The sequence below is a fragment of the Sphaerodactylus townsendi genome, linkage group LG07 (assembly GCF_021028975.2).
Source record: "Sphaerodactylus townsendi isolate TG3544 linkage group LG07, MPM_Stown_v2.3, whole genome shotgun sequence".
NCBI classification, from domain to species: domain Eukaryota; kingdom Metazoa; phylum Chordata; class Lepidosauria; order Squamata; family Sphaerodactylidae; genus Sphaerodactylus; species Sphaerodactylus townsendi.
In genome coordinates this window covers 24,393,353-24,633,957 of record NC_059431.1, presented here as the reverse complement: position 1 = coordinate 24,633,957, position 240,605 = coordinate 24,393,353, and the positions used below count along the sequence as shown (strand labels likewise).

The 240,605-nt window shown below is 44.1% G+C and overlaps 3 protein-coding genes across 4 annotated transcripts; 1 reads left to right on the top strand and 2 right to left on the bottom strand.

Moving 5' to 3' along the window:
* Positions 1 to 22,433: 22,433 nt before the first annotated feature.
* On the top strand, positions 22,434 to 27,846 carry LOC125436682 (selenoprotein P). The gene is made up of 5 exons (XM_048503896.1): positions 22,434 to 22,681; positions 24,183 to 24,398; positions 25,904 to 26,116; positions 26,832 to 26,949; positions 27,326 to 27,846. The coding sequence occupies exons 2-5, from the start codon at positions 24,196 to 24,198 to the stop codon at positions 27,608 to 27,610; spliced, it is 819 nt and encodes a 272-aa protein (XP_048359853.1). The 5' UTR covers positions 22,434 to 22,681; positions 24,183 to 24,195; the 3' UTR covers positions 27,611 to 27,846.
* A 1,421-nt stretch (positions 27,847 to 29,267) lies between these two features.
* CCDC152 (coiled-coil domain containing 152) lies at positions 29,268 to 49,538 on the bottom strand. Its single transcript, XM_048504343.1, has 9 exons — positions 49,508 to 49,538; positions 48,772 to 48,836; positions 47,679 to 47,784; positions 41,915 to 41,983; positions 40,433 to 40,497; positions 37,258 to 37,360; positions 35,210 to 35,337; positions 32,637 to 32,723; positions 29,268 to 29,505 (listed from the first exon to the last, which is right to left on the bottom strand). Exons 1-9 carry the CDS (start codon positions 49,536 to 49,538, stop codon positions 29,383 to 29,385), a joined length of 777 nt encoding a protein of 258 aa, XP_048360300.1. The 3' UTR covers positions 29,268 to 29,382.
* Positions 49,539 to 61,807: 12,269 nt separating this feature from the next.
* Positions 61,808 to 239,272, bottom strand: GHR (growth hormone receptor). Of its 2 annotated transcripts, none has more exons than XM_048504222.1 (9): positions 238,844 to 239,272; positions 149,939 to 150,025; positions 77,625 to 77,745; positions 75,600 to 75,757; positions 73,332 to 73,510; positions 69,784 to 69,949; positions 68,919 to 69,009; positions 67,069 to 67,138; positions 61,808 to 63,597 (listed from the first exon to the last, which is right to left on the bottom strand). In XM_048504222.1, exons 2-9 carry the CDS (start codon positions 150,006 to 150,008, stop codon positions 62,626 to 62,628), a joined length of 1,827 nt encoding a protein of 608 aa, XP_048360179.1. In that variant the 5' UTR covers positions 150,009 to 150,025; positions 238,844 to 239,272; the 3' UTR covers positions 61,808 to 62,625. The 2 variants fall into 2 exon arrangements, with proteins under 2 accessions (XP_048360179.1, XP_048360180.1); XM_048504223.1 differs by having other exon boundaries at positions 238,848 to 239,272.
* Positions 239,273 to 240,605: the final 1,333 nt, after the last annotated feature.

Sequence of the window (240,605 nt, the reverse complement as noted above, 5' to 3'; positions counted from 1 at the left end):
CTTTTAGTATTATGCACTCTGATCTGCAGGTGACATAGGTCAATTCACTTGGAGAAAATGGCCGCTTTAGAAGTTGGACTGTATGGCATTGTATTCTATTAAAGTCCCTCCCCTCTCCAAACCTGGTTCTCTTCAGCCCCCCCCCCCTTTCAAAATCTCCAGGTGTTTCGCAACCTGGAGGTGGCAACTGCCGCTAGGCTATTATCTGGAGCTAAACAGAGCACACATATTACTTCCACCCTGTAGGGCACTCCACTGGCTGCCCATCAGTTAGTGGGCTCAATTTAAGGTATTGGCTACCACATACCCACCGCCCAGAGCCCTTTGGGGATGGGCGGTATATTAAATCTGATGAATGAATGAATGAATGAATGAATGAATGAATGAATGAATGAATGAATGAATGAATACCAAGACCTTGAATCCACACATGTGTGAGACCACATCTCTCCCTATGCTCTGCCGAGACTGCTCGTCTCACTAAGGCATTCTACAGGTACTAACCTGAAAATGGACAAAATCAACAATGCCTTCTCTGTTGTGGCCCTTGGCTTATGGATCAGCCTGCTTGAGGAGGTCAGGATGTAGGAAATATTAGATTGTAAGGCAAAATGGCCAGGGTCTGAGTGTCAGTGTCTATCAGGAAGTAACACAAGTCTGATGTGATGTACATATTGTTGATATGATTATGTTTTGAACAAAAAACCTGTACTATCAAGGAAAACAGGGAGTATGTGACATGTTGTTTACCTTGACTCTGCTCTTCTGCCCTGCAAAAGGTCTACTGAGTCATACCTGGGTCCACATACTTCAACTAACTACAGACAGACCCTTTGCTCAATAAGGAGTAGGGAGGCCAACCTGCAGCTGGCCCAGGTGGTGGTCAATTCTGACACTAGACCAATCACCTTCAGACAATTGTGTGATGGCAAAATGTTGCCTGCTTGAAAGACTGTATAAAAATGTCTTTGAAATGTGTTCTTTGGACATTGTTTTTGTCTGGCTACAGCATATTGTCCCACAATTATTGCAATAAAAGCTTATCTGCTTTGTTGAACCAAACTGCGTGTCTCTGTGTAACTGGGAGACTGCTGGAATTTTCCAACAAGGAAGGCTTTTATTCACCTAGCTTTCAACTGCATAAAACTATAAGAATTATTCGAGAGGGCTTTTCTGTGTAAGCAATACAGCTGTGCTGTACAAAATAATTCACAAAATTACTTGGATAAAATATTAAGAACTGTGGTTTGTACTACTAAATATAGCTTGGCATAAGTAGGATATTTTAATGTAATTTTGCATCATTTAATGTTTCATGTTAATATTTAGGTTTTACTTCAGTTCTGCTTGTAGGTTTGTGGTTGGTTTTACAATCCTATTCCATTGTTATTGAATGTCCGATGGGACATTCTTGGTTCACTCACTCTGTGTAATCTGCCTTAAGTGCAAGTGAGATATACAAATAAATAAAAATGGGTGAAAACCAAGTGAGTTCAGGGTCACTACACATAGGCAGGCAATGCAAACCACCTCTGTTCATGTCTTGTCTTGAAAACCATACAAGGTTGCCGTCCATCTGCTGCAGCTTGGTGGTACTTGGGGGCTGGTACATCTCCTAGGAGGGACACAACAGTTAGTCTCTTATGTGAATACATCAATTTTACATGGCCACGTAGAACCAGAAGAACTCTTCCTGAGACCCTGTAGAACCAGCTGCCAAACAAAGTAGATGAGAACAAATAGTCTAACTCTGTAGAGGGGAACTTCAGGTGATCATGCGCATAATTCTTCAGGTTGGAGATGTGGCTGGATGGGAGAGCATCTGCTTTGCATGCCAATGGTCCTGCAATCAGTTTTGGGTGCCAGCAGTTAAAAGGACTAGGTAGTTGACAAGATCTTTGCCTGAGACCTCAGAGAGCCATTGTCAGTCTATCACCCACACACACACACACAAACATCTAGGCTGGCCTGGGCACGATCCTTTACCTGGGAATAAGCTCAGTTGCTGGTAATGGGGCTTGCTTCTGAGTAAACCCTCTTAGGGTCGTGATTCACCCATTCGAACTGTTGTATGGTTGCTTCACCAAGTTTACTCCCAAGTAAGCCAACTGTTTTTTTCTAAACTAAAATCTCAGTATTCAGGTTAAATTGCCATGTTGGCACTTTGCAATAAATAAGTGGGTTTTCGGTTGCAATTTGGGCACTCGGTCTCGAAAAGGTTCGCCATCACTGGTCTATGTAGACAATACTGATCTTTGATAGGCCAGTCATCCGTGTTGGTACAGGGCAACTTCATGAGTCCAATTCTGCACTGGAGTTTTGATTCATTGTCCCATACTTTTTTCCTACTGTCCAACGCATGCAATAGCTGGAGACTCGGCCACCCTGGATATTTTTTTTAAAAAAGATTACTTCTGAGCAGCCTCTGCAAAAGCTGTGTTGTAGACGTCACAACCTTCTGTTTTACTGCAACTTTTAATTCTTCAAAATATAGTATATGGCTTTTGAGCCGCTGAACTAAAAAATCTTGAAGTTGTTTTGAAAAAATGGTCTTATGGATATTTTTCTCAGGTGAATAAATATTGCAATTGTATCTGGAGTTTTGCTATGGCACATGGTTGAGATAAATAAGCTTAAGCTAGTTATTTAACTCAGAAACAGGCAAAGCAGAGCCTCCACTGCTATTCAATAGGTGCCAGAACGTTGGAATTCCAATTATTAAATTGCCAAAAGAATATCCCCCTTTTGACAAATACACCTGTCAAATTTTGCAGGCAGGAAAAACTTGGTATTCACTACGTTATTATGTACCAGTTGATGTGGAAAATTTTGTTACTGTGGAACCTCAGTAATCACGGTAATCCGTCCGGCGGTGCTCGGCGAACTCCGAAACCAGCGAAAACGGAGGCTACGCCGTTTGTGCATGTGCTACGCAAACGGCGCTAAATTTGCACAAACGGCGTAGGTGAATACCGAGGAAGAAAAATGGTCGGGCGCAACCAACGAACTCTGAAACCGGTGTAAACCGAAGGCAGCGATTACCGAGGTTCCACTGTACTTCTAAGTGTATTCAGTCAGATCTTCAAGAGCATTTCCTCTAGTTCAGTTTGTCAGCTGGGGAAGGTTGCCAAAACCCCAAGACTCCACAACTGCTTACAAGAGCAAACTTTTCTCAAGCCTGTGAAATGCTTTGTATCTTCAAGTCTGATAAATTTGTGCTTGTGTGCAAAACTCGTGCTTTCCCAAACCAGCTGTCCTCCCCCATTTTCACCTCTCAGTGCCCCCAGCTAAGCCAAAGTCCCTTGGCACTCAGCGACTTAAAGCAATAAAGGAACCCCGTGTGACTGGTTCTTTCTGATGAAATCTGAACATCAGCAAAATGAGTTCCTGAAATACTTACTGTGCTTCAAAAGTTTTGCTCCTGCAGTGTGCTTTGCCTTGCACTTCTTTGGTGGATGCCATTCCGTTAACCTGATTTATTCCAGCTGAAAAAGAGCTTTTCAAAAACAAACATTGTTGGTCTTGATTTAGAACTGAGTCAATATTGCTTTGTCTTTACCTGCTCATTTCAAAAACAAGATATTTCTGCAGCATTCTGCTTTGTAGCAGTGCCTAAGAGATAACAAAAACAGACTCCTACCATGTTGTAGTGAATCGTGATATGGAAACTGCTCAGAATAATTACATTCCGCTTGTTCACTCTTTCACTTTAGCAGATTTCCAGTCACATTTTTCTACTGATTATCTTGTGTAGCTTTCAGTTGCCTTGGAAGGCACAAAAATACTTTTTGACCTGTAACATACGGCCAGATCATGGTTCTACTTGTGAGACCCCAGTCCCAAAATAAAGCGAGCTGTAGTTTTCTTTAAAAAACGTAAGACTTTATTGAGAACTGAAGCATGCGAGAGATAGATGATTTCTGAGGAATATAGAAAGAACCAAACCTTAAATCCCTGCCACCCTTGGTCCGCCCCTTGCCGGGCCCAAGAGCCGCAGTTACAGGAAGATGATAAAGGGAAGAATACCAACATTCAAATACAGAGTTAACATTACACACACCTTGGAGAGTTGTGGCTGCATTTTAGCTTTCTTTCGTTTCCTGGAAGGCTGGAAGGGGGAGGGGGGATGAGCCAGGGGGCCCATCCTGACACTACTGAACTCAAAGAATTGCACATTGTTATGTGTCATTGGGTTGGTCCTAATCATAGGTATTGCAGGGGTTCTGTTTTTGGCTTTTTGGCTTTTACTTTGAGACCCGTGCAGTTATAAACCACTTCGCTTGCAGGATGAGCAACTGCCAAGGAGATGAATGCAAGTGTCTCAGACAGCAATCCTTTGTATGAGAACAGGGATGTTGCAAGCCTGTCCTTTTTTATCTGAAATTTTGGAGAATATGCAATGTGTTCTCCGTATAAACACAGCTGCACCACATGTGTTCTTTGAACAAAAAACATCCCACTGATTTGCAAACAGAAGCCAACCCAGCTTGGTCTTATACTTCTGAACTTTACTTATTTTCTGATTATGCATACTGATGGCGTTTCTTCATAAGTGGATCTGACCCTCCCAAGGCCACCTTTAGCTCAGTCCCTAGTACAGTCGTGCTTCACTATTTATTGGGATTTTAACATTTTTTCTTACTTTAATAGAGTAAGAACTGTTGCTGCTTCATTTTTCACCATCTTGGTATCTCTTGATGTTCTTTTCTTCTCCAGCAGGGGTCTGCAACCTGCAGCTCCCTAGATGTTCATGGACTACAAATCCCATAAGCCCCTGCCAGGGGGTGATGGGAATTGTAGTCCATGAATGTCTGGAGAGCCTCAGGTTGCAGACCCTTGTTCTACAGGGTACAGTCAACCATAACAAGAATACTTCTATAGGAGGACAGCTACACTAAGTGCTTGGGAGGCTACACTAACTTCTTGTGAGCAGGTCTTGATCTGACCTGATGAAAGACTTGTGATCAGATGAGAGAATCTTAGGCAACTAACTAAAATACTACATACCCAGTTTGCATAAAGCTCCATGCGTGCAAGTTACTTTTAAACTTGTGTTCTTTTTAACTTAAAAACAATTAGGGCTCAAATTTGCTGTCTCTGAATATGAACCCTAGTGTTCAAGCAGAGTCTTCGTTTCTTCATTGAATCATTAGATGCCTTAACTCTTCAGATCTTCTGAATCAGGAACTCAATCTTTATTTGAACAAAAAAAATCTTTGTTTGAAAAGGTGCAGTGCATTGGAAGAGGTTTGTTGATGGACAAAAATCAAAGTTCATGCACTTCTGATGCAAAATCTATGGGCTATTTTACAAGTCCTATGGTGGTCATAGCATCACAGAGTTGGAAGGAGCCATACCCGCCATTTAGTCCAATCCCTTGCTCAATGCAGGATCAGCCTAGAGCAGTGGTGGTGAACCTATGGCATGCGTGCCAGAGGTGGCACTCAGTGCCCTCTCTGTGGGCACGCGCACACAGAGTTTGTCATGTAGGGGGAGCGGAAAATCACCCACACACACACACGTATTAGGTTGGCCTTGCTTCTGAGTAAACCCTCCTAGGGTTGTGATTCATCCATTTGAAGCGTTGCACGGTTGCTTCACCAAGCTTACTCCTGAGTATCGCACACCTCGGAGCAAAACTTTTTTTCTAAACTAAAAGCTCAGTATTCAGATTAAATTGCCATGTTGGCACTTTGCGACCAATAAGTGGGTTTTGGGTTGCATTTTGGTCACTCGGTCTTGAAAAGGTTTGCCATCACTGGCCTAGAGCATCTCTGACAAGCATTTGTCCAGCCACTGCTTGAAGACAGCCAAGTGGGGGAGTTCACTGCCTCCCTTGGCAGCCGATTCCACTGTTAAAGTACTCTTATTGTAAAAAAATTCTTCCTAACATCCAGACAGTGCCTTTCTGCCTATAATTTAAACCCATTATTGCAATTCTTATCCTGTGCTGCCAAGAGAAACAACTCCGTGCCCTCCTTTAAATGACAGCCTTTCAAAAATTTAAAGAGAGCTCAGAGCAAACATGTTCTCAATCTCCTCTTTTCCAGACTAAACATTCCCAAGTCCCCCAGCCTTTCCTCATAGAGCTCAGTTTCCAGGTTCCTGATCATTTTTTGTTGCTTTCTGCTACACCCATTCCATTTTGTCCATATCCTTTTTGAAGCGAGGCCTCCAGAACTGTACACAGTTCCATACAGTTGGGCAACATGCGTGAAGTTGTACTTTCTCCCTAAGATTTCAGGCAGTTAATTTACCACAAAATTATCATACAATTGAATACCACAGATATGTGTGAGATCAATACCTGCTTAGCTGAGTTGTCAAAAGACCCAAATGAGAACCACAACTGGAAAAAAATGCGGGCTTATGCTAGGAAAAGGAAGCTGAGATTTGTACTGCTGATTGTTAAATTATGTAGGTTTTGTTGGTATTTCTCTGCACGAAGGAGGTTTCCTGACAGTAGCAATCTACATATCAAAGGGATAATGTCACAGCAGTAGAAAAAGGGTGCTCAGTGTCTTGACTCCTGTAGCTATCTGACTCACTAATCAGTCCCCCTCTGTCATTGAGGCAGGAGAAAGCGCAAAGTTTTTCACTTCCAACAGATTTTACCGCTACATGTCCTACATTTTATGGCATACTTTGTCATAAAAGTAGTGTTGTAGTGGTTAAGACCAGGTGCACTCTAATCTGGAGAACCGGGTTTGATTCCTCACTCTGCCACTTGAGCTGTGGAGGCTTATCTGGGGAACTAGATTAGCCTGTGCATGCCAATACAAGCCAACTGGGTGATCTTGGGCGAGTCATAGCTATTCGGAGCTCTTTCAGTCCCAGCCACCTCACAGAATGTTTTTTTTGGCGGGGGCGGGGGAGGGAGGGAAAGGAGATTGTAAACCCCTTTGAGTCTCCTTACAGGAGAGAAGGGGTGGTGGTTATAAATCCAAATCCAAACTCTGTAGGCACACCACCCTTTCGGTAATCTTTTTGAAACAATGTGTAACCACTGTTGCATAGGCTGCATAGTTAGAGTTCATTAACTCAGTGGTGAGAGTTCATTAACTCAGTGTAACTCAGTGGTGGGATTCAGCCGGTTCGCACCACTTTGGCAGAACCGGTTGTTAAAATGGTGCTTGTAAACAACCAGTTGTTAAATGATTTGAATCCCACCACCGGAACCGGTCGTTAAATTATTTGAATCCCACCACTGGTGTAACTCCATGCAGGATTTCAGCCAAAACTCATAGAACAATAATTAGAATATGGGAGAGCAAGATTTGGGTCCAGCGGCACCTTAAAGACCAACATGATTTCCAAGGCATAAGCCAGCGATCCCCAACCTCTTTGACCCTCTGGGCATTTTTAGATTCTGACTCAGGGTAGTGGGCACAACCACAAAATGGCCACTAAAGGCAGCAAAGTTATACATGAATGTACACTCAGGGGACAAGAGGAATATATATTTTTTTAAATATATATACTGGACGGGTGGAAAAAATGGCAGTGGAGACTGGCTCGGCTGGGGACTCCTCACAGCTGGGGATTTCCCTTTCTAACGGAAAACTTCAGGAAAACCCCTCTGCAAAGCAAATGGCTGCACCAAAAGCAGTGAGTGCATAAGCACGCACTGGCAGAACACTGCCCTACCTTACAGGCTTTGTGTAAGGATTACAAATGTGTGAAGCAAGACCAGTGTTCCTTGAGTCTGCAACCCCGTCCCCCCCTTTTTTAGCCTATTCTGTGTTTCTCATTTCGTGAAAACAAACTGACGTAACAGCCAGCTTGTATCTGGTTGTTCATGCTGCACATCTCAGCCGTTATCACAAAGTTCAATTCTGGTGGGCAGCTGTGATAATCGCTTATCTTTCATAAATGCTGTTATTGCTCATTTGATGCTTGCAAGTTGCTGGGGATTTTGAGAAGTAACACAATATCATGTTGGCTCTGTTTCGAAGCTTTACCTCGCTGAACTTTTGCCAGTTCAAAGCACAAGGAGAAACAGGATGCAATTTCTGATGACTCCGCAGCTCACAATCTTTGCCAAAACTTCCAGCAACAACATGCAAAAGGACAGCAAACTATCTCTGTGAGATACAATTTTCCCCCCTCAAAAACAGAAACATGCTTGGAACCGGAAAGGCAGCAGCAGCTACATTTAATGTTAACTGTCTTTTTGACTCATATTTGTAACCTTTGAAACCAGATGTTTAGCGTCCCGTGTTCAATGGAGCAGTTGTTTATTTTCCTTTTTGGAATGCTTTTGTTTTAGAGATGGCAACGCTTGATATTTTTAAGCAACTTCACCAATCTGATAAAGGATATCACCTGAGATTCTTTACATATCAATCCAGCAAAAGTGTTGTTACGCAACTCAAGAACAAGTCAACTCAAGAACAAGCCTATGTCATCAGATGAACAAATATTGAACCAGCCAGTACAACACACAATTTATCTAACTGACCAAAGTGAGACCTGTTATGTAAAAAAGACCCACGTTGCCATGTGGCTACCTGAGAATGACCCTCTAACTCTTCAGTCGCTGTGTTTTGCTGACCAAATCATTTGTTAAGTGTAAAGACAGGGAGAGAAGACTATTCCCAGGCGAGTTCAACCTGTGCTTGTGTTCACATTCTTTGCTAACAGATCACAGAGCCCCATTACACTCCGGAATGATAAATCATTAACTTGATCACGTGTTGTTTCTGGAAATGCCTTTTGAAGTCACCTTAACTGGCCTACATAAATAGCTGATTTACCTTCCACAACTATATTGCCTGGTGGTTGAAAAAATATTCCCCTTATCTGAGAAAGAATATTCTTTTAAATCAGACTGGCTGATAACCTTGGAGTTATTCCCAACCTCCGCCCCACTCCACCCCCCTGCCTCCAATGAGCTTTTTGGACGTTGATCCTGCAGTAAGTGTTGGATTCATAGACATGACTCTTCAGTTATCTTGTGCAGGGGAACAACTGGATATGCTAGTTACCAGACATGAAAACTGAGGACAAAACCACACACTGCATGGAAGACCACTCATCAGACTTTGTAGTTTTGCTTTAACACTAAAACATAATCCTGAAGGGTGGGGATTTCATTAGTCCTCCATGCTGGGAGAGAGGGATTTAACCTCTCAGCTCACTCAGATCCAATCCAAACATTATATGAGAACAAATCATCAAACTCAGCCAAGTTTCACTGGCCTCCAAAGTAACAAGAGGTCCTGGACTTTTCTCAGAGTATACAAATTGTGTTTGAGTTCCCACCATCTGTAATGGGCAGGCATGAATTGCAGGTTGTTGTCAATTCCTTCAAGTGGGGTTCCCAGTTTGGATCAGGATCACACTGTGTATGGGGAAGAGGTTTTAGCCTCCCTTCCCTATTTTCCTGAATTGAAGCAGTCCAGGGCACTAGTTGATCTTTGTGAAAGGATTCCATGTAGGGTTGCCATGATCCCATCCTCAGAGTATGCGTATGGATCAGTATATCAACTGGTCACATCTCAGCTGTTGTATTATAATATGAAGTTGGGCTGTTGCCAATATTAACTTACTTAGGCATGACTGTAGCTGACTTTAGGCCAAGGGGAAAACAGATGCTCGACAGGAATTGTTGAATCTAGAATTTAGGAGCTGGGAATCGGACTGGCTATGTCTGAACATATCAGTGAGATTGCCTCAGGAAAGCAGGTGTTTACACTTCATGTGCTCAGCACATCAAAACTCAGGTGTTTGTGCAGTTTATGACTTATGAAACAAACCATTGTGTAACCTGAACAACTGCCATGAGGTTTTGTAATATCATTTTGTATAAAATGACTTTTTTACTTAGTTGCCTAATTTCTTGAAGAAGTCCTCTGAATAAAGGTAACCTTTTTACTTCCCCCCACCCCAATTTAGACCACCATTTCTCACACTAACATACTATATATAAATCCACACTTCCATACATATGCTCAAGAAAAGAGTCGCTTAAAAACCAGGACCATTACAACCTGGATCCAATATAGCGCCCAATGAAGAGCTTTAGGTCCTTATAGGGGAGAAAAAATGGGGTATGTATTCAAATAGAACAAACAAATTGTAAGCACCTTGGGAAAGTCTGCTTTTAGATTACCATTTATGTTAAAATAGTGAGCGAGGTAGAAGTCGGAATAGACTCGGCTAGCATGATTGTGCCAGAAAAGCTAAATGGTTTCAGCCCTGATTAGTACTTGGATGAGAAACCAAGGAAGCCCAGGGTTGTTAGAGGAAGGAAATGGTAAACTGCCTCTGCTCATCAATTTCCTTGAAACCCTCATGGTCCTGGGGTTGCCATGAGCCAGTTGCAATTTGACAGCACATAATTAATTAGTGATCTACTTGTTAATAGCAGCAAGAGTCATAGGCCCCTTCTGCAATGCAGAATAATGCACTTTCAACCCACTTTTAATGCACTTTGCAGGTGGATTTTACTGTGTGGAATAGCAAAATCCACTTGCAAACAATTGTGAAAGTGGATTGAAAGTGCACTATTGTGCATGTGCGGAAGGGGCCATAGTTCCATCTAGCTGGAAATTGAAAGATTTCCTGATCAAGAAAACTGTGAAGACAAAATAACATGGCCAAATTGACTAATTTCGTCAACAGAAGACCAAAACATGAATTTTAAGAAAAATGGGAGTTGCCATTTTCCATTATATAATGAAAGTCCCACTTAGGCATATACCGGTACATAGCCATGTATTGTAATATATTTATCTATGTACACAAATTTATATGTATCCGAATATTAATTTCTTTTAAAAATATAATCAGTGAGAATGTAGTAAAAATAATTAGATTGTCTAAACAATTAATGACTAAGGTTGTTCCCTTTCAGTGTACTAGTTAATGTTAGTTCATCTTTATTAATATGATTAAGAAATTTACAAGATTAGAAACACAGATCCACTTAACCCATAATTCTGACATAATTATAAATGTATGAATGTTGTTTTTCTATGTTTAATTTTTTATTCTTTCAATATTTTTCCTTTTTTGTAAATTTTGTTGGTAAAATAAAAAAGATTATTCAACCCCCCCCAATTAATTAGTGAGCTAGATAGCTAGATAGACAAATAGCTGTCTCTTTAGGTAATTTTCCTTGACATACCCTCCTCTGCCGAAAATAATAATTTGCACAATATTGATTGTGTTAGAAATTGTATGGAATCTAAAAATAGCGCTACCCTTTCCCTGTGGAATTCTGCACATTGGTCATAACAGAGGAATTAACATATGAATACTAAGGGTGGATTGTTACATGCATCTTCCCATATTGCCCTTGGAGGGCTCTTTGGTTCCCTAGTAGTAACTTCCTGGCAGTCCCTGGCTCCAAGGACATTCAGTTAGCCTTTTTCAGCCCTGGCTCCAGCATGGTGGAATTCTCTGTCAGCCGACACCAGGGCCCTGTGGGGCCTTAACCAATTCAGTAGGCCCTGTAAGCAGTGGCATAGCACCCATGGGGTGGTGGTGGGCGACGCCCAGGGCGGAGCAACGGTGGAGGCGTGGCCAGGCTGTGGAGGGGGCGTGGCATGGCATTCCTGGGGGTTCTGGGGTAGGGGACGCCACAGCAGGGGTACAGGGCACGCGCATGCACCGGGTGCAGTTTCCCTTCACTCCGCCTCTGCCTGTAAGACAGATATGTTCCACCTGACTTTTGGTTGAGGCAGTCCATATGTTAAATCTATCTTGCTGATTTCCCAGTTTTTTCTCCACCCCCTTCTTACCACCCCAATAGTTAATTATTAGATGTATAATAAGACGGTGGGATGAGGGATTTTCCAGGCTATGTTGAGGTTCTTGGACACCCAATCAGTTGCCATCTTACTATTTTATTGTGGTTTATTATATATAATTAGCTAACGTTTTAAGCTATTTTAATTTGAATTATATATGTTGAATGTTTTAATTATACCCTGTTTCCCCGAATATAAGACATCCCCTGAGAATAAAACGTAGTAGAGGTTTTGCTGAAGTGCTAAATATAAAACATCCCCTGAAAGTAAGACGTAGCAAAGTTTTTGTTTTGAAGCATGCTTGTCGAACAGAACACCAGAGCATGCAGCTGTGGAGCGAAAAAATAAGACATCCCCTGAAAATAAGACAAAGCGCATCTTTGTGAGCAAAAATTAATATAAGACACTGTCTTATTTTCGGGGAAACATGGGTAGTATGTATAAGCTGCCCTGAGCGTGGCGTAGCCAGGAAACAGCGGGGTATTAAATTTAATAAAATAAATAGCAATGGGTTGGATGGCAGTTCAGAAGCAGGTAAGCTTAGGCAAATAGGCCTGGAGGGTAAAGGTGAAGAAGAGGAAGGAAATGCTGTGATGGGTGGAGAATACAAGTCAGTGACACAAGAAATTGTGTGTACATAAGCAGAGGTTTGCAGGGGAGAGGAGGAGGAGGAGTTGGTTTTTATATCCCACTTTTCTCTACCTTTACAGAGTCTCACAGTGGCTTACAAATTCCTTCTCTTCCCCTCCCCACATGAGACAGGTGGGGTAGGTGGGGCTGAGAAAGTTCTGAGAGAACTGATAAAGTTCTGCGAGAACTGTGACTTCATGTGGAGGAGTGGAGAAACAAACCTGGTTCATCAGGTTAGAGTCTACCCCACTCGTGGAGGAGTCTGGAATCAAACCTGATTCTCCAGATTAGAGTCTGCCACTCTTATCTACTACACCATGCTGGTTTGGTCTTTAGTGTTACCTCATGCAAGACCCAAGATAACATGCAGCAACCAGTGACAGAGTCCTGAGAACCTTGAGTCAGCTGGTGGCCTCAGATATAGATTTGGAACTGTGCCTGCAGACTTGGCTTGCTCAATGTATGGTATGTCTGAACCATAAGCAGCCAAACATTCATGGGCTGTGGTCTGTTGCAGTCAGAAAAGATAGGATTATTGTGCCCCTCGTGGGCCTCAATACTTAACTGGCAGGTCATTCAACTTTGCAGCTCAGCTATTTTCTAATCTGTTAGAAAAACAAGTAACTATGCAGTTATTCAATGCAAAGTTATCAAAATGATAAGAATTTGAGATTAGCATTTGCCCTGGTGAGTTGTCTGAATGTTGGCCTGTTTTTGGTTCAGAAAAGTGCAAGTTGTCATAAAAAAATGATTTGGTTTACTTTATCTTATCTATGTCATTCTGGCATAAAACTTCATTATCTTGCCATATCCAATCTTTGCCATTTTCAAGTGTGCCAGATGCCATTGTGTTTCCAGACTCAGAAAGTTTTGCTCTGAGACTTTTTGCGCTAAAAAGCACACCCGAATCTCTCTTGCTGTTGGTTCTACTTGTGAATGTGGCTATGGTGCAGTAGAACGTCCACTGTGTGCATTAATATTCACATCCTATTCTTAAAATGACATGACTTTCTTCCAGCCATCTCATAATGGTCCCACTGATATGAATTGGGCTGACAGGTGTTTTATTTTGGCTGGAACACAGACTTGTTTTCATGCAGTCACAAAATACAGAAAACCATGACAGTACTCAGTGCCTGTTCTATGTGTAAAGTAGATAATGTCTGCAATCCTAACAACATTTCCTGGGTGTACACCCTTTAAAATGAAACCAGTGTTGCCATTTTCCTGCCTCTGTCAGTATGTACTCAGTGGAGCAGGGAATGGGAGTAAGAAATAGTGACTTTCCATTGCCACAACATCACTTCCAGCTACATAACTGAAAGTAACAATCAAAAGTATTATTTCATAGCTTAGAGTGGTTGTTTACTATTAATACTGGAAAACTTATTCAACAAAATATAATCCTTATATCATCTCAGATACAGGTTACAAATAATACAAAGCATATATCTGCATTCACAAATCAACAGTTCTTATATAAATAGTTTCCTAAATATCCATTGGTTGTACTCTCATTGAATTTTTCAGTATTTATTATGAAAAATCAGAAATAATAATGTTTACTACCTACATGATACTTCTTATAACAAAAAGCATTCTTCTAATCCAATATTTTACTCCTCTAATCCAGTCCAATCTACTGGAAGTGACATCACCACATTGCAGACAGATCTAGGAATGAACCCCAAACACTATGGTTTTTACCACAGAGTTTCAGGTGAATCCTAGAACATCCCATGATGAGGTGATGCCAGTTCTGTTTATGTAGCCAGAAGTGGTGTCATGGAACTGGAAGATCATTATTTTGGTATGTCCCAGTTCCTGCCAGTCTCCTGAGAGGTGGGGAGCAGTCAGTGTTGAATAAAACAGGACTTGCCTCTGTAGTAGCTAAGGCGGACTCTAATGTGGAGAATCGGATTTGATTCCCCACTCCTCCACATGAGTGGCAGACCCTTATCTGCTGAACTGGATTTGTTACACACTCCTATATTGCTGTTGGGTGACCTTGGGCTAGTCACAGTTCTCTCAGCACTCTCTCAGCCCCACCTACCTCACAAGGTGTCTGTTGTGGGAAGAGGAAGGGAAAGGAGTTTGTAAGCCACCTTGATTCTCCTTACAGGAGAGAAAAGGGGTATACATCCAAATTCTTCTTTTCTGAGTGGACCTGCGTAGGAGTTCTCCCACTGCCCTTCAATTGCACATTATAATTGTTGCTATTATTCTGGACTTAGCATTGATATAGCACGCTTTCAGATGCCCAAAGCTTTCTCCAGACATGATCTTTGTGACCCTCATGGTTATCCTATAACATCAATATAATGTTAATGTCAAGGATTTCAGGGAGAGGGGTAAGGAGAACAATTTGCCTGAGACCAAATCCATATTCCGATATTTCCCTTCTGCTTGTTGGTGCACTCATGAGAAAATCATAAAGACAGTTTTGAATGTACATTTATTAGACGTGACAAAATAGAAGGGCAGATCTGAAGATGCTTCCGTTGGGTATCTGTCTCAAGACAAATGCCCAGATGGGAAGACTGTCTTATTGTACAAATGGGTGTCAGTGCCTTACAACATTTCTGTGATTTCAGTCTAGGAAGGTTGACTTTTGATTGAATTGTAACTTTCCTGTGCTTCAAATTAAAAGTTTGGTCTGTGTCTACTCAGAATGTCCCTGACTGGGATGACATTTGCAACAAAGGTTTTGCAGCTCCATTTCTGAACTGTTATGTCACACTATTCAGAGACTATAAGTTCAGCTTGTCAATTTGAATCTTCCTAAATCAGGTCCAGCAGTTTTCTTCTTTACTTAAAAAAAAAAACTCCACATAACATTCCACAGTCAAAAAAAGCTCTATAGAGGCCTTGTAAGAACACAGATGTTTCCTGCAAACAATTAACTCCTTTCAGGATTCTTTTCTCATCTTCTGATGGTTTCAAAGGATTTATTCTAGATGTTAATTACTCAAGGTTATTGCTCCCACCCCCCCACCCCACTTATTCTTCATGAATAACAGCTCTAAAATCCTTGGACTTCAAGGGTTGGTCAGATAAGCAAATAAAATTAATCAGTTTTCACTATGTTTGTGTGACACATGCCGTGTTGCGATTTTCGTCCTTGTGAAAGGGTAGCTTTCGTTTAATCCAATAAGCAATAAGACTGCATTTCTTAGCCCATTTCCAAAGTGTTTTTGATCCCATCATTTACAACGAAATAAATCCACACTTCCCTCCTCTAGGCACTCTTTCTTGATGGCCTTTTTTGTTGTTGCTTTTTTCACACATGAGCTGCAGTGATGATTTATCTTGAGACAGATCCCCCCCCCCCCCCCCGCAGAAGGAAAAAGTAAAGAAACTAGAAATTAAACCCAACTTCTGGGTTTCACCACCGCAGAGCTAAGGGGCAGCCAGCGGCCACCGCCTTTGCTCCCTCTGCCAGCAGGGATGCCCCTTGCACCAGCAGAGGGGGCAAACGGATTGACACAGCCCTACGTCAACTCCTCTAGTCAATTCACCCATGCAACATGTTGCGGTGTAAATATCCGTGTGAACTAGACACAAGATGCAGCTTTTCACACTCAAGAGATTTAGCAGCTGGACACCAGGGGTGGTTGAGGGGTTTGTGGAAGGAGCTGCACCGTTTTAGAAAATTGCATTAGCGTTCTCCAACATCCGAATATAGAGACACAGTGGAGACTGTGATTGCCAAGGGCAGGAACCAAAGGAAATAGTGTGACTGCTTTGGATAAATAGGTAAGGCAGATGTTCCAGTATTAGAACAGGGACAGAACAGCTTATAACACATAACTGTAGTAAGCAGTTCACAGTTCCTTGCATTAGTGTAAATTCTCCAAAGTCTTTGAACTGATTACCAAACTTCTCTCTCTCTCTCTCTCTCTCTTTGCTTCAGCTATCTGCTCCTTCCTTTCCTTCCCCCTAACTGGGTGTCTGCTTGCTTTGGGATCAGGGAAGGAAGGAATATTAAAACAGTATTGGGACAGGTGTAGAACATGCAAATCCCACACAGGGCCAAATTTAGATGAAGAGAGGCCCCCCTCCCAATCCCCGACCCTCATGGCGAGAGGCAGACGGAAGAGTGTTTTAAAGCTGAGTAAAGGCGAGGATGATGATGGGTGTTTAAAATTTCACAATTCACAATTCCTCCTCTTAAGGACGGATGTAAGATGTTAAAGACTGTAGTGATTGCTCAGTGTGGACAACCTCTCTTGAGATATTGCGGCCGTTAATTCATTTTAAATTCTTTTTGAGTTTTGAAACAGATCTCTGCCCCGAGCAGTTAGTAACCATTAAGCTAAGGAATGGTCACAAGACTGCTTCCACATTAGGAAAGGCCATTTTATTTTTTCCTTGTATATAATTTTAAAGGTCTGTATGAGACAGAGACTGCTCTTCTTAGGCCTATGCAGAGGTGGGATCCAACCAGTTCTCACCACTTCTCTAGAAGTGGTTACTAATTTTTTCTGAGTGTTGAGAAGGGGTTACTAAAGCAACCTCCCTGCCCAATAGGGACTGGAGGTGCGTGTGTGCGGCGGCACCACTGTTTGAATCCCACCACCATCGGAACCTGTTATTAAAATTTTTGGATCCCACCATTGGGCCTATGGCTTTGTCTCATGTACAAGTGAAAGTGCAGAAGTTCATCAGTAAGTTTCTGGTCAATATCTTCTGGGGATGCTTCCATCAACAGTTCAACACCTTTGCTGAATTTCTTGCTTAACTGCTGTCAGATTAGAGAGAAAGGAAAACATTTGTGCAATATCACTTGTGCACAGTAGCTCTTCTTCTTAAGCTGGTTTCAAGTGCATCTAGTATAGGAATAAAGTATTTAATCCTAAATTTATCTCTTGAAGGAAGTTCATCTAAAACATCAGGACCAGGTGCATTTCCATCATTTCCTTGCCGTTTCCTTACTCGTCTCTTTAGTCATCATTTGGCAAGGTGACTTTTTCTTGCTGCTCAAGCTCATCAAAGTCTTCTCTAATTTTGTTCAAAAATCCTGACGTGAAATGTATAAACTTGCACAAGTACTCAATAACAGTTCTGATTTCTGAATGGCTTTGCTGACCTTGTGAAAATGACCTAGCACATAAGTCCAAAAAATGCAGCATAAACACAAATTCCAGCTCTTCTGTTTTCTGCAAAAGATTATTATCTTGGAGCCATCCTTCCCATTAACATCAGATGACCAAGGGCATCAGTGATAGCGCCGCAACTTTCCAAAACAGCTTCTGTGGCTTTTTCATTTGCCTGCCACCAAGTGACTGACAAATATTTAGGCATTTTGGACTGAGGTTGCAAAAAATGAGTTTAGAACTGCCCGTTTCTTTGTGGAGTATGAAAAAAAAGGTATACATTTAATTGGTAATGCCAAAACAGTTCACTGAATCAGTTACCAGCCAAATGATCCTCCAAATTTAAAGGGTGACCAGCGCATGGAATAAATAATCGAATAAGCCATTGTGGGGCCAGGACCGCGTCTCTGGTCCTACACAGCTGAATTAGTTTAAGACTAAGTTAGAAAACACCCAAGAAGCAGTTTTGAAACAGAAGATAAGTTTACTGGACAGCATAAGTATCTGACCAGGGTGTCCCCTTAAGTAAGAGGCACACCCACTTCATACAAAAGGACCAATTTTTATAGACACAAAAATACAGACGTCATACAGTTCATCCCCATAACTACGTACATAATCCATACCCCTTTCACGTGCTATAAGCATGAACCTTAAAATCCCATTGGATAGTTCTGTCTCCTTGTCACATCTAGACAACCTCTATTCTACGTGTTACATTCCTTCTGTTATTCAAACGCTGCATGCTGTTAGCTCGGCCCTCTCTGCCCATATGCAAAGGGCAGCAATAAAACTAGCCTCTGCCTCTAAGAAAAACCTGTTTTTCTAAGTTTGCTCCCAGAGAGAGAGATATGTCCTTAGGGTATGCAGCATTCTTTAGGATCATAAAATTTCCCTGTTCCCAGTTTGAAATGTTAAAACATGATTTTAACAGATTATACAATGATTCTATCAATTATTCCCTTCGATTCCAACACAGTAAAATGATTTTACCTTTAAAAGATTTTACAAATGATTCTAACAATTATAGAATTATAGTAAAATACCCATAAATGTGAATCTCTCATTATCATTTCTGTGTTCATTTAACTATATAGAAAAACACTTTTTAATTTAACTAATCACATTCATTTCTAATTCTAACCAAAGTTATAAAATGCATATGTTTTCTGTCACGTTGGCCTTTAGTGACAGGATCCTAAAGATGTTATCTTTGCTTGCCTGCATAATCACTAACAAGCTTCTAACATGCCTTTTGACCTATTGCTTACAAGCAGTCTTCTGGTCACTTATACAGAGATCCCATTTTGATTCTTCACAATTCTTTGGTTCATATGAATTTCCATATTCCTTAATCAAATACAAATTTATAGACATTCTGGTCCATCTCCACACCATAGAAAAAATGGAATAAAAAAATACAGGCTAATAGCCAATTAATATAAACACAACCTCCTTCCAGCAATCAGTATAAGATGTTCTCATACCTAGAATAGTAATATGTAGTTTATAATAAGGTTGGAGTCCTTCTGAGGGGAACTACCTGCAGCTTCAGGCCCTCCAGTGAATCTGAGAAGATTCTTTTCTTCCTTATATGCAATGGTGGGATTCAAATAATTTAACAACTGCTTATATGGAATATCCTAACTTTTTAGATCCCCTAGAGAACTCAGGGTTACACAAGGAAACTACTGAAGGGCTGTTATTACAGTATGTCTAAGAAAGGCCTATGAGACAATATCAAAAATATTATCCTGCTGGGCCGGAGGCCTCCTAGATTTTAAGGCCCTAGGTTTCAGCCTGCCTCACCTATAGATAAATCTGGCCCTGATCCCACACAATCTGTGGCTGATATTGCTAGTGCATTGTTGCAGTTGCAACTATGGAAACGTGTACATTTGCCAGTTATCTGGTCTTGTGCTTTTCTGGCCCTGGACTGTGGATTGTGCAGTAAATGCTTGATAGCGTTTTCCCGGTCTGGTTATCCTTGAGATCAGCAAATTTGCTACAGCAACCTTTGTCAAAAGCAGTTGAGGGGAGAAACTCAAGTGGTAAATAATTAGAAAACTTTAAGCGAGTTCCTTTGCCAAATGAGGGCTTCCAGTCTAAGCCTCTAGTCAGATGAGAACATAAACAGTGACTCCTAAATCATTTTGCCTGGAAGGGTACCATTAGCGCCCAGTAGGCACCCAGCACGGCTTCCTAGTTAGGGAACCATTACAAGATATAGCAAGCTGTGTAACTGGTCCAGTGTGCCAAAGAAGGGAGTAAGTGGTTTTCTTTTTCTGCAGCAGCAGTCAGCAAAAGCAAAAATGAAAAACAAAAATCTACCAGGCAACTACAACCAATTACACCGATTTAAAGTAGTTCTCTGGATCCCAGCCATCCTGTCAAGGTGGAATTTCAAACACCCTTTCAGAACAGACAGAAACCCCCCACAAACTGGCTGCAATAGGTTTGGGTAATTTAACAGTCAGATAAGCTTTTGTTTGCAAAACAGTCCTATGTAAGCAGTACAAGTATTGCCATTTAATCAGAAACCTTGTTTGTGTTTCCTGTGTTTCTATGGCTCATTCCGCACATGCAGAATAATGCACTTTCAAACTGCTTTCAGTGCTCTTTGAAGCTGTGCGGAATAGCAAAATCCACTTGCAAACAGTTGTGAAAGTGGTTTGAAAATGCATTATTTTGCGTGTGTAGAAGGAGCATATGTTTCTGTTGCCTGAAAGAATATCCTTTACTAAACAAATGTCATAGGCTAGATGTAACCTACTCATCCTTGGCTACATCAATCTCCATTGGAGACTTAGGAAAATTTAAAATAATGACAGCACCATGTGGCTGGTCAAACAAATATGAAATTGCTTCAACACATTAGCAAACCTTTACTTTAAATACAACAACTTTATATCATTTGGTGGATATATATGTCCAGGACAATTCAATGATATAAAATCTGCAGTGTCTTTCAAGAAAAGCACTCACACAGCCACAATTACTAATAGGGCCCAGTAAATAAAGAAAAGTGAGAAAGTCCAAAAATTAATAATGAAGGGTTTTTATCCCATCTGCTCTTCTGCATAGGTTGTAGCTGCTGATGGTCTTTCTTCAAATTCAGCCTGTAAAAAATAAAAAATAAGCAACTCCCTCTAAAAAATAAACAAGCCCCCCCCCCCCCCCCCTTGTCCCTGCAGCCGGCTCCTGCTCTCTGCAGGGCCTGGGGAGGGCAGAAGCCTGCCTGTAGGGAGTCTGGGAGGGCGGAGCACCACCGCTGCCCAGCACAGAGGGAGCTTCCTCTGACTTTGGCCTCCCTCAGCCCCGCCCACATCATCCTCTTCCACAAAGTTAGATGAGGGGGAAGGCATCTGGTCATGTAGGGGGCTGATTTTGCGCCCCCACATGACTAGATTAGTTGCGTTTGGGGATATGGATGACCCCAGGCAGATACGCCCCTCCCCTCTACGCTGTGAGCCTTCCTTCACCTATTGCAGGCCAGATCAGCTGAAGAGGGTGAGGCTCTTGCAGTTGGTCATATGTAAGCAAGTTTACCAACTTTACATGCTCACCGAGCTCTTGTACACTGGGCCCTAAGATCCAATGAAAACACAAATACTAAAATGGCAAGGGTTACATAGACACTATTTACTTATTTGTTCATCACTTACAAAGGCTGTTAGGCAGCAGAAGTATACAATAATAGGATACTTGGGTGCTGTGCGGTTTCCGGGCTGTATGGCCGTGTTCTAGCAGCATTCTCTCCTGACGTTTCGCCTGCATCTGTGGCTGGCATCTTCAGAGGATCCTCTGAAGATGCCAGCCACAGACGCAGGCGAAACGTCAGGAGAGAATGCTGCTAGAACACGGCCATACAGCCCGGAAACCGCACAGCACCCCAGTGATTCCGGCCGTGAAAGCCTTCGACAATAATAGGATAAGCCAGGGACTGTACTCTGCCCAGAGACTTTGGTGATGGGCAGGAAATAAGTATACAGATGAATAAATAAGCAGCCAATCACTTGCGCAGGGAATCCGGAGGTCACTCTCTTCTGGAAATATGCATGGGTGGCCATAGGATAGAAGATGGGATTATTGACTGAGATGTAAAGAAAGAAGCGGGCTATTCGTTGATTGGACTTTTGATTGGGCAGATGGGAATGTGAAGATTCCCTAGCCAGCACACCCGCATCTGATTTCATTTTTCCCTGCTTACCCCTGGTGCCTGCTCTCCCCCCTGAAAAGGATCATAGTTTAATTGAGGACTATACACTTTGCTCATAGTTGTGGTGGAGTATTGATCTTTTATTTGACATTTGAGATGTGTTTTAATACAAAACATATAACACAAACTTTTCAGTTTGAACTCTATTTGCTGTAGTTTACAAATTCTGAACGTAATAAATATTTGTTGCTGTTGCTTTCCCTCCTGCAGCATAAATGAGTGCGTATCAGGGAATCATCCCCACGTGAAAGCATCCCTAGTTCTCACAAACAGCAAAAGTGGCTGTTTTCTCAGTTTGCTTTCTTGGATCAGCTGACAAGTGGTGCTTAGGTTACGGAATACTTCTTCATACAAACAAATCCCGCACGCAGAAATCCAGCAGTTTAGGAAAGCGGTTCGCTGACTTGCTAGATTTCTAGGTGAAAGGTGTTGTAGTCAGGAGGAACTTTCAATCATGTGAGCCCCCCTCCTCTCCCCAGCCTACAGTCCAAAACCGTGTAACCGAAAACAAGCAAGCCAAATGGTTTGTCCCTTCTTTGAAAAGTAGAGATTTGAATGCTTTTAGATATAGTCTTCCAATCAGGTCTTGCGCAGCCAGAGAGAAGTGCAACACAGGGCAAGGCAAGGGATAAAAGACAGAGCAACCCATCTCGCTTGCACAGCAGTTGATTTCCCCCTTTCGTGAAAAATAAAAGTTTCTCCCACTCCACCCTCCTCTTCTGACTATACCACTAGCTTGATAAACCGTCGCACCGCCCCGTCAGTTAATTAAAACAACTATTTGGGACGGTTTCGCTCCGAGGCTTGTGATTCGCTTGCCAGGGGATTGCAAAAGTCCCTTGAGCTTTGAACCCACAGCGGAAAGCGGTGATAAACAAGCGAAGTATAAATACCAGGGCTGCGCCACCGCCGTCTCTATTCTCTTTTGTTCCCCATGCACGAGCTAAGCTGCTGAGCAGCCGATCGAGAAAAGACCGAGGGTAAGTCTCTTGTTTCCTCACAAAGTTGGCTTGCCGATGTTTTTGCACAAGTCAGCGCGGAGGTGGATAGAGGAGAGCCGAGAGAATTGCACGAATTTGGATCGGATAAAGTTTGCAAAGATCGGGCGCGCGCAGAAAAGTCTGCTCCCACTTTTTGCGCGCGCCCTGTTTGCATGCACCAAGTGCAGGACTCGCTTTGGGCGGACTGCATATGCACAAGCAAACGCCCTTGTGATTGCAATGTGTTGATTCATGAACTGATAGGGAAATTACTGATAAGAATTGATGCAGATTTACGTGTGCTCATAGGACGCTGTTGGCCGAGCGAGGGGATCGAATCCAGCAACTGCCCTGCACGATATTTTCGGGTTAGCTTCCTTGCTAAATTAAGCTACAGAAGGGCGATGCCCAGAGTTAGACTCTAGTGTTTTCTGCATGTGCGTGGCACATGGCGCTTTGTTTTTAATGTGTGTTGAGCTGTGCCTTTTGGTTGGGACGAGGTGGAGCAGGACATACCCATGTTAATGTTTTGTTTACATTAACGTGTATATTCTGTTCATTCGTGAGCAGTCTGCTTGGCAGATGCGGGAGGCCAAACACTGCTCTTGGTTTAAGAGAGACAAGAAAACAGGACTGCTCTCCCCGCCCCCCTCCACGTACTACCGTCTCCCCGTCTTTTGTACAGACAGATCCCGTGATCCCCGCCTTGTTTTTGGAGGTAGGGATGCCACCTCCCGTTTTCACCTGCAGAAAAGTTGTCTGGATTCAGCCTAATCGTTTGAAGCTTCCAGGATTTCCCCTCCCCCCCGTTGGAACTTTTTAAAAACAAGACTAATTGCCTAGAAATGGTAGAGAATGATAAACAGAAGATAAACAGAAGAAAAGGGACACTCCCGTTTAATAATAGAGATCTATGGGCATGTTTAGCAACTCTCCCCCTTGCTTGTTTTGTTTCCCAAGTTTTATCTGACCGTTTTCCAATTATTAGAACAGTTTTATGCAGCGGCTGTGTAGGGAAAAAGAAAGGTCTGCATTTCTCTACGTATTTACTTGGGCATCACCAGCCCTCTTTAACACCATGGGTGTTTATTTTCAAGTAAACATTAATTGTCTTGGATTACTTGGTAGTAAGCACTAAGTAACTGTTGGTGATCTTCTGATGTCCTGAGCAAAGAAGCTGAAATCTGTTCTGAAGTGGTTGGGGGAAGGGGGAAAGTCTGTTTAAAAGAACAAGATATATTCCCAGTTTCCCAGACTGGGAAGGTTTGAACCCTTTGCAGAGTCAGCGTTTATACAGCCTTGACGAAATTCGGTTTGGTTTAATGTTTAACAGAGAATTGAGGGGATGTCCTGAAAAACTACCTTGGAACAAAGTTCTTTGGAGGGGTTGCTGCCCGGGCTGTTCTGGGAATGCTTGCCACAAGTGAAGAGCGTGATAACCTGCTGTGAGCTTCCTGATTTCTCAACTGCTATCATAACTTTGTTTTCCTTTGCTTCACAGCCAAAGCCCAGCCATGTGGGCTGGGCTGGGGCTTGCCCTGGCTCTCTGTCTCCTCCCAGGAGGAGGGTCAGAGAGCCAGGGCTCCAGGACCCAGTGTAAAGAAGCTCCCAAATGGCGCATCGGGCAGGAAAATCCTATGCTGGACTCCAGAGGCTCTGTAACAGTCGTGGCTCTTCTCCAGGCTAGCTGACCTTTGTGCATGGTCCAGGCTTCCAGGTAAGGACAGCTGGCTGGGTCTTAAACATAAGCATTTTATTGTCATTGTGCACGCACAACGAACAGCAGCATTCCTCGATGCACACAATTTCAGACTCATACCCCATCCTCACTTTCCCCTTCCTCCACCCATCCCTACACAGCCCCAAACACATCAACACGAAGCCACAGAGTTCAGCATAGCCACAGCTCTAGAGTAGAAGCTGTCTCTAAGCCTCTTTGTCCTAGTTTTTATATACCTGTATCGTTCCATTTGCATTTTGGGGCAGGAGAATTTGGGGCAGGAGAATAGAACAAATTTTGTTTACAGGTGGGTCTATACTAGCTTAGTGGTCAAGCATCTGCTTTACCTGCAGGTCTTGGGTTCAGTCCCTGAATCTCCAGTTAAAAAAAGTGGAAAGTAAGTTATATGAAAGGCATAAGGCCCTAGAGAACTGTAGCCAGTCATGGTAGACTGTATTGTACTCACCTTAATAGATTCCATGTAAGGCACCTTCATGTTGACCAGAGTTGGTTTAATAAAAAATATTTCAGGTTTTTGAAGCTTTCACCAGACATTAAAGGGCTTTAACATACAGCCAGCGTGGGGTAGTGGTTAGGAGCAGGTGGATTCTGATCTGGAGACCTGGGTGTGATTGCCCAGATAAGCAGTGGGCTCTTATCTGGTGATCTGGATTTGTTTCCCCATTCCTGCACCTGAAGCCTGCTGGATGGCTTTGGGCTGGGTGCAGTTCTTCAGAACTCTCTCAGCCTCACCTGCCCCACAAGGTGTCTGTTGGGATGAGAGGAAGGGAAAGGAGTTTGTAAGCCCCTTTGAGCTGTAAGGAGAGAAGGGGGGGGGTTAATAAATTCAAAACTCTTCTCTTCAGCTTGTCTTATGTAATAATTATAACATCTAGCTAAAGATCCTGTTTCTCAATCAAAGCACAAAGAAGTCTTTGGAGCTCCTTCCAGAGATGCAGATTGGAGCTGCCTGGAACCAAACAGTCAAGACTGAACAATGATTTTGTCAGGATTCTGGAGGACAACCCACTGTAAATGTATTTCAGATTGTTATGGCAGATGAGAAGCCGGTATGTGTTTCAGTCAGCGTAGCGTAGGAGTTAGATTGTTGGAGTTACAACCGGGAGTCACAGATTCACGTGTCCTCTCTGCCACGGATGCTTGCTGGTTCCCATGCAAGCGGGTTCAATGTGGGATTTTGAGAAAAGATTGCAATGTTAGCGTTTTTTTAAAAACCTGGGTGAGGGAAATATTGCGGGACAAACCTGCTTTAGGACCAGGAACTGTACGAACTTCTTGGCCAAACTGGGATATTTCGCTTGCTCAACCCGGGATATTTGGACCATGTGGAATCGACCACTGAGAGGATAAAATGCAGGAGGGGAGAACAATGCTGGATGCCCATGAGAGAGAAAAGAGGGATATTAATTGAAATAATTAAAGAACCACACTAAAACCAATGTGTATGAAACACTCAGTTTTCTCTCAATATCTTCTATTAGGCTGGAAGACCTGCGACTGAAGCTGGAAAACGGTGGATTTACCAATGTCTCCTTTATGGTAGTCAACCACAAAGGGAAGCCGTCCCAGCAAAAGTATTCACTGCTGAGAGAGAAGGTTTCAGAGGACATTCCTGTGTACCAGCAGAATAAGGGTCAGCCTGATGTTTGGACTATTCTAAATGGAGACAAGGATGACTTCCTGATCTATGACAGGTTTGTCTAAAAAGGGGGAAAGCCAGGAAATCTTGACTCAGAGTACCATTGCCTACTGTATTAAGGAGTTTGAAGCAGTGGTGGAATTCAAATAATTTAACAACCGGTTTTGGTGGTGGGATTTAAATAATTTAACAATTGGTTGTATACAAGAGGCATTTTAACAACTGGTTCTGCCGAAGTGGTGCGAACCTGCTAAATCCCACCACTGGTTTGAAGCATGTGACCTGTTCAAGAGGGAATGGTTCCTATTTTGGATGCAGAGGCATATGGGGGGGGGGGAGGAAATGGCGCCCAGAGACAACTCTTCTGGGCTCGCACCCGCCCGCCCATGGGCTCTCTGCAGCCCGGCTTCTGCCCTCCCCAGAGCCTGCATAAAAAGGACATTTGCAGCAGCCGTTTACCAGCAGCAGCTGAGCCGGCCTCCAGGGACGTGCTTTTAAAAGCATGGGGGGCGGGGTTCAGGGGTGGGCCATGCTTCCGAGCCCCGCCCTGGCCTCCGTGCTTTTAAAAGCATGCCCGTGGAGGCCAGCTTGGCTGCTGCTGGTAAACAGCTGCTGCAGATGTCCTTTTTATGCAGTTTTGTCTCATAAAATTGTTGCAGAAATGCAATTCTGTGCAGGGCATAGGTTAGCCAGAGAAATACATACTTTTTAGTTCAGTAAAACTGTGCATAAAGACTGCATTGATAATAAAACTTGATTCTCTTCCTTAGGTGTGGTCGTCTTGTGTATCATCTTGGTTTGCCTTACACCTATCTGACTTTCCCATACGTGGAAGATGCTATTCGGGCGACATACTGTGAATCAAGATGTGGAAACTGTTCTTACATGGTAAGAGTTTACTTTGTGTTAGTGATTCTTGTACTGTGGGTTGGCACCAAAGAGTGGGTTGTGGCTGTCTTGGAGTTGGGTTGTAAGACCAAGTTGGAGGAGGAACTAGCAGAAGAACCTTCTGGAAGGCTGTGTTGAGGTAAAAAAAACTCCAATGCTATCTTTCAAAAAGATTGCATAGATTTGACACTTTAATAACTTTTGTCTTGGAGAAAAAAAATAAGTGCCTAAGAATTGTAAATGTTTATTGGCCACTCGATTTGCTTAACTTTTGACAACAGAGAATGTAAAAATTGGCTGAGAATTTGTTTATTGCCTGGAAACAAATCTAGAACTGTCTGCTGGAACTAATGTTGCCTGGCTGTTTTCCTTCTAGACCCCAGAGATTGAAGAAATATGCAGCAACCTAACAAAAGCAGCCGAAGTACCAGCCGCGGAAGCACCTCCTCCCCCGGAATATCATAGGCACCATCACAGACAGGGGGGCGTGCTTTCTGAAAACCAAAACCAGCATGGCACTGGTCACGCCCACAGACATCGATTCCGTCAGGAGCACCTGCAGCAGCACAGGGTTAATACAGGTCAGACAGGTAGTTGGGAGAGAGCTGTAGCAGCCCTACAGCAAGCTGCAGAAGCCGGCCCACAAGACGCAGGGCTCTGACGAAAAGGGAACGCCATTTGCAACCGGCAGTTGAACTGAAACTGGTCACAGGAGGCAGGGCCTGCTTCTGGTAGGTGATGCTGACACTGACGGCACCTGTTGTTCGAGGATCTGGCTAGCACAGCCTCCTGATCCTGTCTCGGAGAGCTCCCGTCTTCCTGCAGGTGACAGGGTCAGTTGTTGGCAGAGAACGTCATTGAGTCTTGTCAGTGACGACTGCCGACAGCTTCTTGACAGTCTCAAGGAGTGAGTAAGCGTGGCCTGTCGGAAGCCTGAGTTTGAGACACGAGGTCAGCTAACTGAGCCTGAAGAGCAATCTAAACATCTTAAGCACTAGGGAAGGTCGCACCCTTTTAGAATGTCAGGAATGCACTTGTTGGTACCATCAGTTTTGCATTTCTTCAAGACAGCTGAATAGAAAAAGCATCTTCCTGAACAGCAACCTTCCTGTGAAGGTACCATTATGTGACTGTTCGAAAGAGAGTCATCTGTCCCCCAAATCAGTTAAGTCAGCATGCTTGAGTTTCAGCCATATTCTTTTGGTGAAAGTCGAGGGCTGGATCTTCACTGGTTTGGGCTGTGTTTGAAAAGTCAGCTGGTGTTTCTTTAAAAAAGAAACACTCTCATAATGGTACACCTTCTCCCCAGTGCTGGCTCAGTAGTTTTGTAGTATTTTGGTAGCTTGTCTTTCTTGTTTCCTTTTCTACCATTCTGCTTGTATCCATGAAGACAGAAGCAGAAACTATGACCTAGGGGCTTCTGTTTGAAATCTAACAACCAAGAACAGAAGAGGAAAGGAAAGACATGTTTATCACTTTTTACAAACCATATGTAGTGTAATGTCTTTTTTTTCTTATGAGAAAGATTTAAACAATTGGCCTCCCCCCCCCCCCACTAAAAAAGAGCCACAGTGAACAAAATGCATAAGCAGTGTTTCAAACACTATGATATCAACCTACGAGGAATTCTGCTGGGATCTGTAGTGTCAACAAAATAGATTTTGTACCTATGTGTAAGAATGAACATTGCCATCCTAAACAGAGTGATGCCTTTCTAAATCCATTGAAGTCATTGGGCTTAGAAGTTTGTCATTCTTTTTCGGACTGCACTGGAAGGCTCTTAGCAAGTTAACTAACCTGTGTACTGTAATGTTTTAAAGTATGTGTTTCTAAAATTAAAAGTAGTCCCACTGGAGCTAAGGATCACAGGTGGATTGGAGGTGAGGAGGAGTAACATAGTATGGAGCAGCAGCAATCAGATCTCTTTTAAGGATGAGGGCTTCAAACATTTCTGTTGATCAGGTGTAAGAACCAGTATAGCCATCCGTGATTTCTGTTGATCCGTGGTTTGTCACTTTAGAGCCCAATTTTGACCCCTTTTGCAACAGATTATTAACACTTCTCTATCTCTGTAGTGAAATACTGTTTTTCATTGTTACCCTTTACATTTCTGAAATGAACTGAATTTTTTGTTGTTCCGAAGGATTTAGAGACGAAAGAAAGCATTCAGCAGAGGGAATTTGCTTATAATGTGCTTGTTATAGTTATTGATGGTTTAATAGGGAAATCTGCTCCTATGAAACTTGAATTCTTTTATGACAAGTGCTTTGTAAGTATGAAGGTAGCTTGGAATATAAGTGGACTCTTATGCCTGTTGGTCCAATTGATAAAAGGAATTTTTAATAAATGGGAAAAGAAAGTTGACAATCCTGTGTGGCCTCATCACTTGCTTTTCTTCCTCAACACACATTTAATACTGTTTTCAAGGAGTTCTCAAATCTTCCATTTTCTTGGGCGGACATCTTGATCCTTGCTGAGCCGCTGTTCTAAATCTCTGATCGTGTTGCGGAGAGCTTCAATTTCCTTGTTTTTCTCTTCCTGAAAGTGCTGAAGCTTCTATAGAAATTCAAGCAAATAGTGTTATGACTCTTTAAAAACCCAAAACTGAGTCAGTGTAAATACAATGAAAATGCTTCTGCCAATTGAAAAATACTATATTTTTTTCCACTGAAAGATTAAAGTGCGGCCTAAGAGAAAAATATTCTTTTATTCTGTGCATTATTAAACATAAGAAAGAGCCTGCTGGATCAGACCAGAGTCCATCGCAGTGGCCCATCAGGTGCCTTTGGGCACTCACGTACAGGACGTGAAAGCAGTGGCCTGCTGCTGCTGCTGCTGCTGCTGCTGCTGCTCCCGAGCATCTGGTCTGCTAAGGCATTTGCAATCTCAGATCAAAGAGGATCAAGATTGGTAGCCATAGGTCGACTTCTCCTCCATAAATCTGTCCAAGCCTTTTTAAAGCTATCCAGGTTAGTGACCATCACCACCTCCTGTGGCAGCATATTCCAAACACCAATCACACGTTGCGTGAAGAAGTGTTTCCTTTTATTAGTCCTAATTCTTCCCCCCAGCATTTTCAACAAATGCCCCCTGGTTCTAGTATTGTGAGAAAGAGAGAAAAATGTATCTCTGTCAACATTTTCTATCCCATGCATAATTTTATAGACTTCAATCATATCCCCCCTCAGATGTCTCCTCTCCAAACTAAAGACTCCCAAATCCTGCAGCCTCTCCTCATAAGGAAGGTGCTCCAATACCTCAATCATCCTTGTTGCTCTTCTCTGCGCTTTTTCTATCTCTTCAAAATCCTTTTTGAGATGTGGCAACCAGAACTGAACACAGTACTCCAAGTGCGGTCGCACCACTGCTTTATATAAGGACATGACAACCTTTGCAGTTTTATTATGAATTCCTTTCCTAATTATCCCCAGCATAGAGTTTGCCTTTTTCACAGCTGCCATGCATTGAGTTGACATTCCCATGGAACTATCAACTCAGACGCCCAAATCCCTTTCCTGGTCTGTGACTGATAGCACTGACCCCTGTAGCGTGTATGTGAAGTTTGGATTTTTTGCCCCTATGTGCATCATTGTACATTTTGCTACATTGAACTGCATTTGCCATTTCTTCGCCCACTCACCTAATTTATCAAGGTCCAGTTGTAGTTCTTCGCAATCCTTTGCGGTTCTCATACAACAAGAAGAGTTTGGATTTATATCCCCCCTTTCTCTCCTGTAGGAGACTCATAGGGGCTTACAATCTCCTTTCCCTCTCCCCCCCAACAAACACCTTGTGAGGTGGGTGGGAGAGCTCCAAAGAGCTGTGACTAGCCCAAAGTCGCCCAACTGGCATGTGTTGGAGTACACAAGCTAATCTGGTTCACCAGATAAGCCTCCACAGCTCAAGTGGCAGAGTGGGGAATCAAACCCAGTTCTCTCGATTAGAGCGCACCTGCTCTTAACTGCCACACCATGCTGGATCTCAAGAGTGTTTATAGTACATTGAATGATTATGTTATGAGCCAGTCCCTGGACACAGAAGACTCTGATGTAGAGCCTGAAGACACTGGTGGATTCCACATAGCGAATGTATACCTGGTTGCAGTCGTCTTTCTCCCTGGGCTATTCCTCAATCACCAACAAAGTTGTGAGGGCGAGTTTTTTTATTTTTTTCTTGTTGCATTTAAATGGGGTGGCAGTGGGGGAGAAACAGAACTAGATGGGCACCAGGATCCAAGCAAAACATTCTACAACAAAGAAGGTCAAGCAAGTGGTGGATCACAATTCTACTTTAATCTTTCCATGGAAAAGAGTACAGAGATTATTTGAAAATACCATAATTTATGAACTATGGATGTAATTGCCATTCATTGAGAGAGTGGGGTGGTCCTAATTGAGGCATATGAACATCTGTTGAATTTGTAAGGCATGACATGTACCTACCAACCTAAATTATGGTATGGAACTGGTCCAAATGAGAAGACCAATGGAATTGGACCTGACTCTCTTTAGCAGCCACTATCATCCCTTTTCAACTAAGTCACACCATGGATCTTTTCATGGTACATCCAAAGGCCATTCCCAAAAGTCTTGGTTAAACAGTAGTACATAATCAGTGCTATCTTTAACAAAGTTGTATCCTTAGTCCAGGGGTCTGCAACCTGCGGCTCCAGAGCTGCATATGGCTCTTTCAGCCTTATACTGTGGCTCTTTCAGCCTTATACTGTGGAGGTCAGAGGGCCTGTCCCTCCAGCCCTCCAGAGCAGCGCTGGAAGGAAAGGTGAGTGGAGGGGCCGAACTGGAGGCATCTCCGTGCATGAGGATGCCGCTTTTCGTGTCCCCTCACTTCACCTCTCCTTCCAGCGCTGCTCTGGAGGGCTGGAGGGACACGCCCATGCTGCCCTCTGACCCCTGGAGGTCGGAGGGTAGAGTGGGTGTGTCCCTCCAGAACAGCCGTAATCCCCCCCTCTGCCATCCCTGCAGCTGTCATCCCCCCTCTTCCCCACGGAGCAGGCGGCTGCCTGCTCCATCGGGCAAAGGGGGTTCCCCTGCCCGGCGCCTCTGCCTTCCAGCACTGGAAGGAAAGGTGAATGGAGGGGCCGAACCGGAGGCGGCTCCATGTGGAGCCGCCTCTTTGGCTCAGTAGATCTTCAGGGCCATGGAAAACGGGTCCAGATGGCTCTTTGGGTGGTAAAGGTTGCCAACCCCTGCCTTAGTCCATCAAAGGCATTAGGCTTAGAAAGATGCTACTCTGCTTTAAATAATATTGACAGTCTTCCAAGGAATTTGACACACAGACACTGCACATGTAAGAGATGAGAATTGTATAGTGGATGAAAATTGCAGACCCCACTGTCCTCATCTGAGGTCCATGTGTGCACAATGGCTACCTTCATTTCAGTGCAAAACATTTGGATCAGCTCCCTCTTTTGAAGTGAACTGAGAAGTGGTTTGCCACTCTTGCCTCCAAGTAGGTCACTGTTGCTCTCTTCCACCAAAAGATCACTGGACTGGAGTGATTTGTTCTACTTACAGAACAGAGTCTCAGTATGGGTTGTTGGTCCATCCTAAGTATGATATGGCACACCATTAATAGACAAAGCATAATGACACTACTGTACATTATCCAATGGCATACACATACAGACTAACTTTTGGCAAGTATAGAGAGTGCTGAAAATTACATACCCGTCTGTATATGTTCTGAGGTAATGCACTGGGATCAGGACGTGATTTGGGTGTTCTTTTCTGAAGCTGTGTAAGTTTAGCATCAAACTGAAATAAAAATGTTAATATGTTGATAAAATGTTAATATGTTGATAATATGTTGATAAGGGAACAGCCTACTTACTAGATTTCAGTGGGACTGAAAGCCATAAGTTTTTTGGGGTGGGGGTGGCGGGGATCATGCTAGAAGAAATTATTAATTAAGAAATTTTCTACTGAGTTCCTGTCAGGACTTTTTCAAAATCTGACAAAACACAGGATCAGATGTTGAAGTGTTAGAATATGAATAAAAACATATTTCCATTGGACAAAGCAGAAGAAAGCAAATTATCTCAACACCAATATTTAGTTTTCTCTGTTCCTTGCCATCTGAGAAATATAATAAAAGAGGCATACAGAGCAGAATAAGTCTGGCATTGAAAGTACTTTTTAAAACATCACAACCCATAGATGAGAGTGGAAGTAAACTAAGACCAACATGAGGCTATTACAGATTTATTTACAAAAATTTATACCCCATTTCAAAGTGATGTTCAGTATAGTCCCTAAAACACAATGAAAGCTCATTAAAATTGCATCGAAAGCTCAGAAATTACATCAAAAGCTACTATACCTAATAGTAGCCAATTTACCTCAGATTCAAAACAAAGATCAAAGTAGTCAGAACTCCGTCAGAGAAAGGTTGCTGAAATAAAACAGCCTGATAGAGCCCTATGAACTTTACCAGAAAAGTTTGCCCTATACATTCTGCATGCAGATCAAGAATCTGAGAATGCAGGCCTAAGGACATTTTCCTGGGTGTTAGCTCTATGCAATAAAATGGGACTTCCAAGTAGACCTGTTCAGAAGAGGCCTTTTGAAAGTAGCTGCTAGACTCATTGTAGTGGGTGGATGAGTCTATAAAAGGCTAATGGGTCCTTAGTGCCTTGGGAAGGGCAAATCCGCCAGTGTGGGCGTACGCCACCTCCACAAGTTTCTCTCTCTCTCTCTCTCTCTCTCTCTCTCTCTCTCTCTCTCTCACACACACACACACACACACACACCCAGATTGGGCTGTAAGCAAATAAAATATCTAATACTTTGTTCCCTTGCTGAATAAAATAGTGACCTAAACAACCGTTTTACATACAAACAGTTAACCCTGTAGTAGTTGGTCTGTGACAGACACTTGCAAATACCAACAAGATCTAAGGCCCTTTCCGCACGGGCCAAAAACGATGGCCTGGGGGTGGTAAAAACGCCGCCCCCAGGCCGCCGTTCGCACAGGCGGCGCTGACTGCGCTCCCCCTCCCCCAGGGCGGCGTCAGGCCGCCCTAAACAACAACCCTTTAAAGGGTTGTTGTTGAGGGGAAAGCGTCTTCCCGGCGGCGCGGTGCGAACCGCACCGCCAGGAACACGCTGTTTCCCCTTCCCTTTCCCATTTACCTCTCATGTCGCCGTCCTGCTGGCCTCCTAAGTCCCTCCCTCGCTGTCCTCCGACCCCTGGAGGTCGGAGGGCAGCGTGGGCGGGGCTGAGGAGGCCCACAGGACGGCGACATGAGAGGTAAATGGGACAGGGAAGGGGGGAAGAGGCGGCTCCATGCGGAGCCGCCTGCCATCTGCCTGCCTCTCCAGAGGCCGTCCGCATGCCTGCATGCGAACGGCCTCCGCCTCCACGCCGGCAGAATTCTTGCCGGCGTGCAGGCGCCTCGATGGCCATGCGGAAACGGCCTAAGATTCTAATTTAGTCTATGTTAGTATTTGGCAAGTGCCAGTCACACAATCCAGTAATGAAGGAGTTAATTTTGTGCCTACTAATTAGTCAGTGACATCAGAAGTCAGTGACCAGATAATTGATCCCTATTGGTCAAGCAGACCTGGCATGGAATACATGCAGGTTTGCATGTAGACAATGGGTATATATATTCTTTGTTGCTCTCTGCACATGCTCAGTGTGTGTAGTAGCTTATTAGCCATGTGATAGTCAAGCTGAGGGCTGGCTAATGAAGCTAGCCAGTTAGAGAGATATTTTCTTGTTTTGCCTCCAAGTTCCCCTACCCTATCTTGTAGTTAGTAAACTTCACTTACACTAAGCAACTGGCTCTGTCTCGTTATTGAAAACTCTGCATTTATAAGAAATGTGATATATTAATCACAACTGAGATTCCCAACAGTCTAACTAAGCAGGATGGATGTAGATGCGGGAAGCATGTTCTGCTCTCATGGTAGCAAAATGGAGAAGAGAAAGAAAGAAAGAAGGTATTAGCCAGAAGAAAGGAAGATTCCCTGAAGCAATGTGTACATCAAAGGGATAGCAGCAAAGCAGTAAAAGAAAGGATATACAAGATCCTGAGCTATTTATTTCTCTGTCTCTCTATAGTCCCACTTTTGAGAAAGGGAAAGAACAAAGTCCTTCACTTCCAACACTACTGGAGGACTCTTGTGCATGTCATTGAAGTCAAGTGGAATTGATATAATACACAAGGCTACTGCTATAAGCTTACATTCTCTATTTTTCATTTAGCAATAACACTGTAGGTTTCTATAGCATGTACCTCTATTTGCAATTTGATGATCTCATTCTGTTTTTCCTTTTCTTGAACTCTCAGTTGCCTGGTTAACTCTGAAATCTCCAGATCTTTCTTTTCTATTAGCTGTTTGTGTTCTTCCTCTTTTGTTTCAACTGATCAAAATGACAACAGTACTGCAGTAACATTCATTGGATACCCAAAGAACACAGAAATTCTGGACCACTCTGACAAACACTGTGTCAAATTACACAGAGAAGCCATTGAAATTCACAAGCACACGGACAATTTCAACAGAAAGGAGGAAACCATGAAAATGAACAAAATTTGGTTACCAGTACTGAAAAACACTACTCACTCAACACATGCAAATCAAGCTTGCTAATTGCACCCCTTTACACTTGTTAAAACAGGCAAATGGTTCTTTCTCCCACACTGGACATTCCACGGGTATATATACTCCACTTGCTTTACTACCATCAGATCCTCTGAAGATGCCAACCATAGATGCAGGCGAAACGTCAGGAGAACACGGCCCAGAAACCACACACCACCCTACTTATTGGATAACCTGAGCAGATTCCAATGTGATAAGTAGCTGTGAATTTAAACCACTTATTCTCTTTTTTTAAAGAGAGACTATTATTTTTAATGTAAAAATCCTGCAGGTTTTGGGGTTTTTTTTGCAGAACTGGACTAATATATTGCTTAAACAAGCTGTACATTAGGTATATATTTTTTGCCCAAAACAAGTGGGAATTTGTCGTTACTACTGTGATTTAAATATATATTTCATCATGGCTGAAATAATCTAATCTGAATTTACCTCTGACCTGGATGGCCCAGGCTAGCCGGATCTCGAACCTAAGCAAGGCTGGCCCTGGATGGGAGACCACCAAGGAAATCCAGGGTTGCTACACAGAGACATACAATGGCAAACCACCTGTATTTGTCTCTTGCCTTGAAAATCCCACAGGAGTCGGTATAAATTGGCTGCTTCTGGACAACACTTTCTACTACCAATCCAAATGTCCGTGGAAGGGAGGCCAATTGGGAGTGTATGCCCAGTCTCTATTTCAAGGCCTACTGGTTTATGTATCCAAGCTGTACCCTCTTTAGTATCTGAAGGGTTTTTTTTTTTTATTGAGTCAGTTCATACACCAGAAATGAGCTTGGCTGGGAGCAAAAATGCCTGGGATAATGGAGCATGGAGAAGTGAGGGGAGAGGCAGATTTGAGCACCTCTTAGGCACATTCTTTTTGATATTCCAAACGAAACCTCTTGTATCCTTCCTTGTACACCAGTGAGGCTGACACATGAGCAAATACAGTTTCTTCTGTCACATCTGGACTGGTCTCCAACATCTTCCTCATAAGCAGGTTTCCAGCAGCTTTCCTTACGCTTGTACATGGGACAGATGAAAAACAGGCTACCCGTCTTGCTGAAGCCGAATCAAGCAAATACAATTAAATCTGTTTGCAGGTCACAAATTGTTAATGTGCTGTTTTAGAGCCGGAATTGATATTAAAAATAGGTCGATCCTATGAAACCTGATCTGGATGGCTCAGGCTAGTTCGATCTTCTGGTTAGTATTTGGGCGGGAGACCACCAAGAAAGTCCAGGTTTGCTATGCAGATGCAGGTAATGGCAAACTACCCCTGTTTGTCTCATGCCCTGAAAACTCTGTTTGTTTGCCATAAGTCTGCTGTGACTTGAGGGAATTAAACAAACAAACAAATGGCATTTTCTACTACCAAGCAGCTGGAGCCTGTTGGGTAGGTTATGCATGACCCAGGCTAGTGGATAGAACTGTTATGGGAGACCACCAAGGAAGACCAGGATTGCCATGCAAACCACCTCTGAACATCTCTTGCCTTGAAAATGTTATTGGATCTCCCTATAAGTTGATCATGATTTGACAGCACTTCACACACACACACACACCATACGAAATGTACTCTCAGACTAATGACCTTAGTGAATAAGAGTTAAGTGATAACAATGAAGATTTTGCTTTGGCTGTGGTAAATTTCAGCATATCTCACATGCATCGTGCGTGAATTGTGCTGACTTACGTCTTTTGTTCATTTCACAGCGAGTATTCTTTTGTTCAAACTTGTGCTCCTCTTCCTTGCTTTCAAGTTCTTTTACAAGTCTGTCAAGCTGACTTTCATATTCCTGTGAATTTGTTTGAACAACTGTTTGGAACAATAGGCTTTGCAACATATATCAATCAGAGACTGTGGTCACAAAATTCACTTACATACTATAGGATTAAGAACAAACTTAAGATAACACCACAGGCAGTTCAAAATTAATTTTGAAAGCCATGAATCCTCTGGGAGATCTTGAGCAAGACAGAGGCCATTTACTCACTTATGGTCTGCTTTGCAGCGATCCCATCGAGATTGATTGAACTTGTGGTCTGCTTCACAGTGATCTCTAACACACACACATTTTAGCCTCTTCAGAACTCACTTTACCTCAGATCAGACTCTCACTTGGGTTGCCAAAGCATGACTCCCCCCGCCCCCCAGCTTTGCAGGCAAAGTGAAAGGAACCTGTATGTGTTTCACTTTCCCCAAGTTTTCTCGCTTGTCCTGGCTCTCCTAACCCACCCACCCACCCACCAGCAGTTCCTCCAACAGACAGAAGAAGGAAGTGAGAGATGGGAAAAAGGGTGGATCCACATGGCTGGGGGACGCTTCACATCTGAAGACTTCCCTCCAAATGGCAAACCACAGGAAAAATCCACACCAAATGGCAAACCACATACTCCAAATGGCAAACCACAGGGAAAAAAAGAAATGGTAAATGCACAAAAGACCCCATGTTGTATTGTTGTTGTTGTACACCGGCCAGAGCCCTCCGGGGATTGGGCGGTCTATTAAATAATTAAGTAAGTAAGTAAGTAAGTAAGTAAGTAAGTAAGTAAGTAAGTAAGTAAATAAATAAATAAATATGATGATGATGATGATGATGATGATGATGATGATGATGGTGGTGGTGGTGGTGGTGGTGGTGGTGGTGGTGGTGGTGGTGTCTTTATCCTCTAAACAGATTAGCTGGATGGAACGCTCGGGCCAATTTGTACTCCTGATCTTGCTTGTTGAGAATATGAGACATTTGTTCACCAGTACATAGCTTGTAACATTGACTAAGTGTTTATTCTACTTGTGGGCAGCTTTGAAAGAGAATGAAAAAAATGTGTTGGAGCTACCAGCTGGACATGTGGATGAGCAATGAAAGAACATTCGCATGGGACAAGGTGCTGCATAGTTCTACTTAAAGTTGTTAACCTCTGAGCAAGGCTTAGAGAACTCCTGGAATTACAACTTGCTTCTTGTTGATAGAGATCAGTTCTCCTGGGAAAAAATGGCTACTTTGGAAGGTGGACTCTATGTTAGCATATCTCAAGGAGGTCCTTTCCATTCCAGACTCCATCCCAGTGGCGAAGCCACCAGGGGACAGGGGGTGCGCAATGCACTGGGCGCACCGATTCTGGTCACGTGGGGGTGGAAAAATCTCCCCACCCCCGCGGCCCCCCGCACTCCCCCCGCGGTGGTCCCCGCCCCTCTTCCATGGTGCCCCCCGCCCCCCTACGGTGCCCCCACTTACTTTTAGGAATGGAACATCCCAGAGAAGAAGCCTGCCTGCGTTGCCTGGGCCTGGTGGGAACTACATTTCCCAGGGGCTTCTGGGAAATGTAGTTCCCACCAGGCCCAGGCAATGCAGGCAGGCTTCTTCAGCCTGCTCCTTTCCTAAAAGTAAGTGGAGTGGGGTGCCGTGGGGGGGCTGCCACAGGGGGCTGCCGTGGGGGGGGGAAGCTGTGGGGCCCCCAAAAAAGCCAGAGTGTGCACTGGACGCATTCTGGTCCAGCTACACCTCTGCTCCATCCTCTACTTCCAAATATCCTGGAATTTCTCAAGCCAGCTCTAGTTCCATAATATGCTTAGACCAATTGCCAAAGTTAATAGTAGCCAAAAGGAAGCATCTGAATCAGAGGCATAGCTCCAAGGAGGTGGGGGGGACGCACTAGGCATGCACCGCTGTGGGGGCGTGGTGAGGGCGCTCTGCGGCATGGCATGGCGTTACAGGGGCATTACGGGGTGGGGCAGGGGCAGGTAACGCAGCAGTGCACCGGGCCCTTTCTTCCCTTGCTACGCCTCTGACCTGAATTAAACTGAAGCTACAGTGCTGGAGGGATTTAAACCTTTCTACCTACTATTGTCCTGATCAAAATCATCCCCTGACAAATGTAATTTGACCTTTATGGCCTGTATATTTTCCCGAAATGGTTAAACTCCCTATGACCACCACTGTAGCCCTAATTCATTTTGCCTCCTCTGAGACTAACAGCTTACAACAAAAGGGAAAAAAAACCCTATGGAAGATTCAATAGTAGATTTCTTGGTATCACATCAACTGGCTGTTGTGGGTTTTCCTGGCTGTGGTTTGGTAGAGAAAAACATCTCCCCATGACGTGCCTCTGAAGATGCCAGATAGATGCAGACAAAATGTTAGGAGCTAAACTATCAGACCACAACCACACAGATCGGAAAACCGCAACATCCTCAAATACTTTGACTGAATTTGTTTGCTGTGTAGAACTTTCAATGAACTCTGCAGAGAACAATAAAAATAACGTTGGAACAAATGAAATGGCCTCATACAAGTGAACTCATTGGCTGTTCTCCAGGGTCTGAGTCAAACCCTCTTCTCTGCCTACGCCTTTGAGTGAACCTGGATTTTATGCATGCAGTATATGTGATCTGTCTCCAAACTATACCTTCAAACTGTGAAGTATTTCCAGTTCATTCTTACTATGATAATAGCTCTTCTACTACGATGACACAACATACATTGTATGGCCATTAACGATGGCCTTCATGGCAAATGCACACAGAAACAAGTGTTTGGGATGAGTAGGTAGACAGATTGTGAGCCTCAACCAAGACAGAAAACTTAATGGGACCAAATCTGCTCTCGATTATGATTTCTAATGTTTTGAACAGAAAAATCAAATGTTAGGCAGAAGCATATTTATTAAGCATTTTGGATAGATCAGTAGACAAAGAAGTGGGAACATTATTTAGACACCTATCAATTGCAGCAATTTCTAATGGCAGTGGGAACAATAATGAGAATTATCCCAGTAACATCAAAGAGGACATTTCCCTGGAAACCATATTTCAGAGTCAGTATCCTACAAAAACAATAGCTCAATATAGACACAATGCACAATCCTACCTGTTTGCAAGACTTTACTTTCTCTTCTAACATACAGGCTGTGTTCTTCAACCTCTCATTTTCATCTGTATAAAGAAAATCTTAAAAATCCGATCTGGAAGATGCATTTCCAAATGTTTTTATATTTTTTAAATCTGTGGACTAATAGATCTTGACTTTTTGAGCTACTACATAGATGTGATTATCTATTCCTTGCCTCCATCATCAACTAAAAGGGAGACTGCAATCAAGAAATCAGAGAGATTGAGACGGCGAAGGGCAGCCATGTAGAAGCTAGAAGAGATTCATGAGTGTAAGGATATGTCACAGGTGGTCAAAATAATTCACACTAGAGGATTTCCCATCACTATGTATAGGTGTAAAAGTTGGACAATGGTCAATTCCCCACTCATGATTAGATGTGTGCTCGTCACAGAAAATATCCAGGTTTCCAGCAGAACTCCCCACTACACCAGCGCTGAAAACGGATTGACCCTGTCTCTGCCGCTCTTCCCCCTCCCCTCAGCGCGCATTATTTCAGAACCTGGAAGAAAGTAGACCTTTTGAAAAAATGTGTGCTGGATGTGGAGCGGTGGGGAATTTTGGGGGTGAATCTGGTTTCATTTTCCCCACTGCTGGTAGTGACGTGGAGCCTTTCGTCTAATCAGGAAGCAGTGGCTGTACGCGATACGCGCACAGCCCTTTAAAAAGAAATTTTGTGGTGCAAAGATCGACGTCTAAACAAAACAATGTGGGGCCAGTTTGCTCCACTGAGTAAAAGGCAACACGCTAAACGTCGGATCATTGTATTGACGTATCTGCGCATGCTCGCAGAGACGTGGATCCGTCAGTTTGAAAATAAAAAAAATTCCCGCCCCAGCACAACGCAGCAGCCAATCAGGATAGCCTCTGAGCTAATCGCGTGTTTGATTCGCCGACAGTGGATACTCCTGCATGGCTGCTGCATTGCTGCCCCTTATGGGGCAGAAGCTGCAGTGGGGACCTTGAAACCATGCTCAAAAGGCATGTGCTCAAACCTACCTGGTTTGTATCTAGTTTCATTTTTGAAGTGGGGAATCAACCAATGAAGAAAGCGGACAGGAAGACAGTAGATTCCTTCAAAATGTGGTGTTGGAAGAGAGTGTTACAGATACCGTGAACTGCCAAGCCCCCCCCCCCCACACACACACAAATAAGTGGGTTCTAGATCAAATCAAGCTTGAAATGTCCCTAATATTAAAATCACTAAACCAAAATTATTGTAGTTTGGTCACATTAGGGGAAGACAAGAGTCACTGGAAAACATGATAATGCTAGGAAAAGTGGAAGTCAACAGGAAAAGGGAAAAACCCAACAAGAGATGGAGTGATACTATAAAGGAAGCCATGGCCCTTGGTTTGCAAGACCTGAACAAGGAAGTTTGGGATCCTAGAGCTGCCATAAGTCAGAAATGACTTGACGGCACTTAACACACACACACACAAAATAAAATTGTTTTATTACCTCTCACATTATGCTGGTTTTCAATAGCTTGTTGTAGCCTCTTAACCATGTTCTGAAGTATAGCACATTCTTTTATAAAGACAGAAAAAATATTTTTTTAAAAAAATCGCTACAACTATTTATTATAAGCCCATTATTATAATGCCCATGACAGTGGGCATACTTTCATGCAATTAAATAAAAACATGTTATATGGTTTCTGGACTTCTACCTGTTGCATCTTCAAAGATTTTTAAGTGCTGCTTTTGCATTTTGAATAAGTTTGCGCCTGCTACTTAACAACCGGTGCTGTAGTGGTTAAGAGCAGCCCACTCTAATCTAGAGAACTGGTTTCAGCAGCCACAGTTTTCCCAGAATTCTCTTAGCCCCTGCAGAGGCAAGCAATGGAAAACCACCTCCAAATGTCTTTTGCCTTGAAAACCTTACAGGGTCCCCATGTCAGCTGTGACTGAACAGCACTTTCCTCTACCATGAAACAGCTGTATGAATTTTTCAGAAGTTTGCTGCATTTCAAAGTGATTGCAGTTTCATGTAATGAACACAAGATGGACCTCTGGTATTCTCATATTTGCCAGGAGAGCTTTAACATGTTGTCTTTTCCCCACAGACTTAAAATATCAAAATGCAAAATGCCTTTTTATATAGGGTTGAAGGAAACCCAATGCATGACCTATCAGAACTGCATATAGCATGACAGCATTTTCCAAAGATATAATAAAGCCCCATTTTCTCTCCCTGCTACTTCCATCCCCAGTTGCATGACAATGTGACTAGAAATTTCCGTGAATGGGGCAGCTGTCTGGATCTTCCATGAAAAGATCCATTCACTCCATTTCTTCCTCTGCCCCACACTATGCAGGCTCTTTATTAGATGGGATTGAGAGCAGCCTGCTTTTTTGCATCAGATTTTCGCTAGTATTTTCAAGGATAGCACTCAATTTGAATATGTCAGTCTTGGCAATTGTCAAAGCAGTGTGGTTAATAATTTCTTATTTTTGCATATTCAGCATGTAAAGGAAACTTCAGTGTTACAAATCGGCTGATTGTGGTAATATTTGTATTAAAACACAATGATTTAATAATATTTGGAAAATGAGTTTAATGATCAAAGTGACAAACTTCATGTACACTCAAAGGATGACACATTTTGGGTGAACAAATTTTGTGAGCGTATTGGAACTCCACATTCTAAGATGGAATCCATCCATGTGTATTCTTTGGTGTGCTATAGTTGATATGCAATTATTATGTTAAATTGATTTGAACAGAAGACCATTCCATTAGCTATTTAATAATATACATATAGCAAACTTCAGCATTTTAAATATGCTCCAAGAAAAGGAATCCCGACATTGAAAGTATTTTCTGCACTATTAATAAATACTGCACATTTGTTTTATGTACTGCCTATCCCTCGGGAACTCTGCAAAGCATCAGTGTGCAGTAAATTCTGTTGAACTAATATATCTGTGCTTTTATACCATATCTTTTCTTTATGGGTAAAGTCACTGCATTACAACAGTGACAACCTAACAAATCATGCTTCATTTCTAGCAAACAATTGATGATTTATAAGCCCTGCTCTGTCATTTAAAGAATGCTTCAAGGGATGAAAATTATTTTCTGCCTGTAATTTATATCCAGCCAACCTTCAACCGTGCAGATCACTAAGACCAGTGTCTATTTTTCAAAGATATAATCTAAGCATAGACCTTCAATAAAAAAATATATTATGGTTAATTTTGAGGGTTCATCCTTAAGGGTTTCATACTATTTGTACTGATAGCACAGAGAAAGGAATACTTTGAGTCTAAGGTCCTCTTAGGTCCCTTCTGCCCATACAGAATAATGCACTTTCAATCCACTTAGCAGCTGTGCAGAATAGCAAAAAAGAGGATTGAAAGTGAATTATTCTGTATGTGCGGAAGGGGCCTTACATGTGCTCCAGCTGCCCCATTTCCTGATAAATTGCTGTTCCAGTCTATCGTGCTTTTGCCGTTTAAGATTCCTTGCTAAAATTTCATTAGTTACATTTGACAGAGTTGTAACTCTTTAGTGCATCTATAACTTAAATCTTTAAAAAGTGGAGCTTGAGTCAGAGGCCGTTTCTGCATGGCGTTGATGGGGGTTGGGTCGGCGCATTCCGTGCCGACCCAACCCCCCTGGGACCGTTTGCATGAACGGTCCCAGAAACAGCTGGGACGATGGCGCTGCGGAGCGCCGTCGCCCGGCCGACCCAGCTTGTCCCTGGCCCTCCGGCATGTCGTCGAGGCCTGGAGACAAGCTCCCCCGGCCCTGTGCATCGCAGGGCAGGGGGGCGTGTCCCCAGGCCTCGGTGACGGGCTGGAGACCAGGTAAGTGAAGGGTGGGAGTGGGGGGGGAGGACGCCTTGGAGCCGCTGCCGTTTGCACGGCAGCGGCTCCAAGCTGGCGTTTCCCAACAACCTCGCTCCCCGAGCGAGGTTGGGAAATGCCGGCTTTGCGCCAGTCGGGCGGCGTGAGGGCGGCGCGGCTGCGAAGCAGCTGCACCCCCTGTGCGAATGGCTCCCTGGGGACGGCGTTTTTGCCGTCCCCAGGCCGCCTTAAAACGCCCGTGCAGAAAGGGCCAGAGTCTTGGACTTCAGAGGGGGAGACCTGGGTTCAAATTCTAACTTTGCTATGAAATGCACTAGCTAACTTGAGGCTAGTCATTCTTTCTCACTCAAACCTACCCCACAAGGTTGTTGAGAGATAAAATGGGAATATATGCTGGTGTCCTGAGTTCCATGGAGAATACTAAGGATAAAAATCAAATAGATATATTATGTTGTGTTGAAGGCTTTCACAGCTGGAATTAGCTTGCTGTTGTGGGTTTTACAGGCTGTGTGGTCATAGTCTGGTAGTTTTATCTCATAACATTTTGCTCAAATTTATGGTTGACATCTTCACAAGTATGTCATGGTAAGGTGTGCCATGGAGAGAAACAGTCAGATAAATTATGGATATTAACATTAAGGCTGTATTCCTTGCTATTCCACTGCAGAATTTTGAACTTTGGGTAATGTACTGTAGGACAGTTACATTTTTATGATAGAACTTTGAGCCAAAGAACCATCACCCTGATCTTGTAAATAATGCTCTGCATGCGCCATATGTAACTTTCAACAATGTGTAATGGGCAAAGTTGCCAGTTCTGTGTTGGGAAAATCCTAGCTATTTCATTGGGATATAAAGACAAATATATCCATCTTCAAAAGCAGCCATTTTCTCCAAGGGATCTTGTAATCCCAGGAGATCTCCAGGCACCACCTGGAGGTTGGCAAATCAAGTAATAGGGCTTAGGCTCATGCAATGATTCTTTGTGTATGTTCCTGTTGTCATTAGCAAAATTCTGCAGGATATATGCTCTTGGAATCATTAGACTACAGCTGCAATATTGGGCACACGTTCTTGGCAGTAAATTCAGTTGAACTGGGGGAAGGTTGCTTTCTCTGAACATTTGAGTAGGATCAGACTGAATGTCAAAAAAGTAAAACAACTTACAGGTTACTGACTTAACAAAGCTATCAAAGTTGTAGATAGCTGCAATTTACATCCAACCACATCTAGTCTAATTCTCTCTACCTGAGGAAAGAATTGCCATGACTTGGAAATTCTTAGCAAATTATTCCACACTAAGGAAGAACAGAAGTTTCTTAATTACAATAGACATCACAGAAGTGAAATATTAAACACCATCATCAATTGTAACAAATCTGGGATTTGCCAGCAACTGATGAAATATATCAGGCTGATATATGTTTTTTTGAAGAATAGGGCATGTTTCAAAAAAACATAAACTTGATTCTTCTTCAGTATACTGAGTAGGAAGAGCTGCATACACCAGGATCAGATAGTATTAAATGTTCTCCCTTTACACAATCAGCAGCTGCATACTGATTTCACAATCAAACAAAGGGGTTTTTGTGCCAGGCTGAACCCTGGCTTGTTTCCATATTCCCTTCCACCTCCTCCCTGGTTCAGAATCCTGGTTTCTGGGGAAGAAAATGCTAGGCATTCATATTTGGATGGAATGGGAAACTGGCATTTGACAGAAGGCTTCTGAAATCAGGAAGCTTTTGGTCAGCTCTGCATGTGAAGGGAGGAAGAAGAAGAAGGACTAAGACTTTAATTTTTCTTTTTTAAAAATATATTTTTATTTTTCAAAATATAGAAATATTTTTCACCATATAGAAATATTTTTATTTTTCACCATATAGAAATATCTATATGAAATCATGTGAAACAAGAATAAAAATGACTGGAAAACAAATCCAGTTCCAATTCCAAAACCTTTACTGGCCTAATGAGAAAACAAATCTAAACTTGATTATAGTTGAGGAAACTTTAAAAAGCCAACATAATTTATAAATGATATTCCATAAAAACATAAAATACTCAGCAGGCATTTAATTTTCCAGGAGTGGGGTATGTGGAAGGGGATTAATAAAAATAAATTTTGCACTATAACAAGCTACTTTTGCATGTTAATGCTTCATCTATTCATAAATGCTAACTTTTACTTAATGGATTTGAACTCAGTTTATATTGAATTGCTTTAATTCTTTGTTAATTGCTCGAGTATCATTGGGCTGTTCCTAATATAATCTACAAACATATATAATAAATTTCTACTAAATGAATACCATATTACAATAGAGACACATGTATAAGAAGACATGACAATATTTGTTATTGCATCCATTTCTCATATAGAATGCCAAAGTTCAAAGTTTTCATTAACAGATGTGAAAAGTAACTAAAGTGATTGAGTGCCAGTAATTCAAGCTGCAGTCGTAAGAATGCTTGGAAGTAAGCCTACTGAATAAAGTGAGACTTACTTAGGAGTAAACGTGCATAGGCTTGCACTGTCAGCAGCAGAGCATTTTACAATCATGACCCCCTGCATGCTAAGGGAAAACTTCAGATGTTAAATTTTTGTTTGCAGCTCTTATGACTTTTCCAGGAGAAGTCAGAGAGGCTGCCCAATTAAGAGTCTTGCGGCATGAGAAATTCTTAGCACCAGGTGTATCAAATGTGACCTTAGCAGTTTTGGCAGGTTGATAAGCAGGTGAGCACAATCTCAGGCGAGCACTCCAATATAAGTAGTTTGTTGACTGCAGTTATAAAACACTGCTGTGAACCTTTGGGGTCATTTTGAAACGAAAAGCCGACAATGTTTTTATTTAACTTTATGAAGAGCTCTAACGCTTTAGGAGGCATATATTTTAATATGTACAACTTCTGTGATTTAAGAGACCATGAGCAGGATCTTTTAGAAGATAATCATCAGCTCAGTAAATGCTTAGATAAAATACAAACATAATGTGTTGGGAAGAGGAAGAGTTTGGATTTATAACCTGCCTTTCTCTCCTGTAAGGAGACTCAAGGGGGCTTACAAACTCCTTCCCTTCCTCTCCCTGAAACAGACACCTTGTGAGGTTGGTTGGGCTCTGTGACTAGCCCAAAGTAACTCAGCTGGCTTCATGTGTAGGGAAACAAATCCAGATCACTGGATAAGCTCATGTGGAGGAATGGGGAATCAAACCTGGTTCTCCAGATTAGAGTCCACCACTCTTAACCACACTGGCTCTTTGCATACTTAAAATCTTTACATGTTTATGCTTCATATGTTCTTCATAAAATATTGGTTATGGCTTAGCATGTTGTGTATCATTTTCATATGATACAAAACTCTTAACACTATTAAATACAGGAATAAAAGAAGACACTTCTAAGTAACTCACCTTCTTTTGCTGACTTTTCCTGTGATTGGGTGATGGTTAGCATTTTGTTTGCTTTTTCCAACTGAAGAGTCAGGAGGTTATTTTCTGCATGAAGTTCTGATATTTTCTGTTGGACATTGTTTAGATTATCAATACATAAAAATGTGCTCCATTTTTTTCATTCAAAATTTGCTTTTATTGTGAACCATAGTTGGCCATGATGATCATATCACTTTTTTTCAGACATCACAGTCATGCTTGATGGGATCATACTGACTGAAGTAACAGGAGCACACAATCTTCTTTAAATGATCAGTAATCCCATTGTATGAGCAAGACGAATGAGCATATTTAACATTTTCAAAGCCAGTGTTGCCCTGGAAAAATCTAGTGTTCACACATGCTGGAGGGGGAAAGAGTTCTGTTCTTTTAACAGAGGCTTCATGGGGTGCTACCCTAACCTGGATGGCCAGGGCTAGCCCAATGTCATCAGATTTCAGAAGCTAAACTTGGATGTACTTTAATAGGACACCACCAAGGAACACAAGAGTTATGCAGAAGAACTCCAGGGTTCTGCAGAAAAAGGCAACGACAAACCATCTATGAATGTCTTTTGCCCTGAAAACCCTATTGGGCTGCCATTGGTTGGTTGCACTTTGATGGTATTTTGTGTGGGTTAAGTGCTATCAAGTTACCTCTGACTCATATTACCCCTATGAATCAATGTCCTCCTGTCACTTTACACATACATTAAGGGTCCTATTATCAAGTGATGCTATTTACTTCCATGCCATAGAAGCTTCAGTTGCTCATTTGCTCATGTTATGCCTCTATTAAATGCATGAATTACATTTTTTCTCCAATCTAAGCTATATATGCACAGAAAATATATATGTTATCCCATTTGTAGTTACTGTTCAGATTGAGAGGATTGTGGGTCACAAACATTTCCATTACACACAGTTGGTCAAGCTGCTGTTGTGCACAACTGTAACATCTGAAAAAGTGTATAGAAAATGAGAGATAGACCATTTTCAATAACTAAAAAGTAATCTATTAGCGTGGCAAAGACACAGCAAACTGAAGGGCTGATATTACTTTTATACAGTGGTACCTTTTCTATATGAGAGAAATCATCTAAAAGTTTATCCAGATTTACTGCACTCATTTTCTTCACTCCTGGTTATCTGCAAGATCACTCAAGAACTTTCTGTATAAAAGAAACACAGATTTAAGAATTATAACTCTGTTAACATAATTATTCATTAATGTTGGCTCAAGGAGTTTCCATCATGTCACAGTCTTAATTTTAGTGTGTGATCTAGTGAGTGATCTCAGTGACAAAACTGAATATATTTCCCACACCAATACAACAGTGATATCTCTTTGTAGTGACTGACAGAATCTTATTAAATTATATTTTCCAACCCCTCCTGTGAACAAAACTAGGATGACTACTTTCCTTAACATCCAACAAAATTTGATAATCTTTGATAGTGAATATTGAGGTCATAATACTTTCAATCTCTTTAGCAGTTGTAATCTTACTACTATTCTGTATTTTTAAAATCCCCAGTTTGGAAATATTCAACCAACAGTTTTCCATACCTCATTTCTTTAAGTTGATTGTTCAATTGAGCTTTATTCTCCTCAGTTCAACTGCCATGTCTAGACACATAATTTAGATATTACAATCTAAAATAAAAGCTTGCTGGTTGATCTTGGGTCAATTACTCTCTCTTAGACTAACCTACCTGACAGGGTTAGGATTGCCAATAGTCAGAAGAAACAAATCTTATCCCTTTAATAGAAGCTTGATGGGATATTATTTATCAGATAATTTTATTTACCTCTAGTCTTTAGCTGCCCATATCCACACATTAAGCCTCTATCAAAAGGGATATAACACTTTCCCCGCACCAGGTTGTTGGCAAATCTACTGCCAGTGTTGTTCTTGTGAGGACGAAAAGGAAAGGGACAGAGCAAGGTAGTAAGCCACTTTGCGCCCTCATTGGGGAAATCTGCTATAAATAACTTTAAAAAGTACAACAAAAATGAATATAAGACGTAGCATTTATGCTGTCACTACAACTAAACATCCTCCCTTCCACTTCAAAGAGAATCAGAAATCAGTTTGTGGTGGGTCACAACAAGATTTGTGTATGAGAGAAAGAGAAAGAAAGCACCATGAATTTTGTACAGGGCTGTCAGCAGAGGTGGGACTCAGGAGGTTCTAGAGGGTTCCATAGAACCCTTTATTACTCTGTCCTTAGTTTGGGGAACCCTTTGTTAATCCCACCTCTTGCACTCAACTGAAGCAAGATCTGCACATTTTCTTCTTCTTCTTTGAATCGTTGGCTGTTTGTGGCTTTAGGCTACTTTGCAACAGAGTGTCTTTGGAAATGGGGGAGGGGCAGACAGCAGAACAGGAGCAGGGTGAGTGGATCTGTGCGTGCACAAATGGGGGAAGGGAGGTGTGTTTTGTGGTGAAGTGGTCGTGCGCATGCAGGGGCTTAGGAAGAACACGTGATTTTCAAATCGAGCGGGGGCTTACGAAGAACACACAAGTTTACCTCACCCACCGGCTGCTAGGTAGGGAGATGGCAGTGGCCCCTCTGTGCTGCCTGGCAGCCGGGAGGCGAGTTTCCCTCACCCCATGGCTGCTAGGCAAGGAGGAGGCGGCAGTGGCAGCACTGGTCACGTGGGGTGCTGATTTTGCACCCCCACGTGACCAGATGGCGTGCGCCGGGGACATGGGGTACCCCATATCACTGGGCAGATACGCCTCTGAACAGAAGTGCAGTATCTAGTCCTGATTAATTTATTGTGCTACAAAAGAGATAAATACACATGGCATAAAAAGGATATGGTTTACAAAACACATGGATTTTTTTTTTTGTTAAACCTCATATCTATGTTTTATATAAACTATCTTTCGGTGTACCACTTTTAAAATACTTCAAACGGTCATTATATGAATCCCACCACCATCGGAACCTGTTGTTAAATTTTTTGAATCCCACCACTGGCTGTCAGTTTTTAAACCAAGCTGCCCTGTTGCTGTCCCTTGATCCACACATATTAGCAGGTGATTGTATTTAGTCCCACACAGTAAAAGGCTTCACACTGACCTCTACAGACCAACACCACATTTAAAGAGCAGGCCAGACCTTTATTTCCTGATCAGTTGGCAACCCCATTTGTGACTATTGCAGCCTTCACAGAGTCTGGGTCCGTGAGCAGATGAGAACAAGGTTGCATGTGCTCATTTGACACACAATTGTTGTGTGACCAGAGTTTATGTTGATAAAGGATCAGGTAACACAACACTTAGAAGTGGCACAACTAATCTCCTACCTATACTTGTAATGTTCTAGAGCCAGTTTCTAGAAAACGGCTTCTATAAAAAATTTACCTCAGAGAGAAAGCTTTTCTGTTTAAGATGCAGGTTTTTCTCCTGCCCTGGAAAAGCAAATCAAGCGCAATTTGGATGGGGCAAACCATTATTGACTCACACAGGGTGGGAACTAACCCCCCTGCACTGATCTTATAATAAATTCACCCACATGCTGTCAGAGAGAATTTGGGGCTCTGGGTTTTGTGTAGTGTCTGAAGCTTGTTTAAAAAATACAAATACTTTAATTTTTTCATAACATTCTTCATTATATCTTTAAAATGTATGATTAGTTACTCTTAGTCACAATCCAAGATGTTGTCATAGATCAGGAATCCCTAATTTCTGGTTAAGTCTAGAAGCACATTTGGGAATCTGGAGAAATGGCAGTGTAGTCACCATTACAAAATTGCTGCCATAAGGGAGCAAGACTAAAAAGCGGACGTGAATAAGGACCGCTGCCGTTGCTGGCTGGGAGGGGCCTGGCGAAGGGGAAGCTGGGAGACCCCGGCCCCAGGTGGGGTTGGGGGACAAGCAAGCTTGAACAGGGCTCGCCAGGTGTCGTTGCTGTGGTGTGACGTCACCAAAAATGGGCTAGGTGGGACGCTTATAAGGAGCGGCTTGGCCCTCGCCTGGCCCTCTCCTTCCTGTGTAGACACCATTACAGAATTGTTGTCATGAGGGAGCAAGACTAACTAAACAAATGGTTGTTGCGAAAGCTGGAATCAGTCACAAACTGCTGGGAAGTTGCAAGACCAAACATACTCCTAGCGTAGGTGTTTCCCTGAAGATAAAGTGATTTCTCCAGAGTACAGGAAAACCAGGAATGTCATTTTGCTTTGGGGAAGAAGCAAGTGGACACGAAGATTTTGAGGTGATTAATTCCTGGAGATGTTCACGGTGGAGTTTGTAGAGGGTGGCTTGGGAAGAGGATGGACCTCAGCACAGTTTAATGCCATTGATTTCACCTTCTAAAGTAGTTGTTTTCTCTGGGGGAACTACTCTCTGCAGTCTAGCGATTAGTTGTTATTGCCAGAGATATTCAGCCCCCACCTAGGTATTGGCATCTCTTGTCAGCACCTTGTTGGAGAGCACTGCAGTAGATTATGGGATTAAATATTTCTGCTGGTCTGTATCGATTACTCTGACAGTTTAGCTGCAGTTCTAAATAGGAGGCATTAGGGTGCTGCTACAGGCAGTAGCTGTGATAGTCCTGCATTTTTCCATGCAGTTTTCAGCCAAAGTGCCCGTGCAACAGAGAAATTCCACGGGTGAAACCTCATCCCTCACTGCATGTACACCCAGAAGGCACAGCTAACATATCCTCACAAATTATATCCAAGCAAATTCTGCTGCTGCAAATGCCATTGTTTCCTTAACTCTGGTATCTAGCATTCTTAGAGTCAAACTAAATGTTAGTGTTCCCAGGTGGGTTCATCCACAAGTACATTATTACACTTTTCCTTTGGGATGGCCAGGCACTTGCTTCTCTGTGAATTCAGGAATCACGCATGGTTTATTTATTATCAGTCACAATATTTATTTGTTTGTTTTTATATTTATACCCCGCCCTTCTCCCAGAGGGCTCACGGTGGCTTACAATGGCATAAAGCCTAAAATCATACATAAAATCAGACCAGGGATTCCCAACATGGTGCTTGTGGGTGCCATGACACCCCCTGACACCTTGCCTGATGTTGGCAAAGTGTTTTTAGAAACCAGTGGAGTTATGGGGGGTTTTCGACTGGCTGTGCAGATTTTTTAAAAAATTGCTTCAGTAGCAGGTGCCACCAACGCATAAGGACCTTTACTGTGTGAGAGTAATAGGCCCCTTCCGCACATGCAGAATAATACACTTTCAATCCACTTTCACAATTGTTTGCAAGTGGATTTTGCTATTCCGCACAATAAAATCCAGCTGCAAAGTGGATTGAAAGTGGATTGAAAGTGCATTATTCTGCATGTGCGGAAGGGGCCTAAGTTATGTATGCAAGAATATATTTTTAAACAATTTGTTTATTTCAAAAGACATTCTGTAAAACAAAGCCTTTGCCTGAAAACTTGAAGAGTTACTACTATAGTTAGTCATGACCTCAATCCTTGATGTTTGGTGCTTGGTTCCGCATCCTGTGGGAGCCATTTTATGGGTTATTTCTAGCACCCTGCATCAGAATGCCAAGCCTGCTTACATGCTCAAAAATATTGAGGCCCTTGGTATAGGTAATTATATGACCTTAATATAACAATGGTCTGACCATCACTAACCAACTGACCAACACAAGCTGAATGGCAAATTATCATTTGCGTGCAGATGGTGAGACATTCTCCGGCAAATGATTACACAACCACGACAGGCTTGGAAAATGGATTGGGCCGCAGCCCAATTTATTAATTATTAACATGATTATATATAACTATATACATCAGAAGCTGGGCAGCAGGCGGGTCGCAACATCCTGTGATCCCCAATCTCCATTGGGGACCACTGCAGGAAGCCAGGAGCCCCAGGGGCGAACCCCCGGCTCAACCCTTCCTGCAACTGCTGAGGAGGTAGACACCAGCTAAGCCTAGCGGCCGCCTACCAACCCACCATCCTCCCCAAGCTTGCTGGGGTGTCGGGCACCGACCGGCCCCCCACACCCCCCGGCCCTCCCGCAGGGCACAAGCATGGGAGAAGACTGGCCAGATGGCTCGGCTTCTCCCCAGATGTTGCGATCCCGTCGCCAACAGCCAGGCTGCGACAAAGCATAAACAAAACACAACATTGTAAACATTAACATTTACGGAGGATGGGTGGGCCACGCCGCTGCTGAGTCTCGGCTGCCAAGAAGGCCGAGCTCAGAGTGTGGCGCCCTCTTATACTTTGGCTCCTCCGCCTTTTAGGCCTGGAGCCAATCATTGCAATCATTGCAAACATTGGTCCCAAGCAATGCCTTTGCAAGCAACCCCCATTGCCTCTTTGCTCACCACAGCCGCAATGGCTGCCCCCGGTGATTCGGTTGCTGCTATTTTGGGCAGAACAATAATCTGGTATGTTGTACCATGAGTCAGACAGTGGAGCAGTGTAGTCAATTCCTCAATGCTTCAGCAAAAAGAATATGGAATAGCTTTGCAAATACATTTAGGAATGAAATGTTTTTGTATTCTGCTGAATGAGGAATGCAAGTGAATAAAAAAATCCACTTATCAATGAGGAATGCAAGTGAATAAATAATCCACTTATCAATAGCAGTCTTCTGACAAGATCAACCATGCTTCATTGAGTGAAAATAAAATGGACACTTCACAACCTTGATTTCTTTCTTAATGCAAATACTCCACATTACTATAGTTGCTCATGAGCCAAAGTGTATAATTGCAGTTTTTAACATTTTAGTACATTTAAAATATTGAAAAGGAAAACTTACTTTGTTTAGTGCTGATTGTTAGAATGACTAGGAGGGCACCTAATTAGTGGTTTCTAGCAAGAGATTTAAGGGATGAATTGTGAACAAGCTGGTTATTCTGACTGGTTCTTTTTGTTTGTTCTTCTTGTTTTGTTTTAATAAACCCTATGTGAAATAACAAGCATTCTAACTGGTGGGAAGGATTCCAGGTGGTTACTTAACACAGTTGTATTCAGCAGTAAGTAATCCCCAAATAGTGGGGAGTACTAATGTGCTATGTGAAATAAATTAAGCACGTAATTAAAATCTTTTGTGAGTTGTAATTACCAGTTCATTGATGAGTCTGCCTGGTGTGTCTCTGGAAGAAAGCCTGGGCAGAGCAATTAATATTGACGTTAGCCTCCACAATCAGAATAATTTTTAAATGTGTCTTTATTTGTACTAAACCATTTAGTTTCTGCTGATACAAGAATTACTGGCCCTCAAAAGAGTCTTATTTATGTTTCTGCATGAGTGTTTTGTATTGGGAGAACCATAGAAGATGGGCTCTTTTGAAATATGGGATCTTTTTTGACTATAAGAGAAATACTCTTCCAGTTTTAATTGAGAAAAAAATGTGCTTCTTATATCAGAAGCTTGTAAAACAGAGATGTAGATTGTGTCCAAAAATCTGTTATTTTGTTTGAGAACAGCCATTAAGTTATTTAGCAGAATCCATATCAGAGATACACTTAGTACAACAAGAAAAGAGCTGTGATGGATAAGATCAATGACCCAGCTGGTCTGGTAACATTCTTGTTTCCAGTGGTGGTGCTCAATATGGTCAGGAGAGCATAAGCAGACCATGAAAACAACAACAACATCCCACTGTTTATTTCCATCATCTGGTATTTAGAGGTACGTTCAAGGGGTGTCCATGTTGCTTCTCAGTAGAAAGAGCAAGGTTCGTGTATCTGACAAGAGAAGTTTTTGACTCAGATGCCAGTACCCTGGAAATCTTGTTGGCCTTTCAGATGCTGCTGGACTTCAGTCTTGTTCTTCAGTGGTTCATTGTCTCTGAACCTTCCATGTAGCTTTCAGGGGTAATAACAGTCGGCAGATTACATCAGATTTGTTGTACACTGCCCAGAGCCCTCCGGGGATGGGGCGATATAAAAGTTCAATAAATAAATAAATAAATAAAATTTACATCAGTCTATGTTGCAGATAATAAACTGAAGCATAAGATGGAAGTGCTGCTAGTGGGCTGTGCTACAAGATGGAAGTTCTACTAATGGGCAGAAGGACTGACCCACAAGTTGAGGTGTTTACTGATCTGGATGGAATTGCACTCCCTGTGAAGGAGCAGATCTGTAGCTTGGCAGTGTCAAACTTGTGGCCCTCCAGATGTTCATGAACTTCAATTCCCATCAGTCCCTCCCAACATGAGCATTGGCTATACTGGTAAGGGCTGATGGGAATTGTAGTTCATGAACATCTGGAGGGCTGCAAGTTTGACACCTGTGGCATGTCCTCAGTGATTCCCTCCTTCCTGTCTTGTGTTTTAATTTGCTGCTCTCTGTTTTACATGTGTATTTTAGCTTCAGTTTTAATTGCTTTTATGGTGTATTTTGGTTGTTTGTAACAATGTTCTTTATTGTGCTATTCTGATTGTTAGCAGCCTTGGTGGCTCTGATATTAAGGTTTCTGCCTCCAAACATGAAGGTACCATAGCTGTTGATGGATTGGTATTCCATGTATTTATCCTGAAAACCACCAGAAACTGTTCCTTTGTACAAGACCCAATCTAGTTTTTAAGACACCCCCCCACGAGTTTCATTAATATTTTGAACACCTTGAACACTTTGTTAAATATATTGTCCCGTATTTTTTTGCTTTGAGAAAATTAAAGTAAAATAGGTGATATATTTGAATCAGTCGTTGTAATTGAATTCATTACACAAGCAAGGAAGAAAGGGCATGCAGTTTTAGTTCAATCTTGATTTGTCATTTTGCTTCAGAGTAGAACAATGAATTTTGTTCCTTTCTGCAGAGAATATTAATCATTCCTTTGGCCCCATAAAATATTACCTAATTTCCCCAACACAGCTCCAGTCACAGAAGAGGTGAAATGTTCCTAGATAAAGTCAACAGTTGCTATTGATGCTAGATATAAGATATGGGATGTGGCGTTCTCTTTCCTAACTGAGGTTTGTACTTATATTGGTATAGCAATATATCAATAATAACAGATATTACTGGTAGAAAAGGATAGCTCTTGTAATTTACACCAAGCTGCCGGTAAGGGTACCACTCTGATATTGTTTTTATAAATAGCCTATTCCCTTCTTGGGACTAACAGGGACTAAATTCTCAGTTCTGTTTTTTAAAACTTTCTGGCTTGTATTGGGAAATAATAAGTTGTTAAACTCAGGCAGGGAGCTTATATTAGCCACTACAAGTTTTGACTTGATCAGTTCATTTCTTTGTGCAGCACTCTATCTACGCCTTATATCACAATCTTTTTGCTATTTCACTCCGTTTCAGATGAAATTTGCTGAGTGTCATGCAGTGCGGGCTGTTATTTTATCTTTTTTGGGGTGGGGGAAGGGAGGGAAAATTGTCTCAACAAAACTAGCATATTTATATCTTATGCTGCTTTTGTATCTAAAAGTTTCTGTTCCCCCACCCCCACCCCCACCCACCGCAGTCAAAGTAGTGATTAATTTCTTGAATTTAAATGCATTCTTTCATAAAATGTTTGCAGCAAAGTATACAATGATACGAAGATGGATCAACGAAAATAAATTTATTAAACTTGAAGAAGAAATAACAACACTGAAATGAGGCAAGTTAAATATAAACATAAAGACACATTCTTCATATTAGAGCATAATGGCTTGTGTAACCAGCGAAGTACCCAAATGACATTCTGAGATTGATTGAGGTATTTAACTAGTTTTTGGTGATTGAAATGTTCCATCGATATAGAAATATAATATAAGGTTCCCTTGCCTGCAGCAAAGACTTACATAGTTTTAATGGCATTAGTGCTGAGAACTAAAGAAGGTGTAACACATCAGCAGAGTATCTAATACAACTTGCCTTAAAAATACAAGCCAAACACAAAATTTCCTAGTTCCTCCCACTAAGAAGGCAATATCCTTGCTTATATTTGCCGTTCAGAAAAATAGCTTTGTTAAAATAGCAAGTATGTCAGAAATGCTGATTTGTAAAGTAACTGTTTCTGAACTATATTCTTAAAAAGTGCTTAAGCGATAACAGAGCCTCCAGCTATGATTTAGTTTGTGCCTCAAGGCTTGTTTGCATGTCTTGAATTGAGAACCTTGGTTTAGTGTATTGTCGAAGGCTTTCACAGACAGAATCACTAGGGGGTTGTGGGTTTTCTGGGCTGTATGGCTGTGTTCCAGTAGCATTTTCTCCTGACGTTTCGCCTGCATCTGTGGCTGGCATCTTCAGAGGATCTTCTGAAGATGCTGGAAAATGCACAATACCCTAGCCTTGGTTTAGATTTGCCATTCCTAGAGGTGTAACCCCTTGGTCTCAATTTCAGGTCTCAGCTAAAACTGGCTGTGAACTGCTTATGTGGAACTCTATTCTATAACTCTATTCTATTCTATAACTCTATTCTATTCTTGAGCTATAAGACATTCTGACAGAATCATTAGACTCTGGCTTCATATTACACTTAGCTTGATCTCCAGATGAACAGTCAGTTCCCTTGGAGAAAATAGCTGCTTTGTAGGGTGGATTACATGGTATTATAGCCCCCCCCCCCCCGACTCTACCCCTCAAACCTCCAGGTCTTTCCCAACCCAGGGCTGGCAAACCAGATTACACTTAGTGAAAAGCTGTAAGGTTGTGAACTTTCAGAAAGTTTAAGAGGCTGCTGACTTTTGCCTCTTGGGGCACTTTCGCACATGCAAGATAATGCACTTTCAATCAATTTTAACAATTGTCGAAGGCTTTCATGGCCGGATTCAACTGGTTCTGGTGGGTTTTCCGGGCTGTGTGGCCGTGGTCTGGTGGATCTTGCTCCTAACGTTTCACCTGCATCTGTGGCTGGCATCTTCAGAGGTGTATCACAGAGGGAAGTCTGTTACACACTGTGACTTCACTCTGTGATACACCTCTGAAGATGCCAGTCACAGATGCCAGCCACACAGCCTGGAAAACCCACCACAACCAGATTTTAACAATTGTCTGCAAGTGGATTTTGCTTTTTCGCACAGTAAAATCCAGCTACAAAGTGCATTGAAAGTGGGCTGAAAGTACATTATTCTGCATGTGCGAAAATACCCTTGGTGTCTCCGCTCTTCTAAGTTTATTTCCCTTAGCAACTGAAAGGGACAGGATGAGGGAAGATAACTGAGTAAGATTACAGACTAGGAAAGCCCAATTGCTGCTACTTTAGTATGTCTTCAAGACAAGCCCCTTCATTTTCACTAACTGCAGGAAGAAGACTGATTAATTCTTCCCAGTCAGCACCTGGCTACTTTCCATGAGACAAGTGTAACATGTAGCCAGGCTAATCTTCTATACCAGGGGTAGGGAACCTGCGGCTCTCCAGATGTTCAGGAACTACAATTCCCATCAGCCCCTACCAGCATGGCCAATTGGCCATGCTGACAGAGGCTGATGGGAATTGTAGTTCCTGAACATCTGGAGAGCCACAGGTTCCCTACCCCTGTTCTATACTTTGTTTCACATAAAGATGTTAGTTTGGTCAGTTGAGGTGCAGCAGTTGAGAAAATTGTATACTTCCACATTAGAACGTAGTCCTGAACGAATATGAGAATTATCATTCATTTTTACGCAGTGCCTTTGTCAAAACCATTATTTTGTGCATGACTGAATATAATACTTTGATACAAGAGCACTTATGCTAAAATGTATTTTCACTTTCACGCCTTCAAACGGATTGTGTGTGTGTGTGTGTGGGGGGGGGGGGGAAGCAGGGCTAGGTAGGAACTAGCTCCCAGGCAGAACATTCTACAACAAAGAAGGTCCAGCATGCTTTGTTCTGTGGTGGAGGAATCAATCAATCAATCAATCAATCAATCAATCAATCAGTCAGTCAGTCAGTCAGTCAGTCAGTCAGTCAGTCAGTCAGTCAGTCAGTCAGTCAGTCTGTCTAATATACCGTTCTCCCCCGAGGGGCTCAGAGCGGTGTTCAACAATCATAAATATAACATTTAAAAGCAGTTAAAAACAATCAATCCCCACTCATTAAGGAACCATAAAGTGCTTAAATTCCATAAATTTCAGATGGCATCAGAAGTTCCCCCACATCCCTCCCACATCCCCCTTCTTTGCGCCCACGGGAGGCAGATGTTTATTATATAGCGAGCTTTTGATATTATCCCGGCTGGCCAAATGCCTGGTGGAACAGGTCTTTTTTACAGGCCCTGCGGAAGCTTCGTATGTCCCGCAGGCCCCTGATCTCACTTGGGAGCCTGTTCCACCAGGTAGGGGCCAAGGCTGTAAAGGCCCTGGCCCTTGTAGAGGCCAGCCCGATATACAGTCTACTAACATCTTTATATGAAACAGAGTATTGCAGTGTGATCCTAAGTGTGTTTATTTAGAAGCAAGTCCCTCCAAGTTCCCTCTCAATGAATCAATGAAACCTACATTCTTAGATAACCCAATGATGACTGCCCCAGCTTTATGGACTGTTACTAAGTTTCACGATCTGTTTGTGCCCTACAGATAACAATTACTTGGAGGAAGAATGTCTACAGTGTAAGGGCTCTTCTTTTTTAGATTTGAACTCTCTTCTAATTTTAGGCCAGTTTACGTAAGCCAGCCCCACGTATTTTCCCCATTGGATTGCATGTACACATACTGGTGTGAATGTGTTAATGCAGTCAGAAGACATGGGGATGGATCCCACTGAACACCTCCAGTCATGCAAGAACTCTTGTGCAAGTGAAACTGTAAGAAAGTAATTGTGAGTAGACCTTGCACAAAGTCAACAAGAATGCATCCTGTCTTGCATTTTGGCTTGCACAAAACACAGCATGTAGGATATTTCAGCAGGCTGCTTCCTGGTAATGACGTTCTTCGATCAAATCATATCACATCTCCAAATTGGTCTATTTGAAGGTGCCTCAAATAGCCTTTAGATTTAAGAAGAATAAGAGTTGGATTTATATCCCCTCTTTCTCTCCTGTAAGGAGACTCAAAGGGGCTTACAAACTCCTTTCCCTTCCCCCCTCACAACAAACACCCTGTGAGGTAGGTGGAGCTGAGAGAGCTCCAAAGAACTGTGACTAGCCCAAGGTCCCCCAGCTAGCATGTGTTGGAGTGCACAAGCTAATCTGAATTCCCCAGATAAGCCTCCACAGCTCAAGCAGCAGAGCGAGGAATCAAACCTGGTTCTCCAGATTAGAGTGCACTTGCTCTTAACCACTACATCATGCTATCTCTTACATACAAATACTGACTGGAAGGGGGGGGAAATAAGTGATTGATCATGCAATAGCTCTTGTGTAATTTTTGTGCAAACAGAAGTGTGTTCAGTAAAACCTTTCTTCCATGATTGCATGGCAGGATCCTCCCCACGTTCATGACTCAAGAGGCACTATTTCCAGCTACGTGATCAAGGGAATTTATGTAGCTGTTCCTGTGTCCCTGGTAGCATGCATTGTACATCAGTGTGGTTGAAGTAAAGAACTCCATGGTTTGGAGCTCTGGCTCTGACCTCAAGCCAAGGATTCTGAACTGAAAATATTGCAAATCTAGAGTCAGATATAGCGGACTATAGGTCTGGTCCTGGCCTATTAACTTTCCTGTGTCACCGCTGAAGGAACGAAGGATGGCATGCATGTTGGAAACAGACTTATGGGTTTAATTTATGTATTTAACTCTTACCTATGTAAACAGAATTTGAGATTGAAGGCTGATAAGGCGTACCTTGATAAAACAGATCAATGTAAGAAAGGCTCCAGCCGCACTACTTAAAAGCCTTGCTACATATGCAGAATATGCAAAAAATGTGCATTGCTAACAATATTATACTGAGTTCTATAACTTCACTCAGAGCATGAGCTTTAACGCTTTCTGGAGTTCCAACTCAGCTTTCGTTGTTTTCTAAGTCAAGGACTTCAGAATCTGATGTGAAGGATAGTGTTAAATCACCTGTGCTGCTTCTTGTGTGCTTCAAAACGTCCCCAAAAAGTGTAGTTCTGGTCCTGAAAAGTCCAAATCTGTTTTAGTTCTAGCTGCTATACAAATTGTGTAATATTGCTGCTAGGGCAAAAAGCCCCAGTGACAGAAAGTATCCGTTTTGTACATACAGCATCGAATAGGTGCCAATAAACTAGTGTAGTAAGAGAATACACTATAGATTTTGTGGAGGTATAAAAATGTTTTGTAAAAAGCATTTCCTTTCCTTATATTCTTGTTTAAATTGCTGCATTGACTGCAAAAACATACATTCTAGAGATGGATCATTATAAACTACAATGTGCAGTGTGCATATAAAGTATCCATGCCTGCTTGTCTAAAGTATTAAAATAGGTTTATTTATATAAATCAAAATAAATGTATTTATCCAAACTACTTGTTGCTCTCCTACATTTTTTCTTCGGTTCCCAGTATAAATATCTTGGCACGGGATGCAATTTGACATCAAATGTCCAAATTTCAAAAACTGCGTGCTGTTAGCTTTTGGAACAAAGATTTACGACATGTTACAAGTCATCCAATTTTGTAAGAATGACCCCAAACCAACATTGACAATCACAAAAGACAGTCACTGCTACTGAAACCAGCTTCTACAACATTTCCAAAAATATATATATTTACAAAATATGGCAGCAATACTGTGACTGATTCAACGTCTCAGAATGAAGAGGAAGGGGCTGCATCCTTCCTCCCCCTTTGAAAAACACTGAATACATTTATTTTGGTTTAAGCTTACAAGCCCAAGCCAACTCTATGCCATTTAAATATATGTCTCAATTCAAAGGTGTCTGCATGCAGGGCCTCCGGCACGCACGTGGATCGCCCGACGAACATGACCATTCATTTCAATGGTAAAGAATGCTTTGCAATTATGGAAAGTATTCCATGGCACTGAAATGAACTGGGGAGCCCCCTCCCCTCTTTTTAAAGAGCTCCACTTGGGAATCGGAACCTCATGGAGGCATTTGGGGGGTGGGTCACACCCTTTTGCATATGAAACCTATGGCAGGATTTTGTTCAGTTGGTCAGTGCTCACATAACCACATGATAACATGAATTCTTTGTCTGGCACAGGGAGAGCTGTAGCATTTAGCACAAGGCCTTGTGGAGATTGTACCACATGGATGGAGGTGTAGTCCGCCACAGGCATGTCAGAACTTCCAGCTTCCTCTTCTGCTGTTGCTGTGGAGGTGTTCACAGCATTAGTGGTAAGGCTCTCTGTGGAGAAGCAAGCACCCTCAGGAAAGCTCTGCTCTGGAGCTTCTGGCTCAGCCTCTTCTTGAGGCGTCACAGTGACATATTTTTTCACATCCAACTCACAGAAATAGGCACTGTCCATGGCAAAGTTTGGTTGGCACTGCACAGTGGGTTCTTTCTGAACCTTACTCAGGGGTTTCCCCATCTTACCTTTTTGCCCTGGAGAAAGTACAACACTTCCTCCTGGCGTAATGTCACTGACCTGCGTGTAAAAGTCAATGTTTGCCATTGAACTCTGGGTTTGGACAGGAGGGCTTGTTGTCTTGGTGCTGATAGAAACCTGGGCGTTTGGTTGCTGGTCTTCTGGTGGATTATCAGATGGCTCCTGGGTATTTAAGTTGTCCACATCTGACACTGGCTTCTCGTGTTCTTTTTGATCAAGGCACAAGAGATCCTCTTCTTTCTCATTGGCCTTTTTGAACTGCCCAATGTCTGAGGTGCCATCACACGTATCACTTGCGCTGAAATCAGTCTCTGGGATATCGGGCTCACAGCAGCTGGCCCGCCCAGAGTCATCATCCCTCACTCCAAGACAGCTGTGAGACTTCAGGTGGTCATCGCCAAGAAGCCTGTCAGTATCTGACCCTCCAGTTCTCTCTTCAGCATCGTCTATATCCAGCTCAATAAATTCAACCCAAGAGTCATCTCCATACAGTGGTGGTATGTAACTACCATGACAGGCCAGGATGGAATTGACTTCATCCAGTTTTCCTTTCTATGAAACAAAAAAATTAAAAATGATTATGAGAGGAACATTTATTTTTATATTTATTGACGGGGTTGGATCCCATCCAAAGCCTCCGCTAATGGAAGGGACCTCTATCAGTGGTAAAGGGCTTCCTTGCCTCCACACTCTTCCTGCAGCTCAAGATGCCCTCAGAAAGATATGTTCTCTCAGAAAGGGAGAACATGAAGAAGAGTTTGGATTTATACTCCAGTTTTTTCTCTTGTAAGGAGCCTCAAAGTGGCTTCTCTTTCTTTCCTCACAAGAAACACCTTGTGAGGTAGGTGGGGCTGGAAGAGTTCACAGAAAACTGCGAGTAGCCCAAGGTCACCCAGCAGGCTTCATATGGAGGAGTGGGGAAACAGACCTGGATCACCAGATAAGAGTCCACCGCTTGTGTAGAGGAGTGAGGAATCGAACCTAGTTCTCCAGATCAGAGTCTGCCTGCTCTTAATCATTACACCACAAGAGGGAGCTGGAGGTTTGGTGTGGGAAGGGGCAATAGGATGGCACACAAGCCTTTATTGGCATAAAATAAACATACAAAATCAGCATACAAAATTTGCCCATTATTGCTCACAATTATAGACACTGGTACTAAAATACTAAATACTAAAATATATACATGGTCCTTCTGTAACTATAGGACATTCCTTCAGCTAAGTTAACTCACTTAAACGTCATCAGATACTGACAGAAGCTGGCAAAATTACTGCTGGCTATATGTGGTCATAATACATAGACGTTGGTTGGTATTCATCTAGACTTACGTCTATTATTGTTAGCAGAAATTTTGCTACATTCTCACACACTGTGGGATCCATGTTGTTCAAAAGCATAGGTATCTTAAGAGCATCAGTTTAGGATTTCGTTATACAGAAATGGGATAAGTGCAGATTGTGACATTCTGATTTTTGCAAACCTTACACAATGCAAAAAGAGGGAGGTATGTGATCGTAAGTGTCTCCACCTGACCCATATTGCGGAATGGACATAGCCTCCTCTGTTTATCAATTTGTTGATATCTGCCATAGGAGCAGCATAGAAGGCATTAGATTGAATCTGGCCAGTGTTAAAAGCTCTTTCTGTTAATTTAGGGTTGGTGATCCACTGTAAAATAATTGGCCATGTGTCCTTGTTCAATTGGAATAAGCAGGGGTCAGGGGGGGGAACAGCGTTTTCCGCCTTCGCAGCTGTTATCATATCCCCGATACTCTTGTTCCTAATAATAGCTTAGTAGTTTCAAAGGCAGCTATATGCTTCTGATAGGGAAAGAGGGACTAATCGACTCTTAATGAAAAGCCAAGAGTGTTGATTTTTCCCTCAACTAGTTTCAGCCACCTAGAATTTGCATAGTCGGAAAGCATGAGGTGTAACAAACTGGAGTGGTCCTGCAAATAGTGGATACGCATTAGCCAGTATCTGGAGCAGGTTCTCAGCCAGGCCATCAGAGTGGCATATGATATTTGGTCCCGAAGTGCTCCTAAAACATCATAGGGCTGCATATGAAGCACAATTCTGGTAAGCCCATGCTAATTTTGTGGAAAGAAACGGGACTGGGCTGTGTTTATATTTTTTGCTCTATAGCTCCGATCCAAATAGGTGCTCCATAGAGGAGCTGCTGAGGAGCACGCGATTTAGCATTGGAACACCTTCAATGCGGATGGTCACTATACTCGGTTTGGCCTCCACAGTGAAAAAAAAGAAACGGCTTGAATTGCTAGGGCACTGTTGTTAGCTGCATGCGAGTGCTAATTTCCTATGTACTTGCTCCAATTAAGGTTGCTAGTAAAGAGTTATGCCCAAATATTTGAACTGGTTAACTTGTTCTATGTGGTCTGTTATTGATGGTCCATGTATGAGTAGGGTCTTCTACGCCAAGAGTCATTATTTTGGTTTTTTCATAGTTAATTACCAGTTCGCCTAGCTCCTCTTACAACTATTCAGCACAGCAATTTAAAGAGACGAAAGTGAGACCTCAACTTTAGTGTGGGAAAGAAGAACCAGTGTCGTCAGCATACAGTAACGCAATGGCACGTGTTTAGTGCTTAGTTTGGGGAACATGCCCATTGGCCTTCTGGGAGGCTGGGTTGGCACTAGGATCACTAAGGAATATATATTGAACAAAGTGGGGCCAATGTACAGCCTTGTTTGACTCCCTCTGGTTGTGGGATGTGATATTTTCTGTGAAGGCGGTCCTTTTGTTATGCGTGCTCTTATTCTGCAGCTAGTGCAAGTGTGTAGCTGTTTTATAAGAAACAGTAGTCTGTTGGGGTCCATGTGTAACGCCGTCAATTTTCTCCACAGTAGGGCTCTAGATATGGAGTCAAATGCCCCTTTTAAATCCAGGAAGGCTGCAAACAGTTTACGGTTATTATGAGTTATACTTTTGTTAGCTAAGTGTGCTTTAAAAAACTGTTACATGATCCAGTGTTGATTTATTTTAGTGAATCCAATTTGCTCCGGTCCCTATGCATATTACATTTCCCTGCTTGCTTGACCCAATCTTCCACTCTCCTAAGGAGTAGTTTTGCATATAGTTTGCCAATTACAGATAATAGGCTTATAGGACGATAGTTTGAAGGATTTGTAATATCACCCTTTTTGTAGATTGGGACAACTATAGACGCCAGCCACATCTTTGGGATGCGGCCCGTGTTATTTACATGGGTAAATAAGGAAGCCAGAGTTGTAGCCCACCACTCGGGTGGGAAGGGGCAATAGATGAACACTGTGTCCCCAGTCCATCAGTGAAAACTCCTATTGGATCCAACCCAAGGCATTTATATTCTCCCTTTCAAATATACAAGGGGAGGGTCTCATCCAAAATGTCGAATAATTTAAAAAAAACATAAAAATCTTAATAAAAACAACTAAAAGCAGGTCCATGGAAAATTAAGGAAATGCCTCAGGAAATAATGAATCCTGGGGGATGGGGGCTAGTTGCATCATGTCCAGGGCCACAGCCATAGAGCAGCTGCTCCAAAGAGGCTTGCTAAAAGTGAGGCTGCCCCTTCCCCTGAGAAAGTGGTCTATGGAAGATTTGATTCCATAACTCTATATTGGAAGTAATTAGACAATGCTAGTTGGTTTATTTAAATAATTTTATGCTGTCTTTCTACCCAAACAAGGTCCCCAAGGAAGCAAACATGAAAACTTTTGAACATTAAATCAGAATTTAAAATAATATATAAAATAATTAAATTAACTCATAAATGCACAAGACCAAAACCATGTAAGAGGTTCTTCATTCTTAGCTAGTGCACAATTTTGGAATGTTTCCGCCCCGCTTTGCCCCACCCCTGCCATGCCCCCAGAACACCCCCACCACACCCTCGTCATCCCCCAGAGGGGCACAGGCCCAATGCATCGCCCCCGCCCCTCCCCCTTGGAGCTACGCCTCTGCGCTACTGCATTAGTGATCACTCTGCCAGCTGGCTTAGTATCGTCTTCCCAAATTACCTTTAAGAAGTCTGGATCAATCCCTTTAATTTTGGGAACTGGAACAGGAGGAAGAATCAGTATCTTTAACCTTGAAAAGAAACATTCACATTTTAATTTAAGAATGCTGAAATAGTACATCATGAGCAAGGAGTTTGCAGAAAATTTTAAATGTTTATAGATCACAAAAAAATGGCAAAATGTAGAAATGCAAAAGGTGCTCATGGAGTCTTGAACACAATTTATTGCACTTGCTGAAGGTAAAGTTTGAATGCAAGGCCCTTTCTGCATGGGCCAAATACAGTGTCCTGGGAGACCATTCGCAACTCTCAAGCGGCGCGAAGCCACTGTTTGAAAACAGCAGCTTCCAACCGCTGCCGTGCAAATGGGAGCGGCTGGAAGGCGCCATTTCCCCACCCTTTCCCGAATGCCTTACCTTGCCTTCGGCCTTCTGGTGCGTTGTACAGGCCAGGGGACATGCCCCCCCCCCGCCCTGCGACTCCAGAGCTGTTGTACACGGCAGGGGGGCATATCCCCTGGCCTGTGAGACGCGCCGGAAGGCCGGAGGCAAGGTAAGGTGTTCGGGGGACGGCACAGCCTCTGCGCAGGCTGCGTTGTCTTTCCCACCCCTACCAGGACCGTCCATGAGAACGGTCCCGGGGGGGGGGCGTCGGCATTGTTTACGCGGATGCACCCCCGCAGCGTGGCCGTGTGGAAATGGCCCAACTTACTGAAGTGTTGTTGAAGGTAAAGTTTGATCCCCTGAGGAAGTTCTTTTTTGCGAATGCTTTGGGGTCATTCTACTAAATTGTGTTCAAGACTCTTTGTGCACCTCTTTTTTCTGCTTGTGCAGCCTATTTTTACAGTTTTATGTATCACAAACCTGACTGATGTCCACTACAAGAAAGAGAAGTACATTTTTTATTTCTCCACTATGTTACTGATCTGAGCTGGTACGTCACTGATCTGAGCTGGAATTCTCCTCCTCTCCTTGTAGATTAGTTAGCTCCGCAGGATTGGAATGCCACGTTTCCCTTGGCCATTAGCACGAGATTAGAGGTGGGGGGGGGGGTGTAGGTTGCCAGATCCAGGTTGGGAAACTCCTGGAGGCTTGGGGATGAAAACTGAATAAGACAGAGACCTCAGTGGTGCCAATGCTACAATCCAGTCTCTTCAGGGGAAGTGATATCTGTAGTCTGGAAATGAACTGTACCTCTGGGAGATCCCCAGGCCCCATCTTGTAGCTGGCAACTCTATTGCAGGAGGCAGTTGTTTCCTAAACTGACAGGATTTGCCACCCCTCATGATACCCCCCCCCCCTTTAATTCTGTTTATGTTATCCTCGGCTTTTTGCAGAGTCCCCTTCCAAGCCTGGGGTCAGGCACTGCCAATACATTTTTATGTGCTGCTGCTACTGTATTTTAAACAATTTCAATGATTATATATTTATTTTCCTATTATTGTATTTTATATGTGCCTATTGGTCTTTGTTCACAGCTCAGAGCCCTTTGGGGATTGGGCGGTATAAGAAAATTTATTATTATTATTATTATTATTATTATTATTATTATTATTATTATTATTATTATTATTATTATTATTATTATACTTCTACTACTACCTCTACTACTACCACCACCACCACCACCACCACTACTACTACTACTGCTACTAATAATAATAGTAATAATAGTAATAATAGTAATAATAATTATAAAAATACTTCATATTGCTATGTACAAATCTAGTAGAAAACTAGTGCAAAAATGATTAGGTTTTACTTGTAAGACATTTTTTTTAGCATTAAAAATGGCACGCCCCCTGTGCTCTGAAACTCTTAGACACAATCTGTCAGGGGTAGCAAAACTCACTTCTGCTGTTTAACAAAGAGGATAATGGATAGTATCACCATCACACCAAGGGTTCCAAAGGCTATCATGAAAGACCAAGGGACTCGAAATTCTGAAACAAAAGACAAAACAAAACAGAAACAGACTGTGTCATTTGCTAAACTACTTTACATTAATTGGAAATGTTTCTTGCTAGCTCATGCTGGATGTTTTTGGTTGCTGTGTGTATGTGTGAATAACTCATGGTGGAATCCTAAGGACACTTTCCTAGGAGTAAGCCCCACTGTACAAACTTGAGTAGGATTCTAGCAGTTTAGGACTGCTCATTTGATTTCTTCAGCAGACTGTAATCCAGCTTGCTCACAGAAACAGAGTTGAAGAGACATCAAGGCCACCCCTCCCAGGTGCCCACCAGCCTACCTTCCCACCTTTTCCCTGCTCAGAGGGGAATTGCCCCCGAGTAGGCAGCTCGACCTCCGGCTGGCACCTGCTTGGACTACCCTGGTGCTCCAGCAGGGGCTGCACCACTTCCTGGAGCACGAGCAGGCTGCTCAGCCTCTGACTGGCTGAGCCTGTCTCTGAGACTGACTCAGCCTGCTTGGAGTGGGAAGCAACAGTACTGTTTCCTACTCTGAGGCTGCTTATTTCGGGGGGGGGGGGGCATTTTGCACCCCCACATGACTAACTGGCGTGCACTTGGGGCACATGTCCGCACATGTTCCCATGGCAGCTACGCCACTGGCGCCATGTACCCTGAGAACATCCAATGTGCTGAATGAACCACAAAGCCATGCTCTTAATTACTTGTGAAATCTGAGTCCACAACTAAGTTGTAAATAGAAAACAGCATTTTCAATGGAGCACAAAGTACCCTTTTCTCACTTACCTTCATCACATGGCATCAGGTCATTTGCACCAAAAGACACATAAAGTATTTCACTGAACTCTCCATAGATTTGAGATGCAACTTTTGCTCGGATTCGTATCTCATAATCACGGCACGTCTTCAGAGCATACACAGGCAGTCTTGTTATTGAGACCACTGTCCTCAGCTGTAATGATAAATTAAATGTTGAGAGCATGGTTTAGTGGTTGGCGTGCCATCCCAAGATCTGGGAGACCCAGGTTTGAATCCCCACTCAGCCTAGCTTTCCGTATAGGATTGTAAGAATAAAATGCAGAAGGGGAGACTGTTGTAATCCCTTTTGGCTCAATACTGGGGAGAAAAGTGGGGTGTAAATGAAGTTGTTGTTGTTGTTGTTGTTAAAGACCAAAGAAAAACCCTGCCTGATAGACCAATGGTCCATGCAGTTTAACACCTTGTTTCCTACAGTGGCTGACAAGAGGTCCGCGGAAGATCTACAAGCAAGGCACGGAGGCCACAGCTTTCCCTTTTGTATGTTGGCTACTGGTATGCAAAGACGTACGCCCTTTGAACAAACTTATATAAATTTATGTAACCCCCTTTTAAAAGCCATTGATCTAGATTAGTGACAGGGAAGGTGGTATGGTCTAGTCTGAACTTGTCAGATCTTGGAAGCCAAGCAAAGTTGGTACTTCAAAGGGAGACCGCTCCAGAAGACATTTCAGAGGAAGGCAATGGCAAATCGCCTCTGCTTCTCATTTGTCTTGAAAGCCCCTTGCTGGGGTTGCAATAAGTCAGCTGGGATTTGACAACACTTTACACAAGCACAGGCTAGAAACCATCACTATGTCCTATGATCTGCTCATAAACACAGGCCCCATAAACACTTTCTGAGACAGAAAATCTTACCAAAGGAATGGGTTAGACCTGGGATGTATACCTATATTTTTGCCCAACAAGACACATTCTGTATCAATGCATTTAAGAATCGACAGCTAGCAAGATAACCAGCTTTAGTTAGATTTTTATTTGTGCTGTTAGAACACAAGAACTGTCTTGTTGAATCAGACCACAGTTGTTTCCAATCCATTTCCAATCGTGTCATCAGCAACTAGCATTCAGAAGTCTATGTACTCTGTATGTGGAGGTTTCACTTAGGTACTGTGAACAGCCTATGAAAAAGAAGAGTTTGGATTTATATGCCACCTTTCTCTCCTGTAAGGAGACTCAGGGTGGCTGACAAACTCCTTTCCCTTCCTCTTCTCACAATAGACACCTTACAAGGTAGGTGGGGCTGAGAGAGTTCTGAGAGAACTGTGGAAGATCTTTTATTCAAGAAAAATTATGATGTTTATCCTGCTTGTGTAAATGCCTGCAAACAGTGCGATTTTCTGACTCCTCTTTCTACAATGTCCACAGAGTGAAACATGACACGTTGTCAATTCCCATGTTATAGGGCAGGAGCAGATACACTGTGCTACTGCTTCTCCTGTAATGTACAAATGGGCTGTGACACTTGTGTCAATCTACTGTCTGAACCGCATGGCTAAGCTGCACATCACAGGTGAGATGATCCGCAACTGACCCACTATGCACTGTATACTGAGCTAGACAGTTCTGCAAGGTTGCAAAGTCCATGGAAAATTAATCCACAGGTTTGCATCCATGAAGGGTCGAGCATACTATTAGATTACAAGGGTCCCCAAAGATGGATAAAACAAGACCATCTCTACTAGAACCATCACGAATAACTTGGTGCCTAATGTAAACTTGGTGATTGCACTGTTCGCCCCTGATAGTAAATCGTTTATAAATGAATAAAATAGCACTATTCCAACAATATCACTGGGGGTCCTTCATTGTGAAAATGGTCCACTTATTCTTACTTTCTGGACATGGTTGGAATGTGCAGTGTAACTATCCTCTAAATGGTTTCAGAAGGATAAGCTGTGACAGCAGAGGCGTAGCTCCAAGGGGACGGGTGGTGGTGGTGGTGCATGACGCACCGGGTGCGTGCCCCTGTGGGGGTGTGGTGGGAGCGTTCCAAAATGGGGCAGGGGCATTCTGGGACAGGACAGGAATGGGTGGGGCGGAGGACGCACCAGTGCACCGGGCGCTTTTCTCCTTTGCTACTCCTCTGTGTGACAGTCTGCATTAGAAGATCCAGATCTGAGTCCAGCAGCTTTTTAGAGTCCAACAAAATTCTGAGGGTGTAAACTTGAGAGTCAAAGCTTTATCAGGCGATATGATTTTCGAGTATCAGCTTTTGAGAATCAAAGCGTTGACTTTTGTAAGCTTATACTCTGAAAATCTTGCTGGTAAATTTCTACAAAAACTTGTCTTTCTAGGGTGAGAAGACTCAGATGGCTTCAGTAAAGACAGTCTAAAATACCAAGGAGGGGGCTTTGCTAGTTTATTTTGCGAAATGCAAGACACTTTTATTATGAGATACATTATGAATGCCAGTTATGGCTATTATTACACACTGGGGTTGCATCATTATCTGATCAGAGGAATACAAGACAATAAGCCATAATTGTCTGTGAATACGGTGCCATTTCTAATGATGCAAAAGGGAGAATTAATTATTTTAAAGTTGTAAGGTCATTTGAACAACCTATTTGAAATGCATTAAATCCCACTGCAATTTAAGCAGCTATAATCAAAGCAGTATTTTAGTTTGGTATTATTTGTGAGTGTTTCATGCACACTGTTGTAGAAAAGGTTGTTTTATCTGCAGGCAAGAACTGGAATTTGTTCTGTGCTGCTCTGTTATTGTGAGAAACTCCCCAAAATAGTCAAGCATTTTGGCATAATCTGAAGTGGCCTTATAGGTTTTATTCAAGTGTGCCTACCCACTGGCATGGGACTGATGTTTCTGTTGGTGGACTGAGTCTACCATATAAGCAAGCTTCTGTCCAGCTGGCTGGTATAGATGCCAACAAGGAAGATCCATTGTGCAGTCTTCCAGTCAGTCTAGGCCAGTTGGCCATGCTGGCAGGGGCTGATGGGAATTGTAGTCCATAACATCTGGAGTGCCAAAGGTTCGCCACCACGGGTCTAGAGCTTCACTCTGTCCCTCAGGTCAAGAACAGGGACATCCTTTGAATGGGAGTGGAGCTTTAGGGGTCTCTGGCATACCCACAGGCACAGCTGGGCCAAACAACAGCAGATTCGCATTCTAATTTTCTGTTCCCATGGCTCCCCTTATGTATACTTCCACTCAAGTTCAAGGCGCTTCTTTTCCTCTCTTTCCTCACACGTACGATAGTCCCTTTCCTTTTTCAGAACTTTTTCAGGCTGCAAAAGGCCTGTTCACAGTAAAAACGGCCTGATGGGAACTATATATGAGGAACTGTAGTTCCTCAGGCTGTTTTTACTGCAAACAGGCCTTTTGCAGCCTGAAAAAGTTCTGAAAAAGGAAAGTAACTAAGGTAAGTGTAAAAAGGGGGGTGGGGGGCGTTGTGGGGGGGGTGCTGTGGGGGGGCGGGGGAGGGGCCTGGTGGCGATTTTCCGCACGCCCAGGCGTGTGCACCCCTCGTCCCTTGTAGCTCTGCGACTGGGCATACCTCATTCCATTTTGTCCCATTGACTTCTTTGTACTGTAGCTGATAGTTCAGAGTGACCCATCCATTCTGAACATCTGCAGAAGGTGGAGGCTTCCAAATGACTTCAATGTCTGTGAAGACGCCTGTCGGGCTTGTATTTATTACACTCCAGTTGAGTCCAATGGGAGGGTCAGGGATTACTGTGAATTAAAACATATGTGTTTTCAAATGAGTTCAGAAAAAGGTCTTTCCCAGTATGAATTCCTTCCCTGGATATCTCTCCCACAAGCAATGGTGAGACTTCTCTATGACATCACAGAGGATTCTGAGGCAATGTATGAATTAAGGGAATGGAAAGTGGTCTTATGGCTCCCTTTAGCCCTGCTTCATCCTCCCTGGGCTGGTATGAAGCACAGTGTGTGCTTGTGTGAACACAAGTGTGTGAAGTGGGTAGATGGAGAGGGGAAGAATGAGATATAACAGTATGTTTAGCAGGAGGGAATTTTGCTCAAGGCAAGGAGGGGTAGCTAGTACCCCAGAGGACAGGGTCAGAATTCAAAATCACCTGGACAGATTAGAGAGCTGGGCCAAAACTAACAACATTTATTTCAATATCTTGCTTGACAACAGTACAGGTGAATGAGATCTGAGAGTCTTAGTAGACCACAAACTGAACATGAGTCAATGGTGTGATGTGGCAGCTACAAAAGCCAATGCAATTCTGGACTGCATCAACAGGAATATAGTGTCTAGATCAAAGGACATAATAGTACTACTCTATTCTGCATTGGTCAGACCTCCCCTGAAATACTGTGTCCAGTTCTGGGCACCACAGTTCAAGGATATTGACAAGCTGTAACATGTCTACAGGAAGGTGACCAAAATGGTAAAAGGTCTGGAATCCATGCCCTACAAGGAGAGACTTAGGGAGGTGGGTATATTTAATCTGCAGAAGAGTTGGTTAAGCCATGTTTAAATATTTGAAGGGATGTCATGTTGAAAGGGAGCAAACTTGCTTTCTGCTGCTTCAGAGACTAAGACATGGATTCAAACTATGAGAAAAGAGATTTCACCTAAGCATTAGGAAGAACTTCCTGACAGTAAGGGCTGTTTGACAGTGGAATACACTGCCTCAGAGGGCCTTTCCCCACTTACCTTCTGCCCCGCGCTACTGTAGGCAAGTAGCGCGGGGTCCCCCGGCACTTCCCACTACAGGGGCGGCGACAACGCAGCTGCCCCGACGCTGCCGCTGTCGCGCCCCCTCCTGGCGCTCTTCATTCCTGGCGCTCTTCTAAATGGCGCCTTTTTGATGACTTCGCTTGTTAACGGGGTCGTGGGGAAGCCTGCCGCTAAGCCAGAAATGACGCAAGCGCTTTATGCAGTGTGGGGCATACGGGGGGGGGGGGTCGTGGCAAGTGGGGAAACGCCCAGAGTGTGGTAGAATCTCTTTGGCTCATTCCGCACATGCAGAATAATGCACTTTCAAACTGCTTTCAGTGCTCTTTGAAGCTGTGCGGAATAGCAAAATCCACTTGCAAACAGTTATGAAAGTGGTTTGAAAACGCATTATTTTGCATGTGCGGAAGGGGCCTTTCTTTGGAGGTTTTTAAATATAGGCTGGATTTGTCAGGAGTGCTTTGATTGTGTTCTCCTGCATGGCAGGGTCCTGTGGACTTGATGGTCCTGTGGTCTCTTCCAACTCTATGATTTTATGATTCTATGATTCTGGATAGGTAGGATCTAGGCGTGGGTGAAGGGACAGAAAGGATGTAATAATGCGGGTGGGATTGGGCAGTAATATTATCCGGAGTTTGTGTTTGTGTGTGTGGGAACTGGGGATTTGGAAGAAGCAGGGCATTTGGAAGATGTTGAGAAATTGATACTCTATGAGTATTTAGTTTTGTGGGAATCCAGGATGCAGAGAAGAAAAAGGCACAAAGTCATAAAAATGTGATGAAAATCTTTGTTAAGAACATATATTACTTTCCATTTTGTGACATCCACATCTTTGTAGGGAGAAGGAGCAGAGTTGCCCCAATGTGTAACTACTTCAAGTTTTCAGGTTAATACACACCAAAGAACCTCTGTGTACAGCAGTGTTTTTTTTTTACAGTGTAATGTTTATTGTATGTAATGGAAAGTACATTTGAATTTCAAAAATTTAAAACATATAAAAAGTGATTAAAGAGCTAACATTTTATCGACAGTTGATAAATACATAAGAATGTTTATTATGCAGCAGTAAGTGTTTTTTTAAAAAACAGGATAGAATACATAGTAAAAGTGTACCTATTTCTTCAACGTATAAACATTTTTCATCGTATGTTTGATTTCCACCTGTTAGCTTGATACAATAAGGAACCCAAACAGAGGTGTATGTTCTGTTGAAGAAACAGCTGTTTTCACCTGCAGTTACATAATCAGGACATTCTTTCCATTCATTTTGCCTAGAATGACAGCAAAATCACAATGACAAATGCACGTACCATGAACATTCTAAGAAAGAAGTTACAATGAGTTTGAGAAAACAAAAATATTCTTTCAACCCTACTCCCCCACCGAATAAACAAGCCAGTTTTAATGTTATGTTTCTAGTACCTCATGCAAGCAGCCATGAGATTTTGCCCAATTTTCCTGGATGAAATATGCGTTGCTAAACAGTTGGAAGGTTATTGCAAATATTGCCTGTATATTTCTCAGATGTGGGTCAGTCTGTGAATATCTAAACTCACAGATCTAGCCAACACTAAAAGAAAGGAGATTTTTCTTTCAACTTGGGGATCTGCGCCCAAGTTTACAGGGGAAAAAATCACTTAAAAAAAGTAAATTGGGGGAGGGGTTAAATACCCCTCAAACAAAAATGTCTGAGCATACACAGAGTGCTTACTGGATGATGCAGCTCCTGACAACCGGGATATTGCTGTCAGTGGGATGTCAAGGGCTCTGTCGCCAGCGTGGCAGCTCTTTGATGGTATAATGCAGCCACCCAACAACCAGGCCACTGGTGTGGCTCCTTTCAGAACAGTCCCGCTAGCTTCTAACAACTAAGTGGGGATTGCTGCTGGATTGGGGATGAGGGGATTCCTTCCTTCCACTTGCTCACCTCATGTGCTGCTTTGCCCTGCAGTCTGGCCAGTTGGAAGCCAGAAGGGAAGTTTAAAAAGGGCGGCAAATACAGTGGTGGCATGTGGCGTCCTCCTCACCTCAGCCCTGTAGCCACCATCTCACCATCTTTTCTGCCAGCTTCTAATCAGTCAGATTGCAGGGGAAAGCTATGCTAGATATGGGAGGTTAGGTGGGATTTTTTGTTCCAGCTGGCCCATCTGCTTCTTCCTGCAGTTTGGTGAGTTGGGACCCGGGGGTGGCGACTGGTAAAGGTAGGTTGACTGGGTGGGACAGAGAGAAGGAAGCAGGGAAAGGCTGTGAAGGCTGCCAGGGAAAGGAAGGGAGAAACATTGGGAGAAGGAGAAATTAAATTCCCTTTCTGAAAGTCCCACTTATGGGACACTCAAGAATTTATGTGGATCCTGGACTTAATGAGAAAGAAGTTTTCATAGTTCATGTGAAAACAGTTGTGAAGTCAACCAATAAGGACACCATTGCTAATTTCACAATGTGTAGAAGAAATAAACTTAGGGCAAGATATTGAAGAAGAAGAAGAAGAAGAAGAAGAAGAAGAAGAAGAAGAAGAAGAAGAAGAAGAAGAAGAAGAAGAAGAAGAAGAAGAAGAAGAAGAAGAAGAAGAAGAAGAAGAAGAAGAAGAAGAAGAAGAAGAAGAAGAAGAAGAAGAAGAAGAAGAAGAAGAAGAAGAGGAGGAGGAGTTTGGATTTATATCCCCACTTTCTTTCCTGTAGGAGACTCAAAGGGGCTTTCCTGTAGGAGACTCAAAGGAGCTTTCCTGTAGGAGACTCAAATCTCCTTGCCCTTCCCCCCTCACAACAAACATCCTATGAGGTGGGTGGGGCTGAGAGAGCTCCGAAAAGCTATGACTAGCCCAAGGTCACCCAGCTGGCGTGTGTAGGAGTGCGCAGGCTAATCTGAATTCCCCAGATAAGCCTCCACAGCTCAGGCAACAGAGCGGGGAATCAAACCCAGTTCCTCTAGATTAGAATGCACCTGCGCTTAACCACTACACCACTGCTGCTCCATATTCAGTGGAAACTTGTCAGATGGCTAAGGATCAATAAATATGGGAGCTAAGGCCATTCTAGAAACAGCCAGTGGCTTCCGTCTGTAACAAGATGCTGGCCTAGATGAACTTCATGGAATGGATTTTAGACAGCAGTTTCCAGCATACGATTGACTTCTCCTTACCTTTTTGTATACATCAGTTGAATATTTTCTGGGACAGTCAAATTGTGATAACCCCCATTGTTCCAAAAACAAGAAAATGTTTCCATTTCAGGTGATCTGCACTGAATAATATGTGGTCTTTCTGAAACCAAAGAGAAAGAGAAAGAAAAGATCAATTATGAATCCAAAGAGAAAAAAATACAGAAACTGACTGATTAAAAGAAAACAATTCAACATGATGCATGATCATAACATATGATCCCAACTAAGTGGTGCCATAAACTGCCCCTGTCATTAATTTGCCACTTCTGTGTATGGCATTTGTTGCCATATTGACTATAAACATTGGGGGGAGGGATCAAAAATGGTCCATTCTATACTGTCCATTATTGTTTAGTGTCACAATTAAATTGCCTTCGCTTATTTAGGCACTCTTCTCAAATCCTTCCTGGTAGATGTTACTAGATAATTTTGCTATTGATCTTTATAAAATATGCTTATGAAAAAGGTAGGACTTTACAAGGTTGGGGTGATCCGGCTTGGTTCAAGAAGAACATATTGGAAAAAGACTCTTAAAGAACAACCACTAGCTTTGTATTATATTTCTAAAGATGATTGCATCTCAAGGATGCTTCAGTTTCAATCACCTCTGGCTGACTCCCATTTCTCCGTCTGAGTGTTTTTAGTTTGCCATTGATTCCACTCCTGACCTACAAGATTCTCTCACTCTTTACTATGCTGGAGACCAGTTCTTTCATCTGCCTGCTATTGATGTATGGATGTCTAAAATCCATCACATTTTATCCTGTCCTTTCTCCAAGGAGCTTAAGGAGCTATACACATTGTTTGCTCCTCCATTTTCTCCTCACAACCTTTGAGGTGAATTATGTCGGAAGAGAATGTTTGGCCCCAAATCACCTAGTAACCTTATCAGCTGAGCAGTGCTTAGAATGCAAACCTTCATAGTCTTAGTTTGACACTCTAGTCATTACCTATGTTTTTCCCTGATCCTACCTGTTGGCCTACCCTCAGTCAGTGGTTTTTTTTTTAATGTAACCCAGAACTCACTGCTTCATAGTGTGCATAAGCCCTGCAGAAGTAATGGCACAAATAATCTATTTTTCTTATTCAGGATACAAATAATATATATTTTTCCTAATCAGGATATCATTTGTGCTATATGACATAAAATAATATGGGAGTTGGAAATTTATCTTGTGTTATTTTGTTTATATAATCTGTGCTGGAGCTTTGGGCACAAATTATCTGCTAATTGATTGTTTCTACTCAAATTGAGACCTCACAGTGGGCCACTATGAATTCAAAAGGCTCCTCAAGTAGTTGAGCCAATCTTTTGGGAAATCCTTTATTTCTCAGACACCAAAAAATATTGCTACTTTAAAGAATTCCACATGCATCCAGTCTCCTGTACACAATGTAAAATGTGCAGCCAGATTGAAATCCATTTGAGCATCAAGACAATAATATTATACTATCTGCCAAAAGTTAAAGGGAACTGTTGTTAATCTCTGAAGTTTGAAACACAAAATGCAGACTACTGAAAATATTATTTTTTGATCACATAAAGGCATAGATCTACAAATGTATGTTGCATTCCTAAGAGTCTGAGTATGGGTTTAGGTTTTCCCAGTGGGACCTGACACAGTCCATGTTGAAGCAGCGGTTTACTCGTGAGTAGACCACCTTGCAGGATGCAATGCAAACAAGAACGGAAAGACACACAGTCACCAGTGCAGTTCTGTTTATTGCTAACTGCTGTCAAAGTGCTCCGCCAGACCACAGGAGTTTCCAGGCACACATCACCCTGTTGTCTGTGCTTACTATATACAATTGAGGTGCCAATCAGGTGCCCATGTCTTATCTGTCTTTGCACACGGTACACAGTTGTGCACACAGCCCTAATTATGCACACGGCACCTGCTGGAAGGAGGGTCCACCTGTCATCTAGATTTTGTTCATCTAAACACATGTTCTGACAGTCCACTTCTAGGAACTCCAATTAATTAAAACCAATTACAATGAGGAGAGTGGAAGAAGTAGAAGGGGAGAGATGCTGGAAAGGAAGTGGGAGTAATAGAAGAAGAAGAGTTTGGATTTATATCCCCCCTTTCTGTCTTGTAAGGTGGCTTACAAGCTCCTTCCTCTCCCCACAACAGACACCTTGTGAGGTAGGTGGGGCTGAGAGAGTTCCAAAGAACTGTGACTAGCCCAAGGTCACCCAGCAGGAGTGTAGGAACACATCTGGTTCACCAGATGAGTCTCAGACACTCAGGTGGAGGAGTGGGGAATCAAACCCAGTTCTCTAGATTAGAATCCACCTGCTCTTCACCACTACACCACGCTGGAGACACAGGAGGAGAGTGGTTAGAAAGGAAGTGGGGATGGGAAAAGTGTTGGAAAGGAAACTTAAACACAGTCTCCCGCCTATTAAGGCACAGTTGAATCCTATGTATGTACTAGGATTTCTACCTCAAAGGTGGTTCAACAAGGGGTGCTGCATGAGGATGCTCCTCACTCCCCACCAACCACCATTTCCCTCCTCCAGGAAATAAGATGTCTTCCCTCTCATTCCATGTGTGCTTTGAACTGTGACGAAGGGAGGGGGAACTGCGCCCGGGGCGTGAACTGCCAGCACGCCCCAACCCCGCCCACAACATGCCCCTGAAACACCACGCCCCCTGGAATGCCCCCAACACCCCCCTGGCCGTGCCTCCCCAACGTGACTGCAATGGCATCGCCTGGGACAAGCCGCCCCCGGATGTCCCCATTGCAGTTACGCCCCTGGCTTTGAAACATAGCACAGGAAGCTGTGAATTCTCAGTAAGGAGTCTAATGGGAGCAGGATTGAGGTGGTCGAGGCTCCCACATGTCCAGGGTTTCAGACTACTGTCACAACAACTCACCACATTATAAGGCTGGCCCTGTACAGCTTTTCTCCTCCAAACCATCTTTCCGTACTACTTTTTAGATTTTTGAGTGCACCGATCTGGGTTCCCAAACCTGGGTCTTCTGTGAAATGTCTAGCCGAGTCCTAAAATAAATCTAATTTTAGCTGGCATCTCACAGAGTGGATTATGCTTGCTTTGGGTAGTTGCTTTTAGGTTAATATTTTGTTGAATAAATTTGACAGCTACCTTGTCTAGTTCTTATTATGACTGTTCTGAAGTATAAAGTCACAGGGTATCTGTGGTTCCAATTCCCATCTTTTCCACGTGGGAAAAATTTAGTTCAATCTAGTATTTTAAATTTGAATGTTAACAAATGGAATGCATGTACTCTATTTTATCTGATCGCTCTTTTAACAACAACCTTTGATGTGGAGTGGCTTACAATATACATAAAAATAACGCTGCAAAGCAAACCAATGGAATAGGCATCTAGCTTTGCTGGAACAGCCCTTGGCAAAGTGCAAGGTACAGATTCAAGTTGCTTTAAAACATAATTGAGGAGTGGCAGAATATTCAGCCATTGCAATCCCAACCAAACCCCCTCAATGCCTGTTTTTTGTTTTGGTATGACCATGGATTTTAGCTACGGTCTCAACTCTGGGCAAGTTGGAAGACACCTGATGCCAATTCAGTAGCACAGAATAATTGTATATTTGGGCCACATAATTCAGAAGGTGAGCGTGCCCCCTTTCCTCCCGAGGTTATCTTGGGATCATCACAGAGTTCTTTCCCACTCATTTACTGTTGGTCAGTCTAATAGAATAACATGAAATTCTGGGACCAAAGTCTACAGAGCAGTCCATAAATCAGGCCTGCTCAACTGGTGGCTTCCAACCTGAAACAAAATACCAGCCAAGCGTGGAGACTTGCTAGGAAGCATAAACTTCAGGATCATCCTCCTAAACGTGAATAGTAGGGAGCAAGCGGTGGGAGTCATCTGCCAAGGGCTTTGTCGCTAAGATATACTGGGTCAGATTGGATGTTAATGTGAAACCAATTAAATGATCTTCTAACCACCACCACAGAAGGAGAGAAGAGTTTGGATTTGTACCCTGCTTTCTTCCACTGTCAGGAGTCTCAAAGTGGTTTACAAAATCCTTCCCTTTGTTACCGCCCAGGAAAATAGCCAAAATATTTTCCTGGAGTCAAGTTACACGGCTACACTGGTTCCATGTCAGGACGCAGAGACTTGTGTAGCTCAGAAGCCTCCAAGAGGCTCACAAGGAACGCATTTGTGTGATTGTGCCAATGTTATATGATTTCCTTCTTGTCTTTGCCCCTTTTGGATATAATGACAGCCCCTTTTGTATTGAATTTATGATTTGCCCGCTGCTTGAGACTATATTCTAGCTGTTTTCTCCAGTTAGTTTAAGGCTCTGTTATTGTTAATTTAGGAGATTCTTGCCTATAAGTATATGTGTTTATTCCTTAAGGTTTCCCTAATGCTTAAGTTTAGAAAACTTATTTTGATATTTCTGCAATTAATAAAAGCTGTAGCCTGTAGAAGCTGATATTAAGGGACAAGGAAGTCAGCCCTGGAATGCAACTTAGACCAACACTTAACCAACTCCTCAGCGAGGACAAAGACCCCTTTGGATTTGCAAATTAAATTCTGCTGGCAGCACCCAGAGGTCCCAGCCATTGGAAGACGTGCAGAGGCCACCATTGGACAATTTGAACACTCCTTTGTTACAGAGAAGAGGGCAGGAGCCTCAGGACATAACTGAAGGAAACAGCCATCTGATAAAGGAGATAGCTGGGTACGGTAACGAGCCCACCTAGATTTTCTGAATGGACGTTATCTTCTATCCCTTCCAGTGCACCCACACAAGTAGATCTTATGGGAAGATCGCTTTTACAGCCGGGATTTCTCAGAATCCCATTCAAAAGTTGTAATTGTATCTTCTTTTTGTATTGTTGTTTTCTTATTGGTGTTTGGTAAGGGACTTGCCCCCTTACCTCCCCTTTCTACCTGCCCCCTTGCCCCCTTTGATGTTTGTGAATAAAAGTTCTTGCGCTTGTTTGCAAGGCACGATTCTCCTGCCCAAGCTGTGACCAGCACCTCCAAATAAAATCCTTTGCTTTGAAGAATGCTGGCTTCCTGCGCCTCATTACGTTGCTGAGCTGAAATAACTTATTGTTACCCGAGCAACAGCGGTAACACCTTCCTTTACACTTAACATATAATCCTGTGAGTCAGATGGGGCTGAGAGAGTTCTGAGAGAACTGTGTCTGGTGCGAGGTCACCCAGCAGGCTTTATGTGGAGGAGTGGAGAAACAAACCTGTTCATCAGATTAGAGTCTGGCGCTCTTAACTACAGCAGCACACTGGCTCCCCCCTCCCTGGTTATTTTAGGAACCTCAAATCAAAATCTGAAGCCAGGGCATGAAACTGATGAGAAGCACTGTATCATATTTAATTATATGAACACAGCATCATATCTAATTATTAACACAGCCTGAGATTTAGATCTGGGAGGGGGGGGGACTGGATGGAGAGAAAGCAAACTCTGTATTGCAGTACTTCCCATGGGAATCTAACCTGTTTCATATTTACATTGTCATTCATAGCTCTTAGGCCCCTTCCGCATACGCAAAATAATGCGTTTTCAAACCACTTTCACAACTGTTTGCAAGTGGATTTTGCTATTCCGGACAGCTTCAAAGAGCACTGAAAGCAGTTTGAAAGTGCATTATTCTGCATGTGTGGAATGAGCCTAATTACTTTGGGGCTACTGAGATGCTTGCCCAGAGTGAGTCAAAACCTCTCTTTTCTTTTACCGGTTTTTATTAGCAGTGACTATGATTTATGAAGCCTGTATTTATAGACAAGAGGTAAACCAGGATTTTTATGATGGTAATGCAAGCTGAATCCTTGTTTCAGAGGTGACACATTCTTAAATCAATAATTTGAGTTATGTTGCACAGGTTCTCATGTATTTCTGCAGAACTTGCAGACTGGTGGCCAATGATCTAAAAACAGCTAGCAATATTCTATCGATGAATAACACACTGGATGCAGAATGTGATTGTTCTAACATCAGAAAAAGTTAAAATACTGTAATTTTGGCCAGAAATTACTGAGTGCAAAAGAGAAAGTAATTCTCTGCTGCTGAAAAAACAGGGCATTTACTTTTCAATGTGATAGAGAAGGAAGAATCAATGACACGAATCAAATGCTATCTGTCATAAAAGAGAAGATTAATCACAACCATTACATGAAAATAACCAAGCACAGATCTGTGGTCTGGAGAGTAAAGGAACTTTTTATGCCAAGAGAAAATCTTGGCTTCACTGCCTAAGACAGCAGCCTCCCCACCCCCAATGCTATTACGGTACACAGTTTAGTCTCTATTCATTTGTTAAATAGCTTGCTCTGCCATGATTTCAGAGAAATCTGGGTGTCTCTTCATTTACTTAAAGAGATAATAGCAAAAGTTAAGCCAAAGGAATCAATGCAGCCTTGGGCAATATCATTTGGGAGACATGCCTTAATTCAGAGATCTGGACATTATAAAAATGTTTTTTCTGCTGGTTTTGATACATGGATTTTGTAGCTGAAAGATCGATGCAACATGTTTTTAAATAAACATTATTATATAAATTAAAAATGAATGAAAATGTGCTGAGACGATCAAGAGCCAGTCATCTGAAGTGAAGAGGATTCACTCACATGGGAGTCAACACACCCTTTCTGGTAGATCCACAGAAGTTATCAGCCCATGCTAATTTTAACTAACCTGCCTACCTACCTGTGTGTGTGTGTATACACACACACACACACACACACACACACACACACACACACACACACACACACACACACACACACACACACAGAGGTATATATATATATTGGCTCCCGATTGGCTATATATATATACCTGTGTATATATATATAGATGCTACTCTTTGCCAAGGACATAAAGCTTTGCAACAAGTTCTAAACAACAAGTTCTGGGGTCAACAAGTTCTAAACCTGCACTTCTGCTGAGGTTGAATAAGCCCCTCAGAAAAACATCTGAAAAGAGACCGTAATACTCCCTCCATAAATCTAGGCTGTGCATGCAAACAGCATGAACCAATTCCTCATTTCATTTATTAGCACAGCAAGCATGCACATGCCTGTTTTCTACCAGACAATAACAACGGGCATCCAATTCTTCCTTGCCAAATTGGACTTTCAAACTAAGACCTTCAAATGATCAGGACTATTCCAGTATGGCAAATTGAAATCCTTTCTTCTAAAGATCACCGGCAAGACTTTTATATATAATAACCAATTCAGAAAAGCAGTAAAGGAGAGGTTTGCTTCTATTCCAGAAGGAGGGAAAATGGCACAAAATTAAAGATAGCTATGTTTTAGTTGCACAAGGAGGAAGTGACATTGAAACTGGGATTTTTCCAGTTGAAACAGCGGTGATGAGAAATTCGTAAACAGCATCATTAGCTGAGACTACAGCTGTCCCCAGAACCAGTTCTAGGGACAGGATTGTTAAATGGTGGCTGGAGATCTGGTATTACAACTGATCTCCAGGCACAGAGATCAGTTTGCCTGGAGAAAATGGGTGTTGAGGAAGATGGACTTTGTGTCACTATACCCCATTAAAGCCTCTTCCCTCTTCAAACCCCACCCCCACTTGAAATTTTCACACAGATCCAAACCTGTTCGTTGTGAAACTGTGTCCTCCTCATCGGAGTTTCTCCCTCCCCACCACAGCGAGCACACAGCAGACACATCCGGTTGCAGAACTCTTAGCAATCCCCACTACCAGGCTAGCTCGCTTCGCCAGTCTCCCGATTGGCTGGCGTGCCTTGATGGGGCGGGACCTTTTCCCACTGCGGAAACATACATTGTAGGAGTGTGGTAAAAAAACCAGCGTGTAAAAGTTTAACGTTTAACCGTTTAACTGTGCAAACAGTTAATCGTTACCTTGTAAACCATGAACGATTCAAAGTTACGCGTTTGATTGTTTAATGTTTGCATCCCCTTCTGCTGGCCGATCGCAAAAGCGGAAATGAAACCAAGTAAAAGCTGCGTGTGCATTGCAGTGCTGATTGGTTGCCCAAATTCTGCATCACACTCCAGGGCATGAAACGAGTCAGGGTTTCAACTTTCATCCCTCCCCTCAGATCAGCTCTGAACTGTGTTAATGGGGTCTATGCCACTTGCAACCAGGTCCTGCTGGAACGCAGATTAACAGGGAGAATGAGAAACAGAAACAGAATCTGCCACGCAAGCAATGGGGAGGTCGTCCCTCAAACCTGGTTAGTTTGTGTTCTGAAACCTGGCTAAGACGGTAGTGGGGATTCGACCCAAATCTCCCCAATCTGGAATGAGCAACTCTGTTTAGGCGCCTATATGGGGTAATCTGTACAGATACTCAATTGTGACTGGAGCTTCCAGAAAGCACAGTGGCTGTTTTTAGCGTCTCTGACCCACATGAGAAAATCCACTTGTTAATGTTTCTCAAGAGTTCCTCTGGATTGGCTGAGCATCAGAATTACTGCACACTCCTTGACTATAGTCTGTTCATGAGGTACAGCAAAGGATTTCACCTCTTCTTCTCAAGTCTATCTGGTGGAATGTGCTCAAAATGGTCAGCTCGTGATGGTTGGCGGGGGAAGTCTTGTAATGCCAAAGTACAAAATGTAACAGGGTTTTCGTGTTACATTTAGGGTTGCCAACTTGGGAGCTGGAAATCTGATCTACAAACTACATAAATCATTTTTGAAAAAATTCATTCCAAGGTCCCTAAACTCCACTCTCCCAGGCTCCGCCCTCACGTGGCCAGGTATTTCTGAACCCACAGTTAATAACCCTAGCACACAAATAAACATATAGGGAAATCCGAAAAGGTGGAACAACAGAATGTAAGAAACAAAAGGACAGCAACATTCCTTGCTGCGTGCGTCCAAGTGGAATTCATTTGCAGTTGCATTCTTCCATAGGGGAGAATGGAGATAAGCCATGAAAATTGCAATCTCTCCCAGCAGCTCTGCCAGCGTACGGGGGCTGAGGTGGTTCTGGAGGCCAACTAAGGTCAGCCTTGCCCCCTGGAAAGCCCCAAGAATGCCCCTGGAATGCTGGTGTAGCTGGGGGTTTCTGCAAGCGCCAGCGTAAGGCCAGATATCTCGGTCGGGTATTACGGAGCACCGTAGCAGCCAGATGCTGGCAGATTTGCCCCTCCGCCAGCGTTAGTGCCCCAGAGAGGGCATTTACACTGGCAGAAGCCCACACAGCATCCAGAAGTTGAAGTTTTCCTGATACATTCTTCGCTTTACTTTCCTCACACTTTCTTTGTTCCAGCCCTCCGGAGCTGCCTCCAGAGGGCTTTACAAAAAACTGGCAGTTATCAGATCATTATAATGTTATACTGATCTATCGTAACAGTGTACTAATTTCTAGCTTTCTGCAGATCACCAGCCCTTTTCATGGCAGAGCTATAAAGAGAAATGTGCAACCAACACCTCTTCCCTTATAACTTTGCAATTAAAAGGGCTAATTATTTACTGTTTAAAACAAAAGTGGGAACTTACTGAATTGCTGCAATAGTGTGTTATGATATTATAGCACTACAGTGATCTTAACACTCAGAGAAAATGTTGAGGTGGGGAGTACATTCCCTCCCACCTCCCACTGAGGGACAATAGGATATAAAACGGGAGATAAGTATGCAAGCCTGTTTTAAGTTCTCCTGATTACATCCTCTTTCTTGCTGACAGATCTCTTCCATTATTTTTCAATGACAAAAAGAGGTTTCCATTGAAGAACACACTGACTGTAAGGGTGAGTGGGAAAAGGATGACACACTTTCCGTATTACCAAGGATTTGAACAATGTAAAACTGAGGTTTTGTGAATGCTTATATCTCTAGTATATAATTTTAAAACCATGCCGCTAGATGGGTTGCAAAAAACCCCCCTTAAGGATGTAAATCAGTCAGCACCAGAACAGCATGCTCAGAGGACCTCTTTCAATATGAAATGGCTATAGTACAGATGCCATCGTATAGATAAGGCAAGTTTTTAAACCTGGAGTTTTTAAACCTGAATTTTTTAAACCTGAAGGCAACTGCCCAATATCCCATTCAATTTTCATTGCAATTTTAATCTTTCTACTTAAACAGAAACTGTGTTACCTTTGTGAATCTCACTTCTGATTTTTCGCTTATACAGCAACAAGGACTGAATATTCATTCACTTGTAATATAATTTCCTGGAATCAACAGCTTGCTAGGGACCATGAGTTTGGGTTGAAGATTAACTGTCCTGTACTCTAATGATTTTAAGCGGCCCATTAAGGTTCTGAGCTATTATCTGATGTCAGACCCGGTTGTGGAGAGTTTGAATATTATGACTAAAAAGCCTTGCACTGTCATTCATTAGGAAAAGAAAATAATCCAAGGCTGTTGGAAAGGGACATAATGTTTAGCAACACAGTTATGAGTGTGGCCGGAATATGATTTCCTGGGACAGGGACTGGCTGTTCTGGGTATGTAGGGCACGCGTGAGAGCCAGCATGGTGTAGTGGTTAAGTTGCTGGCCAACGACATGGGAAACCCAGGTTCAAACCCTCACTTGCATTATGTAAGACTGGCCAAGTGACCTTGGGCCAGTCATACACTCTCAGCCGTGATCCTGGCTAGTATTTGCATGGAAGACCTCCAAGGAATATAATGTGCTAGTTTAATAAATCTTGTATAACAACAGACATACGTGCAGAAAGTGATAACAAATGTGAGAATCTATACCCCCATACACCAATTGAATAATAATGTCCAAAGGACGAATACATGTGCTAAACTGCACTCTCAAAGACAAGTAACGTCAGTCCTAATATTATCTGACCAGTTCATATATCATCAGAGGTAGGTTTATTTGCATTTATTAATTAGATTTACTTGATCTGATACCCTTTCTTCCCTGGACTATGTCAGGACCAGGGCGATTAACACATGGTTATAATCACATTTAAAAACAACAGTTTCCTGGTAACTGCTTGTTTCATGGTAACTTGTCCACTTTATCAGTATTGCAACTGAAGCAGAGAATTTTTGATGCTTAGCCCATGCAAAAGGGATACAGGAAGTACAACACGACTAGCCTTTTTGAGAGCGATTGGATACTAGATGTTTGGAAATAGTGATCCCAATAATGGGCAAGCGTGAATAACCAATACTGATGAAGTGGACAAGCTATCATGAAACGGGTAATTATTGGGGACATTGCAAGACAGATCAAAAAAGACTGAATCAGAAAAGAGCTGTCCCTGCTGAACTATGCTGAAGCAGTTTACTGAGAGGATATTTGAGTCCCATTGAAAATACCACGATCCTCCGAAGATTCATTCGAAGCCAGTGACAACACTAGAAACTGGCCTGCTTGTGGATTTTCTATATTATATTAGAGACTCTATGTCAGTTAGCAGAGCAATTCAGAATGTATACATCTATTTACAGACTTGGTTCTTGGAATTTGTTACCAGTCTAAGAGAATGGCTGATTTTGGAATCTGAATAAAGCTCATATGTTGAGCTCTAGTGTACATTTTGTAAATATTAGTAGTTTAGTAAAAGTGTGACAGTCATTTTGACTGCTAGCCGCATTTGTACAATCATGTTCATGGTTTCAGATTTAGTTGCACCCCCCCGCCCTTTTTTTGCTTGATGATGGAGCCCTACTGAAGGATGGCAGTCCAACGGATGGGGCATAGAAAATAGCTGCAATGAAAAAGTGTAGAAACAGGCACTGGTAGACCATTTGGATTCATATTTAGTATCCTGTTCAAATTTTTAATCATTTAATGTGCTATTATTATTGGTGGTTAAATGTTTGCTGCAGCGTGAAAGAACACCCAAAATGGTGATTTATCCAGGATTACCAGCCCTATTTAGAATAAGAGTGTAAGTTAAAAACTAGACTGGACTCAAAATTGTGGGTAGGGATAGATTAGCAAAGAATGGATACACAATAATATTTATGTGATAGGATCAAATAACAGCAAGTATTTACAGTCTTTGACATATTAGCAAAGGGTCTAGTGCACTGGAAATTGTGGACTACTTTATCACACTGTAAAGGAATAGTTTCTTTACCAGACAACAGGTTCTCCTTTGGTGAAACTTACTGCAACCTACATTCAAACGCTTCATTAGAAAACAGACATACCAGTGGAGAAAAAAGCTCCACCGCTTAACATGTCTTTTCATATTTTAGAAGCTGTTGTATCCAAAGCTTTCATTTAGGAGAATTAAAGTATCGACATCATGAACTGAATTTCTTCTTTGGGTCCCTGTAGCAGCCCCAGCCCTTTAGAACAGCTTGCCAGAGGTGGTGCACAGTGCATTTTCTCTAGCAGAAATCAGGAAATGATGTAAGGTAGCCCTGTTCCAGCAAATCCTTGGAAGTGAACCCATTGTTTGCTGACTTTACAGCCTGGATTTCTGGTCTTACAACTTCTTCTGTTAGATTTATGAGTTGCTTTATATATTTTTGAGTATTTGATTAATTCTGGATCCTAACATCCTTTTTATTTTATTTCGGGGCATTGCTTTTGGATGTAGACAATATTATTTTATTGGGTTGTGATTTTTGTATAAAATGTTTTTTAAAACCTTTTCGGAAGCCGGTTTTTGCTTTTGAAGAAGTGGGACAGAAATTTTACTGCAAACAAAAAAGTGTTTGTGGGCTTTCTGTTGTCAGAGGAAATAAAGCTAAATGGGACACACAGACACTTTGCAATATTTGCCTGTCCCACCAGTAGTGGCAGGGAAAAATTCTAAGATGGTACAAGGCTTGATATTCCAACTTGACTTTTTAAATCAGCTGCTAATCCAAAGTGGGCCTATTTGCCCAAGCAATTTTGATCAAATTTGCTATCCCAATTTGCCATGCCAAATTCATTGCCTGGGCCAGACCTCTGCCCTGCATTGTGGTCTGGCCAACCTGTAACTTCAGGGAATTCAGTTCTATGGTGTTCTAACTACCTTGGCCTGGAAAGATCTGTTCCATCTATAAAACCTAGTCCAGGGAGAAAAGGTATCTGCTTCCAGTCTCGTGTTTTTTTTTAAAGCAACAGTAGGAGACTTCATATGCATGGACTGGAAGCACTGGTATGCATGGACTGGAAGCACTAGGCAAAAAAACAAAAAAGTTTGATCTGAAGCAAATATTTGTTTTTGCAACAGATCTGGACTTTACGATTATCTAAAAATACTACGTGCAAAGGGGGGAGGGGGGAGCCAAGCAACTAGTAAGAACAAAGTGTCACGTAGCACAGACCTTGGAAATATGAGCAATCTAAACAGTGAACAAAAATTGATGTTGGTCAGTAGGAAAGTTCAAGAAGCCCTGTCATCTTAATCACATTAATTCAGGAGCAGGTTAGCATGAGTAATTGCAAGAAACCTTCAATATATACTTAAATTGTACCTCAGCTTCAGTACACATAAAAGTCAATTGTCACGGCATTGTTGTGCTCTACAGTGTGCCCAAGAAACAGAACAAAAGGCAGGGTTATGCCTATGCTTTACTGAAGACGGGTTCTTTGCTCACTGGTGGGGCTCTTGCTGTACTACAGCTCTTATCTACATAAGACCCTGTGATCATCCATGACTGCTTCTAGGAAGGTCATCTCCAGGTTCCATCCCTGGCATGTCTGGTCAAAAAGGTCAAAGATTTCTAGGCTGGGAAAGATGTCAACCTGAGACCCTGGAGAGCTTCATGTCCTCCATGAAGAGAAGGCACTATGTAGTACAATCAGGAGGGAAAGTCCCGCATACAAAATACTTGATCAGATTTCACTGCATCTGACCCCTGCAGAGATTTCCTTAAGGTATCAACATAGCCAGCTGGGCATAGATCCTTGGCATAGGTGGGGTTTTTTTTGTCCCTAAAACAAATCACTATATGAAAAGGAAGACTGAAGATAACTAAAGATAAGTATTAATTTTTTTTACTCAGGAAGTACATTAGATTAGCTTGAAAACAAGTGTTCATGGAATGATCCCATTTGAATAATCATGATCCCATTTGAACAATCATCAGTCAGACATCCCATATTTCAAATAACAGGTCCCTGGACACATAAAAAGCAAAACTGGAAGCCATGCCACCAAAGAACTGGCTGGCTATTTCAAGTTCACTGTAACAGTCATTTCCCTTTTCCCTGGCTGCTTTTTTCAGCCTTAATCAGGACTGCCCCAATCATAAGGCTGCAACGACCATGAGAACATCTAAGGGACATACACTAAACTTTGAACAACTCAGCAATCCTTAGCTAAAAGACTAGATGGACTTCTGGATTGTGAAAAGATGGATTTTCATAGCAGGGTTACAGAGCAATCACTTCTCTGTCAACTCCAGACGTACAGTATCAAGTCCAGTCGACTCTACAGTTTCCAGCTCTCCAAAGCAGGATCCAACAGTTGGTGAAGAACTTGTGTCATGTGTTTGTTTGGGTTAGGATCAGTTTGCATTATGGTTGCGGCATTCTGAACCAGTCGAAGTTTCTGGACTACGTTCAAAGACAGTCTTTAGTAGTGTACTATAAGTAGACCAATCTGGATGACACTGAGGCATGACCATGGCCAGGTCCACCTAGTCCCAGAACTAGCAAAGCACCGAACCTGATAAGCACTTCTTATCTTCTCCATCACCTTGTTTCCTAGGGACAGAGATGAGTTTGGGAGTATTCCTACATGCTGAACCTGTTCTATCAGGGGAAGTATACCCAGAGCATCCCTTCAATTTTTCTGGATTCAATTTTGTCTGGATTGAAATCCAGTTTTTTCATGGCCATGAAAAAACTGGATTTCAATCCAGACAAAATTGAATCCACTTCCACTGCTTGCATGGATTTAGGTGGAAAGAAATGATACCTCCCAGTGATTTCATGTTAAACAACACAGATGGATCTTTGACGAACCCTGCAGGTTCCTGCTTCTCCAAAGGGCAGATGTTTTATGGCAAGACCATCTATGATACAGCCTCCAGGATGGTTTGAAGCCACATCAACACTGCCTCTCAAAGCCGCTTCCTGCTATCCAGTCCAGAAGGACTATATAGTTGATGATACTGAAAACTGCTGAGCGATCCGGCCGAACCAACAGAGATACACTTCCTTTGGCAGTAGACCGGTGAAGAGCATGCATCAGGTCAAGCCAGTTCGGGGAAAAAGTTGTTTTCACACCATATACTTCATCACTTAAGCAAATTCTCCATGTCTGATTTTATCTTAGGAATAAAATTAGTCTAAGAACTGCTTGTATGGGACTAGTCCTGCATAACTTGCATCATTAAGAAGCTTATTTCCCCCCACTTATGGTTTCCATATGTGGCTTGTGGGCTGTATTCATCCTGGTAGGTTACAAATCTTGCACATTCTGCAGTGCAATCCAAAAAGGCAATATTCTGCTATATCTCTTCCCTGCTCTTTACATTTGTACAGTTATCAAGCCAAAAGAAGAAGAAGAAGAAGAAGAGTTTGGATTTATACCCCCATCTTTCTCTTCTTTAAGGAGACTCAAGGTGGTTTACAAGTTCCTTTCCCTTCCTCTCCCCACAACAAACAGCTTGTGAGGTAGGTGGGGCTGAGAGAGTCCTGAGAGAACTGTGACTAGCCCAAGGTCATCCAGTAGGAATGTAGGAGTGAGGAAACACATCTGGTTCACCAGATAAGTCTCCGTTACTCTGGGATCTAGTGGCACAGTAAGGAAAAAGGAGAAATTATTCCATGTTGCTCTATTTAAGTCAGTGTCAGTTCATAGCTTTTAAAGCACATGGGGGTGGGGGGAGGGTAGTGCCACACGAGTTGAGAAAAAGGACAGTTTCATGCCTAGCAATTGCCAAGGAACAAAATGTTCATGGCATAATATTGAGTTAGCTAACCATAGTTAAGAGCATCTTTCAGTGGATACGTTGTGCTAGGTCTAGCCTCTTTCACACAAGGCAGTTATATAACTAACCCTTTGAAGCAATCAGTACCACAAAGTCTTTTGCCAGCAAGAACATGAATGAGCAGCAGTTAGACCGTGCAACTCTAAACACAGTTCCACTCCTCTAGGCCCATTTACTTCTATGGATTTAGAAAGGAATTAAATCTGTGCAGAATTATACTGGTGGTCTATTATGTTAGTCTTCTGGGGTGCATTTCTCTTCTGCCTTTCTCTCTGCATTTTACTCATAAGCCCCTTTTCTGTCCAATAGTTTCAATAACCCAGATAGAACATAGCCTATGATTGATTCTAACTCTACTGTTGGGATTGCATGGAAAGAAAACTTGCATGCGCTGATAATGTATAAGTCCTTCCAAAACTGAGGCCACTATCAATAGAAAAGCAGTGTCCCTATTAACGCAAAAGATTTAAGATCACCCTGTTTTCAGGTTAAACAGAGCATCAAATTAACAAGTGATTTAATTAAGTTGGTGGAACATCACGTACAATGCAGGATAATGAACACTGTAAGCTGGGTAAGCCTTAATTCTAATTTGTAAACTAATAAATTCAGAAAACCCTTTTAATGGCTATCTTTCTCCAGCACCCTATGGTTGCCTAGACTAAGAAACACCAATATATCTCCTGGAACTTCAATGAATACTAAATGCAGCTGTCGGAGATGGCAAATTCTGCGATGCATTGCTGTGATCTTGGAACATCTACACCGGCTGCCAGCAGAGGTGTATCAGGGGGAAATGGCTCCGGGTGCCCGCCCATGCACTCGGGGGCAGGGCTGAGGGGTGACTCAGACAACCACTGCAGTGGCAGGCCGGCTCCTGGATGGCGCCCATCCAAGCTTTCCTTCCGCCTCCCTGCAGGCTGTCTCCTGCCCTCCCTAGGCCCTGGGGAGGGCAGAAGCCAACCTGCTGGGAGGTGGGGGGGGGCAGGGTGCTGTGGCAGGCAGCCCAGGAGGTGGCTTGTTGCCATGGTGCCCGTATGAGCCGCCGCTGCCCTGCCTACAAGGGCCTGGGGAGGGGTGGAGGTGGTTCGGATGGGTGCCACGACAGCAGATCAGCTCCTTGCAGCAGGCTGACTCTGGGCCTTTCCCCACTTACCTTAAGCCCCGCGCTACTCGAGGAGAGTAGCGCGGGGTCCCTCGGCATTCCCCACTGTGAGGGGCGGCGACAGCGCAGCCACCCCGAAGCTGCTGCTGTCGCGCCCCTCAGAGCGCAGCATCCCAGGCGCTCTTCTTAACGGCGCCTTTTGATGGCCCCGCGCAGAGCGCGGGGTCGTGGGGACGGCCGGGTGCGCGCCTGGGATGCTGCGCGCTGAGAGCAGCGCACGGCATAGAGGGGAAGGATGAGAGTGGGGAAAGGCCCTCTGTCTTTAGGCACCTCCCCCATGCCAACCCAGCTCTTTTGAGTCAGGTTGGTGTGGGGGAGGAGGGGGGGCAGTCGTGGGATTCAAATAATTTAACAACTGGTTGTTTACAAGCCCCATTTTAACCACCGGTTCTGCCGAAGTGGTGCAAACCTGCTGAATCCCACCACTGGGTGGGGGCACGGTTGCGCCTGGGGGCATTTGACAACCCTGTTCCCATGGGTGGTATGCCCCTGGCTACCAGTCTATGCCCTGAATTCAATTCAAAGTGCTGTTTGAACCTTTAAACCTCTTTAAAACATCCTAAGATGGCTTATCTCCTGGAGTTTCTCTCCTGGAATGAGCCCATGGCCATTTCCACATGGGCCAAAAAAGTCGGTAAAACTACGGTAAAAACAGCATTATGGACAGAGAGTTCGCACAGCTTCCGCTGCAGAAATCCTGGTGCCAAATGCCCGTGATGTCTGCCCTGGAAAAAAGAATGCTGTTTTCAAAGTGCAGCTGTGTGAAGCGCCGCAATTCAGCCGATGCGCTAACTGTCCATGCAGCACCTGCCTATGCGAACGCTCCGTGGCTGCAGCGCTGCCAATAACACCAACGGCACAACAGTGTTATTGGCTGTGCAGAAACGGTCCATGAGAGGTCTATACTCCTCACAATAGTAGCAGTTTATAGTTAGGAGGGTTTCAGCCTGTATGTGGGCTTTTTCTTTGGCAACCCATGTCCTTTGGAATACGCTAGGAGAAGTATTATTTCTGGAGTTCTTCTGGAGATAAACATTAGGCTGAACTATTTAAAAAGGTCTTTGGAAACTGGCCTACAGAATATTCTGGTTGTTTAAATCAACTGATGCTGTTTTCACATTTTCACATTTATGGTTTTATTTGTACATTTGGAAACGGTTTTGAGTACTTAACAGAAAAGTAGTATATAAATATTTTAAATGGGATGCTCAAACTTTCCTTCAACCATTCTCTTTAAAACTTTGTCAAGCAGAGGTTCAACACTAAAATGTATAGATTTTGTTTTTGCTGTGCAAAGATTCTCATACAGAGAAAGTATTCAGATTCGCAGTTACTTTAATGCATTTGGTATATTTGATCCACTGTTATCGATAGGTCTCCTAATTTCCTAATCATCATTATAATAAAAGGATGAGTAATGAAAAGGTTAGTAGATTAGTCCTCTGCCAGGGCACATGCTGGGTAAAACCTGCAGTCTCTGCTATGTGTAAACTCTCATTTTTCTTAGATCACAGAAAAACTAAGGGCAGGTCTACCCAATGCTTTTCAATGGGCGGTAGACCCGTCTTCTGAATGGCTAAGATTCTCATATTTGTGTCTGCATATCTTTGCAGACAGCTCATCAAAAATAAAAAAGGAAAACTACATATTGCCGGAATCGGCGGGACAAGCAGAGTACAACTGTGTACTCTTTGGGCTGAAAGGGTACCCAGGATCAGAGCCTGCAGAGCAAACGTCCTAGGGCAACTTTCAGCAAATGGAGGCAGGGGCAATCTATTCAGTAGCACACAAAATGTCAGGCACAAGCGGGTGGGGAAACTGACCAGAGTGCGAAATGGTTGGGTGGGAAAAATAAGATGCCTCCTCAGCTCCTGCACTTTGCACAGCCAGGCAGGAGACATCTTGCAGGTGGCTTAAGGACAAAAGATGCACTTTGAAGCGTTTTTAAAAAGATGCAAAAAAAGACGCCTTGAACTGAAATAAGGCGTCCTGAAGCCGTCTTGGGGAGAAAGCTGTGCAGAGTTCCTCCCCAAGACACCTTTTTTTAGCTTCCCCAGGATGTCTTATTTGTGCTGTGCAGAACAGACCAATGTGCAGCAAGTTGTGAATCTCCAAAAGACACAGAGGTAAGCATTATCAGTACAGTGGAACCTCGGTTTTTGCCAGTAATTCGTCCGGCGACTATCGGCAAAAACGGAAACCAACGAAAACCGAGGCTACACTGTCTGCGCAGGTGCAACGCAAACAGCACAGCGAATTTATGCATAAGTTGCCTCAGTTTTTGTTGGCAAGCCAACAAAATCTGAGGTGACCAACAAAATCTGAGGTAAAAAACGGCTGGCGACAATCAGCGAAAACCAAAATCGGTGAAAACTGATGTCACCAAAAACCAAGGTTCCACTGTACTTAGCAACATAATAATACTACAAAATTGTTTTAAAATTTATCTAAAAAGCCATATTACTTTTGGCAAGCTTACTTTGTTGTAAAGTTGGGGCTTCAGATTTTACAAACTACAAATTGGTTGAGTTATGTTATTTTAACTACACAGAACTGTTTAACGTTTTATTTTTCCCATTTGTTTTCACTTGAAACAAGAAGAATCAAGATCAATTTGTTCTATTGAACCTTTTTAGGGAAGTGCGGGCAAGCTTTTTCATAACTTTTTTTAAAAAAATTGTGTCTTCAAAAATCTGTCATCTTTACTGCATTGGAAGTAAAAGGAAGCAAGGTTTTGTGGAATTTAATCAATATGCAATAATTTAGCAACAACAATCTTTGCTTTTACAAGCACATAGTCAATATTAATTATGCCACTTCCTTTGATTTGGAAAAAAAACTGTTTACAAATTATTCAGCAATTCAATTATTTTGTTAGCGCAGAAGGAAAGAAGTGAAAGTAAGAAGGAAATAGCAAGTGATAGAAAGTAAGAGAGAGAGAGCGAGAGAGAAAGAAAAAGATTTTAGATTTACCAGAAGGTTATTTCTTCCTTCTCCCCATTATTTAGGAAAATAATGGAGAGAAAAAGGTTCAGGCAAGAATACAGCTTAAAGTCATTGCCCAGAATCATGAAAAAGTGTCTTTGTTAAGAGAAAAGCATTCAATGTTCCTGCATTCCAGAAAAAGATACTTTTTAATGCTTGGTTAATGCAAAGTTACAAGGTCTCAGTGAAAATAATATCTTCAACTAAAGCATATCTAAAAGCATAGACTCTAAGAAAATAGGAAAATAGAAATAAAAAACATTTAAAATGATTATTTCCTAACTGAAGTATACATATATGTATATATATAACTTAAACAGAAGTGTTTCATGAAGACATTTCGAGGAGTATTAAAAGAATTATTGCTCAGAAATAGCAAAGGACCCTTTGCTTTCCAAAAACAGCCCCTATTGTCTCTTCCCTCATTCCAAAGAAAGATACTTTCACTTAGCAATGAGCTGAGAAAGTGTGTGTGTAGAGGAAAATAACTGACCAAGCAGAATTAAAGCAAAGAAAGAGAGTCAAGCCATGTGAGAAACTATATTCTTAAGAATGCTATTTAACAATGTATCGCCATGATTAACAATGATGGGAATACTGAAACGTCATGAATTGACAGGGTTTGGCTTTGCAACATTTATGATGCAGCAGCTGTCTTTATCCTATAAGAACTGTGACTTTTGTATACTCAGCGCGACTCCTCTGATTCTAAAACAGACCCACTGAGGGTTTGGAATAAAATTATTTATTTAATTATTCTTTGTCGGCTCAAGCTTATTAGCTTACTCTTACCCCGTGCTAACAATTTCAAGCATGGAAGAGAGAATTTTAAAGTAAGAAACACCTAAAACGGCTGATACACCTGAAAACTGATTTCAGAAATAAAAAGGTCGCTTTGATATATACATTTAATTATTTGACTCACTTGCGGGGAAAATCACACAGCTAGAAAAGGTTATGGTGTTCACACTATTTTAATTAAAAGCAAGAACTGGCAATGTAGAACGTGAATCTGGATTTCTGTGATCCATCTTTCCCATATTTGTGCTGTGTTTGAAATTAAACCATAGAGTTTTGGAGAAATCCTGGAGATTTATGACAACATGATAGTTCCATTTCCTGTTTGCACCAGAAGTTATATTGAAGCATTGGTGCCACAGCGATTTGCCCCTCATCCCTTCCCCCCATGAACTTGTCAATGCTGGTGAGAAATGCAAGGCTCCAGGGTAGAAGGGGAGGAACTTCACTGGGGTATATTGCCTTCCTCCAAAGTGGCCATTTTCTGCTGGTAAACTGATCTTTGTTACCTGGAGATCAGTTGTAATCCCAGGAGATCTCCAACTACCACCTGGAGATTGGCAACCCCACATTCTGTCACTGTAGGAGTTTCTACCACTTTATTCTGCTGCATTTACAAACTAGGCCTGAGCATGACCTGTGTACTACTGTCAGGAAATGCAATCAGGATACAAGCCAAAACTTCTGTCAGGAATGCAAGACCCTATTGTGTCTGTACAATGAAAGTGTACATTAGTTGGAAATACTGTTTGCTAGAGAGATTATTTTACATTTTTGTTGTGTAAGCCATGAAATGCAAGAGACATGGCACCCATGTGATGTGTATTTGCAAAGAACTGCCTTTGTCAAAAATGTTTTGGTTAATTTAAGAACATACTTACAAATAAGAGCTTGCTCAGCACATTCATTAACGAATGAAATTCTGCTCTGAAAAGTCAGGTGTGATCCACTTTTGAATCAGACTGAATCTGGATCAGAACTTGGCTTTTGCAAATGCTGAGGAAATATGGAGCATGTATTCTCAAGTGTTTTACTTTAATCCACTTGATGCTATGGTCACATATGCCAGTGGATAACCATTCAAAACCTAAGCCAGAGATGGTGAACCTTTTTGAGACCAAGTGCCCAAATTGCAACCCCAAACCCACTTATTTATCGCAAATTGCCAACACGGCAATGTAACCTGAAGACTGAGCTTTCAGTTTAGAAAAAATGGTTAGCTCTGAGGCGTGCATTACTCAGGAGTAAGCTTGGTGGTAATCAGTGGCTTTGCTTTGAAGCAACTGTGCAACTCTTCCAACGGGTGAATCACGACCCTAGGAGGGTTTACTCAGAAGCAAGCCCCATTGCCAGCAAACCGAGGAGCTTCTACTCCCCAGGTAAAGGATCAAAGGCGCTTTTAGTCTCCTTTTGCATGAAAATCAGTGGGGTTTTAACCGCACTTAACAGCGTTACCTACACTGGCTTCCTCCCAAAAACGGTAGGGTCTTAGGTTTTAATGCCTAATAATTTGAGCCCAGCTGCCGGGGCACAGCCTATAGGATGTGGGGGCAACTCCCCATGTTTTGCATCGCTGCACAGAGAGGGGCTTTCACCCTCTCCTGGCACCCGTGCTGGCATAGGTCTCTGCTTTACACCACTGACCTAAGCTATGCTAAAGCCTTGGGTTCATGAGGCTTGACCCCTTGAGAGGTTTATCTGAGAGCTAACTTCAGCAGATGGAAAGGAGCCATTTCCAACAGGTAGCACTTCCTAAAAGAGTTGTCACCATCTTGTTTTTATTTCAGGTATTTACAGGGGGGAGGGACAAATTTCCCCTTGTGACATTAGTTCTAATATTATAACTACTTCTATAATGAAGCTCCAGGTCGTTGAAGGTCCTAGCTTATTGGCAGGAGTCACATTTTGTTATATGAGCTTAGAAACCAAACCTGCAAGCAATTCTGGATGGTGTCCAGCGGCATGGACAGAAGGGCACATGTTGCAACATTCTTGGAACAGTAGTAAAATGCTGACAGATTAATCTTCACCTGGCTGCTGAAAGTGCCCAGAAGGTGTGTGCTTGTTTTCAAGGGGATCATCTTCTTTTAGATAATGCTGAGTATACGTATTAGAGTACAGTCCAATCCACACATGAAATACTGAGCTTCAGAAGAGCCCTCTAATATCTTGAAGGGGCTGTGGATCACCTCTCCATATAGGGTTGCCAGCTTTGGATTGGGATCCATATAGGGTTGCCAGCTTTGGATTGGGAAGTATCCAGTGGTGGGATCCAAAAATTTTAGTAACAGATTCCCATGGTGGTGGTATTCAAACAGTGGCGTAGCGCCAATAAGGATGGGCGAGACACGATGGGGGTGTGGCCGGGCATTCCGGGGGAGGGGCATTGGCAAGAACACAGCCACTGCGCCGGTCCTTGGGCGGGAAACGAATGCACGCAGGCGCAGGCTGCCACGCACGCCGGTGCACCTCCTGCTAGACTGCTTCAAGTTCTGCGCGCTACTGCTGAGGAGCGGAGGAGGGCCGTAACTAAGGCAAAAATCACGTGGCAAAATCACCAATTAGTAACCCCCTCTCGGCACACACAAATAATTAGTAACCTACTCTCGGGAACCTGTGAGAACCTGCTGGATCCCACCTCTGGAAGTATCTGGAGATTTTGGGGTTGCATTCTGGGGAGGGTGGGGTTTAGGGAGGGGAGGAACCTCAGCAGAGTACAGTGCCATAGAGTGCACCATCCAAAGAAGCCATTTTCTCCAGGTGAACTCACCTCTGCTCTGTTGCCAAGAGATCAAATAAAATAGTGGAAGATATCCAGCACCACCTGGAGGCTGGCAACCCTATCCCTGAGGCTGAAATTAGACATTGGTGGCATTACTCCTGATGTTCAAAAACAGAAATGGCTGGAGAGTGCAGAAAAAGAAAGTATAATTTTTAAAAGCAAATGGAAGAGTAGACTAAAAATAGCACTACCCTTCCTCCTGTTTCCTGTCTACAGGTTACTTCCCCAGAGCCTGTCTTTCTTTGCATGGGGTTCTGACACTGGAAACATAAAGTCCAAAAGTCAATGGATGAAAATGGGGACATGCTTGGGACACTCCAGTTTACACATTATACATCAGTGACCAAGATCCTCACTCATCATTTTGTGCGGTTGGAATCTCTACTCCAGGGTGAACACTGTATTCAGATACTTTGCAAAAGGCTTAAGAAGTTTTCTCTTTTTTCACTGCTGTGAGGTGGTAGCAGGTGCTCAGCAGAATTAGCGGAGTGAACAAAAGGAGAGAAAATGGAAAGTGGAGCAGAGGCAAATGGGGGGGGGGGGGGAACCAGGGCACACAAACTCTGATTTTCTTCCCATCCTTGCTGCTGCTTGCAATACTAAGACATTCATGCACAGTAGTCAGTTTCTCAACAGGCAACATCTAAATGAAAGTAACGAGAGTCTCTTATAGCGTTGCCAACTCTCATTCAGGACATTCCTGGAGTTCTGAAGGCAGTGCCTGGAGAGGGTAGAAATAGGGTAAAGGCAGAGCTCAGCATGGAGTTGATCTCTGTGATATTTATATCCTTTGTGATATGAGATCCTGTACTGCAATTCCAGGTCAAAGGTCAAGCAATAACAACTTTATTGGCACTTCTAGGTCACTTCCCCAAATCCTGTCCCTTCCTCTGAGGCTACTTCATTCTTCGGCAATTCAAATTTTGATTCCTCCCTTTATATTGCTCCCCCGGCCACTTCACATTACTTGTAATGTAAGCAAGCAAATAAAGGAAGAAGAGTTGGATTTATATCCCCCTTTCTCTCCTGTAGGAGACTCAAAAGGGCTTACAAACTCCTTACCCTTCCCCCCTCACAACAAACACCCTGTGAGGTAGGTGGGGCTGAGAGAGCTCCAAGAAGCTGTGACTAGCCCAAGGTCACCCAGCTGGCGTGTGTGGGAGTGCACAGGCTAATCTGAATTCCCCAGATAAGCCTCCACAGCTCAGGCGGCAGAGCTGGGAATCAAACCCGGTTCCTCCAGATTAGAGTACACCTGCTCTTACCCACTATGCTACTGCTGCTCCTAGAAGACAATTCTACTATGGAGCATCAAAACACTGTTTTTAATTACATCAGCATGGATGGGCAATTCTTAAAACTGTCATAATTTATGCTTATAGATATGGCATTTCAAATCCAAAAGGCGTGCACACGTTCAATTCATTTTCTGCATGGGGGAAAAAACGCAAGCAGCTTATTTCTGAAAATGCTCCAGAAATACAATGGGAGAGGAACTTATGCGACATTCTTAACATTTTTACCATGATGAGCTTTAAAAACATGTCTCTCTCATCGCACCTTAAATTTCAGAAAGCCTTGTCTACATTATTATTCTTTTTTTTCAGTAGAAGCACCTATATTAAGCATCCAAGACACATTCATTACACTTTAATATTGCAAGTCCACGTTTCAGTCTTGTCTTGCAGTTAGAAAGGAATATTTCTTCGCTTCAAAATGGATCAAAAATTGAAAGGTTAGCTCACATCACAAGTTTCAGCTGTTTCCATATCTCTTAATATAAGAATGAATACTTCTGAATTGCAAGGATGAGCTGGGGAAGCCTCATTAATGAATAGACGGTTTAACTGCCAACTGTCTTTTTTTGTAGGAAAGGGCAGTATGGAACTGTGGAAATATCAGTGCAGCGGCTTCCTACTTCGAATCTGCAGAGACACCCCAAAGGGATAGACTGCAATGTCCAGGCGATTTTATTTCAGGAAACTATGGCGTTTTCTCCACAGCCAAAACATCCCGGGTGGAAACCGGGATCATACATACCGGGATGTTTCCATCTTGGTTCCTCCCTCCACACGGAAGCCCGTCAGCACGTTCAGGCCGGGAGGAAGAACTCCAGGTAATTACGCATGGCCCCCAGTTTACTTTCATTTTTCTCGCCAGCAATGCCGCGCATGTGCGAACTGTCCTGTTTTTCTAGCGTTCTGATTGGCTGCAGCGGCAAGGCGGGAAACATAAACTGGCCTATCTCCAGTGGTGTTTGCATGGGAGCGGGAGTGGTGCGGTTTTTAAAAAAAAGAATTGCCAATTTTATCATTTTTTGAAAGGTGCGGGATAAGGGAAATCTCATGGGGCGAGGCCGAGTTAGATCAGGAAGCCATGTGGAAGCCATGGCCGAACTGGGATGGTTCACGTCCTTATCCCAGGATATATGGCCATGGAGAAAATGCCTAAAACAACAACTAACAGGTGTTCTATGAAGGTATCTGAGGAACTACAGCTCTTCAGGTCAACCTCTACTCTTGAAAACAACAAGCAGTTTCGAAACTGCTCAAATAATCAGATAAAGGGAGATCTGAAATCTTATATCCTGAAAATCTTGTTGGTCTCTAAGGTGCTACTGAACTTAATTATAGAAGAACCTAGTTTGCAGGCATTTGTGTTTAGTCTGGACTTTCTAACCTTGGAGACTGTGCCGCAGAATTCTGTCGTTCATTGCAGTTGCTACAGTGTGATATATGAGCGACACTAGGGCTGGCAGGCCCACCAGTGGGAGGGCAGGCAGTATAGAGGAGAGGCATCATTGCAGGTGTGATGATGTCCCTGTCAGTAAATACCCAGAAATGGTAACAGGTTGCTTTAGGAATTACTGGAAACTCTATCATTATTCCTACAGCTATCCTATATCTTTTCCAGATTTTTTTTATCAGAAGTGATTTAGCACTGCACTGTATTTGTTTTGTTATGAGCAATAGTAGCTAAGGACAGCCATTTTGTGGTTGTGCGCACCACACAATGTCAGAATTCCAAAGATCCCCACAGGATCAAATATATTAACAAATCCTGGTCTAGACTGACAGAAGCAGATTTTTGGAGCTTTATCTTAGACAGCAGTACTGGATTGTCTTTCTGGCATACCTTACTTTCCAAGCTAGGTGGACTCTGCGTTCTCATACAACTTGTTCTAGCTAGAATTATTTCAAAAAATATATGCGCTCACTTTACTATTGTGTGAAAAGACACTCTTTCAGGACTATGTACTAATAGGGCAATGAAAAGTCACCCAGCAAACCTTCATGGCATGAGAGGGGATTTGAACCTGGGTTTCCCAAATGCTAGTTTGACAGTCTTAACCACTACACCACACCTGATTTTTGCACTATCCACATTACACATATTTTTTACATATAAACACACATTTGCATATGTCTGTTTAACATACTGGCAATATGCTATCAACTTTTATGGCTTAGAAGCTGACACAATTGCCAAAGAGAAAGGAACATATGAGTCTAAGGCAGAGGTGGGATCCAGCAGGTTCTCACAGGTTCCCGAGAGTAGGTTACTAATTATTTGTGTGTGCCGAGAGGGGGTTACTAATTGGTGATTTTGCCATGTGATTTTTGCCTTAGTTACGCCCCTCCTCTCATCAGTAGCGCGCAGAACTTGAAGCAGTCTAGCATGAGGTGCACCGGCATGCGTGGCAGCCTGCGCCTGCGTGCATTCATTTCCCACCCAAGGACTGGCGCAGTGGCTACGTCCTTGCCACAGCCCTGCCCAGGAATGCCCTGCCCACGGAATGCCCGGCCACACCCCCGTCGTGCCCTGCCCAGCCCCATGGGCGCTACGCCACAGTTTGAATCCCACCACCCTGGGAACCTGCTACTAAAATTTTTGGATCCCACTACTGGTCTAAGGATGTTGTTTTCAACAACGGCCACCTCTTCAAAATCTTATAGAACTTAAGGGAAGTTTTACTGAGCAACTATAAAGTGCAGGAAGGGTACAGTGTACCTGGAAATGCTATCTAAACAGAAAACAGATCTGTCCTAGAAATGTGTGCTGGATTTTGCTGAATTTTAACTGCCATGGATTTCTCCAAGTTTGGTGAAGGTAGAGCGAATTCTCTGTGGCCCCGTCCACACATGCAGAATAACGCACTTTCAATCCACTTTCAACGCACTTTGCAGCTGGATTTTGAAATTGTGAAAGTGGATTGAAAGTGCATTATTCTGCATGTGTGGAAAGGGCGTGTGACATCCTACCCGCTCCGAAGACCGTTCCTAGGGTTCTATGGATAGAGAGAGTTTGACCCAGCAGAATCTGTGGTATAGAAATGCTCTTAGTCCTCATGCAAAATTCTGCACTTCCTTTCAATCTCCTAGCAAGTAAACGAATGCTAATATCTCTGATTAAGGTTACGTGAAGGTAACTAACATTAAGAATCAAGCAGGGATCCGAGTGAACGTTAATGTCACAAATCTCATGTTTCGCAACCACCACCCCTTTCCTTCCCAGGTTTGGCTCACAGCTTCCAAGTAATTTCAGCTGTTATATGATATATTTTTGGAAGAATACAGTAAGGCAGAGGTGTCCAACTCTGGTGCTTCAAATATTCATGCCAGCAGGGGCTGATGGGAATTGTAGTCCATGACTGAAGCGCCAGAGTTGGACACCCCTGCAGTAAGGCATCAGAGATGACATTTTAAAACAAGGTGGTAGAGCACATATTGAACATACAATTTTACTTGTATGACAGATGTGAATATGCGTAAACATCTTTTTATGAGTATTTTTAATGTATTTATAGAGTTCTAGACATCACCCCTCCCTTAATCAGTTCTGTTTAGCAACACAACCTAAAGGTACCAGAATGTTTATTTCAGTATGTTTATTTCATAAATAAATAAGCTACACATTTGGAAGAAGTAAAATTGTGATGATTTGGGAAACAAATTACTTTGCAGCTGGCCTGTTTCTGTCTATTTCCTCTCTGGATTTCTTGCCAGTTTTGAGGCCTCTAGCTTTCAGTGAATAAAATCATAACTGGCAAGATCCCATTTATAGGAAGCAAGAGAACAAATAGCATCTCACATTTGCTGCAAGCGAGGTCCAACTACGAGTGTGGCTATTTAGAACACTATTGAAGTTGATTGATACTACCGGGAATACTATCTGTATTTTCCTCTTATGATTGTAATGTGAAGTTCAGGAAGAGTCAAAGTAACAACCATTCAAATTATAATGCCTCTTTTGAACATAACTAAACCATCACCAATATGTTTCCTTTGTCAAGGAAAGCCTGCTTTATATTAAAAGGAAAGATCTTTTGGGAAATTCCAGCCTTCTATGAGGAAGGCCTTCTGCCAAATTTATGTGAACGTAGGTAAGGGGAACACAGCCAAAACTGTATTTTGAACTACTTTCACCATTCCAAACATTACATTTTCCCTTCCCTGAGTAAGAACAGAGCAAAATCAATAGCCAAAAAGCCCTTCGAATGTGAAAGAATTAAGTCATCTCACTATACCAAACGAGTGGGTGCTTCAAACACCTTGTAGCATAACCTCTGGTTTTAAAAAAATCCTTCAGAAGAGAAGACTGCAGAGCAATTAAATGCTACTCTGAATAGTATTAAAAATCCAAATTTCTATTTGTAAAGTCAAAGCCAAGCTTTTGGTCAGCCTTTTACCATGCTTATAGAGTGGTGCTTGCTTTGATACCAGGGGCACAAGTCTGCATTACAATTGCAGATACATTACTTCAACTCAAAAAGTGCCAGTGTTGTGTAGTAGTTAAAATATTGGGCTATGATCTGAAAGACCCAGGCCTCTTCTGCACAGCACCAGGAGAGCGGGTTGCAGGCGGGATAAAGTCACCCGCTCTGCTGCTGTCCCGTTCACATGCATCCATGCAGGCAGCAAACCGAGCCCGCAGAAGCAATGCGAGCTGCTGTTGCACCTTCGCACAGAGGTGCGTCTTTAAAAAAAAAACCTTACCAGTACCTTCCATGCTGTGTAGCTGTGTGGGGAGGACCTTTAAAAACTGGGAAGCGCCATTCGCTTGTGAGCGGCTGCATTCCGCATTAAAATGAGAGAATCACGGATAGCACGATTCTCAAATATCCCGTTTTGGGGTGGGGGATGAAACGGGGCAGCCTTGCTTTAGGGGCCAGAGCTATGTGAAATCCCCCCCCCCCTCATGGGGTTTCCGGGTTTATTGGCTAATGTGGAAGGGGCCCCAGGTTCGAAACCCCTCTCTGCCAAACAAGCTTACTGACTGGCTCTGGGCCAGTTATACATTTTTTGCACAGCCAACCTGACAGCATTGTTGTGAAGATATCATGGAGTGGAGGAGAACTGTGCAGTCATTTTGAACTCCTGTTCCAGAGAAAAGAGGGCTTATGTTGAGTAAATAGTTATTCACTGGATTGGACCAACGGGTAAAAAAGGGAGGAGTGGGTCCTTTTGACCACCAAAAAGGTTACCATAGAGATCACAGGACCTGTGAGGACAAAAGTCATGTGGGACTGAGGCTGTAATTAGGGGAATCAGGTGAGATTGAGTGAAAAATGGGTCAGAGCCAACCCATTTTCTCTTTGTTTGCAGGACAACAGATAAGCTTTCTTCTTTCAGCATGCTGAAAGCCATCTAATATTTTGTATGGTGAACCATGGCCAAGGACCAATAGGGCTACTTTTAGAATTTTCCTACTCAGGGAACTTCGGTGTAGGCTTACTCTCTTGAAAGGATGTCCCTGCCCATATACTGGGAGAAGAAAGCTGGATCTATATGCTATATGCGATCTCCCCACTGTGAGGGATAAAAAGCAGAGGATGCATGCAATTTGGTATTTTAATTTTTTACTTGTGCCACTAGAAAGGCACATTTCAGCGGTAGGTAGATTAAAGGAAATAGCACACAGATTTTCAGAACATTAATGGGCTTCCTAAATTACCTGTGCCCCTACTGATGAACTTGATAAAAGGGAAAAAAACCTTCAGGTGAATACAGGCAATGTTACTGAAAGCCTCTATCGAAATTAGCTGCGAGAGAGCTGGCTTTGGAAGAGTAGCTTAGCTACACTGAAGTTTTAAAAGCTTGTCAGCACAGGAAGACTATATTCTTGGCAGTACGGCGCAGAGGAGAGAAAGGAGTACAGTGAACTGTCAACGTGTCGGTCAACAGACATGCTGTGGGTGAGAAAGTTTTGTGTATGTCAGAGTGGAACGTGAATTAAATGTGCAAGTATGGATGAACACTCTGTGAATACATTAAGGGATTATCCCTGTCCCTTTACACTGCCAGAGACACCACATGCAGCTGTTTGGACTTCTGATCTGTTTTTCCACTGGTGCTTACCCCCTATAGCAAGCAGGGGTCTCGTTTTTGCCCACAACAATACAGTGCCTATGCTTCTACTTGTGTAGGAAGTCCATCAATTGATGAGTCATTTTCAGCCTCTGCCCAGTTCAAAAAATGACTCCTGTTCAGAATTAACTGGAAGGCCATATTGATTATTAGTTTATTTACAAAGCAGTCCCAAGCAGAGTTACACCCTTCTAAATCCTAGGAATCTTATTTAGGATTGCACTGTTTGAAAAACAAACCAACAACCTCTCTTGTTTCGATTTTTTCTTTCTTTCCTAAATGCAGGATAAGCTGTTGTAGGTTACCACCAAACCTGCCTTTTCATATGCAGCAGTAGGAAAGCTTTAGCATCAGACTTACAAGGCAGTTAGTTAGAATTTTAAAAATTCATCTGAAAAGCAGTCTTCTGCTTGAAATGAACTTTAAATTAAGGTGACCAGATTTTTACTCCTGTAACGTGGGGCGCGCGCGCACCCGCGCGGCCGCAGGAGCACACTGCCTTTTGCGGCGCTCCCCGGTCAGAAAACAGGGAAGCGCCCCAGAAGGCAGTGCGGCAGCGCAGGAGGCGCACGCGGCCGCAGGAGTGCACTGCCTTATGGCGATGTACCCTCGCAACACCTGCACCTTCTAGGCGCTTCCTGATTCCCGCTCCTGACGGGGAAACGGGGAGGCGCTGAAAACAGTGTGCTCCCTCTTGACCAGCGTCGCTGCCGCTTTTCACAGGGTGGGAAACAGGGAAGCGCCCCAGAAGGCAGTGTGGCAGCGCAGGAGGCGCACGCGGCCGCAGGAGCGCATTGCCTAATCCGGACAATTTAAAAACCCCGCGGGATGCAGAACACATTGCGGAAAAGCGTGAGTGTCCCGCCAAAAGCGGGACGGCTGGTCACCTTACTTTAAATGGCAGAATTATTTGCCGCCAAGGGTAGGCCTTGAAGCATGATCTCATTTGCCCATGACCTAGGAAGGCAAAAACCGTTTTCCAAAGGATGTCTGATTTCACCCAGCATCCCCAAGCTTTTAAAACCAGCACATTCAGTTTGAGACACTGGTATCATGGAGAGAGAGGGTGGGCTAGCATCCTTTTCCTGCTTCTTGGCTTAATCACGATGCACACCAAGAGGGTTCATAGAAGTGACTGCATCTTACTGGCAGTTTTCTACGCCCTCTTCAGGAGTCCTGACCTGCATGTTAAAAAAACTATTAATATTAATCCATGTCAGCTACTGATTTATTAAATAGTCACTGCCAGTTTCTAACGCTGTGCAGCAACCGTGCGCTGTACAAATTGCTTAAATATCGCAAGAAATTTATTGCAGGGCTTGGAATTTTCCAACTCCTCCTCAGAAGGAATTCAGAACAGGTTGCCATGCTTGATTTAAGCACATCTCCACACTGAATGCAGCATTTGCTGTTTTTCTTCTGGGCAATTTGTTATACAGATTACAGACATATTCTCTGCTAGCAGAAGAGCCTTTTCTTGGCAAAACAGCTGGTGGATCTTATTGCACAATCAATGCAGTTGTCCAAGATAAAACACCCCGTACAGTCTCTCAGATTGTAAATTGAATCTAATTGTGCTCTATGTACTGTACAACTAGTCAATTCAACCAAGTAGAGCCTCAGTTCATGCTGGAATCATACTGTGTAATCTGGACATGGATGCTATCAGAGCACTGTAAAACAGAGACGGGAAAAATGTAGCTTGGTGCAAAATCTGAGCCACCCCCCCCCCCCCAGTATGGGCGGCCACCCACCCCAAACAATATTTTTTTGCACCAGGTCTTGTAGTCAGTATATGAGCCCTGGGGGAAGGAGGAGGGGTGTGGGGGGGGTGATTTTCTGCCCCGCATGTGACTTAATGGCCACAGCCCAGGGACATTTGATCCCATATGGCCCCCTGGGTGGTCACCCCTGGTGTAAAAGCATGAGACTGCTCAGAAACTAGCAAGAAGTATATCAGGTAATAACATCACTGGCCTAGACTGGACAATGATAGTCATTCAACAACTATCCACACATGCACAATGTTGCAGCAGCAACCCCAAAGCCTCCATTGCTGAATTCCCCCTGCTGATTCAGGTGGCAGGAACTGGTAGTTTTCCAACAAACGTCCATGCAAAGCACCTCTGCTTTTAAGCTATACCACTTTCTCTACTGGATTGGGACCTTTTGCAACTTCTCAGAGCAGGTGCACAATCTCCCAGACAGGAATAGAATGCATCTAAAATAGACCCTGGTGGGCCACTGCGAGTAGCAGAGAGCTGGACTAGATGGACTCTGGTCTGATCCAGCTGGCTTGTTCTTAGTTCTTATGACCTTATTTCAAAATGTATATCTTGCCAACATGGCTCCAAAGAGTTCTTAAGATGGCTAACAGCTTGTAAACAACAACAAATTAAGACAAATAGCCTAATGCAACAACGTGTCAAATAGAGTATACATTAGCAGCAATAGAACAAACTTTTTAAAACTCTGTTTAACAAATTAAAAAACAAACCTAGATATATCCCAGCTCTAGTTCATAAGCCCTTTCCAGTTCTCAAAGGCTGATGAGACAAGTCTTTTGAAAACAGTGAGCAAACATGGCAGGCATTGCTAGGAAGAGCATCCTAGTAAGAGGATGCTTCTACAGCAGAGGTCCCATTCCTTGGCACAGTTCTAGCATCTGAGATGGCTCTACCACTTTTGGGAGCAGTATCACTTCAGCCTGCACATCTGCAAATTTAACTCTGAGGCCCTTTCTGCACAGCAAGTGTATAGCAGGTTGCAGTCGGGATAGTCCATTTTCCTGTTTTCACGTTCAAATGCATCCATGCAGATTGCGATTGGAGCCAATGGAAACAATCCGGGTTGCTATTTCACCTTCACACGGCAATGCGTCTCTCTTTTTTTATTTACTTCCCACTGATGCGTAGCTAGGCAGGCACGCACAAATGAACCTCCACAGTCATGCTAACATCTCACGATACGACCATCTGCACCTGTGTGGCTATGTAGATGTAACCACAGGTGGGATCCAGCAGGTTCTCACAGGTTCCCGAGAGTAGGTTACTAATTATTTGTGTGTGCCGAGAGGGGGTTACTAATTGGTGATTTTGCCACGTGATTTTTGCCTTGGTTATGCCCCTCCTCTCAGCAGTAGCGTGCAGAACTTGAAGCAGTCTAGCAGGAGGTGCACCGGCATGCGTGGCAGCCTGCGCCTGTGTGCATTCGTTTCCCGCCCAAGGACCAGCGCAGTGGCTGCGTCCTTGCCACAGCCATGCCCAGCAATGCCCTGGCCCAGAATGCCCGGCCATGCCCCCGTCGTGCCCCGCCTAGCCCCATTGGCACTACACCACTATTTGAATCCCACCACCATGGGAACCTGTCACTAAAATTTTTGGATCCCACCACTGGATGTAACCCACAAAATTTTTAAAAAGGAAAACACATTATTTGCCTGCTCACAAGTGTAGCTCACAAGTGGCTACAACTCGGGATTTTTCAAAACACTCATGAATAGTGTGATTAAAAAAATCACCCCAGTTTGGGGGGAATAACATGGGGAAGACTCGTTAGGGGTGGGATCTGTGCGAAGTGTTCCCCCCCCCAACAGTTTTTTTTACCTTTCTAAACCCCTCTTTATTGGCTTGTACGGAGTGGTCCTCAAATGTGAAACACTGGTGCACATCTGCTAACAAATGCTATCAAACACCATTGTATGTCAATTATCAAATGGAACTGCATGTTTCCAAGAAGTGGATGAGACCAGCAAAGATTTTGATTGACTATTGGAGATTTGATTAGCTGTGCAGATTTTTTAAAAATGTCGCTTGGCAGCAACGGCCAGCAGAACACAAGGATCTACATACACTGTGTTACTGAAGTTAAGTTTGGCAGCCATTTTGCAGCGCTAGCCACTGTGCCATGTTAGAATTCTAAACCTGCCTGCAGGCTCAGAAAGACTGGCGCCCCCAAGCACAGACATGAAATGTGTTAAAATGGGAATCGTAAATATAATATAACAGCAGACTCTCTTGAAATTTTGTGCCATAACAACTATCAAAGGCTTGGCAGATTAGTAAGCAGTAAATAGAAGGTCAGTTACACCAACTCCAAAGAACAAAATAACTTTTCATGGCTGAGCATCAGTTAAAAAAAAAATCAATATCATTCCCTTTTGTTCTCCTAGCAAGAAGAATGGAAGTCTTCCCCAGATGTGTTGATGTTATGGCCAGGAACTACATAGTTTGGCCAGCTGACCTCTCATAATTTATTTGTTCAAGAGATAAATTTAAAAATGCTTCTTTAAAGTGTACTTTAACTTTTATCTGCTGAAGTTCAGCATTTTTAAAAAGCAAGGATCAGGAACCATCTTTAATTAGTAGCAGATCCTGGCTCTATGTGCTGAAGCCTGTGTCGAGATAGTTAAGGGAGGTCGCTGCCAGACAGGAAGGGGAATAAATATACAAGGGCAAAGGGGATACTGCAAAAAGGACACGTCCTGTACGTGAACGTTAAGCAACCCTGTAGAGAAGAGTTTTCATTGGGGAACAAATACTGCTGCTGCTGCTGCTGTTGCTGCTGCTGCTGCTTTCACAATGATTATTTTCTGGGTTATGTGATCACTGGGTTAAATTTAACATTTAGGCTTGGTGTGCCCAAGTAAAATTACAAATTGCTTGAAAGCTATTAAGAAGAAAGGGCCACTGACTCAACCTACTCTTTCTGTTTACCTCTCCAGCAAATTTTATCTACCTTTCCCACACCTGCTTTAGTTATGACTTTGTGTGTTTGCCCCAGAAGGCAGTGTAAAGGATTGAGAATTGCTTGGCTTTGGGCAGAACTTCCCATTCTTGTAGAGAATTTTGACAACAGAGAATGAGTGCCCAGCAAAAGTGGCAGCTGTGGATGGTCAGAGCCAATCAGAACATGGTTACTATGGGGCACAGTGGCCAATCAGAATTTTGGGATGTTGCAAGCCAAGCATCATCCTACTATGCAGTCAGTTGTTTCTGGGATCTCCTGCTCCAATGTGGAGGAAGAAAGCCAGGATTGGTTCTTTGATCTGAGGAAGAAGCAAATGGCCATCAGGAAATCCTCATAAGCAGTGCTGGGGATCACCACCTCAGGGCATCCACTGAATGTTTAAAATGTACCGCTGATTTCCAGATAACATGTGTATCTCCTAATGCAGGACCAAAGTCTCAAGTGCATTTCTTGCATTACTTTACATAGACATAGTAATTAATTATGGCATCTTCAGAGATCATGCACAGTTTATGTTTAGTACACTGACTTCAGTGGACTTGGAAGGAGCATCTCTGTTTGGGCTGTAAAAGCCTTAACTAAACCCCAGAATTGTCAAAAAATCCACTAATTACAAAAGAGCGGCTGTGAATGACCACGGCCGCAATTGCTGCCCGGGAAGGACAGGGAAGAGCCATTGGCTTCCGCCCTTATGAGGGCGGAAGAGGGCCAGCAGCTATGCCCATTAAGGGCAAGATGTCACGACACCATTGGCACCATGATGTCATCAAAAAGGGCCGCCTGGCCCTGTAAAAGGCCGGTTCAGCCTTTGTCTTGGCCATGTGCAGCTGGGCGGCCAGCAAGTTGCACACCCACTCTCTCTTAAAGAATTTGGTGACGTTGTTAATGAATGCTTCTTTGTCATAGCCATTCAGGCAGTTTTGCGCACAGGAATTGATCTGATGGGGCTGGGGAGGGGGGAAGCTAGGGAGCTAGCCTCCTCCTTGCGAGGAGTGCTACAGCAAGAGGCTGACTGCCCAGCTGAGCATCGCAGCGGCCGTGATGCACAGAGCGGAACTCTGGTAAAAGGCCAACTGTCTGGCGGAGCTCTGCTGCAGCGGCACAGGGCATCCATTCAGTTAACAGGTTGACTGGAAGAACAGTTTGCCCAGAAGGCACCCCCTGCGGGGGGCTGCCCAGTGGTCAAATCAGATCAAGTCCCATGCTGCGCCTCACACTTCTTTCTGCAAGGTCAACAGTTGGCTGTGTCTAAAATATTTACCCCAGTTACGAGTGTGGTGTGGTTACTGGGTCAACGGGGCTCTAGCTTAGGTGGTCCCATCCTTGGGCAGCAAAAGAGATATCTGAAGAAGAGGTTTTCCATCAACACCGGAAGACGACCAGATGTGCTGATACTCGTATAGGTTATGATATCTCAATTCATTGGCTTTCTCAGATATGAACTACATTCTGAGGATAGTTAAGCAAAGACTAAAAGATCACGAGGAACAACTATTGTGTCCAGCTAAACCAAAAACATGCTCCCAACAATTCCTGGGACTTTCAGGGAGTTAAATACTTAATTCCAAGTATCTATCTACTTTAGACACACTTTGTCTTTGTAAAGCTTTCATGCAAGCTAGAACCAATGCATCTCCCTTATCTGTCCTGTCCGGCAAATTCCAATGATTTTCTTACTAAAAAGATATCGAGCATGCAGAGACAAAATTCCTGACTCAGTGAGGCACATTCTCCTGGACTGTCACCTCTATGATGAATTAAGGAACAGATTAATAAGACCTACAATTGTTACCAAGGAAAACTTAAGCAGAGTAAAACTTTTCCAGTTTTTAATGTCTGACTGGGACTGAAATGTCATTTTAACTGTAGCTAAGTTTTTTAACTGTAGCTAAGGGTCAGTCATAAAGCGAAGGACAATTATATATCCCAATTTGGACACTGTTTTGGGAACTTTCAAAGTGATGTATATAAATGCCAAGTTTAATATATTTGACATTATCTTTTATATTTTGTTCTCTATGTACATAATTTAACATATATTATCTTTTATATTTTGTTCTCTATGTACATAATTTAACATATACCAATAAAAGGGGTAGTTGTAGTTTTTGAAGATATCTCATCTTTCAATGTTCTCTTAGAAATTTCTGCTTTAAAATTTTGCTCCTCTATGCTTTGCAGCTAGTGCTTTCCTTACCAAAATTTCAAGCTCATTCTTCTTTCATTCAGTTTATTTAGTAGCTATTTGTAAGATTATTCATATTCAAGGCCCTGGTGGTCTGCATTATATATATATTTATTCTGTGCATTACTCTTGTTCTTTAAGCTGGTGAGAAAGTTTGTTGCTCTGGTAACGGAATAATAAGCCATTGTTGTCCTTGTCCACCTGCCTCATTTATGTTTATTTTAATTACAATCTGTTCAGGGCCATTTTGTGGAGATGCTGTATGAATTAGTTGTTTGGTCTGTCATTCTAGTGCTATTAAGAAAAAAAGCAGCACATGTAGGTGGGGAAAACATAAAAGAAATTATCTGGGTGCTGAAAAATAAGCATTGAATTTTTTACACAGAATTTTTCTCCCCTGAAATTGAAGATGTATCTTTTAAAACAAAACAACCCCCCCTACAACTCTATCACTGAAACGTCTTCCCTAGAACCAGACTGCTTTTTAGTTATATGAGCATATGACTACTTTCAAACTGTGTGTACACTTTCTTTTCTTCTAAGGCCTGATTGTGAAAACTATCTAAGCTAACTAAACTGGGATGCAGGAGTACCGTACTGTGGTGATGGTTCAAATCCCATCAGGGGCGTTGGTCTCAGGAAATAGTGTTGGGGGGAGTCTTGCTTTGCCCCATGGCCATTGACCTGTGGGGTGCCACAGGGGTCCCTATGCTATTTAACATCTCTGTGAAGCCACTAGGAGTGGTCATTGGGAGATATGGGATGCGATGTCACCAATATGCAAATCATACCCAGTTCTCCTTTTCTTTTCCATCAAATTCTGAGGATGCTGTCAATGTTCCAAACCAGAGCTTGGAGTCAGTAATGGATTGGATGAGGGAGAATGGGTTGAAATTTAATTCTGACAAGGCAGATGCTCTCTGGGTTAGCAGAAAGGCAGGGACTTCAGATCTCCCTGTCTTGGAAAAGGCAGGTTCACAACTTGGGACTGCTGCCTGATACAGTGACTATCTTAGGGTTAGTGGCTCCTGGGGCTTGAAGTGCATTTGCCCAGCTCTGGTTTTTGAGTGTCAACTGCATCCATTTCTGAGTCAGTCAGATCTAGTCACAGTGACCCATGCCTTAGCCTCACCCAAAGGGTGTGTATGTATGAAAGAGCTTGGGGGATAGGGCTGCACTGGTGGATTTGTCATCCCTGGGGCACATACCCCAGCAGAGGGGTAAATATATTGATGTGTGGCCATGATGGCCTTCCAGAATGCCTGGATGCAGTGCTAGGCATTCCAGAGCTGCTCCTTGGGGTGTAGAGAACTCTGCTGAGGCCTGGGGCTCTGACTTAATGCTATCTTCGGGCCGCATCACCCCATATGTCCCTGTATGGCCTCTTCGATCAGTTGAGGCCAATCTACTGGTGCTTCCTAGCCCCTCGATGATGTGGCTGGCCTCCACGCGGCCCAGGGCCTTTACGGCTCTGGCCCCAGCCTGATGGAACGCTCTCCCTCCAGCTGTCCGGGCCCTGTGGGACCTCAGTGAGTTCCGCAGGGCCTGTAAGACGGAGCTGTTCCACTGGGCCTTTGGAGGAACCGGCCGCTGATGGTGCCCCCCCTTTTGGCCCCTTACATCTGGGTCGTTTGTCACTTAATGGGACTCGCCGTCCCTCCCTCTTGGGGAGAGGACTTTGAAAATGGAGCTGTCGGACGCCACTTATATTTATATCTGTGTTTATTCTATTTATTATACTTAGCTTTTATTGTTTCTATCGCTGCTTTTAAAGGTTTTTAGCTATCCTATGATTGTACTATGTTTATATGTTGTGCACCGCCCAGAGCCCCTCGGGGATAGAGCAATATAAAAGTCTAAAGAATAAATAAATAAATAAATATCCTTTGGGTGGTGTAAGTCCATATAGCTCTATCAAAGGCTTTCCAGCAGTGGGGAGGTTTTTGAAATATTTTCTGCCTCCCCACATTGTTGGAAAGCTCTTTGGAGGCAGCAGGGTGGCATGGCAATGGCACCATCCCTGGCCACCAGGAGCTATGGATGGGGCTGCACATTATATCTAGACTGGACTTCTGCAATGCACTCTCGTTCAGGTTGCCTTAAAGTCTGCTTAGAAGCTGCAGCTAGTGCAGAATGCTGTGGTTTGACTGCTGGTTTCACCAGCTATTGGCAGCGTATGTCCCCGATACTATAGCAATTACACTGGCTACCAACGTGCTTCCAAGCCCAATTTAAGTTGTCCTTTAAAGCCCTACATGGCTTGGGACCAGGATATCTGAAGGACTGTCTTCTCCCATATGTTCTTGCCTGGGAATTAAGACCACAGGAAGATGTCTTCCTCACTGTCTCACCTATTAAAGATGCTCATTTGGTTAGGTACATAAGAGAGGAACTTTTTTGTTGCAGCCCCGCAGTTATGGAATAACCTTCCCAGAGGGGTGCACCTGGCCCTTACACTGTTGATTGTCAGGAGGCAGCTGATGACTGTTTTGTTTAGGACCACATTTTGATTGATTTAGCTTTTATTATTGGCAATCCTAATTGGGGGTTTTAAACTGCGATGTTTATGTGTTTTATAATAATGTTTTTTTATTCTATTTTATGTGTTTTTACGCTGTAAATTGCTTTGCGTTCCGCAAGGGAGAAAGACAGCTAATAAATACTTTAAACAAACAAATAAATAGCAATCAAAATAGACTTCACCTGCTGGTGGAAAAAGTCAACACCAGCACCTTGAATTATGCCCAGAGGACTGAACTACACAAGTGACGAACTAGTGTGGTAGAGTGGTTAGAAAACTGAACTAGGATTTATTTATTTTTAATGTATTGTCGAAGGCTTTCATGGCCGGATTCAACTGGCTGTTGTGGGTTTTCCGGACTGTGTGGCCGTGGTCTGGTAGATCTTGTTCCTAACATTTTGCCTGCGTCTGTGGCTGGCATCTTCAGAGGTGTATCACAGAGAGAAGTCTGTTAAACACTGTGTATCACAAAGAGAAGTCTGCTACACACTGTGTCCAGTGAGAAGGGACACCTCTGAAGATGCCAGCCACAGATGGAGGCGAAATGTTAGGAACAAGATCTACCAGACCACGGCCACACAGCCCGGAAAACCCACAATAACCAGTATTTATTTTTAGTTTTTGAGAGTCTAAGGATCAAATCCCCCCCTTCCCCATGCAGCTAGCCAGGTGAATGTGGAACAGCCTCTCTCAGCCTAACCTACCTTACTGGACGGTTGTTGTGAGGATAAAATGGAGAAGGGACAGCTATTGGATCCCCACTGGGGAAAAAAGAAAGGCATAAACATCTAAATAGATAAATAGCACCACACTGCCACACAGAATACTCTGCAAAGCAATATGTGAGTCCTTTGTAAAATAGTAACCCTTGGGCTCTAAAAAATGGTAGCATGTCAGATCTACTCCTAACCCCTGCAATGAATACTCTTGAAGCAGTTGACTGGAAAGAAAATGTATGTAAACTATTTGTACAGTGACTCGCCACAAGACATAATTGTATATTCTTTAAATAGCAGCACGGGGATTTTGCCATATTTCCTCTCAAGCTCCCTGATTCTGACATGTTTGCGGAGTCTTTTAAAATTAATCTTGCACAGTTTATTAATTTCCTCCTTAATTCTTCTGGGCACGTCCGTTGACGACTCGGTCAGCATATTTTCTATGGGGACAAGCTATATAACCTTTGTCTATATCAGGCATCGTGAGGCGGGTGCTTCAGTATGTCCCTGGCAAAAGGCAGAGTTTTGAAAAGAACATATGTGTCAAGCATTTTCTGCCAAGAACATGTTTTGGCAGCAGTTTCCAGTCAAGGAGCTGAGGCGCTTTCTTTTGGTTGAAGGATTTCAAATAAAAGGCAGGTGACTCCTGGCCTCCATGATTTTGTCTTGAGTGTCTTTTATCTAATCTGCAGTCTCCTCTACTCAACTAGTTAACACTATAATGGCAGAGTTAATCCTGACTTTCCTTCTTCCTTTAGATCCCTTTGCTTCAACTACTTGTGAGCTTTCATGTCAGATTTCTGCCCACAATGCTCAATTGTTAAATGCTTGGAAGATCTTTGGGAAAAGTTATTTCTGATATTCCAGTGAGTTGTGCAACTTCTCCCCCCCCCCCCCACCCACCCAGTGCCAATCCTTTGTTCCAGCTGAAGTCAGCAACAGATAAATAAGCCTCTCTTAACTTCAACGAGAACAGAATTTCAGAGTACAGATATTCTGGAAAGCATTTTTTCCTGCTGATGATTTTAATAAGCACTCGTTCCTAGCATGTTGTGTTCGCTCTGCTCCTCTTCGTCAGTATCCAGAAGCTTCAGTTTGCTGAGCTTTAGGGACACCCCTGTGAAGGCAAGAACACACTGCTGACACTCTTTACCTTGGCTCAGCAAAGAGCCAAGTCAACAGCGGGCGGCGGGTGTCAAAATGTGAGCGCTCAGAGCAGGTTCAGAACTAAGGAATGCCAGTCATCTGGTGTGCCCTCAGCTCGGCTACAGCCAAAGGAGAAAATTACAGGGAGATCAGCTAGAAAGCTTCTTTACCACGACTGACCAGACCAAGTCAGGTGACACTCCCAGACAGACCACTTACAAAAACTCAACTCAGTGCTGTGAACCACTGGGAGATTCTGTTTCTAAATACTTATGAAGCCGCTGCTATGCTTGTCTGCCTAGTCTAGTATTGGCTGCTCTGACTGGTGGCAGCGACCAGGGACTTTAGGCAGAGCTCTTCCATATTATCCTGTATGTGATCCTTCTGACTGGTGGACTGAACCTCGGAGCTTCATCTGGAGTTCTTGCACTGGGCAGCAGCCTCCGTAAAAAAAATTATAGACTATTTTGGCCTTGTTTACCTCAGCTTTGCCTCAGACAACTGCCAGTTGGACCTGTATCCCCCACCCTTCCTCCAACTTTGACGTATTCCCTATCAGGGAGTTACTGCAGCCCACAGAACTGGCAATGGCAGCCCAGGAGGAATGGAAAGGTTTAGAACTTCATTGCTGAAGCATCTGGCTGCTATTCTGTCTATTCAAGTTGTCTGGTACAAGATTTTGCACTTTAAAAGTGTTAATGGACTCTTGAACTTTAAACACCGCCCCAAACCCACATTTGGAAGCATTCTTATAGTTTTATCTATACATTTTGAATTTTTCTTGTTTATTGGAGAACAACCAGACTTTGTATCACACGTTTTTGCCTTCCGGATGAGCATAAGCTCAAGCCCATATTTGGAAGTGATTTTTTTTTTTTGGCCATTAACTCACAGATAACTTATGGTGACCCCTTAGGATTTTTAAGACAAGAGATGTTCAGAGGTGGTTTGCCATTGCCTGGTTATGTGTAGTGACCTTGGTATTCTTTGATGGTCTTCCATGCAAATACTGACCAGGGCTGACCCTGCTTAGCATCTGAGATGTTATAAGATAAGGCAAGCCTGAGCTATCTGTGTCTTTGGAGATTTAAGGTCTAGGAATGAAGAGTTCTTTATTAATTTACTTGATTTATATCCCACTTCTTTCCATTGGGGATCCAAAGCAGCTCACATCATTCTACTTTCTTCCATTTTATCCTCAAACCCCCCCCCCCCCATGAGGTAGGTTAAGCTGAGACTGTATGACTGTGTCAAAGGTCACCCAGCAAGTTTCCATGGTAGAACGGTCCATTGGTTACTTACTGAGAAAAAGCCTTCTCCCTTGAGGAAAGGAGGACATCTTGTCAGGTGATTCCCACTGACCAATCAGGGAGACAGGATTAATTTTTTTCTTCTAGTTTCTTGATCTGGTAGGAATCATCCTTCAGTTTTGGGATTCCGTAAACAGTGGAACCCGTTACATCTTGGCTTCCTGTGAGCACGATATGGGGGGTTGGTTTTGTCCCCATCTGCTGCTCTATAGTTCTCCTTTTATGATGATAGCTGTTTTTATTGGTTTATAATTTTAATATAATATGTTTTAAGTGCTGAATTACTGTGCTGTTGTTCACTGCCCTGAGCCCTTCGGGGGAGGATGGTCTAAACATTTTAAGTATGCATAAATAAACAAACAAACAAACAAACCTCTCCACAACCTAGTTAACTATGAACTCTTGAAAAGCTTGTTGAGAACAGAGAACAATCAACATTAGAACAATAAGACAAACAGCAGCTTATTAGCGTGCAGTCAGCACAAGGAAACATGGAGGGCCAGGATGTCCACCTTTCTTCAAGAGAGAAGGTCTCTTCTTGGTAAGTAACCAATGGAACGTTCTTCCTGAGAAGGAGGACGACATCTTGCTGGGACCTCCCCAAGCAGAGTCCTAATATCTAGAGACTCCAGGTTATCATCTGGAGTCTCTAAGATAGTCTGCAGAATCCTCTTTCTGAATGCTGCACTGGCAGATTGGTACCGGTTCAATTTGTAGTGTCGAATGAACATTGATAGAATTGACCAAGTGGCTGCCTTGCATACCTCATCAACCAAGGCTCGGTTGCTGAATGCTGCATTGGCTGCTGTGCCCTCAAGGAATTGACAGTTATAGCCTGAGGCAGTTGTAGGCCCTGAGTCTTGTATGCCTCCACGATGCATGATTTTATGTTTTTACTGATGGTGACCTTGGACATGCCTTGACCCAATTTGGGAGTAGAAATGGGAACAAACAGAGATTCCAATTTATGAAATGATTGAGTACTTATAATAAAGGATTTCAAGACTCTCCTAATGTCCAGCTTGTGCCAGGCATGCTACTTGGGATGAGTAGGTCTAGGGCAGGGGTCTGCAACTTGCGGCTCTCCAGATGTTCATTGACTACAGGTCCCATCAGCCCCTGCCAGCATGGCCAATTGGCATGGGCTGGCATGGGATGATGAGAATTGTAGTCCATTAACATCTGGAGAGCCACAGGTTGCAGACCCCTGGTTTAGGGCAAAAGGACAAGAGGCTGACATCCTGTTGACTATGGAATGAGGAATTGACCTTGGGTCTGAAAGCTGGGTCTGTTCTTATGGTGAGGAGTGTGTCAAACTCAAGACACTCTCTGTGCTGATGTTATGGCTACTAGGAATAGCGTCTTCATCATGAGTCTCAAAATGATCTGGCTAAGAAGCAATCCTTCTTATAAATATATTCCAGAACTCAACTAGAGCCAATATAGCAAGCAGGAATTTTTACGATAAAAGTTTGCAGTAGAATCCCATATTCCCTGTGGCTGTGATGAGGACAGAAATATAGATCAGCCGCCTCTATGCAGAAGAATGAACAAATCTGCGCTGCAATTTTCTTCTCATTCAACTTTGCTCTCTTATCCACAGTAAAAAAAAAACCCTCTATAAGATGTGCGTCCAGAAAATGTCTAATCTCAGTTTTTTGCTTAGGTAAAATGATTCCCATTCTACTTCTAACTGCTGACCTTGAGCTCTGTACTCAGTACCCGGGTCCACAAAGCAATTCATTTGAAATGAAGTCCTTGAGATATGGTTATTTTCAGAGACACTTATGGGCTGGAATGATTCATATTTTAATTGGCACAGATGAGTTTTGATATAGGTTCCACCACTTGACGTTTGTACCTTATTTCATGCTGCAACTTTCAATGAAGCATATGCAAGGCAGGTGAACAAGACGTGAACACTGAAAGCAGTCCTCTTCCATATCCTTCCATGACCCAAAGGAAGATGTCATCATAGGCATTCTAATCTTTTTCTTTATAGTTGCTGAAGTTTTATAGACACAAGTTTCTCCCAAAGTGAAACAATTCTTGATATAATAAAAGAAAGCAGCAGAACCTTCTTGCTACTAAATTCAAAAAAACTTCTGAAAATTATGGGCTTTCTCTTTGCCCTTGAGACATTGGAAACCATGGTACATTTGTAAGAGAAGGGCTCTCATGATTAAATTTCAGTGGGTTTAAACTGGGGTAACTTTGCACAAGATTGCAGCATTAATGTTAGGGAGAAGACGTGATATGAAATATTCTCCTGCTATCTCTCATCCTCCAGCTGTGCTAAATGGAAGAGTGAGGGTGAATGTCTAAGAGGTACTTTCCTGGAAGTACACTCCACTGAATAAAAAGAGAATTGCTTCTGTTTAGAACAGCATACCTTGCTCCCTTAATCTCATATTACAAACCTAAGAAAAATACCTAGAAGAGAGAAACAGGAAACAAACTATTTCCAACAGAAGAAGCCCAATTTAAAAGCAGAGGGAAGCACAAAGAATGTTTCCCACAATCTCCACAATTAATTTGTTTACTTCATTTATACTCCTTGTTTCTCTCCAATGGGGAGCCAAAACAGCTTACATAATTTTTTCTCCTCCATTTTATCTTCACAATAGCTTTGCAAGGTAGGTTAGGTTGAGAGTAAGTGACTAGCCCAGGGTTATCAGGTGAACTTCATGGAAGAATGTGGATTTGAACCTGGTCTTCCGCATCCTAGTGTGCCACTCTAACAACCATACTGGCTCTCACACAACTCTTACAACTATAAATGTCTCCTGCTATACTCCGTCTCATAAAAAGATGATAGTAGACAATATTCCTCTGCCATTGAACACAACATGCCGAACCTTCTTTGTTGTAGGATGCTCCATCTGGGTCCTAGTGCCCCAGAAGTAATACAGCAAACTTGAACATTGGATTTACCCTTCGAGAATGAGGACATCCTGGCACATTTGGGTACTCTTCGTCCCTTCATTCTAGGAGACAGAAACTAGATTGCTCTTTCCAATACCAATGAGAAAGGGATTGTCTTCCCTCTTCAGTTTAGAGGCTTTCACAACTGACTATTTTGTGTGCCCTGAGCCTTCCTCCATCCCGAACTTCTGAAACAACTTGGGCAAGAAAACAAACCTTAACAGGAACAAGTAATACTATAGGAAACAGACAAAAATCCCAAAAAGCTTGGGTCAGTCCTCATTGGCCATTTCTGCAAAACCAAAATAAGACGCCTCCTCATTTTTTTTTGTCCGGACAGCAAGGACAAAAATAAAGCATTTGAGAAGACAGCAGGTCCCCCCCGCCCCTCCAATCCCATCTGACATAAGCGTTCTACTTCCAATTTCCCTCTCCCACCATTTTCTGCAGCTTGACTCCTCGGTGCAGCCTTCCATTTGCTGAGGATTCCCTGGAACGCAGCGGCTTCAAAGACACATCATCATTTTTAAAAATGGAAAAACTATACATTTCCAAAACTGGCAGGAAAAGCTGAATTCAATCATGTATTTTACTAACTAAAAAGGCAGGCAGCCACAATGCCTGAAGAACAAACGTCCTAGTGGATTTTCAGAAAATGGACAGAGGAGTCAAGTAGCAGAAAACGGTGGGCGGGGGAAAAATGAAAGCAGAAAGCTAGTAAGTTGGGCAGGAAAAGTAAAACACTTGTTCTGCACAGGAAAGGGAAATCTCCTTGACTCCTGTCTTAAGGGAAAAAAGATTGCTAGTTTAGTGTTTCCAAAAAAAACCCTGGGTTGACCTGAAATAAAACGTCCTGAGGACGTTTTGGGGGGAAAGCGGTGCGGAGTTCCTTCTCAAAACGCTTCTTTAAATGTCCTCAAGATGTTTTATTTGTGCTGTGCAGAAATGGCCATTCTCAAACAAAAGGGACCTTCATGGTAAGTCCAGTGTTCCATTTTAGTCTGCAATGAGGACTAAGACAGAAGCAGGGTTAAAGTAAATCCTGTGTTTTGTGAAAGACTGGATTTACTTGAGGCACAAATGTAGGATCTGGATGTAGGACAACTATGCCTTTAAGGGAGACACATAATCCTCTGCAGGAGTTAAAGCTTCCCACTCGCTCACCTCTCTTGGCACTTTTTCTCTGGACACTGAGGACCTGCTTTAAATAATTAGGCCATCCCTGTTGTGCTCTACAGGGAGTTGGCATTTTTGGGGTCAATTTGCTCTTCATCTCCCTCACTTGTTTGTAGTCCTGAAGTTCTAGCATGGCCTGGGGTTGTCACAAGTGTTTATGCCTGCACTCCTGCTATGCTGGCCAAGCAGAATAATCTCCAGCTTTCCTTCAGAAGATGCAGCTTCAGTGGCTGAGCCTATCGAAACCATATCAATCTGCTAATGGGGCGGGGGGGGGGGGGGAAGAGGCAGACTAAGGACACAAGCACCTTCCTTCCTTCCTTCCTTCCTTCCTTCCTTCCTTCCTTCCTTCCTTCCTTCCTTCCTTCCTTCCTTCCTTCCTTCCTTCCTTCCTTCCTTCCTTCCTTCCTTCCTTCCTTCCTTTGTCTTCCCCTGGACAGTGGGGAAGACAAATATTTCAACAAGGAAGGTTAGACACATGGAAAGGAAAGATCATGCAATGTATTTGCTTTGTGAGAACTCAAAGAATCCAGTACGCTCCGAGGAAACATGAAAATAACTGAAGAGGGTGGGTACTCCCTACCTTTCTTTCAGGAGTGGAAAGCACAGTCTAGCTCCTCCCTCCTAGGATGATGGGAAGAGGAGTACCCAAACGTGTCAGGATGTCCTCTTCCTCTCAAAAGAAACTCTATCATTATGTTTTTCAAAGTACAGCAATTTATCTAACCCAAGCTGAAAACTGTTATCAGACATTCTGTTTTCAAGAATGTCACTGTGTTCTCAATCTCCATGGCAACATCTCATTCGGCTCATCCCCTTGGCTCCCATTACAGAAATCCTTGGGAAGTCGTCAGATGCTCCAGCAGGCTAGACTGTCCATTGTTTCTGTAGCAGCAGTCTGGATACGAAGGCCATAAACTAGGGATATATTTTATTAGATAGTAGATATTTTTATATCACTGCTGAACAAAGAGAAACTGGCTTTTTCTTATTTTATGGTATTTTGCTCCTATGAACACCGTCCACAGGTTCTCCAGCCTATGGATGTTTTCCTTTGACTATATTTCTGTTAAAAGACATTGAAGTGTTAATGGCTCTAATTCAGTAGGGAGTATTACTCTCTTGCTCTTCAAGGATACTGAAGGAAACATAAACTATGTAGAAAGGTTGTGAATTAAATTCTTTCTCCTCCAGGATAAGAAATAGACATTAATCATAACACCAGTATATTGTTATACAGCTTTGAGGCAGAAAACACTTAAACCGTCGCCATTTTCTGACCATGAGACATATGAACTTGTCTAAAAGGGGTTTAATGGAATCATAAAGTTGGAAGAGACCACAAGGACCATCAAGTACAATCTCCTGCCATGCAGGAATACACAATCAAAGCACTCCCGACTGTTAGTAGTCCAATCTTTGTTTAAAAGCCTCCGAAGGAGACTCCACCACACTCTGAGGAAGTCCTTACTGTCAGGAAGTTCTCCTAATGTTTAGGTGGAATCTCTTTTTTTGTGTCTTGTATCCATTATTCCTTGTCTTAGTCTCTGGAGCAGCAGAAAACAAACTTGCTCCCTCTTCGACATGACACACCTTTCAATATTTAAACATGGCTATAATTTCACCCCTTATCCTCTTCTCCAGACTAAATATACCCAGCTCCCTAAGGGCCCCTCCGCACTGTAGGATTCGACCTTAGTTCGATGTAGGTCCGACCCGGGTACTCCGCACAGCCGTAGTGTTCGACTCGTGTCTGTCTCTGCTCCCCCCCTCTCACCGTCAAATTTTCAAGCTCGACTGGGAGGTACAACTTCCTGGTGAACTTGGGTTGCACTCAAGCCGAAGCCGGTGGAGTGCGGAATCTCACCTCGACTCTGCCAGCCAGCCAATCACAGTGCAGTATTTTGCCCATATGCAGAACGGGAGACTTGTGGCGGCAGCGAGAAGCGCGCCTTTAAAAAAATCCTCCTATGTCGGTAAACGGGAAAAAAAGGGACGCGCACTCACGTTTCCTGCCATAGAACGGCAGCCAATTGGGAATGTGGAGCAGAAGACGCGAGGAGGTAATCCCGCCCTCTGAACTCAGCTCCGGAGACATGAGCCAGCTGCTGTGTGGAGTAACAGAGGAGTCGAGTTCAGGTAACGAATTCCGAAGACGCAAGTCGAACCCTAGTTGCCTCTGCTGTGCGGAGGAGCCCTCAGTCTCTTCTCATAGGGCATGGATTCCATAAATTTTACCATTTTGGTTGCCCTCCCCTGAACTTGTTCTAGCTTGTCAATATCCTTCTTGAATTGCAGTGCCCAAAACTGGACACAGTATTCCCAATGAGGTCTGACCAATGCAGAATAGAGAGGTACGTTCCTCGATCTAGACACTATACAGCTATTGATGCAGCCCAGAATTGTATTGGCTTTCTTGGATGCCACATCTGTCTACTAAGACTGTTGTCAAGCCAGGTGTCACCCATCCTATATTTGTGCATTTCATTTTTTTCTGCCTGAGTGTAGTATCTTTATGTTGAAATTCATTTTGTTAGTTTTGGCCCAGCTCTCTAATCTGTCCAGGCCATTTTGAATTCTGACCCTGTCCTCTGGGGTATTAGCTACCCCTCCTAATTTGGTATCATCTGCAAATTTGATTAGCATGCCCTCTGTTCCATCATCCAAGTCATTGATAAAAATACTGAATAGCACAGAACCCTGTGGCACCCCACTAGTTACTTCTCTCCAGGATCAAAATGAGCCATTGCAGAGCACCCTTTGAGTTCAGTCAGTCAACCAATTATAAATACATCTAACACTAACATTGTTTAGCCCACATTTTACTAGCTTGCTTGCAAGAATACCATCAGGGACCTTGTGAAAGGCCTTACTGAAATCAAAGTATGCTACGCCCACAACATTCCCTTTGTCTACCAAGCTTGTCACTGTATCAAAAAATGACATAAGATTAGTCTGTCATCTTGTTTTTGAGAAAGCCATTTTGACCTTTAGTGATCACAGTATTCCCTTCTAAGTGCTTATAGACTGTTTAACGATCTACTCTGGACTCTTTCTTGGTATTGATGTCAGGCTGACTGGGTTGTAATGGTTTGGGTCCTCTGTTTCCCCTGCTAGTAAAGCAAGCTAGTAAAATGTGGGCTAAACAATGTTAGTGTTAGATGTATTTATAATTGGTTGACTGACTGAACTCAAAGGGTGCTCTGCAAAGGGTTTCCCCCTTTTTGAAGATGGGGACAGCATTAGCCCTCCTCCAATCTGCTGGGGCTTCTCCTGTTCTCCAGGAGTTTTCAAAGATTATAGAGATGGTGCTGAGATTAGTTCTTTTAACACCCTGGAATGTAATTCATCAGGACTAGCTTACTAAATAATAATTGATAATGAAACCACCGCCAGTCCTACAGCTACAATAATCAACACACATAAAACAACACCCCTGTGTTGAGCTACACCATTTACACCGTTTACTTAGTGAAATAAAAAAGTAATAAAGGTGTCTTAATAATGTAGAACATTGCGTGTTAGTCTTAATCTTTATACTAGTTTTTATTTTACTGCTGCTTTTAATGGTTTTAGTTATTTTACTTGTATACGTGCATCCTTATTTGTATATGTGCATTGTATTGTACACCGCCCAGAGCCCTACGGGGATGGGGCGGTATAATAAATTGAAAAAATAAACAAACAAACAAACAAACAAACAAACAAACAAACAAAGAAAGAAAACCTTCCACCATACAAAAAGTACACAAAACATGTATGAATCAAACAAATTCCCTTAATAACATTCTTGGCTGCAACGATAGGGAATTAGAGTAATGCTGTATTTCTTCTTTGGGACACGAAGTATTCAGCAGAAGGCCATTCTATAATGCCGTTCGCAATAACAAAAGTGTTTTCATAAATTACTTCTTCAATAGATGTAAATAATCCTCTGGGAATGGATAATTCAGTATCATATTGATGCAACTTGCTTAACCATTCTCAAGGCACAGGACACAACCAGGTGCAGCAGGGTTAGTATTTGGGTGAGACACCAACAAGTTAGTCCAGGATTGCTACACAAAGGCAGACAATGGCAATCCATCCCTGAATGTCTTATGCTTTGAAGCCCTCTGGGGTCGCAATAAGAGGGTTATGACTTGATGACACCTTCTACCACCAATGGACATTAAGCTGCCTTGTACTTTCTTCCAGCACAGAACTCAAGGTGTGAGCTGAGAGCAGAGCCGTAGATAGACCAGAGTGCACCCGGTGCACACTCTGGCTTCCCCCCCGGCAGCGCTCCCCACAGCGCCCCCCGCACCCCATTACTTACTTTTAGGAAAAGAGCAGGCTGGAAAAGAAGGCTGGAAGCCTGCCTGCATTGCCTGGGCCTGGTGAGAACTACATTTCCCAGGAGCCCCGGGGAAATGTAGTTCCCACCAGGCCCAGGCAGCACAGGCAGGCTTCTGGCCTGCTCCATTCCGAAAAGTAAGTGGGGTGGTGCGCTGCAAAGGGGGCGCCGCGGGGGGCCGCAGGGGGAGGGGGATTTTTCCACCCCCCACGTGACTAGAAATTGTGCGCCTGGTGTGTCCCGCACCCCACCGGCCCTTGGTGGCTTCGCCACTGGCTGAGAATCTCCTGTCCAAAGACTGAGCAGACCTAGTCAACAAAGTTGCACAAAGCCAGTTTGTTCCACACGTGTGCCTGGTTCATCCTCTTCCACCTTCCATTCTCTATCAGTGAATGGCAAGGAAATGGCAGCTTAACACTCATTCTAGATACCTGTAAGCAACAAACATAGTTCAACCTAAGCCCTGGTTAAGAAACCTACCACACTTGCATTCATGCATTGTATGTAGCCAGAGTTAAGTCTTAAATCATCTTTCCTTCATTCTGCTCTGCTCAGGAATGACAGGGGAAGAGAATCAGCCTCTGTTAAATTGAATGAAGCTCCATTGAAGCACCTTCAAATTTACTCTTTTGAGACAATATGGCCACATAGGATTTTTCAGCCTACATATGTGGGTTTGGTTTGATTTACTTTGCTCTGGCGAGGCTTGACGAAGCACTCATGTGAGTTGCTTCATCATGCACCCAGACTCCGCTGAGGAACAGCTTGGGATTCTTTTGGGCACCTCTTCTTGGGGACTTGGGGTTGAAACCCCACCAGCAGCAACCCTAGACCTCATTGCGAACTGAGTCGTATCAGTTCACTGCAGAACTTCCTTTTATGCCTTGAGCATTTATTTTAATAAGTATCAACCCGGCTATCAATACTGCAGTAGCTCAAGAGGGGGAAAAATAATTATATGCATTCAGAGTGGACCAATGATATTCTCTAAACCAATTAAGCTGTCTAGACCTAGTTTGCCTGGTGTTTTTGTCATTTAGACACAAATAGAGATATTAAGAGCATTTGTGTCTAGCAATGGGAGAAAGCCAAATGCCTCTCCACACTCCCCCCGCCCCCATGTTTAATTTTGGGTGGAAGAAATCTGAGTCAAAGGATTGATAAAATCAGCAGCAGGATGTGGTACAAATTATCCTCTTTGTACCCAGTATAATCTCATCTTTTTATCCATTAACAGTGTTGTCCTAAGAATACTTTCCTGTGCGTAGGCCCCATTGAACCTGACCTGGATAGCCCTAGGCTTGTCTGATCTTGCTTGACCTCAGAAACTATGCAGGGTCAGTCCTGGTTACTATTTGGATGGGCAGCTCCCAAGGAACGCCAGGGCTGTGATGTGGAGGCAGGCAATGGCAAACCACCTCTGAACATCTCTTGCCTTGAAAACCCTATGGAGCCACTAAAAATCAGCTGTGACTTCATGGCGTGCGTGCGCACACACAAGCCCCATTGAATAGGCTTGATTTGGGACCTGAGCAAACCTGCTCGGATTGGTCAGGAGGGCAAACAGGGAGGTGACTGGACTCCACAGAGCTCCGTGGCACCTGATCCGCTTCTGGGCACCCCTGCCAGAGTTGCACCGGACTAACAGTGTGTGTGCATATAAAGTGCCATCAAGTCTCAGCTGACTTATGGCAACCCAGCAGGGTTTTCAAGTCAAGAGACGACAAAAGATGGTTTGCCGTTGCCTGGTTCTGCACGGCAACACTGGTGTTCCTTCCTGGTCTCCCATCCAAGTACTAATCAGAACCCTGCTTAGCTTCCAAAATGTGATGATATCTGGCTAGCCTGGGCCAACTTACAATACATAGTTAAAAACATTGAACAACAATAAAACCACAGTCCCACACTTTCCCCTTACCCTAATACAATCTCCATAACTTGCAATCCATTAGAAGTTCTGAATAAAATAGCTTCATAGCACCTCCAAAATGTTTCCAAGAATGATGGCCCCCTCACCATCTTGAGGGGTCTGTTCCATAAAGAGGGGAAGCCACAGAGAAAGCAGGTTGGCTAGGAACACAGAGTTTATTTTGATGACCTTTGCCAAATAAGGTGGTTCATTGCAGAGGCACAGCTATAAGGGGACGGGGGGTGATACTCCTTGCCCCGCCCCACCCCACCTTGCCTCGCCAGGCCTGGCCTGGCCCCGCCCCATCAGCCTGGCCCATTTTCAGATGGCAGAAAGCTATTTTCAGATGGCAAAAAGGTAAGTCGGGGGGGCAGGCCAGGCCGGGGCGGGGAGGGGGGAGCAGGAGGGGTGGGTGGCGCCCTGGCGCCATTTTCTCCCCCTACGCCCCTGGTTCATTGGATTGACAATTCATGGTGTGGCTACTTTAATTTACCCTTGGCCATGCACCAAGTTACAGCATGTTTTGTTGACTTTTGTTCTCTACTGACAGTCTAGTATAACAGTGCTTCTTTACCTTTACTTAGCCTTTACTGAGTACCGCCACTCATTGTCACATCTGTGTAACCGAACTGTTCTTTTTTGCATGTTCACAGGACACATGGAGAGTGAATGGGACAAGAGTAATTGAAGTGAAAATGACAAAATTAAGGGTAATTAGCACACCAGAATATCTATTGTAAACGTTCCTGCTCCTTAAAATGGCATGCAGAGGTACTTCCTAAGAATATAAAAGCCCTGGGAATCAAGGATCCTCGTAGACCGGTGGCCAGCTGATGCCTCTTTGAAACCATAAACAAGGCATGAAAGCAGCAGCCCTTCCGATGCAGCTGATATTCAGAGGCTTAAAGTTCCAACTAACTAACATAGCTATTAGCTCAGCCATTCTCAACCAGGGTTCCCTGGTACCCTGGGGTGCCGTGAGCATGTCCCAGGGGTACCGCGGCAACACTACCGCCCCCCCTCATTTTTGTGGTGTCTCCCACCGGCGCCAGCAAGGACATGGAGCTGGCCCATGGGGCAGGGCCTGCCACAAGGTCAGCAGCCACCACCACCCCCGGTGCTACCCTTCACCCTGGGAGGGGAAGGTGGGGGTGTGGCAAGCAGGGGCAATGGGAGGGGAAGGTGGCGGGTGGCGGCAGGGGTACCGTGAGATATGAAGAGTGAGGTCAAGGGTACCCTGACCTCGAAAAGGTTGGGAAACACTGTATTAGCTGTTGATAGGTCTATCTTCTATCTATCTCACTGATTTAATTTAGAAGAGAGTCTGCGGCTCACTGGTGGAATATCGGCTTGGCGTGTAGAAGGTCCCAGGTTCAATCTCTGGAATCTCCAGTTAAAAGGATAAGATAAGAGGTATCATTCTGAGAAGATAGTCTTTGGTGGACTGATGGTCTCATTCAGTATAAAGCAGTTTTATGTGTTCATGCATTCATCCTAAAACCATTTTAGCCAACAGCCATGATGACATCTGGCAGCCAAGGAATTCCACAATTTCACTGTGTTTTAGAAAAGGAGGAGTTTGGATTTATACCCTGCCTTTCCATGCTATAAGGGGTCTCAAAGCAGCTTGCAAACTCCTTTCATTCCCCCCAAGAGACACCTAGTGAGATAAGTGGGTCTGAGAAAGTTCTGAGAAAACTGTGACCAGTCCAAGGTCATCCAGCAGGCTTCTTATGTAGGAGCAGGGAAACAAATCCAGATCGCCAGATAAGAGTCCGCCGCTCATGTGGAGAAGTGGGAAATCAACCTTGGTTCCCCAGATTAGAATCTGATGCTCTCAACCACTGCACCATGCTAGGTTCTATACTGAAGAAGTTCTTTTTCTCTGTTCTGAATTTATAGCCAGCTAGAACAGCTGGACCAGAATGATGAATCTGTAGCACAACTTCTTGACCAAGTCGCAGTTTCTAAACATTTTGCTAGTTAGTGGACTTTCTGATTTAAGTTTAATGTGCAGGAAGAAAAATAAAAGCCTGTATCTGTGTGTTGCTACAAAGGAAACACAAGTGAAAACTATCATCTAAGGAGTTTTCTGAGGAGTGAGTGCAATGATCAGTTATTAACCTCATGAATTTAATGAAGAATGGCTTTTGTTCAAAAACACAGAGAACTTCCTTAGCAACAGGCAGAACATTATTTTTTTCATTGCAACGTTTCCTTTTAAAAACTGCTGTGCGAGTAGCTTTTAAAAATTATAAAAGGTGTTTTGTTAAAAAAAAAAGCAATAGCTTTTCTTCAGCAAGCCCTTTAGTGATATTTCAGAAACCGCCTGAGACAACTGCTGAAAGAAAAGCTGGTTAGTATTGAATGATAGCCTTGAAATCCCTATGCTGTTCTGCTATGCAAGAGGAGTGGTGGAGAAAATGGGGGGGGGGGGGTCAACATCATGACACTACTTCTGGAAGTGATGTCATCACATCAAGTGATGCTCAAGCAACCCAAATTCTATTGTGAAGAAATAATGTGCATGAAAGCTAGAGCATCACCCCAGAGCAGCCATGTCACTTCGGCATCATACCTGATCATACCTGCATCATACCTGTGGTGTTGTTGACTTGAAACCGAAAAGATAAGTCCTTGCCCCACTGCCCAGTGATTTCCTATCAGTTTCTGATGGACAGCCCTTATTCTGCCCAGGAAAAGAAATTGAAAGGGGGATTTTCACATGGCTTTGACAACTCATTCAAGTTTATCTTACTGTACACAGCAACCAGTTTGTTCAGAACATTGTTTTGTTAAACAGGAATAGGGCTTGATGTGACAAATCACACCCTGGAGGCTGGAAGGGAAGTCCCATGGCATACAGTGCCATCATCCACAATCTTCTTGCTATTTTGTTGGCAGCTCACAGGACTAGATTTTGCTTGGCAGATGCTGGTTGTTTACCTTTTCATCAGTAATGTAGGCAGAGATGAGATGCAGCTAGAAAAGATGGTTTGTGCAGTTTACAAACAAATGCATGATGTATCTCAGTCTATCCAACTCTAGGAGGTCAACTAAATGCACCTTTAAGATGCCTGTACTACAAATACTTAGCATTGCTAAAACCAGGTACAGGAAAGAATATTGCAGAAGCATCTCAAGGGAAAGGAAGGATATATGGTACGAACAATTGTGTCCTTTCCAGAGAAGGGAATGCCAAGTGACTGTACAACTTAGTTGGCCTCAAAAGTTTTACTCACTTTTTAAAAGTTTTGAAATGCTCTGTAGTGTTTTGATATAATTTTTCCATGTCCTTGGGCTCGAGTGACTTGAGAATGTATCTTGGTAAACAAAGATTATTTACTTTTTAAAGGTCTTGGACTGGTGTAGTGGTAAAGAAAGGCAGACTCTAATCTGGAGAACCGAGTTTGTTTCCCCTCTCCTACATATGAAATCTTCTGGGTTACTTTGGGCTACTCATAGCACCTCCTACCTCTCTCAGCCCCACCTACCTCACAGGGTGGGGCAGGGAAGGGAAGGCAATTGTAAGCCACTTTGAGAATCCTAAAAGATAGGAAAAGGCAGGATATAAAAATCAGCTTTTTTATCATCAAGGGTGCCTGACCTCTCATTACATGCAAAGATCTGAAACACTTGACTGGGTCCAGGGTGGGTGTGGAGGGTTTGCCCTACTAAGCAAGACAGCCAACAGAAGATTGAGATGGAAAAGCTAGAATTTGCACTCTCCAAATGTGAACTAAAATCATGACTTAACGTACTGAACTACGCCCTGCTGTCCAAAGAACAGCAAAAAGAAGAGAGACAAGAGGAGTGCAGTAATCAGTTTCCCTGTAGCAGATAAAACACTCAACCATTATGATGACAAACTGTGGTTTGCCAGCCCACTTCAAACTAAATGTTAACTAACACGATTGATTCAGGTAGCCGGGGATGTGACGAAGGCTAAAGAAAGCAAAACCACTACAAAGCAAGACGTTGCTCTCAGGATGTAATTTGTTCACCTCTGCTGTAAACAGCCTTATTCTATACTCTATTACACAAGATGATAATTCGGTCAGCTGAGGTGCAATGATTGAGAAAGTTGTATGCTTCCTCATTAGAATGTAGTCCCAAAAGAATATAAGAATTATCATTCATTTTTACGCACTGCCTTTGTCAAAACCATCATTTTGTGGATTATTGAACATGGTACTTTGAAGAGCATTTATGCCAAATTGTGTTTTTACTTTGAAACAGATTTGGGGAGGGGGGAGCAGGGGAGGCACTAGGACTCAGGCAGAGCATTCTACAACAAAGAAGGTCCGGCATGCACAGTATAGTGTACTTTAATACTCCCCTCCACGATACAGAGCCAGGCAGTCTGCCCTAGAGCAACACAAATCAGGGCCATCAACAAATTGGTTCATATTGCCTAAGGACGGTGGACAATCAAGGTTATCTCTATGTAAGTCTGGCCTTCAGGGCTGTGCTTACCCATTTGCTTATCTAGTGCATCAACATTTGTTATTATTAAAGTATAAATCATCTTTAAACACTAGATACCAGTCTGTGTACTTATTGACATAGATCCATAACTGCATATTTATCTACTGACAGCATCTGGGAAATAAATGGGAGACTTGAGACTCTGTAGGGCCCCAGGTCCCTGTCTACAGTCCGGCTTCCCCCAAGGCCCTGTTTAGGATCAGATCTACCAAGATCAGGGCCTCTTCAGTGGTGTCCCCGTTGCTGTGGAATGCCCTGCCTCGGGAGCCTCATTTAACCCCAACTTTTGTTTCTTTTCAAGTAAAAAAAAAAGTTGACATGATGCTTTTGAATTCTAACCTAAGGTTGCCAACCTCCAGTTGTGGCCTGGGGATTTCCCACAATTACAATTCGTTTGCAGATGACAGGGATCCGTTTCCCTTGATAAAATGGCTGCTTTTGACGGTGGACTCCATGGCATCGTACTCTGTTGAAATCCATTCCTTCCCCCAAACCCTGCCCTTCCCCAAATCTCCAGGAATTTCCCAACCCCAGCTTGCAATCCTGTTCTAACCTTCTGTTGCTCGTTCCCTTCTGTTAAAGCTCGTTAATGTAGAGGCTTCACTAGGCTAAGCTCTTTCAGGTCGATTCCGCACAGCATAATAATAGCGGGTTACATTCAGTATTTTAAAATCCGGATCTATGATATCCCAGTTTCTCCCTTCGCATGTGTTTCTGTTTCCATGAAGGAATCGAATTAAGATGGGGAGGAAATATTCCGATTTCTTTTGCACGAGCCTAGGGTTTTCTGCTTCTACAATGCAAACATGGCAGCGCATGAGTGACCATCCCCGGTGTGCTGCATTCTGATTGGCTGTTTCAATTGGAGGGCAGCGTGAATGATCGTTTCCGTCCTGCCTTTTGATTTGCTGGCGGCCATGGGAAAACCAAGCAGGACCTCCCCTTCCTTCTTCTAGCATTGGAAAGGAGCTGGTGCAGCGAGCAACACTGCAAGCACGTTGCACTATACAAAATAAAAACTTCTGACGGATATTGGGCAGAGCACTATGCCCCATCCACATTCAAAGGTGTGCAAAAAAACACAGCATATGAGACACTCCTGTGATATACCAAATCCTGTGATATACCTCCTGTGTTATACCAAATAACATTCAGCCAAAAATGTGCATCTACCTTGCTGTGCAATCAGAGCACCCAGCACATGTGAAGAAAAGGAAACGGGGCTATTGCTATGAACCCACTTTGGTGAGATGGCAGTCAGTCGCTGCCAGGGGCAGAAAACATGCTTGGGGAACGTTTGGAAAGTGGGCGCTTCCACGCCGGTCAGCAGCACAGCATGAACAAAACTGACATCACGGGAGGTGAGGAGAACAGGCAGCGGAGCGTGAAAAATAAACCATTTGGGCACCCGTGGTGTTCCTACAGAAGCAGGTTCAATCCAGGATTTGTGAAAAAGATCCACATTTTCATGGTTTTTGAAAAACCCACGATAAGAAAAATATCATGGGATAATCCTGCTTCAGGACCGGGACCCATGCAAAGTTCTTGCCCTAACCAGGATTTTTTCCTTCGTCAATCCAGTATATTTGTACCATGTGGAATCGACCTCAGTGTGTTAAGTGGCTCTGTAAATCGCTTTCAAAACAAAAATGTAGTAAAGACATAGATGAGCAAATCCCTGTTAGCCTTTTGTGCCACAGATTCACAATCTGATTTTCAAAATTTCAAAGTAGTCTAATGTTTTCAGTGGATTCATGGCACTAATGGCTGTAGTGTACTTTCTTAACTCCCTATTATGAAACTGCACGACGGTTTATGGGTTGCCATGGGTGGCAAAGTAGCTGGCTCTGACCAGGCACAGCATTATGAAGTGTCTGGCAGGCGGTCAACACAGCTGCTTGTTAACAGGATGTATTTGCATATAATGGCTTCATCTTTGCCAATGCATGCTATCATAAATGGGCTTCAGCTGCCTTTTAACTTCATTACTCCAGCCATTTTCATTGAGTACCAGGCAATTTGAAAGAACAAATCATTAGCAGAAGTTCATTCAAAAAAGAAAAGAGAAAACAAAAATCCCTTAGTTTAAATTATGACACCAGGAAAAAAATGTCACAGCAATGTCACGGAAAATGTCACAGCAATTGTAATAAACGAGAGTTCTCAACCCACTTAAGGACTCATTATCTTTCTTTTAATTGATCAAATGATTAAATTTGCATACTATATTAAGGTAAGGAGACGGAACAGCAGCTTTGCATGTATGAGCTCCAACTTTCAGTCCCCAGAATCTCCAGTGAAAGGATCTCGGCTAGCAAGTCCTGAGAAAGACTTCCTTGGCTTGAGACCCACTGGAGACCCACTGACAGTAAATGAGCCAATGACCAGCATGCATCAGCACGGTGTAGTGGTTAAGGTATCAGATAAAAATTCAGGAGATCTATGTTCAAATCCCCATTCTGTCATGGACGTCTGTGAGTGACCACGGGCCAGTCATTCTCTCTCACCTTAACCTCTCTCACAGGGTTGTTGAACACATGAAGCTGCCTTATCCTGAATCAGACCATTGGCACATCAAGGTCAGTATTGTCCAGGGGCTTACTGGGTCCAAACGATGCCTGGAGACCAAAAACCCTCTGGGCAACCCCCGCGGAGCACCGCTTACTTGTGCAGCGCCTCGTCCCCCTCACTCACCCTTTCCTTTCCCCGCAGGCTCTGAGGCTCGGCTTCAGGGAAGCTGCCGTTCGGGCAGCCTGTCTCTATGACTTTCTTAAAAGGGCAAAACTCCAAAGATAAGCAATCTTTGGAGCATTGCCCCTTTAAGAAAGTCATAGGCTGCCCGAGCAGCAGCTTCCCTGCAGCCAAGCCTCAGAGCCTGCAGGTGAGCGAGTGAGGAGGACGGCCGGCGGGTGGCAGCGGGTAGGTGGGGGGTGGGGTGGGCAGGAGCCTGCTGGGCATTCCCATAGGTGTGCGCCCGGTGTCATGGGTGGCCCCATGTCTCCATAGGCGCCTGGTATTGCCTACTCGGACTAGCAGTGGCTCTGCAGAGATAAATGTCAAGTGCTACATGTAGGAAAGCTTCTTCAAGACCTGGTTGGCTGACCTTCTTTGGAGGTTTTAAAGCAAAGGCAACATGGTGTCATGCCCAGTCGTATACAAAGCCTGACCATAATCCCCCTCCTGGCAGGAGATGTGATACGGTATTCTGTGTTTCCCCCTTCTGCTTTGAATGCAGTCCTGGGAATCCATAGCCTATTAAGGAGCACGAAAGACACTGTTGGCTTAACCATCCTGAAAAATCTGCAGTAGCAGAACATGTCCTAAACAAAACTGGACATAACATTTTATTTGAAAACACTGAAATTCTGGGCAATTCGGAAGGTTACTATGTTAGACTGCACAGGGAGGCCACTGAAATTCATAAACACCAAGACAACTTCAACAAGAAAGAAGAGACTCTGAGAATTAACAAAGCTTGGCTACCAGTACTTAAAAACATCAGAATCAAAGGCCAAAGGCATGCTAAGTCCATGGACAATGGACTCCACCCAGGCACAGGATTTGCATTCACCAATACTGCTGCTGCTGCTGCTGCTGCAGGGAATGCAAATGCGACTACAAATGTAAATGGACTGATAGCCCCACCCACAATACAATGCACTCAACCATATCTTTGCATAGCAAGTTCTACCCAATCACTTACAGATTGGTTCCCCACCCTGGGACATGGACAATATATACCCCACTAAACATTTCCTTCTCTCTAGACACAGTGTGTAACAGACTTCTCTCTGTGATACACCTCTGAAGATGCAGGCCACAGATACAGGTGAAACGTTCGGAAAAAGGTCTACCAGACCACAGCCACACAGCCCGGAAAACCCACCACAACCATAGCCTTATCATTTTTGTTAGACACCTGGGGTTATTTCCTGTGTTGGCTTGGATGGAGTAGAATATGATAAGGAGAGGCCAGCTGCATTCCTTTCCAGCTGAGAGGAAAGAGCCAGGTTTGTCTGGGATAGGAGGTGTGGCTTGGGATCCTATTTGAAAGGAGTTTTGGTGGGGTTTCCCAGTTCTGTCAATAAACGTCTGATGGCATGTCTTTCCTTGAACTGCTGTTTCCAAAGAAAGACTTTTGCTCACATGGAAGTGCTTTTCTTGAACAGACTAGGCATCCTGACAGATGGCCATCTCACAGCCATGTTGATTCTGTAAACCTAGGCAGATCATGGAAGGAGAGCAGGAAGGGTTGAGTCAGTGCTTAGCCCTTGTGGCTCTTTCTTACATGTCTAGGGTAATGCTGATCACCACTTCTGGGTCAGGTTGCAATTTTCCTCCAGGCCAGATTAGACCAAGGATCTTTGAGGGGGTTTTTTTTGGCCATCTTCTGGTCATGGAGCAGGGGTCACTGGGGTGTGCAAGGAAGATAGTTGTGAATTCCCTACATTGTGCAGGGGGTTGGACTAGATGGCCCTGGAGGTACCTTCCAACTCTATGATTCTATAAACTAGGTCAGGGGTCTGCAACCTGCAGCTCTCCAGATGTTCATGGACTACAATTCCCACCAGCCCCTGCCAGCATGGCCAATTGGTCATGCTGGCAGGGGCTGATAGGATTTGTAGTCCACGAACATCTGGAGAGCCGCAGGTTGCAGACTCCTGAACTAGGTGGTGCAACCCCCCTCCTCTTCCCATTCTGAGGCCTCTAGGTGCCTCCATCACCTCATTAATAGGATGGCAGAAAGTAGGCGGACAGGGCCAAAGAGGAAGGAGCCTCAAGTTGTGGGCCCCATTTAAATAGAAGCCCCCCCCCCCCAATCTGATTTTTAAAGGGGAAAAATATTTAGTAGCTCCTTCTTGGAACTCCCAACATGATGTGCAGTTTGACACTTATATGCCATAAAGTAGTTTAGGCCCAACAAGGCTTAGAGGCCACTGCCTTCCTTTTTTATTTATTTTATTTATTTATTAGATTTTTATACCGCCCCATCCCCGAGGGGCTTTTCTTTTATATCCCACCACAAAATTGCTATTATCAAGAAAGGTGGCTCGTTATTACCAGTATCCTAGGTTTAGAGGGCCCAGATGCGTGGCTGGGCATAGCCAAGAAGGGCCACTTGTACTTGAGCAACTAAGTTCTGACGGTTTTACAGGAAAATAACATTGCCTGTGTGGTTAGTGCTGGCAGCTTGCACAAGGAGGCTTTTTATACCCTGCGATGCTTTACAAACAAATGCTGATGAGAAATGTTTGCGAAGCCAGCAAACGAATAGTTTGCACTTGAAAATTCAGCCCTTGTTCCCACCAGCACGGTAAGAGGTCATGCTCAGGTCTTAAATAATATGCTAATTAATGCTAATTTTTGTCTTACTGTTCTGACCTGTTTCATCACAAATAGGAAACCTTTTGCATGTCAACCATCACCTAGCTTTCTTTGTTCTGGTCTGTTCCGCGCAGCTGAAATAAGATGTCCTGAGAATGCAAAAAAAAAAAAAAAAGGCATCCTGGGAAGGCACTCCACACTGCCAGCATGGTGTAGTGGTTAAGAGCAGGTGCACTCTAATCTGGAGAACTGGGTTTGATTCCCCGCTCTGCAACTTGAGCCATGGAGGCTTATCTGGTGAACCAGATTAGCTTGTAAACACCAAAACATACCAGCTGAGTGCCCTTGTGTAGTAATGCACTGCTGACCCAGCAGCACCGTGGTAGAACATTGGAACGCCAACGGACCTACGGCCTTCTGGTCACACCGCACCCCCACTCCTCATCCCCCTATGAGTCACGGGTCATGAACTGTCTGGCTCAGTCACCGGGCGCAGGGACAATGGTCTTGCCCCCAGGTGAGGATTAGGCTCAGACGCTTACGCTCCTCTCCGCACGTAGCCAGGTGAGATCATGCATCACATGATGATCTCCAGGTCTCCCGGTCTCCCGCTCATCTCCCTACCCACCTCCTTTACACGCCCACAATGAAACCCTAATAAAAGGTGCCAGAGACCAGCACAGGGCAGAGTTGTCAGGATCACGAAATCCCGCGCTTCCTGTTGCTGACGCTCTCCACCAGATGAAACCTCCTCCGCGTCTCGCCTATTCCTTAGCGACGACCCTGCGGGGATGACTACACCCTTGGGCTAGTCACAGTTCTTCGGAGTTCTCTCAGCCCCACCCACCTCACAGGGTGTTTGTTCTGGGGAGGGAGGGAAAGGAGATTATAAATTTCCTTACAGGAGAGAAAGGGGGGATATAAATCCAAACTCCTCCTCCTCTTCTTCTTCTGATGCCTCATTTCTGTTCATGACATCCTTAAAAAAACACTTTGAAGTGCACCCCACCCTCCCCAAGCCACCTGCAAGACATCTCCTGCCTGGGTGTGTGGAATGCAGAGCTCAGGAGGTGCTCTCAGGTCAATTTCACCCTCCGCTTGCGCCCGACATTTTGTGTGCAACTAAAGGGATTATCTCCCTGCCACCATTTGCTGAAGGTTGCTCCAGGATGTTCAGTTGTAATAGTGGGAGATCTCCAGTTACCATCTGGAAGTTGGCAACCCTATCCCCGCAAACAGCTGCCAAATGAGGTTTGCGTATGTGTATGTGGAGAAAACAGGGCAGCTTTTAACTGTTTACTACTTTCTCACTGATGAATTTGCTGTGCTGCTTCTCTATATCATTATACGTAGACCTTTACAGCACTACATGTGCAGCCCACTTCAATGTTGTTGACTTTCAGGCTTTTCTGTTTCAAAAGCAGGTGTTGTAACTAATGCAGCCACCTTTTCTGATATCTTCCCTGCAGAAGAGCCAGCAGTCAAGATTCTTGCAGGGAAAACAGTTACAAATGACTGGAGAACTTGTTTATCGTCTTTCTTTTTACACCAGCTATAGCTACCAGTTTCACAATAAAATTCACCCGAAGCTGCCAGAAACCAGCCAATAAAACTATTCATCCATAATGGGATTGCCAATAAAACCAATAATATGACATGTCTGATTCTACACTAAAAAATTCCATAGATATCCAGGGGTAACATAAGGAACTGGTTAAGATGGACTGTAGCGGATAATTGATTGTACAGAATCTGAGCCACGTGTCAAAAGATCCTATTCCAAAGCCTGCTGAAAGGAGGGACTCTTCACAGAGCAATCCTAAGGAGAGTTACTGCAGACTAAGTGCATTCATTTCAATGTGCTTCGACTGAATTAAGTCTGCATAGGATTGCACTGGAAGCAAATATATAGAATTGACCATGGAAGGGAAAGAAGTGGGGAAGGAAGGCACAACTTTTAAAAAGTTGGTTCTTTTAATGACATTTAACTTATGAATTGTTCCCTTTCTTTAATTCATCTGATGTTGATCCTTATTTCAGTAAACTAGAGGACTGTTCAGTAAACATGTTGATCCATATTTCAGTAAACTAGAGGACTTACTACTGTAATGATAAACTAGAGTTGATCCATATTTCAGTAAACTAGAGGACTGACTACTGTAATGATTCCTATGTGGGACTATACTTCAAGACAACCCAGAAGCTTCTGTTAGTTCAAGATATGCTGCCAGACTGTTACTGAAACTCGGTGTTGAGATCACACAGAACAGATACCAAAATCACTGCATTGGATGGCCACTTGTTTCTGGGTTCCTTGGAAGATGGTGGCATTTTATGTTTAAAGATCTTTCCAGCCTGGTTTAATTGTTTCTTTTCCATTTGGCTCCCTACATGTAAAGAATGTATTGGGGCAGCCAGCATGTAATGTACTATGGAGATGAATCAACATCTCCTTCAGCAAATTCAAACTTGCAGCAAAAGAAAACAGCAACTTTTCACAGTGAAGATTTATAAACACCAACACCAATGTTTGCAAGGACACATTGTCCAAACACTACTTTGTTTTTCTTGATCATGTGTTCTTTATACATTTTTTTTCTTGAAGGGTACTGAATTATAACAGACATAAGCTGCACACCAGAGGTTGAAACTGGATCAAAGTTTATTCCAGAATCAAAACAAAACAGGATGTGTTCAGCCTTTTCCATTGGGGAGGGATCATGTTTTGAAAATGCCTAAATTTACTCACAATGTGTTGTTCTGTGAGCCAGGACAAATTCCTGAGCTTCTGTTCCACTGCCCTTTGCTTAACCCATCCTGGTTCATTCTACAAATTGGATCTATTATTTTGGCAGAATTAAAATCACATTTTTGTTCTTCATGTAATCACCATTAGGATACTGTGATTTAAAAATTCAGTGTGTCAGTGTGACATAGTAGTTAAGAACAGCAGACTCTGACCTATAGCAGAGTTACTACAGAGTTGCTATAAATCAGCTGTGAATTGAGAGCATGCACACACAGAGATGTTATTGATACTATTGGTAATAATTAAAAATACTTTTTTGATATATTGAAGGGAAATTTATGTTGACATCCTGTTGGTAGTATCCTGTTGGAACAAGAGATTCTCCTAGGTGTAGTTGGAAAAAGTAAATCCCATAAGAGAACTACACCAGGGATCTTTTGAATCTCCTCTATTAAACAAAATGCATTATCAGAGGAATTTATAACCAAACTGAATTCAGGAAAAATGGAAGAGATGTTGGTAGGCAATACTGATTGTATGGGATGCCACCAAAGCAAACTGATGGTGTGATGGCCCACTTCTCTGACTTGTTGAAAAACCTGGGAGTAACATTGGACCTGGATAGCTCCAGGCTAGCCCGATCTTGTCAGATCTCAGAAGCTAAGCAGAGTTGGCCCTGGCTAGTATTTGGATGGGCATCCTCCAAGAACTATTGAGTTGTGATGCAGAGGCAGAGAATGGCAAATCTCCGAACATCTCTTTCCTTGAAAACCCTTTAGGATCACTATAAATCAGCTGTGACTTGTCAGCACACACACACAATATTAAATCTAATGTTGCTCTTTGAAAAGCAAGTCAGGGAAGCAGCTAGGAGCAATTTTTATTATTTGTATGGAGTGTGCCAACAGTGTGCCTATCTTAATTGTGTTGACTTTGCTGAACAGATCTACGCCTTTGTAATCTTGAGGCTAGATTGTTGTAATGTGTTGAATATGGGGCTGCCTCTGAAAACTGTTTGAGCACTTCATCTGGCACAGAATACTGCTGTTAGACTATTGACTGTTTTCTGTTGCTATGATCGTATCACAGCTTCGCTTCGCAGCTTCATTGCTTTCCTACATTTTTCTGGACAAAATTCAAAGTGCTGGTTGGTGCGGCATGAGCTCCAAAAAACTGGAGCCCACATGCCTCAGTCTGACCGGTAACCCACCCCATTGCTCATTACTGCCCTATTCAAGGTTAGAAATGAAATCTGGAACCCTCAGTCTATGGCCCCTCTAATGGAGATGAGCCCTCTTCTCTATCCCCCAGATTTCTCTATGGCCCCTCTAATGGAGATGAGCCCTCTTCTCTATCCCCCAGATTTCTCTATGGCCCCTCTAATGGAGATGAGCCTTTTTCTCTATCCCCCAGATTTCTCTATGGCCCCTCTAATGGAGATGAGCCTTCTTCTCTATCCCCCAGATTTCTCTATGGCCCCTCTAATGGAGATGAGCCTTCTTCTCTATCCCCCAGATTTCTCTATGGCCTCTCTAATGGAGATGAGCCCTCTTCTCTATCCCCCAGATTTAGGTGACTTATGTCTGGGGTGCCCAAGGTTTTTATAGCTTCTGCTAGGGGCCATTAATGAATTAGTGCCTGACTGTTGGGGAAGACTCAAAATAAACACAGGATTTGGGATCTCTGGATGAGAAAAGAAACATCTTTTTGCAACATCTGCAAGATGCAATTTAAAATCTGATAGAACTGGGTCTCGCATCTGATTTATTATATTGTATCCTGCACATCGGCCAAACTTAGCTTCTCAAATGACTCAGAGGAGTAAAAAACTAACAATTAAAATTAAATACATATGTTTGCTGGGATGGTTGCTGAATCCAGGCATGATGGAAGGGAGCACTTGTATGGGTGCCAACTCTGGCTTGGAAAATTCCTGGAGATTTGAAAGCGCTGCCTCAAAAGGGGAGGGAGCTCTGTGAAAATAGTATATCATAGAAAGCCAACGTGGTGCACTGGTTAAGAATGGTGAACTCCAATCTGGAGAACTGGGTTTGATTTCCCACTGCTCCACATTATGTCTGCTGGGTGACTTTGGGATAGTAACAGTTCTCTCAGAACTCTCTCAGCCGCACCTATCTTGCAAGGTGTCTGTTGTGAGGAGAGGATGGGAAGGAGTTCGTAAGCTGCTTTGAAATTCCTTATGGTTGAGAAAAGCGAGGTATAAGTCCAAACTTCTCTTCTGAGAGCCCCCCCCCCCACCACACACAGAGGCATTTCCTCCAAGGAACTGATCTCTGGCGATCAGATGTAATTCTGGGAAAACTCCAAATCCCACCTTGAGGTTGATAACCCTAGAGAGGCATCGGCTGCTTCCTGCTCTGCATTTCATGATCTCACTGAGGCAGAGGGTGGAAGGCGCTCACTTGGAGCTGGATCAAGGCATGTTAGGAAACTGCCAGGCCGCCTGCTGACGGCGACTGGACTGCATTCTCTTTTAAGGAAGAATGTGGCCTGTTAGTGTTCTTAACATGTTTGTCCATTTTACTGTGCTTTGAGAGATACATAAATACTGCCCAAATGACTTACTGGATTCACACCCCATTAAGTCAAGTAACACGAGACGAATGGGACGGTTGGGGGTGGTAGCGAGAAATGGTCTTCTCGTATGGGGTTGCAGGCCTTGAGCCTCTTAAAGCTGAGAATGTTTGAGAGGTAAATTATTTTGCCAGCAGCTAAACAGAATGAAACGAAGCATATTCCATAACACAAAAGTGTGCACGTGCCAGTCTGATTAATAAAAAAGCACACCAACTCTGTGTGTCTACATGTATGTGTGTGGTATTGGTCAGACACCGGGCATGCTTCTGGGCTGCCAAAACCAAATGCTACCCGATGTTCAACCGTTTAAAAAATGCATTTAATTTGTTTTAGTACTTTACACCTAAAAACCCCAAAAAACAAACAAAAAACTTTCAGCCTATCTATCAAAGGTCCTTTCCGCTCATGCAGAATAATGCACTTTCAATCCACTTTGCAGCTGGGTTTCACTGTGTGGAATAGCAAAATCCACTTGCAAACAATTGTGAAAGTGGATTGAAAGTGCATTATTCTGCATGTGCGGAAGGGGCCAGAGAGTGTCACCCAGAACTGACATAATTAAATCCTCAAATTCCAACATCCCCACATATTTCCCCTCAAAATCCCCCAGCATTTGCTAAAGCAGTACTGGCGACCTAAGGTCTTATATCCCTGGGTGTTTTAACATGATAAATTTCGTTAGCCTGGGCCCTGAAAGAGAACAGGGTTTTATTTTGGAGCATCACTATATCATTCTCTTCTGTGGCTTCTCAAGAGTATAGTTCTGTTTCCAGAACCAAGTTTGCACTAATCTTTCTAGAAACATCACAGTCAAACCAGAATTCTGCACAGTGCGGATGGGAAAGCCTGGATTTTAGAACCTCCCACTCCCTGCAAAAGTCCCCACTAGCAGACTTTTTTGCAAACATAACATTGTAGTAGGTATAATTCTGCAGTGTTATAGCAATACTTCTACTACCATTTTTTAAACATCTGAGGTGATTGGGAGGAAAGACTGGAGAATCACCTGGTGCGGACACTTGTTGTGTGAAAAAACCTCACAAGTGCAAATATCTCTGCATTTGTAGTCATAGTAAGGCCACAATGGGAAATCACCCATGTGGAAGCGGCCCAAGCTTCAGCATAGGAGGAGGAAAAGGGGAAAACCATACTTCTTGTCTCCTGGAATGCTTCCTTATTTAAATAAACCCAGATTCCACTTGACTTTTCCAAAAGTGCTAGGCATACAACAGTCTACTAAAGCTGAGATGACAATAGTAACAATCAGGAATGCAAAAACAAAACCTTTTCCACCTACACCCTGAAGCAGACAAAACAACAACCAAAAACATGCAAACAAACACTACGTACATCTTAATGCCCTAAACATGTCCTGAATACATGCGGTGTATATGTGGTGTATACAAGACCAAGACTGATTTCACACAGTTGATTCTGTGTAGCTCACGTTGCTTCTGTGAAGGCAGTTTTCCCTGGATTTTCATTGCTTCCGCACCCCTTCAAGGCCAATATCACCTTCGTCTATCAGAGGGCTTAAAAAGGAATTGCTAGAGCACTACAACATTAGAACAATCTACTTCCTGACTTTGTTTTCTTAAAAATCTCTAGCTTTTTTCATTACAGAGTTAAATAGTAAATGTTCATATTGTACCTTTTCCTTTATAGGCAAAAAGGTAGGAGCTAAAGATGTGATTTTTTAAAAAATAATGAAAGCTGTGAATTGGTACTATTGTGATATATCATTATAACATCAACCAGTGGCATAGAGCGAACAGGGCAAGGGGGTGGATCCCCCCGGGCATGCGCCAGTGCATGGGTGTGGTGTGGTATGGGCATTCCAGGCAGTGGTGGGATCCAAAAATTTTAATAACAGTTTCCGATGGTGATGGGATTCAAACAATGGCGCCGCCACACACGCATCTCCAGTCCCTATTGGGCAGGGTGGTTGCTTTAGTAACCCCTTCTCAGCACTCAGAAAAAATTAGTAACCACTTCTAGTTCCGGGGCGTGGCAGGGGCCCAGGGCGCACGTGTGCCCCGGGCACCATTCCCCCTCGCTCTGCCCTTGACATCAACAGTACAGAAATCTGTTAATTACGATATTTTAAAAAACAGTATGTATATGGGGGGGTGGTGATTGTGGGCCTTGTGATAAGGAAAGCGGCACCAATGTGGGTGGAACTTGTAAAAATGTATAACAGCCAGTGCACACGGTGCTTTGACAGTGATCTTTCCCAAACCACCTTTGGGAAAGATTGCAGCAAAACAGGAGGCAAGTGCAGAAGCATGACAAACAGGGGACTGTATCATGTGGCTGGTCCCCAAATAGCCCTGTTGTAAGAAAGCAAAGATGGAGCAAAAAACATCCATGTGGAAACAGCCCACGAGGGACACGCTCAATTGCATTATTTGAAGGAAGTCAGTTCATAGTTGCAGAGCTGCTACTGAAAAGGCCCTGCAGATGCACCTAAAGCAAAGAAACACAAGCTAGACCTCTTGAAGATGATCTCAACAAGCAGGCAAGCTTATGTAAGAACAGGTGATCTTTATACAGCTGAACCAAGCTTATAAGAAGCAGAATTTGTCTAGACTGATTTTTGATGTAATAAACACTCAGTATATGCACTGTAGTGAGTCACATTGTAATCCTATGTAGAGTTAGGCCCCTTTCTGGACATGCAGAATAATGTGCTTTCAATCCCCTTTCAATGCACTTTGCAGCTGTGCAGAACAGCCAAATACACTTGCAAACAATTGTGAAAGTGGACTGAAAGTATATTATTAAGGAGCCTTACTCTAGTTTAAGCCCTTTGATTTTTTTTTTACCCCTACCTTTAATCGTATTATTTACCCTGGCTTCTATTACCTTATTCTCTTTTTTAATAATTAGCTTGATTTTTGTTGTTGTGGTTGTTTTAGTTTGATTCTTTCCTTCTGTTCCCACTCCTTGATTGGTCACCGAGATGGAAATTGGGAACCAAGGGATAGTGTAATTGTTTAACTGTGGTGATTTTGAATTGTGCATGAAATATTAATTGTATGGAATTCTTTAAACTGTTAGCTGCCCTGAGTCTGACCTTGGTCAGGAAAGGGTAGGATAAAAATCTAATAAATAGTAACAATGGGCTTAGATTGAATCAACTGTGCATAGGATTACAGTGCAAATCTCTCCTGCTAAGTACATCAAACAGGGTTTAGTGTCAATGTCTGAAAGGCATTTCCTTGTAATACTCACCCACACTTGTGGAAAGAGATTTGTTTGCAGACACCAAAGCCAAAGTAAACAGCAACGGCCAAAGATCCATACTTCTGGATTCTAAAACTGTAAAAAGAGACAACTGCATTAGGTTCATTATAATAAAGTATTTAAAACATGTAAATGTTGATTCACCTGTCTCCTAGTTTATTGTATTTCTGGATGGAGTTTGGCCAAGATTTACAAAGGAAGCAAATTATAATAAATGTTATTGCCTTGTAAAAGTCTACAATATATTAACAGTATAAGAGGCACAATATCCTAGTCCTGGAGACTGTTTATCCACACATTACTGAAAACTTGTCACGGCATATATGAGGAGTGATCCAGCCCGATTTTTCCACAGTCTGTTCCAATTCACAACCCAACATGCCTTTTATCCATGAAGACCTCAGGAACCAATCAAAGCCCAGTCTAAGAAATGATCTCCACTGCTAGCACTGCCTTAGTAAATTATAGGAAATTTTGAGGAAATGGCTAGGGACGAAGAAGTTTAGGGAAGATGAGAAATAATTTCAACTGAGTGAATTTCCCCTAATCTCTGTGGTGATGAGATGTAAATTTGCTTGCCTGAAATAGAAATATAATAACTTCATAGGGTTGTATGGTGTTAGGGCATAGGTTATCTTTCGGCTAGTTAGTTACCATGAGGTAAATTAGTTTAGATTAATTAAACTTAGTGTGGTTAAGTATGGATTAGTTGAAGTATTATATTTATAGAAATTTTAGTCCATACCTCTATTTATTATTGATTAGCTAAGCTTAAATTGTTGTAAACATAATAGCATATGTGGTTTAATTCCAGGTAAGAATGCCCCCCTTTGAAGATACCCACGAGGAGGCCCTACATGGGTCAGGGATTCCAGTGATATTGGGGCGAGGGAGGTATGACGGTAGGCCTAGGCCGAATACTAGACGCAGAGTGAGATATGGTGAAGCTCGCTCTCTGTCTGACCTACGGCCTATCCCAAAGAATGCAGGTAGTGGGACAGGGATTAATTACTCTGCTCCTAGGCTGCTGTTGATTAACGCGAGGTCGATTAATAACAAATATGCTACTCTCCGAGAATATCTCGGAGATCAAGCTGCTGACCTCGTGTGTGTCATGGAGACCTGGGTGAGAGAGGGCGAAACAGTTGCCCTCAACAATCTCACTCCAAGGGGTACCGTGGCAGTCCAGCAGCCTCGGACACAGGGCCGGGGGGCGGTGTGGCGATGCTCATCCGAGATACTATCACCTTCAGGACGTCCCCTGTCCCGGTGATTGATGGCATGGAGTGTCTAGGCCTTCATTGGGACTACCAAGAGAAGCTGGCTATCCTGCTAGTGTACCGGTCACCTAGCGCACCGGCGGATAGCCTGTCACGGCTTCTGGAGGTCGTCTCCGAGTAGACGCTGGGGCACCCTCGCTTAATTGTGCTGGGTGACTTCAACGTCCATGTTGATTCGGCCTCCTCGTCAGTGGCGGCTGATCTAGTGTCATCCATGGCTGACGCCAGGCCCCTCTCTTATAAATACTGGCGCCCCTACTCATCAAGGAGGCCACACTCTGGACCTAGTCTTTGCGGCAGGTGTGCATGTGGTCTTATCCTCTGTAGAAAGAGTGCCGTGGTCTGACCACTATGTCCTGAAGGCTCGGATTGATGCTCCTATGCCCCCCCCCGTCTAGGTGACGGGCATATTTTAGCCCGCCCGCGGAGACTAATGGAACCAGAACGGTTCCAAAATGCTCTACGGGAACTCCCGCTCACTGGTGCTACTCTAGATGAGCTGGTAGAGAGCTGGGACAGCGGGCGCTCTGGAAGCCATCGACGGTATCGCCCAAAGCGTCCTCTCCGGCATACCGCATCAACCCGGCTCCTTGGTACAATCGAGGAGCTGAGGAAGATGAAAAGGGAACTGACATGGCTAGAGCGAGGGTGGCGGCGGGTACTTGACGAGGGGTCAAGACACTCATATCGATCGTTTATGAAGTCCTATGAGAGTGCTGTGAAGGAGACGGCGGGCATATTTTGCTTCCAGCTATTGAATCTGCTAGTTCGCGCCCAGCACAATTGTTTCGTGTAATTTGGACGTTGACGACCTCTTCAATAGGTCCAAAAGAGACTGATTTGGCATTAGGCTGTGAGGCTTTTGCGAACTACTTCACACACAAAGTCCTGACCCTCCGCCAATCCCTCCCTGCCACTATTGATACAGTATGTGAACTAGAGGCCCCTGGGCCGTCTTTGGGTCCTTTCTTGGACCACTTCAGCTTACTTGACCCAACGAATGTTGACAGGATCCTGGATGCTGTACGATCTACCACTTGTCCTTTTGACCCGTGCCCTTCCTGGTTGGTGAAAGCCGGCAGGGAGGAGCTTTGGAGCCACCTGTTGGATATAGTCAATGGCTCCCTTGAGCAAGGAGTTTTCCCTGATCGGCTTAAAGAGGCTGTGGTCTGCCTGCCTCCTAAAAGACCGCACTTAGATCCTGGAGATCCGTGCCAATTACCGCCCATTTTCTAATTTACCATTCTGGGTCAAGGTTATTGAGCGAGCGATGACCAGCGGCTCAGCTCCAGCGATTCCTGGATGACACAAACGTACTGGATCCCTTCCAGTCGGGCTTCCACGCGGGTCATGGGACCGAGACGGTGCGGGTCACTGTTGTGGGCGACCTCCGACTACACTTGGACAGAGGCGGTTCGGCGCTGGTGGTGTTGTTAGATCTCACCGCAGCTGCTCGATATGGTAGACCACGACCTTTTGGTCCACCGCCTCGCTGGTATCGGGGTCCGAGATTTAGCCTTAAATTGGCTGATCTCGTTCCTCCAAGATCGGGGACAGCAGGTGGCATCGGGGGGTGAGATCTCCAAGCGTCGCCCCATTATGTGTGGGGTGCCGCAAAGGAGCGATACTCTCCCGATGCTTTTTAATATCTACATGCATCCCTGGCGAGTCTAGTTCGGAGTTTTGGGCTGCGGTGTCACCAATACGCTGATGACACCCAGCTCTTGTTCACAATGGAGGGCAGCCCGACCTCGGCCCCTGATGCTCTCCAGCGTTGTCTTGATGCTGTGGCTGGTTGGTTGAGTGCAAGTCGGCTGAAGTTGAATCCCACTAAGACGGAGGTCCTGTGGCTGGGCCGGGGGGAGTGTCGGTGGCCTTTGGCCTGCCTACCCTTCTTGGCGAGACGTTAAAACTAACTTTGTCCGCCAAGAGCCTGGGGGTGACTCTGGATCCATCTCTATCATTGGTGGTCCAGGTCACCCAGACAGCCCAGGCAGCTTTTTACCATCTGCGGCAGGCACGGCAACTGGCCCCGTATCTCTCCCGTTCTGATCTGGCCACTGTGATCCATGCCACGGTCACCTCTAGATTAGACTACTGTAACTCGCTCTCTGGCGGGCTTACCTTTGGCCATGATCCGGAAACTGAAACTCGTACAGAATGCGGCAGCCAGACTCCTTTCCGGAGCAACAGCGAGGGACCGGATTACTCTGGTCCTATACCAACTGCACTGGCTGCCGATCGAGTACCGGGTCATGTTTAAAGTTTTGGTTTTGACCTTTAAAGCCATTCGTGGCCTTGGCCCTGCATATCTAAGGGACTGTCTCTCCCTATATCGCCCTTCTAGGCCCCTCCGTTCATCAGAGGCGGACCTACTGGTAATCCCTGGCCCCAAGGCGATCCGGCTGGCCTCTACAAGGGCCAGGGCTTTTACGGCTCTGGCCCCTACCTTGTGGAACAGGCTTCCAGGTGAGATCAGGGCCCTGCGGGATTTACAAAGTTTCCGCAGGGCCTGTAAAACGGACCTGTTCCGCCAGGCGTTTGGCCAGCCGGGATGATATCAACTGCGATAAAAAGCAAACATCTGGCCTCCCGTGGGTTCATAAAAGGGGGAATAGAATAGCTGATGCCATCTCTAGTTTAATATTTTATGTATTTTATGTATTTTAATTAACTTATATATATGATGTTTTAAATTTTTATTTTGTTGGAAACCGCCCTGAGCCTTCGGGGAGGGCGGTATACAAATACAATAAATAAATAAATACATTTAATCAGCTCTTGATGAACCCCTCGTTGGGTTTTCATGGGAGAAGATGAGTAGAGGTGGTTTGTGATTGCCTATCTCTGCCTTGCAACCTGGACTTCTTTGGTGGCCTCCCATCCAAATACTGACCAGGGTCCACCCTGCTTACTTCTGAGATTGGGCTGGCCTGGACCATCCATGTTAGGGATGTACACATCAATCACAGACATATATGATGCCTACACAGTGGTGTAGTGCCAATGGGGCAGGGGGGCATGATGCCTTGCATGCGTGTTAGTGCGCGGGCATGCCGTTGCGTTACGGGCACAGTTCCCCCTCACTCCGGCCCTGGGCCTACAACTTAGTCTATTAACACAAGAAGAATCATGTTGGATCAGACTGTGGTCCTGTATCTTATTTCACACAGTAGCCAACCTGTTCTCCTAGAGAGCCAACAAACAGAAGATAAAGCCCAAGGCCTCCTTTGATGCTGCCTCCTAGTACTGGTGTTCAGAGGTTTAGCACCCCTGGATGTGGAAGTTCTCTTTGTCAGTCAAGTCTAGAGCCCGAACACAGAGAAGGAGGAGCTCAGTGAGAATGCAAGCCAATTCTTATCATAAGGCCTGTTTACATAATTTGTGACTTAAGTGTAGATTTTTAGATTTTCATATTGAATAACTGAAAGTTCTGTGACATCATTACACTGAAACAGCCAGAAAGATAGTCAAAATGAAAAAAGTTCGCAACATGCTGAAAAAAGAAAAATCAATATTTGTACATCCCTACTAAGAGCTTTTGTGAAGAAAAAATGAAGCAGCGGTTAAGTATGATTTCATTTGCACTGTTCTGCTAGGGAAAAGCCTTTTGTGCTATCCTTACAAATATATTTATGCATTCCTCTCAAACTACCTCATGGCAAGACTTGCAATAGCAAAAACGGAGGGGCGGGGGCAAGCTTTAGTTCTGTCCTTCCATAATGAAATGCACACAGACTTCCACACAACAGGCTCTCTTTGAAGGCTTTTCTTCCCTTACCCAATGGAAGAGAGACAGAGCCGCTGGCTAGCTGGAACAAATTCAGTCCCTCCGCAAACCACCATCGCTGGAAAAGGACTCCAGTCCAACAACTATTCCTCTCTCACAGCTGACAGCTGAGGCCAACTTGTCTAACCAATGGCAAAGGGCGTGATGCCAGCTACGAAAGAATTCTCCTCATTATCCCAAATACTGCTGTGCTTAGAACAGATGTGCAACACGGCATTCACAATCAAGGCTGCCGAGACCTCACAGCATGTAGCATAACTTTTGGCCATCCTATCAGGTAGTTATTACACTCATACAATGCACAGTTTCTAAAATGAGGGATATTATGGCAATAAAGTACAGTCAGAACAGTTTTCCTGCTGACCATGAAGTTTCAAGTCAAGGCAGAGAGGAAAAAAATGAAAGCAGTCATTATATGAAGGTAGGGTTAGGGGTAAAGCTACTAGTTGTGACTGGACACTTAAGAAACATGCATGTTTTCAGAAAATAAGTTACAGCCTTTTAGGATACTACTATTGTATTAAATGGTGTTTGAGAATGGGCTTTGAGTGGGGGATGCTGCAAAAGCTAGCATCAGTGTAAGCTTTAGGAAGTTATGCAACGGATGTGAGAATTAAACTGATGTAAATATTTTAAAGTTGTACCAAAGGCTGAAACTTTGATGCCACTCAGTAGAACAAGTCCTATCAGCTCAAAGAGAGCTGTGCTGCAACCAAAGATATCAAGCGCTTTAAGCCTCAAGAAGTGTATTTTGTTATTGTGGATAAAAGTACAGATTCTGTGAGGCTTTATTTAATATATTGCCACCCAGTGCCTCAAAAGACATGGGGGGAAAAATCCTCTTTTATGCTTGGAGCAAGCCAGAGTCGTTTAACATGCCCTCAAACTCAGATGGCCAAAAGACCAGGGAGAAAATGTTCTGTTTCTTTAATGAGATGTTATTCATAACATGTTTGAATGGTCCCTTTCCATACATTATGCCTCTATTAAAGGGACAGGCCTTTTTTCTTCAGGTCTAACTTCAGCATGAAACATACCTAATGCCAGTGGTGGGATCCAAAAATTTTAGTAACAGGTTCCCAGGGTAGTGGGATTCAAACTGTGGCATAGCGCCGATGGGGCTGGATGGGGCACGACGGGGGCGTGGCCGGGCATTCCTGGGCAGGACTGTGGCAAGGATGCAGACACTGTGCCGGTCCTTGGGCGGGAAACGAATGCATGCAAGTGCAGGCTGCCACACACGTCGGTGCACCTCCTGCTAGACTGCTTCAAGTTCTGTGCGCTACTGCTGAGATGAGGGGCGTAACTAAGGCAAAAATCACGTGGCAAAATCACCAATTAGTAACCCCCTCTCGGCACACACAAACAATTAGTAACCTACTCTTGGGAACCTGTGAGAACCTGCTGGATCCCACCTCTGCCTAATGCTCCAAAGCTCAAACTGAGAATTAGTGTTCAAACCCTTCTGCATTACACATTGCTGAAGATTCTACTACTCTTCTTTTCTCCTGTTACTAGCTTATCCTACACTGTTTTGAAAAACCAAGAAGTTAAAGATGTACCGCATGAAAAACATATAAGCTTTTTCAGGCTGTTCCCAAGGTCAACAAGAGATGAAGATATACCAACAATTTACCAAGGACTGTTACAGTAAAATCCAGGAGAGGTGGAGCATATGAATTAAGCTGAGAGGCCCATCACATCTGGACACAGATCACTTGAGTCCAAGAACAATTGGCTGTATAGTATATCACACCCATTCTCAAGCAGCACAAACCAATCCCAAATCGTTGAAAATGCTGCCAATCCAAAACAAAACACTGACTGTTTAAACAAACTTTAACCAAAATTCAGTTGGTAGAATTTAATCAAAAAAGGTCATTTTTACATAGCTTCTAAACATGCATATTAGTGGATAATGTCAACTTGCTACAAAAGTTTTACCCAGGAGCAAACAGATTTAAGGCCACATTAAGTTACATTAATTTTAATGTATGCCTGGTTCACTCCCCCCCCCCCCGGGGGGGGGGGCAACTTGTTGGTCACTGTGTGAAACAGTAAGCTGGACTGGATGGGCTACTGGCCTGATCCAACAGGCCTGTACTTATGTTCCTATAATAAATGCTAATAGTTACCAATGGGCTAATGGAACCTCTTATTTGCATACTACTGGGTGGAGTCTGGACAATTTCAAGCATTCTTGAATGAAGTGGATTGTTTGGTTTTTTTTCCAATTTGGTTTCAGGCCTGGTTACTGGATGAGGAGGGTAGATGCAAACACTTCTGAAACACCAGCAAGTGTACCACATTAAAAACATGTAAAAGAAACTAACTGGGATGGGCCAAGTCAGAATCTGCATATATACAACCGCTAGATGAAACAGAAAAATGTGCGATAGTCCAAAGTATTCCTTAAAGCAACTGGAATTGATAAGCGAATGAATGACTTTTATACAGTGGTGGGATCCAAAAATTTTAGTAACAGATTCCCATGGTGGTGGGATTCAAACTGTGGCGTAGCGCCAATGGGGCTGGGGCACGACGGGGGCGTGGCCAGCCATTTCGGGGGTGGGGCATTCCTGGGTAGGGCTGTGGCAAAGACGCAGCCGCTGCGCCGGTCCTTGGGTGGGAAACGGATGCACGCAGGCACAGGCTGCCATGCACGCCGGTGCACCTCCTGCTAGACTGCTTCAAGTTCTGTGCGCTATTGCTGAGAGGAGGGGCGTAACTAAGGCAAAAATCACATGGCAAAATCACCAATTAGTAACCCCCTCTCGGCACACACAAATAATTACTAACCTACTCTCGGGAACCTGTGAGAACCTGCTGGATCCCACCTCTGCTTTTATAGCATTTAGCAGAGACCTAACTGGTTCTCTGTCTGAGCTACCCCAGTAGCTCCTTGGGGCAATATCTACTCTGCTTCCTGTCCATCACCAGTGATCCAGGAGGAGTTGATGGGGACACCGTACTTTGGTGACAAAACCCCTCTAAATGATGTAACATAAAAACTATTCACAAAGGCTGGTGAATTATTCAGTGGATTCTGCTGACCTTAACTCCCACTAAAAGAGAAACACATTTAAGATATCTCCAGTCTGGTCGGGCACTGTGACCCAAATGTTTGAGCGTGGAGGCCAAAAGGGAGCGAATTCAAAATTACTAGAATGCCACAGGTCAGTGCATTAGCAGGCCCATCATACTGTTATTTTTAGACACTAAATGATAATCTGTGGGATGTCTCTTGTGACACTATACTCAGAACAGTGGCACCGACCTTCCTGCATTATAAATAGGCTGCCCCGCCCCGCCCGCTTGGAGCAGACTGAAAGCCTGCCAGCCAGATGCTTAGTTCACCTAGTTACGATCCCCATCTGCAGAAAAGTTCACAGCTGGTGTCCTTTTGTCTCTTTTACTGACAGGTGTGGTACCCAGCAGCAAATTGATTTAGAGCCAAATTATACATTGCGTGCATTTGCATGTTTCTTTTCTCAGATGATTTGCTGGGTGGAGAAAGGAGAGCAGACACACACACTGGTGGGTGGAAAAAGCAGAGCTAGGGGAAAGTGAACAAACATAGATTTATGCATACACATTTGCCCTCAGCACCAGCAGTTCTGCCCTTAGCCTCTACAGAGGTGGTGTGAAAGAATTCAAACAGTCACTCAGTTCATTTTTTAAAAACCTTGTAAGTAAATAAGCCTCGCTTTCTTAAAACCTTTTTTGTTGCTTCCTGGTTTTCAGTGTAAACTGGTACTTGGAAAAGGGTTTCTTTTAATTTTGCAGAGATGTTAAGGGAACGCAGAGACCAGTCTTCACTAAGGCTCATTCCACACATGCAGAATAATGCACTTTCAAACTGCTTTCAGTGCTCTTTGAAGCTGTGCGGAATAGCAAAATCTACTTGCAAACAGTTGTGAAAGTGGTTTGAAAACGCATTATTTTGCGTGTGCGGAAGGGGCCTAGGAGTGGCAGGGAAAGGGTTTATTAGCACTTGAGGTGTCTCCAAGTATTGACTAGGCCCTAACAGCTGCACCTGCTTAATGGCAGCCTGCCTGAGATGGACCTTAGCCAGGCACAGATAAAACTTGAAGGTGAAGCAGCGCATGAATTCAAGTTTGGAGATAAAAAGGCAGTATGGAATTGCCAACCTGTGAGATTAAAGAAGTCTAGTATCTCTGTGAAGGTCTCGTCCAGCGATTACAGAAAAGTCTGTTCATGTACAGCTAATGCATGTATTTTTCAAGTCTCACAGATCAGAACTCAATCCAGACTAAGAATGCACCATAAATCAGAAAACAGGGCATGGTTTACACACAAAGAAAGTTAAGAAAGCCCAACCACAGAATCAACTCAAGTACACTTAAGCAAGATACAGTTAACGAATTAGGCAGAATAGTCATCATAATAAAGAAAACACTCTGAAGTGAAACCAGTAGGGAAGCGAGACACTTCTCACATGTTTTCCAAAGGGATACAAATCTTCATTGGATGGTCTTTACAGGTCAGTGGCTCAGGTGTGACGGTATTACTGTTACAGGCTAGGTGAGCAGGATATCTTTCCCTGTATTTTCTCAATTTATGTCCCACTTTTCTGTCCAATAGGGACTCAAACCTGCTTACAACATTTTCTCCGGGGGAACTGATGCCTGTAACCTGGGGACCAGTTTTAATTCCAGGAGATTTCCAGCCACTTTGTGGCGACTGGCAACCCTAGACTAGCCCCAGGTCACCATGGATGCTAGATATGCAGGCAAATAGGCAGATGAAGCACATGACTGACATAGTTTCAAGCTGGTCAAGGCGTTTTCCCATTATTGTGGAAGCTCCAGTCTCCTCACTGTTTCACCCTCTTCTCTTTTCTACTCCCCAGAGACATTATGACTTTACCACAAGTTCTATCTCAACGCAAGAGGTAAGAATGAATTATTACCTCAATAGCAAGACTGTCCTGTCAAAACCCTCCGAAATGTGTAGTTTCTGATACTGTTTAAGATGAGGAGAACCGATACTTAAAGACCTCTTTGCTTGTGCTTCAGTGGGGGAGAAAGTGGTTGGCATGCATATGTTCTCAGAGGCGACTTCCGCACATGCAGAATAATGCACTTTCAATCCACTTTCAATGCACTTTGCAGCTGAGCGAAATAGCAAAATCCACTTGCAAACAATTGTGAAAGTGGATTGAAAGTGCGTTATTCTGCATAAGCAGAAGGGGCCAGAGTCATGCTAAAGGCCAAACAGGAATTTCTGTAGTCCGATTGGTTCTCTGTTGGGCCTCCAGTTATTTGCCCCTAATGAGAACTGAATGATGGGGACTGATTTTGCCTCAGGATAGATTTTTGGGCAGCATCTCACCTGTCCTCCAAGAGGCACATTAGCTCTATAAAGGAAGTTAGGTTGGGACAAAATGACCAAGTGAGTTTCACAGTAAGCAGTGGTTTCAATTACGGGTCTCCCCAATCTTAATCTGACACTTTAGCTACTATTTTGGTTTAGCTCTCTTAGTTCTAGAGGAGGCTTGTGTGTTACGTTGTTTTAACACCCTATTTATAGATTCTATTTATAGATGTTGCGAGCAGGCCAAACCCTATCTGCCTCTTGTTGATGCTGAAATATCTGACAACTTTGCTTCCACCAAGACGATTCGTACTCCTCACACCAAGTTGTCTTGAAAATAAAGCTGCTGTCCCTATTTTTTCTCCAGGAGCAGCCAAGTGTTTTCAGCACAGCTGATAGCCTAGTAAACCAGGTGAGTTTTAAGAAATGCAAATGTCAATTTGATCTTAGCTTGGTGGAAAAGGAGGGGCAATGAAAGATCGCCTTGATCGTACCATTGTAATCAATGAATTGGTTGTGAACTGTTCCTGGTAAACATTTCAGAATGAGCCTCCCGAAGCCTCACCTTCCAAAGGAAACGGTCACAGTTCAACAAATCTTAAAATGGACAACCAGAATAGCCTATCTGTAGTTGAAAAGATAAATAATATTCATAAAGTGCTACAGCAGTTGGAAAGGAAGACTCACTGTTCATGGGCTCAGTTTCAAAGCTGGATGAATATATCAGCACAAGCATTGTAGAGTAAGAGACCAAAGAGCCATCAAAGAACTAAGAAAAGTACAAAAGGTTCATGCAATGGCAAGGGCACAAAAGTAAAATAGAGATTTTACTGTTCTTCAACTGTTCTTTTTGAAATATACAACAGTGCTTGGTATGTGGCTATTCCAGTAAAAGGATTCAGAAAAGGGAAAATGTCAATTAAAAACAGGAGGATATAAACAGGTGCAGATGTTAGGAGGGAGGAGTTGTGTTGATGCCACAGTCACTATCCAATAGATACCTACAATTTACACACACCCACATTTCACATGGAAAATGGCAATAGCAGTAGATATATTTGTTTAGTTCTTAGAGAAGCAGGAAAACGTCTCGGTTTTAAATCTAGACCTGAATATTTCTGTTAACCCCCCCCCTCCAGTTTTTCAACTGTTTAAACATATTTCTTTTGCAAACCAGGAGGTTAACCCAACAAATGCCTGAGTCCTGGGTGACTACTTTTTGAAATGCAAATCAAAACAAGATGTAGTTAAAACGGAGGGTAACTAGAAATGCTACGGACCACTTGCAACTGCTGATGAACTGGGAGAGACAAGTAGCGCATAAAAACTTTCTTATAGAGTGGACAGTAAGGTAGCTACTCCCCAAACCATACTGAGCCCACACTTATGTCAAATAAGCACATCTAATTCTTCAAGCATATCACGAAGTGATCTTTGGATCATGAAAGTTTATTCTTTACTCATAGAAGAAGGGGGAACATTGGTACATTTACTAGCCTTAAAGGTGCCCCAAGACATTGTGTTGTTTGATCCCCACACCACCCCTGGTCCACTTATTTGGGTTTCATAGTTGACACATTCCTTCAGTCTGTTGGAAAATTAATAATTTTCCTATGCACCAGGCAGACTGTCCACCCAATAATAAATTATTAGCAATTTAAGCTATCAATAGACTCTTCCACGAAGCAGACACTAGGAGCTGTTACTGCCTTTACGCAGTTCTAAAGAGCATTCTACCAAACTCGTCTTCTGCTGATCTCCTGATCAGCCAGGCTCGTAATGGACTGTCAACATTGATCCCAGGCATTATGCCCACCTTATTTTAACACATCAAAGAGAAAGGTTGCAAGGTTGCTACAGCTCAGTGACTACCCTAAGTGAAAGCTGCAGACAGCGCTAGATTGCAGAAGTGCCTGATATCTGAATCAAACTGGTTTTTATGAATGAAATGCAGGATATTGTAAATTGTTTCAATTTTACACTGAGGCCACAAAGCTTCTTTCTACAGGAGTTCAATGTTCCCCGCATTCTTTTATTTGTAAAGCATAAACACTTAGAGCTTTTTACTTCATGATGGACCATGATGACTAAGGAAGAACATGATAATTGTTTACAGAATTTGGGCCAGCATTGAAAGAGATGTGTCCATCCCATAGAAATCCTCCAACAAAGTTAGGGATTATGCAGTGAAGTGCCAGGATTCAAGGCTGTTTGGAGCAGTTTTTCACACAGCCACAAATAATTTATGGAATTCACTGTCACAAGATGTACTCTTAAACAAAACAAAACAAAAAGCTCTGATTGCCAGCAGATTGCCAGCTCCTGTTCTGAGCTGAGAGCCAGAATGGTATAGCAAGTGAGAGTAGGGTGCTCTAACCTGGAGAACTGGGTTCGATTCCCCACTCCTCCACATGAAGCCTGCCGGGTGACCTTCGGCCACTCGCAGTTCTCTCCAAACACAGAGGCAGGCAAAGGCAAACCACCTTTGAACATCTGTTGCCTTGAAAACCTTTGGGGTTGCCATATGTCAGAGCTGTGACTTGATGGCACTTTCCTCCTCCACCACTACCACATAGCGAGTTTTGCCCTGACCTGGGCGGGGGTCTACCAACATCCAAACTGCAAGATGTCATAGTCTTGCAGTACTATTGGTCAGACCAAACATGAAGTACTATGTGCAATTCTGGAGGCCTCACTTTGAAAAGGATGTGGATACTGTGGAGTGGGTGCAGAAGAAAGCAACGAAAATGTTCAAGGGCCTGCAGACCAAGCCCTTGTGAGGAGAGGCCGAGGGCCTTGGGAATGTTTAGTCTGGAGAAGAGGAGATTGTGGTGGGAGGCAGGGAAACATGATTGCTCTCTAAGTATTTGAAAGGCTGTCACTGAGAAGAGGGCAGGCAGCTGTTCCTGTTGGCAGCAGAGGACAAGACTCACAAAAAAGACTCGCTGTTATTACAGGCAGAAAGGTAGCAGCTGGACATTAGGGAAAAATGTACAGTAAGATTAGTTCAGCAGTGGAATAGGCTGCTGGTCCTGCATCGAGCAGGGGGTTAGACTAGATGGCCTGCATGGCCCCTTCCAATTCTATGATTATTTTATTCTTTCTCTCACCATAAGCAAGCAAATGGGACCCCTACCTGCCAGTGGCTTCAGATAATTTTGCTTCCAGCAGCAACAGAATCATGGGTGGTGGGAGGAGAGGGACCATCTATTTGGAGTAAGCTTTCTGTTGTCTGCCTTCCCAGCGCTTTGCATTGCTACCTCTCCAAAAGCTGCTACTTGGCTGGTGTTGAGGCATTTCCTCCACCTGAGGCTGTTCTATCAGGCTTTGGCTCAAAAGGGATTTTCATGTGATGGTACGGTATTTTCTCCCTAAATTGACTGCAAGCTTTTTCGCAATGGTTGAAGCAAGCTTTTAAGGGCTGAGTCATATCAAGAAGGGACCGGGCATCAGTTTGAGTTTTGTAACAACAGGAACATGGGTCATGAATATATTTACATTTTGGGTGATTGTGTTGTGACTGTATATTGTTTATAACTTCAAAGTTTGTAAGCCACCGTGGGTCCTATAATCTAAATTAACAAATTAGGCAAATTAATGTAAGATGCAGAGGACTGAGAAAGGCAATGGCAAACCACCCCATAAACATAGAAGAAGAAGAGTTTGGATTTATATCCCCCCTTTCTCTCCTGCAGGAGACTCAAAGGGGCTTACAATCTCCTTGTCCTTCCCCCTCACAACAAACACCCTGTGAGGTAGGTGGGGCTGAGAGAGCTCCGAGAAGCTGTGACTAGCCCAAGGTCACCCAGCTGGCGCGTGTGGGAGTGTACAGGCTAATCTGAATTCCCCAGATAAGCCTCCACAGCTCAGGCGGCAGAGCTGGGAATCAAACCCAGGTTCCTCCAGATTAGATACGCGAGCTCTTAACCTCCTACGCCACTGCTGCTCCATAGTCTGCCTAGTAGGACCATGGGTCAGTAATACACGGGATCTACCTTTATCTTTTAAATATAAGATAGCAGGCTTTGAGAGCTAATTTGATCCCTCATGCTGAGGAATGTCATCAAGCAGGACTTCTGTAGAAAATGTCCACTTTTGATGGGCAAACAGCAGAAGACTCTCTTCATCAGGTCCTGCTTCTGAGTTTCCAGAGAAATTTGACCATCCTCTTAGCATGCTGTTCTTACTTCTCCTTTTACTCTCTCTGCAGCTCTCAATAGTCCTACAAGGAACAGCAGGTCAGAAGCAATGCAAATAAAACACCATAAAGAACCCTGACAATCTTTAAGAGCCATCCAAGCTGACCTCAGAGCAATATTTCCCACAGAGTACGACATTCCCAACATAACACTTAAGTGAACTTTCAATCTCATTGAAGACAACCCTGAAATCAGAGCTCCTCTTTCCAAGAAGACCCAGGCACTGCAGATGTCACAGCGTCAAGAACATTCCTTAGCTGACCTCACGTATAATCTGATAGTGTTCTGTCCCTTTTAGAAGCCCTCACATGAACTAAGGTTGCTTTTGCTAAACCCTGATAAAGAAACATCAGGAAAGAGCTGTGAGCGTTTCCTTAAGATGGGATGAAACCTTTTGGTCTGCGAGAAAGACAGTTTTCCCTTTCAGCTGAGCAGAGAAAAGTGCTTTTGAAATGGAAATCCCCGTTTCTTTTCGAAGAGTGGCTTCCAATGTCCACCACCGAATTTACATCGTCAAATTGAAGATTCCAGTGTCCTCTGAGCCCAGGGCAACTCCCATACTGGCATATTCTGGGTTATCAGCAACCACTCCGGAGAATCACTGTTTGAGTGGGTGAAAGAGAGGTGCTGAACACATTCTGAAGTAGCTCAGGAGCATTAAGGAAAGAAGGATCTTTTGGTTCAAATGGCTTGCAAGCAGCACAGATGACTTGGCGGAGACCACCTTGGATAATGCATAGCTTTATGTGCTATTGAGAAATGAAGGAAACAGAGGACAGGCCTTACCTGTCCATACACCTGAGGCCAGGGGCATAATGAGGCAGCCCTGGGCAAACTGTAGCCCTGGGCAAAACCTGAGTTGGATGCCTCCACAATGGGCAAGCCACCCACCACAAACCAATTCACACTATTTTTTGCACCAGGGACATTGTTGAAAGTTGCCTCGCAGAAGTGCATTTTTAGACATATCAGCACCAAAATTTCAGCATATCATCAGGAGACTGTCCTTATGCTACTCCCCAAGTGTGGTGAGGTTTGGTTCAAGGAGTCCAAAGTTATGGACTCCCAAAGGGGGTGCCCTATCCCCCATTGTTTCCAATGGGAGCTAATAGGAGACGGGGGCTACCGTTTTGAGGGTCCATAACTTTGGCCCCCCTGAACCAAACTGCACCAAACCTGGGGGGGTACATCACTCAGGGCAGTCCTCCTGATGTGAGACCCTTTGAAAGGATTTTTGAGACTGTGCCCTTTCAGAAATGTCCCCCTCCCAGCCTGCAACCCCATGGACAGCAATACAGAAGAAACTCAACGCATAAGAGAGAACAATCAGATTCTTGGGCAAATTTCTGGGATGTTCTTGCTATGAGGGCGATTTTTTGATGTATCGGCACGTACTCTTCCTCAGGGTATCACATCTGGAAACTGTCCCATATAAATGGTACCCTCAAAGCTTGACACAGTTTGGTTTTAGGGGGTCCAAAGTTATATGGAGACCAGCCCTCAAAAGTTGGGCGTGCCATCCTAACTTGCCTAAGGAGATGGGGGCTACCCTTTGAGGGTCCACAACTTTGGACCCCCTGAATCAAGCTGCATGGCAAACTTGGGGGGTGCCCACTCATCTCCAAGACTGATACCCTGAAATTTTGCAGGTGCTGACTATATCCGAAAATGCACCCCCTACAGGAACACATCCTAGAAACCATTCAACAATTTTTTGGTTGGACACTGCATTGGAGTTTTCGTATCACGCCATTGCTGTCAATGGGGCTTGCATGGGCTGTGGGGGGGAGGGCTATTTCCGGAAAGATTTGCGCTTTATTTGAAATGTTTGTTCGCATTCATTATGTGTGTTTAGTTAGCCGCCTTAGCGGCCCTTGTAAGGGCAGACAGGTGGGATTCAAATTTTGCCAAACAAAATAATAAAATTATACCACCATGTGGCTAGTTGGTGGCACCAGAGGCAGGGCAGTCGGACTAGGAGTTCTTGGATGCTCACCTTCTGCTTTGCTACCACTGTGCGCGGCCATGTATCATCCCAGTGGCCCATAGTGTCAAAACTGCCCCGGATGGGGTTTTTTTTGATGGGGGGATTGAAGAAGAAAATCCCTGCATATTGAAAGCTAGCACAGATATATGGCTAGACTAGAAACCTTCTCCATGTGTTAATGTGTTAATTTTCTATGCGCAGGGAAGCTTGTTTTTTTGGAGTCCAGTTAAAGCAAGAGTCCTTTTTGAGTCTTTTGGCACCTTTGCAATTTTGAAACAGGGTGGTGGACACAACCACAAAATGGTTGCTCTCCCTTACGGGAGGAGGGAGGCCAAATCCCTAAACGCCGAGTGAAGTGCTATATCATGCATAACTATAACATAAACTCGCTTCATAACAAAGGCAAAGCTCCTTTAAAAAGCTTTTTAAAATATATGTCAGCATTCCTGGGGTGGCGACGTGAGGGAGAGCTGATCTGGCGATATGACGAAACATTCCAGGATTGCTATTTAGGGTTTTGTGGAGAAGAAAACCAAAATTCCGGAACCTGACTGAGCAAACAACGGGCAGGTTCGGAAGCCCGCTGCAGCTGTTTAGAGTACATGCCACGAAATATGGGATGGCCAGCGACATATTTGTCAACAATAACCTGCAGCCGCATTTCAAGCGTCGCGGTGTAACCCGAAGTTGCACCTCCAGCGCAAGTCCACCTGCACGCAGAGTGAGCTGCAATATGTTTAACGATAAGGAGGTGACCTCGTCGCCGGTATGCATCACTGCTGCTGGCTGCAGAAAAGGGGACAGATGGCAAGCCTGGCAGAGACAGAAAAATGCCAGCAAGCCTTGTAATACTACTGACGGTAGAGCCTGCGCTGGCTTGACAATATTCTGTGTAAAGAGCTTCTCTCTTCCACTTGGCTATATAGCCTTCGGTACACACGTTAACCTTTGCTCTTAATCTTTTAGAAACATTAAATTAAATGTAATGACTCACTTGATTTCTGTGTAAACGGAAAGAGACACTGGGCTCAGTGCAAAGTAAACAGGATATACCTTTCTTGTGCAATTAACTGAATACGCTGATTCAGAGACTCCAGGTTGCCTGCAAACTTGAAGAGAGTCACCCGGTGAATAGAGCGCTGCACAAATCTTGGCTTAGTCTGTGGCAGCTATTTTGAAGAATCGAACCCAAAAGATTCCTTGCTTGTGAAATGCCAATCTCAAACTCAGTGACCCAAAACATCGGTGCACAGAACCTACTTGCCATAGGTGGCCAGGAGTTGCCATGGGTTGAAGAAGAAGGGCAGAAAAAGAGGCTACGGAACATAGTGAGAAATGCAGACTAAAAAGTCACATGCATTCACCATAGATTACTTGCACATCATCAATTCCTTTATAACTAGGAAGGGCAGAGATTAAAACCTGGGACCTTCTGCATGCGAATCAGAAGCTTTACCATTGAGTCACAGCCCCTCACTTTAAAGTGGAAGACTGGAGACTTCAGAAGAAGAAGAAGAAGAGTTTGGATGTATATCCCCCCCTTCTCTCCTGTAGGAGACTCAAAGGGGCTTACAATCTCCTTTCTCCACCCCCGCCCCCCACAAACACCCTGTGAAATGGGTGGGGCTGAGAGCACTCCAAAGAACTGTGACTAGCCCAAGGTCACCCAGATAAGCAAGGCTGGAGTGAGGGGGAACTGTGCTCGGGGAACGCATGTGCCCTACGCATGCGCTGTGGTTAAGAGTGGTGAACTCTAACCTGGAGAACCAGGTTTGATTCCCACTCCTCCACACGAGCGGCAGGGTCTTATCTGGTGAACTGGGCTTGTTTTCCCTGGTCTTCCCCAATAAACCTGCTGGGTGACCCTGGACTAGTCACAGTTCTCACAGAACTCTCTCAGCCCCACCTACCTCACAGGGTGTTTGTTGTGGGGAGGAGAAGGGGATCGTGCGCTGCTTTGAGACTCCTTACAGGAGCGAAAAATTGGATGCAAAAACCAAAGTATCCTTCTTTTTTTGAACTGGGGTGGGGGTGGGGGGCAGATTATTCCCTGTCATGACCAGGGACTTGGCAGCACTAGGAGACTATGATAACAGCTCACAACATCTATTTAAGGTTTCATGCTCTTGGCAGGACCACAGCTAAGAGGTAAAATATATGATTCATGTATACGTTCTGTCTCAGCCATATCCAGCTAAGGCTGTGAATGATTTCTGCTTGAGACCTTCGAGAGTGACTGACTGGCTTACATAAAAGGAAGAGCCCTTGGGGAAAGGGAGAGGGTAAAACAAAGAGCCCTTAGGGAAAGGGAGAGGGTAAAACAAAGAGCCCTTGGGGAAAGAGAGAGGGTAAAATGAAGAGCCCTTGGGGAAAGGGAGAGGGTAAAATGAAGAGCCCTTGGGGAAAGGGAGAGGGTAAAACGAAGAGCCCTTGGGGAAAGGGAGAGGGTAAAACGAAGAGCCCCTGGGGAAAGGGAGAGGGTAAAACGAAGAGCCCTTGGGGAAGGGGAGAAGGGGAATTTCTTGCCCTATAAAGTGTGTTTTGTCAAAAAAAAAAGTTTAAGAATTCCCATTTGGAGCCAATGACAAAGAGGGACTTAAAAATCATGCCTCTCAGATTACCTTTACAGGAAAGGAAATGCATCTGATCCTTTGCCAATCAGGTCAATCTATTCCATGGCTCAAGAGTTATGGTTTCGTATTGTCTCCTGAGAATATTATTTATAGCCAGAATCCCTTGAATGGTCGCAGCTTGTTTACACTTAAAGCTTAAGGGTCATTTATACCACAGAGAACAAAATTATGTTTGGCAAAACTACAGTATTTATTTAAACTGATTTTGCAGATATTGGATTTATTTCTTGCAAAGGTTTTTAGACTCCACTTTTCTCCACAGAAAGGCGTCTCAAAGTGGCTTACAACTGCCTCCCCTGCCCCAACAACAGGTACTTTGTGAGGTAGGTGGGGCTGAGAGTTCTGAGAGAACTGTGACTGGCACAGGATCACCCAGCTGGCTGCATGAGGAGGAGTTGGGAATCTAATCCAGTTCTCCAGATTAGAGTCAGCTGCTCTTGGCTCTCAAACTTGCGGCAAAAATTTTATTCAACTGACTGCTTTTTCATTTAGAGTGACTTGTGGAAGCAGAAGTACGCAAAGTTTCATAGCATCAATTAAGGTAATCTTTTATCTCCATGCCTATTAGGATAAGGTGACCATCTGGTCACCTTCATCAACCGGGACGGGTGGGCAGACCCCCGTGCACATGCGCGCACGGACACACACACACTCGCGCAGCTGCAGGAGCGCACTGCCTTCTGGGGTGCTGCCGTTTCCTGCCCTGTCACAGGGCGGAAAACAGCAGCACCCCAGAAGGCTGTGCGCTCCTGCGGCCGCCCGGGAGGCTGCCGCACTGCCTTGCGCCCCAGAAGGCAGTGCGGCAGCCTTCCAAAATCCGGGACATTGGGGGAAACCCGCGGGACGCGGGACAAGTTCTCCCAAGGGGTGAATGTCCCGCCAAAAGCGGGACGGATGGTCAGCTTATATTAGGACTTTGAAAAACTGCATGACAGTCTGAAAATCAAAAGGCAAAACTTTACTCCATCACTGCCGGGAAAAATGCCACATGTTGAAATAAAGACTTGTTGTGTAGTTCCCAAATGGATGGAAGTATTGGAAGGAGACAAAAGCGGCCAGAAGGGTGAAATGGCTGGAGCCTCCAATAGGATCTCAGCAAACTAGAGGCAGAGCGAGGGGAAAATGCATCCGGGGCAGGCAGGTGCCCCGCGCCCCACTCCACCCTGGAACACCCCCCACGCCCTGGCCACACCTCCGCCCAGGGCATTGCGCTTCGCCATCCCATGGGCACTCTACACCACTACAGAGAACCAAGGTCAAATTTTCACTTTTGTTGGATGATCTTTGGCCGGTTACTCTTAGACTAACCTATCTCACAGGACTGTCGTGACAGAAGAAGAAGAGTTTGGATTTACACCCACCTTTCTTTCCTATTAGGAAACTCAAGGTGGCTTACAAACTCCTTTCCCTTCCTCTCCCCTTCCTCTCCCTACAACAGACACCTTATGAAGTAGGTGGGCCTGAGAAAGTTCAGAAGAACTGTGACTACCCCAAAGTCACCCAGCAGGCTTCATGTGTAGAAAAGGGGAAACAATTTCAATTCTCTAGATAAGACTCCGCCACTTATGTGGAGGAGTGGGGAATCAAACTTGGTTCTCCAGATTAGAGTCCTCTGCTCTTAACCACTACACTGCACTGCAGAGGAGAGACAGGTAATTTTGTAACCTGCTTTCAGTTCCTCCAGAGCTGGGGCTCTTTTATCCTTTCTGTGCACCCCTGGAATAAGCTCAAAAATCTTCCACCACTATTAACAAAAGAAACATGCATAGACTGGACCTCCTGCTGCCTCCAAGGATACACTTATGTTCAGAACACAAGGTGTCTTATTGCTTGACCTACCATAGAATAACAGCCACCCCATGGGAACAGAGAGCATGCTTCACATCACATTTATGAAGACAAACATTAAATAAAATGAAACCATTTGCAATACTACATGGAAACTGGTCCTTGGCCTACAGAAATCCCGATGTGGTCTCATTAACCGTAATGAAGCTACTTCGAAGCACAAAGTTCTTTCTGAATGTTTCTTGCAGAGCATGCTTCAATTGCTGTAAACATCTTCATCTGCTTTAAGTCAATGCCAATGGCCATGGAAAAACGCAGCTTTTCTTTCTGTTGGCATGTGAGACAGATAGGGCTTTTGAGAGGGCTTTCAAATTTGTTTTTCCCCTAGTACTGTCCTGAAGAACTGAGCTGCAGTTTTTCTTAAATGTATATTTTCTCTGCAGCCTAAAATGTAGTGGAAAAGAAGCATTCATTCCAAGGCCATGGGCAATTCACAACTTGCAAGCCGTTATTTCTGTTCCAATTTGGACTTACTTGCTCTTCTCCTTTAATTAAACACTGTAAATGACCCCCATGGTTAAATTCTGATGATCCTCCCAGGCACCAAGTATCATTTTTTTCTGGGCTCTGTAGAAACTTGAAATATGGCCCCATCATATCCAATAGTATCTTATTTTTTTATTTCAAACATGGCACATAAAACAGACCTTTAGTGCAATTTTAAATGAGAGCGATATCCTTCTGCACCCATCAGGTTGGATCCAGCCAACATTTTCATTCAATTCTTCCCAATTCATCTCCATACTCCATGCTACAATTCATCCCCATCATACATGGCTTTTGGACACGCAGATACCACGGTCCTCAGCGCAGCCTTCTTTAAAGACCCAACCCACCAACTTCAATAGACTTACATAGATGAGTAAATAGGTAGATAAATTCTATTTATTTGTTGGTTTGATTTATTTCTATTCTACCCTTTCATGTCCAAAGCCAGGGCTCAAAGTGACTAATAGCAAAATCCAATAATTTAAAACACAATACATAGAAATTATACTTAAATTTATCTTTGAAACCCACAGTCCTATTAAAATTTCTAGACAGTGCCCTTAAAACCTTGTACAGTAATGGTAAGCTGGTCAGAGGAGTGGGGAGTAAAGGGAAAGGGAAAACAACAAGGAATAACCAGGACAAGGGGGACATAGGAAGTGAAGAGGTCTCCAGGCCCTGACAGCCAAGGGTCTTTGGGCCAGGGGTCACCACAACATTCTCTGAGGCAGAGCACAAAGCTCTCTGGGGAGTATAATGGAAGTGGCCATGCAAATACGAGGGTCCCAGCCTGTTTGGGGCTTTGAAGGCAAGCACCAGTATCTTCAACCTGACTCCAGAACCAGTTGAAGTCCCCAAACCCTGCTCCCCTCAGGATCCACTCCAAACCTCAAGGAATATCCCAAGCCAGAGCTAACAACCCTACTTCAGAAAGGCTTTTAAAAATCATTATGCTTACTGCCTTTTCGGGAATAGTCTCCCTTTGGAGATCTGCCACGGGCCTACCCTTTATGGGGGCATAGTGAAGACCTTCCTCTTCATCCAGACATTTGGTTAGCCTCCCTTCTACAGCTGCGGGTCTGGGGGGTGAGGGTGGGAGTGCGGGTTGGGCTTATGCTAATGTGATTGTTATTGCTGCTTTAATTGTTATATTTTACTCATGATATTTTAATTGTGGTTTTTATTGTCTTTTAACCTTTGTAAACTGCCTAGAGATGCTAGTATGAGGTGGGCTATCAATGCCATTAAATACATAAATAAATATATAAATAAATTTCTAGCAGTTTGTTTTATGGTACCTTTACAACAGTTTTGCAGCACTGACAGCAAGATATGCATTGCCTTCAGGACTAGAAAGTCGCCATTTTCTCATCTAACAGAGAAAGGAGGAGCAAGGTGGCAAAGGCAGTAGGAATAAGACTAATCAATGTTTTAATGTTCATTGCGCCACTGGAAGTTTTGCCCTGGATTCTCGAGATAACTCTTGTAAATAATCCCCCCTCTTTCTTGAATTGCCTGATCAGTCACAGGGGCAGGCCTGCTCTTTCTTGGTAGCAGATTTGGCACTATCAAATAACCTATATGAGGAGATAAGGCAAGCATCAACACTGAGCTGCCTTCTCTGCTTCCATAGGAATTATAAGACCCTTTCCCACCCCCACCCCCAGCAAGCATTTGTCAGCTATTTTATAGTTCCTTTGGTTCCTTTGAGGACTTGTTGTTTCTGTTATGTGGCAATGGTTTTGGTAATCCAGTTTGAATTACCATGGTCAATGGGAAAGGTGATAGATGTTTTAGCAAATAAATACATACACTTAAATACAAGTAAATACATGGGTGGATTCCACTCAACACATGTAAATCACACTTGCTAATTGCACCCTTTACACTTGTTAACCAATGCAAATGGTCCTTTCTCCCACCCTGGACATTCCACAGGTAAATATACTCCTCTTGCTTTACTACCATCAAATCCTCTGAAAATGCCAGCGACAGATGCAGGCGAAACGTCAGGAGAAAATGCTACTGGAACATGGCCATACAGCCTGGAAACCCCACAGCACTCAAGTTATTCCGGCCTGAAAGCCTTTTGACAATACATAAATACATACATTTTGATCAAGTGCAGAGGTGTCAGAGATTGAGCTGTTATCACAACCCAAAAGCAGCTTTGTTTACATGTTTTAAAGCAACATGTACTTCCCCCTTAAAAGGACTTTGAGGATCAGTCATCCAAGAACAAAAGACAAGATAAACAATTATAACCAGAGGCAATGGGAAATTGCTTGTGCAGAGTGTTCCTCACGGATGCTAAGGTGTGCTTTATGGTACCTTGACAGCAGTTTTGCAGCAACGAGAGTCAGTAAGTCACACACTGCTTTTAACACTAGTCCAAAACCACTTGCGGAAAACATTTTGTTCTTTATTCAAGTCCTCCCAACTCATTGCTGAGACTGAATGGGATGGGGAGCTGCTATTTGGAGAAAAAAATAAGTATGTGGGGGCTACTGGAAAGGGAATACCTTTTATTGATTATCCTGCCAAACCTTTCAAAAGTCTGTGCTGTTGTTTATAAAAGCCCTGTTTTAGCCTTCAGGAACAGAAGGAAGCTAAATTGTTTTTTATGTAGACTAATAAGCTAGTCAGTGCCAGAAAAAAAAAAGCAGGACAAAATATCTCAGGAGAGGGCAGAGCCAAGTCAGATTTCCAAATGTGCAAACAAGCTTTGGGCAAAGGCCACAGTGAGATCACAAAGGAGGAAACATGAGGCTTGTACATTTGATATCCTGACCCAACAGTCCACATTACTCTTGAGCATCTATTTAGGAAATGATGGGTAATAGGTCATCGTACACAAAGGGGTTTTCATTGACAGCTTAGATTATGCTCCTGTTACAGTTAGCAGAATGCATGTAACATTTCTGTTGTGATTTTGAGCAATCTACAGAAGGGGTCACTCCTGTAGGAATTCATTTGCGCACTTCTCTCATGAGCCCTACTGAGCATAGGACAGTGATGGCAAACCTTTTTGAGACCGAGTGCCCAAATTGGAACCCAAACCCCACTTATTTATCGCAAAGTGCCAACCCAGCAATTTAACCTGAATGCTGAGGTTTTAGTTTTAGTTTAGAAAAAAACGGTTGGCTCCCTCTTCCTCCGCCCCCTGCTCTAGCCTCCAGCAAGTCCTGCGTGCACCTTTCTGTACCTCTCTAGCATCTCTGCCTCCTCTGTGCCGCCCCCCCCCCCCAGGCAGCAGCCACCCAGAGCACAGGCACCAGGCCCGCCAGCCGAGTCCTCCCTGCTCACCGCGGTGCACGCACGTCATGCTCAGTGGCCCGGGCCAGTCTAAGTGTGTGTGGGGTGTGTGTGACAAACTCTGTGTTCGCATGCCCACCGAGAGGGCTCTGAGTGCCACCTCTGGCACCTGTGCCACAGGTTCGCCATCACTGGCATAGGATCTGGCACCCCTTCCAGAGGGTATCTAGAGGAGGAAGGACTATTGAGCTGTTATCTCAGCACTGTGCAGGCACATGGTTGATGAGTGGGTAGCCAGGATTGATACAGGCCAGTAACTTTATCGACTACACTGGATGCTGCCACTACTTCAGGAGCTATTTGCCTTCCTGGTGCTGAAAAAGTGGCCCATTGGATCCCCCTGCCCCGTTCAGCAACACTCAGCAGTGAAAACCGATAGCCCACCAGGGAACCACTGCACAAACCATAGCGATCAAAGCATTTCTTATTCACTCTCTCAGAAATCCTTACAACAGTCTTATAAGGTAGGTTGGTATTGTTATCCGCCCTCCCGAAGATCATTTGAAAAGGGTTAAGTGAAAATCTGCCAGTCGACTCAAGGCCCATAGGATGTGGATTTCTGGTGTTTAATATTAGGTCTGTTGCTTCAGCAGTATTTGGGAGTAGAGTCCTCACTATTATAAGTAATGCTTTGGGGCTATTCAGCACCACTGTGTCACAAAGTGCGTTTTTTTATTCTTTCTTCTGTGTAACATAATTTCAGAATTGATCTGCTATCACAGAGTGAGCGGACTCCTTGTGACTCATCAAAATGCAATCTGCCCGCCAAGTGTTCTTTTTTTTATTACTGGCCCCAGAAGCAAACTGAGAGGGTTAGTGAACCCCCAAAGGACTTGTATATATGGCAGTGCTGTGTTTGGTTTTATGGGTCAACGGCTGCTGAAGCTGGCTGAAGCGAAATGCCTCTCTGTTGCTGTTACATGGTTTTGTTTTTGTTCTTGATAATATTAATGCATGTTGCCTGGTTGTCGTTGGATTGTTACAATATCAGTGTGCAGCTCCTGTTAAAGGCTGCCACAAAAAATACAAACCAATTGTTCTTAGGAAAAATGTTAGCTGTAGAACCAAGTTCCTTGGGCATTTTGGAGCTGCAGAAATATCCCACAAGTATGCTTTGGGAGTAAGGCAGTGCCTTGGAAACTGAACTTCTGGAATTGATTTTGTTTGTTTGTTTAGCTTATTTCTTCCACTTTTCCCCCAAGTGGGGACCCTAAGCTGCCTGCAGGAAAATAACACAATATAAATAAATTCAGAAGTCTCTCAATGGGAAGGTCAGTAGTGGGAACCCAAAGGCCTACTTTTCAATTGCTACCAATAATCTTGAGCAATAGGCAGCCAGAGGACAGTGTGGAATGTTTTTAGAGTGCACTTCCGTTTATGTAGGATGACACCTATACTCATTGCACTTGAAGAGTGCTGGACAAAAGTAAAGTGGCTACTTATCTTGGACTAGTGCTTGTCAGTTTTTCCAGATCTGGGACTTGTCTTTAACTCCCATGTAAAGTTGAGCTGTAAGAAACTGACAGAAATTCTGCTCATCTAATATTAAAGGAACAGGATATGAACAGCCAGACTTATGGTTTGTGAGGAGGGGGATTTATACAAAATAAAAGACTAACTTGTGGGAATGATGGGGCAGCCAACAGGCCATACAGCAGTGGTGGGATCCAAAAATTTTAGTAACAGGTTCCCATGGTGGTTGGATTCAAACTGTGGCGTGAGCATGTAATGGGGAGCTGGGAAGCGGGGAGACACTGCGACGGTGGCATGACTGGGCATTCTGGGGTGGAGGCAATCTCCCTGGTGGGGCGCTGTGGCAAGGCCTTGTAGCTGTGTGCCAGGGGAATCCTTGGAGGCGGGGAAAGCGAATGCATGCAGAGCGCATGAGCTGTCACACCGCCGGTCGTACCCTATCCCTGCTAGACTGCTTCAAGTTCTGCACGCTACTGCTGAGAGGAGGGGCGTAACTAAGGCAAAAATCACATGGCAAAATCACCAATTAGTAACCCCCTCTCGGCACACACAAATAATTAGTAACCTACTCTCGGGAACCTGTGAGAATCTGCTGGATCCCACCTCTGCCATACAGTGATTAGGGTGAGAAGCCAAGGAAAGCTTTCATGGGGTGATAGAAGTGGGGGGGGGCACTCTGGATCTGCCTAATAGAATCCCCCCCCTGTCAGGAATTGTCCTCAATGTGGGAGGAAAGAGAAAGAAAATCCAGTAATTGCTTGGCCACTGTGTGAGACAGGATGGTGGAGTAGATTGGCCACTGGTCTGAACCAGTAGGACTCTTCTTATGTTCCTAAAAAGAACTACTTATGGTTCCTACTACACAAAAGGCTCTGTACACTCTGGAGACCTCCTGCCCTCCCTACATTTTCAGAATCCCATTCAGTTTCCCATGGAACAGGCATATCAGGAACCCCAAATGGGTCCACCTGCTTCCAGCACCCTCACAGTCTTTCACCAGGTCCCAGAAACAAGGGCTACAACCAAATCCTGGGCTAGCCAGTTTCACTCTAGAGCTTGGCAGGATCAGAAATCCTACTCTGGCTACAGGAGTGGATGAAGCAATCTCTTTCCAACATAACCCCGTACCTAAGCTCTAACTTTTGCTGATTCAGCATCCCCTACAAACCAGCTTGGGTGTCAGACTGAGTAATTTCCTAGTGTGAGGGTTTCAGTCCGGCAGGACCTGCTACATTTCGTGGTCTTGAATTGGTAGACAGCTTCACCTTGCCTGCCAATCTGAGACCCCATACTTACACACCCCTGGCTGGCCAGGTGCAGAATAGAACACCTTTACTATTGAGTAAATTTGCCTGGCCACCCTTCTGGCGCTCTCAGCAGGTATGAGGAAAAAGATGTACAATATGCACACTAACAGCCAGCCCTTCCCCCTAAAATGGCAGCCCAGCCTAGCAAGTAGGACTCTGTGACCCACCTGCCAATCCCAAGCCGTGGGCTCACCTAGACAATATCCTGGAACATTTTACAACACCATTGGCTTCCACAACAGATCTGTAGGAATTCTACAGTCAGTAAGTCAATGCTGTAAGGGCTTATTAAAGGTAGAAAAATGCAATAGTAACATAGATGAGCTAGGCTGGGCTCTCCCAAGTGCTTTATTGTAGCTAACTTGCCAACAAATCTCTCCCTGCATGGTGATAGCAGCCAGTTCTACACTTAGGCAGAAGTTTAACTAATTATGTTACAAAAGGTTTGGTGAGAAAACCATCGATGCAAGTTTTCAGGGCAAGTGGGTGAGCCTTGGAGAAACCTTCTAGTTCTAATCTTTCACTGGTCAGAAATTCGCACGATGACGATGGATGTGAGATTGCCAAAGAAGGATTTCTCATCGAAAGTCTAAACATTCAGACAGGACTGTTTAGAAACTCCTTAGCTGAAACGCTCATGAAAACTCAGTGAGATGAGTTGCAGAGAAAACTGCAAGCTAAATTGTTGAAATGACCTTTTAAAAATTCAGTCCTAAACAACTGAAAGCAACATTTTCTCACGTAAGGAAAAAAGAAGAAACAATGCACGTCTCATTTATTTTCTGTTCTATGGCTGACAATCTTATTAACACCCACAGTCAAGGGCTTGAAAACACATTAGAGGCCCTCTAGGCACAGTGAAACATCAGTGATTGAAGGAAAGTGTAGGAGTTAGGGGAGAAAAATAACATTAATGGTCCCAATCACTGCGTTCAAGAGCAGACACCTAGAGTGGAGGCAGTGTAATTTAAGAAGATGGATTACAGCAGAGGTATGTGTTGACCCAACTAGTGAAAGATGTCTTAGAACATCACTACAATATGAAAAAGACACTGAAGTCTCTACCTGCAAGAGAGATTTCAACTGAGAGGGCCTTTTGGGGGCACCTGGAGCTTAGTCATATCCTGAGTATTAGGTTTGGTGGACAATCTTCAAGTGAAAATGATTTCAGGTGGGCAGCTGTGTTGTACTGCTTCCCTAATAGAAATCCTCCCTCCCAAGCTGCTAACAGCCTTAGAAAAGAGGGATACAGGTATAATAACCTGCTTTTGCCCTCCCAGGGCAAACAGCAGCCAACCCTGACTCTGACCCAAATGGCTCCACCTCTTGTGATTGTTTTTAAACATCAGATAATAAGTCTGGTGATTGATCATGAATCTCCTACAAAATATAAAGTTATATAAAGGTCTTTCTATTTTGTTATGAAGTTCTATAACTTGTGTTATGGAAGTTACGTAAGGGCCTTAATTGGTATTGTGAAAACTAGGATCTCCCAAACATAGCCACCAATTCACACCTTATTAATAAAATATAAAAATTATCTCTCCTCCCCTGAGACCTAGGTAAGTGCTTTCCCACTTCCAGTCTCCTTGAGTCATAGAGATATTAGACTTTCTGCATGCCTGAATGGTCTTCATGAAGAAACAAATAAATATGTCAGGCAGAATATTCTGGCCCAGGAGATACAAGTTGGTTTAGAAGGAAAAGAAGGGAAGTAGAATTTAAAAAACCCTCCTTATTGACCTTAAAATCCACCTGCATGAAGTTATCACAGAAATGGGGTTCAAACCTATCTAAAATAGGAAAAGCCTGGGATTTATATTATTGTTTTTACCTTAACCATCAATGTAGGAGTGGAGCGGCTTTGGAGACAGAGAGGCCAAAATACACATCTCTTAGGATTTTGAAAGAGCATACCTCACTTTGTCAATTTGGTTTCACCAGTGATTAGCCAGGTAGATGTCTGCAGGAAGTTAACAAGCCAGGCATGTCATGATTTCTATCCTTTCTCACAGCTGGTACACATGAATAAATGATCCCGCAAATTCAAATCACTCATTGTACATTTGTAATTTGAGGCTCAAGTCTGAATTAAGTTTGTAATTGTGGAACCCAAATGAGTCAAAGTTGTTCTGTTTGTAGTAAGTGATATTACAGATACTGTCCAATAACTGCCTGTGAGATTCAAAGATTATTCTATAGTACAACAACTCTTTTGTCTAATTGTATTTTTCCACCCCAAAAAATTACACTTATATTGCTGGGTGAACTGGTTAGCCTTCCTGAAAGAAAGAAAGAAAGAAAGAAAGAAAGAAAGAAAGAAAGAAAGAAAGAAAGAAAGAAAGAAAGAAAGAAAGAAAGAAAGAAAGAAAGAAAGAAAGAAAGAAAGAATTTTTGGATCTAGATATATTTCAGCCAGAAAATATTAGTATTCCCAGTTTCTCAGGTTCAAAATACTGGTGTGGTATTTTGATTTGTTCCCACACCCCCAAGTTTCTGATATTTTTCAGCTCCATTATTTACCACATGGAATCTTTAGTTGGGGGTGGAGTGGGGGAGCATGTTTCAAAAGGCATTGGACCAAAATTTCAGGGAAGCTGCCGGTATTCTTTAAATAGTCCCCAAATTTCAATTCAACTGAACCAAGGTATCCCATGAACAAAATGCTCCCAGACATCCTAAAAACATGGAAAATGTAAAACCTGAGAATCTCCTTTTCAATGCTATGGAAGCTGGGGCTAAGCATAACCAATGTAAAATGGGAGAATCTAAACATATAAAACCAACAATCCAATTCTATATAAAATGTGGGAATCTCAACCTACATGAAATGCAAGAATCTTAACGTAAACTGCAAAAACCCACTATACATCCTCAGACATGACAGAAACCAACTCCAGCAAAGAAGGAAATTTAAAACAAACAATAACACTCACAGAATCTTATCTAAAGCAGCCTGGTAAGGCAACACCAAGTCCCAAGAGACACAGAAACTTGGAGGGGTCAGGAAGAAAAAACAGGAGCCTCAAATACTGGCTCCCGATATTCCTGGATAATCACAAATGCTTCCAAGATTTTGGGGACCCATTTTTTGGTATCCCCAAAAATCCAGGATATATTTGAGAGACCTGAATATATCTGGAAAATACCAATAAGGTATTTTCCAGATATATTATAAGCTTGGGAATATTCGAATGCACATCCCTCATTTGACCCACAAAAATGAATGTCTACAGAACTGCAGTGCCAACCATTCTTAATTTTGTACTGATCCAATGCCAATTGACTAGCAAAGTGACAAAGGCCCTCTTTGCTTTGCATATCCACTTATGTCCCTGAGCTGCCCAAAGATCGACATTAAATTCAATAGCTTGGCACTCTTGCCACATTCCCCGAGACCTCTCCCACAGATCCAGACTTATAGGATGTTAGAGGTGTTTAGCTGATGATAGATATCCCAAGAGGGCCATTAATCCGATCTTGGGAGGAAACTGGCAGGAAGAGCTTTTTCTTTTGAGAAACAGAACAATAAGTCTTCATAATTAAATTGCTATTTAAGCCCCTCTTCCTTCCCGAGAGCCCTCTGGATTCTAATTACTGTCATTCTATGCTAGGTTATCTGTTGCTACAGGCCTGGCCTTCACAAGTAGCGCCAATCAATTAAGACAAATGGTCACTTGGAAATACAATAGGAATTTATTCTCCCCTTCACCCATTTCCCAGTCTCTTTTAATAGAAGTTGACAGAAATATCAATACTTATTTGTTAGTCGTAGGTAACATGGTACAATTTTCAGAGCTCAGAGCTTCAGTGAACTGAAGTACAGGTACGTTAACAAAAACCCTTAACTATGCAAAATTCCACATGCTCATTCAAGTGCCTTATTTATGTTACACAAAATTTCCTCAGAATTTGGGTGTCCCCCCCCCCCCATTGCCATATGATAACTTTCTGAGGTCAGAGGGGCAACAGGGGGACATTCCACAGACCGTACTTCCAGATGAGAGCTACATTTCAGAATTACTAAACTGGAAATGTCCCAAACAAATATATATGTTTCAGTCAGTCTGAAGAGTCTGCTGGTGTGGACCCAACACCAAAGAAGTTACAATGTATATGGAACAACTTGTATTCTTTAAAAAAGAAAAGAAAATTATGCTGCCAGTTAATATTTCCCTCACCTGTGGTTTCCCATATTAAAAATGGCTTTCCCAACTGCATTAAGCCAGGCAGGGGGAAAAGACAGGTTTGTCTATCTTTTCTCTTCACTGGAGCTGCAAGAAACCAGAGAAGATGCATAGTCTATGACAAAATGTTTTCCTGTCCTGAATTCCTCTCCATTTTGGTATTCAGTAGCTCCTTTTTAACCCAAATTACACATCTGGTGCTTCAGTCACAGAACTGCAATCTAAGGTATAGTCTGGTCTAGGCACAGGATTGTTGGAGAAGGAATGGAAAACAAAAAGCTTAACTAGTTGGATTTCTATTGATGATGGAGCTGTGCAAGGCAGTAGAGTCCTGTCACAAAAAAAGTAAAAAAAAAAAAACCATTGGCCTTAGGTTTCATGCTTCCTGGATCCAAAAGGTGGAAACTTTATGTAAATGCAGCTTCTCGTGTTTTAAGAGGGAGTGGAGACTTTCAATATTTTCATGGTAGTAGCTTATTATCTAGGAGCAAGTAAGGCAGGAAAGTACAGGAGCTGTGAAGTGGCCCCAGGTCACTTCTTCCTAGTCAGAAACCAAAACGAAAGCACAAAACTGTCAAATGTGTTTCTAGCCCCCTTCAGACTGCCCTGGCTTTTTGCTTCCATTCAAAGACTAGCCCTGTTTCAGCTCCCAACCAGCTGGAGAGGTGAGTGGGATAGCCCCTAGCTGGCCAAAACTGGCCATCAGTCACTTGCCCAGAGAATAGTATGCAGGCAATGATGTAGTAGTTTTGCTCCAGCTTAGCAGATTTAGCTCTGTAAGCTACCTGAATGGGAGACGCCTCAAGACCATGAGGTGAGTCACTGTGATAATTTTTGGAATGACAGGGGATAAGAAGAACCAGTGTGATTCAGAGGTTAGAGACAAACTAGGATTGGGAGACCCACAACTGAATTTCTGTCCCTGGAAACTCACTGGGTTTCCTTGGCTTAGTCCTTCTCTCTCAACCTAACTTACCTTACAGAGTTTTTGTTGTGAGGCTAAACTAGAGGAGGGGAGAATGATGGGGCAAGCTGTTCTGGGTCCCCATTAGAGAGAAAAGCAGGGCATAAATATCGAATTAAGTGTGTGAGTGAATGAATAAAATCCCAAGGCCAAAGGTAAGATGGGAGCTTAAACAGCGGGACAGAATGTCTCTGAACATTTTCCTGTGAGAAGTTGATATAAGGTTGAGGCAATCTTGCTACTGAGGGAATCTTGCAACACAAATACAGACCTCCTCCCCTCATTCATTTACTCACCTGTAACCCACCCACCCACCAAAAAAAAATGCTTTTTACTGGACTGATATTTCCTGTATTGTCAAAGGCTTTCATGGTTGGAATCAACTGGCTTTTGTGAATTTTTTATGGCCTGCTAGTTTTAACTCCTAAAGTTTTGCCTGTGTCTTTGACTGGCATTTTCAGAGGCATTTCATGGTAAGATGTACTTCACAGTAGAGAGAAACACATGTTAGCTTGACATGCCTCTGGAGATGCCAGCCACAGATGTTGTAGACCACAGCCAGACCACAGCCACGCAGCCCAAAAAGCCCACAACAGCCAGCTGATATTTCGTGCTCGCTTGTTCTTGTTGCTGGGTTAACAGCACGATTTTTCCTACTGGGAAAAGTTCAGTGGCATAAAACATGATAATCAGGCACTTTGAAGGATAATTAACACACAGTTCAAACCATCTGCACAGAAACAGAAAGGCTGTAGCAAAAAGGACTAGAGGAGAAAAGTGCAGGTACAATTAACAGATGACAAAGGAACACACAAGGGGTAGAGAAACCTGCACAGTTCAGGAGCAAAGGAAGATAAACAGAAGGGAACTGGAAGCAGGAGGGGGTGAAAAGGTGAAAGCCAATTCTGAAAACTGACAGTGTTTATATAACTGGGTTGCCAACAAAAGCCTGGCAGGCAGAAATGTAGCCGGTGAAGCTGTCCTTGGAATGGAGAGAATAGCAATGACAGAATTGATTCATCTGCTTGATTGACACGACTTAGGGTCAAAGCACACACAGCAAAGATCATGCATCTCTGCTGGCATGCAACAGGTAAATTACAGGTGCGCCCAGCCCCTAATTCCAATCACATTTTTATTGAGAGAAGGGGGGCATGGGCGTTGACCTTTCAGCACCTAAAATGGTTTTGTTTGTTGAAACTACCAACGCCTCAACAGTTATTAGCATTTTAAATGGGAAAAACCTTGCCCGCAACAAATTTGTCCAGTTACAGTGTAGGAGGCAACATGAAGGCAGACAGAACAGGTTAGAAAAATCAGTGTCTGTGGTATGAATGCCCACAACAGGAAATTATTTGCAATTTATTTCATCCTGCAGTTGATGTGAAAGTAAACACTCGTCAACAGTGAAACATCATTCCGTTTTTTTCCACTGATGACTTTTTTGTTGTCATATCGGCATCTTGGAGTACGGGATGGAGTTTCAAATTACTAAATATTAGTTAGCTGATAAGTCTCTGATTCCCAGATTGTCACTCAATCTGAAGGCTATTACAAGTGAGCGTTTGGCACAAGAGAGGACAGACTTTGCCTTCTGAAGTGAGATTTGACAGATAATTATGGAAAGATAATTGTTTATGGCTGTGACTGTATATCCTGACAACCACTTCAGAAGCTAATTTTAAAAGCTAACTCAATACCTTAACATCCATTTCAGTTGGTTCTGGTGGGTTTTCTGGGCTGTGTGGCCGTGGTCTGGTGGATCTTGTTCCTAACGTTTCGCCTGCATCTGTGGCTGGCATCTTCAGAGGTGTATCACAGTGTATAACAGACTCCCTTCTGTGATACACCTCTGAAGATGCCAGCCACAGATGCAGGCGAAGCCGTAAGAACAAGATCCACCAGACCACGGCCACACAGCCCGGAAAACCCACCAGAACTAGTTCAATCCGGCCATGAACGCCTTCGACAATCCGTTTCAATGTCTACTTTTTAAGTTATTAGATACATGACCACTCATAGATCTCTGCTCTGGAGCATGCTGGCTTCTTACAGAGTGAAATTGACAAGAAACTGCCACCTTTCATGGATCTTAAAACTACATTCTCAATATGTCTGCAAATTTTAAACAATGGGGCTGACTCCACTGACCATTCCTGCAGTCCAATTTGGTAATTCCCGGAGGCACAGGGAGAGACCAGCCCATAGGAAGGCAATAAAATATTGTATGCATACAATGGGTTCCAGGTATAATGCCTAAAGAGTTTGAAATCTCCCCTGCATCAAAATCCCCATCAGAGACAAGGTTCAATAGAAAACTTCCTCCTTTGCATATGCTTTGATATAGAGAAGTGTCCAAAAAGTGATCCTGATCATAGTTGAGTTGGTACAAGCTGTAACCGTGATGTCCCTTTCAGTGCTTGGATCTATTTTACGAAACCTCCATTCATAAATGTTCCCACATCCATGTTCTGCTGGTAGTAAACCTCCTGGCATTTATATCATGTTTTCTAAGACCATCAGTCTTGCAACAGAAATCCTGTCCTGGTACTTAGCAGCATTGGCTCTTGCGTTTGCGTGGAGATTTGAGCCCATGTCCTTCCATATTGCTTAAGGTGGGGCCCATGAGATTGAGAGAGGGGCAGGAAAGAACATTCCAAACCAAAATAGCAAGGTTGTTGATGCTTGGCAAGTAATGGCCTGTCTACACTATAAATATAAGAATACCAGGGAATCCAATTACACCTACTGCCTATAACTACACACAATTTACGCACCTAAGTGATACACAAGAGGAAAGCTGTACAGCAGGGGTGTCAAACTCATTTGTTATGAGGGTCAGATGTGACATAAATGTGAGTTGGTAGGGCCAGGCTCTTGTGGGGTGTGTGTGTGCGTGTGTGTGTGTGCGTGCGTGCGTGGCTGCTTCAGTTGGCCCCGGAATGGCACCGGGTGTGGGGAGATGCCTAGACTGGCAAGTCTGCAGTGGGGGGGGGGGTGTTGTCACTGCCTTGAGAGGTCTTATTAGGCCAGTGAGCCAGCTAAGGCAACTCCCTCCTTGCTCCCAATCTGGCTTGGTGAAGGAGCAAGGGAGGGCTGCCTCAGCTGGTTTGCAGGCCTAATAAGCCCCCTCAAGTGGCCAGCCCTGGCCCCAGGACCGCATGTCTGATACCCCTGCTGTACAGTAACCTAAAGCTTTGGATACAAGAAGGCTTGAGATGAACAATGAAAACAGGCATTATCTGGTAATGACTGTTAACCCAACTACTGTCAACAGAGACCATTTTTGAAAGGTCATAAAAGTCTTCATGAAGAGGACCAGCCCTGCCTTCTATATTGGAGCAGCCCTGCCTTCTATATTGTTTCCGGAATGAATGAATGAATTAATATGGAAATGCCTTAACTCTTATCTTAAACTGAAAAGTTTCAAAAAAAAATCTTTGTAGTGATTTATATTTATACTTTCTGAGTTTATAGGTGGATAGTGAACAATTTTTTAAAAGTATGTGTATGCTATCACATGTGTATGCTATCTTTCTCCTCAATGGAGATCTACAGCAGACTACTACAATGTTCTCCCTTCCTTCATTTTGTCCTCACCATAACCCTGTGAGGTAGACTCATTCAAAGTAACTCAGCGAGCTTTATGGCAGAGTTTGGATAGGAATCTGGCTCTCCTACATCCTAGTCCAATTCTTAAAATTACACTGTGTCGACTGTTGTCTGGAGTCAGGGCATGTCACTTATGACATTGCTGCTGTTGTTGTGGGGTCAAAGCATCCAATGTGATTTACTCAGGGAGAATCTGATTGGATGGTGGTAAAATTCAAACGCTCAGTGACTGGGATCACAGATGTCACTGCAAAATGTCCAAGGTCCTATCCGTACTTAGCACTGCAAATAATGGGTTTTTGCCTGGTACACTTCTTGTTCATTAGTATTTCCGTGGCCACTACCAAATCCTTCCTTGAAAAATGAAATAGATAAGGTGAATAGTATGAGTGGCTGGCATGTCTGTTATGAGTTCTGCAATTATTCCCCCTATAACAACAACTGCAGAACAACTGCAGATCCTCTGAAGATGCCAGCCACAGACGCAGGCGAAACGTCAGGAGAGAATGCTGCTAGAACACGGCCATACAGCCCGGAAACCACACAGCACCCAACTGCAGAATCAACTGCCAGACATATCTACATTTGCCAAATACCTACATAATTGTTCACTTTGACTCAAAGAAGGCCAGAAATCCTCTCAGGAATAAAAACCTCCATTTGGAAAATAATCAGTCACCTCAACTCTTCTAAGCAGAATGGCCTTCAGCATTTGTCTAAATGAATCCGACGTTGGCGACTGAGATTTTGAATTTCACAGTTTTCAATTCAAGACAGTCAAGGCAGCAAATATGTTAAAAAGCAATGCTTTTAGTCTGCTTCAGTGAGAATGGCAAAGAGACTTGCGTCCCTTTAGAAACACATTGTTGCGAGCTTAACTTTTGTGAAGAGGAGTCATCAGATGCATGATAAACAATGAAGGCGTTGGGTAGTATGTGCTCACACCCACATATGCCTGGGCGGTGGGGGAGGAAACAGGTCAGCTGTCAAAATTGAGATTAAACAGAATACGGCCCCATCCTTGAGCAAGTTATTTCAAACTCTCAGCATGAAGAAAACAACAGTAGTAGTCTGCTTGACAGCTGCCCCCTGCCTCAACATGCACTCAACCCTGCATTAATCCCTGATCCAGCCTGCAGAGGATTGCAACAATAGCAAATCAATAGCAAATCATTCTGTCTTTCACTGATGAATTTTCTATGGGACACCTATGGAAACAGAATATGAAATAATTCAGTGAAATAATTTCTTTTGTTCAAAGGCTGAAATGATACACCATGATTTTAAAAAATCCATGATGGGCTGCCAAGTTTTGTCTCCCAGAATGTTGTGCGTAAAGCTATTTCATTTGAAGGACTGAGGTAACTAAAACTTCCTGTGGCTTTAACGAAAATTGTTTTCTCTTCAGGTTAGGAGGTTTGTTTTTGTTTGTTTTTTACATTTTAGGAAGGCACAAATCAACTGTAACATTTTCCCCCTCTAAAATATGTATTTCTGTCCCTCCAGCTATGGTTAAAACCCCAATGAATTCTCATGAATTAGTATGAATTAATAGGGCAATTTATTTATTTTAAGACATCTTACCTACTTTTTATTCCTCACTTGGAACTCTAAGCAGGTTGGTGGCAGTGGAAAGTGCCAGCAAGTCATAGCCAACTCGTGGTGTCCCCATTTGGTTTTCAAGTTAAGACGCAACCAGAAGTGGTTTGCTATTGATTACCTCTGGACAGCAGCCCTGGATTTCTTCGATGGTCTCCCATCCAAGTAGTAACCAGGGCCAGCCCCTGATTAGCTTCTGAGATACAATGAGATCAGGCTAGCCTTGGTCATCCAGGTCAGGGCCCAAGCAGCGGGCAAAGTTTTTTTTAAAAAAGTGCCAGTAACATAAATTTAAACAAAACAACACAGATTCAGAGGTGCTCAGTTGAAGATTAAAATGGGCTATGAGCCATGTGGATGTAGACAGCCAGAATGGTGTGGTGGCGCAGAGCAGTGACAACGGAAAACGATATTTGATTTCCAACTCCTCCAGATGAGCAGCGGACTCTAATCTAGAGAACTAGATTTGTTTCCCCACTCCAACACATGAAGCCAGCCAGGGGACCTTGGGCTAGTCACCCTCTCAACCCTGCCTACCTCGCAAGGTGCCTGTTATGAGGGAAGGAAGGCTGCTTTGGGACTCTTTATGGTCGAGAAAAACCAACTCTTCTTCTTGTTCATATCCTGGGCTGATGTTCATTCTACTGGCCATGCTTATGCAGGGGCACAGACTGAAAGCTACAGGATGAGAGCCAAGAGCTAAGAATGCATACATCAAAGACCACCAGAGTAACGTTGCAGATATGAGTTTCTATAGTCACAGGTCCAGACTGCATAAGATATTGGAAAAGCAGCAAACAGATCTCCTCCCTTAAGTTACTGCAGATGTTATGTCCAGACATAATTGGAACCAGGCAACCAGATCGATATCATCCAGACATATGTGGATGCCATTTTGGCTGAAAAGGGCAAAAGGGGAGCCTTTGATGGGTGTATAGCTTTATGTGTGAACTGACCACTGAACTTTCCACACCACTGGATTTTCGACAGCTGGTTCTCATGTAAAGGACTGTAAAAAATTTCCCCCTAATATCCAGCTGGTACCTTTCCGCCTGTAATCTAAACCCATTATTGCAAGTCCTATCATCTGTGGCCAACAGGAAAGGCTCCCAGTGCTCTTCCAAGTGACAAACTTTCAAATACTTAGAGAGCAATCATACCCCCCCCCCCCCCGCAATTCTTGCTTTTCCAGACTGAATATTCCCAAGTCCCTCAGCCTGATCTCATAGGGCTTGGTCTCCAAGCCCCTGATCATCCTCACTGATCTCCTCTGCACTTGCTCCATTCTGTCCACATCTTTTTTGAAGTGAGGCTTCCAGAACTGCACATGTAACCCCCATGCCCAGAATGGGTTGGCCCAGAATGGGTTGACCCAGTAAGGGGGTGGAGACTCGGAGCAGCAGAGAGGCTGCAAGAGCTCTTTTGCAGAAGAAACAAGGCTACCAGACTCGGACCTTGATTTCTATAAGCCCTTAACACCTTGTTAAGGTAATTGCAATATTGTTGGGAACTACTGGGAAGGTAGTTGTTGTTTTTGCTATGTTGTAAATGTTGGAGTTTATTGTTTCAGGGTTTCTTTTGTGGTTGTAATGGGTGAGAGTTCTCCTGGAAACCTTCATCGTGTTGCAACCTGTTCATCAAGCCCTTGGAGTCTTCAGGAGCCAGCCAACTTGCAAAGAAGAAATTGGACTTGGCAATATCAGTAGACTGTAAATAGAAGGACTTGAAATGCAACCTGAACAGGACCTTGAATTGTAACGTTAAATGTTGATGTTTAATGTTAATTGTAAAGAGAAGTAAACCATATTGTTGTTTAAAAATTGTTGTTGCAACTCATTCCAAGTACTGCCCCACAGAACCCACAAGCTGAGGTTACACACACAGTACTCCAGGTGCTGCCTGACCTATGTGATGTTCAGCAGGACTATGACATTTTGCGATTGGCATGTTATGCCTCTGTTGGTAAACCCCAACAGAGTGTTCTGTTGCTGCATAACACTGATTGCTCATATTTAGCTTAGAATTCACCTGTATCCCAAGATACAGTCCACCTGATACCCAAAAGTGTATTCCCCCATCCAGTATGTGTGCTTCTCATTTTTGTTACCCAGATGCAAACAAGATGCAATTCAACAAGGATAAGTGCAGAGTTCTAGGTCTGCCCAATTTTCCATTGTGTTAGATCTTTATATTCCATGGTATTTGCTACTCCTCCCAATTTTGTGTCATCTGCAATTTGAATGAGTATTCCCTCCTTGCTTTCATCCAGATCATTTATAAAAATATTGAACAGTACCAGGTCCAAAATCAAGCCCTGTGGCACCCCACTAGACACCTTGTTCCAATCAGATGAAATATCATTGGTAACTTCTCTTTGGGTGCAAATAGATCCCTATCTATTCTAAAGTCTAACCTGCAGTCCTTCAGTTTATCAGGACCTCATGGGAAACTGTTTCAAAAGCTTTACTGAAATCCAGGTAAACAGCATCAGTGGTTGTGGTGGGCGGGGTGTGTGGCCGTGGTCTGATGGATCTTGTTCCTAACTTTTCACCTGCATCTGTGGCTGGCATCTTCAGAAGTGTATCACAGAGGGGTATAAATTTAGTGGGGTATAAATTGTCATGTCCCTGGGTGGGGAACCAATCAGTAAACATCAGTGGTGTTGCCATAATAATCCAATAAGCCTATCACTTACTAGAAGGAAACCAGCTTTGTTTAGCAGGATCCGTTGGGGCCAAATCCAGGCTGATTTGCCTGGATCATGATGAATGTTCAGCAACAAAAAGGATGGAGAAAGAGTCTGCATGCTCCACTCTGAAAACAGCAAACGTGACTAGGTAATTATTCACTACCAATCTAATGTTTGCACAAGACAAAGGTCTTTTTTAAAAAAGAGCTGTTCTGCACTTCAGATTTGGAAATGCTATCTCCTCATGCAGCACATATCGATCACGCTACAGCCAGGATGCTAGACCTGCAGATCAACCCCTTTTCTCCTTCTTTGGAGGTTTTTTAATAGAGGCTGGATGAATATATGTCGGGAGTGCTTTGACTGTGTGTTCCTGCATGGCAGGGGGTTGGACTTGATGGCCCTTGGGGTCTCTTCCAACCCTCTGATTTTGTGATTCTTAGTCTCAGTGTTGTAAAACAAATCCTGTAGTTTGAGAAAGAGGTTGAAGACAGTCATATTGGTCCAAAACAAAATCCAGAAAAAAACCACACCTGATCTTTTATTTGGACCAACCAAAATGACACAAATCAGTGTGTGAATTTTTGAGTTCTCCAATATTTTTCATCAGGCTGGATGCTCAAAAGAAGAGGGGAGAAGGAGGGGAAAGCCCAGCTGTGTCTTGCTTGGCCCCTTCACTTAAAAGCTCCAGCTGGATGAAGAATTCTGGAAGATACTAAAACTTGCACACTGCTGTAAGTTCTTTGGAAGATCAAGTAGGTGAGATCAACAAAACTCTTTCAATAAGCATCCTCCATAGATTAAATTCCAGCAACAGTTCTCCTAAACAAAACTGAAGTCTCTCCAACTTTAAAAGCAAAAAAACCCTTAACAAATGGAAAACTGAAAACTCTGAACTTTTCTCTTGCCATTGTATTCTCCACCCCCGCCCCCTGTGTACATGGAGTTCATTGTAAGAAACAATGTTCAAATACATGATTCTCACAGTTACAGTCCACAGTGCTACATGCCAGCCAGAAGTTGGATTTCACTGCGCATGTAGCTTATAGAGCAATTCTAAACAGATTTATCCCTTTCTAAATCCAGTGACTTTGACAGATTTGCAGATGGATAACTCTGATTAGAATTGCCTTGTTAGTCTCACAAACCTGTCACATCAAAAGAAATAGGGTACATAAAATAGGAACCCAGCTGAGGTAATGGCCAGCCTGCTGTTTGCTTATGCTATGCTCATTACCGTGATCAATAGCAAAGGTCCCTTCCGCACATGAAGAATGCACTTTCAATCCACTTTCAATTCACTTTGCAGCTGGATTTTACTGTGCGGAATAGCAAAATCCACTTGCAAGCGATTGTGAAAGTGGATTGTGAAAGTGGATTGTGAAAGTGGATTTCGAGGCGCTCCTTGAAACAGCGCCTTTTGATGACCCTGCGTTGTGGGGATGCCCGGGCACGCGCCAGAGATGCCGCGCGCTGAGAGTAGCGCGCAGCAAAGGTAAGTGGGGAAACGCCCATAGACAGCCAGGATGAATGCTTGCACAAGCCAGTCTGAAGTACAAGCAGCGTTACAAGCAGTGGTGGGATCCAAAAATTTTAGTAACAGGTTCCCTCACCAGCCCCTCCTCAGCAAAGTGGGCAGAGGCGTACCTAGGCAAACCTGAGTCCTGGGCAAAACCTGAGTTGGATGCCCCCCCCGCCCATGGGCAGCCACCCTACCACGACCCCCCATCATATATGGAACCTTCACGTTCAAAGGCAGTATGCCTTTCGGGGAGGCGAGGGCGTGGAGATGGAAAAGCGGACCCAATTAGTAACCCCCTCTCGGCACACACAAATAATTAGTAACCCACTCTCAGGAACTGGTGAGAACCTGCTGGATCCCACCTCTGGTTACAAGCCCTCTGAGTATAAGCAGAATGCGTCTGTGCAGAAACAATGTGCCAAATTATCGTGGGGTGCTTGCACTGAATGTCTGCTCTGTCTCAATCTTGGCTGGAATCTCTGGATTTATGCTTTTAGATTACCTTGGGACTTACTACTGTGAATTTGGGAACTTGTGATGCTTGGCCCTTGGAGCTGGACTTTAACAACTGAAACTGGATTGTGTGTGCCTACTGGGGAAACATGGCAGATATCTCCCAATCTGCGCCACATAACCAAAAAGCATCTCTACCAAAAAGCACCTCTGTTGTATTGTGAAATGTTATTATGTTTGGCTATCAAATATTATTATGTTAATGAGGTTTATGGTTTTGTTAATCTGATACGGGAATGCTGAATATTTGTTCATCCGGTTGAAATGCTGTCAAGGGCTTGAAATTGCTATTATTGCTGAGACTATGATTAGTTTTAATGTACTGTATTATTATGTATTGTTATGATATATTGTACTACTATGATGTTGTTTACCACCCTGAGCCCCTCAGAGGAGGTCGGTATACAAATTGAATTTCCATTCCAATCCAAAGGGTCTATTTTATTTTTAAAGCTTGCATTTGGTGCTCTGTGCTTCAAGATGTGGATTCCCTGCATCAAGGACACCCTCCCCAAGGGTAGGTAAATGGCTTTGGCCACAACACCATAGAAACTCATACACAAACCAGCTGACACAATCCTTCAAGCGACACTAGGCTGGCTTTGATAAGTTAGAATGCTGAGTAGTAATACGGCCTTTCTATAAATGCGCCTAGAGGCTGTTTGCTACTGGAATGCATCATTAAATATAAACATAGTATTCACTTTCATCGTACTGCTTGCTTATCATGCAAGGGGGGGGGGGAAGGGGGGGAGAGACTTAATTTGGCAAGAATTACCTGAACACACAAACACTATTTATTTTTTCATTCTTTGAACAACAGACCTTCCCTAAATTTACTGAATGGTGATTGAGAAACATAATTTTGCTTTTATGGATGTTTAATTGTAACATTACACACAATGGTGGGATCCAAAAATTTTAGTAACAGGTTCCGTGGTGGTGGGATTCAAACTGTGGCGTAGCGCCAATGGGGCTGGGCGGGGCACAACGGGGGCATGGCCGGGCATTCCGGGGGTGGAGCATTCCTGGGCAGGGCTGTGGCAAGGATGCAGCCACTGCGCCGGTCCTTCGGCGGGAAACGAATGCGCGCAGGCTGCCACGCACGCCGGTGCACCTCCTGCTAGACTGCTTCAAGTTCTGCGCGCTACTGCTGAGAGGAGGGGCGAAACTAAGGCAAAAACCACGTGGCAAAATCACCAATTAGTAACCCCCTCTCGGCACACACAAATAATTAGTAACCTACTCTCGGGAACCTGTGAGAACCTGTTGGATCCCACCTCTGATTACACTTGCCTGCAAAGTAACTGTCAACTGTGGAATGCTTTGAGTATTATTTTGATAGCAGGAAGCGGAGTTATAGAATAAATAAACAACAAACAAACAAATAAACAAATAAAACGATCTTACCACTGGGGCCCCTTCCGCACATGCAGAATAATGCATTTTCAATCCACCTTCAATGCACTTTGCAGCTGGATTTTACTGTGCGGAATAGCAAAATACACTTGCAAACAATTGTGAAAGTGGATTAAAAGTGCATTATTCTGCATTGGTTACTGGTTGAATTCCGAATCATTTTCAAGGTGTGGGTACTGACCTTCAAGGCTTTATGCGGCCTGGGACCCTCGTACCTTCGGGACCGCATTACCCCTTATGTCCCGGCTCGACCTCTGCGGTCAGCAGAGGCCAACTTACTGGAGATCCCTGGCCCCTCAATGACGCGGCTGGCCTCTACTCGGGCCAGGGCCTTTACGGCTCTGGCACCGGCCTGGTGGAACACTCTACCACCAGCTATCCGGGCCCTGCGGGACCTTGGAGAATTCTGCAGGGCCTGTAAAATCGAATTGTTCCACCGGGCCTTCGGGGAGTCCAGCCACTGATGGTGCCCATGCCTGTGCCCGTACCCCTGCCCCCCTCTGTTTATAAGGGTCTTTAACACCACTGAGACCCATTGTTCTTCTCTGAGGGGGGTTGTTTTTGGGTTTATATGTGGGGTTGTGGGCTACTATTTTAGGATGTAACTGTTTTAAATTGTTATTTTACGATGTTTTATATTGTTCACCGCCCTGAACCCTGTTGGGATAGGATGGTATATTAAATCTAATAAATAAATAAATAAATAAATAAATAAATAAATAAATAAATAAATAAATAAATGTATGTACGGGAGGAGCCTCAGCAGAGCAATATTTAATTCCAATAAAATTATGAGAGGCAGACACACAAGGTCTGTTCATGTTTAAAAGACATATTGTAATTATCAGCAATGAACTTGCAGTTGTGCTTATGGGGTTCTGGAAGACCCCCCCCCCCAAAAAAAAACATGGTGGTATCAGGACAGGTAGGAGCTGAATTTTTGCTACAGTCTATTGCCATGGTGAGACCTGCTTGGTTAGGGTAATTCCACATAATAGTAGGGCTTCTTGTAAAATTCTGTCTCTCTCATTGTATCTTGTGATTCTGATTATATGCTCTTGTTCACCAATCATGTTAATGCTTGAACAATCTTCCATTATTCCATTTTTGGACTGTGTTCAGCCAATTCCACATACAGAGTCTGTAGCAGATTTCAGCATTTCTCTTTTTTTCTTTCACTGAGCACATATGAACATTGACTGAAATCATGCAAAAAGGAGTCTTGATGTGTCCACATAACTGTGTCTATATTTCCTTTTGCACTGTGATTTAATTCATACACACACACACACACACACACACGCATGATTATTATTTTCATGTTCAATCTGGCCCGATCAGCCCCCATATGCATTTCTGCACATCAGTAACTTCTACAGAAAAAAACCCCCAACAACTGAAACTGTAGAACACTGAGTGTGTGTGTGTGTGTGTGTGCAGAGCCATCAATTCTCAGCCTAAGTATGGCAACCTGTAGGGTTTCCAAGGCAAGAGACCTTCAGAAGTGGTTTGTCACTGCCTGCCTTTACATGGGCTGAGAGAGTTCTGAGAGAACTGTGACTCACCCAAGGTTACCCAGCACCCTTCAAGTGGAGGAGTGGCCAACTGATCCCAATTTTCCAAATTAGAGTCCACCGCACTGGCTCCCTTCTCTGACCATACTCTAACTAAAAAATTAGCAGTAGAGATTCTCCACATTAAACCAGAATACAGGGGGAACAGGAAGATTTGTTTCAGTTTTGTGTCTAAACTAAAATATTGGGGGGGGGGAGCCATGTGACATCAGTCCTATTACTTTCCATGTCCACCATTTTGCTTCAGTCTTTCTCAAAAGCCCATTTTTAAATTATCTTTTTGTGAAAGGAGCCCCTTTGCACACAGTTTGGATGGGAATTCTCCACCCCAGTGTTGTTTTCCTTTCCACAGCCCCCCACCCCACCCCGCTGCCACCCCGTGGGTGCTCTTTCCCATCTGCACTACCAGAGGGCTTATTCAGGCTTTATTTTAAATAATTCACTAATTAATATACATCTATAATTTCAAATCAGTAATTAACATCAGTAATTAACATATCACTGTCACTTAACATTACAGTAGTATGTGAATTACTGATTATATGTTTTTAAAAGCTTGGAAAAGTTCTCCAGTGCAGTCCATGGCAGTGCAGAGATAAAGGCTCCTTCCGCACATGCAGAATAATGCACTTTCAATCCACTTTCACAATTGTTTGCAATTGTTTGCAGTGGATTCCAGCTGCAAATAGAAAGTACAGGTAAAACTATCAAGCAGATACAGCCAGAAATTGAACTAGGAACCTCCTTATTTGAGGCTGAGACTTCACCCAGTTCCCTCCCTGGGACTATGCATGCTGAAGACACTTAGGCTCATTCCGCACACGCAAAATAATGCACTTTCAAGCTGCTTTCACAACTGTTTTTGCCATTCCGCACAGCTTCAAAGAGCCCTGAAAGCAGCTTGAAAGTGCATTATTCTGCGTGTGCGGAATGACCCATAGTTTCTTTTTTTAAAAAAAAATCACATCATGCCTTTATGGAGACCCAAAGTAGCTTATCACATTCCCAACATTCTGCCACCCTCCACTTTATGCTCTCAACAACAACCTTGAGAGAAAGGTTAGGTTGAGAGGCTGTGACAAGATCCAGGTCATCCAGAAGGTTTCCATGGCAAAATGGGGATTTCGACCCAATTGTCCCTGGCACTAGTCCCCTACCCAGCCATTATGCAAAGCCAGCTCTCTTCCAGCCATGAGGGAAATAGAGACATACAACATAGGCCATCAAGCTGGATGTACAAGTTCCCTGAACAAATCTGGCCTGCTGTGGACACTAGAAGCCTTCTGTGCTTGCTTGGTCCACAAAAAAGGCCTTTGTGCCAACTGCCATTGAGGCTCAGGGTCTAGCAACAAATCTGAGGGACTGTGAATTAGTAAAACCATGCTTGGATGTGAGTCTCAGACAATACCTATTCGCCTGGATGATGACTTTCTAGGAATAGCCTTTTGTCGTACTCTGATGCCCTTAAACCTTCTATGCCTTTTCACCTATTTCCAACAGAAGATTCTGGGCATCTTTACAGCACTTAGACTGAATGCTTTGTTACCACCGACTTTCCTGTGGAGGGGGGAGAATATGACTTCTCTAGCAGAAAGGTGGACAAACAGTGAATCAGTGAAGAGAAATGCACGGACAGCTGGGAGCTTTGCAGCATGATTGCGCTTAGCGAGAACAATGACCCTGCGTATCTGAAAGTCAATAGCATTTTCCAAGTATTTCAGAAACTGAACCCATTATTGCTTGGAATGGCAGCATTTATGAATCTGACTCAATGCCAGAGACTGAAAGGGAACATTCTCATTTTGCAACAGACCTCAGGGAGCATCCCTGCAGTTACCCAATCAGAGCTTTAAACTGGACTGTGTTTATCTTTGCTAAGTCTTATAAACAACGTCTAGGACTGAAGGGGAAAAAATCTGTGCTGAGTGGCTCAGCTCAAAACCCCACAGTTATTATCTTAATCCTCAGGAAAGAACTGTAGGTATCTTTTACTGACCCAGAGCCAAGAGAGTCTCAATAAATACATCATCTGAATCAGCAAATGTGCTGCAGGCAACTACTCAGTATTATTCCAGTCCTGTTACTGGAAGCTGTCCAGAACTCTCTAAAACATTCAGAATTTCGCTTTCCTCAGAGATACAGATTCCTTTTCTTTTTTGCTTTAGTTGATGTTCCACAACACATTTGCTTAACTGTCTATCAAAAATACACAGAAAACCAACTCTCCCTCTCTCTTTGAAGGGAAGACAAAGGTTATTTTACCTTGCAGCTGATTCCTAAAATACACTTTAATGCAATTACTGGAAGCTTTTTCAGATCTTACACCCAGACATACTAGAAGCCCACCAACAACACCTAACCCTTCCCAGCAAGGTGTAGTTGCTATGTGTATATGGCTTTGGTATGTACGATCTGATCACTAGATCTATCAGAAATTTCACGTACATTCCTAGAAAATACATGTTGTCTATGAAATAGTGACCGTGCATATTGAGAATTTTGCAGATTGTACATGCTTCCATTATTAATGTCTGAAAGGGTTCAGATCACAGACTAAAGCATTTCACGTAATGCTCCTGCATCTACATCATCAGCACAGAACACAGGTAATGCCACTTCAACACCCGTACAATCCCAGCATAGTAATATTGACTTACATTCATTTTATGGCATTTACAGTCCACCTTACTCCCCACCTCTCCCAAATGCACAAAGGGTATGAAAAATATAATAACTGATACTACGTTGGACAAGAAAGCAACCTTCTACTCCCTCCCTCCCAAACCAATGCCACCATTGTTAATTTCAACAAGAGGACCACACCTACTTCATAGACCCTAAAAGATGCCACTTTTGAGGATTTGTATTATTATTATTATTATTATTATTATTATTATTATTATTATTATTATTATTATTATTATTATTATTATTATTATTATTATTATTGTTGTTGTTGTTGTTGTTGTTGTTGTTGTTATTGTTATTATTATTATTATTAATATTATTATTATTATTTCAATTTAATAGACCGCCCTACCCCCGAAGGGCTCAGGGCGGTTCACAAAACAATCAAACATTTAAACACATCATTTAAACACAAACATTTAAACACATAGTTTCAATTAAAACAATAAATAAATTAAACATTAAAACACTAGCAGCAGTGATCTTCCACAATTAAAATAAGTAGATGATGTCCGGCATTAACCCCCTGGGAGGGGACTGGCCGATATTCAGTCAGCAGATGACATATGGAGCTGTAAAGAATCAATAGTGTACAGCTTTAGCCTTCCTCCAAGACATTATTTGTTTCCCCTCCTCACAACAAACCTGTAAAGTAGATTGGGTGAGCAGTAATAGCTGTCCCAAAGATATTTCACACCAGGATTTAAATCTCAGCCAGATTGTGTAACCACTACATCACAGTGGCAATGAGTCAGCATGGCATAGTGGTTAAGAGCAGGTGGGCTCTAATCTGGAGAACCAAGTGTGATTCCCCACTCCTCCACATGAGCAGCAGACTCTTATCTAGTGAATCAGACTTGTTTCCTCACTCCTACACATTTCTGCCGGGCAACCTTGGGCTCTAGTCACAGTTCTTCAGAACTCTCTCAGCCCCACCTACCTCACAAGGTGTGGGGAGAAAAAGGAAAAGGAGTTTGAAAGCCCCTTTGAGTCTCCTTACAGGAGAGAAAAGAGAGGTATAAATCCAAACTACCCCTCCTTGTAAATGGTGAGAAATCAGAGTTGCCCCTTGAGCCCTTAAAATTGCAATCCTGAACATATTTACTTGGAAACAAGTCCCACTGAGATCAACAAGATTTAGTGACATTTTAACAATGCAGTCCTAAGGGGAATTACCCCTTTCTGAGTCTACTGAAGTCAATGGACTCACATTCTTCTTAGGAGTGTGCTGGAAATGCAATCATGGCAGCCCTGACTGGGATGAAAGGTGGGATATAAATCTTTTAAATTTCTAATAAATAAAATTTGCCTTTTTGCTACTTTCTTGCTAAATTCAATTAATATCTGGAATCACAGATGGGTTGGGGGAACCTATATTTCATAGAATCATAGAGTTGGAAGAGACCACAAGGGCCATTAAGTCCAACCCCCTGCCATACACAATCAAAGCACTCCTGACAGCCTCTGTTTAAAAACCACCAAAGAAGGAGATTCTACCACTCTCCGAGGCAGTGAATTCCACTGTTGAACAGCCCTGACAGAAAGTTCTTCCTAATGCTTAGGTGGAATCCCTTTTCCTGCACCTTGAATCCATTACTCTGTATCCTAGTCTCTGAGGCAGCAGAAAATAAGCTTGCTCCTTCTTTGACATGACATCCTTTGACATATTTAAATATAGCTACCATGCCCCTCCTTAACCTTCGCTTCTCTAGACTAAACATCCCCAACTCCCTAAGCCTCTTTCGTAGGTAATGGACTCCAGACCTTTTACCATTCCTGTTGCCCTCCTCTGGACGCATTCCTCTGGATTTGTGGTCGTGAGACTTTCAGGTACAGTGTTGAATGTTCTTTCATACAGAAATGGCCCGGTCTAGCTTTCCTTGGATTGAACTGATTTCTACATGCAGGAATTCCCTCCCCATTTTTGAAGCGGAGGCCCATTCGCTCATGTCTACCTGCAGTCTGAAGGACTAAAGGACTACTTAAGTTAGCCACCTCATCATCTGTTCAGAGGTGAGCTGTGAACCAGTGGCAGAGCTTCTGTTTTGCATGCAGAAGGCCCCAGGTTCAGTTAAGTAAGAAGTGATGGGAAAGATCTCTACTAGCGTGGTGTAGCGATTAAGAGCAATGGACAAGAGAGTGGACCATATTAACCTTGGCAGGCAATGGTCCGAAGACAGCTTCAGGTGCTGCAAGAATTTGGCCTCCACCTCTGCCGTTCTGCATTCCTCTACCGGATTAAAGATGACCGTGCATACCTCCATTTCCCCAGGTCATTGCATCCAATAGTAATCCACACTTGGAATGCACTTATTTAAAATATTAATATCCCACTTTCTTCCCAAATCACAGGACTCAGCTACAGCAGGGCTACCTATTTTTACCAGCTCTTGTTCATTCGCCTTTATTAAACCTGATCTGTAGATGAGGTGGTTAATATATGTTATGAAAACCTTTGCCACCAAATTTCTAAAGAGTAAGCTCAAGTTACAGGCAATAAGAATGTCTGACTGGCATTTTTCTGCTCAGCTGACTACCTTGTCAAAAATCTCAATTTGACTTAAAATTAAGCCGGCGGGAGAGCCAGTGTGGTGTGGTTAAGAATAGGTAGACTCTAATCTAAAGAACCAGGTTTCATTTCCCACTCGTCCACATGAGCAGTGGACTCTTATCTGGGGAACCAGATTTGCTTGCACGCTCCTACATTCCCGCTGGGTGACTCTGGGCTAGTCACAGTTCTTCGTAACTCTCTCAGCCCCACCTACCTTGCAAGGTGTCTGTTGTGGGGAGAGGAAGAGAAAGAAGTTTGTAAGCTGCCTTGAGTCTCCTTGCAGGAGAGAAAGGAATGTATAAATCCAAACTCTTCTTTTTCTAGTGCTGTCTGGTGAAGGAAAATCATGTCTATTTCACTGAGGCTTAATAGTATGCAATTTACCAGGCAGTGCTATGTGTTTCTATAGCATGAAAAGCTTCATCTGTTAAAGGGACAGAACATTTTTCTTCTTTAGGCTGTTGGCAGCCCTATTGAAAAGTTCGGCATTTACCCTTACTTCTATTTTAGGATCCCCTTTTGCACCAAGGATGCATAACCTAATATTGATGCATACTTGGTGCAAAAGGGGATCCTAAAATAGAAATAAAAGGGGCAGAAAAAGATCAACTGTACCCTATCGCTGGGTTTGAAAGCCAGACAAACCTCTGCAGCATCCACTAAAGAACTGGGTTTGCAAGAAATTGGGGGGGAAAAAAAACCCTCTTACAAAGAGAAATAATGTGGAATGAAAGACCTAGAGGGATTAAAAGAAACCTCCCTGTGAGGAACTATGTTCAGTGTCTCACTATGCAAATCAGACTCTCCACCACCAAAGACGGCAGCATGATGCAATACCCAGTTGGAAAGCAGTCTGCCTACATATTTTGGATTCTGTTTGATTAGTAGAAAATGTTTTTCTGACATACTTTGCACCCTTTAAAAAAAATAAAATCAAACTTTAATTTTGGACTACTTTCTTCAGCAGCTGATGCCATACTTGGGGTGCCCCTGATTATTCATTTCTTAAATGTTCATCATATTTTTGCTGATTGTTTCTTTCTGAGTCTCTTTGATTCCTCCTTGGATCCTCCTCCCTCCTCTGGTTTCTGTCGGGGTCATGTGGCTGACATCTGGAGGGAGGGGACTGAATGGGATATTGTTGCTGTTTCAAGCCCCACGGTTCTTTTTCAAGGAGGTCTGCCTGATGCATTTGGCAGTATTTTCCTGGCTTTCTGTTATTACATCTCTGAAGTAGCAACCCACCCCTGAAGGAAGAACTATACATTCTACATTCCACTCCATGGTGATGTCTTGCGTGCGTGCGTGCGTGTGCGCGCGCACGCGCATCAATAAAATTATGCATGGGGTAGAAAATGTTGACAGAGAGAAAATTTTCTCTCTTTCTCACAATACTAGAACCAGGGGGCATTAATTGAAAATGCTGGGGGGAAGAATTGGAACTAATAAACGGAAACATTTTTTCACGCAACGTGTGATTGGTGTTTGGAATATGCTGCCACAGGAGGTGGTGATAGCCACTAACCTGGATAGCTTTAAAAAGTGCTTGGACAGATTTATGGAGGAGAAGTCGATCTATGGCTACCAATCTTGATCCTCCTTGATCTCAGATTGCAAATGCCTTAGCAGACCAGGTGCTCAGGAGCAACAGCAGCAGAAGGCTATTGCTTTCACATCCTGCATGTGAGCTCCCAAAGGCACCTGGCGGACCACTGCGAGGAGCAGAGTGCTGGACTAGATGGACTCTGGTCTAATCCAGCTGGCTTGTTCTTATGTTCTTATACTGAGATATACAGAGGCAGACTGGAATGAGAAAAAGGGGCTCTCTTTATGTGAGTCCTCCCCTCCCTTTGGCAGAGAAAGGGCCATTCCCCCAAACTGCTTTAACATAGATGGAGAAAAGACACATTCTCTTCAAGACACTGGTACAAGCACAGCTACAGAGAACAGCTTTTAAAGTGGGCAATTCTAGACTCTAATTTTGTTCAGTTTGCCTATAATGGTAAATAAGTTTGCAGCTCCCCACGCCTGTTTTTCGCGGGGCAAGAGGCCAAGTTCTTAGCTGCCATGAGGAATTGTAAAGGAGCTCCTTTGAAGAGCAAGAGAGGCACACCGAGTCCTAACTGGAAGACTCCCAAGCTATAACACCACCACAGGGCCTCAGTCTGGCGGGTGATATATACCGTCCTTTACTGACTATAATGGTTAATTCAACACCAGCATTTAGCTGCGGGCTGGAAAGAGGCTTTCACGCCCTCCACAGTTCTGGCAGAGAAGCCGGGAATGGAAAAGGCATTGGAAGAGATCCAGGTAACCTTACAACGGTAGATTTGAATGTCTGGGACCAACTGCTTGCCTGTGTACCGTATGTCTTGCACCAAGATTTGTACAAAATTACAGTGAAAAATCCTTCTGCTGTCATGCCTAAATCAACAGGATAGATAGGATGCAATTTTATTTTTCAGAGTAAGTACAGCGGCTTAATGGCAGTGCAGTGGTTAGATTGCTGAGCTAGAAACTGGGTTCAAATCCCCATCTATCCCTAAAGCTTGCTGGGTAACCTTAGGTCTGTCACTTTCTCTGAGCCAAAAATTGAGAGTCAAATGGAGGAGGGCAGACAGATGCTACTCTGAGCTCGTTGAAGGAAAGACCAGATAAAAACATATATACAAAGTACTTACAGTATTAGTGGAATGGTGTGAGATTAAACCATATCAGAGTTGCCAACTTTTTGAACCAGGCAGCAGGGTCTTTAATAGCAACTTGACTGCAGACTTCTTCTTTTTTTTTAAAAAAAAAAAATCACCTTCTGGATACTGAGCTGCTTTTAAAGACCACAGTCTTTTGACCATTCGCCAATCCTGGACTGCAGTGAAGGAGTCCATCATAAATGAATCATAGGTTTAGTTTTAAGTTGGTCAGGGTGTACAAGTTGCCCATTTATTTAGGCTAAGTTTTAACATCTCCATAGTTTATGGAGGATTTCTTGGCATGCACAGGGTGGCAAAGGAAGGATCCTCTGTGGATGCTATCTGGATTTACGATCGCTAACTCATAAGATTGCTTCATCACATCTACCTTTAATATGATTTGATGAATATGGTTCTCTGTCCTACCTTTAATATGATTTGAGGATGGTTCTCTGTCCAGATCTTGGGTTAGTCTGTTTCTTAGAGCTGTCCCTTTTCTTTCTTAACTTATCCAAAACACCTGAAGTCCCCATACACCATGGAATATTTCTGAAGGTGGCTTTTGTGTCTTGAACTACGGCACTATGCTTGGAAATTCAACAAAGATTGCTTCACCCTACCTCAAAGCTCTATGACAGGGAAAGTGCTATCATCAAACACTGAGGTAAAAGGTACAAGTAGTCCACTGTGTGGAAGCACTGGGTCATTACTGACCCATACGGTGACATCACATCATGATGTTTACTAGGCCGACTTTGTTTATGGGGTGGTTTGCTAATGCATTCCCCAGTCATCTACACTTTCCACATAGGAAGCTGATACTAATTTTATTGAGCTCAGAAGAAAGGAAGACCGAGTGAACCTTGAGCCGCCTACTTGAAATTGACTTCCGTCACGATCGAACTCAGCTCGTGAGCAGAGCTTTGACTCAGCATTGTAGGTTACCCACTCTGGGCCATGAGGCTCTTACACTTCTAACCATTAGACAGCTAATAAAATTCCTGGGGTTCTGCCAAGGAAGGGTTACAATTTCAGCTAACTTTCCTGAAAGCCAGTACTGAAATATTGTTTAATATTTCATCAATGTTGAGGGAGGGGGGTTCTTTTGTATTTTGCTATTTCATTATTGATGCTGTCGAAAGTGGTCCAGAGAAAGATTTCTTGCAGAAAGGGGAATAGTTAAATTAATCGATAGTTAAACTGTAAATGCTTTGGAGAGAGAAAAAAATCATCTGTGGATGCTATCCGGACTTATGACAGCTGACACAAGATTGCTTCATCGTATCTTCCTTTAATATGATTTGATGAATAGTTACTTTGGAGTGAAATTAAGCTGCTTAAAGAGGCCATGTGCGTTGTAGAGGCAGGGTGATGCATCTCCTCTCCTTTGAGCTAGATGCTGTCGCAGACTGCCTTCTGATGCTCAAAATACATCTTTTTGGTCTCACCATGCTGCTCAGAGCTGTCTCTTCTGTCAGGCAGATCACCAGACACCTGAGATTTTTGGCCTTAAGCCTTACATCCTGCATAGACAATGCATGATACTCTATTTTCTTCTCAAATGGGGCACATAGTGCATTATGCCATTGTTTTTCCCCCCTCCTCAGAGAGCCAGCATGGTGTAGTGCAGGGGTCTGCAACCTTTGGCTCCAGAGCCGCATGCGGCTCTTTCATCCTTATACTGCGGCTCCGCGTTGCCTGGAGGTTGGAAAGTAGCATGGGCGTGTCCCTCCAGCCTTCCATAGCAGCGCTTGAAGGAAAGGTGAGTGGAGGGACCGAACCGGAGGCAGCTCCGTGCGTGATGGTGCCACTTTTCACATCCCCTCCACTCACCTCTCCTTCCAGCGCTGCTCTGGAGACCTGGAGGGACATGCCCACATTGCCCTCTGACCTCTCCAGAGCAGCCGCCATCCCCCCTCTGCCATCCCTGGATGCCTGCTCTGTCGGGCAGAGGGGGTTTCCCTCCACAAGCGCCCGCTGTCTCCTGCAGCCTTGAGAGGAGGCGTTGGCACTAGACCTTCCGGGCAGCCATACTCCCCATTACGGAGGCCCGGTTGCCTGCCTCCTATCCAGGTAGGGGTTTCCCACCCCAGTACTCCCCGCCTCCCAATGCTGGAAGGAAAGGTGAGTGCAGGGGCCGAACCGGAGGAGGCTCCGTGTGGAGCCACCTCTCCGGCTCGGTAGATCTTCGGGGCCGTAGAAAACAGGTCCAAATGGCTCTTTGGGTGGTAAAGGTTGCCGACCCCTGGTGTAGTGGCTAAGAGCAGGTGGACTCTAATCTGGAGAGCCTGTTTTGATTCCCCACTCCTCCACATGAATGGCAGAGTCTTATCTAGTGAACCAGATCCCCCCCCCCCCGCTCCTACATTCCTGCTGGGTAACCTTGGGCCAGACACAGTTCATTCAGAACTCTCTCAGCCCCCCCCCCCACCTCACAATGTGTCTGTTGTGGGGAGAGGAAGCGCATGCGCCCTGCGCCACTGCCACTGCCACATCGTCGCCTGCCAAGCCCCAGAACACCCCTGGAACACCCACTCGATGGTCCGGCCACGCTTCCACCGCTGCTCCATCCAGGGCATCGCACCCCCCTCCCCGCCCCATGGGCGTGACGCCACTGGCTAGCCATCAGTAAATACGTACTGTAAAAGCATGGACAGCAATAAAAAGATTAATACCTGAAGGCAGAATCTTTGGCTCATTCCGCACATGCAGAATAATGCACTTTCAAACTGCTTTCAGTGCTCTTTGAAGCTGTGCGGAATGGCAAAATCCACTTGCAAACAGTTGTGAAAGTGGTTTGAAAATGCATTATTTTGTGTGTGCGGAAGGGGCCTTTGTTTCCTGTGTGTCACTATTTATTCATTTGGATACCCCACTTTTTTCCCCAGTGAGGACCTAAAGAGGCTTACAAAGTCATTCTCCTCTCCTTCCATCACCAGGCCACTGAGAATAACCTCCAACCTATTACGATCTTCTAAGACTTTGTTCCAACAGATTTTCAGCTTTCTAATCATGATGGGTAACGCAAGGACAAAGCAAGAAGTTTGGGTCAAAGTTAAGCACATATAACTGCTATTGATTTAGCGCGAGGGTGAAGCACATGTGCCAACATATGTCCTGCAGAAACCGAGGAGATAAATAAGGGTTTCATTTTGGTTGCTTTGTACCTCCTAACTCTTAGATAGCTATTCCTCAGGGCTCAGTCACTTAGTGGAATGCGAACAGATGAGCTTTAATGAGTTTCTCCAGCAGTTTGGCACGGCCAGAGAACGGGCAAGGGCTGAAGGCTCAATTTGAACTTGGAAAGATAAATCCCCATGAAATGAGGTGAACGTCTGGCGTAAAAGAGGGTTGGGCTGCAGAGTCAGGAAGGGAGACTGCTAATGTAACCTCAGCTTGTGGGTTCTGTGGGGCAGTACTTGGAAGGAGTTGCAAAGAACCAAATTTAAACAAAACAGTTTACTTCTCTTTACAAATAACATTAAACATCAACATTTAACATTACAATTCAAGGTCCTGTTCAGGTTGCATTTCAAGTCCTTCTAGTTACAATCGACTGATACTGCCAAGTCCAATTCTTCTTTGCAAGTGGGTTGGCTCCTGAAGACTCCAAGGGCTTGATGAACAGGATGCAACATGATGAAAGATTCCAGGAGAACTCTCACCCATTACAACCACAAAAAGAAACCCTTAACAAGGTGTCAAGGGCTTATACAACCAAGGTCCGAGTCTGGTAGCCTTGTCTTCTCCAAAGAGCTCTGCAGCCTTTCTGCTGCTCTGAGTCTCCACCTCCTTACTGGTTCAACCCATTCTGGGCATGGGGGTTACACTAAGCAGGGAGAAAGAAAGGGGATCATTCTGATCTTCTGTGTTGGAAAGAAAGACAAAGAGAAAGGAACTAAATAAAATGGCCCAATCCATTGGAAAGTTCTACTGCACAAGCCCAATTACGCATCGCTTAATTGCTTTACTGCTTCTTGATTACGGTTTAAATAGACATGCTGCCTAACGTAAGCTTCCACTCACTTTAATGGGGTTTGGACAGGAAAGCTTCAGAACCCAAGGGCCCAGCTAGATCAGGCCAAAAGTCCATCTACTCCAGCATCCTGTTTCCTACACTGGCCAGCCCGATAATTTATTGTTTACTTTTTAAAAAATTCCTACTGCATCTTTTGGCCAAATGCCACCCCACTCCCAAGCGGCAGACAATAAAAGGAAACACTTCAGCACAAACACATAAAAGTTCAGGACAAAAAAAAAAACCATACCAAAAGAAAACCCTAATCAGCTCAGTACAATAATCACCATTTAAAAAGACAGGAGAACTCGGGCAAAGATCCAAAATACAGGCAGAGGGAGCTAAAACCAAACATTACCAATAGTTCAATTCTGCCAAAGACATCTAAAAGCTTACAGCAATAGGCATATACATATTCCCTTGGACTAGAGTTCCGAAGTCTAGAAGTGCCACAGAGAATACACACAGAAACCTACCTGCTTATTGATCTTGCTAGGTCAGTCTTTTCTGCCTTGACTGACAGAAACCCTGTTCACAAATTACAGTGAATGCATGCATAATCCATGTACAGTTCTTTAACTCAGTTTTTTATTTGTTCTTTCAAATCAAAATCCAAAACATACACAAAGACAAACGTTGACCAAATTATAAAGTACTAATTTCACAGAGACTTCCAGTTTCTTCCGCAACTATCATTAATATGATATATACTGTAAACTAATATTAATATCATACAAACCCCAAATTTATCCAGGTACTGGCCCCTAGTTTCACTCATAAAGTGAAGATACACTGGCTCTTTATTACAAATAGATGTACACACCACAGGTAAGGTATACATGCATTCACTGTAACATATGAACAGATCTAGTTGCTCTTAAGAGTCTCAGGTAGGGGTCTTTCGCTTATCTGGGAATATGCTGACCAGGACCAGTTCTCCAAGCAAACCATCTAATCAACTGTACTGTCGAAGGCTTTCACAGCCGGAATCACTGCGGTGTTGTGTGGTTTCCGGGATGTATGGCCGTGTTCTAGTAGCATTTTCTCCTGACGTTTCACCCGCATCTGTGGCTGGCATCTTCAGAGGATCTGATGGTAGTAAAGCAATATATACCTGTGGAATGTCCAGGGTGGGAGAAAGAGCCAATTACCTGCTAACAGGTGTAAAGGGTGCAATTAGCAAACTTGATTTGCATGTGTTGGGTGGGTTCTACCCATCTAATCAACTGCTTGGGGTAGTACAGAGAGGAGCTTGTCAGCATATCACAAGTGTGGCAAATGGCGGCCCAGAAGAAACCTATTGTGCACCTGGCACTTTCAAAAATGCTGAACAATGCACTTTCAATTTATTTTCAATACACTTGATGATAGTTTGCAAGTGGATTTTGCCATTAAAACTAGTTGCAAAGTGCACTGAAAGTGGATTCAAAGTGCATTGTTCAGAGTGTTTGAAAGCATGAGTTTCATCAATAAAAGAGAGCTGTTCCATCAAGCCAGCCGGATGTTTTCCAATTACGATATCTCCCCTGAACCTCCCGAAGGAGAAACAATATGTCTTGCTATTTGGGGTTTCTAGTTGGATTATTTTAAATGGTGTAGTCATCCCCGCAGGGTCGTCGCTAAGGAATAGGCGAGACGCGGAGGAGGTTTCATCTGGTGGAGAGCGTCAGCAACAGGAAGCTGAGGTTCATTGATCCTGACAACTCTGCCCTGTGCTGGTCTCTGGCACCTTTTATTAGGGTTTCATTGTGGGCGTGTAAGGAGGTGGGTAGGGAGATGAGCGGGAGACCGGGAGCCCTGGAGATCATCATGTGATGCATGATCTCACCTGGCTACGTGCGGAGAGGAGCGTGAAGCTGTCTGAGCCTAATCCTCACCTGAGGCAAGACCATTGTCCCTAAGCGGTGACTGAGCCAGACAGTTCATGACCATTGACTCCATAGGGGATGAGAGTGGGGTCGCAGTCGACCAGAGGCCGTGAGGTCCGTTAAGCGTCCCTAACGTTCTACCACGGTGCTGCTGGGTCAGCAGTGCATTACTACATCTCTCCTTACATTTTGTACAGAAGAGGGACGAAATGCTAGGGGGGGGTGATTTAAAGGGACACTTGCGTCTCCTCCGCCGTCTGGTCAAGCTGGCCGAGGCTGCTGGCCAGCATTAGAACTTGGATTTGGAGACGGGCAGGAAGTTCGAGGGGCTTCTTTACAGGCAACGTGGGACACACACTGGGCAGAAACAAGATCCGATAGCAGGGCATACAGTTAAACCAATGCAGAGGAGCTGTACAATAGCACTCAACCATCCTCAGCAGCCAGCTCCAGAGGGCTGACCACCAATAAGGAGCAAAACATCATATTTCAAATTAGATACAACTTCTTGCAGCTCACGTACTTTCATATGAATCAATTGGGAATTCGTCAGAGAGGTTAAAGCAAACACATATTATGTACACATTCTCACAACCTTGGTAGATGCAACAACAGCAAAGTAATCAATAGCGACACGATTATCTAGATTAAGCTTGATAGAAGTTCCTGCTACTTTCGAACCCAGGACATCCAAATGATTGGAAGTAGGATTAGTAGACTTATCGGCAGGACACAGGCCAGAGCGGCCGATAGTCTTAGTGTTACATAGAAACAAGTCCGGGGACTCCCACAAGTCATAGGGGAAACATACTCATACGGCCAGCTGGAGGCAGCTGCATTAAGCTCCGGCAAAGTGAGGGTCGAGGGCGGCACGAGTGCTTCGGGCAAGCTTCCCGAGGTGAAAGCCTGATGCAAAACAATGGTGAGAGCTGACAGTAGAGAGTCGGCAGGCAGATGAAGCCCACGAGGAATGCAACAACAGCAAATCTGCATAACTTCTAAAATTAAAGGCATGCAGTAGCTTCAATAAATCAATTCGGGTCATAAGGTACTCCAACAATTCCCTTGGAGGTCGCTCCAATGGGCATAAAGAGAACAAGGCATCCAGACATTAAAATTACGGCAACATAATATATACAAGACATGCATGTTTGTAGATAGGCTGACATCATATAAAATGAAAATAATAAACATAGCTAAACAATTTACATAGGCTAGATGTAGCAGGCAGGAAGGCAACCCCATTAGTTTGCATGGTATCCAATGCATGGCTCTGCTATTTGACTACCAAAGCTACAGAAGCGATGGCTGTTAGGAGTCCATGGGTTTCTCTCAAAGGCGTGGGGAGAGCTACCCAGTAGTCTTTAGCATTGCAGGTTCAGTGACTCTCCATTGGAAGGTTGTGAGAGAAAGCGTGTTCCAACAATTATTCAAGCTGACTGAAAACAGCCGGGAGAGTTCCAAGCGGTTAATCTATCCGAAGTGTTCCATGCTGTAATTCCGCAAGTTTCAAGCCAGAGTGAAGAGAGGAGAGAATGGCTGACTGTGAATTGAGGGAGCAACTTGGCACACAAGCTGTCAACCTTTAGTATAGCTAGCCCAGGCTGCCATTCCCCTGGGGGGGGGGGGGGCAGCGGGGTTGCGAGATCTCCATTGGAAAAAGTGGGTACTGGTTCCAGAGAGAGGTCCCTCCCATCTTCCAGCCCCAGGCTGGGGTGGGAGCTCTCTCAACAGGGCGCGCGGGTGGGATCCTCCAGGGGAGGCCCAGCTCCCATCTCAGGGATGGGGCCTGGCTCTGGCATGGCGAAGCTGGACTCCCTGTATAGAAGAGAAAAACAAGCGACTTTTTCCCCAGGGGTTTTGGCGTGCTGGCTGAGTTAGTTCTTATAGATGACAATGGAAGCTCCGAGAGCCCTACAGAGTGGGGGGAGGCCGGGCAGATTTTTGATAGAAAGGCCAGAAGATTACTTTGGATATGGTCTGCTGGATGAGACTGCGGTGGGTCAATAGGAGAACTACCCCTTTCTTTCGTTGTTTGAGCCAAACCGTTGGCGCCAGTTATTACATTCCGACCTTGCATCCCACTTAACATTCAAAGCGTTAAAGAGATGAGGCAGGGAATTGCCGAAGGCTTAGGAGAAGGGAGAGGTCATATCCAGGTGGGATGTTTGTTTAAAAGCGATCCCAATCACCGTCCTAGAATTGTGGGTTTTGCAAAAACAACTTAAACAATTCACAATTATAGTCATATCATTAATATAGCATCTGAGATAGAGAAGATGTAGAGATGCAAAACAGTTCCTGGGCTTTGAGTTTTGATCCACACGGAAAGCAACTTGAAATGCCAAATCCTAGGTGTTGAGGTGGTGGAGTCATGTTGAGATAATGCAAGAGTGCATTGTGAAGAAAAAGCGTGGGGGAGGTTTGGAAGTTAACTCCTACCTTCCCCTCCTGTAAGGAGACTCCTGGCCGGTTTGAACTTGCTTCCCTACCTCAATCTGGCCAGGAGGCTGTGTAAGGTGGGTAATGGCTGAGAGCCCCCCCCAGGCACTGTGACTAGCCAGGGGAGGGCACTCAGCAGAAAATGTGGGAACCTGTGACGGAAATAGTGGCTCCACATACAAGCCTGTGCTATGATAATGGCAGTGTAGGCTCAGGTAGACAAAGGAAAAGGTTCTCAAGAAAAGGCTTGAAGAAGAATTTTGAGGGTTAAAACTAAAATGGAGGTGGCTTGAGGGGCAGAATGGGTGACACCTTTCAAGGCATTGGCACATATAATCCAAAGAAGAGAAACTTTAGAATTGAAGCATAAGAGTATGGCTAGAGGCAATGGGGAAAATTCCTCTCATGAGGGAAGAACCTTTAGGGGTCATCCTTTTAAAAAGGGCAAGACACACAGAACAATACATGGCAATACATGGAGCATATATAATGTAATGAGGAGGAGTTACAACTTTGACTCAAAGATCTTGCTCTCTCTCTCTTGCTGAAGATGGTTTTCTTTGTGAGAGCATTTTAAACAAGGCTGACTTCAATCCTTATTTGGGATTTCCTGTGAGAGCATTTTATCAATATAAGCGGGGGGGTGAAAGGAAGTGGGGTTGGTGCTTGTCTTAATTCCATAGGAAGTGTTTCCAAAACTGGATCATTTTCATTGAACCAGACAAATTGAAGACAAACCTAAGAGAAATGCTGTGAGTTTAAACATCCAGACCCCGTGGGGAGAGGTCGGCACTGTTCCTAAAATGTTGCTGTGGAAGAAAAGATTAGTTGGGGGGTGGAGTGGGGGAATTGCGCCAAAGCCTTTGTCCCTCTATGAAGCGTGGTTCCAAACTGGCTCAAACGGAGGTCCTAGAGGCAGGCAAGTGTTGGTCTATGAGAATGGCTGCACCCAAACTCCTCGAGAAGCCCACCATCTGGGTCTAGCAGAGGGCGGCTCCTCCATGAGCTGGGATCCTACTCCCTTCTGAGGTGCAGCTTGATTTTGCTGTTACTGGGGTGCTTGGAGCTTAGAGGCCTATGCAGTACTCTCAGAGGCTATGAAATCTGGCTTGAACCTTACGTGTTGAGACCAGGGGCTTCCTCTTTATGAAGGACCTCTAGGCTTAAAGGCCATCGATGCGTGACGCTCTTTCTTCCTCTCCCATGCCTCATTGTCCTGTATGTGACATTCTGAGGAGGGTTCAAAGGCGGCAGTCCCTCTCTTAGTTGAGTGCGAGGCGGGCGGGCATAGCATAGTGCCAAGATGTTGGTGGTGTTTTCTTCCGTCCAGCATTCCTTCGACTGCAAATCAGTGGTTTTACAGGGGATTTTGAAATGCTAGCATACATTCTGTGGCACTGTGAGGCATGGTGATTTCAGAAATAGGAGGAACGAGCAGAGCTGGAAGTGGAGAGCAGAGGGAGGGCAGGCAACTAGCGAGATTTAGATCAGCTGGAGCTATAGATTAGATTCAAATTGAAGGCATAGAGGCAGGAGGACCCGGGAAAGGTGGGCATTGGACACAGCGAGGAGGTAGGCATCTCATCTTCCGTCAGGGTTTTCCTTCCCTCCATAGATCGTGGTTATGCGCTCTACCAGAGTTTTGAAACCCAGCCATTACGATGGCTGTGAAGTCGCGCGTGGCTCCAGAGAAATGAGGGAGAGCCCAGTGAGCTGGGAAGCGAGAGGGAGGCGGCAGACATGGGCCGAGTGCAACAGGAGAGTTTGAGGGAGCGAAGCAAGTGAGGCAGAAGGAGGACGAGCATCCAAATTAGTGGATGAGAAAATTCGGGGTGAAGTTGAAGGTGAAAGATCGAGAAAGGAGAGCGTGACCTACAACAAGGGAGCCATAGGGTTCTGCAGGCTGATGGCGACATAACATTGTCTCCCACGTCAGTAGCAGTGACACCGGTAGCGAGGCTCTGTCTGCGAAGAGTCGCCCGATGACTCCCAATCCTTAAGATTCAATGTCCCCTCACCGAGGTACCATGGACATTGAGCTTCGATCTCCTCAACCAATTTGCGCCCGGCTCCCTCTCTTATGGAGACCCTGCCGATTTAGCTAGCGACTTTGGTTACGTTAGCGTGCTTGTCATAAGCCCTGCTTTTTGCAAGCTCCCATACTCCTGAAGTCCCGTCGGACGGGAGAGTGTCCCTGGGGCCAGCATGTCTCTGGATCGCCCGATCCAGAGGACAGGCCCGATACGAAGCGGTGGTCCCCTGGATCGCCCGATCCAGGTGACTTATTGTCCTTGACCCTTTCCCAGGCGCAACGGTGAGCAGGGTGGAAGTCGCGCAGAGGTCCCGGGTTTCGGCACCAGCTTGTGAGTCATCCCACTTGGGAGTCGCCGCTAAGGAATAGGCTTAGACGGAGGGAGGAGGTTTCATCTGGTGGAGAGCGTCAGCAACAGGAAGCCCAGCGGATTCTCGCGATTGGATCCTGACAACTCTACCCTGTGCTGAGTCTCTGGCACCTTTTATGAGGAGGTTTCATTGTGGGCGTGTAAAGGAGGTGGGTAGGGAGATGAAGCGGGGAGACCGGGGAGACCTGGAGATCATCATGTGATGCATGATCTCACCTGGCTACGATAGGGAGAGGAGCGTGAACATGGCATCTGAGCCTAATCCTCACCTGGGGGCAAGACCATTGTCCCTGTCAGCCAGTGACTGAGCCAGACAGTTCATGACCCGCGTGACTCCATAGGGGGGGGATGAGAGTGGGGGGTCGCGAGATGCGACCAGAAGGCCGTGAGGTCCGTTAAGCGTCCCTAACGTTCTACCACGGGTGCTGCTGGGTCCAGCAGTGCATTACTACATCTCTCCTTACATTTTGTATGGGACCAAATGCTAGGGGGGGGTGATTTAAAGGGACACTTGCGTCTTCTCCGCCGTCAATCAAGCTGACCGAGGCTGCTTGTGTAGCATTAGAACTTGGATTTGGAGACGGGCAGGAAATTCGAGGGGCTTCTACACACGCTACAGGCAACATTAGACACACACTGAACGTAAACAAGATCCGGCTAACGAGGCATACACTTAAACCAATGCAGAGGAGCTGTACAATAGCACTCAACCATTCTCCCCGCAGCCAGCTCCAGAGGGCTGACCACCAATAAGGGGCAAAACATCATATTTCAGGATTAGATACAACTTCTTGCAGCTCACGCACTTTCATATGAATCAATTGGGAATTCGTCAGAGAGGTTAAAGCAAACACATATTATGTACACATTCTCACAACCTTGGTAGATGCAACAACAGCAAAGTAATCAATAGCCGCACGATTATCTAGAGTCGCTTGATAGAAGTTCCTGCTGCTTTCGAGGCCAGGGCATCCAGAGCGGTGGAGGTAGGATTAGCAGACTTCTCGGCAGGACACAGGCCAGAACGTCCGATAGTCTTAGTGTTACATAGAAACAAGTCCGGGGACTCCCACAAGGGGACGTAGGGGAAACATACTCCTCGGCCAGCTAGAGCCAGCTGCATTAAGCTCCGGCAAAGGGGGGGTCGAGGGGAGGGGCGAGCGCATCGGGCAAGCTTACCGAGGTGGAAGCCTGAGGCAAAACAATGGTGAGAGCGGACAGTAGAGAGTCCCGCAGGCAGATGAGGGCCACGAGGAATGCAACAACAGCAAATAATGCATAACTTCTAAAATTAAAGGCATGCAGTAACTTCAATAAATCAGTTCGGGTCATAAGGTACTCCAACACCCCTTGGAGGTCGCTCCAATGGGCATAAAGGGAACAAGGTGATCCAGACATTGCGTCGGGCAACAATATATATACAAGACATGCATGTTTGTAGATAGGCTGACATCATATAAAATGAAAACAATAAACATAGCTAAACAGTTTACATAGGCTAGATGTAGCAGGCAGGAAGGCAACCCGGTTAGGTTGCATAATTGTCCAATGCATGGCTCTGCTATTTGACTACCAAAGCTACAGAAGCGATGGCTGCTAGGAGTCCATGGGTTTCTGTTTAAGGCGTGGGGAGAGCTACTGAGTAGTCTTTAGCATTGCAGGTGCAGTGATTGTCAAGAGCAAGGTTGTGGGAGAAGGCGGGTTCCAACAATTATTCAAGCCGACTGAAAACAGCCGGGAGAGTTCCAAGCGGTTAACGAGCCGAAGTGTTCCTGGCTGTAATTCCGCAAGTTTCCAGCCAGGGGCGCAGAGAGGAGAGAATGGCTGACTAGAATTGAGACAGCAACTTGGCACACAAGCTGGCCACCTTGAGCCATAGCTGGCCCAGGCTGCCATTCCCCTTGGGGGGGGGGGGGCAGCCAGGGCTGCGAGATCTCCGTTGGAAGAAGTGGGTACTGGTTCCAGAGAGAGGTCCCTCCCACCTGGCTCCAGGCTGGGGGGTGATCGGCTCTCAACAGGGCGCGTGGGTCGGATCCTCCAGGGGAGGCCCCGCTCCCATCTCCGGGATGGGGCCTGGCTCTGGCATGGCGAAGCTGGACTCCCTGTATAGAAGAGAAAAACAAGCGACGCTTTCCCCAGGGGTTTTGGCGTGCTGGCTGAGTTAGTTCTTATAGATGACAATGGAAGCTCCGAGTCTCTGGAGTGGGGGGAGGCCGGGCAGATTTTTGATAGAGAATAGAGAAGAGTACTTTGGATATGGTCTGCTGGATGAGACCTTGATTGGTCAATAGGGGAACTTCCCTTTCTTTCTTTGTTTTGGCTAAGCTGCTAGCGCCAGTTAGCTACATTCCTCACAACGTCCCATCGCAACATTCAAGGCGCAGAGATACAAGGCAGGGAATTGCCCTAAGGCTTAGGAGAAGGGAGAGGTCATATCCAGGTCGGATGTTTGTTTGTAAACGATCCCAATCACCGGGTTTGCTGTGTGGGTTTTGCAAAGCAACTTAAACAATTCACAATTATAGTCATATCAGAATATAGCATCTATAGGAAGATAGAGAAGATGCAAGAAACAGTTCCTGGGCTTTGAGTTTTGATCCACACGGAAAGCAACTTGAACCCTTTTCAAATCCTGCAAAGTGTTGAGGTGGTGGAGTCAGCCCATTTGAGAGAATGCAAGAGTGCAATGTGAAGAAAAAGCGTGGGGGGGGTTTGGAAGTTATCCCCTACCTTCCCCTCCTGTAAGGAGACTCCTGGCCGGCTGGAACTTGCTTCCCTACCTTCAATACAGCGGAGGCTGTGGCAGGTGGGTAATGGCTGAGAGCCCCCCCCAGGCACTGTGACTGGCCAGGGGAGGGCACTCAGCAGAAAATGTGGGAAGCACGGAAATACCCTGGCTCCACATACAAGCCTGTGCTACCAATGTGGCAGTGTAGGCTCAGGTAGACAAAGGAAAAGGTTCTCAAGAAAAGGCTTGAAGAAGAATTTTGAGGGTTAAAACTAAAATGGAGGTGGCTTGAGGGGCAGAATGGGTAACACCTTTCAAGGCATTGGCACATATAATCAAAAGAAGAGAAACTTTTAAATTGAAGCATAAGAGCATAGCTAGAGGCAATGGGGAAAATTCCTCTCATGAGGGAAGAACCTTTAGGGGTCATCCTTTTAAAAAGGGCAAGACACACAGAACAATACATAAGCAATACATGGAGCATATATACGTAATGAGGAGGAGTTGCAACTTTGACTCAAAGATCTTGCTCTCTCTCTCTTGCTGAAGATGGTTTTCTTTGTGAGAGCATTTTAAACAAGGTTTAATTCAATCATTATTTGGGATTTCCTGTGAGAGCATTTTATCAATATAAGCTGGGGGGTGAAAGGAAGTGGGGTTAGTCCTTGTCTTAATTCCATAGGAAGTGTTTCCGTCCGGGATCATTTTCATTGAGCCAGACAAATTGAAGACAAACCTAAGAGAAATAACATGAGTTTAAACATCCAGACCCCGAGGGGAGGGGTCGGTACTGTGGCTAAAATGTTGGTGTAGAAGAAAAGATTAGTTGGGGGGTCGAGTGGGGGAATTGCGCCAAAGCCTTTGTCCCTCTATGAAGCGTGGCTCCAAACTGGCTCAAACAGAGGTCCTAGAGGCAGGCACTGTTGAATCTCTATGAGAATGGCTGCACCCAACCTCCTCGAGAAGCCCACCATCTGGGTCTAGCAGAGGGCGGCTCCTCCGCAGGCTGGGATCCTGCTCCCTTCTGAGGTACTGACTTGATTTTGCTGTTACTGGGGTGCTTGGAGCTTAGAGCCCTGTACAGTGCTCTCAGAGGCTATGAAATCTGGCTTGAACCTTACGGGTTGAGGCCAAGGGCTTCCTCTTTATGAAGGACCTCTAGGCTTATAGGCCATCGCGGCGTAACGCTCTTTCTTCCTCTCCCATGCCTCATTGTCCTGTATGTGACATTCTGAGGAGGGTTCAAAGACGGCAGTCCCTCTCTTGGTTGAGTGCGAGACGGACGGGGCATAGCAAGTGCCAAGATGTTGGTGTTGTTTTCTTCCGTCCAGCATTCCTTCCCGACTGCAAATCAGTGGTTTTTTGCAGGGGATTTTGAAATGTAGCATACCATTCTGTGGCACTGACGGAGGCATGGTGATTTCAGAAATAGCAGGAACGAGCAGAGCTGGAAGTGGAACGCAGAGGGAGGGCAGGCAACTAGCGTGATTTAGACTGGCTGGAGCTATAGATTAGATTCAAGTTGAAGGCATAGAGGCAGGAGGACCGGGGAAAGGCAGGCATTGGACACCGCGAGGAGGTAGGTATCTCATCTTCCGCCAGGGTTTTCCTTCCCTCCGCAGATCGTGTTAATCGCGCTTCACAGAGTTTTGAAACCCAGCCATTACGCGGGCGCTTGACGGGGTGCGTGGCTCCAGAGAAATGAGGGAGAGAAGTGAGCTGAAGAGCGAGAGGGAGGAGGCTGCCACCGGGCCGAGTGCGAGCGGAGAGTTTGAGGAGGCGAAGCAAGTGAGGCAGAAGGAGGACAGGCATCCAAATTAGTGATATGAGAAAATTCGGGGTGAAATTGAAGGTGAAAGATCGAGAAAGGAGGGCGTGACCTACAGCAAGGGAGCCATAGGGTTCGCAGGCTGATGGCGACATAACATTGCCCCCCACGCCAGTAGCAGTGACACCGCTAGCGAGGCTCTGTCTGCTAAGAGGCGACAGTTTTCCTAATCCTTAAGATTCAATGTCCCCTCACCGAGGTACCATGGACATTGAGCTTCAATCTCCTCAACCAATTTGCGCGCAGCTCCCTCTCTTATGGAGACCCTGCCGATTTAGCTAACGCTTTTAGTTACGTTAACGTGCTTGTCATAAGCCCTGCTTTTTGCAAGCTCCCATACTCACCGTGTTCCGCCGGACGAGAGAGTGTCCCTGGATCCAGCATGTCTCTGGATCGCCCGATCTGAGGACAGGCCCGACACCAAACGGTGGTCCCCTGGATCGCTCTATCCACGTGACTTCGCACGCGACCCTTTCCCAGGCGCAACGGGGAGCAGGGTGGAGGCGCGCAGAGGTCCCGGCTTTCGGCACCAGCTTGTGAGTCATCCCACTTGGGTCGCCGCTAAGGAATAGGCTAGACGCCGGGAGGGAGGTTTCATCTGGTGGAGAGCGCCAGCAACAGGAAGCCCAGCTGGATTCTCGCGGATCCTGGACAACTCTGCCCTGTGCTGAGTCTCTGGCACCTTTATTGAGGAGGTTTTACTGTATGCGTGTAAAGCGAGGTGGGTAGGGAGATGAAGCCGGGGAGACCAGGAGACCTGGAGATCATCATGTGATGCATGATCTCACCTGGCTACGTGCGGAGAGGAGCATAAGCGTCTGAGCCTAATCCTCACCTGGGGGCAAGACCATTGTCCCTGCGCCCGGTGACTGAGCCAGACAGTTCATGACCATGACTCACAGGGGGGGGATGAGGGAGTGGGGGGTGCGAGATACATTCAGAAGGTCAGAGGTCCGCTGGCGTCCCATGCTCTACTCACGGGTGTGCTGCTGGGTCAGCAGTGCATTACTACAAAATGGTTTTATGATTTGTTTTTATTGATTGTCATTTTTAGGTTTTTTTAATGAATTTTATGTATGATTTTAGGCTTTATGTCATTGTAAGCTGCCCTGAACCCTTTGGGGGTACGGCAGAGTATATATATAATAAATAAATAAGTAAATAAAATACTTTAAATTAGTCCTAAGCTTAAGTTAATTCTAACCATCTTCCATACCATTGCTTTCACTGGAATACTGTTGCAATCAACCCTGATTGGGCTGTATTCAAGGAATAGAAAGATGACAGAGAATCTTTTCTCAACAGCTCAATAGAATCATGGTAATTGCATCAAATAGCATGAAGATTCATCATGCACAGCGAGGTTTTATGTAAATCTACCTAGCCTGGAAAGAATTTGTGACAAATTTTCTGTTTTGAGATAAGAGCATGCGAATTTTTCAGACTTTCTTATCCCCCACCCATGAGAATCTGAGAAAAAGTATTGTGATAATAGGGGATATATTTCAGCTCTAACGGTGGAGGTGTATTTCTGCCTTGCCTTACCTATAACCCTAGAAAGATGCATCCATCCATGAAGATATGTATCAGTTTCCTCTCACAGCAGGCATTGCATTTATTAATTTATTTAGAAAATTTATAGTCCCCCTCTCTAGGCAGCTTACAGCTATGACAATATAGAACCATTAAAGCATAGCCATTAAAAATAAAGTTGTTAAAAGACAGCCATAAAGAATAGGTCAATTCCATAAAACACAAACACTGAAAAACAGAACCACGTACTAAAACAGCCAGGATACAACAGCAACATAAAATATGTAGTTTGAAACAATGCAGTTAAAATGATCCTCTAGCCAGCAACAGACCATAAAATATTTAAAAGATAAAACACGGTTAAAAGACTGGGTAAAAAGGAATGTTTTAGCCTGTCACCAAAATGAAAGGAAGATAGGCACCTGTGTTTGGTTTTAGGAGAACCAAAAATCTGAAGCAAAGTTTGGTTAGAACCGACATTGAGCCCTTTGAGAGACATGCTCCTACAGCGAAAGGTCATTTCACATTTGGCAAATGCAGGGCATGTGATTTAGCTACTCCTGCCAAAGAGTTTGTTTACCCATTTATTACGTTTAGATATACAGTGGAACCTTGGTTTTCATTGCCTTCGGTTTTCATCGGTTTCGGTTTTCATAGATTTTTTCAGTGAAAATTTTGTCTCGGTTTTCATCGATTTGCCTCGGTTTTCATCGATTTGCAGTAAGGTGAAGGGTTTGTGGAGAAAAATCACCTGGACAAAGCTGTTGCAGGCCGTGTCTGAAACTTGTTTAATGACAATGTCTTGCCCTATTTCAGACAAATCTTGAAGAGGCATCAGAAACAGACCTCTTTGGACAGCTTTCTGGTGCGACATTAGTCCACTGGCTCTGAAGCTGGTCCTAGTGTTATTGTTTGTTACTGTTTTCAGCATTAAACACTATGTTTATTCACCAAAAATGTGTTTTTGGTATGTTTTTTGGAGTGCCTAGAATGGATTAATTGGATTTACATTGATTCCTATGGAAAAGTTTGCCTCAGTTTTCATTGGTTTTGGTTTTCATCGATTCTTTTCGGACGAATTACCAACGAAAACCGAGGTTCCACTGTACTTTCAATCACTTCACTAATTGTAACACCAAGGAGTGTGTTTATCTGATTTCTTGTACCTGTCCAGCCTTTTATGTAGGTTGCACACTTAGACCCATTAAACAAAGAATTTTGGAGCACTCTTCAAATATCAGACTGAAAAAAATTGAGCAACCAATTGTCCAACATTATTTACAGAAAAATCATATCAATAGAGATCTAAGGTTCTTGGTTTTATATAAGCATCAATCCAAACATCCTTTTACAAATGTACATCAGATCCTCCTTAGAGAAGAGGCTAAGTGGATATTCAGACTCAAAACTTTTCATACTGATTGGGGTTTGAATCAAAATTTAGATTTAAGATATTATTTGTGAAACATTCCCTTTCTTATTTTTCTCAAGATTACATCTTGTCCAGAGGTGGGATGCAACCGGTTCGCACCGGTTTCGATAGAACCGGTTGTTAAATTTTCTTCAGTTCCGTGAACCGGTTGTTAAAGATTAACTTCAACTCCTTTGATAAATCTTCCTCAGTTCTGCAAACTGCCGGGTTAATGATTAACTTCAACTTCAACTGACCCAGCAAGTCTGTTAATGATTAATCCCCCTCCCCTCCATGGCGAGAGATGCGCCCACCCTGCTTCCTGCAGGGCGGGCGAAGATGGGCCCGGCGGCTCCCAGGCCCCCGAGTCACCCGCCAGGGCAGGGAAGGTAAAGCTTCACGACGCACGTACCAGCGGCCATTAGGCCGTGGGATGCGCCCGATCCCCTGCTTCCTGCAGGGCGTGGGCGAAAGAGGGGACAGGCTGACTCGGCTTTCCGGCTCTGGCCGGCCGCTGGGAGAGTGCCCGCCCTGCTTCCTGCTGGGCAGGCGAAGATGGGGAAAGCGACTCACGGCCTCGGCCGGCCGCCGATGCGCTTCGCCCATGCAAGCAGCCCGAGGCGGGCAGAAGAGTAAGGCCCACGGTCGGCTCCTGGCCGGGCCGCCGAAGGCGAAGATGCGCTGCCACCCTGCTTCCTGCAGGGCGGGTGGCGATGGGCCTGTGCAGCTCGGCAAACCGGTCTGGCCGGCCGCCGCCGAGAGAGCGCCCGCCCCTACAAACAGCCAGAGGCGGACCAGGAGGTAAAAAGCTCACGGCACCAGCCTGGACAGCCAGCTGCAGAGATGCTCGAGATGCGCCTCGCGGGCATGGCTTAATTGCAGAAGTCCGATCGGCACCAGCCTGGCCGACGCCGCTGGAGACCTTCACGCTTAACCGCAAGCAGCGGGGCGTGGCAGGAGAGTAAAAACCACGGCCGCAGCCTGGCTGGCAGGCCGAAGATCGCCCATACAAAACCGCAGAAGCGACAACCTTGGGCGAAGATGCGCCCGCCTCTGGCTTCCTGCAGGGCGGGCGAAGATGGGGGACGGGCTCGGCCTGGCCGGCCGCCGGGAGAGCGCCATACGCCTTTGCAAGCAGCGGGCGTGCCAGGAGGTAAAGCCCGCGGCATGGCCCGGCTTGGCCGGGGCCGCAGAGATCGCGGGCGAAGATAGGGACGGCGTTCCGGCCTGGCTGGCGCCGCCGAGTAGAGCGCTTCCCGCCTTGCAAGCAGCGGGGCGGGCAGGAGGTAAAGCCTGGCCGGCCGCGGACAAGAGATGCGCCCGCCCTACTTCCTGCAGGGCGGGCGAAGATGGGTCCGGCGGCTCGGCCTGGCCGGCCGCCGGGAGAGCGCCCGCCCCGCAAGCAGCAGGAGGTAAAGCCCACGGCACGGCCTGGCCGGCCGCGGGCGAGGGATGCGCCCGCCCTGCTTCCTGCAGGGCGGGCGAAGATGGGACCGGCGGCTCGGCCTGGCCGGCCTCCGGGAGAGCGCCCACCCCGCAAGCAGCGGGGCGGGCAGGAGGTAAAGCTTCCTGCAGGGCTGGCGAAGATGGGCCCGGCGACTCCGCTCATGGAGCAGCAGAACAGCGGCGGAAGAGCCGCATGCGGGGTGCGCAAGCAGCGCGGCGGGCAGGAGGTAAAGCCCACGGCACGGCCTGGCCGGCCGCGGGCGAGAGATGCGCCCACCCTGCTTCCTGCAGGGCGGGCGAAGATGGGCCCGGCGGCTCTGCTCATGGAGCAGCAGAACAGCGGCGGAAGAGCCGCATGCGGCTCGCGAGCCGCGGGTTCCCGACCCCTGCCTTAGTAGGAGAGCAGGAACACCACGAAATAATTCAGCCTGTTCCTCCTGGCTATTAAAGTAAGTAACTGCTTTTTGTTAAACGTTCTACCCTGGTGGCATGGGAATGGGGAGTGCAGAATTTGGCCAGTGTTTGGTTTCTGTGGGAAAATTTTTCTACCCTGGTGGCATGGGGATGGGGAGGGCAGAATTTGGCCTGTGTTTGCTTTCTGTGGGCAAATCTTTCTACCCTGGTGGCATGGGGATGGGGAGGGCAGAATTTGGCCTGTGTTTGCTTTCTGTGGGCAAATCTTTCTACCCTGGTGGCATGGGGATGGGGAGGGCAGAGTTTGGCCAGTGTTTGGTTTCTGTGGGCAAATCTTTCTACCCTGGTGGCATGGGGATGGAAGGAGCAGGAATTTGGTCTACCTGTGTTTGCTTTTCTGTGGGCAAAATCTTTCTACCCTGGTGGCATGGGGATGGGGAGAGCAGAATTTGGCCAGTGTTTGGTTTCTGTGGGCAAATCTTTCTGGCACCCTGGTGGCATGGGATGGGGAGGGCAGAATTTGGCCACAGTGTTTGGTTTACCACCTGTGGGCAAATCTTTCTACCCCTGGTGGCATGGGGATGGGGAGGGCAGAATTTGGCCAGTGTTTGGTTTCTGTGGGCAAATCTTTCTACCCTGGTGGCATGGGGATGGGGAGGGCAGAATTTGGCCAGTGTTTGGTTTCTGTGGGCAAATCTTTCTACCCTGGTGGCATGGGGATGGGGAGGGCAGAATTTGGCCAGTGTTTGGTTTCTGTGGGCAAATCTTTCTACCCTGGTGGCATGGGGATGGGGAGAGGAGATTTTGCTCAGTGCTTGGCTCCGTTTTGCAAAACTGTCTACCCAGGTGGCATTGGGGTGGAGTGGGGAGATTTTGCCCAGTGCCCCTGCTGCAGTACCGCCCACCCTGCTCTGAAAAACCCTCCACCCCAGAACGCCTCAGTGACCATGCCCTCGCCATGTTGTGCCCCACCCTGCTCCGTTTGGCACTACGCGACTGTTTGAATCCCACCACCATCGGAACCTGTTGTTAAAATTTTTGAATCCCACCACTGATCTTGTCTCTTTAAATTTCACTCAGCACTATGCTGCATTGGCCTTACACCCTGTCACAGCTATGAACATTATAAACTTGTAGGCTTGATTACTTTGTACTGACTTTCAAACATGTAACTGACTTTCAGTAACTGACTTTCTAACATGCTTGTATGCACGTAGGTAATGTCTTGCCTTGGAGCTAGACAGTTTTTTGCATGTGTGAGCCAGATTATTCTGGTTCCTAAATATACAAGTATACAAATATGTAAGTACACTATCTCTCTCTCTATATATATGCATTTACTTATAATTATTTTGTCTATATCATGGGGTTATTTTGTGTTCATGTTATCTACTATTATTATGATAGAATGATTGTGCCTAAAATGGCTGAAGAAGACATAACGGTCGAAAGTATTGTTTTTTCCCTGGGTCAACACTCCCACCTTCTACTGACCACCAGCCAAGGATTTCTCCATCCATCAACATCCTGATGTTTTGTACATTCATCTATAAGTACATGAATCTCATCAATGGAAGTTGAGTATTTACAGGCATCAGACACTTGGTATCCTTCACATTATACCATTAGTGGATCTCTTTCAAAGTGATACCTTTATTATAGAGACTTGATATTATTGTATTTGGGATCCTCTGTGTGTATTATTCATTGTTTTGTTGTTGTTATTTATAATGGGTATACTTTGTTGTTGATTAAGCGTTCTGATTTTGGGTTAGTCACAGTATTTTGAGATTCTCTCAGTCCTACCTATCTCACAAGATGTTTGTTGTGGGGAGAGGAAGGGAAAGGAGTTTGTAAGCCCCTTTGAGAAAGGGGGTATAAATCCAAACTCCTCCTCCTCCTTCTCCTCCTCTTCTGAAAAGGATGTTTTACTTCCGTGCACAGCTGACCCGAACAATTCTGTTTAACTTTGATCATTTAAGTATCCTGATGTTGATATTGCACTTTATTTTGGTTTAGGCCAATGTAGACCAAAGCAAAATAAATATCATGTCAAGAGACATGAACAATACAATTAGTAATATCAGAACTGGTACTGTGAAGGGATTTGGGGGATCTGCATAGATGGTCTTCTAAACTAACACATGGATTTGGTTGGTTTTCCGGGCTGTGTGGCCGTGGTCTGGTAGATCTTGTTCCTGATGTTTTGCCTGCATCTGTGGCTAGCATCTTCACTTTTCTATGTGATACACCTCTGAAGATGCCAGCTGCAGATGCAGGTGAAATATTAGGAACAAGATCTACCAGACCACGGCCACACAGCCCGGAAAACCCACCAAAACCAGTTGAATCCAACCATGAAAGCCTTCGACAATACATTAACCACATGGAGTTTTCTGTTGTCATACTGTGCACCTGTACAGCTTAAAACAATGCTATTAAAATGATTACGTCTGCTTGTTAAACTGTTAGCTCATAATCTCATGAATCCACCTCTATAATGACATAGTGATTTGACATTATCTTTTTGGGCTGGGGCATTTTGAACGTTCACATTATGCTCATGAGGAACAAGGCTATTGTCTTCACCCAGGCATTGTGTTCTGATCCTAGAATGTCCAAAAAATGGAGACTATCAAGCTTTTTGGGTGTCTCTGCTTTTTCTTCAAAAACTGGCCCCAAAGTACTGGCTCTACAACTTCCCTTAGAAAGTTAGTAATGACTCATGGGATATGAAACCTCCAGATCTCTGAGACAGATGAAAAGAAGACATATTGCAATGGAAAAGTTTTTTTTTAATCCTCAACATCACGTATATTGTCTGCGGTGGTCAACAAAGTACTCCACATATCATATCACCATGCCAGAATGTGGTAAATGTATTGCTAGATCAGGCCTCGCATCATGTGGAAAATGGCTCATGGGTCCTTAAAATGCTATTCCTCATCTGGTAATTTTTGAACTACAGAAACTGCATTTCGAGTGAGCAAAAGGAAGAAAAGTGGGAAATAAAGCAGGAACTGTTTCCAAGAAGACAAAGGGGAAGCAGTCTTCAAGCAGTGGCATAGGAGGTTAAGAGCTCATGTATCTAATCTGGAGGAACTGGGTTTGATTCTCTGCTCTGCTGCCTGAGCTGTGGAGGCTTATCTGGGGAATTCAGATTAGCCTGTACACTCCCACACACGCCAGCTGGGTGACCTTGGGCTAGTCACAGCTTCTTGGAGCTCTCTCAGCCCCACCTACCTCACAGGGTGTTTGTTGTGAGGGGTAAAGGGCAAGGGCAAGGAGATTGTAAGCCCCTTTGATCTCCTACAGGAGAGAAAGGGGGGATATAAATCCAAACTCTTCTTCTTCTTCTTCTTAAGCCATTATTCAGTAGAAAGCTCAAAGTAGAACTCTGAGATGCTCTGTATACCTAGGTAAAATCTTCATCATAAACACTGGAAGTTATGTTCTATTACAAGGTCATGGCTTGTTTCCCAAGGGATATCATCTCTTCCCTCACTGTAAAGGTTCCCACAAAATCACTCTCCCATAAAACTGTTTTTCACTAGATAAGATCATTGGCCAGGCAAGATCATCACAAGCAGGGTGGTTCTCTAGTGATTCAGGTCAAGCTCTTTCCCATCATCTTGATCTTTCTAACCACTGATGCTGGGATTGAACCTGGAACGTTGGGCTCCCAGCAGTCCTGTTCTTGTAAGTGCCTGATTCAAGCTTCTCTTTGGCCCCTTCCGCACATGCAAAATAATGCGTTTTCAAACCACTTTCAAAACTGTTTGCAAGTGGATTTTGTCATTCCGCACAGCTTCAAAGAGCACTGAAAGCAGTTTGAAAGTGCATTATTCTGCATGTGCGGAATGAGCCTTTGTTTTTCTTATTCATTTGCCATACCCAGAACCAACTAGCCTGAGGGCACAGAGGCATCACAACTGAATAGACACAAACCCTTGACAGAAGCTGGCATATTACCAGAGAATCACATGAAATGTATTTCTACTGATAAACAACCATGGAGAATGCAGCATAACCCTGAGCCAGGAATATTGGTGATATGTACTTCCCAAGAAATGGAAGGCCAGGCTAGCCAGATCTCACCTGATCTCAAAAGCTAAACAGAGTCTACTCTGGTTAATGTCTGAATGGGAAACCATTGAGGAAATTTAAGGTCACTATGCAGAGGCAGGCAATGGCAAACCACCTCTGTTAGCCTCTTGCCTTGAAAAGCCCATGACTGGTCCCCATAAGTCGGCTGCAACTTGAGGACACTTTTCACCACCACTATGTTTAATGCATGATTAAGAATATACAATTTTGTAGTAATGACAGTGAAAGCTGATGCACAATGACATTTTATCAGAGATTTCCTATTGTGTGTCTGCTGGAAGGCTCCATGCAAGCAAATGGGAGTTTTTACTTTCATATTCCCGAAGTCCCAATGCCCAAACAGATGGTGTGGCTCTTATCAAGCAACTCCTATGCATGAATTTTACTCTCCTACCAACAAGCGATTTCCCGTTTATTTCAACCAAGACCAATCCATGTTATTCCTTTGTGCATGCAGATCAGCTCTTTGCATTGAAATTAACAGGAAATCTCACATTTCAGCTGTCTATATGCATCAGAAAACTCATAGAATTGATTAATGCTATCTAGATGGGTTGGCCACATAATGTACATGTCCTGGTTGGCCACTGCCCTAGAAAGCTATTAGGGGCGGGGGAGCAAGCACAAAACAAGTCCCTGCAATTCTGCTAGTGACTCTTTGCTTGGACCCTTCAGCAGCAATGATAATCGGTGTCAGTTCATTAATTACTTTCTCCTGCACTGCTGCCTCTTTGCAAAAGTAAGCTATGAGTAAGCTAATGACCACTGAATTGACTGGCCTTGCATGCTGTTTTTTAGGGCTGCACTAACCCACTGCAGGAGGAACCACCTTGCTGAGCTTGTTCCAGGGCTCAGCCACAGTGGAAGAACGTCGGCTTTTCATACAGAAGGTGCAAGGTTCAATCCCTGGTACCTCCAGTTTAAAAGATCAGGTTGTAAGTGATGTGAAAAATCTTCAGTTGAGACCCCAAACAGTCACTGCCAGTTTGAGTACAAAATATTAACCTTAATGGACCCGTGGTCTGATTCAGCAAATGTACCCGTGGTCAATATGACTTCAATATGACTTCTTTTACTTCCCCCCCCCTGAGGTTAAAGTGTCACTTCTGGTTTGAGTGAAATGAACTTTTTAGAGGTTACATGCAGGTACAAAGGGTGCTGGCATTTTTCTTTATTTCTGAGAACAGAATGTTTTATGGACAGCGGGCCGCTTCAAGTTTACAAATCCCCAAATGGCATATACCACATTTTCATTGCCTCTTGACTGACTTCTAAATTATAAACCCTGACAGAAAATGTCTTTCCCTTCCTCCCTTTCATGTTCCAACTTATTTGATGATGATGATCGCTACCTCTAATCAGTGAGAACAGCAGGCTGTAGATAATATATTAAAATGACCTTACATACGAACGAATCTCAATGTAAGATATGCAAATTGTAATGCATTAAGAGTGGCTCTGGTCCTCTGGGCTTTCAGCCGCTGCACAGATTAACCGGCTGTTCTGTAGTATAACCAGCCACATATCTATGATAAAGGTGGGCAAAGGACCCCTATGTTGGACTTTATAGATTACTTTTCTACTCTGAGATTAACCACCATGTAGAAAACAAGAATGTATAAAAAAGCAACCCTGTTTGATGTCAGCTGTCATGTCATAACCCATGAAGGATAATGCCGCAGGCCTGACAGAAAGAAGAAAGGTGTACAGGGACCTGTTCTCCATGTCCTGATGATATACACTTGAATGGTCTTAGGGAACTCAAATGTGAGACAGTTAATCTACTAACCCAGTGGTGGCGAACCTATGGCACGGGTGCTAGAGGTGGCACTCAGAGCCCTCTCTGTGGGCACGCACAGAGTATTCCCCATCTAGGCTGGCCTGGGCCACTGGGCTCGATTATTAGCATTAAACCTAAGACCTAGTTTTGGGGAAGCAGTATAGGTAACCCTGTTAAGCGCTGTTAAACCCCACTGATTTTCATGCAAAGAACTAAAGTGTGATCCTTTACCTGGGAGTAAGCTTGGTTGCTGGCAATGGGGCTTGCTTCTGAGTAAACCCTCCTAGGGTCGTGATTCACCCTTTGGAAGAGTTGCATGGTTGCTTCAAAGCAAAGCCACCGACTACCACCAAGCTTACTCCTGAGTAACACATGCCTCGGAGCCAACCGTTTTTTCTAAACTAAAACTTCAGTATTCAGGTTAAATTGCTGTGTTGGCGCTTTGTGATAAATAAGTGGGTTTTGGGTTGCAATTTGGGCACTCGGTCTCAAAAAGGTTCGCCATCACTGTACTAACCCATATATGTAAACTAACACTAAATTCAGCTGCTGTACCAGAAGACTGAAGAACAGTAAATGTTACACCAATATTGAAAAGGCGGTCCTGTGGAGAACCAGGAAATGACAAGCCAATGAACCTAAGGTTGGTCCCAAGCAAATTAGTAGAAACTGTAATCAAAGGCAGAATTATTAGGCACATAGAGAAACAAAACCTGCTGAGGGAAAATCAGCATGACTTCTACAAAGGGGACTCCTGCCTCACCAACTTTTGGGAGTGCTCTGGGAAAGTGAACAAGCATGTTGATAACATTGACCTGGGAACATTACATACTTGGACTTTCAAAATACTTTTGACAAGGTACCTCTCCAAATTCTCCTCAATACACTTAGCAGTCATGGGATAAAAGGGTGGGTTATCTTGTAGATTAAAAATTGATTAAATGACAGGAAGCAAACCGCAGGAATAAATGGACAGTTCTCACAATGGTGGGAGGTAAACAGTGGGGTCCCACAAGGATCAGGGCAGATACTATTTAATTAGTTCATAAATTTTCTGGAACTAGAGATGAGTAGTGTAGGAGCCATGTTGACACAGGACATAAAATTAATCAGGATGGTGAAACCCAAGGACAACTGTGAAGAGCTCCAGGAGGATCTCCACAAATTGGGTGAATGGGCAATAATGTGTCAAATGAATTTCAGTGTTGGTAAGTGTAGGACAGCAGTGGCGAACCTATGGCACGGGTGCCAGAGGGGACACTCAGAGCCCTCCCCCCCAATCACTGCCCCCCCCACATCTAGGCTGGCCTGGGCACGATCCTTTACCTGGGAGTAAGCTCGGTTGCTGGCAATGGGGTTTGCTTCTGAGTAAACCCTCCTAGGGTAGTGATTTACCCATTCGAAGTGTTGCACGGTTGCTTCACCAAGCTTCTCAAGTAACACACGCCTTGGAGCCAATTGTTTTTTCTTAACTAAAACCTCAATATTCAGGTTAAATTGCTGTGTCAGCACTTTGCGATAAATAAGTGGGTTTTGGGTTGCATTTTGGGCACTCGGTCTCGAAAAGGTTCGCCATCACTGGTGTAGGATGATGCACACTGGGACCAAAAATCCCAACTTCAAGTATAGGCCTATAGGGTCTAAGCTTATTGAGCTTGCTGAGCTTACTGAGGCTGAGAGGGAAAAACATCTTGGGTTGTGGTAAATAGCTCAATGGAAGTGTTAACCTAATGTGCTACAGTGTTGACCCAGTGTGCTGAGAGCCAGCATGGTGTAGTGGTTAAGAGAGGTGCATTCTAATCTGGAGAGCCGGGTTTGATTCCCCAATCTGCTACTTGAGTTGTGGAAACTTATCTGGTGAACCAGATTAGCTTGTGCACTTCAACACAGGCCAGCTGGGCGACCTTGGGCTAGTCACAGTTCTTCAGAGCTCTCTCAGCCCCACCCACCTCACAGGGTGTTTGTTGTGGAGGGGGGGAAGGAAAAGAGATTGTAAGCCCCTTTGAGTCCCCTTACAGGAGAGAAAGGGGGGATATGAATTCAAACTCCTCCCCCCTCCTCTTCTACTACTACTACAGCAGTGGGATTATTACAAAAAGGATTGAAAACAAAATGGCTGATATCATAATGCCCCTGTATCGATAGATCTATGGTGCAGCCTCAGCTGGAATGCTGCATGCAATTCTGAATCTCCAAAAGGATATTGCAGAGCAAGGAAAAATACAGAAAAAGACAAACACGAGGAAGAGGGGATTAGAACACCTTCCCTATTAGGACAGCCTGAAGAGTCTGGGGCTTTTCAGGTTAGAAAAGAGATGACTAAGGGAGGACACAACAGAGATTTATAAAATTATGAAAGGGGTAGAGAGAGTTGACAAAGAGAACTCTTTCTCCTCCCAATGTAATAGAATTCGAGGGCATCCAATGAAGCTGATGGGCGGTAGATTCATGATGGACTAAAGGAAATACTTATTTTCACAGTGGGTAATTAAAATGCAGAATTTGCCATCAGAGGATGTAATGATGGCCACAGGCATAAACATCTTTAAAGGGGGATTAGACAGTTTCGTTGAGGATAGGCTTAACAGTGGCTTCTAGCCACAATGCCTAAAGGGAACCTCCAAATTCAGAGACAGTTAATACTCTGAATACCGGTGCCAGGAGGCAACATGAGATGGCCCTCCAGAGTAACCGGTTGCCTACTGTGTGATAAGCACAAAAGGTACTGAGGTTTTGTATATACTGGAGTACCAAAATAAAAGCTAAACAAACTATATGCAAGCTACACAAATAACTAGTAAGTGCAAAGTGCAATATATATTTAATATATCCAAGTACATGTGCTTGCAAGAAGCACAATAACAGCAATATCACAAAGGCATCACTCAAGAATCTCCTACAAGCACATTAAGATTCAAGCATTTACTATACAATGCTCATATGAAGTCCTCAAACTGAGAGTCACGATGCGCAATAGTCAACAATCCAGACAAGCACTTCATAGGCTAAGAAGAATTACGTGTTATTTATTTCATGCTCACCATTAACATAGAATTGTCTATCTATGAATTTTATAAGGATAGTACAGGCAAGGTGGAAAATACATGCTGAGGAAGTGGATTGGCTCCATGAAAACAGGCAAAAAAACCAGGGAGCTCATCTGAATTGTGGACTGTCAGACAATGTGGCTCTCAGTTTGAGGACTCCATGTGAGGATTGTACAGAATATTCTTGAATGTTTAGTGTATTTTCTGGAGATTCTCAAGTCTGATATCTTTCTGGTATTGCTGGTATTGTGCTTCTTGCAAACTCGTGGGCACCAGTGGCATACCTGTCTAGGGACAGGGGGTACCCTTTGTCCCCGGGCGCCCCCATTTGGTCCCGTGGGGGGGGGGGCGCCAACATTTCAGGGTTGTTTGTGTGTTTTTTACATTTTTAAGTGTTTTTTCACATTTTGGCCTGCAGGGGGCGCATTTTTAAGGCTAGCGGCACCAAAATTTCAGGGTACCATCCAGAGACTGTCCTGATGATACCACCCAAATTTGGTGATGTTTGGTTCAGGGGAAGCAAAGTTATGGACCCCAAAAGGGGGTGCCCCCATCCCCATTGTTTTCAATGGGAGCTAACCTGAGATGAGGGCTACCCATGGGAGCTAACCTGAGATGAGGGCTACCCATTTGAGGGACCATAACTGTGGTCCCCCTGAACATAACTTCACCAAACTTGGGTGGCATCATAAGAATAGTTAACAGATAATACCCTGAAAATTTGGTGTCACTAGCTTTAAAAATACACCCCTTCCAGGCACCCCAAGAAATTTGCCCAAGATTCTTTGTTTTGCAGTGACTTTGCTCCATTGTAGCCAATGGGGAATTTCTGAGTGTGTAGGCAGGCTGCACATTTTTGAAGATAGAGACACCAGACTTTCAGGGTGGCTCCAGGAAGCCCTCCTGGTAATAGCATCCAGGTTTGGAGACCTTTGCTTCTGGGAGTTCAATTTTATGGGCCCCCAAAAGGCTTGTTTTGTTTCCCCGCTCCTGCACATGAAAGCCTGTGGGCTGAGTTCTCTCAGAACTCTCTCAACTCCCCCCCCCACTCCAGAAGCGAAGCTCTCCAAGCTTGGATGCTATTACTCAAGGCCTCTTGGAGCCACCTTGAAAGTCTGGCACCTCTTATCTTCAAAAATGTGCAGCCAGTGCTTACATACTCAGACATTCCCCAGAATCTGCCAGGCTCTTCAGCAAGTTCTGTGGTGGGTAAAATTCCTTTTCCCACCATAGACTTCAATGGGGCTTTCTGTTATGCCCAAATGGCTCTGTGGTAGAGGTTTCAACAGGAGGCACTGTGGTAGGGGGTCTTGCTCTGGGTGGGGGCATTTCCTGTAGGGCTGCTGGTGTCAGTTTCCTGAAAGGAACCAGCCAAATTTGCTAAAATGTGTGTGGAAGAGGAAAATGCTGTGGGCACCGAGTTGGGCACAGACGTATTAAAGATATATACCACTTTGCACTTATAATACCAGTAATTTATGAAGCCTGTGTATAGTTTGTTTAGATTTATTTTGGCTACCGTGAGAGACTAACAGGATGCTATTACTGGGGGGGGGAGCTGTGGAGAGCTGCTTTGCTTTTTGCTTTCGCAGTTGGAGCTTACCTGCTGGTTGTCCTCGGCTCCCAGCCTGGACTCTGACTGTAACTTTGTTCTGGGGGAGGGGGGGTGCTATATCATATTATCACTAGTTTTGACACCTTTTTGTTAGAACTCTCTTTGCACTGCTACTCTTCTGTCATGAATAAATTCCTTGAACCATTCCTGTGATTTATTGCTTGAGCTGGGAGTTTGACAGAGACAGGATGCCGGACTAATCCAGCAGGGTCCTCCTTATGTTCTTGGGCTTTGGAAATCTTTCCACAGCTGGCATGAGCACACACACTCCCTTTAAGTTGCTCCTGTCAAATGTTACTGCTACACAGGTATTGTTAGGTAATGAGTCGACAGCATCCTTTTCACCTTTCCCCCCTAAATATCTGCTACATTTAGTTTGACAATTTGATTTTGTCACACAATGGCCAAATATGATCTCCAGGGTGTAAAAAAAAATCAGTACACACTAGCAGAACTGGAAAATCCATGGTTTTAATAAGATAGATCGCACCTTGTCAACTAAATGAACAGCTTAAGCTGTAACATCAGCTGCAAATTTCATATACGAAAAGAACCTGTACAGGTACTGGACTTTACCAATACAAAAAGCTATTATGTGACAGTTGCACCTAGATAATTTGAAGTCTATCATATATCAGAAAAAAGATATTACCTCAGGGGTCAAGGAAGTTCTCAGTGTTGGATACTGGTGCCTACGTTCTTCTCTGTTCTAGGGGCCTTTGCCCTTTTGTTAAGGGAGATGGATGAACAGATGCCTGTATTTACTTCCTACCCATCCTCACCAAGTTGGCCTGATCCCCCCAGATCAAGGGATATGCAGATTTTTTAAAAAATAAAATCACTGGCACTCAGTTCCTTTCTCCCAGAAGACTACATTGATTTTTTAAAAAATCATATTTGAAAACATCTGCCCCCAGGCATTAGGCTCCCCTCGGGGCTAGGGAGTTCCTGGGCGGTACCAGGACTAGAACTCCAGAGAAAGACTTTGCCTCACTTTTAAAGAGGACAAAGAACATGCTTCATACAGGGCTTTCTTTCACCTATTCACCCCTTCACTGAGCCTTCATCTTTAAGGATCAATAAACACAGGAAGATAAAAATTTCAGTGTTTCACATTATGTACAGGCATTTCAAAGGGTTTCTTTGAAACCAGGTGCACTAATGAAATATCCAAGGTGATCTAAGAGCGGAGTGGAAGGTCTGAAGAGGGTGGGAGCCAAGCTTTAGGAATGGTGGACTCGAATCTGGAGAACCAGGTTTGCTTCCCCGTTCCTCCACTTGAAGCCTGCTGGGTGACCCTGGGCTAGTCATAGTTCTCTCCGAACTGTCTCAGCCCCACCTACCTCACAAAGCGTCTGTTGTGGGGAGGCGAAGGGTAAGCAATATAAGCTGGTTTGAGATACCTGAAAGGTAGAGAAAAGCAGGGTATAAAAACCAACTCTTCCTCTTCTTCTTCTTCTGCCTTGACTCGGAAAGCCATAATATATCAGCAGATAAGGAAGCTCAAATGTGAATGTTATACTGGCACTGGGCCAGGAGGACAACAGGATTGTTGATTAGCCAGCTATGCTTATTTCTACTTATGTTGTCATAGGCCAGTTTGCAAGTGGACACCACACAATGAACATAGGATGGTTAAACTCTGACACTTGGATGCAATTGTCTGGAGACCTGCCAGCCAGGTGCCCAGAACTGAACCTTGCTGAGTTCAGCACCTGTCTCCAGTACTGACATCAGCTCAGGAGGTTGCAGGAATCAATATGGGTGGGATGAAACCCACTGGCTCCCATATGATCCTGAAACAAACTGAAGTAATCAACTGACAACCAATCCTTATATGCATAGCTGGGCCACCCATCTCTTCTGTTTGCATCAGCAGTGATATAACAAACAAATTGCTCAATAGTCAGTTGAACAGAAAGCCAAAGCAAGAGAACATGTGGAGTTGTTACAATTTGCCTTGGGTCAGGGGTTGGCACTGAGTTTGGGGATTCTGATGTAGGAAAATTTATGCAATGCCAGAATTTTCACAAAGTTGTCATGCTAGGGTGGGATATAAATCTAACAAACCAGAAGAGAGAGGAGTGAAGCAAATTGGAATCCCTCGAGGCTGCCATGGCAGGCTTGGAACTTTGGCAATACATTGCATCTAAAACAATTGAATAATCCCAATAAAAACAATAAAAACAGTAGCAGCAATAACCTTTCCATAATTAATCAATTAGGTGGATGACGTCCAAAAAAAACCCGGGAGGGGACTGGCAGATTTTCAGATAAGCCACATAGGGCACATAGGGCAACATGGTATGGTAGAGTTGCAGTCTCATTTGGTCTAAGGAAGGTTCAGGCATACATTTAAACAGACTTTTAGCAGGCAAGGATGGGAAAGGGCACAGAAGGAATTGGTGAGGAATTTATTACCCATCTCAAGTCTTTGCATGAGGCAAATTATGTCAAAAGACATAAAGAAGGAGTATGTTAGTAAACAGAATTTAATTTTTTTTTTTAAGAACTCAGATATTTTTTTTTACCGGGTACCTTCACAGAATACTCAATGCCATCTCTCAGGAATTCATATATGTTTGCTGCTTCACACACAGTTGCTATATCAGCCTGCTGAAGCTAGTAGGACCCCACTGACAAACTCCTGGAATTGCACTCTCCAATATCTGCTGAGGTTCTCTTTCCTGTTTCCCCACAAAAGCACCAGAGACTCGCCAGTTTAATTAGAAGCCTCTACTTTAAGTCAGGAGAAAGATCCACCTTTTCATCACTTCAAAAACCATTCCGCCAAAGTCAAGTCACAGTTGTGTCAAGCAAAGAGTTAAACATGTCAACAGGGATTTGCACATAGAAATCCCGCATGGTGTGTCAGATTACAGTCTGGAAGAGCCAGATTCAAATCCCCGCTCTGCCCTACAGCTTTCTGGAGGACTCGGGTCCAGACAATTCTACCTTCTCAGGCTGTTGTTGTGAGGATACGCCAGAGGAGCGAAAAAAATGCGCACGGCCTTGATTTAAGTGTACTAGACAAATAATGTGCATGAGTAGCCCGCTACCATTGACATCTGCGCGACGAACAGCCCAGTGCTATGCATGCATGCTCGGAAGTAAATTTCACTAAGCAGCCTCAGAACTGTTCCACATAAACTGGATCTACAGATTTTCTCTAATCAGCTACAGGGAAGATACAGTTGATGGGGAAACAGTGAAGCAAAAACTTAAGAACATATCAATTAAACCAACGCATACGTCACTAAAACTGCTTCATCTGAGCACACTCCATTTATCGTCACTGCATAAACAGGTACAGTTAATGCCCAAGCGCCAGTGATGTTGCATAAGGGAGAGAGACCGATGTTTGCGCAAGCATATATTTTTTTTATAAATCCCAGGAATATAATTAACTTTTAAAATAAATAAAAAAAATAAAATAAATAAATATATTCAACTTTCCCGTGTGAGCGAAAGGGTGGCTAAATAGGAATAACATTAAAACTCTAGTGCTATCTATGCAATAAATACCACTGAATGCAAGTAAACTTGTGCACTTCGAAGTAAGCATGGATCGAATCTGGTTGCCTGCGATCTCAATCCACACTGGGAAAATGACAAGGCTTATATTCTGCATTCTGTTATGCTGTTCCAGTGGAGTTGAGAGGGCTGTGCATTAGATGTAGAGTTTAGGAGAGAAGTGGTGGATTGCAAAGTTTAGGAATTGCCTCAAGAGATTCTTCTCAATAATAAATAGAGTGGCAACCACCATTCACAAACACCAACTGAAGAGAGAGTTTCTCAAAATTTGCAAAAAAAAAAAGTTTAGATATGGGGGAATACATAAGTTTAGATATGGGGGAATACATAAGTTTAGATATGGGGGAATACATAATTGACTAGTGGATCTTCAGGAATGCGATTCCTCTGCTCCAGAATCCGTCTCCCAGTTTACAGCAATCTAACACAGATTGTCTCACAAGCAAAAGACACACGTACACAAAACTTATTTCCATCAAAGAAGCATCAACCACCTGTAGTCGCTCAAAAGACAGTGGCCAACTTGCCTGTCTGTTAAGGAAGGGGGGGGGGATCTAACGAAATAAACAAACCCCCCCCCCCCGACCCACCGATGCCAGACAGGCCGCCTGGGGAAGTCTGGCACAGCCCAAACAAAAATCTGTCCGAGCCTTGCGGCCCCTTGGACCCCTTCCCGTCCCCGGATCACAGCTCCTCTCCCAGCCTGGCCTCGTCCCGGTCTCCCCGACTTCCCATAGGCGGAGGAAGGGAATCTTAGCCGTGGCACACCCAGAACTTCCCAAAACTTCCTCGAAGTTTGCAAGCAACAGGCAGCTGCCAGCTTCTCCCGTTCCACCCGAGGCGCAACAAAGGCGCGCTCGCACCCAGCCCGGGACACCTCGCTTCCCCCCCACCACCCCCCACACAAGAAAGAGTCGTCCCAGCGGAGAAAGAAGTCAGCATCTCCTTCCCTCCTCCCCCCCCCCAAAAAAAATTACGATTTGGCCGAGATTCAAAGTTGAGCAGGAAGAAGACAAAGACACCCCCCCCCCCCCGGTAGACCCGTGCGCCCTACCTGCCTTGCTTTCCGGCGAGGTGCCAAGAGACGGGGTCTGGCTGCTTCTGCTGGGCGCAGCGCTTTGGCCAGCAGGTCTGGGACAGCAGCAGCAGCTACGCCCCTGGCTGCACCCCCCGGCCTGCTCGGCTCGGCTGTCCACTCCAGGCGCAGGGAGCTCACTGGCCGCCGCCGCCGCCTCGTCCCCGCGCCATGGCTGCAGCAGGAGCTGCTGCGCCCCGCTGGATAGCTCGAAAGCGCCGGGCTCCTGGAGAGAGTCGGAGCGGGTGGCAGCAGCCAGGCTGCTTTTAAGAGAGGGTCATGTTTGCTCCGGTGGGGAAGGGGAGGGCTTTCGGGCCGGAGGGCGAGCGACGCGGAGCTGGGAGCGGGAGAGCAGACTTAGGGCACTCTCGGGCGCTCTGGTGGTCGCCCAGCCTATGAGGAGTTGAGTTGGGGATTACTGCTGTCACTTATTGCCTGGATTTTTTTTTTCCTTACTTTTTTTTTTAACGGGAAAGCGTTTTTTTCCCCTTTTGGGGGTGCTCCACCTAGGGAGAGAACTTGGGGACTGCAGGGCTGCCTTTCCCTACCTGGTCCTAGTGGGAGAGGCTCAGAGGTGGGCGTGCAAATATCAAAGCCGGATCTGGGAGTAGGGCAGATGTCCCCGGTGGGGGCAAGAAGTTGGGGAGGTCCAGTCGCCCAACAGCGGTAGCTCGTTTTGCAGCACGGCCCCTGTTCCCCCCGTTAGGCTGCTGCTGCTAGGAGGTTGGGGAGGCTCAATGGCCCAGCAGAGGTGGCTTGCTCTGCAACCTGCACCCCCTTTCCGCTGCTTAGGCTGCTGTTAGGCGGTCGGGGAGGCTCAATTGCACAGAGGAGATAGCTTCATCTGCCACTTGGGCACTCTCTTCCCATAGTTAGGCTGCTCCTATGGAGGGGGGAAGAGGGATAGGGAGTCTCCAGCTCTCTGGCAGCTCTTGGTAAAGTAGAAGCTGCTAGTTGGATAAGAATATGGCACTTGAAAAAGAAGGGGAGCTAAAGATTCCTGGGGTAATGTTAAAAGATTTCAAGTTCTATGGACAGGGAAACATAAACGCCCAGGTAACCTTTGGCCTGCCAAACTCCCTTCTTCCCCCAGCTCTTTCACCTGCAGGTCCTTCCAATTCCTTGTCTTCCTGTCCCACCTTCAAAGACCACTTGTTTGTTGATAGTAGCCCTGGTAGGCTTTGGGTATCTGAGACTTGGGGGTAGGGTGGGGGAAGGCAGGGAGCAGAAGTGGCATAGGAGGTTAAGAGCTCATGTATCTAGTCTGGAGGAACCGGGTTTGATTCCCAGCTCTGCCGCCTGAGCTGTGGAGGCTTATCTGGGGAATTCAGAATTAGCCTGTACACTCCCACACACGCCAGCTGGGTGACCTTGGGCTAGTCACAGCTTCTCAGAGCTCTCTCAGCCCCACCTACCTCACAGCGTGTTTGTTGTGAGGGGGGAAGGGCAAGGAGATTGTAAGCCCCTTTGAGTCTCCTGCAGGAGAGAAAGGGGGGATATAAATCCAAACTCTTCTTCTTCTTCTTTGGGCATGTACTAAACACTCACAGGGGGAGAAGGATTGGGGGGGGGGGAGCGACTATTAATAGGTTAGAATATCTGATGCCCCCCACTTTCCCATCCCCTGCCTTGTGCTGTGTTGAAGTGCTGCATGCCTTGGAGCAGCCTGGAGTTGAATGGAGCAGAGGGGAAGAGACAGGCTCTTCTCTCCTCCCCCCCTTTAATACTGGGAGCTGTGTCT

Excerpts from the sequence above, each read along its gene's own strand:
- CCDC152 (XM_048504343.1), bottom strand. The coding sequence starts at position 49,538 with ATGTGTGGATATGGGCAGCTAAAGACTAGAG. Across the intron at positions 37,361-40,432 it reads AAGTAAAGTCTTGCAAACAG|GAATATGAAAGTCAGCTTGA; the intron begins GTAGGATTGTGC and ends ACAAATTCACAG. Across the intron at positions 32,724-35,209 it reads TCATCAAATTGCAAATAGAG|TTTGATGCTAAACTTACACA; the intron begins GTACATGCTATA and ends TTTTTATTTCAG.
- GHR (XM_048504222.1), bottom strand. The coding sequence starts at position 150,008 with ATGGATCTTTGGCCGTTGCTGTTTACTTTGGCTTTGGTGTCTGCAAAC. Across the intron at positions 73,511-75,599 it reads TTTATACGTTGAAGAAATAG|TAATCCCTGACCCTCCCATT; the intron begins GTACACTTTTAC and ends TTTAATTCACAG. Across the intron at positions 69,950-73,331 it reads ATGGGACAAAATGGAATGAG|CTGAGGACAGTGGTCTCAAT; the intron begins GTATGCCCAGTC and ends TTATCATTACAG.